The sequence below is a fragment of the Sarcophilus harrisii genome, chromosome 4 (assembly GCF_902635505.1).
Source record: "Sarcophilus harrisii chromosome 4, mSarHar1.11, whole genome shotgun sequence".
Classification (NCBI taxonomy): Eukaryota; Metazoa; Chordata; class Mammalia; order Dasyuromorphia; family Dasyuridae; genus Sarcophilus; species Sarcophilus harrisii.
The window spans coordinates 117076892-117342398 of NC_045429.1; the positions used below are offsets into that span (position 1 = coordinate 117076892).

General features: G+C 35.2%; 1 protein-coding gene and 1 non-coding gene across 9 annotated transcripts; one reads left to right on the forward strand and one right to left on the reverse strand.

Annotated features, from left to right (window-relative positions):
• The first annotated feature begins 63879 nt into the window (after window positions 1-63879).
• On the forward strand, window positions 63880-194268 carry MARK1 (microtubule affinity regulating kinase 1). Of its 8 annotated transcripts, none has more exons than XM_031937393.1 (19): window positions 63880-64146; window positions 111594-111797; window positions 113621-113674; window positions 127795-127843; window positions 131291-131356; window positions 138817-138954; window positions 139439-139509; window positions 146741-146797; window positions 152345-152581; window positions 152719-152838; window positions 162838-162937; window positions 164170-164282; window positions 166029-166182; window positions 169475-169668; window positions 177980-178080; window positions 181819-181977; window positions 182736-182990; window positions 189655-189699; window positions 192178-194268. In XM_031937393.1, exons 1-19 carry the CDS (start codon window positions 64096-64098, stop codon window positions 192530-192532), a joined length of 2523 nt encoding a protein of 840 aa, XP_031793253.1. In that variant the 5' UTR covers window positions 63880-64095; the 3' UTR covers window positions 192533-194268. The 8 variants fall into 8 exon arrangements, with proteins under 8 accessions (XP_031793253.1, XP_031793254.1, XP_031793255.1 ...); XM_031937394.1 differs by having other exon boundaries at window positions 182739-182990; XM_031937395.1 differs by having other exon boundaries at window positions 138817-138927.
• Window positions 194269-262058: 67790 nt separating this feature from the next.
• TRNAD-GUC lies at window positions 262059-262130 on the reverse strand. Its single transcript has one exon. It is a non-coding gene; the product is annotated as a tRNA-Asp (tRNA).
• Between the last annotated feature and the right edge of the window lie 3377 nt (window positions 262131-265507).

Sequence of the window (265507 nt, forward strand, 5' to 3'; positions counted from 1 at the left end):
GAGGCCCTTCAGACTGCCCTTGCCCTTAGTTAGGGAAGCAGGAGGACAGGTCAGTCACCACGGTGTTGGGAAATGGAATGAATCTCTCTCCTTGGCTCTGAGAGCTTGAGCTCCTGCCTCCAGTCCTCCATCTTCTCTGAGTCTGTCTCCAAGCTCCTTTCTGAGTCTGTCTTTGGCTGAGTTTGTCCCAGCTTATATGCAGTAGACTGAATATAAACTAATCATTATATCACTAGGGAACCATTATTTGTTATAAAATTAAATCAATCATACTGAACTAGAGAACTATTAATCACCATGCTAAACTAGATAACCATTGTATTATCAATTCCACTGAGTAACATCTTATAAGAATCCTTGTTTCAAGTACAGAGTTCTGGTGCATAACATCTCCCGCTTTCTTTTATTTTAGAACATAGGTGGTCATACCCTCCCTGAATTCTCAGGGAGGTGAGAATCCCAAAAAGGAGGTGATCATGCCCTCCTGACTTCTCAGAAAAGGGAGTGAAAACACTATAAAAGGATGTGATCACACCCTCCTTGAGGTCTCAGGAAGGTAGATGAAAACACCAAAGGGAAATGGGGAATCAAACCAGATTAGTGGGTTTCTGAAGGGTCTTACTTGAACAGGTATCTATAAATCTATCAAGATGGGAGATACAGCAATATAACACAACATAAATCAACATGAGGAATTATACATGTCCATAAGTCCTAAAAATAGTTCAAAATCAATCTATTGTTCATTATTTCATGTGTCAGGGGATCCAATAATTCCTGATGGTTTTCAAGTCCTGCAATAATCTTATCATGTCTCAGAGAATCCAATGCTTCCTGCTGGTTTTGAAGTTCTGTAATAGTCTCATTATTAGCCATGCTCTTTCAGTGTCAGATGTTTCTAAGGTCTTCTCCTTTGTTTTGAAATTTTTTCTCTTTTTCTGTCTCTCTCCAATGGACAAGGCAAATACGACTCGTTGGCACCCATCTAATTCCTTCTCCATCTGTAGAGAGACAAGCAAATCCTCTCCCCCAAACAATTAACCTATCTGTCCCTTCCATTCACCACTTTCTGGATCTCTCCTTATCACCTGGAGATTATATTTGAGCTGCTCGCACTGGACACTGTTCCTTCTGTTGGGTTAAAGAGCCTGTATTCTCCCCAGTTGTAATCCCTTTCTTCCATCTGTTTGCTTCTTTGCTGATTGGTCATATCAGAGTACTGAATTTCAAAAGACTCTCTGGGTGTAACCTCAGCTGCCATCATGCCCCACCTGTTTTTTGTTTGAGGTCTTGGAGCTGCGCCTCACCTCTCATTTCCCTGGGTCAATCTACATTCTAAGGCCCAGTGGAAACCTCAGTTGCATTTTGGACATAGGGTTTTGGGTCTTATTCTCTCACCCTGTCCTCTCACTCTATCTCTATGCCTACACTGAGCTTTCAGATGCCCTATTTTATCATACTGAAAGCACTGACGAGTCTCTCTGGAAGTCCCTTGCCAAGAGGAACCCTGTCTTCCCATGTGCTGCATGATAGTCTGGGTATAAAAGGCATTTGTGCCCACTGTAGCACAGAGTCTTATGATCTCTCTAAAGGAGCATCCTTGGGTAATCCCAGAATAATTCTTCTACAAACCTCATTAGTATTTTCTCTAGCAAGTTGTTTGATCATTATTCCTGTAGCTGCATTTTCTCCAATTGTTCATATGACACAGCTGTTTGCAGACATTCCACAAAATCAGCAAAGGGTTCATTTGGACTTTGCTCTATTTTCTTGAAGGCTTCCCCTCTAACTTTTCCTGGGAGGGAGCCCCATGCTTTGATAGCAGCAGCAGCAATTTACTTATATGTTATCAAAGGGTAATTAATCTGTACTAAAGTGTCTGCATACTGACCATTACCTGCTAGTTGGTCAAAGGTGACTTGTATATTAACTCCAGTTTGCCTATTTCATGGGGCTTGTATTCTACATAGTTCACTATACTCTGAAAGCCACAACAAGTTTTGTCCAGGTTTTAAACATGTCCTTGCTATAGATTTCCAATCACTAGGGGTTAAAATGTCATAAGCTAAATTCTCTAATACCATATTAAAATAAGATGATGTAGCCCCATAAAAAGTGTAACCCTTTTTCAAATCCTTAATTATTTCCAGATCAAAAGGAGTGTATCTTCTCCTTTGTTGACCTGAAGAATCAAATTCTTCAATAACAGGGTATGCATTTATCAAATCAGATATATCCTGTCTTTTTTAGCTTTAATTAGTGCCTTTTGTAATCTTGTCATAGGTTGCTTCATAGGTGGTGCTGATTGTGTCACTGACCCTCTCCCTCCTCCTTCTCCCTCCACCCATGAAGGATTAATTGAGGCAGGAAAGTCAAGGGTTGGGGAATACCCTAATGGCTCCTTCTGTGAAGCACCACATTCCTTAATTTCATCAAAATTGTATTTAACTCCTTTCTTGTCTAATTCTTCATCCTTTTCACCTAGTTTGTCAGTATCCTCCCCCTCCTGTTCTTTCTTATTTTTCCTTATTATATAACATATAATTCCTTAAAGCCAGTTGTATTAAGTTATATGTATAAAATGTTTCTTTGGGAATTGAATCAGTACCATTATCATTATAATATTCACTTAATTGCTCTCCTACTAATCCACTCCTCTGGATCTAATTCTTTTTCTTTTGAGAACCAAGGAGATGTGTACTTTACCTGCTAGTTGGTCAAAGGTGACTTGTATATTAACTCCAGTTTGCCTATTCCATTGGTCTTGTATTCTACACATTTCACTATACTCCAAAAGCCACAACAAGTTTTGTCCAGGTTCTAAACATGTCCTTGCTATAGATGTCCAATCACTAGGGGTTAAAATTTCATAAGCCAAATTCTCTAACATTATTTTAACATAAGACAATGTAGACCCATAAAGAGTACAAGCCTTTTTCAAATCTTTGATTATTTCTAGATCAAAAGGAATGTATCTTCTCCTTTCTTGACCTGAAGAGTCAAACTCTTGAATTACAGGGTATGCTTTTATTTTAAAATCAGATAAATCCTATCCTTCTTTTTTAGCTTCAACTAGTGCCTTTTGTAATCTTCATAGGGGGTGGACAAAGCTCCTGCATGAATGGTGCTGATGGTGTTACTGACCCTCCCCCTCTCCCTTCTCCCTTCACCCATGAAGGGTTAATTGAGGGGGTTAGGTCAGGGAATTGAGAATGTCCTAATGGCTCCTGCTGTGGAGCACCACATTCCTTAATTTCATCAACCTTGTACTTAACTCCAGAATTGTCTAATTCTTTATGCTTTTCAGCTGCTATATTAGTACCCTCTTCCTCCTGCTCTTTCTTCTTTTTCCTTATTCTAATACTTATGTAATTCCTTAAAGCCAATTTGTATTAAGCTATATGTATAGAACTATTCTTTAGAAATTGAATCAGGGGATTGTTGGAGGAGATGTGGGAAAACTGGGACATTGATTCATTGTTGGTGGAGTTGTGAACGAATCCAACCATTTTGGAGAGTAGTTTGGATCTATGCTCAAAAAGTTATCAAACTTCATCCCGTCCACAGGTTACTACTGGGATTATATCCCAAAGGTTATAAAAAGAAGGAAAGGGACCTGTTGTGCACGAATGTTTGGGCATTTTAGTGGCTAGAAACTGAAACGAATGGATTATCAGTTGGAAGGTGAATAAATTGTGGTATTGAAAATTTGGGAATATTCTGTTCTGTGAAATGACCAACAGGATGATTTCAGAAAGGCCTGGAGAGACCCAACTGATGCGGGAAATGGCAGGACCAGGAGATCATTAAACCTAAACAATCTAATGATGACCAGTTCTGATGGATCAGGCCATCCTCACAACGGATCAACCAAACATTTTTAATGGACAGTAATGAACTGAAAGCTTCCCGAAAAAGAATCTGGGGGAGATAAAAACCAACATTGAATTCCCAATCCCTTAGGCCACCATTTTGTTTCCTTCACAAGCTAATTGTACAATAATTCAAGTCATTCTTTTTGTACAGCAAAATAAAAGGGTCATGTATACTTATTGTGTATCTAAGTTATATTTTAATATTTTTAACATCTCTGGTTCCTGCATTTAGGGAGGGGGGGGGTAAGGGTGAAAAATTGGAAACAAGAGGTTTGGCAATTGTTAATCTGTAAAAATTCATTATATATCCTGTAAATAAAAGGCTATTAAATAAAAAAAATTAAAAATAATAAAAAAAAAAAAGAAAGAAAGAAATTGAATCAGGATCATTATTATTGCAATATTACTAGTTGCTTCCAACTTTTACCTTTTGGCCTTAATTTTCTTCCTCGAAACCAAAGGGAGATAGTATTTTAATATTTTGAAGAGTTCAATGATCTGCTTGCAAGTTATAATCAAACCTTGTTTTTTTTTATTAGTTTAACTATGCACTCTACACATTTTCCTTGAGGTGGAGAAGTCTGTTTTCTAAATATTTGTCCCATTTCAACTGAAACACTAGTTTAGCCCTTAACAAAGTTTCCTTCTTGTCTGTTTTTGTACTCACCTTAATTTCTGGGTCACAGATGTAGGTCCTTAGCCCCACATTCAGGCTCCAAAATGTAGTGTTCTGGTTTTCTGGAGGTCTTTGGCCAGCCTTAGTTTCAGCAGAGTAATCACCACAAGAATAGCCAGAGATAAAGTCTAAAAGTCTTTATTGTCTCTTTCACCGTCTGTCTTTTTGCCTGTGGCTCAGGTAGTTTTCTGGAGGCCCTTCAGACTGGCCTTGGCCTCAATGGGGGAAGCAGGAGAACAGGTGAGCCGCTATGGTGTTGGAAGATGGAGTGAATGTCTTTCTTGGCTCTGAGAGTTTGAGCTCCTGCCTCCACTCCTCTATCTTCTCTGAGACTGTCTCCAAGCTCCTTTCTGAGTCTGTCTCTGGCTGAGTTTGTCCCAGTTTATAAGCAGTATACTGAGTATAAACCAATCATTATATCACTAGGGAACCATTGTTTGTTGTAAGATTAAATCAATCATACTGAACTTAGAGAACTATTAAGCACCATTCTCAATTAGATAACCATTGTCTTATCAATTCCACTTAGCACCTTGTAAGAATCCTCATTTCAAATACAGAGTTTTGGCTCATTACACTCAACAATGTCAAAAGCTAGGGAGAGATCACAGATGATGAAATGTCATAAGCTTTAGAAAGATCAAGGAAACTGAAGACTATCAAAGGCTATTGGATTTAATTCATTGCAATTATTGGTAAGCATGAAGAGAGACATTTTAGATGAACAGTATTATTAAGTGCCTTCTGTGTGTTAGGCACTGTGCTAAGTGCTAGGGTTATAAAAGATGGAGGAAAAACAAAACCAAAACAAAACAACAACAATAACGATTGTGGGGAAAATATGATCTCTGCTCTCAAAGAACAATACAGTGGAGGAGACAACTGCAAACAACCATGTACAAATGAGATGAGACAGAAAAAAGTGAAGGTAATCAAGAGAGGGAAGACATTACAATTAAAGGAGATCTGGAAAGACCTTTTGGTTGGTAATTTGGTCTCAGTTCTTACTCTAAGCTCAACACTTCCATTCACTAGGCTGCTTGTATATATCATATGTATATCTATGTATATATACATACATACATATGTATATGTATACACATGAGATAAATACAAGTATATTTCCATAAAGTGATTTGATTATGTTTAAAATATTATTGAAAATTTCATTTCTAGATTTAAGATAATTAGATACAAATGGCAGTGCCACCAAATTAGAACCGGATTTGATAAATACTCATACTGAAGATGGCACATCACTGTCAAGTGACTTGTCCGTACTTACATAGTTGTTAATTCTAATTAAGGAGGTCTCTTTGATTTTGCCTCTGAATTTTGCTGTTCTTCCAGGCTTTCTGGGTCTGTGTGTCCAGTTACCACACTAATGTATTTATTAGGTAAAAAAAATTCTACAGTCAAGAGTACTTCCTGGTTGGAGTGGTTTAATTATCAACACATAAAGCTAGATACTCAAGGATGTGGGTTTGCTTTGTTCTATGCAACAGTTTTTTCCTACCTATCTGAAACCCCTATTTTCCTGTGCATTTTCTCTCTCTATCCCAGGCTTATTGTAACATTTAGTAAGCTGACAAGTCTTTTGATATCTATTTCTCAGACTGATGCAGTTGGAAAGTGATATATACCCCCTCCTAGATGGCTTCCCCATGTAGACATTGCTGGTCAGAAGAGATAGGAAGTACATGGTTTTGAGCAGAAAGGGAAATAGACAGACCATGATATATTGACAAATAAATAGAAAAAATAAGAATTGGAGAAAGAAGCATAGAAAAGGAAACATAAGCTCATAAAGGATAAAACATATATCTTGGGACACCAACTAGTCCTACACTTACTTGTAATATTTTCATCTTATTAATCTAATGGAGAATTTAAAAACACAATGTATGATGATAACAATGAGTATCTTGGTAAGCTTTACAACAATAATGTGAGATAAATGGAACAAATATTAATATCTCTATTTGAGAAATGAGGAACCTGAAGCTCATAGAGCTGACTTGCCTGAAGTTACCCAGGTAATAAGGGGTCAGGTTTAGAACTTCGGTGTCTCCTGACTCTGAGTGCAGTCTCTGTCTGCTATCCCACCAATGTATGTGGTAAATTGGCATGGAAAATTGATTTACCTGATGCTCACTTATTCTAGAAAATGTTGTTTTACACATGTGAAATGCGATTTGGATTTTGCAGAAAAGTGATCAGAGATGGATGGAAAGTGAACATTCTACTGTCAAACTGCTGGCATTCTCCTTGTGTTCTTTTGTACCTATTTTGACCACTTTGTGTGACAATGACTGTCATAAAAAAAAGAATACTTGTAAGTAGGCGTGGAAGCTGCCAACCCTAAGGGAAAGATTCTCTAATATAAGGTTTAAGTATAAAACAATTAAAGAATACAGAAGGCATATAGAGGAAAATTTTTCTTTTGTTACCATGGCTACATGGGCTATAAAAGTGTATCCTTCCTTGATGGAAGAGGAGAATCAAGCATAATAATGATAATATTAACATTGCACAGGTAAGCCTGGGTGCCTTGTAACCACAATATGAACTTAAAAAACAGATGAATTAAGGATGGAATTGCTAATTTTACAAAGGGATTCTTCACCTCTACCCCTCATAGAATGTAAGCCCCTTAAAAACGCTGCTGTTTCAAGGCTTTGCAAGGGTGAATGTTTAAATTTTCAACATATATTGAATTTATTTTTGAAATAAAAAGCTAATAAAAAACATAGACTGTTTAATTTTTGTCTCTGACTCTCAAGCACTTAGCTAGGTACCTTATACATAGTAGGAAACAAAAAAATTTTGTCCTAGGACCCCTTTCTTAGTATAATTCCTAGCATATAATAGATGCTTGGTAAATATTGATTAATTGACAGCTTGATTGATTCTCTCTACACTTTTTCTTAATAAGCACATAAGCATTCACAGGTCCTACTACCATTCCAAAATTACACAATTTCTTTCCCAATAAATAGTATAATAATAATCCCAAATGCATCTCAGATGTAACATGTCTAAAATGGAATTCATTATATTTTTCCTAAAAGCATCTCTCCTCAAACTTCCCAATTCATACTAATGATATCATCATCCTTCCAGTCGCCTAGATTCACAATTTTAGGTTCATATTTAATTTTACCCTCTCTCTTACCATATTTAACAAGTTGACAAGTTTTGTCATTCTTATTTCAACAACATTTCTCACATCTATTACCTCTTTTCTATCACTCTTATATTTACTTGAAACCTTGTCTCTCCTCTGGACTACTGCAATAGTCTCCCGATGCATCTATCTCTCTTTCTTCTAAAATATATCCTTCACACAACTGCTATATTGATATTCCCAAGACACAGATATGATCATGTCACGCCTCTTCACGAAAATCTCCAATGGCTCTCTATTGTACTTAGAATAAAATAAAAAATCTTTAGTCTGATCTTTAAAATTCTTCACATTATGATCCCCCACATGTCTTATTTTATATTACTTTCTTTTCCACACCCTTCATTACAGTCAGATTGATCTGCCACCTATTCATAATACATGACATTCCACCCTCAGCTTCCATGTCTTCGAAACAACTGGTCTTCCCCATCTGGAATGCATTTTCTTTAAAGCTCAACTCAAGTATTGTCTGTTTTGTACAGTTTTCTCTGTTCCTTTTAGTCTTTTCATCAACTAGAGTGCTCACTCCCTTGGTTTTCTCAGAGCATTTCCTCAAGATTTTTTCTGTGAATTTATCTCACTCTTTTTTGTAGCTTTGTGTTTTATTTGTCTTTATTTCTCCCTATTAGATAATAATTTCTTGATATCAGAACCTAGGTCATTTCTAATTTTGTATTCCTGGTGCCTTTCACAATGCCATGCTTGTAGGTTTGAACTGAATTGGTTGATTTGATTGAATTGAATCAAATATCTTTTTCAATTTACAGTATACTTTAATAAAAATAGATAAAATTGACATAGCACTTTAGAATATGCAAGGTGCTTTATATATATATATATATATATATATATATATATATATATATATATTATAAATTTTATTCTCACAGCAGTCCTGTGAAATAGAGGCTATAATTATTCCCATTTTACAGATGAGGGAACTGAGGCTTAAGCAATTGACCTTGGGTCATACAACTAGAAAGAGTCTTAAGTGAGATTTGAACTAAAGTCTGTCCCAACTTCACATCTAGACCTCGATCCACTATACCACTAAGCTAACTAGGTATAATAGAGAGACATCTAAAAAATGCAGAGTTAGGCATGTTTACATGTATCTTTATTATAAATGTAATTATTATCAAGACTATTGTGAATAAATAATTATAATGACCTTAGACTTGGTTCTTTCCAACTGACATGTACAATAGCAATAGACATTAATCTATTTAAGTATATAGTGGGTACTTAATAAATTTGTTGAGATTGAAATTGTTGAAAATGTTACAATTCCCAAAGAGCTACACAAATAAAGAACAGAGAGAACAAGATAAAAGCTAATCTATGAATAGATCTTCATTTTATTTTCACCATTAGTTTCACCAAAGCTTTGACTCAGGTGACTTTAATAGAATCCAAGTATGCTAGTCTAGATTTTTATTTCCTCTCCCTTTCTTATCTTTTAGTGGCAAGGCAAACAAACAGCGAGATGGCCTGCCTACCTACCCAGTACAGCTCCTCTGTTTTTCACCTCAAGGATTCCCCAGAGATCCTAGTCTTCTGTTGCAATCATTTGTACCTGCAGACACTCGCCTAAATGAGAAGTGACACAAATTAAGAAATAGAACTTCTGGAGCTGGAAGGGGTCTTAAGGGTGACTGAGTCCAATCTCCTTAGTTTGATTAAGAGGAAATAGAAAGACGGATCATTATTTGGTCATATTCTCTCACATCATTAAGGATGCTGAAATATGACAACTCAATTCAAAGAACATTTATTAAGCATCTACTATGGTTGGTGCGGGAAGAGATGAAAAGTTTAGAGATAACATAGTCTCTCTCTTTTGTAGGAGGATGCAACACAGAAATAAACAGAATAGACCCCGGTAATGTTAATGTATGATAACTGCTTTAGAGAATGAATAATAAAATCCTATGTGATGTCAAAGGGGAAACATTTTGTTATTGACTGGATGGACCATTAAAGGTCTAAAGGAGAGAGTGACTTTGATTTGCGCCAATAGGTAAAGAGAGATAGACGATTTTCACCCACAATCAATAGCATGAGCAAAGGTGTAGAGACGGCAAAGGACGAGCTGTATATGGGGGAATGTCCAACTTAACTGGAGCATTCATCATGTGACCAGAAGTGATGTGAAATATCACAGGGCTGATAAATAAAGTAGGAGAGCTCCTGTTTGTGAAGGGTCTTTGAAGGTCAGGAAATAAGACTGAGGAATATTGAACATGCATGTGTATGTATGTATGTTGCAATGGTGTCTGGGTCAGGATATTTTGTTCTAGGAAGTCACAGAGTGGTGAATGAAGCCATAAAGGAGTCAAGTAAAATAAGATTTCCAGAAACAATGGTAGTACTGATTTGATATTAATTCCAGAATAAGACAAGAAAGATTTGGGGTAGGAGAAACCCACAATGGCAGGGAAAATAACCTGGGTGGGATACTAGATGTGATACAAAGCACATGGTCCTAGGCCTGCTAGATAGGATGGGCTTTATTAGTTTACATTCATTGATGTCATTTTCAAAATTAAATGGATCCAGAGACCTGGGACCTGGTCTCTGTTTTTTTTTTTTTTAATTTTTGATACAAAGGAAGGCTAACTGAGTAGGACAGTAGAAGAAATATAGTCAGGAAAAAAACTACAAAGTAAAAACAAAAGGCATAAATTATCTGTGAAAAAATAATATGTCCCCAGAAGCCTGGTACCTCTGCTTTTCTGTGTTGACCCTGGGTAGGTTCAGAGGGGAAGAGTAGCTGGTACCCATATCATTATTATTTGCAATAGCTACTATCAGAACTCTAGCTAGGAATTTTTGCACCTGTGGCAAATTCAGTTGTTGAAGGGAAGGGGAATCCACAGGACAGTCCTCCTATAGGGGCAATTATATCAGCAGGGGACCTAACTCCTCCTCCAGAGAATCCAGCCCTTAGTGATAAAAAGTGTCTTGGGAAAGAAGAGTACAAATTGCCTATTCCCAGTCCCCAAGGGAACAAATTCCACACACTGAAGCAAAGGCCTGGTTACCATCATCATTACCATCATCACCACCACCATCATCAATCATCACAATAATAGCTAGCATTTACATATTATAAGGTTTGCAAAGTACTTTATAAAAATTATCTCATTTTATTCTTACAACAACCCTAGGAGGTAGGTGCTATTATTATCCCCATTTTACAGATTCAGAAACTGAGGTAGAAATTAAGGGGCTTGTCCAAAATCATCCAACTAGTAAGTGTCTAAGGCTGGATTTTAATTTAGTTCTTCCTGGTCCAGTTTTCTGTCCATTTTGTCACTTAGCTATCTATCCAGCTGGTGCATATATCATTTGACAAGCCTTCCTGATTATGGGAACAAAAAGAAGAACTTAATGAGTATTTGATAAATTTAATTTAATTCCCCACTTGGATCCCTGAGTGCCAGCTCTTGACCATAACACTCTTACTACACTTTTCCTATGACTTTTCTATTAATAAAAAATTATGGCATTTTGAAAGTGCTCCTGAGAGCTTTGAAATTTTTAGTAAGAAGTCTTAAATACCAAAACCTTAAGGATATAGTGATCACATTTTCAGAACCAAAACTAGTGTCACGTGTACTGACAAAAGATATTCCTTCTGGAAAGCTTCACCAAAGTACACATCTTTTCTTGAAACAAGGATTGTCTCAGAATATCTGGGACATATGGTAGCTATATTTGTGGGTAATGTATGAATCACAGGGAAGAAATCTGCCCTCCTTTGGGCTGAAAGCCAAATTTTGATGCCATAACAAAGTCAATAGGTCACGAGTACTCCATTGCCTTATTTTAAACTGACCCAACTTTTGGTGACATTTAAAAAATGACCAGGTTTTGGCCAGGGAGGATTGACTGCTCCTTGTTTGGAGTTGTTAAGGACTGGAAACTTTTTCTTGCCTATTGCTGAGCTTGTCTCAGTAGAGAAACATCCTGCAGCATTTGGCTCCTACATAAGTTGCCTTAGAATTGTAAGGTTTCTGGTTCACATGTATTTAATTTGATTAGTTTCTCCTGCTATGGACTCACAGTGGACTAGCAGACACTGGTTTTGAATCTTGCCACTGTCACCTAAGAGTTAGGTGAGCAGGGGAAACTACTTAGCTTCTCCAAACCTCAATTCTCCTATTTGTAAAATTGGACAAAACCCTACCTCACAGAGTTATTTGGAGGATCTAATCAGATGATGTATATAAAGTGCTTTATACATCTTTAAATACTAAAAAAAAATAGTTGTTATTATCTATAAAGCCTGTCATTTTTAATCTAATATACAGATTTTGTTTTTGTTTCAGAACCCAGAAATTCAATAGGCAGGATTGTAGCCTTGTTCTTATAAACTGCATTCTGTCAATATAATTGGAGACACATTGACTGCATTTTATTCCTGATGGGCATTATCTGAGACCCAAACTTGCTAAGTTTGTAGGTTCATTACTACAGCTATAACAGCTCTTGAAGAATATCCTCTAAACCATAGAGGATTTGTGATGGGTGTCAGTAGAATCCAACTATAATAAGGAAATTATGTCTTCAAAGTTTTGAAGTGTTTCAAAAGATGGAAAAGGCATACTTGTTCCAGAAACTCCAAATCAAGATTCCTTTCTTACCTAAAAATTGTACAGAAATCCCCAAATTTCAACTATGTTCTATCTTTTACACACAAACTATCCTGATGCTTCCAGCTGTTCATATGTCCCATTACTACCACCTCCAAAAAGTAATGTTACTTTACATTAATTTGATATGTTAATTATATATATAATATTTATTATATATTTAATTTAGTTTAAATAATTAATTTAGTTATAATTATATGTTAATATTTACAGAAGAATATATACTCACATTTTATGTATTCACATATACATTTCTTCCCCAATAGAATACAATTGGTTTAAAAATAAGGACTCTATCATTTTTGTCTTCTATCTCCAGTGTTTAGCACAGTAGCTGGTATACCGTAGGCACTTAATACAACTTTGTTGATTGATTAACATTACTGCCCAACTTGGCTTCCTGCATATTGAAACACGTGAGCCTATTCAGGCTCCTGACTTGCTTCTTTCATTTCCTTCTTTTTTTTTAAATTAAATTTTATTTTATTTTTAGATCTGTATTCTCTCCCTCCCAGCCTTCTTTTCACTATTGATAAGAAAGAAAAATACAAATAGTTACAAAGAGTATAGTCAAGCCTTTCATTTCATTAGGACATTCCTGACTTAGCTCTGCCCTTAGGAGTCACATTCTCCATTCTTAACTGAATTTTAGCACATTCTCCCTCCCTTTCCACCACCTTGATCTCTAGCTTCTGTACTTAACTAGGTCACCCTACTGACCTATACTAGTCTCTGATCCTGGATGCTTTTATAGAGTCCTGGGCTGAGAACATCCATGACCTAGTGTGAACAATGTAGTCCTAAATCCCATTTCGAAAGTCTAGTCAGTGTGAAAACTGGTTTGGCAGAAAATTGTCAGGATGACTCTGGAACCATTGTGCTGCTATTCCTGAAGATACATCCTCAGCATATTGATTTCTGGTCTTTTCAGTCACAGTTCATCTGGAATGACTGATATTTCTAGGTATCCGTTGATCCTGCCCCTGGCAGCCATACCAATCATTTTCACTTAATGTTTCCATTTCGATATCATCATTGTTGAGGCAGAAGGATGGAGAGGAAGTAGTGCTTTGGGGCAGGTGTAAATTATTGTGGAGCATCCTTTCTCATTCTCTTGCCACTCTGACATTAGTTTCCTTTCATCCCCGACCCACCACATTCTCTGGTTCTCACATCAAAATTCCAAAATGGCAGACAGGTAGAGCTACAAGATACAGGAGACTGTCCCAGTTCAGTTCAATTAGAAAGCTCTCAATATTGTATTCATAGATTAACATTTTATTATCCTCAAGCTATGTGGAAGAAGAGCCTAATAATCCATCATCTGTACCACTCAACTGTAGCCAGAACAACAGGTCTAGCTAGGAAAAGGGAACAGCAGCCGGCCATATGACTGGATTAAGGAAACAGGTTTCTTTTGTTAACAGGACCCTCTAGATGTGAAATCATTTTTTCCTATTATAAGGGATGACACTCCCTAAGAAGATTATAAAATCTATCATAAAACTTAGAATGCAGAAGGCATAATTTCTCCAACCCCCAAGGAGACAATAGAGAAGTTAACCAGAAGAAAGGCAATTTTTTCCAGGCTCTCATACATGTGACTTGACTAGATTGAAAAAAAGCAAGAGGAATATAGAAAAGAGGCACACAGGATTTCCACTCCTTTTATTAAGATTAAATGGATGATCTAACATCTCCCTCTCCTGACCCTGTCTCCTCCTCCCACCCTGTTTTTCTTTCTCTCCCCCCACCAAGGCTTTTTCATTCTCAAAATGAACGCAGACTATTTTTGATGAATGTTAAACTATTGAATAGCAAAACCCATCTACCTTTTTGCTTTGTGCTTTCTTCTGGGTTTTGTTCCTACTTTAGGGTTTTGAAGTTAATAAGCCTTGTTTTCCAGTGTCAGATAAGTGAATTAGATCTCTGCAACACAAAGTCATCTATAATCAATCTTATTTCTAAGGTTATTTTAAAGAATATATTATCAGTATATAAAAGCCTTTCTAATACTTTATATATTCATATTAAGCTAAACTTCATCTCTAAAGTCCATTTGCTAACCAGTCTTTATTGATTACTACCTTTTTTGTAGATGGAACTTGGCTTTTTTTTTTAACAATCAGATTCAGACCACTATAATGCTCTAATTACTGTATATTCATAATCCTGAGGGTTACAGGTAGAAGAATTTCTTTCTGAACCATTTGCTATTCCTAGCATTTCACTTGCATAGTACAAACATAATTTTACATTCTTCTCACATTTTTCTTCTTTTCTTTTTGTGTTAACTTGAGCGCATTGCTTCATTTTTTTACTTAATTCTTCATTTAATATCTTTCTTGATACTCTTTAGGTCATTGTTAAGATTAAAGAATAAAAGCCAGTAAACTGTTTTTGTTTATGCTGCAGGGAGAAGGGGAGCATAAAAAAGTTGTTGATTTAATTGTCCAAAAGTCTTCTTGGGGCATCAAGTGACCAACCCCACAACTGTTGACTGACTACAACGAACATTTAAAAACTATTAGCCTAGAGTGGAAAATCATTCCAATTAAAACAAGAAGCTTTTTTTTTTTTTTTAAATTACATTCATCTATATAATGCATCTCTATCTTGTGTGGCAATCACAGGATGTCAACAGGGAACATTTCCTTCTAATGCTAATGCATTAGCATAAAAACAAGCAGCAGGCAGGCATTCTCTGTAGCTACCTGAGCTATCACTGAGTAGTTTGTTACATCTAAAAATAATGTTTGTTGTCTAGGCATTCTTGAAATCCATTCATCCAGGGAAACTCTTTGTAGTACTGCCTTTGGTATCTTGAAATGCCATATTTCTCTTAGACAGTGTTTTTTGCTTGTTCTCTCCAGAGAATTATCTAATTGGCTTAGTCAAAAGAACCAAAAGAAAATGCATATAATTTCAATAATGTACAGCAATGAAAGGACAGGGTACAGTCTTTTTTGAGGAAAAACAAACTTCACTACCAACTCACTATATAGCTGTGCAAGGATAATTCAAATATCCATAAATGCCCCTTTCTATGACAAAGCAATAAGGACATTGGGGCATATATATAAATGTATTCATAGATGTATTGATGTGCTTCAGTTTTGCAGAGGGGAAAAAAGGTGAACTGGATGACTGATAACAAAAACATACCCATAGAACAGCCTCTAGTTACCAATTACCTGATATTAGAAATAATTGACTTTCTTTCAATAGAAGCCTCAGACACATGATTTTGAAAATGTGCTTTGCTGAGAGACTACAGCTGGTTGTTTTTTTTTTTTTAACTGCCTTGTGAATTTTATTCATCTTAGCATCTCTTTCTAGTTCTCATAATCATCCTCTAAGGTCTACAAATGATACAAACCAGTGGGGTTTCTAATAGAGGAACTTTGTATTGGATTTGGACTCACTAGCACAGAACTCATATGCATAAGGAAGAAGGGAATTTCCAGATTGTTGTGGAAAAATGAGGACTCCTTGGATTGATAGCCTTCGGCAAACCTAGTGACTGCCAAATGCAAGCAGCAACCAAGTCACAAAAATTGTCCCTCATGTACCAGACAGAAGGGACTTCGTTGAACTGATGATCAGCATAAATTTGCCTCTTCCATTGAATTTCATCCCTTGACTGGTGATTGGTTGCACATGTAACACATACTGAGCCCTTCCTTTTCTGCTCTTTCCTCCCCTCAACTGAGTTAAGAAAATAGTCGTGTCCTGAGACATTCCAAAAGACAAATGTGAGATAGAGCAGATGTCTAGAGGGTCTGGAAGGAACAGTGTCAAAAAACAAAGAAGAGATCCAAGAAATGGAGAATCCTCAAGTTTTCCAAAGGGGTAACACACTGGGTGAGTAGAACAATTACTCTTTTTTTTTTATAATAGTTTTTTATTTTTCAAAATACATGCAAAGATAGTTTTCACTATTCAGTCTTGCAAAACCTTGGGCTCCAAAATTTTTTCTCTCCCTCCCCGCTCTCCTAGACAGCAAGTAATCCAATATAGGTTAAACAAGTATAAGTGTTAAGTGTCTGAGATCAGATTTGAACTCAGGACCTCCTGACTTCAGGGCTAGTGCTCTATCCACTGTGCAACATGTACAGTTCTTCTATACATATTTCCACATTTGTCATGCTGCACAAGAAAAATCAGATCAAAAAGCGGGGGGAGGGGAATGAAAGGAAAAAACAAGCAAGCAATAACAACAACAGCAAAGGTGAAAACACTGTTGTGATCCACATTCAGTATTCATTGTTCTCTCTCTGGGTGCAGAAGGCATATTCCATTAAAAGTCTATTTAGAATTTCCCTAAATCACCTCATTGTTGAAAAGAGCCAAGACCATCAGAGTTGATCAACATATAATCTTGTCGTTGCTGCGCATAATGATCTCCTGGTTCTGCTCACTTCACTCAGCATCAATTCGTGTAAGTCTCTCCAGGCTCTGAAATCCTCCTGCTGGTCATTTCTTTCAGAACAATAATATTCCATAATATTCATATACCACAATTTATTCAGCCATTCTCCAACTGATGGGCATCCACTCAGTTTCCAGTTTCTTGCCACTACAAAAAGAGCTGCCACAAACATTTCTGCACATGTGGGTCCCTTTCCCTTTTTGATATTCTCTTTGGGATTCAGACCCAGTAGAGACACTGCTGGATTAAAAGGTAAGCACAGTTTGATAGCCTTTTGGGTATAGGGGAACAGTTACTCTTACCAGATAAAAGTACCTAAGATTGCTCCCTTGATTTTGCAAAAAGGAGACAGAACATCCTAAAGGCTTTAATTTGACTTGGATGAGAAGCTTTGTTAAAAAAAAAAAGTCAGTGGGGGGTTTTTTATTTGACTTTTTTTTTTTTTACGATACTAAAGAGAGCACAGCCAAGAGAAAAGCAGGAAGCAAAAGAGAGGGAAAGCAGAGCAATTAGGAAACTCAATGGATAGAGCATTAGCCCTGGAGTCAGAGGATCTGAGTTCAAATCTAGCTTCAGACATTTAATACTTACTAGCTGTATGACTCTAGGTGAATCATTTAATCCTGATTGCCCCTCAATCACACACACACACACACACACACACACACACACACACACAAAAGAGGCAGAGAGAGAATACTTCCCTGTTATTGTCTGAGAACAATGGACAAAGACAAAACTTGAGAAATATGTTAGCCAAATAAATATGTCAGCTGAATCTACTACCTTATCCTTTTCTGGAACTTCTGTATCTTAATTGTGAAAATTGTGAAATGGATTATATCTGGGACACAGCTAAGAAAGTACATAGTGGAAATAGAATTGACCTTGGAACAGAGATACCTGGTTTGGTTCTCCTACTTAACACTTCTATGACCATGGGAAAAATGTGTAATTTTTTTAAGCTTTAGTTTTTCATCTGCAAAATGGGCATATTTGCACTACCCATTTAAGAGAGTTGGGAGGAAACTACTCTGTAAATTGTTCAAATCTACACAATCTCCTTTACTCAAGTCCCTTAACACCTTATCTTATCCTATTATATTTTGCCAATCCCAAGCCTTGGCTTTCTCTGCTTTCTCTCACATTCATGTGCTGCTGAAAAGAGCTGGGAAAAAAATCATGAAAATGTGCTGACTGGATCCATTACACATTTGTTACTTAATCTCAACTGGGCCCTCACTGCAGCAAGGCAATCCTTTTACTAATTGATTCACTATTCTGTTCACCACAGTGACTATTCCAGACCTTTCCATCCCTCCTCAAACTTCTCAACTGAAGACCTTGCCTCATACTCCACTGAAATAGAGACCACTCTTAGAAAGATAACTTTTCTTACTTATTTCTCATTTCAAATCATTCAAATGTCTTTCCCTACTTTTATACCCTTGTCTCACATGGGGAAGTAGCCCTTTCCCTTTCCAGAGAAAATCTCTCAACATACAACCTTGATCTTACTGCACTTTTGTTTCTGTCATTAACCTTCAATATAACCCTGTTTACTGGTTGTTTCCCTATTACTTACAAACATGTATAGGACTCCCTCATCCTAAAAAATAAAAAAAACCAAAAAAGCCCAAAAAACAAAAATCCTTCACTTGATTCAAACAACTTATTATCCTTTATTTCTCCTACTTTATGTAGCCAAACTAGTGAAAACAACCTATAGTCAGTGCTTCCACTTCTCCTCTAATTCTACTCTAAATCCTTGGCAGTCTGGCTTTTGACTTTATTATTTCACTAAAATTTCTCTCCAAAGTTACTAATGAGTTCTTGATCACCAAATCAAAAGGTCTTTTCTCAGTCCTCATTTTTCTTGACCTCTCTGAAATGCTGACACTATCATTATTACCTTCTCTAAAATATTCTCTCCTTTTTAAGTGTTGTTGACACTGCACTCTCTTACTTCTCCTTCTACATGTCTAACTGTTCCTCAATTAATTTATGGATCTTCATCTGGTTCTTTGTTAACTAATCCTGAGTGTCCCCCAACGATCTGTCTTGGGTCCTCTTCTTCACTTGGTAGTCTTATCAGATCCCTTGAATTCAAGTATCATCTCTATGCAGATGTTTCTTAGAATTACTTATCCAATCCTGATTTTTCTCCTTGGCAGTCAGGTGGACTTAAAAACAGAAAAACCCATCTTCATGAGTTCAAATCTGTCCTCAGACATTTACTAGCTATGTGATTCTAGGAAAGTTACTTTACCCTATTTATCTCCAGATTTCCTCATCTAAAGAAGTATCTTTGACCAAAAAAAAACCTCCACATGGGACCATAAAGAATTGGACATAACTGAATGACTAACAACAACAAAGTGGCTTTATCAAGCCACTCATTGCTGTGATTATACATCACAGCATAGTTCTTGTGGGACTAGCCCCTCAATGGACATATTTACCAATTTTGGAGTTTTCTATTTTTCTTTGCTACAGTCTGGCATGTAGTTCAGCTGTATGTGATTATAATGATAGTTTTCAAGCAATTGTTTTAAGATCAGTTAATGACCTTTAACAGTATATTTTGCAATAATTTTGCAGGCTGAGGAGAGAAGTTCACATATTTTCCCCATGGAAATTATGCCATTAACTGAAAATATCAGAGATGTTGGGGTTTTTTTCTTCAGTTTATTTTTTTCCTGCTCAAACAGAAGTGAAACTGTTTAGATACCCCTATTAGCATTAAAAATACTTTTAAGGGAGTTGTTTCAAAGCCATTATAACACTTGTTTTTGAAATGTTATAGTATGTTTAGAGTGTTTTTAACCAGAGATTCATGGACCCCCAAGGAGTCCATGATAGATTTCAGGGGATGTTTGAATAAGAATGGGGAAAAAACATCTTTATTTCAATTGTAATTGAAATTTAGCATTTCTTTCAGCTATTTTAAAATTTTATTCTGCTAAGGGAACTCCTGGGTTAGAGGTTACAGTTTGCTACTTTATTTTATTGTGGCTTAGTTTACTGATTGGTTAAATGAAGATTATAATACTTGTAATATCTACTTCATAGGTTTGTTGTGAGGAAAACACTTTGTAAAATTTAAAGTGTTAGGAAGAAGGATTATGTTGCTCTCTACGTGAGTGAATTAAGAAGAGAGGATTAAATTTTTAAAGAGGCAGATTTTATTTTGATATAAGAAATAACTTCCTAGCAGTGGATAGAGCTCCATGAAGGAAAACTCTTCTGTCTGAGTTCAAATCTGAATTCAGACACTTAATAACGTAATAATGCCCAGGTAACACTGGGCAAGTCACTTAAGCCTGTTTGCCTCAGTTTCTTCATCTGTAAAATGAGTTGGAGAAGGAATTGACAAACCACTCCTGTATCTTTGCCCCAAAAGCCCCAAATCAAGTCATAAAGAGTCTAAAACAACTGAATAACAAAAAGCAATTTTTATACAAAAGAATAATAATAATAAAACAACAAAAATACCAAAAAGTAATAGTCTGTCATGGGAGGTAGTGAGTTTCCCTTCAATGAATCTCTTCCATCAAAGGCTAAATGACTGATTACTTATCAGGAAGACTATAAGGATTTTCTGTCAAGTATGAATTAGATTAGATGATTTCTGATGTCCCTTCTAACTCTGAGTTTCTGTGATTTTATAATCATTGTTTGAGGATGAGATGAAACCTTAGTATTTAAGTACTTCTAGACAAAGCTAAGTTGGTGGAATAGAAAGAAGCAGTTAAGCATAGCTCCCCAGACAGGGACTCCAAAAAGAACTTTGGACTACGCAGAGATTATAAAATTATAGGAGAAACCACATTTTTTCAATCAAACATAAAAAATTCATCCTACAAATGATTAGGGCAGATGGGAAATGTGGGACTGGAGTGGAACAGGATTATGAATTCATGTAAGCTCCAAGGTAACCCAACATACTTGTGTTAATATACATAAAGGAAACATGTTTTAGACATGGCCAAAAGGGAAATTTGTTTTGCTTGACTATGAATAAAAGATTATTTCAGTGAAATCCAATTTTTTTATATATTGTACTTCCCAACCAGTGTATCTCACAACCCAAATATTCCCTCATATAGGAATCTACCCATTTTCTTCCATAAATATTTCTTAGTATACTCTCTCAATGTGTTGAAAACTCTCTCCTGGTTATTTTGATATTTTAGGCATACCAGTTCAACACTAAGGCTATCCATCTGTTATTCTCAGTTCTTACTATATGACTAAGTTACTTCCTTTTCCTGTCATACAAGTGTTTGATGAGGTATCATGTCATTTCTCATGGTTATTCATGACCTATCTACCCAACAATCCTGGCTTATATAGGGTTTTACCCCAGAGGCTAGATCCTAAAAAGGAATTTCCTCTTTGGGGGTCATTTTCCCTGTAATTTGTCCTTGAAAAATCTACAAATGTAACTGGCCAATATCACTATATGACAGTTAACCATTCCTCTCACCTCATCCAAAATTGTTGGATTGGAGAGAATTAAAATGCCCAAGTATTCATAGTAAGTACCTTCTCATTGCTTAGTACTTTGGTAAGTCCTAGGAGGGATAAAAAGAAGGTTAGGGAGTCTCCTAACTCACACACAATGAAATAATATTAGGCATTGATTACTGTTGAGGGAGCTCAGGACAAGGAAAAGCTCGATGTGTTGGAATACCATCATGGCTCTGGAGCTGAAGGAAACCTCAGATCTTGTTTTACAGATAAGAAAATTGAGACCCAGGGATATGAAGGAATTGAACAAGTTAACAATATTGGAGTTAATATTGGAGGAAGGTTTTGAACTCAAATCTTCTACCTGTTCAATCAGTACTTTCCCCAGTGAACCACATGGGAAATGCAAGTGTTGAGTAGGGTCATGAGGCTCTGAATAGGATTTGTAGAACCAGGATCAGTGGGTTAAGAGTTGAAAAGGAATAAATTCATTTGTCAGAGGCCTATCATTTCAGTGTTCTAGAACTGACAACTCTAAACTGTCAGTCCAGATATTTGTAGGACCCATTTATGCCAAATCTTTAAACTCTGGGAAATAAAATGCTTATACTAAGTACTACTTTGTAATTAGTCACCTAAGGTGAATGATCAGAAAACAGAAAGAAGTCAGGCAATGGAAAGAAAGCTGGGAAGCTGAAAAATGGTATTTGTTTGCTTTGATGTAAATAATGGGTCCTTGATTCTCTTTAGGAAAGTGGGGGTTGTGAATGAGAGAGATTTCTATATGCTAGGTTATCTAATGCAATAGTTTCCAACTCAATAGAAATGGTTCCCTGAAGATCATATATTGACCTAGGAAACCATGTTATGCCTTCAGCTATTGTTGAATATTTTAAAATTTATTTTGTTAAATATTTCTCAATTACATTTGATCTGGTTTGGTCTGAGTTCTGTGGTAACAAGCAGTCCACAGATTAGAAGTTTGATGTCTCTGCCCTAATGTGATATTTCTCAGCTATGGTTGTCAGATCTGGAATTTCAAGGATCATAGGCAAAATCTCATTTTAAGTTATGATTTATTGACATTACATTTATTGACATAAGACTTAACTTCTATTGCCTCATTGCCATGCTATAGATCTTTGATCTACCTTGGGGAAACAAAACCCTAAACATAATATAACTACAGGAAATGGCATTATTCGAGTAATAAATGACTCTTAGATAGTCTACAAATGTTAGGAGCTATGCAATTTTATATTGAGGTAGAAAAAGAAATTGGAGCTTCTTAAAGATTATCAATATTTGGAGTAAGCAGACTCTATCACTGTTAATAGGTCAGATGAAGTTAAGATGGGTTGAAGATGGGTTGTTGGGTCTCCTTTGGAGATTGAGATTGTAGTCTTGGGTATATATCAGTCCTTCTGGCTCTCTCTTTTGGTATGCCCCATTCATCTTCTAGGTAAAGAAACTTGATCTAACTATTTAGAATCACCAAGACTTTTTCATTCTCTAGACATCTAAATTTGTAATGACTAGCCATGGGTTAGAGAAGAAAGAAGTATAAGGGTAGATAGGGAAGTGGGCTACATCATTTTGTGTGAGGGAAGTATCAGATCTTCATAGGTTATGCCCTTGATTAAAAAAAATTTTTTTAATAAAGCAAAAGAAAAAAAAGGAGAAAAAAATGGTACAAAAATGCAGGCCACCAGCTGGGAGAAGGAGGAAGAATAAACAATGAAAGAAGGAGAAAAAATGAGTAAATTGCTCTTTTATTAGCTTTATGAAAACTTGTTTCTGTAAAAAAAACAAATTTTTTTTGAAGGGTCAGAACTAAAGTAGACTGGGTGTGTCTAGATTTCCCCAAGGATGACTTTTTTTGATGTCAAAACTATTGCAGTTATTTCTTCAGAGTAATCCAGTCAGGATTTTCCCAAGAGGATGCTAGCAGCAGAAAAAAAAAAAAAAAAAAAAAAAAAAAAAAGGCCTCAACTGCCACAGAAGTTATTGCTAGTATAACCCTTGTGTCAGTAACTCTCATAAATAACTTAAAGAAATTTTCTCCCTCCCTCCCTCTTTCCTTCCTTCCTTCCTTCTTCTTCTTTTTTCTCTCTTTCCCTCTTTCCCACTTCCCCCTTCTACCTCTCCCTTTCTCTTTTCCTTTCTTTTTTAAAAATTCTTTGATTTTTTTTTTTTATAAACCCTATCCAGGAAACCTAGGGAAATGTATGCTTATTACCTTTCCACTTTCCCACACCCTTCCTCAAGCCAATATACTAATTCTAATCCCTTACTCATAAGCACATAGTTCATAATATTACAAGAGAAAGTCTTATTTAAATGAGGCAAATTAAACACTCTTGAATAAACAATTTTAGTCCTAAATATGTGTGTAAATCCCCAGTGTAAACAATCTGAATACAAGGTCTCTTCACCCTAAAGATTCTCTTGAGTCTTCAGGAGTCTTCAATCTGCTAGTTGAAAGTGAAATCAAGAGTTAATATTTCCTCCCTCTTCTTTTCTATATCTATTGAATAGCCACCCCAGCCTACCAGTTTCAAAGACAAGACAAGGACGAATTCCTAGAGCTCTTCAATATTTTGTTGCTATCTCCTTCATACAAGATAAGAGTTAAACTGTCAGGTCCCACTTCTCAGTTGCCAACACTTCTCTTTCCCTCTGACTTTTTCCTTTGTATTTTTCCCCACCCCATTTAGTAGCCCTACTTATCACCATGCATTCTTTTTGGCAATGATATAATTTATTCTCTATTCAGGCACTTGGGAGAGTCAGGGGGAAGATAAAACTTTTCCAAGATCCTCTACTCTTGACTTAGATCCATTCTAACTAATTAAGTAAAAAGTTCCTCTCATTGCCTTAATAAATATAAAGTAATGGGATCCTGAGATAAATTTCAAAAAGTTTTGCCTTATTCTTTTTCAGTTGAAAAATAAACCCAACTCCAGACTTCCTGGGGAAAAAGGAATTCCATCATGGTAGTAAGTAGCATAGTACAGTAAAAAAAAAATAAATAAATAAACTTGGACTGAGATTCCAAAGGCCCAAATTCAAGTCTCAACTATGATTCTAACTAGTTGTATTCTATCCACTGTATCTTCTATTTGTCAGATAAAAAAACTGAGGCTCAAAGTTTACTTACTAAAAAGATTACAACTAGTTAGAGACAGAGTTGAGACTTGAATTTTGGCTTTGGGAATCTCACTCTGAGTTTATTTTTTTACTGTACTATGCTACCTACTACCATTCTCTTGGATTCAAATCCAGCCTCAAAATATTTGTGTGATTCTGGGCAACATTTAACTCTTGTTTGACTTAGTTTTCTCCTACCTTTTGCTGTGAGGATAAAAATGAGAAAATATATATAAAGTGCTTTATAAACCTTAAAGCACTATATAAATGCTAGCTATTATTTTTAAAACTAGAATCTCAAATATTTTGGAAAGTATAATGCCTATGTAAATATAAGGTAAACTTAAAGGACATTAGAAAGACCCATGATGAGGATAAGGATGCTGTAGCATATTGCCAACAAGAATGTATGTAGCTCGTAAAAGAGGTGATCCTGTTGTATAGGGTGAGGGATAACAGGTAAACCATTTTAGGGCTACAGTGAGAACCAGGAAATGTTAAAAGAATGATACAAAAAAGAAGGTTTTTAACGTGAAAAATACATCTTGATTTCATATTTATTATATTCATGTAAGAAATCTCATTACAAAAGCAATTTGCAAACAGATTTGAGAAAAGAAAATTTAAGATTGTTGGATATCTGAAAGTCATAACCAAAAAAAGAACCTTGACTTTTTCCCCAGAAATATTATAGCTCAAATGGAGGTCTCCCAGGTCAAGAAAAATATTCCCCATGCAAAGGGGAAAGGATTCAGGTACCGAGGAGCCACACTAAATTTAGCAGCCACTTATAAAGGAGCAGAGAGCTTGCAATATGATATTCCAGAAGACAGAAAATCTAGGCTTATAGCCAAGAATAACTTACCCAGAAAAAATTGAGCATAGTTTTATTGGGGGGAGGAGGTGGGAACAGACCATCAATGAAATAGAAAATTTCCAAGCATTCCTAAAGAAAAGACCAGAGCTGCTTAGAAAATTTAACATATAAACAGAGGAGTCAAAAGAAGCATAAAAAGACAAATATTAGTGAAAAATCATTAGGGATTAATAAACAAGGATAAGATGTATATATTCTTAAATAGAAAGATGATACATGTATCTTCTCAGAACTCTATCTCATGAGTAGATATCATGAGTTATCAACAGGAAATCTGATTGGAGAGGTTGAGCACAATCCTATTACATCTTGTTCTTAAAAGAATAATTGAAAGGAAAGAAAGAGGAATATACTGAAAGGGAAGAGAAGCAAGAGGGAGAATGGGAAACATTCCCACATAATTGGAGACCCCTAGCTTTATATCTAAATTTTAATTCTCTTCTCACCAAATACCTTTTCCACAATGAACACATGACATTTATCAAATAAAGCCGTTTATCCAATTCATTAGCAAAATAGAAATGGAGAAAGTATATATAGGAGAATGTATACCAGACAATACAAAGTGAAGGAACTTTCCCTATGGGAGTGAGATAATTCAGGTCAATGACAGATAGTCCCAGATTTCATCGAAGTTCCCCAAAGTCTCCAGTGTAGCAAGCTGAGGATAGGGACCCTCTTCTCTCCTGTATTCTTGGAATCTTTTCCTTTAGCAAGCTGAAATGGAATTGGTCATCTTCTTTCTTGAAGATGAAAGCCAAAAATAATGGAAACCAAAGTGAGTCAAAGATTGAAAAAGACCAAAATGCTTGGAGCTCTCTTTCTTTTGCCCACTCTGTCCCACCTGTGATGCAGTAATGAAGCACTGACCTCCACCACTAAGAAGAGATTCCCATACCAATGGGCTTTGGAACTGAAGTTACAGAAAACTTCTGGCACAAGCTAATCAAGAATGAGCCTTACTACAGCTAACATAAGGTCCAGTGTCATCTGATCTACCCTCCTTCTTTTTGGAATCTGCTGCCTTCCTAATCACTACCACCATCTCCTAACACATCACCACAGTTGTTTTGTTCCTTATAGTTCCTATTTGACTCAGTTGCCTATGCTGTTGTTGACTGGTGTTCTTCAGAGCTTTGCCATCCAGACTGCAGGCTTACAACATCATTAGAAAGGTGATTCCGATCCCTTCAGAAATGATAATGTCCTTTGGTCTTGGCCCATAGTATCATGAGTTATTTTGTTCCTTTTATTGCATCTTGATATGTGTGTGTTCTCATAACTTTCTGTAATGTTAATGTGTTTATTTGGAGAAATATTTAAGCTTGGAATAGACAGTAATAATCCCATTCCCTTTTCCTGGGAACTTAGAATTATAAAAATAGATATACTCTCTAGGTTGTTGCTTATTACCATGTTGTGGAAAGAATTCTAAATTTAGAGACAGGACCTAGACTCAAATCCTGGTCCTGCCACTTGCTTTTGGAGGAACATTGGGCAAATTATTTAACTTTTCTGAGCCTTAGTTTCCTTATCTGTAAAATGCTGAGGTCAGAGAAGGAAGACTAGATGATTTCCAGAGTTCCTTATTGCTCTACATCTATGATCCTATAAGAGAGAAAAAAAAAGAAAAGGAGATGATTTAGAGAAAGGGAGATGACTCCTGACAGCTCTTATATTACTATCTCTTTCCATAGGCTTGAATATGACCTGAGTGATTAAGGAAACTAAAATTCTGTAAATTTTGTTACTAAGAGTTGATAAGGGAAGAATATTCCTATAAGGGCACAAAGAGTTTAGATAGGAAGGTCTTCCCCCTATTTTTCTATCCCATATTTTATACAGATAAGATCTTTCTTAAACCAACATCAAGGGAAGTCCCAAAAGAGCAGAATGAAATATTATAAAAGTGACAAGCTAGTCAGAAAAGGACTACATGGAGAATTAGAGAATAGGGAAATATGAAAGTGGGGAAGGAGGAATGTTGTTGCTAGACAATTAGCTCTAATTCCTCACTTTTGGGGGTATGGGTGAAAGTAGTATTATGGAAGCATGTCAATTCCTTTTTAAAGTACCAGTATCAGTACAGCTTCATCTGCTGCTTTCCTGGGTCCCTATGCAGCTCCAGCCATCTCGTCAATACAACAGCACAAGACCTTCCAAAGCAAAAGGTCTAGAAATAAACATGTGACAAATGCACAATGGCCATCCTCTTTTCCAAAAGGTAGTTTGATCTGTGCATACCCTTTGATCCAGCAATGTCTCTACTGGGTCTATTACCTCAGAGATCATAAAAAAGAAGAAAGTATCCACATGTGCAAAAATGTTTGTGGCATCCCTTTTTGTAATAGCAAGGAATTGGAAACTGAATGGATGCATGTCAGTTGGAGAAAGGCTGAATAAGTTTTGTTATATGAATGTTATGGAATATTATTGTTCTGTAAGAAATGACCAGCAGGATGATTTCAGAGAAGTCTGGAGAGACTTACATGAACTGATGGTAAGTGAAGTGAGTAGAACAAAGAGATCATTATACACAGCAACAAGATTATGTGATGATCAATTCTGATGGATGCTGCTCTTTTCAGCAATGAAATGATTCAGACCAATTTCAATTGACCTGTGATGAAGAGATCAAGATCTGCACTCAGAGAGAGGACTATGGGCTGAAAGTGAATTACCCCATAGTAGTTGCATCTTTTCTGTCGTTGTTTGCTTGCTTTTTTTCTTTATCATTTTTTCCCTTTTTAACATGATTTTTCTTGTGCAGCATAATAATTGTGGAAATATGTTTAGAAGAATTGCACATGTCTAACTTATATTGGACTATTTGCTGTTGGAGAGAAGCAGGTGGGAAGAGGAAGGAAGAAAAAATTGGAACACAAGTTTTGCAAGAGTGTATGTTGAAAACTACCTGTGCATGTATTTTGAAAATTAAAAGCTATTATTAAATAAATTTTTAAAGGATGGTTTGATTTAGGAGAAGAAATCACACAAAAATTACAGGTAAAATAGGCACCAAGAGTGGCAACTCACTGAAGAGCTGGGAGAGCATGTAGCAAGAAAAAGACAAGTTCCCCAGGGGAACTCACAATTAATCAGTAGAAATGAAATACTCCATGAGGTGGGAGTAAGCCATTGACTTGCAAGTTAGACCCATAGAGGAGGAGAGTTAGCTAGAATAAGAAAAAAAGATGACATTAAAAAGAAGGTACTATGAAGGAGAGAAAGAGAATACCTCTTAGTGGTCTTAGTCCTAAAGAGAACTTAGCAGAGATCTTCATCAGCAGCAGATCTTTTACAGGGGAAATACAGTCTTGGAGGTTTCTCAGAGAAACCAGGGTAGTAAAGGTGGGAATTCAGAGGGAGGATCAAAGAGCCAGATGAAATGCACCTGGCAGACCAGGTACCAGACCTCTCTAAAGATATGCTAATCAACATCTCAAAGATTGTTTATAGATGCACAAAGGTTTGAGAAATAGACAAAAGAGTTCCATCCCCCAAATCACTCTATACAAACAGGATAATCTGGGAATTGGTTCTATCTGATAATACCCATTTGGGTTTCTTCTGAAGGAGAAAAGATTAAGTTCGCATCATCACCATGTTAATTTAGGTGAGTATTTAAGCTCAAGAGCTAGAACTCCCATGTTTAGACTTCTATTTGAAACACTTCCATAAGATCTACAATCTCAATGGTTCCAACCTCTGCTCACAGACCCAAAGAATATCTTTATTCTCCTGGTGATGTTATTTGGCTCTGAGTCATGAAACACCATAATTTCAGACAGCTCATAATTACAGATGTCCCAAAGGACATTCAATACATAGAAAGTATAAAAAGAATGTAGCATAAAATTATTGCAAGAAAGAATCTTTGTATTTCCTTTGCCTGTGTTTTTACTCAATAGATATTTTGTATTTACTTCTCTGGATCCATGTTGTATTCTTTCAGTAGAATATGGGTTTCCTGAGGCCAGGGAAAGTTTTTTTTTTGTCTTTGTACCTTGATGTCTAGCACAGCCTATGCACCTGGCAGGTAATTAATAAATGTATACTGAATTGAAATTGAACTGGATAATTTACAGAAAGATGTTGTCAAGAATTATGTAAGATGAGAAGGCACAGAGGAGCTAATAATTGCATTAATCTTGGAACACACACTATCACCTATTTATCCAAGTATCATTTCTACTGGAGATTTGTCAGGAAGACCTTTCCCTGATTGGGATGCATAAGCTCTATGTTATCAGTCTACTAAGGATGTCATTAAGCATCTTCTATATGTTACAGGTAGAACACAGTGACACAGGTGGGGAATGTTAATGCACCTGAGCTAATCAGCAACTGGAGTCAATAATCTTGAGATGAGTAATAGCTTCTTTCCCATACTTGGGCAGGCAGCACAAGCAGAGAGAAGTAGAGCTATGGGTACAAGAGGTTAGAAACTAATCCTCATAATGTTTCCTTTAAAGTAGTAGGAACAAATAGAAACTCATTGTTTTAGAACAGTATTGTTGCAAGGAGTCAGGCAATGCTGTTTATTTCAATAAGCATTTATTAATCAATTGCTGTGTGACAAGCACTGTATTAACACTGGAGACAAATACAAATAAAAACCAAGACAGTTCTTGTCCACAAGGAGTTCATAATTTAATAAAGGGAGACAACACCACCTCCCCCCCCAAAAAAAAAAGCTGAAAAGGCATAGGATCAGAGGGCCCACACATTGAGAATTCCAAAGAAGTCCAAAAATCAGTATAACTGCTGAGAAATTCCTTCTTTTGTCACCAGTAGTTACTATAAATCTTTATTCCCTCAGATACAGTAATACTTGAAGAGGAAAAATAGGGAAATGGAAAGTTCAAGAGACTGAGAGACAATGGATGAGACAATTCCAAGCTTTTGGAATAATCCAGATAAATTAATGAATGATAATAATAAATGATAATGCATTTATTAAGTATTTATCATGTATTAGGTACTGTTTTGAGAGTATGCACATAGTACTGTGTGGAGATAGGAAATATCAAGGCTTGATTTGGAGCCAAATAAGACAAAAATTCAAATATATATATATATATACATATATATGTATATATACACACACACATTTGTGTATGTGTATATCTATATATGTACATACAAACACATATACATACATATTTATACACACACACATATATATCAATAGATAGTTAGATATTTAGTATTTTTGTCTTTTTCATGTATTTGAGATTTCTCTGGGCCCTAAATAGTAAATTTTTGTAAATGTGCCATGTGGGATCCTGTGTCAATATGTATATCCTTTATATTCCCATTCAGAAGGTATTACAAATCCTTTAGCTGTAAATTCTCCAATAATTTGTTTAATTCAATATTTTTCTCCCTGTTTATATTTTGATTAGATATATTGAAGTGTAAGAAAAGGATATTAAAGCTTCCTTCTAATACTGTGTTACTATTTGTGTCTTTTTTCAATAGTTAATTGTTCCTTTATGAAATTAGTATGCAATGAAATCTGGAACACATAAGTTTAATATAAATGTTTGTTGTCATCTATGGTTTTTTTGTATTGATATAATTTCCTCTTATTTCTGCTTATATCATTAATTTTTGTCTTTGCTTTGTCTGAAAGCCTGATTGTAACTCTTGCTTTATTTGAATTTGCCTGATGCATAATAAATTTTGTTCTATTATCTCATTTTTATTCTTTATATGTCATTGCTTTCTAGATATTTCTTATAAGTAGTAGGTGATGAGGGAGAATGGTTTTCTTATCCAAGCTGTCATTCTCTTTCTTTTTATTAGATTGTTAAATTCATTCATATTTAAAGTTATGAAAACTTGACATATTTTCTGTTATTTCTGTCTCTAGGGTTTGGGGTTTTGTTTTGTTTTGTTTTTCTGAAGAAGGTTTTTTGTTTTTCCCTTTCCTCTTCCAGGTCAGCATTTTTTTCTATGACTAGTTTCGATAAATCTATTTTAAGGTGATTTTATTCTCCCAGACTTTTTATCTTCCAGTTTCAGTTGACCCCTCCAGAATGTCAACTCTTTATCTAGTTATGGATTTTTATTTAAAGTATTGGTTTCTTTCTCTTTCTTCCTTTTGTTTATCTACCTAATTTTTCTTTTTTCTCCCACTTCTTTTTTCTTCTAAGTGGTTATTTCAAAATACCCCACTTCTCTCTTTCAACTTCTTTTATTTCTTCAGTTTTTTTCTTGGTTTTGTTTTGAGAAGAATTTCTTTATCTTGCTCTCTTATATAATTATTTTTCCTTTTTGTCTGTTTTGTACTTGTATTCTGTCTATTTACTTGTTCTTCACTTGTATACTTATTTATTCCTACTTTAATCTCCTTGTATTTCTTGTGGAATTAAAGCTTCTAAAAAATCAAGTTTGAGTTTACTTTTCTAACCAATTACCTTGTTATTGCCATTGTAAATCTGACCTCCTCACACATTTTTTTCTGTGCTGCCTCATTCTCAGAAATATTAATTCATAAGGGAGTTAATGAGGATAAAAGTATTGCCCCATTACAGAAATTTCCCTATGTCCCAAATCTTGCTGTCCAATTTTACTCCTGTTGTCTCTATGATCATTTAAGGGCAGCTAGGGAGCAGAGTGATAAAGGGCTAAGCCTGGATTCTGGAAATTTGAGATTAGATCTAGTCTCTGACATTTACTACCTGTGTGACTCTGGTTATGTCACTTAATATCTGATTGCCTCAGTTTTCTTAACTGTAAAATAATAGTATCTACTTCCCAGGGTTGTTGTGAGCATAAAATGAGTTATTTGTAAAAGCACTTAGCACTTAACACAGAGTAGATGCCATACAAATACTATTTCCTTCTCTCTCATTTGTCATTCAGTATTTCCTTTGAGTCTATATCCTCCTATTTTTCTGGATGCTGGTTGCCTCTAAAAGTTCTAGTTTTTCTTCTCCTGAGAGAGGATGTTATCCATGAAAGCACACTACCTCCTTCAGAGCCATTTCCCTATGCACCAACTCCCTTTAGAGTAAACCAATTTTAAGTTCCAATTCTCCTATTGCAGAATATACCTTTATCCTCATAAAGTTGAGATCTCCAACTTTTTTTCTCCCTTTGTCATTTCACCTCATTCTCTTATATCTTCTCCTCTTGTAGTATAGTTGTCTTCTCTTTGTTGTTTGCCCATGGATTTGATTAAACTACATCACTATTCCCCAGAGGGAACCTATTCTGTTGATTCCCTCAGGTGTATTTTTTTGATGTTAGAAATGCTTCTTGTAACATTGAGCAGACCATTTTTACTAGAAATGTCCCTTAAGAAATTAGAGATAGGAATTAGAACAAATATTCTAGAGGTCAGATAAGGTATAAAGAAGAGGTAGGTCTAGAGTTTTATATTTAAGTCATCAGCTTAGAACAGAGAGTTAAAGTCATGAGTGTGGGTGAGTTATTTAGTAGAAAGGAGTATACCTTTATATATTTTAGTTTTCTCATCTATAAAATGAGGCTAATAATCCTTATTTGCTTTCTACTTCATAAGATGCTCTGAGAATTACCCTGAGGTGTTGATACCTCTTTGTTCCTCTTATTATTCACTATTCATTGAACACAATTCTCCTCTGGATCATAAGAGAACGAGGTTTCATAAGGTCACAAAAAGTGTTCCTGGGAGATTTTACAGGCTGCGGGAAATGTTGCTCCCTTTTCCAGTTTGTCTCCCTCCATCCTCATGAAGGATATAGAGCAGAATGTTGTTGTTTTCATATTTAAACTTTGCAAAAGCAGATTCAACAAACACGTGCCATGGGAAGTGCCATAGCTACACCTGCCCAGCAGTATCAACTAACTTTTATAAGAAAGTATTTCATTAACACAATTAGAAAATAGCCTAGAGTTTTTCAGCCCTGGTTGGTAATAGAACAGCTAAAGTACTGAGGACCTAATGATATATACACATATGCCTGCAAACTCTAGATGAATGTGATTTAACAATTTAACAATCATTAAATCTTAAAAGGAGTAGGCTCTCAAACAGTCAAGTTTTATGCCTTTGGGAATCTCAGATGAGAAGTAGGGACTGAGAAATATTACATTTATTCCCATTTGGAGTAGGGGTAGGGGTATAATAATAATAATAGAGATAATTTAAGTGTGACTTTTCTTGAAGGCTAGTTAATAATTGGGATAATCCCTTTAAGTAACCTTTAAATCCTAGTGTTATATAGGGCACTGACTGGCATGGGGACAAAAGGTTCCAGGAACAATTCTCTTGACCATTAAAGTCTATGAAATATTATAATACATTAATATCTAATGATGTTCTTATTGGTTCTTTCTATTTCACAATCCAAATAGTTTTCCAAGCAGCCTTCATTATCTACTTGTAGCATTTTATTCTAATAACTACATTCTTATGATGCCATAAGTGTCATCTGATATAAGAACACAATCATTAGGATAAAATCTGCCAGCAGATAAGAAAGCCTGTTTGTAAATCTTTGTTAGAGACACTGAGTGTATTAGACAAGACAAAGGTCTTTTTAAAAAAATGAAAAAAGAATTGTAACTACGGAAAGGTGTCTAGGGCTTTACTTCAGGGCAGGAAATCATCCACAGACAGGAAATTTAAAGGTCTATCTGACAGCTATTGTATTCCTCTAAGGAAAAAGGTGGAAGCTGAGCCAGGTGGGAGCTGAAACTGTGTCCTGGCAGAGCAGGTAACAGGATGGTAAGAGGAGAGAGGGAGTAAATTTCCACTGGGGAATAGCTTAATTGTCTTATGGGATTCCTCAGGGAAAGGCTAAGAGAATACAAGCATAAAATCCTATATACCAGCAATCATTTCAATCTCACTTATTACAGTGTTTAAATGTATGTCAGAAGCATAGTTCATTAGAATTGGCACTGAAGGATCCAAGCTCTAACCTGGCTGAGGTTGGGGAAGGAAGGACAAGCTTTGACTCAGGAATGTCTTCTTGCCTAGTGAGCTAGTCCCTTCAGTGCTGAGGATTGTCTTGAACCCACACTTTTTAATCTGATAAGAGAAGGAAGCCTGGGGACCAATGATGGTCTGGGAAACATTTCCCAATATACCCACCATGATTGGCTTGTACAAAGAAGAGCCTTTTAATGGGAAGAGTGGTAAAGTAATGAAACAATACCTCCAGACCCAATGGAGAATGTCCCTGTACTTTCCTGGAGATCTCTCTGCCTCCCTAATCCTGGAGATCTTGTTATTGCTCTAAAATTTTACCCTCTCCAGCATTTCAATCACTTCTAAGACCTGAGGCAAGAATGGGACAGAAAGGTTAATTTGAAAGTGTCACTGACTGTTCTGTGATGGGAGATGGGAGGGCACATCTGCCCTGGAGAATGAGAAATGTTTCCCTGTGTCTAAGAGATTTTTGAAAATCATTTCTCACAGAGACTGCCCTTAGAAAAGAATGGTCGGGATTAGGAAGGGAATGCCTTGGAAATGGTATGACTTTTTCCTTTTAAGCTATTTAAACATGTCTGGCAAAGGCAGGGGAAGTATATAGACAAGTGGGCTGAAAGAGGTAGAATAGTTAACTTGGAGCCAGTATTCCTGGTAGTCAAGTCAATAAGCATTTATATAGTAGGGTACATACTATGCTAAGCACTGGGAATACTAAGAAAGGCAAATACAATCTCTGCTTCAAGGAATACAGTCTAATGTACCAAAGTGGGGTTGCTCTACCTGCTTTGTACTTAAAATGAAGCACGGAAAGATTTCTTATTTTAAGAGGACAAATTTCAGAAATCTGGTTGAAAGAGCTGGGGATACTCTAAGAAGTCGGGAAAACTGGTTCCCAAACTGAACTGATATTTTCTCTGGGTTTCTGATTCTTTCTTTCTAAAAATAAGGGAGTTTGATGAGATGATTTGTAGGTCTCCTGCAAGCTCTAATTGTCCAAAAGTCTGAGATTTGGGCTCTATTTAATTATTTCAGTTTAACTTCAATTTTACTGACAGTCGAATGAGCCTTCCTTAGTGACCTTGAGACCTTGGTTTCTTTCTCTGTAAATCAGTGACTTGACCTAAATTATTTCCAAGCTAATATCATAGAAGTTCTAATATAATAATAGAAGCAATAGAAGCTTTAGAGTCAGGAAGACAAGAAATCAAATCCTGCTTCTGACACTTTATTAGTGACCCTAATCAAACTACTTAATCTTTCTCAGTCTCAGTTTCTTCATTTTTAAAATGAGAATATCAGCATCTATTTCACAAGCTTATTGTGAAGATCAAATGAGATAATATAAGTCAGTTACTTTGTAAACCTTAAAGGGGTATGAAAATATGAGAAATTATTATTGTTTATTTAGAGGATTTTGAGAAATGCTTTGAAGCCCTATACTTCAAAAGACATTTGCTATAAGGATTACTTCTTCCCCATCCATTTTAGTAATCATAATTCTTGGATGTCAATTATGAAGAAACTAACTTTAGGACCTTATTTATCAAGAATAAATATGTTAAATAGGAAGCAATTAAGTGGTTTATTCCTGGAGGTGAAGGAAACCTCCCTAGCAATAGCTTTCTATTCTCCCAGGGTTTCTGATACCCTCTTCCCAGGATGGTGTTTATCCCCTTCTTCTTAGTCTCCCTTCCCCCTCCAAACTTTTCACAAATTTTGTGTGTGAATGATTCCACACACAATTTTTTGGGTTTTTTTTTATTAAATAACTTTTTATTGACAGAATCCATGCCAGGGTAATTTTTTACAACATTATCCCTTGCACTCACTTCTGTTCTGATTTTTTCCCTCCCTCCCTCCACCCTCTCCCCAAGATGGCAAGCAGTCCTATACATGTTAAATAGATTACAGTAGATCTTGGATACAATATATGTGTGTAGAACTGAACAGTTTTCTTGTTGCTCAGGGAGAATTGGATTTAGAAGGTATAAATAACCCGGGAAGAAGAACAAAAATGCAAGCAGTTTACATTCATTTCCTAGTGTTCTTTCTTTGGGTGTAGCTGCTTCTGTCCATCCTTGATCAATTGAAATTAAGTTAGATCTTGTCTTTGTTGAAGAAATCCACTTCCCTCAGAATACATCGCTGTTGAGGTATATAATGATTTCCTGGTTCTGCTCATTTCGCTGAGCATCAGTTCATGTAGTTTCGCCAATCCTCTCTGTATTCGTCCTGCTGGTCATTTCTTACAGAACAATAATATTCCATAACCTTTATATACCACAATTTACCCAACCATTCTCCAATTGATGAGCATCCATTCATTTTCTAGCTTCTGGCCACTACAAACAGAGCTGCCACAAACATTTTGGCACATACAGGTCCCTTTCCCTTCTTTAGTATCTCTTTGGGGTATAAGCCCAGTAGAGACACTGCTGGATCAAAGGGCATGCACAGTTTGATAACTTTTTGGGCATAGTTCCAAATTGCTCTCCAGAATTGCTGGATGTATTCACAATTCCACCAACAATGTATCAGTGTCCCTGTTTTCCCGCATCCCCTCCAACATTCCGTGTTATCGTTCCCTGTCATTCTAGCCAATCTGACATGTGTGTAGTGGTATCTCAGAGTTGTCTTAATTTGCATTTCTCTGATCAATAGTGATTTGGAACACTCTTTCATATGAGTAGTAATAGTTTTAATTTCATCATCTAAAAATTGTCTGTTCATATCCTTTGACCATTTATCAATTGGAGAATGGCTTGATTTCTTATAAATTAGAGTCAATTCTCTATATATTTTGGAAATGAGGCCTTTATCAGAACCTTTGACTGTAAAAATGTTTTCCCAGTTTATTGTTTCCCTTCTAATCTTGCCTGCATTAGTTTTGTTTGTACAAAAACTTTTCAATTTGATATAATCAAAATTTTCAATTTTGTAGTCAATAGTGATCTCTAGTTCTTCTTTGGTCATAAATTCCTTCCTCTTCCACAGGTCTGAGAGGTAAACTATCCTATGCTCTTCCAATTTATTTATGATCTCATTCTTTATGCCTAGATCATGAACTCATTTTGACCTTATCTTGGTGTACGGTGTTAAGTGTGGGTCAATGCCTAGTTTCTGCAATACTAATTTCCAATTTTCCCAGCAATTTTTGTCAAATAATGCATTCTTATCCCCCAAACTGGGGTCTTTGGGTTTGTCAAACACTAGATAATTAAAGTTATTGGGTGTTTTGTCCTTTGAACCTAACCTATTCCATTGATCAACTAGTCTATTTCTTAGCCGATACCAGATAGTTTTAGTAACCGCTGCCTTATAATATAATTTTAGATCTGGTACAGCTAGGCCACCTTCATTTGATTTTTTTTTCATTAATTCCCTTGAAATTCTTGACCTTTTATTTTTCCATATGAATTTTGTTGTTATTTTTTCTAGGTCATCAAAATAGTTTTTGGGAAGTCTGATTGGTATAGCGCTAAATAAATAGATTAGTTTAGGTAGTATTGTCATCTTTATAATATTTGCTTGCCCAATCCAAGAGCAGTTAATATTTTTCCAGTTAGTTAGATCAGACTTAATTTGCCACACACAATTTTTAATGCTTAACCCAGTTAAGCAATCCTAGTTATGGTTCTGGTACTTGGACCTTAAGGAAGGCTTCATTCATTACCTGTGGTTTTTCTGCACTTACCCTCAACTTCTCCAACTAGAAATTGTGAGAACACAGACCTAGCATCTTATTTGGATGTGTAAGAATCTGACTAAGCAGCAGCCAAATCATGCCTCAGGAGCCTTCTTCTGTTCACTGGGGAACTGTGTGCAGTTTCTGAGGTGCTGTTTGGGCAAGTCTGAAATTTTGAGTTTCCTTACCTCATAAGGTTGCTACTAATTACAAGTATTACTAATATGAGTATGAGTATTACTAATTATTGGTGAATCTCAAGGGTGCACTCCTTGGGTTCATTTCAGGGCTTGAAATGAGATAAAAGAGAATTGTTGTCTAACACCCATGTGTGTTTGATGCTAACAGCTATGGGGAAAGAAAGAAAGGAATAAGGATAGGAGGCTTCAGAACTATTCAGAAGCTGGGAAGCAGAATTTTAGTTGTCCCTCAAAGAAGCAGAATGTTATATTTATCATAAGTTCTGTTTCTAAACAAATGGATAAATAATTATATTTACCATAAATTCTAAACTAATAGAACGAGATCTGTTCTAATTCCCACGAACACTCAAATAAGGGAATTTTCTCTATTAAGACAGATTGGTCCCTTCTCTTTTGGTCTGAGAGGTAGAGTCACTAAAGTAATGAAAGGGAGAGTAACTTATAACTTGCCCAGAGTTCCAAAGCCACTGTGTGTCAGAGACATGAGTTAAACACTGTTTTTCTGACTCCAATGCCAGCTTTCTATCTACTGTACAACTGTCAATATTAATATTTGAGCTTTTTGTTGTCGCATTTGGGTAACAACCAGAGACTAAGGGCTTTGCCTGGAAGGAAAGATGAATATTGCATTCCAGTGACTTTTCCTGCTGTTTACATAATTATAATGAAAGCCTTCACCAATACATATGGGTAAGTGAGCATTTTCACTCCTACTCTTTGTATTTCAACTATTTCTTTCAACTGGTGACTTTAAAATGCTTTAAGAGTATTAATCCTAAAGTAAGAAACAATTGCAATTTTTTTTCATTTAACAAGTGAAAAAACTGATAAATTTAAGGGATTGATAAAGTAAGGGACTGATTCATGGTGACACCTGGAGGAAGACCCAAGGTTCTGGACACTTTGTATAGTGTGCTAGAACACATAGGATGTACAGCTTTAATGAAGAAGATACCCAGCTGTTTTTATTGTATTGATTCATTGTATAAAGCTCCTACTTTCACAAATAAAAGTCTTCCAATAAAATAAGATGGGAAAACAAAACTAGCATATTTTCCTCAGCAGTGCATAAAAATGTCTCTCAATAAGTGCAATTTTCACACATTAAACATCAATGTACTCTTTGGCTACATATAGCTGTCATCTCCCTATGAGGGAATAATAGCAGAAAACTGCATGACAGCATTACAGCTGTAAATAAGAAGCTAAGATTAGGCTTAAGGGAACCGAAATTTAAGTTCTTTTTTATTTTTAAAACCCATCTGTATACATTCTAAAAACTAACTTGCTTATTGCAACTAAAATGCTGGGGGAGGATAATACTCCATTGCAGGAAAGCTAGTAGTAACTTCCAGCAGAGAGAGTCAGACAAAGTATATGAAGATTCTAGGCTGTCCTTGAGGCTGTGCATAAGCCAAGGAATGCTAAGCTATACTCAGCAGGGGTGGGTAGATAGGGGGGCATCCAGAGAGGAAGAATTTCACACAAAAATACATGCAATCATGCTCTTAAATATTTTTTTTCTCAAAGAATGATTCTCCTGTGTTGATTAAATCTCTTTTCCAGCCAATCTAATCTTCCAGTCATTTCCCCCACATAACTTGCTCATTCTTGCCTCTGTGAATACCAGGAATGCCCATTCTACTCCTCTTCACCTGCCTTTACCTGGCTCTTCTTCAAGATAGAGCACAGAATAGAATAGCTTCCTTGATTAACTCTACCTGAATTTGATTCAGTTTGCACTTAGAATGCTTTATTAAGTGTTTTTTCGTGTGTGTGTGTGTGAGTGTGTGTGTGACAGAAGCAGAGACAGAGAGAGAAAGAGACAGACAGAGACAGAGCCAGATACACACACACACACACACACACACACACACACACACCCCACATCACACAGAGCCAGAGACAAGAATCAGACAGTCAGAGATTGTGTGTGTAAACTCCTTGAGAAAAAGGAATTTATATTTCTTTGATAGCCTTAACCCTGAATATAGTGGGCAATAACCAGTGTTTTCCAATATCTGTGACTTTTGTTTATAGAAATAACTCATACTGATTCTTATGAACCAGTCATTAATAACATATTAGCTGTATGGGGTGTTCAAGGAGCACCAGAACCTCTGGTATGAAGGGGCTGCCCATTCACATTTGGTGTCCATCATCACCCAGTTCTAACTTGTTACTTCAAAAAGTGTAACACAACCACATCCTCAAACTTTTTAAATAGGGGGCCAGTTCACTGTTCCTCAGACTGTTGGAGGGCCGGACTATAGTAAAAACTAAAACTTTGTTTTGTGGGCTTTTAAATAAAGAAACTTCATAGCCCTGGGTGAGGGGGATAAACGTCCTCAGCTACTGCATCTGGCCCGCGGCTGTAGTTTCAGGACCCCTGCAAATAAACTGTCTTTGCAAATGGACTAAACCAGGTTGAGGGCAACTAACAGGTCTCAAACTTAATGGTGGATTAGGGGATGTCTATCTCAAGCATGTGAAGGCTTCCCCTGGTAGAACAGGCAAATGAGAACAATTTGAACAATCATGAAGATGGCTGAAGTAGACAGTGTGGAACACTTAAGAACTTGTTGAGACATAGAAAAAAAATCAAGGTGATTTACTGTATTCCAAGCCTCTGCCAATCATTCTGACTTTTGTCTTGGACAAACTTTGATAACTCCGAAAGAAAGAGTAATGACACCGATGATCTGTGCAGCTCTGCCTAATTTAAATCCAATTCATGCATGAGTCAAGACATCACCCCATGATGTCATCCTTCTAAAACAAAGGATGAATAAAAATACATTGATTCACTTACATACATGATAAGCATACCAGACCCTCTTTCACATAGCCACATTGATCCAGCCTATTTATTTCTTCCCCCTATTACAATGTAAACTTCTTAATGACAGGGACTTGTATTTTCTTTTGTATTTATATCCTTGGTGCTTTGCACAGTGCTCAAAAGCACTTAATAAATGTTTTTTCCTTCATTCATTTAAACCCATGTAAATATCAGAGTTAGGATTAGAACCTGGTTCTCCTAACCTTACATTTAACTCCTTTCTCTAACTGAGATGAGACTTGGTCACTGATTGGATATGAAGAGTGAAAGGGAAGGGAAAAAGTGATGATGATACCCAAATTACTAACTCTGGTGATCAGAAACAGTATCCATGGTAAGAAATACCTATAATCTCCATGATAAAGAGATGAGGCTAGTGGATTGAGTTTTGAGGCTGCAACAGGGATAAAATTAATCAAATGCTCTCATTAAGTTCTATACCTATATGATGAGCCCTTGGGAGTGGAAAGCCACTAAACTTCCTAAGGACTATTGAACTAGCTCAGGTTCAATCAGTCTGTCAATAAACATTTACTAGGTACCTACTATGTGCCAAGAACTTTATAAAGCACTGGGGATATAAAGAAAGGCAAAAGCAACTCCCTGTTCTTAAGGAGTTTACAATCCTGATGGGGAAGACAACATATAAAAAGAAGCTGAAAAGGAGAGGGAGTGAGATATTTTGGTTGGGGGAAGATGAAGTCCAGAGGAATGTAGCTGGATAGGAAATTAAGAGATGACTGTCCAAGGCAATCTCCTTAAAAGTTAGATCTGGGAGAACCTCTCCTCTCTCCAACTATCTACCATTCTCCTTCTTTAGTCAGAGGAAGAAAGAGGCTCTAGAGTTAGGGGGTACCAATGAGATGTGAAATTGGAAAAAATGGAATAGATTAAAACTTCTCTGCCAGTTAGTATTGAGGCAGGCTGGTAAGTGGCCATTACCCTTTCATCCTAGGAAAATTAGAAAGGCACAGTCCAAAAAACTACATGAATTTTCAAGAAGGTGCCAGAATCAAAGGGAGGTGAGTACATTTATGGGTAGTAAGGAAAGATAACAGTAAATAAAGAAATTGAAGATTTTAAAGAGGGATAAGCTCTTGAGACAGTTTGGAAGGAAGGGGATCAGAAATATAGGCTGAGAAGCTGACTTTGTCAAAGGGGAGCATCTTTTCTTCCAAGGTGTTTATTTTTTTTTTATTTTTTGTTGTGGTGAGGCAATTGGGGTTTCATAGGGTCACACAGCTAGTAAGTATTAAATATCTGAGACTGTATTTGAACTCAGGTCCTCCTTTCAGAGCCAGTACTCTATCCATTGCACCATCTAGCTGTTCCTGTTTTTTCATTAGAATAAGGGTATAATCTCATAGTAAAAAAGAGAGAGGAGGAAGTGTTGTATTATAAGAACCACTGAGAATAATTTCATTTCCCTAGTTAGTTAAACAAAACTATTGTTCCTCCCTTACCCAATTTTGCTGGGTTATATGTATCTGAAGCATACTAAACTTTATACTGCCTTGGGCACAATATTCTTACAGAACTTGTGGATCAAGCAGTCTTCAACCTACCAGCTATAGTTTTCTCCACCTCCCCATATTTCCTTTTTTTGTGAATTTCTGTGCCTTGTTTGAGGTCAGAGATTTGAATCTCTACAGCATTTGTCTGGAATAGAAGGATAGTACAAGAGTATAACAAGTATGTCCTTCATGTTCAAAAGGACCAAAATGATATACCTCAGTTGGGGTCACTGTACAGTGTGTCCAGCTGTGGTTGTTCAGACCACAGAAAGCACTACCACAGGTCAGGCACAAATAGTCTACATGAACATTTAGAGTGGAGCCATCTCTAAATTTGCATATCTCATGTTTCTTTTGAGCTACTGCTGTTCTGCTTTGCACATAGGGCATGGGGCCTTCTTTGATGCAAGCCTGCTATTCTGGGAAATCCTATGCCAGTGTCTCCCATATGTGACCTCAGAATTGGTTGGATGGCTGCCTTCAAAGAATTGGAGCTAATGATTCAAAGTAAACCTGGAACGAGATCTTTAATAGAGGCATAGGGATCTATGCTATTTAACATTAATAATCAATAACTTGGATAAAGGTATAGTTGCACATTTATCAGGTTTGCACATGACACAAATCTAGAAAAGTACAGCTAACAGAGATGGCTTCTGAGGTTCCTTCTAATTCTCTTTCTCCAAAGTAATGTCCCAAAGTAGAATGGATTATCTCAGAGGGTTGTGAGTTCCCTGTTACTAATAGTTCCTAAGCAAAGTAAACACTTGTTAACTATGTCATAAAGAGATTTCTTGTTTGGGTATGGATTGGATTAGCAAACTTAGAAACAGATTCTTAGTGTAAAGCATAAAGGATCTGTCATTGGTGCTATGAAGGCCATAGAGTTTACCTTTGGCATGAAGAAACTCTAAGACAGTGATAAATTCCTGAGTTACTAGGTGGGGGATGGCAGAGAAAGCCTGAAGGTACTGATAAAATCACTCTCTGAGGTAAGCAGAGAAGGGCACTGAAAGAGTTCAGTTCATCCTTGTAGTCCCAGTCTCTGTAGAGTTCATGAATTGCCCCATCTTGCTGTGTCTAGTGAGAAATCCAAGTTATGTCAAACTCCTAAGATTAAATCTCCCCTATAAATCTGTCCATAGCCCATGCCATCTTTGCATGTTCTAAATTTTTCTCCCTCCCCTTTTTTCTTCCCCTACACAAGTAATCCAATGCATATTAAATCTTCTACATATATTTCCACATTTCTCATGCTGCATAAGAAAAATCAGATCAAACAGGGGAGGGATGAGAAAGAAAAAAACAAGCAAGCAAATAATGACAACAACAAAAGTGAAAATACTATATTGTGATACACATTCAGTATAGTGCTCTATGAATGAAGATGGTTCTCTCCATCATAAGACTATTGGAAGTACCCTAAATCACTTCATTGTAGAAAAGCGCCAAATCCTTCACAATTGATCATCACATATATCAACTTGTTGCTGTATACAATGTTCTCTTGGTTCTCCTTATTTCACTCAGCATCAGTTCATGTAAGTCTCTCCAGGCTTTTTTGAAATAGCCTCCTGATCATTTTTTATAGAACAATAATATTCCAATTCATTCTCACACCATAACCCATATAGTCATTCCCCAACTGATGGGCATCCACCCAGGCTTCAATTCCCTGCCACCACAAAAAGTTCTGCCACAAACATTTTTGTACATGCAAGTCCCCTTCCCTTTTTTATGATTTCTTTGGAATACAGATCCAGCAGAGACATTGTTGGACCAAAGAGTATGCACAGTTTTATAGCCCTTTGGGCACAGCTCCAAACCGCTCTCCAGAATGGCTGGATCAATTCACAACTCCACCAACAATGTACTAGTGTCCCAGTTTTCACACATCCTCTCTAACATTTATTGTAATCTTTTCCTGTCACCCAACCTATTGATTGAATTTTAAGCCTGAGAATGAATATTTGCTCCTCAACATATGACAGAGGCTTAAAATCAACCTCTTTTAAATATTCTGGCAATTAATATCACAAAGAAGCTTGAAAAGACTTTAATATCTGCAGACATGTTCAGGTATAGAGAAATGAGGAAGTGGATTATTTTTTAATTTTTTAATTTTAATGTTTAATTTTTTCTACATCTACAGGAATTCTCTGCTGAAAAGCACAAACCTTGGTAGAATGGAAAGAGCAATTTTGGCCAGTACTTCCATGGTGATGAAGAGTCAAAAAGTGAGTCAAATATAGAGCCTTAGGCCATCAGATTTAGAAACTTTTGCCCTTGAACCTTCTATCCCTTCCTGTTGTTGATTTGGATATTTGTAAAGAAACCTGGATTTTACTTAAAACTCTTTTAAGGATTATTTTTACCATCTGAATTGATTCCCTATTGCCTATCTCAATTGTCAAGTCAATTGATTAAAAAGTATAGCATAGTAGATTGCAAATGATGTCTATGTCTTCTAAAATTGGTGCCTTGGGATAAAGATTTATGTATCCCATCCTAGTTACAGCTCTGAGTGTACTTAAAAACAAAATTTGACTTTATATTACTTTAATTTCTAGATACATTCATACATACATAGCCCTCCCTGTCTGAGCAGAGAGCAATACCTTATAATAAAGAATAGGCATCACCTACCTGCCCCCATTTATATTCCTGGTATAGTGGTTAGAGCACCAGTCCTGAAGTTAGGAGGACCTGAGTTCAAATGTGACCTCAGACACTTAACACTTCCCAGCTGTGTGACACTGAGCAAGTCACTTAATTCCAATTGCCTCAGCCAGAAGAAGAAGAAGAAGAAGAAGAAGAAGAAGAAGAAGAAGAAGAAGAAGAAGAAGAAGAAGAAAGAAGGAAGAAGAAGAAGAAGAAGAAGAAGAAGAAGAAGAAGAAGAAGAAGAAGAAGAAGAAGAAGAAGAAGAAGAAGAAGAAGAAGAAAGGGGTGGGGGATTGATTATATCAACAAACCTAACAATTACAACTACTGAATTTGATAATTTATGCAGCATTCCACACCCTTCTGTAAAGAAAAGAGGAAAGTACATTTTCTCATTTCCTTGGAGCCATGCTTGATCGTTATAATTATAAAGTATTCAGTTTTGCTTTTTATTGCTATTGTCTTACTTTATATTGTTGTAGTTTTATAATTGTATTTCCTTGGTTCTGCTTGATTCAGTCTGCATCAACTTATATTGTCTTCCTTCACTTCTTAGAATTGTATATATTCTCATTTTTTATGGCACAGTGACTGTTATACTCATGTACTGGCGGAACAATGTACCATAATTTGTTTAACCACTCCACAAATGAAGGGCTCATGAATGTACTTGCATTAATAGTGACAGCTTGGTAGACTTGTTAAAACAACAGTTAGAAATTTATAATAAAGAAAAAGTTCTCAGAATAGAATAGCATCTTTAGCAAAGCATTAAAGGAAACTGGACAATCTACTTGTTGAACCAGTTAAGGCTGTTTATGCAAAAGTAAGGGAAATTGGAGAAAGTCCAAAATATTGAGAAAGGAAAACAACTTTTTCTTTAGACAGAGGGGGAGAAAGAATTATAAAATCCATTCCTCCTATAAAATTTAGTTTAATTATATTACTGAGATGAAAAAGTAAATGGAGGGGTTTTGGGGGGAGCAGTTTTAAAGCCTTTTATTTTCAAAATATAAGCATAGAAAGTTTTCAATATTCACCTTTGGAAAACTTTGTGTTCCAATTTTTTTTCTCCCTCTCTTCCCCCCCCCGCCATTTCCCCCTTTAGATGGTAAGTAATCCAATATGTTAAACATATGAAATTCTTCTATATGTATTTTCACAATTATGATGCTGCACTAGAAAAATCAGATCAAAAAGGAAAAAAATGAGAAAGAAAACAAAATGCAAGCAAACAACAGCAAAAAGTGAAAAAGCTATTGCAGATGGCTTTCTTCATCACAAGATCATTGGAAATGGCCTAAATCACCTCATTGTTGAAAACAGCCACATCCATCAGAATTGATCGTCGTGGTATAATCTTCTTGTTGCTGTATATAATGATCTCCTGGTTCTGCTCATTTCACTCAGCATCAGTTCATGTAAGTCTCTCCAGACCTCTCTGAAATCATCTTGCTGATCATTTCTTACAGAAAAATAATATTCCATAATATTCATATACCATAACTTATTCAGCCATTCAACAGCTGATGAGCAACCACTCAGTTTCCAGTTTCTTTCCACTACAAAAAGGGTTTCCACAAACATTTTTGCACATCTGGGTCCTTTTCTCTTTTATATGTTTTCTTTGGTATACAGGCCCAGTAGAGACATTGCTGGATCAAAGGGTTTGCATAATTTGATAGCCCTTTGGGCATAGTTCCAATTGCTCTCCAGAATGGTTGGATCCATTCACAATTCCACCAACAATGTATCAGTGTCCCAGTTTTCCCACATCTCCTCCAACATTCATCATTATCTTTTCCTGTCATCTTAGCCAGTCTGAGAGGTGTGTAGTGTTATCTCAGAGTTATCTTAATTTGCATTTCTCTGCTCAATAGTGATTTGTAGCATTTTTTTCATGTAACTAGAAATGGTTTTATTTTCTTTATTTGAAAATTGTTCATATCCTTTGACCATTTATCAAATGGAGAATGGCATATATTCTTATAAATTTGAGTCAGTTCTCTATATATTTTAGAAATGAGGCCTTTATTAGAACCTTTGGATATAAACATTTTTCCCAGTTTTCTGCTTCCCATCTAATCTTATCTGCATTGATTTTGTTTGTACAAAAACTTTTTAACTTAATAGAATTGAAATAATCTATTTTGCATTCCATAATGTACTCTAGTTCTCCTTTGGTCACAAATTCCTTCTTTTTCCACAGATCTGAGAGGTGGACTACTTTTAGTTCTAATTTTAATCTAAGGTTTTAAAAGGATGTTCAATGGAACACAAATTCTGATAGTTCTATCCAGTGAGACAGATTTCAAATTTGGATGTGGAAACTGTCTATTGTTTAAGTCTAGAAAAGTTCATTAGAACATTATCCACCAACTAACTATTATTCTTTTTCTTCATCTTCTTTTTTCCTCCCTCCTGTCTTACTTCTCTTCCTTCCTTCCTTCCTTCCTTCCTTCCTTCTTTCCTTCCTTCCTTCCTTCCTTCTTTCCTTCTTTCCTTCCTTCCTTCCTTCCTTCCTTCCTTCCTTCCTTCCTTCCTTCCTTCCTTCCTTCCTTCCTTCTTTCCTTCTTTCCTTCCTTCCTTTCTTTCTTCCTTCCTTCTTTCCTTTTATTTCTTTCTTTTCCCATAAGAACCATTCACTAAAGCATAAAAGGATGGCAATTTATAACAGTGAAGAGACAATTGGAGTTATTAAAGTCATGGATTTTTTTTTTTAATACCAAGGAAAATTTTGACATCAGGTATGTAGAAAAAAATAATGTATCTTATAATTAAATTCAATAAATAATTTAAAAGTGCCTGCCAAGTGTAAGACATTTTGCTAGATAGATACTTGAGATACAGAAATAGTACAATCCCTGCCTGGGAAAAGCTTTTATTCTTCTGAGTGTATATAGACAAGTAAAAACAAGGTTATTTCAGAACAAGGGAGAACTATCAACTGAGTTGGGGGAGGAAGACTGTATGGAGGAAGTAGAACTCAAAGTGAACTTTGAATAAAGATAAGGATCTGAGATGTGGAGAAGATGAGGGGGAGGATTCCAGACACAAGGGTTGGCTTGTGTGAGTACACTGAGGCAGGAAATAGAATGCTGAGTTTGGGGCAACAGCTGGTAATCTAGTTCATCTAGAATAACGAGTATGTTAAGAAAAATGCCAAATGAGACTGGGAAGGTAGCTTGGCTTGAGAGGAGGAAGAATGCCACATACCCAACAGAAAAGCTTGTATTTTATCATAAAGATAATAGGGAAATATAGGTTTTAGATCAAAGCAGTGACCAGACCTGTGCTTTAGGAAGATTATTTTGTCATCCCTGTGAAGGATGGATTGGAAAGAGGATATATTAGAAGAAGGGTGACTGATAAAGAGTTTATTACATTAATTCCAGCAAGAAATCATGAAAACCTAGACTTGGACAGTGTCAGTGTAAGTGAGTAGAAGAAGATGGACATGAGATGTATCATGGTAGTAAAATTGACAATTCAATTCAATGCAAATAATTGAATAAGGGGAGTGAATGAGAGGGAAGAGTCAAAGTTGACTTTGAGTTTAAGAATCTACATGACTGGGAGGGGAACAAGGGAGTGCCCTAAATAGTAGGGAAGTTATAAAGAGAGATGGGATCAGTTCTATTCTGTACATATTAAGTTGAAGATGATAATGGTACATTCAAGCAGAGATATCCAACAGGATCATATCATTGTAGATGTATAACATTGATGAGGCCCTGGATTGGCAGAGAAAGCCTGAAGTATTGATAAAATTACTCCCCGAGGTAAACAGGAAAGAGCACTGATAGAGATCAGCTCAACCTTATAGGCTCAAACCTGAGGAGGTCTTGTGTAACCCCATCTTACTGTACATAATTTTAAAGCCAAGTTACGTCAAACCCCTGAGGTTAAATATGGACCATGGTATCTTGGCTGAATCCCTTTTGGGGTAGCCCCTTGGTGTTCTGCCTCATGGTATCTTTCTTCTCATTCCCTCCCTTATATCTCATGGTTATCTAATATATGCTCTCCCAAAAATCTATTACCTCTTCATTTTGTCTATAACCTCTTCTCATAAATAAATATCCCTTTTGACAAAGAGAATGGCCATTGTCAATTTGTCACATGTGTATTTTGAACTAGCAATTGTTTCCCTGGACACATCAATATTATATATACTGCCAAAACTAGAGTTCAGCATAAAATTCAGGACTGGATGTAGAGATTTAAGAGTCATTTTCATAAATATGATAATTGAATTTATAAGAAGAGAGTAGATATAATCATCGAGACAATGTAGAAAGAGAAGAGAGGGGCAACTAGTTGGTGTGGTGGATAGAGCACCAGCCCTGAAATCAGGAGGACCTGAGTTCAAAATCTGGCCTCAGACACTTAATAGTTCCTAGGTGTGTGACCCTGGGCAAGTCACTCAATCCCAATTGCCTCAGCAAAAAAAGAAAAGAAAGAAAGAAAGAAAAGAAAAGAAAAAGAAAGAAAGAGAGAAAGAGAGAGAGAGAGAGAAAAGAGAGCCCAGGACAGAGCCTTGGGAGATGGCCATACTTATAGAATGAGAAGTAGAAGATGAATCTTTGTGCATTTAGCACAATCCCTGGCGCATAGTAGGTGCTTAATAAATGTTGACTAGACCTGAAAAAGAAAAACTTAGAAGTAACAAATAGAACATATTTTATGTCATGGTGGTAACTCATTTAAAAATGACTAGCTTGGTCAATTCATAATGTTTTGCCTCCTTTGTGGCATTTTAAAGTTTATAGAATTTGCCACATATATCAGCATGTGTGTGTACATGCTTGTGGACATAGTATATGTGTGTGTGTGTGTGTGTGTGTGTGTGTGTGTGTGTATGACCAGTTGTGGTTATACTGCCTCATCACCGATGTGTGTGTATACATATACTCACACATATACTGTCTTGTTTGGAGAAGATTCCTGTTAATAGTGACTTCCATCTTTTGGTTGGATATGACCCAAAAGGCTGAGACGTGACTCATAGTCAGAAATCACTTTCATCTTACAAATAATTTCCTTTAGTTTGCTATTACCATTTGCACCCGTGACATTTTTGTGACCATTGAAGACACCACTATCCTTCCCTTCCACTCTCAATTTACCAAAAAGCCTTTCATCCCCTTTCTGATTGTTTGGGATTCAAGTTTCTGTCCTCATTCCATTAGAATATTAGGCTATTTAAAATTATTTCAGCAAATTTTTGAAGTGTATTTTTTCAGATAACCTTGCTTTTGTTTCTTTCTTTCAGTGTAATTATAAGCTTAGGGTAAGATTGTGCTTTTGAAACTTTCGTCATTAGAAAGTTTTTATTTCTTCCAGTTGATAATGCTGCACTCAACTCCTATTGTGAAGTGAACAAGACTTAAGTCCTATCAGCTTTGCAGTTACCTTGCTGATCAAACAGTTTTTAGAACCCCACATTGTGCAATGCTAGTCTTGAGATATTGTTGTTAAAAGACCAATGATAATGAAGGATTATGACTTGACTTGCCCGTGGATTAGATTTAAGTGAGGCAAAATCTTCATTCTCTTATCAAGTTCACAACAAGCCCTTGTATCAGAAATGTTAATCTACTCAAAACACTTCATATATCCTCCTGAGATCTAAATGCTAAAGGACAACCAGGAAATGTCAACAGGAGACAAACTGGACTAGTTTCAGGATGGAAGAGCACAAATGCAAGCACAAATTGGGCACTAATGATGAAATGAAGAAAAATACTAGAGTCTTGGAACTAGAAGACACCTCTACTTGACACAGCTTATAGCTGTATATCAAAGGACTACGCATATTAATCCGTCACCAAGCATTTATTATGTGCTTATTCTATGCCAGGCACTGAATACAAAAGCTGAGCAAAAATCATTGATTCAAGGAGTTCATATTTTATTAGCAGAGATGATAGATAGAGATATACACAAAACACATAATGTTCAAAATAAAAATAATTTAGAGGAAGAAGGTATAGAATAGGACAAATTAGGGAAAGGCTCTATGGAGAAGGTAGCCTTTGATCTGAGTTCTGAAAAAAAGTGGGAATTCTAAAAGATGGAGGTGTTATGGGCCAGAACTCTGAAACAAGGATTCTTACAAGATGTTAAGTCAGTGGAATTGATGAGACAGTTGTTATGTAGTTTAGCATGGTGATTAATAGTTCTCTAAGTTCAGTATGATTGATTTAGTCTTACAACAAATAATGGTTTCCTAGTGACATAATGGTTGGTTTATATTTAGTGTAGAGCATATAAGCTAGGACTTCAGAGCTAGAGAAAACAAGCAGACTGGGGGTGGGAGCTCAAGCTCTTGGAACCATGGAGAGACAGATTTATCCCATCTCATACCACCTTGGTGGCAGGGCTCTCCTTCTTTGCTTCTCCACTGAAACCAAGAGTCCAGAAGGCCTCTAAGAAAGTTAGCCCGGGCCCCAGGAAAGGAGACAAGATTGTGAAGGAGATAATAAAGGATTTGGACTTTACCACCTGGCTACTCTTTGGTGATTACTCAACTGAAACAAAGGCTGGTCCCAAGACCTCCAGAAAACCCGAGAGCAGTACATTTTGGCATCCGAATGTGGGACTAAGGAACTACCTCTGTGACCCAAAAATTAGAGTAAGTACAAAAACAGACAAGAAGAAAACTTTGTAAAGGACTAAACTAGTATTTCAGCTGAAATGGGACAAATGTTTAGAAAAGATTCTTTTCCACCTCAAGGAAAATGTGTAGAAAGCATGGTTAGACTGATAAAAAATCAAAGTTTAATTGTAACTTGGGAGCAGATCATTGAACTTTTAGAAACAGTACAGTACACATCTCCTTGGTTCTCAAAGGAAAAAGAATTAGATCCAGAGGAGTGGAAATTAGTAGGAGAGCAATTAAGTGAATATTACAATGATAATGGTACTGATTCAATTCCCAAAGAAATATTTTATACATATAACTTGATGCAACTGGCTTTAAGGAATTATATAAGTTACAGAATAAGAAAAAAGAAGAAAGAACAGGAGGGGGAGGATACTGACAAACTAGGTGAAAAGGATGAAGAATTAGACAAGAAAGGAGTTAAATACAATTCTGATGAAATTAAGGAATGTGGTGCTTCACAGAAGGAGCCATTAGGACATTCCCCAACCCTTGACCTACCCCCCTCAATTAATTCTTCATGGGTGGAGGGAGAAGGGGGGGAGGGGCAGTGACACAATCAGCACCACCTATGAAGCAGCCTATGACAAGATTGCAAAAGGCACTAGTTAAAGCTAAAAAAGGACAGGATATATCTGATTCGATAAATGCATACCCTGTTGTTGAAGAATTTGATTCTTCAGGTCAACAAAGGAGAAGATACATTCGTTTTGATCTGGAAATGATTAAAGGATTTGAAAAAGGGTTGCACTCTTTATGGGGATACATCATCTTATGTTAAGATGGTATTAGAGAATTTGGCTCATGAAATTTTAACCCCTAGTGATTAGAACTCTATAGCAAGGACATGTTTAGAACCTGGACAAAACTTGTTGTGGCTTTCAGAATATAGTGAACTATGTAGAATACAAGCCCAACAAAATAGGCAAACTGGAGTTAATATAAAAGTCAGCTTTGACCAACTAGCAGGTAAAGGTCAGTATGCAGACACTTTAGTACAGATAAATTACCCTTTGATAGCATATGAGCAAATTGCTGCTGCTGCTGCTATCAAAGCATGGGGCTCTCTCCCAGGAAAAGATAGTGGTGAAGTCTTCACAAAAATAGACCAAGGTCCAAATGAACCCTTTGCTGATTTTGTGGGGTGTCTGCAAACAGCTGTCATATGAACGATTGGAGAAAATGCAACTACAGGAATAATGATCAAACAACTTGCCAAAGAAAATGTTAATGAGGTTTGTAGAAGAATTATTCTGGGATTACACAAGGATGCTTTTTTAGAGGGGATCATAAGACTCTGTGCTACAGTGGGCACAAATGCCTTTTATAACCAGGCTATGATGCAGAACATGGGAAGACAGGGTCCCTCTTGACAAGGGACATCCAGAGAGACTCATCAATGCTTTCAATGTAGTAAAATAGGGCATCTGAAAGCTCAATGTAGGCATAGAGATAGAGTGAGAGGACAGGGTGAGAGAATAAGACCCAAAACCCTATGTCCAAAATGCAACTGAGGTTTCCACTTGGCCTCAGAATGTAGATTGACCCAGGGAAATGAGAGGCGAGGCCCTGCTCCAAGACCTCAAACAAAAAACAGGTGGGGCATGATGACAGCCAAGTTTACATCTAGAGAATCTTTAGAAGTTCAATACTCTGATATGATCAATCAGCAGAGAAGCAACCTGACAGAAGAAAGGGATTACATGATCAATCATCCAAAAAGCAATCAGATGGAAGAAAGAGATTACAATTGGGGAGAATATAGGCTTTTGAAACCAACAGAAGAGCAGTGTCCAGTTCGAGTAGCTCCAATACAATCTCAGGTGATGAGGAGAAATCTTGAAAGTGGTGAATGGAAGGGACCAGATAGGTTAACTGCTTGGGGGAAAAGGGTTTGCTTGTATCTCTACAGATGGAGAAGGAATCAGATGGGTGCCAATGAACACCTGGAGAGAGACAGAAAAAGAGAAAAAACCTTGAAACAAAAGAGAAGACGTAAGAAACATCTGAAAATGAAAGAGCATGGCTGATAATGAGACTATTACAGAACTTCAAAACTAGCAGAAATCATTGGATCCCCTGAGACAAATAATTGTTGATAAGACTGTTGCAGAACTTCAAAACCAGCAGGAATCATTGGATTCTCTGAGACATGATAAGACTGATACAAGACTTCAAAATCTGCCGGAATCATTGGATTCCTTAAGTCATGATAAGACTATTGCAGAACTTTAAAATCTGTAGGAATCATTGGATTCTCTGACACATGATGAGACTATTGCAGGACTTCAAAACTTGCAGTAATTATTGGATTCCTGACACATGAAGTAATGGACAATAGATTGGTTTTGGACTATTTCTAGAATTTATGGACATGTATAATTCCTCATGTTGATACATGTTGTTTGTTACATCACTACTAGCCTGTGTTACTATGTGCTTGTATAATACCTCCCATGTTAATGGATTTATGTATATCTGTTTCAAGTGAGACCCTTCAGAAACCCACTAATCTGGTTTGATTCCCCATTTTCCTTTGGTTTTCATCTCCCTTCTTGAGACATCAGGGAGGGTGTAATCACCTCTTTTTGGTGTTTTCACCCCTTTTTTGAGAAGTCAGGGAAGATGTGATCACCTTATGTTCTAAAAACAAAAGAAAGCAGATGTTATGGGCCAGAACTCTGAAACAAGAATTCTTAAAAGGTGTTAAGTCAGTGGAATTGATGATATAATGGCTATGTAGTTTAGCATGGTGATAAATAGTTCTCTAAGTTCACTATGATTGATTTAATCTTATAACAAATAATGGTTTCCTAGTGATATAATGACTGGTTTATACTCAGTGTAGAGCATATAAGCTGGTACTCAGAGCCAAAGAAGACAAGCGGATTGGAATGGGAGCTCAAATTCTTGGACAAGGAGAGACAGATTCATCCCATCTCATGTGGTCTTGATGGTAAGGCTCTTCTCCTTAGCTTCTCCACTGAAACCAAGGGTCCGGAAGGCCTCTAAGAAAGCTAGCCCAGGCCTCAGGAGAAGAGCAAGAACATTACATGGAGATGAGGAAGGATTGTTCTAAGGACAGACAGTACAAAAACATAAAGATGGAAGATAGAATGTGTTGTGTTTGAGAAACAAAACCATATTGACTGGACTGCCCTGTGCACAGAAGGGAATAATGTGGTGTAGTATAAATTGGAATCAAGTTGAGAAAGCTTTTAAATGCCAAAAGGAAGAGAATGCATTTAATCCAAGAATTAATAAGGAACTACTAGATTTTTTTTTTAAGTAATGGATTGACATTGTCAAGCCCATGCTTTAGAAAAATTAATTTGATAATTCTGTAGAGGATAGATTGGAAAAACTTGAGGAAGGGCAACCAGTTAGAAAGTTATTGTAATAGTCCAAGTCAGAAGTGATAAATGTTTGAAACAGGATTATGGCTACTGATTTGATATGGGCAGAGAGGAGGGTAAGGTTGAAGATGACCCTGAGATTGTGAATCTCAGTGCCTAGAAAAATGGTGTCTTCTTTCAATAAAACAGCTAAGTTTATTTTATAACCAAGGGTTCTGATAAAGATCTCTTTTCTAAAACATATAGAGAATTGACCCAAATTTATTAGAATACAAGCCATTCTCCAATTGATAAATGGTCAAAGTATATGAACGGATAATTTTCAGATGAAGAAATTAAAACCATTTCTACTCATATGAAAAAATTCTCCAAATCACTATTGATCAGAGAAATGCAAATTGAGACAATTCTGAGGTACCACTACATACCTGTCAGATTGGCTAAGATGACAGGAAAAGATAATGATGAATGTTGGAGGGAATGTGGAAAAACTGAGACACTGATACATTGATGGTGGAGTTGTGAATTGATTCAACTATCCTGGAGAGCAATTTGGAACTGTGCCCAAAGGGTTATCAAATTGTGCATATCTTTTAGCAATATCTAAACATAGCAATGTCTCTACTAGAGAAATTGTATTGCAGAGATCATAAAAAAGAGAAAAGGACATATGTGCAAAAATGTTTGTGGCAGCCCTTTTTGTAGTGGCAAGAAACTAGAAACTGAGTGATGCTCTTTAGTTGGGGAATAGCTGAATAAGTTATGGTATGTGAATGTAATGGAATATTATTGTTCTATAAGAAATGATCAGCAGAATGATTTCAGAAAGATGTAGAGAGACTGACATGAACTAATGCTAAGTGAAGTGAGTAGAACCAAGAGAACACTGTTCATAGCAACCACAAGATTACATTATGATCAACTCTGATCAATGAGATGATTCAGGCCGATTCTAATAAATGTGTTGGAGAGAGCTATCTATATCCAGAGAGAGGACTGTGGGGACTGACTGTGGATCGTAACATAGTATTTTCACCTTTTTTTGCTGTTGTTTGCTTGCTTTTTTTCCTTTCCCATTTTTTTCTTTCTGGTCTGATTTTTCTTGTACAGCATGATAAATGTGGAAATACACTTAGAATAATTGCACATCTTTAACCTATGTTGGATTACTTGCTGTCTGGGAGGAGGCTGAAGGAAAGGGAGGGAGAAAAATTTGGAACACAAGATTTTGCAGGGATGGATGTTGAAAACCATCTTTGCATGTATTTTGAAAATAAAAAGTTATTATTAAAAAATTTTAAATCGGGAAATTTACAGGTGGGGTGGGATTTGGAGGTGAGGAAGATAAATAATAAATTCTGTTTTGAACATGTAAAATCTGAGGACATTCAGTTCAAAATGTCAAATAGGTACTTAGTGATATAGGACCAAAATTTAGGAAAGAGACTATGTTTAATCTTAGTCTTTTATTTATTTATTTATTAGGGATTCATTTATATAAAAATGACAAACCCATGGGAATTATGAATTCACCAACTGAAAAAAAAACACAAAAAGGAAAAAAGAAGGACTAGGACAAAGCTTTAGGGTATATGCATAGGTAAGGGGTGATATAGATGATGATCTAGCAATTATGCAATCCATGAAACTGAGACTTAGTCATAAGGAGGAGGGTTTTTTTGTCACTTTTTTTTTTTTTGCACTCTAAGATAACAAAGGAAGCACTAGCATTATAAAATTAAAGGATGAAATATATAAATGTATTTTGTCTTGGTCTTCGTGTCTGCCACCACTTAGAGATAGCTGTTGCCATGCTGATCAGTGTGGGAGGGAGTATATAACTACAGCAAATTTAGGCGCTCAAATGTGGATCTGGCCTCACGTGGCCAGGCAGAAAGACATGAAAACAGAGTGGAGCAAACTAAGAAAAAGCTTTATTGACTGTGAACTTGTTTATATCAGTATGGAGCCTCAGCAGTCTGATCCCAGACTATCATTCTTCACCTCTTTAAGGCTTGTTCTTATTTTCAGTGATTTACTGATTCTACTTCTATTCCCAATACCTCTATCTACCTAGAGCCTCTTAGCTCATCAGATTATCCTTCTGTATAGACATCTTCTGTTTGTGACCATCCCTTAGCCTGATACACTTCAAAGTCCTTGTAATGGACTTTGACCATTTAAGCATATGAAACATCTGATCCCCAGCCTTGGACAAGCAGGTATCCCAGAAGGCCAGGTTGCTATTCCTCCTGAGATCCTTTTCAAACTCATCAATTGTAAATTTATAATAACATTGATAAGTGACATTAACTTACCATGACAATAAGCATTTTTTGCCAAATTGAAGTGGAAGCAAGCAATAGACATAGACAAAAGGAAAGGATACTTACAGGAGCCAGATTGTCATAGGGGTTTGGCTAAGGTACCAGAGAGGGAAGCATTTAATACAGTCAATCAATCAGTCAATCCTAAATGCACTGGATATGAGGGCAGCTAGGTGTGATAGTGTTTAGTGCACTGGGCCTAGAGTCAGGAAAACATCTTCTAAATTCAAGTCTAGCCCCAGACATTAACTAGCTGTGTGATTCTGTGCAAGTCACTTAACCCTGTTTATCTCAGTTTCCCCCTCATTATGAAATGAGCTAGAAGAGCAGTAGCAAACTACTCCATCATGTTTATCAAGAAATAACATATAAGGTAATATGTTGATTAAGCCCTAGTTTCTACTCCTAGTACCATGTATGTGAAATTTTAACACATTTACTCATGAGCATAATGATTTGTGGAGAAAGTAAAACATTTTACTTAAGTCAGTGATTAGTCTTGACAATAAAAACGTAAACTGTTCCCCCTATTAATTACTTATAGAAACAGAATCTACTGTTATTTCCTTCTGGATCTTAGCTCTTGTTTATTCTTTAGTCTGAATATTTCCATTACTATATAGAAGAAACAGTTAATTATCTCCTCGGAAATTTTAGCACTTATCTAGTGTTACTTTCTTGGCCATCAATTAAATAGTCTAGTGATACCTTTTAAATTATTGTTTAATATTTTATACATTTATGTCTTGTCTTTCAGTTGGATGGATAAGAAACATATTTTCCATAGCACCCACTACATTGTCTTTCAAAGAGGTGATGCTCAATTATTTGATTATGTTACAGCTACAACAAATTAATCACAAAGTTGTTTAATAAAAAGCTAATTAATAGGGAGCCTAGAGACTGTTGCATATTAAGTACTTTATAAATGCTTCTCAATGGAGTAACTGAGAAATAACCAATAGGCAATCTATGTGCTCTATAGGTATTTATGTATACAACTCAACATATTGGGAAGAATCTCTGTAGAGAACTTATTATGGGAGAATCTAGACAATATGAACTCCTTGAGAATATTTATCTTTGTATTGTTAGGACTAAGTATATAGCAAGTATTTAATAAATGCTTATTTACTGACAAAACTCACATAAGATGAGAATTCCTAATTGAGCTGCAGTCTGAAGAGAGTATACATGAGGATCTGTGCCCAGTTGAGTGAAACCTACATATAATGGTACTTTGTTTCTCTAGTATCTTGCCACAGCAACTCAAGTATGGAAGATTCATCTATTCATCTGTTAAACATATATCATACTTACTGCATTCAATGCACTGTGATAATCAATATAAAAAAAATTATTAAGTCTCTGAATCTAGCAGCCAACAGATACATTAAAAAAAAAAAACAAAGCAACTGATTTAGGAAATAAAAATAAGCTTAACTTTCTGAATGTCACATTTGGTATGTGCATACAATTGGGAAGAAACCATAGCAATCTGGTACCAGTTATCTGATTTTAGATATGTGAAATCTGTATGTATTTGGCTTTTAAACAACAAGATTATGGAAGTTAATTACTTCAGATCCTTCTCTGTAATACTGGTACATTTCTTGGTAAATGTTGCCAATGTATTCTCCCTATTACATAATTCTGTTAATATTAGTTCTCTTTTCAAAAATTTCCAGTGATTTTCTATTACTTTCAGGATAGACTACAAACTCCTTATTTTGTCATTCAAGGCCTTTAATAGTTTGTCTCTAAAGTTATTTCATACTACTCTACTTCATACTCAATTTCAGCCATGTAAAATTAGTGGTAATTTCCCGGTCTCTTATTTCAGTGCATTTGTATACATTAATCCCTATCTTTGGAATAGACTCTCTATACATCCTCACATGTTGAAATCCTTTCCTGCTTTCAAGGTCCAATTGAATTGATACCTTTTCCATGAGATCTTACTTGAGTTCCTCTTCCCCTAATACAAATGATTTCTCACAGTTGAAGCATCTGTGAGATTATAGGATCCTAGATTTAGAGCTGGAAGACACCTCGGAGACTGTTTAGTCCCAGATGCTCTCATTTTATAAATGAGGAAATTGAGGCTCAATAAGGTTAAATGACTTTCCTACAGTCACTGACTTTGTAAGTTTGGACTCCTCTTCCTAATGCTAGCTGGTCCTGAAATGAGTTCAAATCCTTCCTCAGACATTTACAAACAACAGTGCACCATCTAAATACCTCTATACTTTATGTTTGATTTCTCCTAAGTACTTTTCTCGTTGTAACTTGTAATTGTTTGTGTATATGTTACATTTACAAACTAGATTCTGAGCTTCTTGAAGGTTAAGAATTGTACCATTTTTCTCCTTTATATTATCAAAGCTTTGTAAATAATGGGTGCATGACATTTTTATTGATTTGAACTGACGACCCCTTTCCATCTCTAAAATCCTCAACTTGGAGTCAATCTGCAGAATGAAATAAAAAGAGTGGAAGCTACAGAAAGTGGTAAATTTTAATTGAATATGAAGGAGGGGACAAAAACTTTTTTTTAAACGATTACTTGCTCAGAAGGAGAATTTGTTATCTCAGGAAGGATAAAGAGTTTCCCTATCTTGGAGAAGACTGCAGAAACTTCAAGTAATACTTCTTGAGGACAGTGAATAAGAGTTTACTATTCCTGCATGGCTAGGATTAGATAATTTCTGATATCCCTTCTAATTTTGAAATTCTAAGAATCTTATACTAAATCCCTCTTCCCAAGAAGAACTTATAGAAAATCCAGTGAAATAAAAAAAATAATAAAGAATTTTTTAAATCCTGAAATTTTTAACCAATGTAATCTTTAAAAATATGTCTTTACTTATTTCTTCAATTATTAGATTACTGGCAATAGTATTATATCTCAAAAGAGGTTTCTAAAATGAACAGACTGAATTTGGTTAATGGACTAAAAGACAACTACTCAAAGCAAGTAAAAATTCATTTTTGGTCATAATTTCATATAGACACAAGAATTTACTATATACTATATAAAGCATAATGGTGATACATCATAGCATCAGAAAAATTGAGAGGATCTTACTTTGTTGAGATATATTGTAATACATATTTAACTAAGAATACTCTATTGTATACATAAGGAAGGCAGGACTCATGTCTGCAAAAAGGAAAGAGGTTCAATAAGTTTTTTTTTAAATCACCTCAATCATGAATTATTAATCCCTTAATGCACACATACATTTTTGCTTCATTAAACATCAAGCACTAAACCATGGAAATAAATGAGGTTTGTTTGGATGTGATTTTTGGACAGATGGAGTTGTTTTTGTAGTATTTTGTTAGAATAATAGAAGGCATGCCTACTTTGAGGATTATGTATCAATATATTAATATTTTACATGTTACTGACATGCTTGTTATATATTTGTATTTTAGCTGTATGCTATTATCTGTCATTTAACTTTTACTGAGTGCCAACAACATGAGCAGTACAGTGCTGCTTATTTACCCAAATGAACTTTAACATTTACACATTGGTCTGTGAAGCCATGTGGTCTAGGGAACTGAGAACTGAAAACCTGGATTCCAGTCCCAGTTCTGCTTGTAATTAGCTCTACTGCCTTGTACTGTGTCGTGAATCTTGTCTAGGGCAAGATATCAATTAGTGCCACTACTGCCAGCTGTCTGCTTTGTAGCCTGGCATGCTTCTGTACGCTTGGACAAATCACTGGAACTCTATGCCTCTCAGTTCTCTCATTTGGACAAAGGAGATAAAAAAAAGTATGTGTCACAGGATTATCATGAGGAGAATCTTTGAAAATTATTAATTTCTTGAATTGGTCATGCACTAAAATTTATTACAAATTCTGAAAATACTAATACAGTTGATACTTGGGTCACTAAGATCATTACACACTTTCCCTATTACTTCCACTTTTTTTGGGGGGGGGAGGTAAACTTTTTGATTGGGCACCTTTCTCATCGACCAGTGTAACTAAATATGGACCCCTCTGCCTAGCAATGCCAAATCTTCTTGGGGCCCATAAGATGGCCCCATAGAAATGCTATAATAAAAAACTTGTTCTCAGTCTTACATTGTGATTCAGGATATTTTCTTGGGAGTTTCATAAAATAACTTATGTTTGGAATGTGGTGACAGTTAATTATAGGGGTTGAATGACTTTAAATATCTAATTCCCCTTTCATTTGCTTTGTAAATTGGAGAATGGAGTGATTTCAACATAAAATAATTTTTAAAACAGTAATTAACTAATAACTGTCCTTTCTCCCTGATCTTAGGTAGTGTTTGAAATAAATGTAAGATGCAAACATTTTGTTCTTGGGATTTTTGCTATTTACTGGTTTTAGGGCTGGTCAGTTAAGATGATTGAGTCAAATGTTTACTTTTCAGAACTATCCTTCAATGAGTTGGGGGAGAAAATCCTATGCTACCCAAATAGTACCTTCAAATTGGATAAGTTTCATGAAAAGGTCAAGATTTTCAGTATCTTAGAATTCCCAGCACATTTGGGGGGGGAATAAATTTTTTAAAGTAGCCGTATACTCACATATATATTTACACATGTGTATATGTCCACACACGGACATAAGAATTCATGTACAGGCATCACCATATGTACATGTGTGCATGTACACATCCTCCTCAATAAAACACATTTTCAGTTCCCCTTAGCTCCAACTCCTATTCATAACTTAATAGATAAAATGCTATAGTATAGATAAGGAAACTGGGGAATAGCTGAATAAAATGGTAAAATTGTGGAGGGCAAGATATGAGTAAACTTTATCAACTAATCTAATATTATAGACAAATATGGCTGCAGTGAAGTATGAGTCTTGGGGAAGATACATTGTGTTCTCCTGGGGGGTTTAATTAAGAGTAGATTAATGGAAGGCTGAAGTGGGTCAATCACCTTGATGAATTGTGAAAAAAAGTTGGAGACAAGCTTCCTCTCTCTTTGAACGTGCTTCTAATGACAATCGTTTCCTAGGAAGTGGTGACTGGCAAATGTAAATGTTGTGACACCCCCAAAGGTACAAAGGTATGTATTTTAAGTGAGTCAGCTAAGTCCTTTCTGTACCCCAAACCCAGAAAAATTTGAATCATTCAACATCTTTTTATCCCAGTTCCCTGAAGTGCCAAAATCTCTCTTTGAAGGCTCTTGATAGACCTTTGCAGCTACTCCTCTGTCCGCTTCTTAAGATGGTGTAGGATAGAATGAGTCATGATAGAATCCGGAGAGGAGATAGAGAGCAATATAGTCTGTGTGTGGATACTCCAATAGAAGAGAGGAAAAAGGGGGAAGAGCATCATCATTTGGTGAGACGTACTATCTGTAAATACTGTATCTCAATACAGCACTTAACTAAGAATATGGTGAGAAAGGTGAGAAAGAAATGGTGAAAGATGAATAGAGAATAGAATTAGAGCAACGCTGGGGGAGGGGGAAGAGATTTATTGTGTTTATTTTTAAAAAGACCCGTAAGTATCCCCTTTGCACAAAGAAAGTCATTTAATTCCACTTAACGCCGAAGGAACAAAAGGGACTAGAGGTGCCTCGACTACTTTTTGCCCTGCATTGGGGTAAGGACCAAAAATAAACTGTGAAGTGGACTTGACGAGAGGAGGAGGAGGAGGTGGGGCCGATTGGGGGGTAAAGGAGAGGAGGAGGAGGAGGGGGAGGAGGGGGGAGAGGGAGGAGGGGGGAGAGGAGGAGGCTCCGCATGCCTAATGAGGGAATGAATGGAGGCGCCCCCCGCCCCCACCCCCGGCTGGCGCCCGCCCACCCGGCGGCGGCAGCGGCCAAATGCCTCTTCGCTGTGCGTGCTGCGCCCGCCAGCCCGGATCCAAGGGGAGGCTGCTCGGCGGTGTCGCTCCTCACTGCTGAGCTGAGCGCCCGATACAGGGAGCCCGCTCGGGCCGGGTGCGCTTGGATGCCCGGCACGGCCCGGCGCCGCGCACCTGAGGAGACCAGCGGAGAGCGAGCAGGGGGCGGGGACGGCGGCGACAGGAGGAGGAGGAAGGAGCGGAATACGCGGCGGCGGCGGCGGCGGCGGCGGGACGTGCTGACCGCCCGGGCCGGGGCTGTCCTCTCCTCGGGCTGCCCCCTCCTCCGGGGCTCAAGCTTCGCCCCGCCTGCTGGGATTTGAGGCTCGAACATCACCCAGGACTCGGAGAGCTTAGCGGGACCTGCCATCCATCCCTTCTCCATCCTCTCCTCCCTCCCCGCTTCTGACACCCGCCCTCCTCCTTCCGTCCTCCCTCCTCTCCCCCCTCCCGCCCGCTCATCGCCGTCGCTCTCCTTTCCCGGCGCCGCGGGGAGCGGGTTCTCCCCCCCTCCGCTCCCTCGTCCTCGTCCTCGTCCTCCCTTTCCCCCGCCCGCTCGGGCCCGCGCACTGCAGGCCGGCCCGCTCCCCGCCCGCCTCCGACCGGGGCCTTCCCGCCCCCTCCAGTCCGGCCCGCCCCCCGCGCTCCCCGCCTCCCCTCCTCCCTGGCTGGGCGGCCGAGACCCGGGAGCGACCCCGCGGCAGTCGCCGCGCCCGCACAAAATGTCTGCCCGGACGCCATTGCCGACCGTGAACGAGCGGGACGCGGAGAATGTGAGTAAAGCGGCGCGTCCCCCCCTCCCCCAGGGCCGCGCCCGCCGCGCCTCCCCCCCACCCCCCGCCCGGCCGGGCCCGGCCTGCGGGAGCCGGAGCCGGGAGCCGGAGCCGGGAGCCGGCGGTCCTCATCCTCCTCCCAGCTCGGGGCCGGGGGGCGGACAGAAAGGGGGGTGGTGGCTATGGATCCCCTCCCCCATCGGAGCCGGGGGCCGGATCCGCGTTCTTAATGGAGTCGGGGAGGGGGCGAGGAGATGGCAGGCTCGTCTTGCCGAGAAGAAGACGCTCCGAGGCCGGCTTTATTTATGCCTCTGCATCCGTACGCACGAGCTCCGGCTTCCCCGCGGCACACCCCGCCGCTGCTGCGCTCTCTGGCGCGCCCCCATCCTTCCCTCTGGGACCCTCTCTTGTCTCCCTCCTCCGCCCCCCTTGCATCGCCCCGTGACTTTGCTTTTTGCAACATTGTATCTTTACTTTTTTATTCGGGGAAGGGGAGAAGAGCCCAGTCCAGAGTGGAGGGGTGGACGCGGGAAGTGTGTCTATCTGTGCGTTTATATTTACCCAGCTATGAATGGGGTGGTTGGACTGACATTTTCCAAAAACCCCAGCTTCTTTGGCCTGGGATTAGGACAGGAGCTTTTAAAGCCTTATAAAGCCAACAGCGCTTTCTTTTCAAGTTAGTAGTGATGATTCTGGGCAGGTTTTACTTTAAATATCTCTTCCTCTAGTATGTCACAAGGGTGCGGGTCAGGGAGGGGAAAGGTTTTCAGTTGTCACTTCTGTGCCTTTTAACAAATAGCTCTCAGGAATATTTATGAAGATGCAGTCTTCTCAGAGCATTTAAATTTTTAAACACCCCAAAGAATCTTGTTAAAATAGTAATGTTTCTTAAAAAGATTCATATTCTCTCAAGGTTTTGATCGAAACGAGAAGAACCCAAAAACTAATTTTGGCATTTAAATGGGGCTCTTTCCTTGATTCTTTGCTTGTTTCAGGAGAATAAAAAGTCTTTATCTGCTTTCTAAAGGCTTTGATAGTCTGGTTAACAAGTTGATACTTCACAGCTCTTAAATTTTGAACAACTTAATACATTCAAGTTCGTTTTTGTAGCTCTTGGGTAGGGTTATAGATTTTCGAGCCTGATCGTTTGAAGTATATAAACATGTTACAATGGAGAAATTTCAGCAAAATAACATTTAGACGTCACATTAGTGACTATAAATCGCAAGAATTTTTGTTCTTGATTCAAATCTGGGAGAACAAAAATATTACGGAGCCACTGATAGATTAAGAATTGTGATTTAAGAAATTACATCATTAGTGACTTTATATATAATGGAGAGTCGGTTTTAAATCAAAGTAAGCCATAAGGATAGAGGGGGAAAGGTCTCATTTGTTAGTAGAGATTAGTTGTAAAGCATAGCTGCATCCAAAATACTTAGACACTTCTTCATTATTGATGTTTGTGAACAGAAGGTAAGATAGAATGAATAGTATATTTTTATATCTGTTAATTTTCTTTTGAAGGTAATGATTTCCTCTTAGTGTTTGAGCATATTTTTTCTATATCTTTCTTAAAAGAATCAACATTGAGTGTCTATCACTCAGTACAGAATGTAGTATTATGTATAAAGGCTTGGTAAAAAATATTTTAAAATTAAGCAAGAATTAATGCCAATTGTATGAATATGTTTTAAGTCAAGGATAATTTCAAACTGTGTAAGTCCATAGTACCTTTGGTAGCTACGGGGATGCGGAGACAAAGCGAAGCAGTTTCTGCCCTCCAGAAGTGCACATTTTTAGGAGAAGTCAATTTTGCATGTATAGATGTATGCAAAGCAGATAACCTTGGGAGGGGTAAGTAGTAGAATCTGAGGAACCAGAAGAGGCCTCCTCTTAAAGGTAGCGATTCCAGCTGATTTATGAAGGAAACCAGAGATTGCAAGTGACAAAGGAGAGAGAAGGAATATTCCAGACATAGGAGACAGCTACAGCAATGTCAAGGACAGGGGAGATGAAAATTGTATTCATAAGTGATGTCTGAGGAATCATACATAGCCTGTAGAGTTACTGGAGTGAGGGAGTGAGATATAAAAAAAAATCTTAAAAGGTATCTGATTAAAAGTAGTTGCTGAAAAATTACTCATTTGAAATTAATCTAGTTGAAAATTGTGAATAGTTTTTGTGAATAGTTCTCTTGATCTGGATTTTCAAGTTATCATTCTAGATATAATTGATTTTCCTTACTTCTCTGATTTTCTCATATCTCTAAACTCAGTTACTGAACATTAAATCACACTACTTGTTCCCTTAGGATTATTCCCTTAATTTAGTAAATTGATTTCAATTAAAGAAGAGTAAACCTGCTAGTCCCTCACTCCTCCTACTAACATGTATTTTACCAGAAGGCTACTAGGTGGCATAACGGATAGACTTGGACTTGGAGAGAAGATAACCTGGGTTCAAATTATTTCTTTGACACTTGCTAGCTATGTGACCATGGGCAAATCACTTAACCTCTCTCCAACTGAGTTTCCTCATCTGTAAAATGGGGGTTATATCTACTTTCCAAGTTTTTTGTGAGGATAAGTTAGATTACATGTATACACATATGTATATATATATATATAATACTCAGATTAAGTATGTGATAAGCTTTCTTCAGTGGTCTCAGCTGATATTAGAGGTTACTTATAAAGTAGAATAAATGGCATGCAAACCAGTTTTAGGCATGATTGTTATTTATGTTGTATATATGTTAAATCTATTTAATGTGTGTACAAACATTTCCCTCACAGAATATAAAGTGCTTGAGAACAAGTTTGTTGCTATCTCTCTTTTTTATCTTTACATCCCCAATACCTTGAAGATTGTACACTTAATAGATTCTTGTCAGTTGATTTTTTTTTTTTTTTTTTTTTTTTTTTTGAGGCAAAGAGGGTTAAGCAACTTGCCTAGAGATACACAGTTAGTAAGTGTCTGGGACTGAATTTGAACTCAGGACCTCTGGATTCTAGAACAAGTGATCTATCCATGGTTCTCCATTTGATTCATTCTTACCATTAGAAATTTACAATTTAGTTGTGAGAAAGACAAGGCCAGTAGACCAAAACAGTTAGTGGATAATACTAGAACATTTTTCATTTTCTCTCTCTTTTTTTTTTAAATCAAAGTTTTTTATTTTTCAAAACATATATGTGGATAATTCTTCATCATTAGCCCTTGCAAAACCTTGTATTCCAATTTTCCTCCTCTTCCCCCATGCCCTCCCCTAGATGGCAAGTAGTCCAATATACGTTAAACATGGTAGAAATATATGTTAAATCCAATATATGTATACATATTTATACAATTATCGTGCTGCACAAGAAAAAAAAGCAAAATAAAATGCAAGCAAATTGAGTGTGGACCTCAACATAGCAAAGAGTGAAAATGCTATATTGTGGTCCACACTCAGTTCCCACAATCTTCTCTCTGGATGTAGATGGCTCTCAATCACTACACAATTGGAACTGGTTTGAATCATCTCGTTGAAGAGAGCCATGTCCATCAGAATTGATCATCATATAATCTTGTTGTTGCCATGTATAATGATCTTTTAATTCTGCTCATTTCACTTAGCATCAGGTCATGTAAATCTCTCCAGGCCTCTCTGATATCATCCTGTTGTTTGTTTCTTACAGAACAGTAATATTCCATAACATTCATATATCATAACTTATTCAGCCATTCTCCAATTGTTGAGGATCCATTCAGTTTCCAGTTTCTGGCCACTACAGAGAGGGCTGCCACAAACATTTTTTGCACATGTGGGTCTCTCTCTTTCCCTCCTTTAAGATCTCTTTGGGATATAAGCCCAGTAGTAACACTGCTGGATCAAAGGGTATGTACAGTTTGATAACTTTTTGAGCATAGTTCCAAATTGCTCTCCAGAATGGCTGGATCTGTAGAACATGTAACTTAAGCACTATAGAATGTGAGGAATTATTATGAGGATTATTAAATGAACTTGTCTTATATTTTCTGTTCCCCAATAACTGATAGCAAACATACTTCCTTCATACCTATAGCTTCGTTGAGCTAGAACAGCAAGTTAATTTGGCTAAACATGTTAATATTGCCATAATTAATCAAACTTGCCTCTTCACTACTAGTTTTTACTTGAAACAAAAGCATTTTTCCAAATAATTCATAGAAATTTTCCTGTAATATGAATAAGCATTAGAAAAATCAATAACCAAAAAAAGAAAACCTTTTCCCCTTAACCACTGGGAAGACTAAGGTCAGTAACATGAACACTCTACCACATTTTCAGCATAAAAAATTACATTTGTAGATATGTGTATGAGTGAGATTTTTACAATGTGCATCCTTTTGAACCTAATAAAATTGAGAGAATTTTTTTCTCTTTGGGAACAGTGTGTATATACTTTTCAAAGAATATTTAGTTTAAGATCCTATGTACATATTCTCTAAATGATGAAATACAATTGTCATAACGGATTTCTCAGCTGGTGAAACACTTAATTTAATATTAAGTAATTTTAAAAAGAGGTTGTACATAATAGAACTCAGCTATGCAAAATATTTTATTTTACTAAGTTGGGTGTTTTTACAATGAATATTTCAAAAATTTTTTTTCTGTTTGTCAATTCAGGAACAATTATCCCAATTCCTATAGGGTTAGTAAAATTGTATATTACTAGTTTAAAATTTAAAAAAAATTGAAGCATTTAAAAAAAACTTTTAGTAATACTCATTTTATATATCTGAGACACTTTTTACGTATGGTCAAGACTAGGAAAACTGACTAGGATACTTTTGGAGAAGCTTTAAAACATATTTGTATTGGGTTCCTGGAGACTATTTGCCATTTTTTTATCCATATATTTTATCCGTAGTTGGTATATGGAACTTACCACTGAAGGGTCAAGTAAATGAGGAGGTAATTTATTTAGTACATGTATAATATAGTAGAAAATTATTCAATAGCAGTACTACCTGTACATCATTCATCTCTCAATTTATGATTTTAAAAAACAAAAATGCTCCATGCTATTTCCATATAGAAGTAGACATCATGCTATACTAATTCCCATCCATATTTTTGTCTGAGCTGTTCTTTACCTCTGAACCTCATATGTAAATCCTACTCTGTTTGAGATTTAGCTCAATTTTCACATCTTCTACCAAGCCTTCATCTATAAGCATTTAATTAAGTGCAAAGTAGGAATACAAAAATAAACCCAAAACAGCCCTTCCATCAAGAAGCTTATGTCTCCATGGGCAATATGTATATACACACACACACACACACACACACTCACAAGCAATTATGTATATGTGTGTTTACAGAAATATAAATATAGGTATATACACAGTAGGTTCTAGATCACTTCAGGAGGAAGTACTGGTAACTGGTAGTAAGAATGAAGAATTGAGATGGGATGACTGGAAAAATGAAGTGTTTCAGTAAATCCCATTTTGAATTGTCTACTATTCTTGTGAAAAGAAAGGAAAAGTATTTTATTTCCCAGGTTCCTAATTTTTCCCTTTGTTTAGTACATTTCTAGTTTAGAATTTTGGCAGATAATTTGCTGGTCTGTGAATTTATAATATATTTTGTTGTGTAATTTGTAAGAGAGGGTGATGCTTTGATTTTGTAATACTTTTCAGTATAGTCAAATTTGATTTGACAAATTTGGGAAGTGGCAGTTAGTTTTTAAAAAAAAAAATGGTTTAATTAAGTTCTACTTTACAGTGTAGTACAGTACCAAACATGAATCACCATGGTAATTGGTAATCAGGCTTAGAGAAGCTAGAATAAACTGGCAAATCTGAAATTGCCTGCGATCCAATGAATCACATAGAGGTCCCCTTGGGAGACAGCAAGAAATATGATAATGAAGCCAGGTATATATGGATTGGGCAAGAGTTTTCAAATCTTAGGATTTCTAAATTGTTTACCTCTTATGCCCCAATATTTTCTGAAGCCTTTTTTCTCATCATACTTTTAATTTAATTTTATAATGCTGTGTGTGATATAGTGGCAATTCTAGATTTAGATTTCTATCACTGTATCACTCAATTTGATTACTTGTAACATGACTTATGTTTCACTGTTTCCTCTTCTTTAGAATGATGAATGTAGGAAAGAGCCCTGAGCTGAGAATATGGTTATGTTGCTGGGTCCAGCTCTGTGACTATCAAATTATAGGACCTTAGGAAAGTCATTATGTATTTCTTCTACCCTGAAAACATAGGTTTATTCGATCTTGTAGTCCACATTGATTTTTCCATATTGTTAGCATTTTATTATCTATATTTCTCATTTTGATACTAATAGTTACTTCTTTTGTCACTTCAGTAATAGCTCAATGTTCAAATAGCATCTTTTTTGTTCAGAAACTTTGTTACCAAGAATTTAAGCAGAATTGAAATAGCAAGCATTTTACATATGTTATTTTAATTGAGCCCGAAAACCCTGTGAAGTAGTTGTTTCAAATATTATTGTGCCTAATTTAATAATACGGATACTTGGGATCAGCCAGTAACTGTCATGGTCAGTTAGTTAGCATTTACTTAATATCTCCTCTTTGCCAAATACTGGGAGGAAAGTAAAAACAAAGACACTCACAAGGCACTCTGCTTTCAAGAAGCCCTTGGTCTGATTGGGGAAGAGGAGGGGGGAAGGAGGAAGGAAACAGCAGGCAAACAACTATTTACAAACAAAATATATAGACAAGATAAATTGAGGGTAATATCAGAAGAATGGCACCAAGATTAAGTTGGACTGAAAAAGGCTTCTTGGAGAAACTGCGATTTTAATTAAGACTTGAAAGAAATCAGGGAAGCCAGGTGGTAAAGAGAAGGGAGAGAATTCTGGATATGGAACAAGTGAAAACATTGGTAGGAAGATGGAGTGGTGAGTATGAGGAATAGCAAAAGGTCATTGTCCCTTGGGACATAAAGGGGAATAAAATATAAGAAAAGGAAAAAATTGGAAGGAGCCATGCCATGAAAGGCTCTATATGCCAAATAGAGGACTTTCTATTTGATCCTGGAGGCGATAAGCAGTCAGTGGAGTTGATTGAATGAGGGAGAGGGTTGTGTGCCATGTAATCATACCTATATTTTAGGAAGATTAATTGGACAGCTTTAGTGGAGGATAGATTGAAATGGTCACATCATTATTAATAAGCCTCAGAAAAAAGATTTAAATATGGTCTTCCTTTAAGTTTAACACTTGGTGAAATTTTTTTTTTTGACCTCCAGGCTGCTCCAAGAGGAATAAATGGTATTGAAATATTGAATTATAACTAAAATAAAATTTAAATTAAGGCTTTTAATGCTGAGACTGAAAAATAACACGGATTAGTGGATAGTGTTTGGATACCCCCAGCAGCTATTACTGATTGTTAACTCTTCCTCTTCAGTTTGTGCCTTTGCAACCCCCAAGGCTACATTTCCCTTAAAGATCTGCTTATGGTGAAGATCATTGCTTAATTCTCTTCAGGACTAAGCCACTATGAGGTACTCTCTTTTTCTCTCTCATAGTGTCTTCCTTTTGATGGGGTCATTCACTTCGCTCTAGCCGATTCTGGACAATGTTAGATAATGGCTTTCTCCTACCTCATGGAGTACTTCCTTTCTCTTGGTTAATTCCCCAGGAGAACTGTCTTTTTCCTTGCTAACTATAAGCTTTCTCAACTCTTTCATATTTGCCTTTCCTGATGTGCTTATTTTATCTCTTATTTTTGTCTGTAAACTCTTCTAAATAAACCTTTCTTTTGGCAAAGGAGAAAAAAAAAGGAACCTCAGATATCACACAGTCTTCCTCATTTTATAGATAAGGAAACTGAAAACCAGAGAGGTGGTAACTTAACCAGCAAAAGTTAACAAAAGCAAGACTGGAACCCAGGTCTTCTAACACCTTGTCCTGCCACTTTATCTTCCTTCATTTTCTTCAATAATCATTTTGGACTAAGTAGCACTAGTGGATCAATAATTTCATTGCTCCTTCAGTTTTGTGCATGCTTTTTTTCCCTCTTGTTTTAATGATTCGTAACTTGTAAAATTGCCCATAATACAACTTAACAGTTTTAAGAACCCTAATGTATATGTATATATGTATATGTGTGCATGTATCATATGTGTATGTTCATATACTATAATGTACCTTGAAATGTATTTTTTATATGTATTGAAAAAGTGTGTATGTGTGTGCACGTGCGTGCGCGTGAGCACATGTCTCTGAATTTGTCCTAATCCTTCATTTGGCAAAGATGTTTCCTTTTCCAGTTAAGGTTCCTTAGCTTTTCCAGGAGGAAAAAGGAAAGAGGAAAATGATAGCACAAATCTGTCCCTTACTCTCAGAAGATATAAGCTATAGGTCCCAGCAGAAGATCATTTGATCAAAAATCTTAAAAAAAAAAAAGTTTATTTAACATCTCTTGTGTCTTAGACATGTTTTAAATAAATAAATTCTTTGAAGATAGAGACCTTGTTGAGTTTTTTCATCCCTCTCATAGGGTGGTAGTAAGGTAGAGGATGATGGATGTTGAATAAATGCTTAAAATATCACTCTCTATATAGATGCATATCTATATTGGATGTATGTAGATATAAACACACACACACAAATAATAGCTGGTTTACTAAATTAAATTTAAAGTTGTAATAATTGCATTAAAATAAGGGGAAGGGCCTTTAAAAAGTCTTATATTGAGATGAAACTCTAAAAAGAACTAATTTCTTATGACCACCTGAAGTGTTCTGTTTTCTATATGAAATTTTGGGGAATTATTTTAATTTTTTTTTCTTGGTTTATTTATACTTTTATTAGGTTTCTTTTCATAGTGTTGACATCAAGATTAAAGTGAGAGTTGGTAACTTTATCTAGAAATCAAGAAACAAAACAAAAATACATTTAAATTGCATCTAGTAATTTAAAGATGAGATTCCTATTTTGCTTTGTATATTGAGATTGATGTGAGATTTGTGAAGCTATGAAGCCAGAGGCCTTTGAGGAATATAAATAACATAACTTGTACATAATTAAAATGTGCATCTTATTAAAATTGCTTTTGAAGTTTGTATAGTTTATTTTTTAATAGAGACTTAAATTTTATTAAAGTTATGTCCTCAAACTTTTGAAATGTAACACTCAATAGTTTCATCTCCAGAAATATTATTAATATTTCTGTAATTTGTAAAGTACCAAGTGTGGTCGTTAGTAAATGTTTACATAACCTTTATCCACAATAATTGGTTTGTTGTTTAGGGTAATAGATTTGGAACTAAAAATGATCTTAGAAGTCTTTTAGTTCATTTTTTTCATTTTAAAGAGAGATTAACTGAGTCCCAAAGGGTAAATCTTATCTATTTTTACACAAGTAAGGGGCAGACTCAGGATTTGTATAGAGGAGTTTATATTTGACCTAAGAATTCTTTATTTCCTGGTCTTTTCACTGTACCATGCTGCCTTTCATTGACATTTTGATTTTCACATAAATTAGTCTGAGAATTTTTAAGTACAAAAATGTCTTTTTATTATGCCAGCCAAGATTTGTAAAACCCATGATTTTCAAAGTTTAAAAAGTTTTTCAAAGTTTATAGACATTAGCTCTTTTTGTATATTCTATAACTTCGAGAAAGAGGTGACAAATAAGGAAATGAAGGCTTAGAGACTTTCTCTACCACTCTTTCCTTTCACAGACAAACACTGAGGAAAAAAGTTATCAGTGATATTCTGATACTTCATTTTCTTTTCCTCTTATTCACTTCTTAGCCTCTTGAAATCTGACTTTTGATACTCATCATTCTATTGAAACTGATCTTTTTAAAGTAACTATTGATATTTTAAAATCTTTTATTTTTTTTAATCTTTAAGCACTTTTTAACTGAAATAGTAAGTTTTTTCAATTAAGAGACATCTTTTTTTTTTTCTTTCATATTATTTTCTTCCCAGAGGAAAAAATAAAAACAAAATTCTATGCATAGTCAAGCAAGACACATTCTGGTACTAATCATTTCAGATTATGGGTCTCGTTCTGTATGCTGAATATAGTAGGATACAGAGCATGTTTTATCACTGGTCTCTGGAATCATGGGTGATCATTGTTCATCATTCTTTGAAAATTATTTGTCTTTATAGTATTGTTAATCATTGTATAATTGTTCTCGTGGTTCTGCTAATTTCCCTTTGTATCAGTTCATATAAGCCTTCTCAGGTTTCTCAGGTAAGACTTGACCCTTTTATCATTCCTCATGGAACAATAATAATATGCTGTTGCATTGATATACCATAATTTGTTTAGCTGTTCTTTTTTTCTTTTTTTTTATAGCTTTTTATTTACGAGTTATATGCATGGGTAATTTTACAGCATTGACAGTTGCCAAACCTTTTGTTCCAATTTTTCCCCTCCTTCCCCCAGATGGCAGGATGACCAATGCATGATAAATATATTAAAGTATAAATTAAATACAAAATAAGTATACATGTCCAAACCATTATTTTGCTGTACAAAAAGAATCGAACTCTGAAATATTGTACAATTAACCTGTGAAGGAAATATAAAAAAAAAAAAAAAATGCAGGCGGGCAAAAATATGTAGATTGGGAATTCAATGTAATGGTTCTTAGTCGTCTCCCAGAGTTCTTTCACTGAGTATTAGCTATTCTTTAATTGATAGAAACTTCTTTAATTTCTATAGCTAATAAACCATGAAAAGAGATGTTAAGGATGGGCTTGATTTTTGTTTTGGGGTGGTTGTTGTTTTTAATATATATATCCTTTTCCTCCTTTATGATCTCTTTGGTATAGGTGAAGTAGTGGTATTACTAGGTCAAAAGGGATGCACTGCTAATGATCTCTTAGTAGCTAAATCCAGTGGCCTTTTATTCACTTGAAGCATTGTTACTGTCAGCTACCCTCTTTTGATTTTCATTCCTGTTCTCTAGATTCTCTTCCTACCTTTCTGATCACTCTTATCAATATCTTACTAAATCTTAATCCATCTGCTTTATCTCCTGATTGTGGGTGAATCCCAAAGTTCTCTCTCCTCTCTCTGTCACCACCCTCTTTATCCTCTTTCCTCTCCTTTCTTTCCTCCATCTTTTTTTTTTTTTTTTTTTGCAATTCTTCCAAACATATTTTCATATTTGTCATGCTGCACAAGAAAAATCAGATCAAAGATGAAAGAAAAAAATGAAAAAAAAAACAAAACAGTAACAACCAAAAAAATGAAAATACCATGCTTCAATCCAAATTTAGTCTCCATAGTTCTTTCTCCCTCCATCACAAGTCTATTGAAATTGCCTTGAATCACCTCATTGTTGAAAAGAGCCAAGTCCTTCAGAGCTGATCATCATAATCTTGTTGCTGTGTACAGTGTTTTCTTGGTTCTACTCACTTAGTATCAGTTCTTGTGAACCTTTCCAGGCTTTTCTGAAATTAACTGGCTCATCATTTCTTATAGAACAATATTCCATTACTTTCATATACTTACTATAACTTATCCAGCCATTCCCCTGCTGATGGGCATGCACTCAATTTACAATTCCTTTCCATGACAAAAAGGACTGTTACAAATATTTTTGCACACGTGAGTCCCTTTTTATGATCTCTTTGGGATACAGTAGAGACACTACTGGATCAAAGGCTTTGCACAGTTTTATAGTCCAGAATGATCAAATCAGTTCACAACTTCACCAACAAAGCATTAATGTTCTAGTTTTACCACATCCCCTCCAGCATTCATTATTTTTTTTTTTTAATCATCTTAGCCAGTCTGAAAGGTGTGAAGTCCTCACTCATCTTTTACAAGTATAACCCCATTCCATAAAATATTCAACAAGGATTCATATAATCCTAGGCAGGTTTTTTCATCTGACTATGGATTAGTTTCCTTGTCTATGAAATGAGTTAGGTTTTTCCCCCACTTTAAAAGTGATCCTAGGTCATTTTCTCTCGAAGTCTTAGTTTCCTAAGGAGGGGTTTGGATGTGATGGTCCCTAGATTTCTTCCAGCTATAAATCTCTGATCCTGTGACTCTGTGACTCCATATCGGCTAGTCCATGAACTGTTCCTCACATTTGATATTCTGTCTCCTTTCTTCATGCCTTTGCACTGGATGTTATGTGAGCCTTGAATATACTTTTCTCCTAAGAGACAGAGGGCTTGTTAGAATACCTAGCTTTTTTGCATAGTTCATTTCTAGTGCTACTTCCCCTGTGAATTACCCCTCTCATTCCTGCCCCCTTCCTTCTCTCTCTGTTTCTCTGGCTGTCTGTCTCACTCTGATACCACTATTCATATCTCTGTCTCTCATATTTTCTCTTTCTTTACCTCTTATCTAAGAATAGTAATAAGAACCTCTTGGGTTCATACACAATAATTTTTTCATATGTTTTCTCTGTGTTCTACTTGTTTCCATTATTCTAATACAAACTTTTCATTTCTAGCTACTTGGGTTAATGGTTTCCTCACAGAACATGCTTCCTCAATTTCCCACCCTTTTCCAATATAACTTTTGTACTGATATGGAAATAATCTTTCTTATGCGAAAGTCTTTGTATGTTACTTCTTTACCTAAAAATATCCATTGTCTTAAACTTACCTATTGAATAAAGTATCTTTACTTCTTGACCTCCTGTAGCACTTTGTTTTGTACTTCTCTAATTTATTTATCATGGATTATAGTTATTGTGTATTTGTTAGCTTTCCATTGGATTGTAAACTCCATGAGGATAGATTTGGAACACTATAAAATGAGTTCATTTCAGACTGCCAGTTATACTACTTGAATAAATTTATAATGTAAAGAACCCTTGATCTGGAGTTAGAGGGTCTGTGTTATAACCCTGAGTCTGATACATCTTACTGTGTGATCTTGGGTAGTCATTTAACCTCCCTGGATCTGAGTTTCCTCATCTGTAGAATGAGAGTTGGATTCAGTGATCTCTAAAGTCCTTCCAGCTCTAAATCTGACCTCCCAATGGAATGTATCTTGTTTAAATTTTGTCTGTACCCCATTGCTAGTATTGCATTACCGCAAGCACTTGGTGAGAAATTTGTAGAATAAATGAACCCACCTTAAAAAAAAAAAAAAAAACTTAGCATCTTCGAATAATTTTTTTGATAAGCAAAATCACCAGTTTTTTTGTTAGGAATTATGAATTCATTTTTTTTTTTTTTAGTTGTAACCTCATAAGACATTTTTATTTATCTGTTTCCAAAAATGATACTTAGTGGTCACATACATGATTTTTCCTCTTTTTCTAAGCACAGGAGAAGTTTCATCTTGGCCAACATTATTTAAGAGCAATTTAATTTTGAAACATTCAGATTCTACTACCATTTCAAAGTAAGAACAGAATAATTATAACGGTGCTTGAATACAGAAATAGGTAATCAGAGGTCATCTATTTCAACCAGTATTTAGCAGTAGTGATCAAAGTGGAAGGAATAAAGTAAGCCTAATAAGATGTAATTTTTTAACTTAAAGCTTTTCACTTTAGTGAGGATGGGTCATACACAAAGAACAGAGCTGTGTGTTGAGGCTTCAGTTTTCTTTTTTGTTTTTACTTGTGTGTGACATTTTAACTCTCCTGCATAGGAGAGGAAAGATTTGTTCTATTAATTTTTAGGTACAGAGCAGGGTTTAGAATTAAAATTGATCCTAATGGAGATCTTTAAAGTAGAGTAGATATTATTTTTTATGTAGTATTCATTTTAAAGTGAGGTAATCCAGTAGATAAAGCACTGAAACTCAGCTCAGAATCCCATGTTAAGTTTCACCATTGACACATATAAGTTTTGTGACCTTGCAAGTTACCTACCTTGAGTTCATATCCTCATCTGTAAAATGGGGATAATAATATTTAATAATGTTAATATTGGGCCAGAATAAAATAACTCGGTAGTTTTTATATGCTGCCTTTAATGTGTTATGGCATGTCAGTACATGCCATAGTCTAGATATTGGCCATTTTTTTCTAGTTGTTTCCCGTTTCTTCCATTGTATAGTTAAGCCAAAATCTTTTGAATGTTTATGAATCTCCTCTGGTATATTCTGCATTGTGATAGAGTTTGTTATAATTAGCATGATGTCTTCATCAAACAGGAGCATCTGAAGGTAAAGTACCTCATCATAGGGAATCTCTCCTTGACTTGCTCTCTGAACTGTATCTCCTCTGTGATGGTAGTGTCTTTATTTTATTTTGTTTACCTTTTTCTGTCTTGTCTAATATTAATGATCAGAGGAGTGCTCTCTGCTCAGTATTTCTCCCTCCTCCATACCTTTTCATAGTATATAGAGCAGACATTTTGTTGGAACAGAACTCATAAGGTGGCATTTTGCTAGAATTGGAAATAGTGGATGCTCATTGATTGGGGAATGGCTAAACAAATTGTGGGGCACAAATATGATGGAATATTACTGGGCTGTAAGAAGTGATGAATGTGATCATTACAAAGAAGCATGCAAAGATTTACAAGATCTGATGCAGAGTAAAGTAAGCAGAGTTAAGAAAACAATAATAAAGTTACAACATTGTAAACTGAAAGAGTAACTACAAAAACATTCAAAAGCAAGGATTGCAATATTACAAAGAATAGGCATAGTTGCAAAGAAAAGATAAGAATATGTTCCCACCTCACTCTCTTGAGATGTAGGATGTACCAGGTGTGATACATTGCATATTATTTCAGAAAGTTTGTTAAAGCGTTGCTGATACTTTTGTCTTTTCTTCTCATTCCCTTCTTTAAAAAATTTATTTTTATATGAGATGGCTGTCTGGGAGAAGAGAGGGAGAAGGATATTGGGAGAAACTCTGGAGAAGTTAAAACCAAAGATATCAATAGAATTTATCAAAATGTTCGCATTTTGCTCTATCAAATCAAATGGTTTTTTATATGATCAAACAGAAAATATCTTGGGGAATCTTATTTCTTCTATATCATCCAGTTGTGTAAAAATGTAATCTACTGTTGTGTAGTATTCCTTTAAAAAAGCCTTTCTGTTCCCTCATAATACTTTATAACTTTGATAAATCTATATCTATTATGCTAAAATAGATAAATGATTTCTTCAATTTGAATGTTTCTTCCAGTGATGGACATCACAACCTAGCCATACTTGTTCATCATAGGGAGTTCTTCTCTTAAGTCCTCCCATACGTTTGCCATGAAGGAGCAACCTAACATGCTTCCTTGATACCGAGACAATAACAATGTAATATTTCCCTGATATCTCTCAGGTTCAGCATTTAAGCAACCCCTCATCGTTAAGCCTCAGATATGACCCAATGACCTTTTTGCTTCTATTCTTTGAAATTCTTCGTTATATGATGCAATCTTATCATGCTCACCATGTTACATTATTCTCTATATGCTTATTGTTTCTAATACTTTGATTATTGTGTTACCTCGTTGGCAGCCATTTAATACTAGTACAGGCTGTTGTTTTGAAAGGAAATTTGGTGTCATTAAAGGAGTTTTGTAATTTCCTTATGGCAATCCAAATCTGTTCTCTTCCTCCTGTTTAATTTGCCATTGGTATTCCATAGTGTATAATCATCTTTACCATCATAAATAATTGGAAGATGTAGAGACTATACACTATTTATCTCTATTCAGTGTTTTCAAGAAATATTTTACTCAGTATAACCCATTGCAAAATGGTGTCTTCTATACCATATGTAAAAATCATTCAAGATTCCTCAAAGAAAATATTTGATTACAAATATTAGATGAATAAAACATGAAGATAAGCTTGTTCACTTTACAGTGGAGCATGTACAATGCATAGTTCACATGGATTGTTCAAGAGGATTCTCAATATATGATGAAAGTCCTTCAGATCCTTTTTGTAGATGACAGTGTGCTGACTGCAGCAAGCCCTGGAATATTTTAGAAAGTCCTGAGAGAGATCCTTAGCCATTCAAAAGTGTTTGACCTAATTATCCACATAGGAAAAACCAGGGAGATAAAAATGTCTGTTGCCCAGTTTATTAAATACATTTGTATGGAAACATCTTATGATTAGCTAAGATTTCATTCATATTCTTTAGACCTAATGTAAAAGTAGCAAGTGATTCAGTAGTAAGGGAACATAGACTTAGAAGCCATTTGTTGGTGACTTTTCACAAAGAATACCACACTAGAATTAAAGTCAATCTAGTTCAACCTTTACTTGAGAAAGAATCTCTTTTAAAGCTTCCTTTCAGATAATCATCCTGCATCTTCTTGAAGACTTCTGTGATGGAAATTCATGTTCCCACTTTTAGCATCTCATTCTATTTATGAGAATTTTTAGTTGTTGGAAATTTTATTTTATGTCAGGTTAATTTCTATATTTCTGCAAAATTCTACCTCTGCTACTAATTTTACCTTCCAGGGCCAAGCAAAACAAATCTAATCTCTGTTTCTTTTGATTATTTGATGTCTGTTTCTTCTATATACCAGTTCTTACTATAGACCAATTTGTTTGCTTGTTTGTTTCTTCTGTCCTTTTGTCTATCTCAAACCCCTTTGACCAACTAGTGAAACCTATAGATCCCTTCTCAGAATAATCTTTTTAAGTGCCTAAAATAAAATGGGATTACAAAGGAAATTATATTGAAATATCATTAAAATATAATTTTTAAAAAAGGAAACCACCAGATCCTTCACTTCCTGAAATCCATCTATAGATAGATACTTGGCTGGGGGTTAAGAATATAAAATATTTGTTGATTGATTCATCTAGTCCTTGAGTTAATTTTCAAAGGACATGATTTCAAGTAGAGTAAAATTAGGGAGAGTAAACCAGCTTATGGGAATGAGAGACAGTAAGAATAGATGAACGAATGAATGAATGAACAAATTTGGGTCAGTTGGATTGCTCAGAATCCTCTGCTTGGTATCTTAAGATTCTGAGTTCCCTCATACTTTGATTTCCTCTCACTTTTTTTTTTTTTTTTTTTTTTTTTGGACATCGGTTAAAATTTAGAAAAACAGAAACACTAGAAGAAAACTTGTAAGCCTTCTCCAAGCCTTCTTTTATTAGGGAAAAAAAATGTAATTTACAAAAAAAAAATTTTTTCTTTTTTGTATGCTTTCTTCCTTCTCTCCTAACTCCTCCCCCCACCCCCCTGTTGAGAAAGAGGGAGGAAGGAACCTTTCCCCCTCCAGCCCCCCCAAGTATGGTCAAATAAAGCAAGTTTCTGTAATAGTTCTGTCCAAAAAATGTCTCAGTTTGTATTCTCAGTCTGTATTCTATGGGATAGTAGTTGAACATTGCATTGATCAGAGTTTCTAAGTCTTTTGAAGTTGTTTGCCTTCACAATCTTGTTATTGCATAAAATTTTCTCCTGGTTTTAATTCTGCTCACTTTATTTATATCAGTTAATAAATACAAATCTTTTCTAGGCTTCTCTGAAACTAACCCCTTCATTATTTCTCATATCACAATGATACTCCATCACATTTATATAGTATACTCTGTTTAGCCATTCCTCAATTGTTAAGTACCCCCTTTATTTTTCAATTTTTTGCCACAACAGAAAAGCTATTATAAATATTCTTGAATATTCTTAGAGTTTGTTGCATTTAGGACACCCTTAATCTACCTTTCCTTTCATTCTCTTCTCTCCTTCCTCCTCTTTCCTGCTCCTCTATAGAGTGACATACATTTCTGTATCTGTATTTATTTTCCCCTTTGACCATTTTAGAGATTTAAGGGTTACTTGCTCCCCCTTACCTTTCTCCTTGTTTGTATACACTTTTGTTAAGATCACCAAACATAGCAGAATCATTTCTAGGTCCTCTAATTAGATTCCCTTTGTAATCCCAGATGATTATATGGTTCAAAGGAGACACATGTATTATCTGTCCATTTTATAAAGAATTTATTCTTATTTGTTCAGTGGTGAATGGTATAAACTGAGTGAAGACCTCTCATAAGAATGTGGCCTTGACCTATGCCCTAATTATGACTTGAGACTTTACAGTAACAAGTTGAGCTATAGACAAAAGCTGCAGGTGTTTGATTATCTTAGATAAACAGACATTTCTCTCTTGTCTTCACATGCACACACACATCATTTTATTAGCATTTAAGTATCTAATAGATAAAGTGTGTTCTGCAGTCAGTATTTAGTCTCTGGGTAAATTAGAACTCACTGGCCAATGGGAGAAAAGATCAGGGAGGGGGAGTCCAGGCTTCTGGTTAGGGTCTATATAATCTGGTTTTGCAGTTTGTGCTTTGCACTCCTTTACTGACACCTTGTCTGTTGGGAGTTGTCCTTTCTCACAAGATGGTAAGAAATTCCTTTGAGACTCTTTGACTTTAATTTGGATAAGGGTTGCTGTCCCACACAGTTTTGGGGGCTCGTCTGGGATATTTCCTATTCATGAGGGGTCTCTCTCATATTGAATTCTTGGAAAGACATGCTCCAGAGAGTTCTCTGGTGATCTTTGGACTCATCGGCAATTTGTGCTCCCAATCTGGTAAATTCCTGTTGAAAGACACTTAGCGAAAGCAAAAACGGAAGGGGGCTAGTGAAGATAGAGGATTAATTCTGCCTAGAAGATAAGCCAGCTGAGAAAAGTTTGAAATCAGTCAGGAAAGTTGTGCACAACTGAGATAGGGCAAGCAACTGATCAAGGGAAAAGATTCTGAAGTGGTTAAGAGGATTTTCCCTCTGCCAAGAACTGGTGAGCCATCCTGGGATTGAGATTGGAATTGGCAGAATTTAAGCGGTTATAGTCTATAAAAGTCTCCAACTTTCCTTCACTATTGGGAAACACTCATCAGTTTGAGCTTGTAAGGGTTCTCCCATTTTTCTTTGTCAAGATCAAGTGAGTGCTCCATAAAAAGGACAAGATACTGTGAACTTCAGGAAAGGAAAATAGCTGGCTCTAAAAACCTATCTAGTGTCCTGGGAAGATAGCCTTTTAGGAAAAATTGGGATGAAGTACCTCAATGCATAGGGAAATACTGTTTGGTTTGGGCAGGTACCCCACTCTGAGGAACTGTTCATCCCTTGAGGGTTGGGTATAAATTCAAAGGAGCCTTCAATACTTAGCCAACTCATAAGACTTCCTCCTCCAGAACTCCCCTCCTGAGAACTGGAGCTTGATTGAGTTAGAAAATCTGTGTGTGTGTGTGTGTGTGTGTGTGTGTGTGTGTGTGTGTGTGTGTGTGTGTGTGTGTTTTCTTTGTTTCTCTCAATTGAATTACAGAGGAAAAGATCTGGCAGTTTGGGATTTAGAAGTGCTTGTTTTGTACAAAAGCGGACTTATGCAAATGGCTTTTAGCTAGAGAGAGAGAAAGACTGGTTCTGAGATAGGGAAAATTTTTAACTGCCACACCAAAAAGAAAAAAAAATGACATATTTCTGTGGACCTAGAACTAATTGATATGGGTCTGCAGAAAATAATTAAAGTTAAAAAACAACTAAAATTTTTTTCTGGAATTTTTAAGACTAAGTTTTAAGTTGCTTGGCACTCTTAGTCAACTAATTTGAGTCAGTCTGTTGTATTTTTAAGTAGGCCTAATTTACATGACTAAAAGCTTTCTGAGGGCCTGATCCACCGAGGCTTACAGAAAAACTTCAAAAGGGGTTGGGATGGGAGGGAGAAAGCCCTTGCTGGGATTTTCCATGCTTCTCTCCCTTAGAGAGGCTTTGTGGAATCTGTTCTGGCTAGTCTGGTGTCCCTGGTAGTTTGGGTTCTTCTGGGGTTTGCTCTGGTGCCACAACATCTTTGACATAGCCCCCCCTCCCACTCCTCCATCATTTCTGGCATGGAGGGTGGGCTAGTCACTGTATTACAGACTTGCAGTCATAAGCACCTGGGTTCAAATTTCTCTAGTCTTCTTCCCCAGAGTGCTAAAGTCTGCCAGTTTCTTAAAGCCCTTCTTGCATGTTTTCTTCCCTTATAGATGAACTTGAAAGGGTATTTTACTGCCACCATAAATTTGGGGGCTGTGTGTGTTTAAATTGGAATTCTGATTCTGAAATTGTATGAGATAATTCTTAACTAGTGTGTACTAAAGTTGTGAACTTGTTTATTTTGATATAAGATTTCTTAAAAATATGTGTGCATTAATATTGAATAATTATTAATAGTAATATTGCTTCTACAATTTAAATCTGTATTTGATTTGATTTTTTTTAATATTTTGTAATAGCCTTGCAAGATATATGGTATAAATTCTGTGAAATTTGATTCAAAGTTATTTAGATATTACTTAAATTCTGAATCTTCAGGTTTGTTTTGCTTTCTCCCTTTAACAAAGAAGCAAAAGCAAGAAAATTTGGCATATGGATATGTGTAATTGCAAAACAAATTGTATCTGAAAAATGTGTGCCATGTCTAAAGATAAATAAGAAGGCATTGAGGAGGTGTCTCTCCAGAAGGAGGGAGCTTGCTTCAAAATATTCGTTAGTTTTTTTTTTTAAAGCTTTTTATTTTCAAAATATATACATGGATAATTTTTCAACATTGATCCTTGCAAAACCCTGTCTTCCAATTTTTCCTTCCCCCTCCCCCATGGCCAGTAATCCAATATATGTTAAACATGTTAAAAATATATGTTAAATCCAATATATGTATACATATTTATACAATTATTTTGCTGCACAAGAAAAATCAGATCAAAAAGGAAAAAAAAAATGAGAGAAAACAAAATGCAAGCAAACAACAACAAAAAGAGTGAAAATGCTGTGTGGTGATCTACACTCAGTTCTCACAGTACTGTCTCTGGATGTAGATGGCTCTCTTAATCACAAGATTATTGAAACTGCCTTGAATCACCTCATTGTTGAAAAGAGTGCTGTCCATAAGAGCTGATCATCAGATAATCTTCTTTTTGCCGTGTATAATGAATGATCTCCTGTTTCTGCTCATTTCATTGTTAGATTTTAATGAAATGACACCAGTGGGGAAACTGAGATATAGTAGACCATTTGATAGGATGGGTGGAAGATTTCTCCTGAGCTTTAAAAAGGGCTGGTGAAATAACATTGGAACAAATTGTATACCCTAGTATGGATTGGTAGGTAGAGACTATTGATTCTGATAAAAGAACACATTTTACTTCTACTTACTTGAGGATTGTAAATTGAGTGACAATTCCATACACATGGGCATCTTCCCTCATCAGTAAAGTGGAAAGAATGATTTTTAAGACACAGATTATTAAAATGTTTGCCTATTGCTTTGTTAAAGAATTAGAATTGTCCTCGATCTGGGATCACTACCCTTGTCTGAGATGCTATTTGGTTTACTTTTATTTGGGAGGAGAAAGGGAAATACCCTCTTTTGAAATGAAATTATATACTGGCAGTGTCCTCATCATTTTCAATCCTTAGGAAACACAAGGATTGCTGGCTTAGACAATACCTCTGGAGTTGGCAGTTCTAGGAGAGTGGGTGCTTATTAAGTCCTGGAAGAAGCAGAGTAGGAAGGACCTTACCAGATGTTACAGATGACTGACATTATAGTCTGGAGACTGAAAACATCAGAATTAAAGGACTTGTGGAAAACTGTTTTTTTTTTTTTTTTTTTTTTTTTTTGGATTTTATTTTTTTTCTTTTTTCTTTTTTTTTTTTTAATTTAATAGCCTTTTATTTACAGGATATATACATGGGTAACTTTACAGGATTAACAATTGCCAAACCTCTTGTTCCAGTTTTTCACCTCTTACCCCCCACCCTCCCTAGATGGCAGGATGACCAGTAGATGTTAAATATATTAAAATATAACTTAGATACACAATAAGTATACATGACCAAAACATTATTTTGCTGTACAAAAGAATCAGACTCTGAATTATTGTACAATTAGCTTGTGAAGGAAATCAAAAATGCATAGTCATAAATATAGGGATTGGGAATTCAATGTAATGGTTTTTAGTCATCTCCCAGAGTTCTTTTTCTGGGCATAGCTAGTTCAGTTCATTACTGCTCCATTAGAAATGATTTGGTTGATCTCGTTGCTGAGGATGGCCTGATCCATCAGAACTGGTCATCATCTAGTATTGTTGTTGAAGTATATAATGATCTCCTGGTCCTGCTCATTTCACTCAGCATCAGTTCGTGTAAGTCTCTCCAGGCCTTTCTGTGGAAAACTGTTAAGGACAATTTATAACCTCTAAAATTGACTTTGCAATTAGAAATGTTTTGGTGGGAGGAGAGATTAGTTCTGCTTAGAGGAATTTTAATAACATTGGTACTGTGCCTGATAAATATTTTCAGAAAAGTTTATAGATACTCCTTGATTGGAGGAAGTTCAATTAACATTTTTTAGGATGAAAAATTCTGATAAGGTTCTTTAATGTGAAATTAGAACAATATATTCTATGGGTATTTTAATTGGTTGTATTGCACCATTTTAAAGTTGTTCCTATTGTTTAAGGAGATTTTGAGAACTACGGCCTATGTCTTTGCTCCTTTGAACATAATTAATACCTAAATATGTTTAGATATAGATTGGTTATTGAGCAGCTTAAAATGATTTGTGTCACATTGAATTTAAAACCATCTAATTAGATATGAAGTTGTGAACTTTCTAAGATTATTGTTATCTTATTACTCTTATTGTTATTACTTATTAAAATCTCTTGGGATTGTATTTGGAGTTTTGAATTCAAGTATGATTGTCTGATGGATCATCAAACTAGTAATCCACCATCTGAAAGGAATATGCCACAAGCTACTCTGAGGAATGTGATCCTGAATTGTTACAGGTGGGCGTTAGTATCTGGGCAAGAGTTTGGAGGACAACCTTGGCCTCTGCTTAAAGTGGGATTTTTCTGACTCAGTTTCCCAGCGGTGTTTCTTTGAATAAGAACCCACCTGATTATTCCTGAATCTGGCTACAAAGTAGAATTGTTATTGCATATAATTACGTAAAAGTCCAACTGAGCTAAAGGATGCTTTATCCTGTCCTGTGCTCTCAGGTTGAGGCTTGAAGGACCAGTTTTTGATTATAATCATGTCCCTGCTTTTTCCCTCTTATAACAAATTTCTATAATCGGAATGAGTGTTCAGTAGAAGCTATGAGCACAATTCAAATATGTAAGATTTTGCAGTTTCCTATCTGAAAATATGTGGTTCTTATATCTTAAATAAGTAAGTGAGTATTTGGCCTACTCATCCATCTATTGCTAAATGCATATGTTTGTCTGTTTCTTTTAGCATTTCTCTTGTTGCTGACTTTATATTTGCATCTTTATGTGTGAAGTTGCCTACTCTAATTATTGGAAACACAAATGGTTATGGTGCTAGATGATCCCAGATGGGAATTAGGGGTACAGAACCCCAGTTTTTTTTTTTTTTTTTTTTTTTGCTGAATATGCTCATTAGACTATAGGACATGGTTGAAATAATTACTAATAATGGATTTGTTAGCAGATCAGGCACTCAGACTAGAGAATCAGTACTCCAGCCTTGATTGGTGTTAGACTATTTGTTGGTTGAAGAAGGTAGAGTTTTATGGGAGATTAAATTGTTGTTATGTGAAAATTGATGATAAATAGGTAGTGAGGAAATTGTCAAAGATCTCAGAAAATTGGCCCATGTTCCATTCCAGACCTGGTCCTCACTGATGTGATCTGTGGTTTGTCACCAAATGATGGCAGACACCAAAAGTTGGGGTTCGGTCATGTGAAGAAGTCACAATGACTATTCTCTTTGGCAAAAGGTAGATTTATTTGAGAGAATGTGTTACAGACAAAATGAAGGAATACAGTAGACACTGGTAATGGTAAATATGTAATAGAATTGGGAGAGCATATGAAAGAAAAGCTCCTCAGTGGAATTCAAAATTTCCCAGTAGTAAGGGAGCACCCCATGAGGTTGGGGCATGTCCTTAATTGGTAGGCTAAATTCTGAAAGGGACTTAGCACTCCAAAAGAGTTAGTTAGCTGTGAGAAAGAGAAGTGAGGTTGGGAAGTATAGTGGAGTTAGGGGAGATAGCATGTGGCATGGGGGAAGGCACCACAAGGCAGAATGCTGTGGTGGGCTGGCCCAAAGGAAGTAGCAGCCATGGGATGGACAACAAGTGGGTTTTGTAGGGAAAGTTTTACCTCAGAGACATGACTGGGATTTCCAAGAAGGTAAGTCTCAGGAGCTTGACCTTTAGAGTGTGGGACCAAGGAACCAAACTGATAAAGTGAAGTCATACTACTCTCATTCTTCCTCCCCTCGGTGGTACAGCTTATCACAAAGGTAGACATCACTGGTCAGGATGGTAAAGATTGAACAGTCTGGAGGGGGAGGCCCAGTTAGAGTATTAAAAGGATGAGGATGGATCCCACGAGAGAAAAAGGACAAACCAGACCCAGAGGGATTGGAGCCTGAGGATAAAATGGTTGAGGAAATGTATCAAGAAATGGTTTGAGAGGTCTTCAGAGAGATATATAAATAAAGAAGGACTGAATGGGATAAACTGAGTAAAGACCTATCATAAGAACCCTCGAGAACAGCCACTTGCAGGCTCAAGAGCTTTTATTCACGTGTTCACATCCTGCCCCACCTGGCCTCCTGCTGACTCCCAGTGAACTGATGAACTTCCCGCAAAGAGACCTACTTCCTCCTCCCCACTGCTTAAATAGGGCCTATGAGGTCACCTGCACAGCCAGTCAGAGAAGGAGACGCCTCCCTGCGTGATGTGGATCTCAGTGAGACCAGAGTTCCCGCCCACAAGGCAGTCCCTGCTGGTTCACCTAAATCACGCCCGGGAATCTCAGGCTTCATTGCCTCTGTTACTAACTGATTGCACAGCGCCTGACTCCTCCCTGACCCTTACAATTTTGTACTTCTACTGACACCTTGTCTGTTGAGAGTAGCCCTTTCTCACTAGTTTGTAATAAATCCTTTTTTTTTCTTTTTACCTTGAGAGTCTGATTTTTAAGCGGGTCGCTGTCCCACATGGCGGTGTCTGACATTTCGGGACCTTTTGGATCCTGTAGTCCATGGGGTTTTCTTGTCCAGGATACTGGGATGATTTGCCATTTCCTTCTCATTTAGAGTAAGGTTAGATTAAGTAGTAGTAAGTAAGTAAGAAGTAGGATTAAGGCAAACAAAGGTTACTTGACTTGCCGGGGTCACACAGTTGTAAACTGGTGTCTTCCTGATATAGAGGTAAAAGGATGTAAATGAAGTGATTCTTACTTTCTAGAGTTCTTCAGTCAGCTCTCTTAGACACCTTAGTATCATTCTGCTTTCTTATTAGTCAGCTAAAGGATGCAGTAGTGGCTAGAGTTCTGGAATGGAGGGATACCCAAGTTCAAATTCAGACACTTAACTAGCTGTGTTACCTTGGACAGGTCATCTGTAAAATGGGGAGAAAAGCACTTTCCTCATAGATTTGTTGTGAAGATTAAATGAAGTGATATTTATTAAGTGCTTAGTACTGTGCTTGGGACACCTTAGGTACTTAATAAATGCTTGTGTCCTTTCTGTTCTCTAGCCTTCCTTCTTGAGTTACCTTTACCTCTTAAAATCACCTATGCAAATCCTTAGCATTATTCAAATTCTTCCTTTCCCCTATCTTCCCAGCCTGTAATGATCAGTCTTTTATGCTTTTGTTGGGAGGAGAGGGGGAAATAGTGACTATGCTGGTGCTTACTTTAACAGCTTAGTATTTTTCATTGCTATTTAAAACTTTTGATGCCTTGGAGCTATTATTTTGAATTGTATTGTATTGCTCTATAACATAATGATGCCTTCAGGCTACCTGAGGGCTTTGCTTCTACTTTAAGCAGCCTGAGGCTGCTATACTTTTATTTTAATTGTATAGTGAAAAAGATGATTTTTAATCTTTTTTTTTTAGTCTCTCTTTTTTTTTTTATTGCCAGGCTGACATTCCTGATATTTATTTTAAGTCTCTTGTCCAGTATACCTAAAACTTTGCAACTGTTTTTAATTGAATGGAATAATTTGCATTTAAGTCATCTGATAGTTCATAGGAGTATAAGAACTCTCAAATTTAGGGGGGAAAAAAGTGATTTCTTCTGTTTTTATTGTTCAGTTTATTTGAGAAAAAAGAATCATCTCAATATGTTGAAAAAAGATTTTATCACAAATACGGAGCTAAATTTTTATTACTGACAGTGCTATAGACTACTAGAACTTTTCCTTATCTAGCATAGTTCACAGATATTTCAGATAGTCCAACAGATTCACTTCCTCTGAATTCCATAATTGTGTTATTCTGGTTCTTCTCTAATGCCCCCATATGTTCTTCCTACATCTTTTTCTGTCTCTGGCCCCTATTTTTCATTCCTTATTCCCTCTCTTCTTTGAGTAGATTTAATAGCGATGGTAGTTGAATGGAACATTGCCTAGTTTAAGACTTAAAGATGAAATGAATTATGGTTGATTTATTGGGAAACAATATGAAGTAATGTAGTTGTTTGTTTTTTGTTGTTTTTTATAGGGAACCAAAGATATAAAAATGGTAAATCCTAGGTTTTCTATCTATAGACCTGTTTAGGAATACTGTTGTGAATTGAGTTATTTTGAGTGTCATATTGTTTTCTCATTATTATTTATTCTCTCTTCTAATTTCTTTCTAGTTCTGATCTTTTCTTGAAAAAAAAAATTGGGGTTGACACAGATAACTGATTCGGTGATGACTTCTGCATCCTTAATGACTACTTTCTTGTCTATCAAAATATCATCAGTTTTATTTTTTGTGTGATGTTATTTGATGCTTATCATGGATCACTATTAACAATTCTTTTCTCAAAAAATATATATTATTATGTTATAGAGGTATAAGGTTTCTGTGTAATCTACAAGTCAGCTGGTTTCTTTCATTCCTTCCTCTTGAAACATGCTTTCTGATGTATTTCTCACCAATTCTCACCTTTGGATTGTAGTTACTAATTATATATTGATTAGCTTGGAGGATCTTAATTGAGTTTTTGGTAGAATTTTTCTCCTTCAGCATTCTCTCAATCAGATTTTGGTGCATAAACTGCAATTATCTTTGGATCATCTTTTTGCAAATACATATCGGGAGCTTTTCAACACAAGATGACCAAATTTCCCATAAAAATAGCTCCATCAATTTCTTTCTTTACTTAAAATGGTGGCTTAACTTGCCATTTATCTACACTTCCCTTCTTCTTATTTCATTTATAATAATAGCTAGCATTTATATAGAACTTTGAAGTTTGCAGAGCGCTTTACAGACATCTCCTTTTTCTTCACAAGACCCCTGAGAGGTAGAAACTTATTTTCATTTTACAGATGAGTGAATGGAGACAGAAAGAGGTGAAGTGACTTGCCCAATTAGTAAATGTCAAGCTGAATTTGAACTCAGGTCTTCTGACTCTAGGTTCAGAACTTATCTAATGTCAAGAGTAAGACATGATTTAATACATGATTTGTGGCACCCCTTTTTGTAGTGGCTGGAAACTGAGTGGATGCCCATCAGTTGGAGAATGGCTAAATAAATTAAGGTATATGAATGTTATGGAATATTATAGTTGATGATTTCAGAGAGGACTGGAGAGTCTCTTACATGAACTGATGCTGAGTGAAATGAGCAGAACCAGGAAATCATTGTATACGACAACAAGAAGATTATATGATGATCAGTTCTGATGGAACTGATTTATACCAGTTCTTATTGTTCAGTGATGAAGCCATCTACACCCAAAGAGAGGACTATGGGAGCTGAGTGTGGACCACAACATAGCATTCTCACTCTTTTCTGTTGTTTACTTGCATTTTGTTTGCTTTCCCAGTTTTTTTCCCCCTCCTTAATCTGATTCTTCTTGTGCAACAAAATAATTGTATAAATATGTATACATATATTGGATTTAACATATATTTTAACATATTTAACATGTATGGGACTACCTGCCATATAGAGGAGGGGGTGGGGAAAAGAGGGGATAATTTGGAACAGAAGGCTTTGCAAGGGTCATTGTTAAAAAATTGCCCATGCATATGTTTGTCAATAAAAAGCTTTAATAAAAAAAAAAAGACATGATTTAAAAAACCCCTCCAGTAGTAAGCCCCCTTTTCTATTCTATTCTATTAAATTAATATTAAAAAATTGCCCATGCATATGTTTGTCAATAAAAAGCTTTAATTAAAAAAAAAAAAGACGTGATTTAAAAAGCCCCTCCAGTAGTAAGCTCCCTTTTTCTGTTCTATTCTATAAATATTCTATTCAACAGAGATTTCAGTAATGTAGAGCATTAATGATCAAATTAAAGTTTACAAAAGATAGTCTAAAAAGATGCAATTCTTAATATTCTTTATTCCTTTTTGTTTTACTCTTTCATTGCTGAAATAAAAAGGGGGCACATAGCAAAGGTCATTTTGTATTTTTCTTTGTTTTATGAGTTGTCATGTTCAAGGAATTTATCACAAAGTGGGTTATGAGCCCCTTTATACAGAAGTGGAGCAAGAAAAGGAACAAAAATATATAGTGCCACTATGTGGCAGATACAATCCCAGGCTTATATAAATTATAAATTGGATCCCAGTTACTCACAACCACTTAGGAGATAGATACTATTATTATCTTCATTTTGCACTTGAGGAAACTGAAGCAGATAGAGATTAAATGACTTAACCTAGAGTCTCAGCTAGTGAATATCTAAGGCTGCATTTGAATTCCAGCCCTCCTGACTTCAGGTTCTGTATACTGTGCTGCCTAAGTGGCTGAGCTACCAAGACTGATCCTCAGAAAGTGTCTGCTTGTTGCCAGGAACATGTTTTAAACATTTGACAGCAAGGTAGAACTTAGAATTTCTGCTCTATTGGTATAGCATTTCAGAACTCCAGGTCACTATAGGATATTGGGATGGTATTTTGTAGAGATAGATGATATAAGTTGTTCAGATCCATTTCTTTCCAAATTATTAGCTAGTTTTTCCAAGTACACTAATTAAAAAACTAATTTTTAAAATCTTTTAACTAGTCTTGTTTATGTATCTGATTGGATACTTGGCATATGTATTTTTTTGTCATTCTTTTTATTTCCCTATCCTCAAAATTTTATTATTATAACTAGAATAAGCTATAATAAAATTAATAAATAATAAAAATAATTAAATTAAAAAATAAAACCAAACTTTTGCTATTTCTTCTAGAAAATGTTTTCTTGATCTTTATTGTTATTAAATAAAAAAGAATATTTCACTTTTTGACAGTTCTATATTCTGTCCTTGCCAAATTCATTTATTGTCTCAATTTTTTATTAAGATGATTGGTTCTATTTCTTACAAATATTATCTCCAAATAATGATATTTTTATTTCTTTATTTCCATTGTTTGCAAAGCTACTTTATTATAATTGCTGGAATTCTCAATTTTATGTCTGAAGTGGTTAAAACAGATAACCTTATTCATTACCTTTTTGTAGCAAGAATGCTTCTTATTCCATTTCATAGAATGTTTAAGCAAACTTCCATCTATATCTATCCTCTTTACTGTTTATGGTGCTTAAAAAAAGAACCATAGATCTAAAATTGGAAGGGACTTGAAGAGTGCCATCCCTTCATTTTACAGATTAGGAAGCTGAGGCCCAGATGATTTGAATGACTTGTACAAAGTTAAGAAGTGTTTGAGAAGTATTTGTAAGTCAGATGACCTGGGTTCAAACATTATTTCTTAACTTTGGATAAGTCATTTAACCCATCCCATTTTGGAAAAATTAGGAAGGCTATCTGATAGGTATGTCATTTAAGTTGGGCTTTAAAGGATGCTTAGGAATATGCCCATTAAAGAAAATTCAATGTCGAGAGGACACTATGAGCAAAGTGAAGAAGGTGTTCTGAGACAGAGTGCAGTCATGTTTGATTGGAGCAAAGTATATGTGGGGAGGGGGAATTAATATAAAATAAGATGCCCCTAGATTGTAGAGAACCTTAAATGCTATATTTATCAGCCATTTGTCATCTTAAACTCCCACTTCTTTATTTAAATACATAAATTTTCTGTGTATAAATGTTATACTTTATACTATAAATATAATTTTCATATATTGTAGGTTACAAGTTATACCTGTTTTCCTCAGAAAATCGGAAATCTTGATTTTCTTTGTTCTTATAGCCTTAATTTAGACCCTATATGTACTTTGTATATCTGGACTAGTAATACAATCTTTTTATTTGATTTCCTTTTTCTTATGCTATCCCTCAGAAGGAATTCTCCTTAAACAATAATTTTGTTTTCTGAACCCTGCAAGCCTAATTAATTAAGCTATGAAGTGAAATTCCTTATTAAAAGCAACACCGGCCTTCCTTCAATTGTTGCTTTTCTTCTATCTTAACTGTTCTCTCCTGTTACAGCTCATTTCAGTCTCCATAGCAGCCATTGTTGTTTTCTACTTATGTTATATATTTGCTTTGACTTCTTCAGCCTGTGAGTTTTTGCACATACCACATCGTTAGTGAGTAATGTCTTTCCTTTGCCTCTTAAAATAATATTTAAAGAACTATATTTGGTGTTGCATCTTTTTATGTGTCCATCACTTATACTGTATGTATGTATGTATGTATGTATATACAAATATATGCATATATGTATATTTGATATATTGCACTAGATTTTTACACCTTGAATAGGACTGGATCTATTTCCTTATACAGAAAAACCTAGCGTTTAAATGAACAAATTGTTGAAAAGTAGCTGAATGAGTCGCCTAATATACATTATGTTAATTAACTTAAAATATAAAGCTTCTACAAACTAATAAAATCCCCATTTTTAGATAATTCTGAATAATTTCATAACAAATCATCAGGGTAGTATTATTATTATTATAGTAATTCATTTATGTAATAGTTTATAAACATTACAATACTTTAACAACAATTCTGTGAAATGGAGAATACAAGTTTTACTATTCCTATTTTTTAGATGAGGAGACTAAAGCTGAAAGAAATTAAGCGATTTGTTCATGGTCACATAACTTTTAAGTATTAAAACAAGAGTTCAAACCCAAGTACCTTAATTTCAAGTCTAGTAAATCTAATCCAAATTCTGTATGTAAATGGGGCTGAGGCTTCTGTTCCTTATAACCTCAATTTCCATTCATATCAGTCTCATCCTTCATATGTCCCTTCCCTAATGTTCTCAATGCTTCCATTTTGCCCTCCAGGACTCCTGCATATTAAAAAAAATATACCATTCCCTTGAAAATTACTTGATATGTATTTCGTATTTATGTGTTCATGTTGTGTGTCCATTTCTTCTCCCGCCTTGCTTCTCCAAGTAGATTGTCAGCTCTTTGAAGAGAGTGACTGTTTAATTTTGTCTTTGAACTTACATGATCTGATGTTGAGCGAAGTGAAGCAAAACCAAGAGAACATTGTACATAGTAACAACAGGATTATGTGATGATTAATTGTGATAGATTTAGCTCTTCTCAGCAATACAGTGATCCAAAACAATTCCAATATACGTGGGATAGAAAATGCCATCTACATCCATAGAGAACTGTGGAGTTTGAATGCAGATTGCAGCATATTATTTTCACCTTTTTTTTTTTTTTTTGGTTTGCTTTTTTTTTCTTATGGTTTTTCCCCTTTGTTCTGATTTTTCTTTTACAACATAATGAATTTGGAAACGTGTTTAAAATTATTGTACAAGTATAGTGTTGTACAATCAGATTGCTGTCTTGGGGAGGGAGTAGGTAAGGGAGAGAGGGAGAAAAAAAATTGGAATGCAAAATCTTACAAAGATGAATAATTATCTTTATGTGTATTTGGAAAAAATAAAATATTGTTGAGAAAAAATAATGAAAAAAATTTTTTTTGTCTTTTAATCTCTTGCACCAGTGAGAAACTTACACGAACTGATGCTAAATGAAGATGATCAACTGTGATAGACTTGGCTCTTTTCAACAGTGAGGTGATTCAAGGCAATTCCGATAGACTTGTAATAGTTAAAAAAAATTTTTTAATAATATCTTTTTTATTTTCAAAATGCATGCAAAGATAGTTTTTAACATTTACCATTGCAAAACCTTGTGTCCCAAATATTTTTTCCCCTCCCTTCCCTCCACCCCCTGGGCAACAAGTAATCCAATACAGGTTAAATATATGCAATTCTTTTATACATATTTCCACATTTATTATGCTGCACAGAAAAATAAGGTCAAAAATGGAAAACGAGCAAGCAAATATCAGCCAAAAAAGGTGAAAATAATATGTTTTGATCTACATTCAAACCCCAGTCTTTTCTGGATGCAGATGGCTCTCTCCATCACAAGTCTATTGGAATTGGACTGAATCACCTCACTGTTGAAAAAATAGCTAAGTCCCATCAGAATTGATCATCATATAATCTTATTGGTGCCATGTATAATGATCTTTTGGTTCTACCCAGTTCACTTGGCGTCAGATCATGTAAGTTTCTCCAGGCCTTTATGAAATCATCCTGCTAATTGTTTCTTATAGAACAATAATATTCCATAACATTCACATACCATAACTTATTCAGCTCATCTCCAACTGATGGGCATCACTCAGTTTCCAATTTCTAGCCACTACAAAATGGGCTGCTACAAATATTTTTGCACACATGGGTCCCTTTTCTCCTTTAAGATCTCTTTGGGATACAGGCCCAATAGAAATGTGGGTGGATCAAAGGGTATGCATCATTTGATAGTCCTTTGGGCATAGTTCCAATTGCTCTCTAGAATGGCTGGATTAGTTCACAACTTCATCAACAATATATTAGTGTCCCAGTTTTCCCACGTTCCTTCCAACATTTATCATTCTTTTTCTCTTATTTTAACCAATCTGAGACATATATAATGGTACCTCAGAGTTGTCTTAATGTGCATTTCTCTAATCAGTAGTGATTTAGAGCATTTTTTTCACATGGCTAGAAATGATTTTAGTTTCTTCTGAGAATTGTTTGTTCATATCCTTTGGCCATTTATCAATTGAAGAATTGCTTCTATTATAAATTTGAATCAATTCTCTGTATATTTTAGAAATGGGGCCTTTATCAGAACCCTTGGATATAAAAAATTTTTCCTCAGTTTTCTGCTTCCCTTCTAATCTTGGCTGCATTGGTTTTGTTTATACAAAATCTTTTTAATATAATAAAAAGTATCCATTTTGCATTTCATAATGTTCTCTACTTCTTCTTAGGCCATAAATTGAAGGGAGCATTTATTGAGGGTTTACTATGTGTCTAGTGCTGTACTAAATTCTGGGCCAAATGGGGCAGATAGAAAGAAAGACCCTATCCTCAAAGCTTACATTCAAACAAAAAGCTCTATTCTAAAGGAGAAATTATACTACTATGATCAAAGCTGACTAGCAACAAAACAACTAGTTGTTGAGAGAGAATACTGGGAAAGCTATCTGTTCAGGGTCAAAACTGAGCCTAGAACAGGCAGATACCACAGAAGAGAGCGAGAGAAGCACACATGCTAAAATTAGAGGAGAGTGGGGATGAGAGAAAAATCACAAAATTTCAGTTGTAAAGGACTTCATTTACTCCTATTTGTGCATGAAGAAGAATCTCACTATACAGCATCCTCAACAAGTCATCTTCCAACCTTTGTAGCTCACTCTCTCCAATCTCCAGGAAATCCACTGCACTTTTAGTTGGTAATAATTGTTAGGAAATGTTTTTTTCTCACACCAAGCCTAAAGTTGTTTTCCCTCCCTTATTCTTAGCTCTTCTTCCTACACCAAGAAGAAAAAGAAAACTCAAATGTCTTTTCCACAAAGTAGATCTTCAGTGGCTATTTTTTGACCAACCTGCAATTACTTTTTGGTTTATTTACCCCTAAGCGTTTTGTTGAATGTAATTTTTATTGCATCATGATCTGAAAAGAATGCATTTACTATTTCTGACTTTCTGCATTTAATTTTGAGGTCTTCATGTCCTAATATATGGTCAATTTTTGTATAGGTTCCATGAACTACTGAGAAGAAAATGTACTCCTTTCTGTTTCCATTCAGTTTTCTCCAAAGATCTATCACACCTAACTTTTCTAATATTCTGTTTACCTTTTTAACTTCTTTCTTATTTGTTTTGTGGTTTGATTTATCCAATTCTCAGAGTGCAAGGTGGAGATCTTCCACTATTATAGTTTTGCTGTCTATTTCTTCTTGCAGCTCTCTTAATTTCTCCTTTAAGAATTTAGATGCTATACCACTTGATGCATATATATTTAGTATTGATATTGCTTCATTGTCTATGCTACTCTTTAGCAAGATCTATTCCTTCCTTATCTCTTTTAATTACATCCATTTTTGCTTTTGCTTGATCTGAGATAAGGATGGCTACTCCTGCTTTTTTTATTTCACCTGAAGCATAATAAATTCTGCTCCAGCCTTTTACCTTTACTCTGTATGTATCACCCTGCTTTAAGTGTGTTTCCTGTAAACAACATATTGTAGGATTCTGGCTTTTGATCCAGTCTGCTATCCATTTTCCACTTTATGGGAGAATTTATCCCATTCACATTTATGGTTAAAACTACTAATTCTGTATTTCCTGCCATCTTATTATCCCTGGATTCTTTTTCCAGGGCACTTTTTCCAGTGATGGGCACCACTTGCCTCAGGCAGCTCTCCTTCTTTAGAATCCCTCCCACCCCCTTTGAGTCCCTTCCCCTTTCTTTTACCTTTCCCTTATTTTTTCTGTATTCCCTTCTATTTAACCTACTCTTTTCCTTTCCCCTTTTCCTCTCCCACTTTTTAATGAGGTGAGAGAATTTTTTCTGTAAACCAAATATGTCTAATATTTTCTCTTTGAGCCCAATCTGATGAGAGTAAGATTCACACAATGTTCCTCCCCCTCCCTTAATTCTGTCAGATATGATAGGTTTCCTTTGTCTCTTCGTGGGATGTAATTTCCTTCTTTTTATCTCCCTTTTCCCCTTTTTCTGATAGAATACCCTTTCCATTTCTAATTCCCTTTTTTTTGTATTATAACAGTAAACACAATAGCACTCTTTATGTATGCCCTTAACAGAAATACAGTTCTCAAGAGTTCTTTTTATCTTTTATGTTTCTCATAAGTCCTATATTTGGAGGTCAATTTTTTTGTTTAGCTCTTGTTTTTTCATTAGGAATAAATGGAATTCACCTGTTTCATTGAATTTCCATTTTCCCTGGAAGAAAATACTCAGCTTAGCTGGGTCATTTATTCTTGGCTACATTCCAAGTTTTTTTGCCTTGTGGAATATCAGATTCCAGGCCCTTCAATCTTTTATTGTGAAAGCTGCTAGATTCTGAGTGATCCTTATTGTGGCTCCTCAGTATTTGAATTTTTTTTCTGGCTTCTTGTAATATTTTATCCTTAATCTGATAGTTCTGAAATTTAGCCACACTATTCCTTGGAATTTTTATTTTGGGGTCTCTTTCAGAAGGTGTTCAATGAATTCTTCCAGTGCCTATTTTATCTTCTGATTCTATTACATCTGGGCACTTCTCTTTGGTAATGTCCTGTAAAACAGTGTCTAGTCTCTTTTTTCATCATAATTTTCAGGAAGTCCAATAATCATCAGATTATTTCCTAGATCTATTTTCCAGATCTGTTGTTTTTCCAAGTAGATATTTAATTTTATTTTTCTAATTTTTCATTTTTTTTGGTTTTGTTTGACTGATTCTTGATGTCTCAATGAATCATTTCTATTTGTTCAGTTTTGATTTTTTAGTGAGTTATTTTCTTCATTAACTTTTTATACTTCTTTTTGTATATGTCCAATTGAGTTTTTAAATGAGTTGTTTTGCTCTATGGAACTTTTTTCCATTTCACTAATTTTTTTAAATGAATTATTTTCTTTTTCCAATTCAGAAATCCTACTTTCCTGGGAGTTCTTTATCTTTTCCAATTCACAAATTCTGTTTCCCTGGGAGTTCTTTACCTTTTCCAATTCACATTTCAGGAAGTTGTTTTCTTTTTCCACTTTATCAAATTTTTTTTAATGAGTTTATATGTCTTTTCTATACTCTCTTTCGGAGCTTCTCTTTCCTTTCCCCATTTTTCTTCTAGCTGTCTTTTAAGAGCTTTTATAATTTCTTCTAGGAGAGCTTTGTGTGATGGGGACCAGGCTATATCTTCTGAAGACTGTCTGCTATTAGTCTCCTCAGAGTTGAAAACTTGCTCTCTTTCTGTATAGAAGCTATTTATAATTAGTTATAGTCACTTTCCTTTTTTACTCATTTTTTTTTAAGTCCTTGGGGTCTGCCTTCAGGGCAAGGAGGTTCCCAAATTCCTCTACAGAACAGGGGCAGATGGACAGTAGTTGTCTTGTGAAGGTACTGCAAAGAGCGACCACGCTATGGAAGTGTGACTGCCCTGGGCAGAGGTGCGCCCTCCATCCCCCACCACCCTCAATGTGACTGCCCTGGGCAAAGCCCCACAGGCTGCGGAATGCAGCTGCACAGTTGTGCAGTTTCCATGCTGAATAACTCCCAGTGCTGGGTGGGTGTGACCTGGTCCTTTTAAACTCTGGCGTTTTAGGGTACACGCTACCTTTAGTGTTTGTGTAATTTCTCTGCTGATCTACTGCTTTGCAACCAAAGCAGAGAGCCAACCTGTGGTAGAGTCCTCCCTACAAATTCTCCACCTGGGGAGACCACCCTTGCCCCTAGTCAGTTCAGCGTGCTAGCCTTCCTGTGCTGGCCTCCTCCCACCCGATCAGGACAGACTTTTTCTGATGATCTTACAGATTATCTTCAGCTGGCAATTTGTGGTACTCCCAATATTCGTGGATTCTACCAGTCAAGCACTATTTCTGATGCTGAATTTGGTAATCACTAAGTGAGGGTAGAAGGGACCTCAGAATGAAGCCTGTGTCCTCTCCGCCATCTTGACTCCATGCCCCCCCCCTTTTATATAATATCTTTAACAAAGAAAATTATTACACAGTACATCATAATGAATGCTTAATAAATATTTATTTAAAGAAGTAATATCACTGGTGACATAGTACTGCATTCCAAAATATTGACTGTTGCCCTAACAGTAAGTCTAAGTGGTATACTGCTACAGAGGGAACAGAGTGTCCACAATTCTTAAGTGTAGACTCCTCGATTCCATGCTACAAATCTATGAAGTTCTTAAAAAATTTTTTTCTCCCAGTTAGTGCAGTCCAGCTTTCAGTTGGCTTTTTTTTTTTTAACTTGAAATAATATGCATTTTTGGAGACCACTACCACTGGCATAATTCTCTTAAGATTTTTCCCGTACTACTTCACACTGAGAACATAGACATTATCTGAAGCTCTTTAAGAAGAGGGATAATGTCTCACCTGGTATTTTTCCTTGCACTAACTTCAGTGATTTGAATGTGAAAGATATATGATAGTAATTATATGGGGTTAAAAGAAAATTTATTTTCAGTATATTCATTAGTTGAGGTATTTCATTATATAGACAATTCCCTATTTTAAATTAATTTACTTGTAAGCTTTTCTAGGTGAAAGATATATTTTGAATTTAAAATAATATAAATTATTAGACTCTCAGGCCAACATGTAAGAACATAAGTATCCCCTATTCTAATGCTTCATCACAACATTGGAAGTGAGCTTGAGTTTATCATGTTTGTGTCTATCATGTTAGAGTCCAAGTTTTTGTGGTATTCTTAAGATGAAGAAGAAAGATTTTTAATATGGTCTTGACAAATATTATTGGAAGCTGAATTTAGCTAAGTTTGGAGAGGGGCCAGGAGTTGGCTACCTATATGATGACTGTTTATTGCCCAAAATCACTCATGAAGATCATCAGCTGAACCACTGAAGGGTTGTGATCTCTATCAGTGAAAGCAGTACCTACAGTTTTTAAATCAGAAGTCTTTCAAGTATGGGAGCAAATACAGTACTAATTTTACTGTTTGGGTTTAGTCAAGCACCTTTTGAGGAACTAATGTACATAAAATCTGAGATGTTGCAGAGAGAAAGCTCAAACATTAATTTCTTTACCTTTAAAAAGAATATTTAACATTCCCTCCTAGCTATAAAAATCCATGATTTTTTTATTTCAAATGATCTTGGGGCCGCATGATTTTTCTATGGTCATTAACTTTGTTTTTATTTACTTTTTAAAATTTCAGTTATGAATAATTTATATGTATAATCATAATAATAGAATGCTTTAAATTTTATGTTTTCATTTTTCCTAGTCTGTGTAGGTAAACCATGGATGGCATTGAACTTGAGGTGTACAACTGGTAACATAGAACTTTAAATTGTTTTGCAAATCATTTTCATAATGTCAAATTAAATGTAATTTTGAAACTCAAAATCTTTATGACTATCACATGATTAGGTCATTGTGATAGCAAGCTATTTTTTTTATAAATAGGGCATATCTAATTCAAAGAGATTTTACAGGAGTCAGAGAGAATTGGATAACATGGTACATAATACTTTGTATTGACATCAAATTATTTCATTATCATTTTTATAAAGCTGATTGACAAATTTGCATATCCCAGTCTAATCTCACTCTTGAGTGCCATTCACACATCTCCAATTGGCAGGTAGACTACTATACCTAGATACCTCACTAACACTTGAAGTTCACTATCTCTAAAACTAATGAATTACTTGTCTTCCTCTATAAACTTGCCTTTCCTCCTAACTTCAATGATTTAAAATTCCATTTCCCTCAATTCCTAGATCTAAAAAAATTTTCAAATCTTATTGATTCTACCTTCTCCTTTCTATTCACTTTGTCAACAATCTAATTCCAGACTTTAGAATTTATTTATATTTGTACTATTGTGATAGCCTCTTCACTGATCTTTTGGTCTTATACAGACCAAAATAATTTTCTTCATGCCCATATCTTTTTTTTGTTCAGAAGTCTCTCATTGTCTTAAGGATAAAATTCAAATTTCTTAAACTGACATTTATGAGTTCCTATATCCTGGCCACATCCTGGTTTTTTAATGTTATTTCCTATTACTTCCTGCACATACTTCCCTGTTCCAACCACATTTGACTGCTTGTTATTCATTTCCTTCTGCATTATCTGTCTATTCATGCAGTTCATCCTTCATTTGGACCCAAGTCTTCTGGACTCTGAAACCTGACTATCTTCCCTCTGTAGATTTAGATTACTTATATTTAAATGCACATTCAGATACACACACACAGTGTATATGTATACAAATACCAATAGCATTTTCAAATGGGTCGTTCATTTATGCCTCACTTATATTCAATTGACTTGCAAATCAGAGATATCACCAGCCAAATGGCATTGCTCTTCAAGAATAAAAAACAAAAAACAATCTGTGAACAGGAAGGAATAAACTGTTCACCTTCTTCATTCTGGATATTATGCTTTTCCTAAATGCAGTTCAACTAATTTTTTTCCCCTGTCATATCATGCTGATTCTACCTGTCTGAAAGTGTGAGCCACTTAAAAGAAAATGGGGCAGAACAGAGTAAGTGTAAGAAATCAACCCCCTCCCCCCCTTTTCCCTTTTATTGTGGAAAGTATTACCATCCTCTCAGTCACAAAAGCTTAATATTTTGGCATCATTCTCAACTCCTCATTCATATTTACCCTACACACACACACACACACACACACACACACACGTACATATATACATACTATATATGTGTGTGTGTGTGTGTCACCAAGTCTTGTAATTTCCATTTTCACCATATCTCATATAGAGGCCATCCAAATTCAAGCCCTTATTACCTTCAAACCTGCCTCAAGATTTTCTGCCCTCCAATCTATCTTTCATTCACCTGCCAAAAGTATCTTCCTATAGCACAGGTCTGACCATACATGTTACTCTCCAATTCCAGTGACTTCCTATTACATTCAAAACCAGATATAAAATAATTTGCCTTATAAAGCCCTTCACAACCTGTCCCTTTTTTACCCTTCTAGTCTTTCTCCACTGTATTCCACACTTTATTCCTCCTTCCTCCATCTAGAATACTGCAATCCAGTGACACAGATCTTATTCTTCTTGGCATCAGACCTCCATCTACAACCTATTCCTGTCTTTTCATTTGTTTTCCCCATGCCTCCCTTTTCACTTTCCTTCTGCCTCCAGGAGTTTCTGTTTTCTTTCAATATTCAGTTCAAATCCCACTTTCTGAAGCTAGTTTTTCCCTGGCCTCCCTACTGCTAGTATCTTTTCACTGAAACCTGCTCTTTAATTATTTACCAGTTTATTTTAAATACATTGTATACGTCCATAATTTTATGCTTTCTCCCTTATTAAATTATAAGCTCCTTAAAGATAAAACTTATGTCTTCTTTGTATTCCCAGTTTCTAGGAGAGTGACTGGATGAAGAAAGTATTTATTAAGCGCTAGCTGCTCCATTCATAAATCTAGAGCAAAATGATAGTTTATCATTGGCATTTAGAGAAGGATTCCTGTTTTGAATAGGATAGCAGTATGGTGCAAGACAAAGCATACTATATTTGGAATCTGAGGATCTGGGTTTGAATGCAAACCAGACACTTAGTATCTTCTCTGTGTATCCCTGAGTAAGTCACTTCTTTTAGGGGCTTCAGTTTTCTCACCTATAAAAGGAAAAGCAGAACTATAACCAGCTCTAAATCTGTAGAACCTGTGAGGATCCTTCCAATCCTAAAAACAAATGATTCTATAAATCATTTGGAATGTTTTGTGTTACTAATTTCCATCTTATTTTTCCATCACAGTTTTAATGTTGTAGAAACAGAAGTAGAGGTGTCCTAGAAGAGAATGAATTAATTTGGAAAATTAAGTGAAAAGTAGTTAATAGTTTTTAAATAAGAATTTGAAGCTGTATTCCTACCACATATTATATATTATATTTGACTAAAGAAAATAAAAGGCAGACTATATATATATATATATATATATATATATATCATACTTGTAAACACACCCTGGAAATTCTAATGTTCCCATTTTATTACTTTTGTTACTTTATACTTCACAAAAAGACATTAAAAATCATAAACTCAACAAACAAAGAAGCAAAATGAGGAATGGAATACCAATAAAACAATTCCAAACTCTTTTCAATTTGATTTTTAATCGCATCAACTTTACCATAGTAATTTATTAAAAAAAACTATCTTCATTTCTGCAGTTCTAACTTAGAAAATTTATTTTCTATTTTTAAAAAAAAGGTCTCTGCTTGTGTGACCCTGGGCAAGTCACTTAACTCCAATTGCCTCAGCAAAAAAAATAAAAAAAATAAATTTAAAAAATCTGCTTAATTTTCTGTTAACTTTGTTTTATTCACTATGCATAACTTATTTTCTACTTGCAATATGTCATTTTTATAACATGTTGTATTACATTAACATAAAATGATAAGTCAGGATTCTGTAATTTTGGTCAATATAGATGAATTGATGTCTATTTAAACTCTATCTGAGGAGCAGCTAGGTGGTGCAGTAGATAGAGCACTAGCCCTGAAGTCAGGAGGAGCTGAATTCAAATCTGGCCTTAACACTTCCTAGCTGTGTGATCCTGGCAAGTCCCTTAACCCCAACTGTCTCAGCAAAAAACAAAAACAAAAATCTCAATCTGAGCCTTCAAACCCAGACAATGACCCAGTGAAGCTTGGATTGGGACTTGTTGTTGGCCAGTCTGTGAAAGGCAAATCAATTTGGGTTTAAGGCATAGTTCAATAACTATTTAAATCCCAGTGGGCTTTATCCAAGTCTGGTTTTCCAGTATTCTGTTTCAAGAGATCACAAATGAAACTACATGGAACAAGTGAGTTAATTAATTAGTCCCAGTTAAAAAAAAAAAAAAAAAAAGAATACACAAGCAGAGGAAAGGAAAAAATCTAGCCCATAAACCCCAATACAAGGTTTCAGCAATGAAAATATCTATTCCTGTGGGCAGAGCACCCACATATAAGAGTCAGATTTCCTATGTGGGCTGAGGGAGAGGGAGATATGGAGGAAGGGTGGGGGGAACATTGTCCAAATTCTCTAAGTAAGAAACTGATTACGACATCTGTAATAGTATATTCTTTTTTTTGAATCAAGTTCAAATTAAGTGAGAGATAATTTTTGTAAAATGTTTAGCCCACAATATCTGGCATTTAGTTGTTGTTCAATTGTATCTAACTCTTCGTGACCCCATGGTCCATAGCATACCATACTTCCCATGGGTTTTATTTATTTATTTGTTTTTTGGGAGGGGGGTCTGACTTCTTGCTTACCAGTAGATTAAGAGAAACAAAAATTAAGTGATTAGTTTAGGGTCACACATCTTGTAAATATGAACCTGGATTTGAACTCGGGTCTTCTAGGCTCAGAGTCTAACCTTTATGCACTTAGCTTCTTCATCTGAAATATAGTGGATGCTTGATAAATGTTTCTTACCTTTCCTCCCCCCACCCACACTTTAAGAAATGAGCTAGAATATATTGAGAAGATTGCAACCAGGATGATGAAAGTCTATAGAAGACTTAAAAACATTGGTTTAAGAAACTGGGAAAACTCATATATTAGGGAAGAGCTATCTGCTTAGAGGGGAAATAATAGAAATATCCTAGAGAGAATTCAATTTGTTCTGCTTAGCCCAGAAGGTTGTGCTTAATGGGTTAAAGTTACAGAAAAAGATTTAGATTTGATATAAGGAAAATCTGTCTAACACTTAGAGCTATCCAAAAATGGAAGAGGATATTCTACTCTATTTTAGAGATAAAACCCCTAACTAGAAACTGCTAATTTTCTTAGTCAATATAAATCTTCATCAGTTGCCACCTGACTTTTGTGTTTTCAGTGCTTTGATGTTTGCTAAGTACTATACATAATTATTTCATTCAGACATAATCCTCTATAGGTTTCATTCCCATTTTACTGGTGAAAACAAGGTTGAGAAAGATGCTGGGAAATAAATTTCAAGATTTGTATCTTGGTCTTCCTGACTTCCAACTCAGCACTATCCATAATAACCCAGGTCCTTATGCATTGATTTTCCGTAAGGACCACTTTATATAGATGGCAGTGGTGTTGAAGCAGATTGTGGTCCCTTTAAGAAACTAATCCTTTCAGACTGATTTATTCCTTTCTGATTCACAACCCCTCCTGACTGATGCATTATCAATTCAAGAAACTAGGACATTTGATTCACAAATCCTGATCAAAAGCACCCCTTTTGAATTCCAATAGGAAATCTGGCTTGTCCCAGCCCCCACAGGATCTGAGCCAACTTGGGCTCCCACAACCCCCATCAGATCTAAGCCAATTTGGGACTCCACCTACAGGCCCCTTTAGCTAAATCTCTCATTATAAAAGAGCCAAGCTGGAGTCATCTCTTTGCAGAGATTCCAAACATGCCAGCCTTACGCGTGACATATCAAGAGTCTCTGCCCACTGGAATAATATTTCCAGTGCCCTCTTCTCTTTACCTAACACCTTTTACTAACTAGACTTTAGCCCATAATAAAACTCCTTTATCAGTCTAGTTTTCAGGTCTGTAAATTCCTTTACAGGGGACTCTTGCACCACCACTAGACCTCATTTAACTCCCCACCCTTGCGCCGAATCCAGAGGGGTTGCAAGGGAGCTCTATTTGACTCCTTGTACTCCGAACCTGCCACTAGACCTCATTTTCATTTGGGTACCTCAAATCTAGACCTCATCAGTGTTGCTGTTTCTGATGATATCACTCTGGACTAAATTCATACATAACAAGGCAAAAAACAAAAGTAAATTCTGCAAAAATCAAAATTAGATTAAGTTTCTGTGGCGTACAAGGCAATGTAGAAATAAAAGACTGTTTTTCTAAGAAAATCAGGAAAGCCAAAATATCATCAATTTATAAGAGAGATTTAAAATGTTGTAATGCCAGAGAAACTGAGGCAAGATAGAGGTTAGAGAGTTTTTAATATTTTATTTAGATTTCTGAGAGAGAGAGATTTTCTGGGACCAAAGGATCCATTTTGGTCCCAGGGGGCTGACGTCTCAAAGCATTCAGCATTGAATGTGAGCTTCCAGAGATTCTTTATAGGAGGGAGAACAAAGACAAAAAGGGAGGTGGCAGAGTGAGCATCTGACATTCTGATAAATTGGGAAGGTCTGGAGTCATGATGTATAAGATAGGTCTTCCTCCTTATCTGGGATTAAACATTTATAGTTTATAACCTTAAAGTAGCCAGCCCTAAGTTATATCAGTTCTAATGGTAGTGGTGGGGGAGGGTTTGCAACTAGGGGGATTGAGGTAGAACAATATAGGGAAACTGAGGCAGGACAATTAGGAAAACTGAGTAGGACAATAAAAGGAAACTGGTGCAACAAAACTATGGAAACATGACTTTTTATTTTAGGCAAAAGAGTAGGAGGAAGGAAAAGTTTATTTTCATATGAAAGGAAAAGTTGACACATGTCAATTACTGTATGAATGACTCATTTGAACTGGTGTATATATATATATATATATATATATATATATATATATATATATATATATACACACACACACATATACATACACAAACACATATATATGTATGTATACATATACAAACTATATGTGTGTGTATCTGAATGTGCATTATATATAAGTAATCCAAATCTACAGAGGCAAGATTCTTTGGGCAGAGATCTTAGCCATTTTATGTCTCTAGCTTTCATGACAGTGCCCTTCAACTAGGTCTTTGGTTCATTGGAATAGAAGGGGAGATGGAAGAAGAGTGATAAAAGAATAAATATAACCCAGGATCCTTTGGGGCCTTCTGAAAAAAATTAATTAATTAAACATCTCATCAAAAGAATGAAAGAAGAAATTTCCTGTTTTATCCACTAAAGTAGATAATATAATTACCTATAATGAAGAGAAATAGCTGTTGAAATAACTAGACGTTGGAAACTAAAAAGCAGAAAAAGGGTTCATAGTAAAACCTACGACTTCAAATTTCTGCATACAGATGACCAAGGTTAAAGCATCAAGCAGTAGGAACTAGAGATACTAATATAGGGAGCCAAATATGACCTCAAAGGTAGCACTGAAAATTGGTGAAAGGAAACTTAACATAACTCTGAAAGGCGGCTAGAGTTTCCTCAAGAGAAACTGGGAAGTAGAGCAGCACTCTGTAATATTATGATATAAAACTGCTGTGGAGAAATCCGAGAAGAAGGAAGAAAAATTGTAGACAACATCTTGTTAACAATCAATGGAGAGAGGAATGGAAGTGATTTTGTCATTGGAGTATATTATAATCCACTTAGACAGGAAGAGAAATTATATGAGAAGTTTGGGAAATAGATCATAAATCTTTTACAGAGTGACTAGTTATTCACAAATTTTCTAGAATTCTTTCTCTGCCAAAAGCAGAACAGTTTGACTTGACTTATTAATAATTTACTCTTTCAAAAAGTGGAAGAACCAAATTGAAGGAAATTCTTTATTGGATTTGCTTTTCACTAACAGGGAAAAACTGGTTGCTAGAGTAAAAATAAGAAACATTTTGAAGACATTGAAGTGATCACTATACAATTTTTGTGATAGAGGAAAGGAAAACTGGACATCGTCTGACATTCTCCCAAAGCTGTTTTTGAAAAAAAAAAAAAAAAAAAAAAAAAAAGGACAAGTACTTAGGGGAAGTAACCTGAGAAGAGAGGGAGAGAAGGGAATTATTCCTTAGGAATTAAATTCTGGTGACACAAAAGGAAATAATGAGGAAGAAAAACACATTGTTTGAAGAGACCAATGTAGAGGCACAGAAAGCTTTCCAACCAATTTAGATTTTACAAAGATAGAAAAAGAAGATTGAAAACAAAGATAAATACTAGGGGACAAATATAAGACCCAGCACTGTTTAAAAAAAAAAAAAAGAAAGTTCAAAATAAACTCAGAGGTTACTGTGGAAAACTAAGAATAACAAAATGATATTTATGTGTTATATACACACAAACACACACACATACCATACACACATTGGGGGCCAGGGGAGTCTAGAACCATTGTCAGAGACAGATGGGGTAATATGTTCAAGAATTATTTATTAAGTGACTATTATGTGCCTATAACAAAACAGATAATTGGTGTAGAGAAAAGGAATAAACTGGAATGAAGAGGGGAAGTTAGGAATACTTCTGTTTTCCTAGACAAGGATAATAATCTTGTACTAGAAATAACAGTACAAAAATGATTAGTAAGGAGTTAATAACTTACCATCAATAAGGCAGTATTGAGAGCATTTAGTTATCCTTGATAAATTCAGATAGTATCTGACTTTTTAAAGTCACTGTTGATGATATATCTCACTAGAGAAGATCAAATATTACAATTTTCAATTGGAGGTTAGGGTAGATGATATGATGGTCAGAAAAGTGTCTTCTTTCTCAGAATAAAGTGATGTTCTATGACATAGGATTTGAGTTCTAGGTAAAAAGAATCATCTGGATAAACTCTCAAGTACCAAAAATGAAAGGTGATTTTGAGGGACATCTTTCTAAAATGACTATATAATTTTTCACCTTCCTAAGTAATAATAATAGCTAATAAGTATTCTGATGGTTTGCAAAATGTTGGTGGAATGAGAGCCAAAAGTGACACAACTAGCAAGCTTTGTGCTGAAGAAAGAATGTAATCTGAAAGCTCTTGAATGATTCTTTATTCTTATCTCGTTTATTTTGTTAGCTTCTAGATGCATCCCCTCTGAGGACTCAGAATTGAGTTCAAATTCTGCCTCTAATTCTTATATTCTGAGCAAATCATCTATCCTCTCTCCACACCATTTCTCTCATCTATAAAATGAAAGATCGAAAATTTCTGAGGCTCTGCCACTCTTAAGATTCTATCCACAGACAGCTTGAGGTTCTGTGCCCCACCCTGATTAAAAGTTTTATCCTCGTTGCCCAGATATATGGTTCAGTGTAGTGCACCAACTCTGAAGTCAGAAGATTTGAATTCAAATTCTGATTGATGCTTATGACCTATGTAATCATAGTTTCCTCCCTGTAAAATGAAGGTGTTTGGCACAATAGACTCTGAGGTGCTTTCTAGGATCTAGGATCCTCGTTGAAGTGGAGAACCAGAATCCATCGTCTAAGCAGGATGAGCACAGAAAGAAAGAAGTAGCTAAGATGCCTAATTTATGGGATGATCTAAAGAGCTTAGAGATCAATGCAAGGAAGAAAGAACTATAGATAGCTAAAGGCATTAAAGTGCTCAAACAGGAGAGATCAGGATACCAAACTAATAAACCTGAGGAACAAAGCTATAGGGATTTGAGTGCAGGATTTAGACAGGAGAGCCTGGAAATAGAAACCAGGAACCAGGGAGAGAGAATGTTTAGTGTCAGAATATATGACATTGCCAGAATGTCAGTTATGAGAATCAGAAACAAAAATGACCTTGATACTATGTCCTTGACCTCTTAAACATAAGATTTCTTTATATGTTACATGCTCAAGACAATAAAGTCTAAGTGTGGGCAAAACTGGGCCTATAGGAATGGTGCCATTTTTTTTTAATGTCATTAATTAACATAAAATTTTATAACTTTCTTTTTTAGCATACATCTGTTGATGGATACACTGAACCACACATCCAGCCTACCAAATCAAGTAGCCGACAAAACATACCACGGTGTAGAAATTCCATTACGTCTGCTACAGATGAACAGCCTCACATTGGAAATTATCGTTTGCTAAAAACAATAGGGAAGGGAAATTTTGCCAAAGTGAAATTGGCAAGACATGTTCTTACTGGTAGAGAGGTAAGTTTCAGTTTTAAGACTCTCTTAAAATTCCTTAGACCTTTTAATAAATTTCTTCAAAAAGCTGTCTTGTTGGGGGAAATATGAAAGCTACAAAATAGTCCACTCTTAATTATGTGAACTGATGAATATCATGGCTTTAAATTTGAACTTTTGATTCTGAGTGGGGAAGAGTAGGAAGTTCTTTTATATCATATCTACTTATAGTCCTTTGGGATCTGTATTTGCTCTTGTTGCTTGAACTTTTGTTAGACTTTACACCAGCTCCTGTTCATTCTTGTTGCTTAAAGCAACAATGCTTGCTTGACAATGCTTTCTCCTCCTTTTTGGGACAGGAGTACACCCTGAGTAATTTCCATCTATTAACTGTTGCTTAAGAAGCAGATTGCAGTTTTAAGTTCTGAATCTACTTTAATCTGTTAGAAACTGCTAGCCAGTCTTTATTTAAAATGAGCATACTTTTCCTATTTAATTTATAATTAGGTCTAAAATTTCTTATGAAATTATAAAAATCTGGAACAGCTAGTGGTGCAAAGAATAGAGCACTAGTCCTGAAGTCAGGAGGACCTGAGTTCAAATCTGGTCTTGGACACTTGACCCTGGGCAGGTCACTTGATTCTAATTGCCTCAGCAAAAACAAACAAACAAACAAAAACCGTGTGTGTGTGGGGTGTGTGTGTGTGTGTGTGTGTGTGTGTGTATACACATATATATGTATATGTGTATATATATATATATACATGTGTATATATATACATATAACTGAAATGTAAACTTTAATGTGTAAGGGTTAAAGAATAGATCATATTCATAATATTTTGAAGATTTTTCTAGAACATTGTTAAAAGCTTTACCTGTTAAAGGTTTAAATGATTTTTGTTTTTCTCTTTGCCTGTATTATGTTTTTCATCTTATTGATTTTATTGATGCTATTATGTAATCATGTCATACATAAATAAGCCTGTCATCCCAAATAACAACTTTGTTGAATTAATATTCAGAAACCTATTGAAGATTTAGAATCATGAAAATACTTGTTAGTCAGCAAGAACGTGGTCAGGCAGTAAGATTTAGGATGGTTTTAATCTAAAACACAGAAATTTAAAACTAAGTGTTATATTCCTTTGATTCCAATTGAAATGAATGAGGAATAGACAAACGTTAATTGCACATATACATTTACAAGTTATTAACAGATTAAAGGATAAAAATAATTTTGTACCTAGTTTTGAGGTTTCCAATCTTTTCATACATCAGAATTCCTTTCTAAAATAAAATATTTTGCATTTTCCCACAATGATAATTGTATTGTTAGTGTCCATTGGTTGATTAAAAAAACAATATGATGATAAAACATTAATAATGCTCTTAAATGAATATTTTTATATATCATAAATCACCCATATATACATTTAAAATATTTATAAATGTATGTGTGAGGCACTGTTTATTCTGTGGAAAACATTTTGCTAATTTAGTGAATTTAGCCAGTGGTATGTGAATTTCTTAAAGACCATTTCATTTTTACCTTTCATATACTCTTCACATAACACAGTACCTGGAACATAGTAAGTATCTAATAAAATTTTTAATTTTGCATATTTTTGATGATAAAAATCAAAATAATGTTTGTTATGTATAGAAATTTCTAGACTTTTTTTGTAATAATAGAGGTCCACAGTATGAGAACAGCTAGTTCTCTAGACTAAGAAAGAAGTAACAGGTAGTCTTATTTTTGAAGACTTTTATGTGGTTAATGCATTTAACAAATAAGTATTTATTTTTAGAAGAGTCTTTAAAAATTGTATGATTTTCTTTTTCAGGTTGCAGTTAAAATAATAGATAAAACTCAGCTAAATCCCACCAGTCTACAAAAGGTAAATATTTATTTCAAAATGTCAGTAATAAGAATATTGTTTAAAGGCAGTATACTGTCTTCACTTCACAATCTCTGTTTCTTATTGAAGATGCTACTAAAATACATTAATTGTTTCAAAAAATGTATAAATATAATTTCTTTAAAATACAGTATGTTGAAACTGAATATAAGCCAACTCTAAATGTAAGCTACATCCTCAAAACAAGATGACTTTGAAAGGGGGAAAAGATAGTGTTTGCACTAATAATTATCCAAAATTGCTAATTAAAGATACTATGAAAGGTAAGACAGTTGAGGAGTGTGTGTGTGTGTGTGTGTGTTGTGTTTGCACTAATAATTATCCAAAATTGCTAATTAAAGATACTATGAAAGGTAAGACAGTTGAGGAGTGTGTGTGTGTAAGTAAAATATAAGTTGCTAGACCAATTGGCAGGTCCCTAGACCTCCACCTTCTGGAAAGTTGTTACCATCAGCAATTACACAAAAATAAATCTGGATGAAAAAAATACATATGAGATAGAGAAAGAGTAGATAAAAGCACAAGTTTATGCCATACTCAGTTTTTTAAAAGCCACATAGAAATGGAGGGAGAGTTTATTGGCTGTATTTACTTATGAGTTATTTATTAAATAATTATTAAAGATGTAGGATCATAGGATAAAAATATTAGAACTGAATTTAGATGTCATCCAGTACAACCTCTTCTTTTTATAGATGAAAAAATTGAGGCCCAGAGAAGGTAAGTAATTTGGCTAGAATTCATAGGTTGTGTGACATAACTAGAATTTGAAAGTAGGTCCTTAATAACCTAATTCATTAATTTTTATCTGCTGTTCAAATATCTGAATGATATGAAAGTATAGGCAAGGCTTTGTTATCTACTATGTTTTGAAATTGAAAAATTTTGACAAATATATAATTGAAAGTTAATTTTCATAGTTCTACAATCATTGCGGTCTTGATATGGTCAGCTATAGTCTATATACTGAAGCCAAGAAAACCTCTTAATTCTCTTTGAAGTACAACATATAATTAAAAGTTGGTAAAGACACAATGGGAAGAAATGTCCACTTAACGTTTTACTGTGAATTTTTTTGTAACCCAAAAACATTCTTAAACACAAAAACTACATTACTTCAAAACAAACATGCAATTTTGAAAGTAAAGTATTTGATGTTTATAGCAAAATTTTGCAGATAAAAGAAAAGTGTTCTTTCTTCAATTTTTAGCAGTCCTTGTCAGAATATATGACAAGAATAGGCTTTGAGCTTCTAAAGCAGAGAGAATTTTATCCTACATAAAGGAAATTACATAAATCAACAAGTACTTATCAAATTTTTGCAATGTGCCAAGCCCTGTTCTAGGCATTGGGTTTGCAAAACAAAAATAAAGCTATGCTTATACTTGCTTTCATAAAATTTACATTTTGTTGGGAAAGATGTGTTCAACTGCTTCCTTCTTTATTATAATTATTAGGCTAAAGAATTGTCTTGGAACTTGTCAGATATGGCAGTTTTTAGAGCTTTTCAGTTCTGTAAAATGCTCTATAGTTTCTGTGTTTTGTATTCTTTAAGACTGCAATTGATCTTACACACATTACTTTTAAATTGAGTATTCATACATCTGATATTACGTTAAATATAAAACTTCTGATCGATAAGAATGTGATCATTTTACTTTAGCCTTTCTTCTATGAAACTGAATATACACTCATTCCATAAGGAGGAACTTTAATCTTCTTGGATTATATGTTTTTCTTGATTTAAAAAAGAAGATTGCTTAGTTGAAGTAGACTGTGACTAAGAAAAAACTCAGAACGGTTGTAGCAGCAGAGTCATAATGTAGCAATTATCTGGGTATACATATTTGTTGGCTATCATCCTATCTTTACCTAAACATGTTCCTGAATAAGACTATATTCCCTAATTGTATCTGTGCACATTGCTGAAATATGTGAACACAAAGAAAGACATGAATTCTCATTGTCATCCTATATGTCTTGAGGGACTAAAAGCCAAAAAATTGTTTTTTTACAAGTGACTTCAGTTGGGAAAATTAAAATTTCTAATAAACATTAGAAAATATTTCTAGTTTATTTAAACACATATATCATTGTTTTCTCTTAAATTTCAAATAATAAAGGCATGGCCAAAAAAAAAAAATGAAAAAAAGGAAAAAAGGAAAGTCCACTTGGACATTGGACGTTGGTTCTGTTTTTTTTTTTTTTTTTTTTTTTTAAGTATCTGTTTACTACTTGTTTTTTTGGTAGATGTTCTTTATGAAGGGTGATAGGCTAATCACCTCATTCTTATCATCAGTTTATGAAATAGTGATGCCAAGGAATTCAGAAGTAGCTTCTTTTCTTCTTGCTCTGGCCTCAGTTTTTGCTCTCTTGCTGTACTGCCACTTCATGGCTTTTGCCAGCTCTAGGTGCTTTGATCAAGGTGGTTGACTTCCAACCAGGGACTCACAAGTGCCATGACCTCTACTAACTGTCCCTGTTATAGTTGAACTCTATGGCCCATCCATTTTGTGGCTTTTTCTGTTATTTATGAAGACAAAAATTGAAGTCTACATGATAATTATTGCTAATCCGAACAGCCTCAGACTGGCTTTTGTTTTTATTTTTTTGAGGTAATTAGGATTAAGAGTGACTTGCCCAGGGTCACACAGCTAGTAAGTAAGTGTCTGAGGGCCAGATTTCAATTCAGGTCCTCTTGACTCAGGACTAGTGTTCTATCCATTGTACCACCCTGCTGCCCCTACTGGTAGCAAGGAAAAGTTTTTCTGTTACAGCAGTTTCAGTAGGCATACACATCTTTCTTTCTTTTTTAAAAATTATTTACTTATTTTTAACATTGATATTTTAGAATGTTGTTTCAAATTTTCTCTCTCCTGTCCCTCTCCCTCTCTTGCCTATTGAGAAGGCAAACAATATGATACTCATTATGTATGTGAAGTCATGCAAAATATTTCTATATTAGTAATATTACAAAAACAACAAGAAGACAAGAAATGTTGAGAAAGTAGGTTCACCAGTTCTCTTTCTGGAGGTGAATAGAATTTTTTATCGCGAGTCCTTTGAAGTTAACTTGGGTCATTGTCTTGATCAGAATAACTAAGTCGTTGACAATTGATCATTTTATTCTACTGATGTTATTGTGTGTAAATATTCTGGTTTTACTTACTTTACTTTGAAACAGTTCATAAACTCCCTAGGTTTTTCTGAAACCTTCCTGCTAATCCTTTCTTTTAACACAATTACATTCCAAAAGTATCTTCCTTTGCTATTTTTATTGATTCCCTTGACATTCTTGACCTTTTACTTAAGAGATTTTCGAATAAATGAATGAATGAAATTTGCATTTCAACTGAGCTATAAAGGACTAAGAACTCATGTTTTATAGTCAGGGAGTTGGAAAACATTAGATTACTTCAAGAAGCAATTTAGGGGTAAAATTTGCTAGATAACTGTTGGTTTCCCTTTTTTCTTTGTCCATGGATTATTCTCTACCTTTAACCAGCTATCTCAAAAGCATCAGTTTGTCAACAAGAGCAAGTGGAAAGAGAGTGAAGTCATGTTAGTCCAGCTTTTTATCAGTGCTGTTAGAACTGTGTAGGGCGGGTGCTACATTCCCTTACCCAGATTGACCACTCAGAGGCATCTTCAGATACAAACAGAAAGCATTTATGAGGTCCTCTGCAAAGAGAGGCCCAAACCCGCCAGCAGAGCAGACCCAGAGTCTCTTAGCTCCTATCTCCCAGCATTGTGCCTGGCCCTGGTGAATCTGGTTAAATAACAAAAGACTTGAGTTCATTGGATGGACTGAAAGGGAAGTAACCATTGACCAGTGCTTTCTACTTACTGTGGTTCGTGTAACTTCCTGAAGCTTAGACTTTTTCTGCCTTTTTTCTGCCCTACAGACCTCTAGGAATAGGGATCACATGACTTCCGGAAACTCAGGCCTGCATTCTGACCCACTCCATGGCACTCGGTCCCATTCAGTACATAGTTTAAAATGGGAGTGAGTCAGTAGCCGAGTCTTTGTGAAGCAAGGACGCTATTCATGAGCATTTGTGATGCCAGAGAAACTGAGGCAAGATGGCGATTAAAGAGTTTTTAATATTTTATTTGAAAGGGAGAGATTTACTGGGACCGAATGGATTCATGGTTTGGTCCTAGAGCTGAACGAGACTAATGTCTCCAAGAATCCAGCATCCAGCAGCCAGCGAGAGTTCTCAATGACATGTATGCATGGGGCTCCAAGCTTCCAGGGCGTAGATGGAGGTGGGGCGGAGTCAGAGCACTGAGAGCAGGAACAGACTCTCCAGTTCTAACAGGGTGGGGGGAAGCACTGGACATTGTGATGAGTTGGGATCAAGAATAATGACAGAATGGGAGGAGGCACCGGACAGTCTGATAATTAGGGAAGGTCTGGGGTCATGATGTCTAAGATAGAAGATCTTTCTCCTTAGATGGATCATGATGATTAGGAGGGAGGAGTGGTGTTGCAAGATTCAGCAGAACAATTAGGAACTGAGGCAGAACAATTCAGGGAAACTAAGGCAGGAAAATTGAGGGGGTCTTTGCATTTTTATTTTTATGCCTCTTTTTAACCCTCTCCTTTTGAAGTAATGAGAGTACCTCCTATCACTGGAGAAGCACAGAAGCTAAATAGAAATCCTTCACTTCTATAAAAGTTACTTGCATTTTAAAATAATCCTCATAGTCAGCTTTTTGCCTTAGTGAATTTGCAGTCTGTTGATGCATTGTCAGAATATTGTTATAAATTTGCCAGGGACAGTCTTAAGTTGATGGAAACTTAGGAAGTTGTGTTTCTTATTTTTGTCCTTTGGTAATTGCCAACTAGTCCTGGTATACTTTGTACTTTTAAGATAGGGTCATAAACATTTATAACAAAGCATGAAATTCTTTCCTCAGCTAAAAATAACTAATTGATAAAAGTTATTAAACTGAATGCCTAATTACAACATTTAAGTGATATTTTTCAGATGAAGCATGAAATCATGTTAACATTTAAAGTGAATGACAAACAAAACAGATATTAACTTAGTTATTAATAAGACTTGGTATGTAAATAGAAAAAAATTCTTGTTTCTCTTTAATTATGTATGAGGTGAAGGTAATAATCTGTTAGCCACTTGAATATTTAAGACAATCTATTACACTATAAAAAACTTTTAAGTTCTTTCATTAACTTCTGAATAGCTTTAGTTAGGCCTTCCCAAGAGACTTCTACCAAATGTTCCATCTTTTTCCCTTTTTTTTTTTTTTCCTGAAATAATCACTCTGTTTCCCTGATCCCTTTAGATGGAAATATAATCTAAATAAGTATTCAGGTATAGTTGAGAAGTAGAAGGAAGTAGAGAACTTCTGTTCTTAAGAGTGGATTATTTGGGGCTAAAGGAATGAGCCCATCTTTACCTAGCTTCTACCTTCTTTTCTTAAAAGATGAAATAATACCCTACTATCCCTGCAAATAAGAGGTCCTTGAGCTTCAATCAAGAGTAATATTAGAAAAATTAGAAACAATCTTTTGAAACATTACAATATATGAAAATACAACAGGATTTCTGTCAATAAGGAGACCCAAATTTGTTATTTCAAATTGATTATCATTCTATAAAGTTATGTAGCAGCTAGCTAGTATCTTGCAGATCTTTGGAAATCTGCAAGTGAGTTATTCTTAGATTCAGAGTGGATTCTGGGATACCAGATGGGCTATTGTTTGGAATAAATGGTAGGTTTTAAAATTATAGAAGTATACTAAAGCCAAGATTCATTAATGGATTTCCTTTTCCATGAAAAACGTTTAAAGTATTTTTTAAGCCTCAATTCATTAGGAATGTATAAATTAAATAAAATATTATTAGTCATGATTCCCATATTCTTTTTAGATTGCTATTGGGGCAAAATAGTTATGGAAAAATAATTTGATTATCTGAAAGTGCAAAATTAATAGTTTTAATGTTCTAAAATGATTTTTTTTTAAATTGTTCTAGGAAGTTTTGTATTCAGCTTTAAAAAGTTTGTTTTAAAAACATCATGCCTAATGCTATTGGGGCAAAATAGTTATGGAAAAATAATTTGATTATCTGAAAGTGCAAAATTAATAGTTTTAATGTTCTAAAATGATTTTTTTTTTAAATTGTTCTAGGAAGTTTTGTATTCAGCTTTAAAAAGTTTGTTTTAAAAACATCATGCCTAGAAATTAGCATGTTGATTGGTTATTTACTTTCAGCTTTTTTAATAGTTTATAAAGTCTACAAATTTTAAAAATGCTATAGCATGTTTTAATACTTATTATATGTGATTCAGAAGGGAAAATTATTTGGTTAAAATGTCTTAGTTTTTTTGTGATATTTTGATATTTCCAAGGATAGTTACTTTTCATTAGTATAAAACCACGATTTTTTTTTTCTTTGCATTTTAGAAAAAAGCCTTATGAGGAGAACAAATAGCTTTCAATAACATTCACTGAATTAGTAACTGAATAGTAATATTTGCTTAATAAAACACTTCCCTTATCTTGGTATATTATCCATAAAATTTTTTCATTCACAAAACTGCATAGATTTAAGATGATAGTAAATTATTATAGAATTTTTATAAGTGTCTGTATTTTCTAGATTATATGAAATATATTTCTAGATTTAGATCATGAAAATATAAATATTTGCATGTGCTTTAACCCATTTTATATGTTCAGCATGAAAAACAAAGCACATCTGTGGTGGTGTTTTTTTTCTCATTTTGAACTCTAGAACATTATTATTAATTATAAGAGACTTTATTCTACAAATGTCTTTTTTTAAGATTAGTTTTTTTTTAAAGTTTAGTTCTTTAGTTTTTGTTTTTGGAATTTGCAGGCAAATACTAGTTTCATTTGGAATCCAATAAATTGGATGAATTCTATTACAGGCTACGCCACTGATAATGTAAACAGTATCATAGAGAAAATGTTCTTCCTCAAAATACAAGTCTGAAGTCAATAAGCAATCTATTGTGTTTCATATGTGCCAGGCTCTGTGCTGGATACAAATAAAAATAAGAAAACATTCTTGGGTTTATTGAAGACTCTTCTAAGTGTGGGAAAGGCTAAAGCATTTTTTTTTTAATTTATAAAATAAGGATGGAACTAGTAGAGAGAAGGTAAAAATTAGGGAGAGAGGGAATAATTGAGTTTACAGTATGCTGAAGAAGGTGGGGAGAATTGGGATTGAGCATTAATAGAAGGATTGATTTTGGCAAGAAGGAAGGATACCTCTTTTTTAGAAACTGGGGAAAGAGAACAGATTGGAAGATGAAGTTAAGCATTTTTTAATGAAGATAATTGGACAAGAGGCAACTTGGGACTAGATGCCTTCAGTTTTCTTAGTAAAATAAAATGAAATCCTATTTGGTCATCTCACCAATAATATAGTAGACTCAACATTTTATTCATTTTCCACTAATTCTTAAATCTTCTTAAAAGAGGAATTCTACATCAGTGGTAGAAAAATTGCTTCTGAATTCCCAGGAAAAGAAAAGAAGAAACCAATGAATCTAATTATTATTTAACACTGGAGCACTGTCATTATTAAGGCACTTAATAATCATTTCCCCTTCCAACTTTACCCCCTCAGGCAAGGTAAACATACAAATCCTTTGGATTCTTGGAACCCAGTGATTTCTCTCTCAGAAACTTTGCTGATACTCTTCCACTTTTTGTCTTTCCTCAACTATTGTAACATGCTGGACAGATTGCTTCTGCCTAGTCATATAAAGAATATGTTTGTGTGTAAGGGGTAGGGGAAGCTGGCTTTTCTTCTACCCAGGCAGCCCCTGATTAGGAAATCTCTAAGTGCAGAGACTTTACTAAGAATATCCATATACCCTCTTCTAAGCCTGTAAAATATGGTAGTTTTAGGCCAACTAGAAAAGCAAAACCAGAAGCAGAACTATGGCCATGCTAGTCCTGATAGAAAGGAGGCTGAAATCTAGATGGAGATTTTTCCCTCAGAAGTTACTGGGAACAGAGATCAAGACTAGTGGAAAGAAATTATCCCTAAAAGGAAGAAGACTGAAGAAAAATTGCAGGCTACATCTCATAAAAAGGAGAAGAATCAAAAAAGTGAGGAAATATGAAGAGAAAAAGCTAAAATTACCAAAGATTTTAAGAGGAAGAAAGTTCAAATTAAAAACCTAGAGCACAAGCAGATAAATCAATAGAGACAATGCCAAAATTAGAAAGAAAATTGGATGATTATTAAAACATAAAAGTGGTTATAAAGTTCTCTAAATATCATCAACCAAAGAAAATTAAAGCAATGTCTGATGAACAACAAAACCCTAAATAGATATATAATACACAGTAGTAAATGATTATAGTGAACTTGTGTTTGAAAAATGTAAAGATTTGAGCTTTTGAGACTAGATTGCACTGTTTGATAAAAGAAAAATAGTTGGGAAAATTGGAAAGCAGTTCGGTAGAAACTGGGTACAATCAATATCTTATACCATTAAAGACAAAATCGTTATATGACATAGACAATTAGAAAACTAGAAGAACATGGTATACATTACCTATCAAACTTAAAGATAGAAGAATTCATGAGTAAACCATGGCATTGTGAGATACAAAATGGACAATTTTGATATTATTCAATTAAAAAGGATTTGTACTAATAAAACCAGTGTAGCCAAGATTAGAAGAAAAGCAGAAAATTGACACAAGAGGGTATAAAGGGAGGGGAATATTTTGCAGTTTTTCAGGTAAAGACCTCATGTCTCAAATATATAGAAGAATATGAACCATTTCCCAATTGATAAAATAGCCAAAAGTTCTGAACAAGCAGTTTTTGTTGAAGAAATCAAAACTATATATAGTCATGAAAAATTATTCAAATCTATTAATAACATAAATGCAAAATAAAACAATTTTGAAATATCGTTTCACATTTATCAGATTGGCTAAAATAATAGAAGGGGAAAATAACAAATATTGGAGTGGATATGGAAAAATTGGGACACTAATATATTGTTGGTTTAACTGTGAACTGATCCAACCATTTTGGGAGAGCTATTTGGAATTGTGCCCAAAAAGTTAGAAAGCTTTCTGTGTCCTTTGACCCAGCAATATCACTCTTAGGTCTGTTTCCCAAGGAGATGAGAGGAAAAGGAAAAGAATTGTTGTTTTAAAATATTTACAGCAACTCTCTTTTTTTTTATTATAGCTTTTTGTTTACAAGACATACGCATGGGTAATTTTTCAGCATTGACAATTGCAAGACCTTTTGTTCCAACTTTTCCCCTCCTTCCCGCCATCCCTTCCCCCCGATAACAGGTTGACCAATACATGTTAAATATGTTGAAGTATAAATTAAATACAATATATGTATACATGTCCATACAGTTATTTTGCTGTGTAAAAAGAATCGGACTTTCAAATAGTGTACAATTAACCTGTGAAGGAAATCAAAAATGCAGGCAGACAAAAATAGAGGGATTGGGAATTCTGTGTAGTGGTTCATAGTCATCTCCCAATGTTCTTTCGCTGGGTGTAGCTGGTTAAGTTCATTACTGTTCTATTGGAACTGATTTGGTTCATCTCATTGTTGAAGAGGGCCATGTCTCAAGCCATTCTCCAATTGATAAATGGTCAAAGGATACGAACAGACAATTCTCAGACAAAGAAATTGAAACTATTTCTAGCCATATGAAAATATCCTCCAAATCATTATTAATCAGAGAAACACAGATTAAGACAACTCTACACACCTGTCAAATTGGCTAGAATGACAGGGAAAGATAATGCGGAATGTGGAGGGGATGTGGGAAAACAGGGACACTGATACATTGTTGGTAGAATTGTGAACACATCCAGCAATTCGGGAGAGCAGTTTGGAATTATGCTCAAAAAGTTATCAAACTGTGCATACCATTGATCCAGCAGTGCTACTACTGGGTTTATACCCCAAAGAGATACTAAAGAAGGGAAAGGGACCTGTATGTGCCAAAATGTTTGTGGCAACTCTGTTTGTAGTGGCCAGAAACTGGAAACTGAGTGGATGCCCATCAATTGGAGAATGGTTGAGTAAATTGTGGTATATGAATGTTATGGAATATTATTATTCTGTAAGAAATGACCAACAGAATGAATACAGAAAGGATTGGTGAGACTTACATGAACTAATGCTGAGCGAAATGAGCAGAACCAGGAGATCACTGTATACTTCAACAACAATACTGTATGAGGATATATTCTGATGGACATGGATTTCTTTGACAAAGAGAAGATCTGACTCAGTTTCAATTGATCAAAAATGGACAGAAGCAGCTACACCCAAAGAAAGAACACTGGGAAATGAATGTAAACTGTTTGCATTTTTGTCTTTCTTCCCAGGTTATTTTTACCTTCTGAATCCAATTCTTCCTGTGCAACAAGAGAACTGTTCGGTTCTGCACACATATATTGTATTTAGGATATAGTGTGATATATTTAATTTGTATAGGACTGCTTGCCATCTAGAGGAGGGGGTGGAGGGAGGGAGGGGAAAAGTCGGAACAGAAGTGAGTGCAAGGGATAATGTTGTTAAAAAATTACCCAGGCATGGGCTCTGTCAATAAAAAGTTAACCTTCATAAAAATTGATTATGTATCAGGACCTAAAAAGCTCACAAACAAATGCAGGAAAACAGAATATTAAATACATCTTTTATTCACCGTTATAATATACTATAAGTTCATCTAGAGAACAAAAGATCAAGAATATCAAAGAAATTAAATCAAAAAAATTAAGAAAGAAGGGCATGCAGTGCATCACCAAATATTGAACTATACTACAAAGTCATATTCATTAAAAATAATTGCTCTTGGGTAAGAAATAAAGATTAGTTGCACAATATACAGAAGCAAGCTGGTATAGTAGTATTAGCTACTCATATCCAAGATATTATGGCAGATTTCATTTGACAGATACTTTTGGAAAAAGTAAAAGACTCTCAAGAAAAACTTTAAATAAGTATATAATTGAGTCATAAAGGGTAACAAATTAGAGAAACTTGGAAGAAATTGTGAATAGGGGAAGAATTCATGACCTTGTGACATGGAGAAGTTCAAAGAAAGCAAAATAGACAATTTTGATTACATAAAACTTAAAAGGTTTTGTACCCAAAAAAAAGATCAATACAGCTTAAATTAGAATAGAAATGGGAAAAAATACTCAGGGTCTTATTTCTAAGATATATAGGAAACTGGGTCAGTTTTATAAAAATAAGAACCATTCCCTACATAATAAATGATCAAAGGATATAAATAGCATTTTTCAGAAGAAGAAATCCAAATTACAAATAATTACATGAAAAAGTTCTCTAATATAGTAATAAATGGGTAAATGCAAATTTAAAAATTTAAACGCCACCTTACATTTATCATATTGACAAATGACCTATCATATTGACAAAATTGACAAAAAGGGAAAATGACAACTGGAGGGGCTATAGGAAATCATTATTCATTAATGAATGGTTGGTAGAGCTGCGAACTGGTCTAGGCATTGGGCAAAGCAATTTGAAACTGCTCAAACACCTATTATTGTGTATATCTTAACTATTGTGTTACTGCTTACAGGTCTACACATAAATGATTTCCATTTCAGACCCTTATTTACAAAAATATAGCACCTCTTTTCATAGTGTCAAAGAGTTAAAAACTGAGGGTGGGTTCATCAATTAGGGAATGGCTAGCCAAATTAAGATATATGTATGTGACGTCATATTATTATTATACAATAAAAAATGATGACAGGGGAGAGGCAAAGCCAATATAGTGAAGTAAAGATAAGGACCTGAGTTCTTCTAACTCCCCTCCTAACAACATTAAAACATTTGATCCAAAAATGAATTCTGGAGCTGAAGAACCAACTAAAGATTGGGAGGAAATAATTTTCTAGCCCAAACTGACTTTGAAGGTCAACAGGAAAAGTCTGTCTCACCAGAGTGAGAGTGGAGCACAATGCTGGGACCCTGGAAATCAGCAGTGGGTCTTTGGGACATGCACAATGGTGGCTGTAGCTTCCGGAGCTCTGTGCCCACAGATGATAATCAGAGGATTGATTACAGGGGACTGGCATTGGTTCATGACCCTTGCACTGCCTATATCACAGTCCCAGAACAAGGAGAAGGAAGCACTGGCAGTCTCAAGGAAGGGGGGACTGACTGATGGAAAATAGTGCTTGACAGACCAGAAGAATAAACATAGCTTTCCTTAAATCATATCACCTTGGAAGAATTGAAAACTTGTAGTTCCTCCAGAACTTGCTCTGAAAACATCAGCATGAAAAATGGGAAACTTGGGACAGTGCCCCTTCAATTCTAAAACAGAGTCTAACTTTAAAGTTAAAAGTCAAGAAATAGGCTGGGGAAATAAGCAATTAAAAAAAAAAAAGTAACCATAGAAAATTACTGTGGTGACAGGGAAGATCAAAACACAGAAGAGGACAGCCTTGTCAAAACACTTATATGTGTGAATTGGCACAGACCCAAAAAACAATTCCTAGAAGACCTCAAAAAAGATTTTAAAAGTAGATTTTTTAAAAAGTAAAAGAAATTGGGAAAAGAAATTGAGTGGTGCTGGAAAATCATAGAGAGTCAACAACTTAGTAAAAGAGGCAGAAAAAAAATCTATTGAAGAGAAAAACCTTTTAAAACAGAATTGACTAAATGAGAAAAGAGTAAAAAAAAAAAAAAAATTCACTGAATAAAAGAAGTCCTTAAAAAGTAGAACTAGCCTAAAGGAAAAGAAGGTGTTAAAACTACTAAAGAAAATCCTTAACGATAAGAATTGGGCAAATGAAAGCTAATGATTCTAGGAAACATGAAGAAACAAATCACAATCAAAGGAATGAAAACATAGAAGAAAATCTGAAATATCCTATTGGAAAATAGAGGGGAGAATATTTAAGAATTATTGGACTACCTGAAAGCCATGATCAATAAGAGTCTAGACATGGTATTTCAAGAAGTTATCAAGGAAAACTGTAACCAGACAGTAAAAGAACATTCTTGAGAAGAAACTAAAAAACTATTTGAAATATTTAACAATTTTGGCTAAGTTGCAGGATGTTTAAAAAAAAAAAAAAAACAATACCACCACATAAATCATCAGCATTTCTGTATGTTGCTCTAAAGTCTGGCAATGATAGAGATATCCCATTTAAAATAACTATATAAAATACTTCTAAATCTGTCTGCAGATTTACTTATCAGTTATGAATAAGGGAAGAATTTATGACCAAATATTAGATAGAGGAATGTATATAAGGATAATTTTGATTACATTAAAAAGTTTGCACAAATAAAGCCAATGGAGCCAAGGTAAAAAGAAAGTAGAAAAATGGGCAGTGGAAAGGGAGGGAATTTACAGCAGGTTTCTCTGATAAAGGCCAGTAGAGAACTGAGTCAAATATATAAGAATTCAAGTCATTCCCTAATCAATAAGTGGTCAAAAACTATAAAAAGGTGGTTTTCAGAAGACTCAAAGAAATAAAGTTAACAGTTTTCATTTTATGATTGGCAAGAATATTTTAGGAAGCCCAGAAGCATATTCTAGTATTACTTATGTCATAGATCCCAGAATGAAAAATCCATAAGATGAAGGAAATCCTATCAAACCAGAATGGCTTGGAGAATAGAGTGTTTTATTACCTGAAAGTCGAGTGTCAAGTTTAGGGCTTTTTCTATCCATCACAGTTCATTAGTTTTGTGTTAGAAGTACATTTACAGATTAAATTATATAAAGTACTGAATTAAAAAATAATGTATGTACATATTACATCATAAAATGTCATCTCTAGAGGAGATCTCAGAAATTATCTCATCTATCATCATTTTGGAAGATAAGAAAACTCAGTTTTAGACAATTTAAATGATTGTTCATAGTTTTTTGCATAATTAGGAACAGTGATGAAATCTCTTGATTACCTAGTTCAATACTGTGATATTGAATATATTGTAAACTAATCTATTCCAATTGTATATGCCTGTGTAACTCCTTGTATTCAAATGAGATATTTAAATTTTTTTAAAAAGTATTTAAATAATTACTTTCTTTGACAGTTATTTCGAGAAGTACGAATAATGAAGATACTGAATCATCCCAGTATAGGTATGTATTTTATTACTTTATAGACATATAAGGTTTTGTTTTGTTTTTTTTTATCGGATAAAGGAGATAGAATTTAGAGATATGTATTGTTGATCTAAGAGAAAAAGATGATTGTAGACCAGGGATGGGGAACCTTTTTTCTGCCAAAGGTTCCATGGACCATACAAAAATATTAGCTGAAAGAACTCAAGCTGTAGGAGGTTGTCACCTGCCTTTGCCTTGGCAGAACCAGACCAAATGATTTTCACATTCCCCACCCCTAGTATGGAGAATCTAGAAATAAAGTGTTTGTTTTATTTTTTTAAAAGAAAGTGCTAATAAGTGGGTAAATGGGCTATATTGAAAATAATGAATGTAAACACAGTCTACTTACTATTAATATAACATTGTATCTCTTAGTTAAATCTCTACAAATTGAGGTTATATGAGTTTTAGATATTCTTTTTAAGGAATTATCAAAAATAGCTTTTTAATTCTTGGTAATTTTGTAATTCCATGTATTTTGGGCTCATTAATAATCCCTATCAACAGCTCAGGTTTAATAGAAAATTATTAGTACATGAAATTCCTTTGTAATAATCTTCATAACCATTTGAATCTTTGATGTAAGAAATTTTAAAATAATCATTTTAAGATTAATGCAAACTTAAGGTTTACCTACAAATTAAAGCATCTTATAAAATCACTAAATTCACAAATAATTGTCAAACAGCTCTTTATTCAGTATCTTCTGTCTACTTGGTCAGTGAGGGTTAGAAAGAAATATATACATTACATAATCTCCATCCCCATCCCATCTCAGTATGATTATTGAGATAGATTAATAAGTATATGAATGGATAGATAGATCAAAAAATATAAACATTTTATTTCCAAACACATTTATAAATAGTTGCATTGCCATATTATTCCTTTTTGATATCTCATTTATTGGTAAGTACTAAATAAGGAAAGGGAAAGGAATAATTATATGACACTATGCTAAGTACTTTTTAAAAAATTATGATCCTCACAACTACTCTTTGAAGTAGATATTATTATTATCCCCATTTTACAGTTGAAGAAACTGAAGCTAACAAAAATTAAGGAACTTAACCAGTATCACCTGGGTAATATCTACAAAGACTTTTTAATTTGATGTAATCAGATCTATTGATCTAGAGATCAATAATGGTCTCTAGTTTATCTTTGGTCACAAATTTCTTCTTCCTCCACAAGTCTGAGAGATAAACTATCCTATGTTCCTCTAATGTATTTATAATCTCGTTCTTTATGCCTAAATCATAGACCTATTTTGATCTTATCTTGGTATACGGTGTTAAGTGTGGGTCCATGCCTAATTTCTGCCATACTAATTTCCATTTTTCCCAGCAATTTTTGTCAAATAATGAATTCTTATCACCTGGGTAATATCTTTTGGAGAATGGATTTGATCGCAGGTTTTCCTGAGTGCCCTTTCCCAAGTCGGCATTCTATTCCACCAGCTGCCTCTAAATAAGTAATATGACTAATAAGTAGATACTTAATGAAAATAGTTAATCTTTTAAAATTGCATTTTAAAAATCATGACTAAAAAATTGAAATAGCTTATATTTATAGTTACAGAGTATGTATTTCAAATCATTTTTTCTCCCAACAAATCTGTGAGGAAGGTAGTTACAAGCATAATTATTCTCATTTTATAAGTGATTGAACAGATTCAGAGGCAATTTTGTCTACCTTTACCCTGCTAAAAGGAACAAGTGCTAAAAACTGGTCTTCTGCTGTTTTCGTTATACAATGCCATCTCTTAGTAACAGTGAAGGGGCCAGATGTTCCACTGAAAGATATTCCAGAAAGTGCTGAGTACACTTTGCAGTATCTGTATTAGAGAAATTAAGAAATTGCCACCTCTTATCTTCTCTTAGATCTTCTCTTTAACCCCTTGGCTATTAAAGGTTTGTTTGTTTGTTTGTTTAATTTTGTAGGAACTTGTATTCCTTCTCCATTGCCCCCAGGCTTTGCCCAGAGCTGGATCACTTGTACTTGTACTTCTCCACTCTGGTGTCTTTAGAAGGTTATATATTGTTAGAAAGGTCTGTAGGCATGAAATATGTTGCCCATTTGAGCTCCCATACCTTACTGTTAACTAATTCGCTGAGGGTTAGTAATGTTTAATGCCAAAAGATACTTTTCCTTGGAGTAAAAAATACACTCTAGAAAAAATCAAAAAAATCGCCCCAACTCTGCTTCATAATCAGTCAATATTTATTCAACACCTACTATGTGCCAAGCACTATGCTAAACATTTATTATTTCAGAATGTAGAAGTCAAGGTTACTGTGAGCTGGGATATACTTCTGCCCTTTCTTCCCATGCTTAGACTGAGATCGTAGTGAAGAGAGAAAAGCCAGTTTATTATTGAAGCTACTACATATAGTGGGCTAGTTTTCTTGCTTTTCTCCTTTCCTTCCCTCAAATTTCTTATTGTTCACAAATGAAGAGCCAAGCCTTGAACTCAAATTATCTAAGTACAAATTCAATGTTTTTTACATCACATTGTGTTAGCTTTCTCTTTTCCTCTTTGTTCTTCCTATAACTTGTATTCTTTTCTTATCATTCCTTCTCATTTTTGTGGCTCCCATCAATACCATCTTTAAGCATTCCCATTTAATGGTTGTATAATGGCATCAGATCTAATTTTATAATCTATTTTCATTAATTTGTGATCCTGCAATTTAATTTCTGTTTCACTAGCATTTTGGTTTTAACTTTTAGAGATCTGCAGTTCTCTTTCCTTTCTGTATATTTAATTCTGAACTCATGATTATCAGTTTATTTGAAGGCTGCTTACATTTAATTATTATGCTAATTACTTTTGACCTTAACTAAAAATTTTGACCTAAATTGTCACTTGTTAAATACTTAGAATGATTTAATATGAACATGTTTTTAAGATTAAAAATAGTGATGAAATTATGACAGTGATCCATAGCTAACATTCTCTTGAGTATTATTTTTAACATTTTAAAGACTGTAAAATACAAATGAGACTTCAGAGACTAAAAAAAATCAGTTCCATTTTTAAGTGTACCATCTAGTGCATTATCATGTGCATAATACACATGAAAAAATGTTCATTTTGTTTATTTTTAGTTGGTAGGTTAACTTATATTAAAGAAAGGTTAATATCTAGTTTTGATCCAAAAAAATTGGTACAATATTTATCAATAATATATTTTGTATAAACAATTTTTTGAATGAAATCCTGGGTGGCAGGAATTCCAGTTCTTTTTCCCCCCTCAATCAAAAAAGAACATGTAACATTTTGTGTAAATGATAGCATATGATAGCTGATTTTCAGACTTCTGTGACTTTTTATTTTATTGTCTTGATTTTACGTGATTACTATAAATAAAACTATTTCCTGATAATTATGAAATTATATTTCTAATTTTCTTTTTTCAGTAAAATTATTTGAAGTTATTGAAACAGAGAAGACACTGTATTTAGTAATGGAATACGCCAGTGGGGGTAAGTATGGCTACTTAAGGGGATTAAAAATAACTGAAATTTGAAAAAATATTTTAAGGTGTGGAACATCATCTAAGGGTTATATTATATACATATTTTAAATATTGTTACTGAATCTGTTTTATACCTTTTATAAACAATACCATAAAAATATAACTTTTACTTATTTCTGAGACATTATATGTTCCTTAGATTTAGTTTCAGGCTTTGGTTTTTCTTAGAGCCAGTCAAATCCATATTCTGTAGCAGTATTTAAAGCTGCTTTGTTTTAGAAACTCATAGCCCACTTACTCTGAGTTTCTAAAACTGTTTTTCACAATTTGAAGCTCTGAGCCATAAAGGACAAAAACAGCTCACCTAAATTATGCTTAATAAATTTAACTATAGAAAAGCATATGCTATCTAAGCAAGGAAAAAAAAGAAATTTAAATGATAATTTTGTTGTATATTTATAAGGAATAGGAAGTGGTTTATAGTAAGCAGATTTGCAATTTCATATCGCAAGTATCTTTTTAAAATTATACCATGTTACAGAAGTGCTTTATTCCATAAATTGAAAATAAAATAATTTTAAAAACATATGCTAAACCAATTCTTGATTTGCAGATTCTCAATTTACATAAATTTTTGGAATAATCCATAAAATGTTAAGTTTGAACCAAATATGTTTCTAAATAAGAAGATAGCAATGAATTTGAAAATATTTGTAATTTAACTATCAATGAAAAGATATATATGTGTAATTTCAAGAATAAAAATGTTGAATTTAAAATAGTTTGTTTTCAAACACAGTACTAATTTTGAAAGCAATTTCTACTGGTGACAATGACCTGAGCTGTTATTTGCAAAAACATGCAGTTATTTAACATGCTATAAATATCATTCTTTTTATCTTTTCTCAAATACTTTTCTTTTTTAGTTCAAATGTCCCTATGTGTTAAAAATCATAGATGTAGTAGCATAAAATCATTGACATATAAATTACCTTTTTTCAGAAATAGGAAACTTCCCAATAGGACTTGAAGTTATTTTTTTTTTTTTTTAAAGAATTGCAGTTTATTGAGGACTTTGGAAAAGGATTTTAGAGACACATTCTAAATATTGCTTGTTCAGTGTCACTATTCAGTCAGTAGACCCTTTTTGTCTTTGTGGGAAACTGAATTTCAGAATACAGTAATAGGGAGTTGATTTGTTGTTCCAAGCTAGGAGAGTGACTGTAGAGTTTTGCCATAAGAAACTAAAATCAGTGGAATAGAGTAGTTATAGTTGTAAATAAAGAGAGAGAAAAAAGCAAATGGATCAAAAGTGTAGGGAGAGCTTATAGGGTTCCCTAACCTAAGAATATTCAACATGTGAATGATTTATGTATATTCACACAGCTTCATCACCTTGGAAAAGCTGTTCCAGCCAAGTAGCACAGCTTACACAACTCCTTTCTTCTTCCAACTATAGCAATTTAGGATTTTCTTTGCTTTTCCCTGGCATTTTTAGGCTGTGGTTGGTTCAGAGCAAGGTGAGAGGTAGCAATAGCAATAGTAGTATTATGCCTTTTCTCTGAGTCAGGTTATAACACTTTTTTGCAGGAAACTAGTACAGAGCCTCTGCTGCCCTTCTGTCATCCCCTTTCTCACATTTCTCTTTTGTGGCTTCCTATCAGGCTACTCCTGTCCTGTCTATGATATGTCTGTCTCCCCCATACTCAAAAAGCCTTTACATGATCCTTTTCTGCCCATTAGCTAAATCATTTCACATTTCTCCTCCCTTTTGTGACCAAACTCTAGGTACTTCTAGTTCCGTTCCTTTTTTATTACTTTTAACTCTCTATAATCTGGCTTCTGGCCTTATCTTTCAAATAAAACTGCTATCTACAACCTTCCTACAGTTCTCTTAATTGCTTAATCTGATGGCCTTAGGCCTCATCCTTGACCTCTCTGTAGATATCTGCACTGTTGATCATTCTTTTTCCTTTGCTCCTCTTCTCTAGGTTTTCTGGACACTGTTCTCTCCTGGTTCTTCTCGTGCCTGTATTGCTCCTTCAGTCTTTTGTGGTGCATCTTATCTAAGTGGGCCTTCCAGGACTCTATCCTGAGCCCTTCCTCCCTCCTCCCCCCATACAATTTCACTTTGTGATATCGTGAGCCTCCAGGGATTCAGTTGTCATCTCTATGCTTGTCATTCTTTACTTATCTGCTTATCTAATCCTGACCTCTGTGCTGACTTTGTCTCACATTTCCCACTGCATCTTAGATATCTTGAATTAGATTTCCCATGAACATCTTGAACCCAAGAAGTATAAAACTGAATTCATAATTTCCCCTTCCTCCCAGAAACCACACCCTCTTTACCTAATTTCTCTATTACTGTTGAAATACCACTGTCCCTTTCTAATCATTTAAGCTTACAAACTAGGTATCATCCTCAACTCTCTATACTCTCTCATTCCCCCATATCAAATCTTTTGCCATGACTTTTCAATTTTGCCTTCCTAACCTTCTTGTCCACATCCCCTTATCTTCATTGATAGACCCTCTTCTTCTCTTACCAATTACAATAACCTTCCACAAGTCTGTCCATCCTCCAGTCAAAGTGACCTTAATAGAACATAGGCTAACCATGTCACCTCCCTACTTTAATAAACTATAGTCACTCTCTGGTGCCTCCAGTCTTCTACCTATAACTCTCCCTACTCTCCATCTCTTGACCATGTATTCTATGAACCATTGACACTGGTCTCCTTCTTGGGCCTTCCACCAAGCACCATGTCTTTTGACTCCTGGCACTTTCACTGTCTGTTCCCTGTGTTTAGAATGCTTTCCTCATCTCTGCTTCCTGGTTTTGCTGGCTTTCCATTAAGTCCCAGCTAAACCCTTACTTCAACAGAGGGAAGCTTTCTTGCTATTTATTATCTCCAGTTTATGCTATATATGGTTGTTTACATGTTGTCCTTCTCTTCCCTCCCCCCCCCCCATTAGATTGTGAGTTCCTTGAGAACAGGTTCTGTATTTTGCCTTCTTTTATATTCCTTCAGCTTAGCACAGGGCCTACAGCATTGTTGTATTGTCATTCAATTGTTCAGTTGTGTCTGACTCTTGGTGACACTGTGGACTATATCATACCAATACTGTTCATGGAGTTTTCTTGGCAAAATATAGGAGTGGGTTGCCATTTCCTTTTCTGGTAATTGGTGCATAGTAGATGCTTAATAAATGTCCATCAGCTGATTCGTAGATATTCTTCTTCTGTTTTTGTTGCACTGTTCTTCCATGGTTCTCCTACCTGTCTGACTATTGCTTCTTAATTTCTGTTGAACCAAGATCCATCTCCTTCCTGTGAGGAAAGTCTTAACTTTGGGCTTTAACCTAGGCCCCTTTCTTTTTCTCTTTTCATTGATTTTTCTCTTGATAATCTCTTCAACTCCTATTAGTTTGAATGATCATCTTTATGTTAATGACTCCCAAATCTGCGTACTAACCTACTACTAGAGATCTCTCCTATCTTGTGGTTTCATATCAATAACTTCCTTCTGGTCATATCCACCTCGATGTTCCTTAGGCTTACCTGGATCCCAGGTAGAACTTAATATATGTTTTCTTAAACCTGACCTTCCTCTTAATGCTATTTGTCAAGCACATTATGATCCTACTTGTCAAACAGGTTCACAGTCAAGTACTCATCCTCAATACTTTTTCCTCTTTCTCACCTCCCTTATCCAATAAAATAAAATAAAAGTCTTGGTAATTCCAACTTATATTCATCCCCTATCTCATTTTCTAGGCCTTTCATCTTAACTTGGGTCCTCCTGACTTTACCTGGGCAATTACAAAAGCCTTCTTGTTCTCCCTGCTTCTCTGATCTTCTTTCTTCAGCACGTTCTCCACACAATGGCCAAAATGGTTATCCATAGAGCACAGGGGATCTCAGTTGCCTGTGGGATAAAGATGTTCATCCCATGGATGCTTTTCCCAATTTTCTACTTGCTTTTCAAGTTGTTAAGAGTTCCTTCTCCAAAAACTCTTTTCTTCACTTATCTCTGCCTGATGTCTCCCCTTGGTAAGTGTAATCAGATTTGGGAGGTACTCCTCAAAAAAGAGGTGTATTGTCCCACAGACTGGCCTACATCTCTTTCTGTGCTGACAGCCCCATTTTGAATTCTTAGTTGGCCAGGCTCATCACCACCACTGCTGGTAACACAGAGGTGGCTTAGTTTTTGATCAAAATGATAGCTGCAGCACCTAGCTCGATACCTTATGTGCCCTCCCAGTTATCTTACCATTGCTTTTAACTTCTGTGATGAAGATCCCAGTTGTACTGTCTACTTCTCGTTAGCTTAGGATAGTAGTAAAAAGAGGCGGAAGAAATTAGTCAGGTATAAGATTATTTTAAATATTTATTGCTAACTTTTGTTTTTATATTACCTACATTTCTCCCTGTGTTCTTTCCCCTGGGATACATAGGTAAGGAACATTGCATATAACATCAGATTTTTTGATATGTTAATTTATTTTGCAGAAAATATTTTAATAGCCTTCTATTCTCAATGTTCTCAATAACACTAAATATCCTTTGATCTCAATGCTTTGAGAGTTTCTTGATTCAGGGATGTAGAAGTAGAAAAGAGTCAATAAGACAAGAAATAACAAATCAATCAGTGGACCCTCTCCCTATGTCTCCTTTCATGTTACCTTCTCAGTTTTCCCAAACGTTAGACCCTGGCTTCAGAGCCAAGAATAGTAGCCATAAATCTAGGCCTTTGCTCTTATGTCAAGGGTTTGAGAAATTTTTCACTTATAAATTCAAAGTCTAAATATATTTTCCTACAAAAACATATTCAAAGTGGTTGTGGATAACTATTTCTAATGCTATTTATACATTGCATTAAATTTTTCAGTATATTGTACAGTAAATAGGCTTATAAGAACCACTTATAACAATGTTTCTGTTCTGAGTTGTAAAAGACATGCATGTGCAAAGTTTTAAGCAGTCTCATAAATTTGAAACTGCCCAGAATTTTACTCAAAATTTTTAACTAATTGCAAGTAAACCTGAATATGTGGCATCTCTTAGCTGATCCCTGGTTGCTTTCTGTTCAGGGACTGAATGGACTAAAATGACTTGATGTCCCTTCAAAATCTAAGAATCTGTGTTTCTAGTTCAGGAGTAATTTTACATGGGATTTATAAAGCATCAGTACCACAAGAGACTTCAGAGATCATTTAGTCTAAGTACTATATTTTATAGATGAGGAAAATTATACTTGAATCAACAGTTATTTAAATCCAAAGCCTCTAGCTGCTGAACTATCTAATATCTAATATCAGATATTCTTATAGAGAAAATAATTTATAACATGTTAATGTAGTTTGTTATGTTTAACTGTATTTTTTAGATAGAAGTTTATATTATTCTGGCCAGTTTGGCCTCAAACTTACTTGACAGTTTTGGGAGATTGATGCTTATTAATATAGTTTCATAAGTTTTCACAGAACCCAGGTTCTAAAACATGTTAATACATTTTAACATTAACAAAAAGCTTATAGTCTCCATAATTTATTCAGCTGGTTCTTTTTGCTTTCTGAATAGATTCTGTGACAGTTTTATCTGTGAGAGAAGCCCAAGTGTAATTTATATACTATGGGATTTTTCCTTTATTAAGTGGAGGTGGAGGGGAGAAAGGTGAGCCTATTTAGCAGATCAAAATGGCCTTGACAAAATAAAATTTTATATTTCACAATCATTTGCAAGCATATTTTGAATATGAAACTATATAAAGCATTTTAACTTTCAACAAAGTATGTTAACTTTCTATCTTTCTTAATGGAAGGCCATGATAATATGAGTAATATAAAGGATACGATAAATATTTCTTTAGTTCATTCTGGTTTTAGGTCTTAGAAACTATAGCGTCAGAGACAATTTTAAGAACTCTGAAAGTGAATAGTGTTTGCAACTCTGATCCATTTTGTTTTTATGAATAGTCCCACTCCTACAGTTTGGTTTCATTTAACTTGAGCTGCTTTGCCAATTTACTTAAGTCTGTGACATGATTTGAAAGCCTTCATCATCAAATGATATTGAATTAATTCTGAAAAATATAGTACAACATTCTTCTCCTTTAAACTTTTTGTAAACATTTAGTTTTCATTTAAAAAAAAAACAACAGAAATAGAATGTAGGAAACAAGGAATGAGGCAAATTTATCTTTATTGAGTATAGGCCAGTATAATTCTGGCTCTGCATTGGGATCTGTGGCACTTAAGTGACTTTGGGAAAACAAGACATCCAATGAGAGAGTCTTTGAATCATTATCAATTAGTTGAAAAGATTCTACAGAGATTAGGATATAGAACTACTTGGACTGACCTTTTAAACTCATTGAACTGAATTGCCCCTATTACTATCTGTGTCTTTGAGGTCCTTCAGACTGAGAATTACCTTTAACCCTATATATAATAAACCAGATCTTCAGAGATTTTCCCAACCTAGATCCATAAAACCAAGGATAGACCAAAATTGTCCTTTGTATTTGAAGAAAAAAGAGCCAAATGGTATTGCCTATTCTTTCTTTTATTCTTATCATCTTAGTATGTTCCAAGCATGCAGTTCAAAGCTTTAGCCTCAAGTGGGCCTACGATACAAGACCACTTGTAATTTCCAGTCTGTCAGGCCCTCCTTCACAAAATTATCCTGTATTTATTTTTTATTTGTTTTATTTATTGAATAAATATATAGCAAATTACCATCTCATCCAGCTCTAGATACTGTTATGTAGTAGGCTTTATCTCACATAAGACTTTGACTTGCTACAATTGTTTTATGTTCAATATTTTTTTAAAATATACTTTCTTCTTTAAACTTTCTTAGAAGCCACTCTGTGGCTTTAGAGTAGGAATAAGGAACTATTCATTCTTTGTTTGTTTTTTTAATTATGGTCCTATGTAACATATATTAACATTTAAGGGGATATACAATATCTATTAACTTTTTAGCCTATATAAAATAGTTTATTGTAATAAATATTAGTGTGTTAATACTAATTATCTATAATTAGGCCTTCACTTGGTAGTTAACTTTCTACCATGTTGATGGCTACCATAAATACTGGAACTAAGGTGAGAACACATTTTATGGAAGGATTAAATAGGAGAATAGGCTAGAAGAATTAGATGCTCCAGCAAATATTTATTGAGTACTTTGTTTGTTGCTATGCTTGGCCCTCAACAAATGGGAAAAAAATAATAGCTAGCATTTATCTAGCATTTTAAAGTTTTCAAAACGCTTTACAGATATGAACTCATTTTTCCTCTCAACACTGAGAGATAGGTGCTGTTATTATACCCACCTTTACAGATGAGGAAACTGAGGCACAGAGTGGGTTAAGTGACTTGCCCAGGTTCCCACAGATAGTAAATCATTCTCTTTGAAGCTGGATTTGAACTCAGTCTTGTTCACTCCAACTACAGCATTCTCTCCACTGCACCATCGGCTGCCTCCATGTACCAGGTACAGAAGCATGATGCTATCTGAAGCTTTGAGGAGTTTGCTGAACAGTGGAGGAGACAGTGGTACAGCCAGTAGGTCCTATAGGTGTTTGACAGAGGGTGAGAGACTGGGTTGGGCTGGAATCTTAAGGGGACTTTATGCAGAAGGTGGGATTTTAGTTAAAGACTGAAGATGAAAATAGACAGGAGAAGGTCATGACCAGGTGACTTTTGGTGGGTTTTTTGTTGTTATTGAAGTGTTGTAAATCCTGGATCTTCAAGTAGCCCAAGAATTTGGGTTATATTTTTGATTTTTATTTTGATGACCTAATAATAGAAAATTGACTTGACGGTATCTTTAAGAAAATAACACTAGAAAGCAAAGCTTTCTGGTTGTGCATTACGTATATGCCTTGATATCTGGTTATGATCATATTGTGCAAGCAAGCTTTTTCACCCAAGTCTAATAGTTTATTATCAGTTATTAATAATAGACAATAATTGTTGGCCATATGACCGCTTTAAAAACAACCTGAAATTACATATATCCTTAAAATTGAAAAATAATGCTTATTTCACTGTCTGCTTTACCTTTATGACTCAGGTGAAGTGTTTGATTACTTAGTTGCCCATGGAAGAATGAAGGAGAAAGAGGCCCGTGCAAAATTTAGACAGGTATGGAAAGTATTTTCCTGCTATTTTCAGTGACACAGATAATGGACAATGTCACAACGTTGGAAACCAGAATTCAAAAGTGGTATTTTTAAAAGTAAAAAAGTAAAATTCAGGTTTTTTTATACTGTAGTATGTTTTGTTATTGTTGTTACTGTATTTTTTTTCTTAAGGAAATAATCCCTGAAAGAAAAAAAATCTTGAATATAAAATTTAAACAGATATAAGTGATTATTTTTAGGCCCTTATAAATAAATAATCAAGTAGCCAGATTTTTATAACTGTGACTCACCACATTAATACTTTGTGTATCTTGCAATAGAGATAACATTTCCTACAGATATTCCTATTTTAATTTTGCTTAGTATTATGCTACATATACATCATGAATCTCTGGGTAGTGATAACTTTGAAATTTAAATATAATCTCCTAAATTTCTTGAATGAATAGAAATGATACAATATTCACTATATTAATTTTATCTGGAATTTTAACTAATATAATAGATATTATATCTATATAGAGGAAACCAAAGAACCCAGAAAGTGCTGTTACAAACTTTTGACTTAATATTTAAAAGAACAATGTGGTTGCCAAAGGCAAGATTGAGTGAGAATACAAATTCATTTGTAAAAAGCTTACCAAGAAATGTTATAAAAAATTATAATCAATAGCATCTCATTAAGCAAGGAGAAACAGGCGAGGGCAACACTAGTTTAAAGAAAGTCAACTAAGCAAAGACATCCCTATTATTTTTATTCAAGAATAAAATGGATGATTAGTAACAGAAGAAAACGACTTGCAAAAAACTTTTCTCTATCCAAGATAGTACCACACTTAAATCTAAACATTTAGATTTAGGACTCTGATCCTAAATATGCTTGTAGAAGAGTTTAGAAATGTCACTAAAGATAATAAAAGCAGAAAAAGTAGCAAATTTGGAACAAGGATATAGATGAGATATATGCTAGAGACAATATGCTTGTAATTTTATTGAGAGATCAGTTTACAAGATAGCTAAAAGAAGGGAATATGCCAGAGTGGAAAAAAAATTACCAAACCTTGTTAATAATTCAAAAAGGTGACAGAGAACATCAGTAACTCCTGACCTACCTTCCTACTTTACTGTTCATATAAAATCTTTATGAGACACACACACACACACACACACACACTCTCTCTCTCTCTCTCTTAGTGTACATGGGAAATGAGCAACTTTTTGTAAATGATAGTTTTTGATTGACCACAACATATCATTTCACAATCAGCTGAAAGATTTATATAAACATATAATAAATATAGAATATCTATTTTGCTTTGTTGATTATGAAAAAACACTTGATTGGGAACAAGAAAAAAATTCTTCAAACATTTTTGCAACAAGAAATTTTCTCTCTACACCATCATTCAAGATTTCTTGGAAGATATCACAGTACAAATAACTGTTCAGTGATACTCTGATAATAAATATCAGGTGAGACATAAAATAGGGATAATTATTCCCTGAAAGTATTCTCCACTAGGATGCAGAAGAACAAACAAAGAGCCCAGGTCAGAGGTTCTCCAGATACTCTTGTTCACAGATAAAATTGTACTGATTGCATCAAGTCTCAGAACACTAAAGAACTTCCTAGATGCAGTCTGCAATCACTTAACAGTTTAACCTATCCCTGTGCATCCACAAACACCAAATGGATAAAGAATGTCTGTTTTCTAGATTTCAGCATACATTTGGAAGGACATCCCATGAAGCTTGTACAACACTGGCTCAGAAAAACTGGGTCTAAAGTTGAACAGGAGGAAAGGCAGCTGGATAGCCTTCAGCAATTTCCAAAGCTTTTTTTACTATCCCCGAACATTTCATAAAATCAAAGGCCTACCTTTTCAATACTAACTTTTTTTTTAATGTTGGCTTCCTGACAGTGAGACTTATAATGCTACTATCTTTGAAATTTGAGTAATGGAGAGATATGTGGTATATTTGAGCAGGCAAATTGCACCTTATAACCTCTGAGAAACTGAAGAATAAGAGTAAATAATGTCATAAGGAAAATAATTATAATTTGATCATATGGATTGACAGATGCCATGTGAAGTATGAGAAGTAGAGATAGTGTTCCATTTGTACCCTCAGAATATTAAGAGAAAATGAGAAAGTCTCCAGCACATTATGTAAATTCTCTGACATGATAGAATAGTCCAACTAGATCAGGCATGAATGAGTTGCAAAGCATATTATTGGAGAGAATCTCCAAATCAGTAAGATCACAAATTCATTTGAATATGTGCTAAGAACTGCTAAGCATTTGAGGATACAAATAGAAAATTGAAAGTTGCTGTTCTTTGGGTGTTCACATTCTATTTGGGGGAGACGACATAATTAAAAGTAATAGAATATGCTTGTGGATCCTTAAGAAAAAGGAACTTAACTCTCCAGAACTGACATGCAGAGAGAGAGAGAGAATTTTAGATATTGTTGTCCTAAATATTCAAAGATGATGTTGGTATTGAGGTTAGTATCCAAATTTTTGGTTTTAAAAGGGAGATATGTTAATTTTGTTTAGTGCTGTTAGGTGAGCAAAGTATCTTATAAGCAAAGAAGAAATTCGCATTCATAATTTTAATCTAGGGCACAGATTCTCACAGAAATAGATGTAGTGTTTGTGAAATAAGTTCAGTTTATATTGACTTTCCAGTAAATTCAAACTAGAAGGATTCTGAAATTGATTCTGAAATTCATCCCAAATCTGAGAACTGTCGTAAATGTGAGAATCTCTGACTCTGTGAATTTGTTTGTTTTATTTTAAGCTATCAACAGTACCTTACTTTCTAAGGTCTCTTTATGACTCATCATAAAAATAAGTTGTTATAATTACTTAGTTTATTATTAATTCCCTGTTTTATAGTAAATAGTAAGCTTACCTTATCTAAAATTTATTATAGAACATTTAGGATCTTTCAGAAAATGTTTGCCCTAAGAATTTTTCTTTGCTTAATATATTGAGTTTTCTCTGGTAGCTTATTTTATCTTTCACTATAGTGGAGGCCAATATCTTATATGTGGCTATAGGTAAGCTATTTTACCCACAGAATGTTTCAGGTGACACTTTTAAGATTGCAAGTTTCAGAAATACTGTCCATGTACTTCAGTGGAGGAAATTTTAACATTGGAATTTTTCCACATTGGGGAAATATCATAAGTCCAGATTTCCTCCCCCCAAAATAGAAGAAATACTAAAAGCACCTTACCTTGTGCCCAGAGCAATTTCTGAAAGTATTTAAATTTAAATATCTGACCTTTACTGATTCCTATTGTTCATAAAGAAATAACATTGATAACTGAGGCATTAAATCTATTTATGCTTGGATGAAATCTAGTTTTCTCTTACTCATTAGTTGAAATATCATAAAATTTTGTGTATTACTTTTATTCCTTTTGGTTTACCAGAAAAATCTACAAGAAAATCCTGTTTACAATTAAGTTGATTAGGTGTGTTTTGAAAGCTTGACATAATTTATTTTCTTTATTTTTTTAATATTATAAGTAAGCTGCTTTAGTAACCAATCATAGTCTAAAGCATTTATTAAAGGTATAATATCTACATTTATGTAGCTTATGGCATAGTAAAAGGGAAATCAGGACAGAAAAAAAATCACAAATGATTTTTTTAAATTGAATTGTTTCCAGAGTAGACATAGACTTGTTTCACAGAATGGAGTTGTAAGAGAGGATAAGATATTTCAACCCATTCATTTTACAGATGAAGAAATTAAGACCCAAAGAATCTTAGCAGTTTGCCTAAGATCACACAGGAAGTAAGTAATAAGTTAAGGAGCCAAATCCATGATGTCTTCTGACTTGAAATCAAAAACTTATACCCTGACATCAGCTATAGAGTACGTCATAAAATAGGCACTGAAATATTTATTGTTAATGGATTTGTTATTAGAGTGAATAGTTGAAGCAGTGAGATCAATATATCAAATTATCCAATTATGTATATGTTAATTAATTTAAATCTAATATGGAGAGGGGAAGGAATGCAATTTTCTTGAACCTCTATTCCTAATTTTTAATAATACTTGTTATTTCCTGGCATTATGTAAAAACACATCATGTAAAAGAAACTATAATACAGTTTTTAAAATTCTGAAAAACATTAACTTTCCACCAAGAAAAAAAAAATCAGTTTTTCATTTAGTTGTATTTTTTGAGTAAAGCTTCCTTCTTGCTTCTAAATGGTATTTTATAAAACTTTACTATATTTTGTATATCTTACATCATAAAATCCTCTTCTATAAAAATATATTTTAAGTTGATCCTCATCATGCATTTATGAATTGAATCATATTTTCCATACGTAGTTCATTTTCTCTTCCAAATGAACCCTTTCAAACTACTTGTAAAAATGCTAGAAAGACAGTTTTCCTCCATAGCCACATTCTGTAGTGCTTCTGAATAGTCCGATTTATGTGGCCTTATGGTGATTAATCATTATTTTGATCCCTCTGCCACACTTCAGAACACTTTATAGGGGTATGATTTCATGAAACTAACGCTGGATCTATAGTCAGAAAGTCAAATCCTGGCTCTGCTGTTTATTACTTTTGTGTCCTTGATCAAAACACTTTATCTCTGTAATTCTTGTTCCTCCTCTGTAAATTGAATAACTAAATGACCTCTAAGATACTTATACTGTAAAATTCTACATGAAATTCATTAGATGTTTATCTTAACTGGTAAACCTTATTGCAATGTTTCAATGTCGGAGGCTATAGTAGGACAAAGCAGGAAAGGCCTTGTTTTTTCACAACTTTTAAGGATAGTAGCAGACAACTTACTCTCAAGTTCCATTGTTATTGCCTAGAGTTCTGCAATATAGTAACACAACTAGAATTTTACTTAGTATAAGTAAATAAGTACATAAGTAGAGGTTTTTGCAAGCACTCAGAGGCCAGGATTGCCTTGACAAACTTATAAGGCATATCATTGTGAACCATAATACATGGCATCTAGTGACATCTGTCAAGCATTCCTTTTATTGATTTTTCCAAGTGGTATAGTAATACCCTCACTAACCCAGTTCCAAAAATTTTTGTGACTCCAATAATGGTGGCAATAATTTTTATGCAGGAAATAAGTGAGAACCACATGTGAAGTCCATGACACTTATTTATTTATAGAAGCAGTTACCCAATATAACTCTATTCTGTTGAGGTTGGATTATCAAATTTAATTATTATCATTATGATTATATTATTTGTTAAAAAGTTTGTTCAAATTAACAAAGTGATGTTAGAATGGGCTTTTGTCAGCTAAGATGCTACCTTATGCTCAGATGTCTTAGTTCTTTCTCTCCCCCCACAGTTCCTTCTGTGAATTCTGCATGTATCTTGTATGTACCTATTTATATCCATGTTCTCTTCCCCAATGGAATGTAAGCTTCTTGAGGGCAAGTACTATTTTTTACTTTTTCTTTGCATCTTCAGCACTTAGTTCCCCTTACAAAGAGTAAGTTCTTAATAATTCCTTGTTGATTGATTGATTGATTGATTGGCAATGTTACAATAAAGTGAATAGTTACTGTAGTAACTCATCTACATATGTACATTGAAAAAAATGTTATAGCACATAGCTGATGGAAACTAATATTTAAAATCAACTGCTAACCATTGTTGAGAATGACAAACTGGTAAATGCAATTATTTCTACATTTCTTCATCCTATTCATCTTTCAATTCCGTATCTAGAGCTTCTTCCTTAAATTTGCAAGCTTGATATGCTTGCATAAACTAGTAATTTATTTTAGATTCATGCCTTCATTGTCTACAACTCAGCAATAGTCATTGTTTACAAGTATACTTTATAAATGCAGTTATTATACTCAAAAATCAAATACACTTTTGTATTCCATATTACAATTAAAGTAATTGTATGAAACATTATTAATACCAATAAGTGTTTTTCTTACACCATAATGTAAACACACATTTCTAGTTGCATAATGTAATTTGCTTAATTTACATTATACAACAATCAAAAAAGACCTCAAACCTGTGATCTTGAATTTTTTTTATAGTTATAGTCCTTACTATGAAATTCAATATATATTAATTTCATTGCATTACACAAAGCAATACCCCTGATATTAACTTTGGAAGGAACCAGTTCCTTCATTTGATGCGTGAGTAAACAGACTTTGAGTGATTAAGTTAAATAAAGTTACTCAGCTAAGTAAATATCTGAGGTATAATTTGAACCTCAGGTCTTCTGCAGATCCAGCACTCTTTCCATTAACTCCACACTGCTTAATTACTACTCAGATTCTTTCTGTATTTATATTTTTTATTTAAAAAATGGTTGAATGTGTTATACTACATTCTTAGTTTCTATTTAGCATTTGCTCTAAATAGATGCAAAATATCTTACAACTGTTGTTTAAAATAAAATTTAAAAATCTGTTACAAATCGGTATTACTATTTTTTTACTTGACAGGTTGGTATTATTATTTTTTACAAGTATGGAGCAAATAGAGTAGTTAAATACTTTGCCCAAGTAAATTAAAGGTAGATTTCAGATTAAATTTCATTTCTTCTTTTTATTATATAATTAGATTATTCACTATGTTGGCAGTTTCAAGAGAGGCGTTAGTGTTTGTCTTTTACAAATTTTTATTATGTATTAACAAATGAGCCTTAAGTGACTCTAAATATCTCACTGATAAATAATTTTAATGAGACTAGTTTATGTTTAGTAAATTATCTCTTTCTGTGTAATTTTGGAATAAAACTTTGCTTTTTTAATGAGAGCTAACTATTTTTAAATGAGTATAAATGTACTAAGGATTATTGTACTGGTAGAATCTGTAAAGAAGATCATCTGAACAAAAGCATAGAAAAGATCATTTTGAAAGTACAAAAAAAAAAAAAAGGAATAAGCTAGCCCACATAAAAGTGCTTAAATTCCTTTAAGTAATTAAGAAGTATTTATTAACATTTTAAAGGGAGAATTTTGAATGTCAACTTGATATCTCTTTAAAGAAGAAATTTCTACTCATTAAAACATTAAGCATTTCTCATTTGTTAAAGGAAAGCCACGGTGGAAAAATTAAATATAACTGGTATTTGAGTAGTTGATATTTGAGATATGTCTAAAATGTGAGAGAAAGGGAAGAATCAAGAAAAAAATTTTTGTATAAATCGTCTTTAATTTTTATTAAAATGTTTTCCAGATTGTATCTGCAGTACAGTATTGTCATCAAAAGTGTATTGTACACCGTGATCTCAAGGTGAGTAGTTGGTTTTCTGACTTTACAAATTACGGTTGATATCAGAAGAAAAAAAAATAATATTATTCATTATGGCTAAGGATGCAGAAACTCAACAAAATAGAAATGTTTCTCCTAAAATATTTTATGAACTCTTGGATAAATAATTATGCTGTCACTTTAACTCAAATATCAAAATGAGCTACTTCAGACCCCTGAAGAAAATTTCAGGTGGGTATTTAAATATAATTTCTCATCAGTGTTTTCCAAGGTAGAGATTCCATAATCCCACAGAGCCAAGAAGTATTTTAACTTGTATAATCTACATCAAGTTGCTACCTTCTGTGGCAAGGAAGGAAGGAGAGGAGAAATCTGGAATTCAAAACTTTTTAAAATGTGTGTTAATTTTTAAAATGTTTTAAAGTAACTTTTTACACACATTTATCTAGAACAGTTCCTAATAGAGTGTCCTTGAACTTTCTTTTAAAACAAATTTTAATAACTATATTTCAGCATAATTGTTTTATTTTATAATCCTGTATATTTTACTTTATGCATTAAAAAGCATTTTTTCTGAGAATGGGACCATGGGCTTCACCACAATGTCAGAGAGGTGCATGACACAAAAAAGGTTCAGAATCCTTAACCTAGAGCTTATAGTTTATAAAACATTTGATTCATACTAGTTCTCTAGGTTTGGTGGTGTTCAGGTAATCTTAGTTACATTTTGTTAGACAATAAACTGAGACTCATATAAAGTGTTACATAACCAGTTCCTGACAGAACCAAGACTGAAACTAAGGTCTTCTGACTCCAAATCTAATAGTCTGAGTCTTCTGTTAAATGTGTGATAGGCCATTCCTAAGCAGCAAGCATTTGATTTGCTTTAAATGATCTTAGAGAGCATAAGATTTCAATCTGGAAAAGACTTTAGAAATGTCATGTATTTTCACCTCCTTGTTTAAAAATGACAAATTAGAATTGGTCATAATTGGTCATAATAGTGGCAATTTAGTCCAATCCATATGCGTAGTGGAGCACCTAAGTGGCTCATTGGATAGGGTGCTGGGCCTGAGTTCAGGAGGACTCATCTTCTTGAGTTCAAATCTGGCCTCAGACACTTATTAGCTGTGGGACACTGGCCAAGTCACTTCACCCTTTACCTTGTTTGTCTCAGTTCCTCAATTATAAAATGATCTGGAGATGGAAATGGCAAACCATTACAATATCTTTGCCAAGACAATTCCAAATAGGCTCACAAAGAGTTAGACATTACTGAACAACTACAAAATATGCAAAAAGAATCCTGTGTATAACATATCAAAGTATCTCCTAGACTTTACTTCATGACCTTCCTTGGTTATTACTGATTTTAGGGGGCAGCCTCTTCTAAATCTGGATAGCTCTAATCATTAGGGAGTTTCTTTCATACATGAAGCTCAAATTTTTGTTGAAATTACTCCCCATTACTCTTAATTCTCTCTTCTGGGACTAAATAGAGCAAGTTTAAATTTATCTATCCTTCAGGTAATAGTCCATCACAGACAATTAAGTTTTTACTGCTGAGAATAATCTTTATTAAGATGTGCACCCAAGACCTTTCACCATCTTGGATTACAGTTCCCAGCTCATTGGTGTCCTATTTAAATTCTAGTGCCCAGAACTGAACACAATATTCTAGATATGATCTAACCAAGATAAATAAAAACAAATGATCACTTCTTTATTTCTGAAGGCCATAGTACTTATTGCAGTCTGAAAAATACTTTAGCCTTTTTTGACTGCTTTTATCAAGCTCGCAGTTAACTAAAACACCCAGATCTTTTTCAGATATTAAATTAACTTTTTTGATCATGTATCCTATATTGTAAATTTTGACCGTTTACAATAGATATTTTCTTACTTATAAATTATTTACATGTATTTCTTTGTTAATAATTATATATATATCATACAACAGACAAAAATGAGAAATAAAAGGAGTGCAATAAATATTAAAATACTATTAGATCCTAGAGTTAATGAGGAACCATTAGAATTTATGGAGTAGAGGAATAACATGTTCTGACTTGTGCTTTTAGAATATCATTTTGTCATTGTGGAAGGGGAGACTGAAGATGAGAGAGGTAGGAAATAGGAGGCTATTATAGTACTCTAGTATGAGTAGAGAGTAAGGATTGGATGCAAGAGATGTTATATAAGCAGAATCATCAAGACCTAACAAATAATTGAATATACAAAGAATGAGGAATTACAGTTGACACTGATATTACAAACCTATAAGGTTTGTGACTATAGGGGTGATGACATCCTTGACAAAGATAACAATGTTTGGAAGAGGGACTGTTTTGGGTAAAAGATAATCTAATGAAATCTGTAACACAAAGATACTAAATCATCCATATTTGTTTATCCTGTTCACTTTACTCTAAGCCACTGAAAAAAAGGGGAGGGTGGGTAAGCACAAGGCTTACCTTGTGCACAAGGTAGCCTACCACAAACACGGAGTAATGGCTCAGTGGGAGCAGGAAGAAATTCTGCCTATGCAGCTACTTATTCTGGAGCTGGTGCTTGGGTCCTGATGAATTTATAATCTCACTCAGGGATTCCTACATAGAGCAAAAAGGAAGATGTTGAAAGTTTCCATAGCCATAGAAGGTCAAGTTGAGCAATAGTGGGTGTCTGTGGTTATGTCAGATGCCCCACAATTGGTGACTGTATTGAATGAGGGATGCTGTGGGTAATCCCTTGGGGGTTGTGTCATAGCTCACTTAAGAAATTAGAACCCTGACTTGAGAGACCATTGGTAGAGCTTAGATTTGAAAACCCTGGTTCTAGGAAAACCACAATTTTCTGAGGCTGCTCATTCCAGTCCTTGGCAGTGTAACTGTTAAAAAATTTCTTCCCATTGGACTAAAATAGACATACCGCTGTCCCTTATCCAAGGCAACACAACTACTGATCTAACTGACAAGTGATTAAAGACAATTACATAAAGTAAAATTCCTTTTTTAATTGTCAAATGTTTGACCTGATTAGAATTGTAGAATCATCATTCTAACACTAGAATGAATTGAGTATTGGACTTGTGTCTGAAGAGCCTGAGTTTGACTCAGTGATGACACTAGACATGTAACCATAGCTTCTCTGAACCTCTTTTTTCTCATTTGTAAAGTTGACGAACTAATGCATTGTAATACCAGCTTCATATGGTTGTTATGGAGAAAATACTTGGTAAACTCTATGAAATAAAGATGAGAGCTATTATTAGCTGGTCTGATACTTTCATTTTAAAGAGTGAAAAATTGGTTACCTACAAGAGTAAAAGGATTTGTCCAAAGTCACACACTAGTAATGAAGAGCAGAGTTGGGATGAGAACTTGTATCTGGCCACTCTACTCTCTCTCCCTTAGACCACATCACATGAATTGCCTTCTGTTGAATCTATTTTCATTGGCATTAAGTGATTATATTAATTACTTGGAATGGATTTTTAATTCTGAATACTATTGTTTTGAAAGGAAATTTTAGCCAAAGAATACCAGTGTATTGTCATTATTTTCAAAAAATGTTTTAGATACATTTTTTCCTCCAATTCTCAGTTGTAGTTCCTTAATTGGTATAATAACAAGTAACTAATACGTGTTTCTTTATTGGTTTCTGGGTAATACTCATTCTTAATTCTTTGGACACTATAATAGTTCATGATTTGTAACCAAGCAGTAACAACCAGTAGAATATTTGTATTAAAAGATAGACCTTCATTTCTAGAAGATGTCTGGTTATGATTAATTTCATGGAAAAATTCAGCCTTTTCTCCTATTTTAATTCAAGGTTTAATCTGCCCATTTTAATTATTTAAGATATAGATAGATAAAATGGTGGATGAGTTCTATAAGCTATCCATCTCGCTATATATATATGTCATAATAGGAGTTACATTTTTTCTATGCAGATGGTTAGATCACATAATGGCAAAACTGAAATTCATGGGGGGAAATGGAGTTAGAAATAATTACTGAAAAAAAAGAATTCCATGAAGGAGATTTTTTTAAGGTAGATTGGTCATGTGGCAAGAATGAACTTTAACTAATATACAACCTGTGTGCCACTCTGGAAACCTCACAAGGATAGGAGAAAGTGAAGGACTCCAACATATTACATGGACCTCCTGTATGAACTTAAGAGAAGATATGAATAAGAATCACATAGGATGGATATGAATGTACTGTGGTAGGCACTTTTGGAAGGAATGTCCATGTTGATGCAATCATAAATCCACTTGAGTATTTAAATTGAATTTATTTTCTCGAAAATGCACATTTTCCTGTAAATATTAAAATATCACACAACATCACAAATGTAATGTGCTTAATCCTTTTAAAATGTTTTTAATATTTTTGGAATCTGAATCAAATTTATTTTCCTTTGGCAGAATTTGGAAACAAGGTAATATTTATAGTTAGCTTGTTAGGTAATTCTTGATGTGTCAGTTACAGTAAGAGTTTCCCAATCATATTTATTAAGTTAGTTAATATCTTTTTTTTCTAAATATGGGAAAGAAAAGTTTATTTCCAGAGCTAATGTATAGTTCTTATTTCTTTATTTTTGTTTAGCCAAATTGGTTGATTTATATTTAGATTTTTTTTTGCTTGTGCATTTCATTACTTCAGTTTATTTATCTGCTTAGTTGTTTGGGGGAAATTCAGTAGCATAAAGAATAGAGTGCAAGGCCTGAGTTGAAATCCACCCTCATATGAATTCTAACTGTGTGATCCCGAACAAAAATTCCAACCTCTGTTTCCCTCAATTCCCTTATCTGTTAAATGGAGATAATAATAGCATTTACTTCCCACAGTTGGTGTGAGGATAAAATATTTGTAAAGCATTTAACACATTGCCTCACACATAGAAAGCACTATGTAATGTTAGCTATTATTATTATTGTCTCTGTTTCCTCACTTATTGACTGAAGGAATTGTCCAGCCTATATCCATATACCTCATAAAGTCTTTGGATATATCTGGCATTCGTCCCAGCTCTGATACTCACTGTGTGGTCATGAACAGTTCTTTTAACCTTTCTCAGCTTTAATTTCTTTAGCTATAAAATGTGAATGAACCCTATAGTACTTACACTGTCAGAGATAGGAAGATCAAGTGAAGTAATAGAAAGCAAATCATAAATCATAATATAAATGTCAGGTGCTCTTCTCATTATCATTGTAAACATGAAGGAATTATGGGCAAGTTTAAGTGAAAATAGCAATTACAAGAATACACTGTAAATTTCAGTTTATTTAAAAAATCAGATTTCTTAAAACTAACCTGGAAAAGGTATAATGAAAGATAAATATATTTCTTAGCCTTTGAAATGGTATTTGTTAGTATTAATTTGGATGCTTAAGAGGAAGAAGAGGCTACTTTGAAGATACTGAGATGATGTCTAGTAAATGAAAACAATAAAAAGAAACTTTTTTATCTGAAAGATGGCTTTAATTAAGTAAAATGTGCTTTTATGTAACCTTTCCTTTGCCAGTCATTTTCTTTTTCAACATTTTTCTTCTAGGCAGAAAACCTTCTTCTAGATGCTGATATGAATATTAAAATTGCTGACTTTGGTTTTAGTAATGAATTTACAATTGGAAACAAATTAGACACATTTTGTGGAAGTCCTCCCTATGCAGCTCCTGAACTTTTCCAAGGAAAAAAATATGATGGTCCTGAAGTAGATGTGTGGAGTCTTGGAGTGATTTTGTATACCTTAGTCAGTGGATCTTTGCCATTTGATGGTCAGAATCTAAAGGTAATGGTTTAAATTCAGAATGAGTTTTTACTCTAAAGCTTTATAGCTTCATAAGTGAGTTTTAGATAGATAGATAGAAAGAAAGAATATATATCTTCACATATATAAACATAAAAACTTTTTTTTTTTCTGTCAAGGAACTACGGGAGCGAGTCTTACGAGGAAAGTATCGTATTCCATTCTATATGTCTACAGACTGTGAAAATCTTCTGAAAAAATTATTAGTACTGAATCCAATAAAAAGAGGAAGCTTGGAAGTAAGTTATTTATGGAAACAAACTTCAGAATGTAACTGAACATTCCAGGGATGGAAAAGCTTTCATAGAACTTTTGCAAAAGTCTGTTCTTTAAGAAAATTGACAATTTTATAATGCATTGATCTAGAAGAAATTATATTCAGAAACATGATTTAAATGGTTTATCCTATGTCCAATGAGGGCTTCCTGGAAAAAGATTTGTTTCTTATTTTTACTACTGCAAGTTATTGCATATTGTGTTTTAAGACATGAAAGTAAGAATACAGTTGACTTTTACTCAGAGCTGTGAAATATCCTTGCTGAAAACATTAAGTAATTAGCTAGAAAAGATAGCAGAATTCCTTGAATATGGTAAGTACTTAATGTTATTTCATGAATTAAAATATCACAAATTCAAATCTAGCATAAGGATAGTAATTCCTTATAAAATAAGTAATACTCAAAATTCTATAGTATTTTAAGGTTTACGAAATGCTTTTGTCATAAAAAAAAAACCTGACATCAGCTCATAGAGAGTTTTAGTAAAAATGCTCTCTGGGCAAATATAAAAAAATTTTAAGTGTTTTTAACTGGGACATTTAGGATGTGTTTTGAGTACTTAATAGTGTTATACACCCCATAAACATTTAGTAAATGTGACTTATTTATTTTGATAAAAAAAAATCTATGGTATAACTGTTTGAAGTCATATGTGACTAAAATATTGGTCTCGAAAATATCTAATGCCCTCACCATCATTTTCTTCTGTTACTATGCATTAAGGGAAAAAATTATTCCTTGAATCCCTCTATTTTTAGAAATGTTATAGCATGTACTAAAATGATTTCAACAATCCAGCATGTGTTATGCACTAGTGACATTTTTGTTTCATTTGTCTGCCTTAATAGAAGGGGTAGAAAATTCAGATAATTAACTTCATTTAAACTGTACTTTTTTAGTGTAGCAATTGGGCTTTCTGACACGGATTCCATGCTGGTTAGGAAGCATCCTAATAGTGAGCCATCCCTGTGTACAGAGCTCTCAGGTTAGTTTGGGCTTTGTAATTTTTTTCCACAAGTATTTTTCACTAAAGGATAACATGTTTGTTAGAAGTCAAGAAATAGTAGAAATTAAGGAATAGTAAACTTCTGCTGGGAATGATACTAAAAACTATGTCTTTGGGCCAAAGTAAGATCTGTTTTTCTGAGATAGTTACTTAAATGTGATTTGTTCCTTCCATTTTATGTGTGTGTGTTCCCTCTTCCTCCTCTCCCCCTCCCAAAAAATAAACAATGCAGATAATTTTTTAAATTGAAAACCTGTATACTAGAAAAGTCCAGCTCTGGGGAAGAACAAGTAATGAAATGTTTATTTTGGTTTGGATCTCTGATTTCATGGGGATTCCCAGTCTAGAAACCCTTTATTGATGCAAATCAGCAACTATTCTGCAATTTTTATAGACTTAGAGTTACTTGGGGCATCAAATATTATCTTTCAGAGAACAAACTTGAACCCAAATTTTCCAGATTTTTAAGCCAGTTACCAGCCCTCCTCTTGGGATTTAAAATGTTAATATTGAAGTTATTTGCAAAATTCTGTATCAGCACAAAAGCTTCTGAAATTCATGATCCTCTTGTTATCCCTAACCCTTCCCCTTCCTTTCTTCATAGAAACCTCCTTTTCCTGGATTTTTCTTTAGCAAGTTATTACTGTCCTGGAATGAAAACAATGAAATAATCAATGATTAGATTGAAAAAGAATGTACAGAAAATGGTTTAAGGGTAGGGGTCATTTAAATTGCTTTTGGTGGTTCACAAAATTTACTTTAGTGATTTAAATTCATTGTAATTAAATTAGAATAACTTTTACTCTTAGCTTTAAAAGTAAATGTCTTCAATCTGAGTTAGTTTAAAAAGCCAGATTGCTCCTATTGTGGTCCTATGACTAGATGTTTTTACATTATAAACTCCCATAGTACTGTCCCTATAGAAAAAGCTTGTGCAGTCTGAATCTCTGAGAACTATGTATCAGAGAGACCACTGTAAAAGTATTATTGTAATTGTTTCTATCATTTTGTAGAAACCTATTCCCAGAAATGGCTTTTCAGAGACAAAGACTTAAGAAATTGCCTTTGATGTAGCAGAGACTTGTATTGCAAACTATAAATGAATCAATAAATTATGAAGTGAAATATCTTATTTTTTACTTTCATAATTTCTTCTTTCTCCCCCCAAAATTGTTCAGATTAAAAACTGTTTTGATGACTTCAAGTGAACTGATAATTCGTATTTTTTACCTCATACATATAAGTTCTAATAGCCATTCAATCATGTATTTATAATTTATTTAAATTTATTAATGATTGTCCTTACAGATTCATTCTTTGGAATACCTATATAAATTTATTAATCACCATCTTTATCTTTTCTTCCTCCTGGAGGCATAGTGAAAGAAAAAGTAATGAAATCATTGTTCAGTTCTACTGACTCAACATAGATTGTTTAAATATCTAGAGTTCTCAAATAATATTTTTTTCCATGTTGTTATAAATGAATATGTACTGTTAACTTTTGATAATTGCACTAATTGCCAAGAGGCATGGCACAAATAATACAAAAATGACATCCTTGATCTTAGAAGCTGTTTTGGCCTTTATCTGTATCAGCACAAAAGCTTCTGAAATTCATGATCCTCTTGTGTTCCCTAACCCCCTCCCCTTCCTTTCTTCATAAGAACCTCCTTTTCCTGGGTTTTACTTTAGCAAGTTATTACTGTCCTGGAATGAAAACAATGAAATAATCAAATGATTAGATTGAAAAAGAATATATAGAAAATGAATATGAATATACACAATGATCAAAGAAATGACAGTGCTTCAAACCACTACACTATACTACAAATGACCAACTTGGGGAAAAAAAATTCTATGACAGGAATGGACTCTATCACTTCTCAGATCAACAGCCTAAACCCTTTTTCATTTCTTCTCCCTCCTCATTCTTTTACTCTCTTCTCTCCCTTCCTTAATTTATAATTGTGAAGTAATTTATTTTGAAGGAAAAGTAAATTAGGAAAATAATTTCATGTTCAAAACAAATACTGTTACAATTGGAAGGAAACTTGGGATCTTCTAGTCTAACTCTTTCTTTTTACAGATTAGGAAGCTGAGGCCAGTGAAATTAAATGACTTCCCAAGGCCTTTTTTTTTTCTTTGCAGCTTCTAGGTTATCTGTAACATAATCAGGTATTCACAGGAAGTTATAATGATAGCTTAAATTTATATAGGCTTAAAGAGTTTATTTTATCATTGGTGTCTTCTTTTAAAAGAAGTTTTATTGATATCTTCTGTTTTGTACATCATCATGGATGGTTATCCCAAAATACCCTATCCTCTATCCCTTCCAGAAAGTTATCAACAAATAGTATTTTTTAGAGAGAAGTTGGCATAATTGATTGATAAGATAAAAAAAAAAGTCTGAAAATATATGCATTGTGTAAAAACTATGAACCTCTTTCCTCCATGCAAGGTTGGGTTAGGGGTGTCCTTTCATCTCTGTTCATTTAATTCATTATTGATCTTTATAATTTTTTTACATTCATCTTTATTTATTTATTTGTTTGTTTGTTTTGGTGTGACATTATTCTTTCCATCTACCTTGTTATAATCACTGTATTTTGTTTTCTTGGCTCTGCTTACTTTACTTTGCATTAGTTCTTATTTGTCTTTTCATGATTCTCTATATTCATCAACACAAGATTTCTTAACAGCATAGTAGTATTCCATTACATTCTTGGGCCATAATTTGTTTAGCCATTCTTCAGTTGGTGGGAATTTATTTTGTTTCCAATTCCAATTCACAAAAAGGTGTGCTGTAAATATTTTGGAGCAAATGAAGACTTTTTTTCTTATTGATGGCTTCTTTGGTATATAAATCTTCCTAATGGAGTCTCTGACTCAAAGAGTGTGAGCATTTTAGTCACATTATTTACATAATTCCAGATTGCTTTCCAAAATATTTGTATCATTTCACAGTTCCATCAGCAGTGTATTAGTTTTTCTGCCATTCTACCACTCCTCCAGTATTAACTATTTCCACTTTTTGTCTTCTTTGCCAATTTGCAAGGTGGGAGGTAAAATATCAGGATTGGTTTAATTTGTGGTTTTCTTACTATTTGTAATTGGGAGCATTCTTTCATGTGGTTGTAAACATTTTGGTACTCTGCTTTTGAGAATTGTTTGTATCCTTTGACTACTTATCAATTAGCCTGGCTCTTAATCTTACATATATTTATTATTTACATGGTACAAAGGGTTTTTAATTTGTTATCTCATTTGATTCAACAATCCTTTGAGGTAATGCTGTTCTACCCATTTTGCATGGAAAGAAATTGAGGCTGAAAAGTTAAGTAAACTAACTGCCCAATTCACACAGCTAGCAGAATACTAGTTTAATGCCTGAGGAAGGATTTTAACTCAGACCTTTCTGATTCCAAATCTAGTACAAAGTGGAAAACTCATTAGAAGTTGTCCAAATTTCTATATGGCTTTTCATGTTAGCTAAAAAAAAAAAATTTTAGGATTTCTATCTAGCAGGCCTTAAATTTGAACCTCTTTTACGAATGTAGAATTTAAATATTATGTTTATATTGTCATAGAATAATTAAAATGATTCTTTATAAATATCTGACATATTGTTGACTTTTTCATATTGTCAGTAATTTTACTTCAATTCTATTGACAATGATAGCTAATATGATAATTTCTTTTATTAAATTTGAATCCTGTTTTTGTCAGTTTTCCATTGGAATCATCTAGCCATGCATAATTTACTTTACTCCTTTCTTCCTATACCTTACACTATCCAGCCTGGGGATAAGTGAGGAGCCTTTTGTTGTTTGGTTGGGGTTTTTTTGGGAGGGGAAGTATGATAGCTAATATGATAATTTCTTTTATTAAATTTGAATCCTGTTTTTGTCAGTTTTCCATTGGAATCATCTAGCCATGCATAATTTACTTTACTCCTTTCTTCCTATACCTTACACTATCCAGCCTGGGGATAAGTGAGGAGCCTTTTGTTGTTTGGTTGGGGTTTTTTGGGGAGGGGAATCCAGCCTGGGGATAAGTGAGGAGCCTTTTGTTGTTTGGTTGGGGTTTTTTTGGGAGGGGAAGGGGGGGGATTGCCAGTCAATTGGAGTTAAGTGATTTGCCTAGGGTCACAGAGCTAATAAAGTATCTGAGGCCAAATTTGAACAGCAGGGCCAGTGCTCCATCCACTACACTATCTAGCTGATCCAGTGAGTACCAGTTCTAGCAGTGACCTCCTCTGCCTTCTGCACATGCAGTATCTTTTTGAACTTCCCAGTGGCTTCCAAGGCTAACCCAGATGGCCATAATAGCAAAGATATCCAAAGAAAAAAAGATATGTATTTTCCTATTTTTGTCTCAACAATTCAATTTTGGTATTCCTCGCTTTCTTTAATGTATTCACAAGTGCCATCCCTAAATTTAGGATTAGGAAAAAACTAATTAATTAACTGCATATACATGTGTTCTCCCTCATAATCCCCATAGCTAAAACTAACATCAAGGAAAATATTCTCTCCACTTAAGTACATGCATAGAAACATTTTTTATTTTATTTAGAAGTGGCAGCTGCTGTTGCTAAAGTATGTTCCTATGATGTGGAACATACATTGTTCTTGGTGTAGAATAGAGTATACCAATAGTTGACTGAAAGAAATTGCTATTGTCCAGGAAGAGAAGAAAAGAAAGAATCTTGGCATCACTCACTCTTCTACCTCTGCCCAACAACCCTCCTTCCTTATCTTCTCCTTTCTTTCTTTGGAATGCACCAGTCCTGAAGGAGCCAGAAGATGAATTGCAACAGCTCCATTCACTCTTGGAACAAAGATGCTTAAAATCAAAGATGAACCTTGAAATCTTGAAAGTAAATATCACATTTCATTCATTTGTGAGTCATCTCTTTTTTCTTTTGGCTCTTAAAAAAAAAAATCAGCCCTACTTAAATAAATATCCATGCATTGCTAAATGAAGAAACTCAGCATATCCCAAACCTGTCTCCACCTCAAATGAATCTTTCTTCTTTTAGTTTCCTTATTTCTTCCAATGATCCTATCGAGCATCCATGCTTGGAAATTTTTGAGTCATCTTTGATTCCAGGTTGTTTGTCCCTCTTCATTTCTATTCCACTGTCCTGAGTTAGGGTCCCTCCCTTTAATTTCTCAAATACTTCATTTGTCTCTCAGATGATCTCATTACTTGTGTCCTCTTCATTTTAGTAATTTGTATGTATGGCCTCCAGATTAATTGTCATAAAATGCTGTTTACTTTCCCTACTCAAGAACCTAAAACAATTGAATCAAATCCAAACCCTTCCTGTGGAGTGTCAAAGCTTTCTGCAGCTTTACTCTTTCTCTTGCCAGTGAAATCCATGTCTTTACAATTCCTACCTCCTTGTTCTTGAGGGCCTATTTCTCGTCTCTCCTTCACAAAGTCTTTCCTGAAAATTTAACCCATATTGATATCTCTCTTTCTGAATCTTTTCTCTTATATTTTTACCTCTTCTTTCAATACTTTATCATTTAAATACATTCTGTCTGATGTTGGGTTAGGATCTTAACTTTGTCATTCCATTTACTAAATGTGTAATCAATATCTAAAGATGTCTTAGGTCTTCAAGTTTCCTCATCTGTAAAATGATAACTACCATGTACTTTATGTACAGTATTATATTTTATGTATTAAAGCCTACATATAACATAGAAAACATTAGATATTGCACTAGCATTCATGAAAAGTAAAATACCTAAAGGAAGACCTACTACATGTGGCATAGATTCTCTTTGGAGGCTCTCTGACAAAAATATGGACCCAAAAAAAAATCACATAGATGAAAAGGAAATAGGTTACAGATACTGATTGAAAGAAATACCAAACTGATGATGAGATCATAGATCTATTGAGTATTCAAAATGCCACAATAATCTAAAATAAATATGCAAGAACCATAAGGTAATATTTCAAAATTCTTGAATTTTTTGGTGTGGATATTCCTTAAACCAGCACATATAGCACCTTGAAATAATATGGTAGATGACCTTTAAGGCAGAGTGCTCATTATGTATAGGGTACTGTGGTGAGTACAAGAGATACAAATTTATACTAAAAGAAGAGTAGTCCTTTTCTCTCTAGGAGCTTGCATCCTAGTAACAGGAAGATAAGGAAAACATGAGGAAAAGAGAAGGAAACAAACTTTTGTCATACTCCTACCATGTTCCAGTCATTGTGCTAAGCATTTTGCAAATGTTAATATTTGCAAAGTACTTAGCACAGTGCCTCACATAGTAGAAACTTATAGGACCATGATGTCAACATCTATAAATAAAGTCAGAAATAGAGCCAGGAGGTAAATAGAGTTTGGTCTTTGAGAGTTGTTTTGGTCAAATATTCATCACCTGGGTAGCCACCTATTAATACTTTTCTCCAAATTGGACCAGGTTGGTCCTTGAGATAGCAGACATTCACTCCATAGGCCCATAAAACATTTTCAGCACGGTGGAACCTAATATAGTTTGTGCTGTTTTGTCACGCCTTTAAGAACACCTTATCAAATAACTTTTGTTACAGTCTTAAAAGGCCTTGAGAAATTGTTTAGGTTTCATATGACTTTTAAAAGTCAGTTCCCTTCTTTTTCTTTCAGTGAATTTGTCAAAAATAGACGTTGCTGGATCTTAATGTTTGAAGGACAAAAGATTTTAGTTTTGAGAGTCTGGAGAGCTAAAGTCTCTTGAATGGAGTTATCTAGTTCAACATTTCTCTTTGCTTTGGTGAAAGTAGAAAGTATGTCATAGCTTTTTGTCAACCTTGGAGCTGCTTTTTTTAATCACCAGTTGACTGAGTCAATTCTTTTTCCCACTTGCCACATTAGGACACTGTCTACTTAAGTGGCTATAATAATAGTACCTTATTTTTTAAAAATATATCCATGTATATATATAATAGATGTATTTTTTAACTACAACAATTGACTGAAGTAAAATCTCTATTAGAAGATATATATATATATATATATATATATATATATATATATATATACACACACACATATACATACATATGCACCTACACTTCTAAGAAATCCTTAAAATAATAAAGTCATAATATCTCCCATTTAAGACTACTGGTCACCTCTTCTTCAGAAAAATATCGGTATTTATTTCTTGCCTCTTATTAATTTTTTAACATGACTAGAGATTAGAAGGGACAGGTGAAGGATAAGAAACTCATCAAGATGAAAAGTTCATATCCCTACAGGTATTTTGACTCTATAGAGCAAAAGTTAGCATCTCTATCCTTTATACTAGACAGCTGATTGGTCTTCCTTTTATTTCTCTTGCCAGAAATATTTTTTAATCTCTGAGGACCATTCCTGGTCTTTCCCATTATGTGATGAGGGTTCCCCAATCGCTGGTTGTTATCCAATGTTGTTGGGATTTTTCACAGTTGGAATTTGGATGGCTCACCAACTCAGTTTTCTTTTTAATGTATCAGCTAGACTGTGAAATGAAATTACTAGCCTAGAGTAATAGCAAATAGAATCTACTGGCATTATTATCTAAAAAATAATAACAAAAATAAAAAACACAAAAAAAACTTTAAATTTACATTGCATATTAATATTAGCAAACATATACAATTTACTTGCAAAATCATATGAAAATATCCTTATAATCCTGATTACTTGGTATATGAATATAACCCTTTGGAACAACCTAGTGGATCCAAGGCAATCCCAGTAAACTTTGGGGTGCCATCTTCATCTAGAAAAAGAACTATGGAGATTGAGTGTAAATCAACACATATTATGTTCACTTCTTTTTTCTGGGGGTTTTTTTCCTCCCCTACGGTTGTTCCCTTTTGTTCTGATTTTTCTCTCCAAATATGATTCATAAAGTAATGTATATTTTAAAAATAAATAAATAAATAAATAGAATGGAACAACCTAATGGAGAATACTACAGCCTATTCTGAAATGTTCTTTTTATGTGGCAATAGAATTCACATTTGGAACAATACAAAACAAAATTTAAAAAGTAGAAGGTTAGAATATATACTTTTTGCATGAGGAACATTTTGTTTTTTAGGAAGGAAGCTTTCATCAATACTTGATTAAGAGTAATCAATAAAAAAGAATATTGAAACATATAGAACTATAATATGCATCACGTAATGTAGAGAATTTGAGAGCTTTTTTCTTTAAACATTTTTACAATTCAGAGTTTCTGTCATTTGCTTTTATCTTTTTCCTTAGTTTCCATCCTGACTTTGACCCTTTCTAGATTTCCAAGTTAACTTTCCTGTTGCTCTTTTAACTCAGAGCCCATTTCTGTTCCTTGCCTAGATCAGGCACCACCAATCTATTTTTGCCTCCAACTCTGCTTTCATTCCATATCTTACACTGTTCCTAGCCCTCTGCTTTGATTCTGTGCTGTGTTTAATGAATAACCCTTATTCCTTTTCTGATGATTTCTTCTTTTCTATGCCCAATAAATTAAGATTATTTTTCATACATATGCATCAGGTAGGGGATATAAGAAAAAAGAATTAACTCTTCAGGGACATTATTCTAGGTGTTTGACTATGGGTTTCATTTAACTATATGTTCTTAAGACCAACCTCTAAACAATAATAATTTATTATTACAGTTAATATTCAGAAATAACACATTATAGACGCCTTTTTACTTGATGTTGGAGAAAGATAAAAGAACAGAACCTTTTGCACTAACAAGTGGAATCTAGACAATAATGGCATCTCTCATGTGAAGCTTTATTACTCATCTCCATGAGAATAATTTTCTTCCATTCTTGAGTCTTCACATAAATTTTACATTACTTCTGATTTAGTAATTGATACATTCAAAATTCCAAAAGTAGAGTTGAAATAAATGGTAGATATTGAACTGATTGACCAAATATAATGTTGAGTTTATTTCCTAGCAAATAATGAAAGACCGGTGGATGAATGTTGGTCATGAAGAAGAAGAACTGAAGCCGTATACTGAGCCTGAACCAGATTTCAATGACACAAAAAGAATAGGTAAATATTAGTGGTGGTGGTATAAAAAACCTTAAACTCTGAGCAGCTAATATTTCTGTAGTGCTCTCAGGTTTACAAAGGATGTTGCATACATTATGTCATTTCACCCTCCAAACTTGGTTCTTGAGTTGCTTTTACAGATATTAGTATCCTCATATCACAGAGCTTAAAGAGCTTCATGTTAACCACAAGTAAAGATCAAAGGTGATGTCTAAATGCATGTCTTCACTGCTATTGACACTATACTACACTGATTATAAATACATTATAACTTGGGATGTTTATTAAATATTTGCATTTTCTTCTGAAAAAATTAATTTTAATTTTAAAGTTTTTTTTTTTTTTTTAGTTGAGATGAAAATTTTAAGTTTCTAGTCTCTTCTACATACATTAATCTTCATCAAGATCAATTAGGACACAGAGAAACTTTAAAACAATTTATATACTTGGACAGACATTTGCCATTTCTTCTTCTGACTCTCCAAGAGATTAAGAAATGAGTAAGGAATACTAGAGAAACATGGCATATATTTCAACAAAAATCTTAAAGGGACAAATTTGGAATAACATTCTGAGTTGAGGGGTGCTTCTCATTCTCACGTCATCAACAGGGGCTGCTCCTAACTGTTCCCTTTCCCTTTCCTTTTTGTCACCTCTTCTATTTAGCCCAAGATCTTAGATCTCTGTGTTAGAGAAGTAACTCTTGTTACTCCTTTCTTCTGGTGGCATTAACTACTCCTGTCTTACTATTGGAATATCTGACTTAAAAATAGGGTAGAAAGAAAAACATTCTAGAATGTTTTTCCATTGCATAAGAGAGATATGATGGAATTCAAGTCCTTCAGAGAACTGAAACACTTCTTCACTTCAAATTTTTCCTGCAGATCAAGGAATAGAAGTCAAGCGGCATATGGTTGGTTCACTTTCATTCATTGCAGGGAGTGTTGGAGAGTGTGGATGCAAGTGTATTTTACTAGACAAGGGAGTCCAGCTCAGGAGTATAGTAGGCAGTGATAAATGAGCTGAAACTATGAGGATTTGGATAATCAAGAATATCCAGTATATGTATACATATATTAACTCAAAGGTTTAAAAATGTGTCCTTACTACACATTACAAGAACAGGATTTAATTGTCAAATTTAGACTTTGTTGACATGCCCATTTTGTTTGTTTACCGACTTTATTTATCAATTAACAGTAGTTTGTCCTTCTGAATTTTCCTCTCTGTAGACATTATGGTAACAATGGGTTTTTCAAGAGATGAAATAAATGTATCCTTAATAAATCAGAAATATGATGAAGTCATGGCTACTTATCTACTTCTGGGCAGAAAACCACCTGAAGTAAGTATTTCTTCCTGACTTTTTAGGTAGTATAAATAATTGCAGTTTACTGAATATGAATACTAAATATTATCAATATCCTCTGTGTGTGGTGTACAAAGTAGAATAATAATAAAATAGTATAGTAGAATAAAAAGGATTTATATATTTAAATCTATATGCTAAGTTCATCTTGTTACTTTACAAAACTGACCTGCTTGTGATTTTTTTCTGACATTCTGTTCTATGAGTTTTTTTTTTTTTTTTTTTGGCAACACTGTTGCTGACTCTTCTCTCCCATCTGAATTAGCCTAGTGAATGGGGGAAAATGTAAAAGAAAAAACTACAGTCCTTGTAAGACATAGGTAGAGTCAAGCAAAATTCATCCACATATATGCCATATCCAGAAATGTAATTTAATGCTTCAAGAGTTTCCTGTATTACTGGAGAGTTGCATCTTATCCACAGTTACCCAAGTGGAATATATCAAAGACTGAAATTGAACTCATGTCTTCCTGGCTCCAAGACCAGCCCAACATTCACTCTGCAAATCTACCTCACCACTGTAGTCTTTGTAATATCCACAAATACCAAATGCTTAAAACTCTATGGAATTTTAGAAAATAATTGATGCAAGGTGCAATGGTAAATTTGTAACCCATCTTCATTCCTCTGGTTTATAGTTCTAATGAGATTTGAATTAAATTTATACTGGTCATTTTTCGTACAAAAACATTAATGTAACAATTCTTAGGAGAAAGGATAATAACTAAAATTTGAGAAAATTTTGATAACACAATACATGCTTGAAGAGGCAGCTAAGTGGCACATTAGATAAATTGACAAGCTTGAAGTCAGGAAAACTCATCTTCTTGAGTTCAGATCTGGCCATAGACACTTACTAAACTGTTTGACCCTGTGCAAGTCACTTAATCCTGCTTACTTCAGCTCCACATCTGTATAATGAGCTGGAGAAGGGGAGACACCATATTATTCCAGTATTCTTGCCAAGAAAACTTCAAAAAGGATCAAGAGTCAAATATGATGAAATGACTAAACAACAACAATAACTCTGTTAAAGTATTAAAATACAAATCTAGGAAAAGGTAAGAGAACTATTAAAACTGTTAGTTTTTAAGAAGTACCATATTTCTTATTAAAGGGGAGGAATTAGGAATAAAGTTTGATATCCTAAAAATTCTGGGAACCAGTGGCCACTTGGTTAGCAAAGAATTTCTAGTTATGTCCACTTTTATAGTAAAGTACTATAGAATAGCTTGTTAACATGAGCTCTCTGATGACTATACTAAAGTCAGAGTTACAGAACAACTAAGCCAGAGATGTTTCTGAAGCCCCATTTGCATGACATGCCAGTGATCCTTTGCAAGTGAATTCTAGTCAAATTTGAAGAAGCCAATATCAGCCAGATACCACAGGACCAACTTCGAACAGCAAGCAGCTGGAAATTCCAGACCTTGCTTGGGACTTTCTAAACATTCTGCTTCCTGATTCATTTCCTCTACAGATGTCTTCTTCCTTTACCCACAAGAAAATTTTTGGAAACCATGTTATCACCCCTTTTCCACTCCTCTTTGAGGAGCTGTAATCAAGCCTGTAATCAGGCTTTTTTGTTTAGGCACCTCTTTTGGGGCCTGAGTTCTTCCTTTAACAAGATTTAAAATATCAAAATGGTAAAGCAAATGTACATGTTATTTCATTTAGCTCTTTTTAAAAAATATGTTAACGTCCTTTCTTTTATACTTCTAGTTTGAAGGAAGTGAATCTTTGTCCAGTGGTAATTTGTGTCAGCGATCTCGACCCAGCAGTGACCTAAACAACAGTTCTATGCAATCTCCTGCTCATCTGAAGGTCCAAAGGAGTATATCAGCAAATCAGAAACAGAGGCGTTTCAGTGATCATGGTGGGAAGCATTTTCAAATAAATTATAATATATAAAGTCAGCAAGCAAGCATTAATCATTCAGGAAGCATTCACTAAATGAGTTTTTTGCCAGGGACTGTGGATACAAAGAAAAGCAAAGCACAGTCCTTATCCTCAGAGAGTTCTTTCTAATGGGGGAGACACCATCCAAATAACTAAGTATTTACAGAACACACACAGTGTAAGTGCCTAGGAGAAACAGCATATGAATAACTATTTACAAATGATATGTACAGAATAAATTGGAGGTAACTGAGAAAACCAAAAGGGAAAGTATTAGCATTAAAGGGGGTAGGGAAAGGTTTCTGCTTAGCTGAAATTTGAAAGAAACCAAGGAGGCTAGAGTGCTTGGAGAAAGGAGGGAGAGAGATCCAGAGTCAGGAAATGAATGTTTCTTCTAGGATTAGCAAGGAGCCCAGTAACACTGAAATCCAGAGTACTTAAGGTGGGAGAGGAGGTGTAAAGATAAAAAGACTGGAAAGGTAGGAAGGGGTCAGATTATGGAGAACCTAACAGGGGATTTCATATTTGATCCTGAAGATAATAGGGAGCCCCTGAGTTTGATTAGGGATGTGACTTATTCATTAGGAAGATCAGCTTTACAGCTTGCTAAGTGGAAGATGTGATGGAGTGGGGAGAGACATGAACAGGGAAACCAACCCAGAGGCCATTGTAGTAGGCCAGACATGGGGTGAAGAGAGCTGGTGCCTGCCAGCATAGTTACAGTGTTGAAAGAGAAGAGGGTATATTGGGGAGATGGTATCTCTAAAATGTTATGAAGGTAGAAATGACAGGACTTGGTGACTACTTGGATATGGTGAGTGTGAAAGAATGTGAGTGTGAGAGGGTAAGGAGTTGAGGATAACATCTAGATTATAAACCTGGATGCCTAGGAGAATGGTGGTACCCTCCACAGAAATAAAAGTTGGAAAGAGAAAAGTTTGAGGAGAAAGATAATAAGTTCAGTTTTTTATATGTTGTGCTTAAGTTCTTTGTGAAATATTCAATATCTGTGTCGTATCTCTTGTGTATATGCACAGGATTAAATAATATAGAAAGTTTCAGCTGGGTAAATAGATCTGGGAATTATCAATATAGAGATAATTGAATCTATGGGATCTGATGTGGCCCCCAAGTGAAATAATATTGAGGGAGAAAGAAAAGGATCCAAGATAGCTTTGCAGAAACACACAAGTAATGGAAGTGAATTGGATGAATATCTAACAAATGAGATCAAAGAGTGGTCAGTCATTTTGGAGCAGAACCAGGCCAGAACAGTGTCATAAAAAATTGAGAGAACATCCAGAACAAGAGGGTAACCAACAGTGTCAAAGATTGCAGAGAGGTCAAGAAGAATGAAGATTTTTTAAAGGCCATTATATTTGAAAAGAGAGCTTTAATAACAGAACAGCAAATCAATTGAGTTATTTTGAGGTCAAAAAATGGATGGCAAAGAGCTAAGAAAACTGATGAGAGGAGAAGTGGAAGGATCTAGTGCAGACTATTTTTTTAAAGTAGGGAGGAGAGTTATAGGGTAATGTATACATACATTAACTCAAAGGTTTAAAAATATATTCTTACTACACATTGCAAGAACAGGATTTAATTGTCAAATTTAGACTTTGTTGACATGCCCATTTTGTTTGTTTACAGACTATATTTATTTATCAATTAACAGTAGTTTGTGGTTTCTGAATTTATAGGGTAATAGCTAAAAGGGATGGCAGGATGTTGTGAGGGTCTTTTAAAAGATGGGGAAACATGAAAATGTTTTTTAGATAGCAGGAAAGTAACAAGCAGAGAGGGAAAAATTAAAGATTGGGGAAAAATAGGGATGCAAGAAGAAACATTCTATTTAGGAAAATAAATTATTTCTGGAGATAGAAGTGTTCATTGGCCCCCTCTTCATGGAGGACAGAAATGAAGGAGATAGTGAAGGAAGATATCTCAATAATATATGAGATGAGGAGGGGAGAAGAGGGAGGTCTTACCAGATGACATCAATTTTTCCAGAAAAGTATAAGGCAAAATTCTCTTTTGAGAGGGTTATGGTAATAAGGATCCAGTTGAAATTATGTAACATAAGTTTGAAATGAACCTAATCAGCATAGTTTTGTGATTTTTCTCTAGTTCTGTTCATCAGTATTTGAATAGGAACAAAGAAGATAGATGGAGGCAGTAATCCAAGGTTTGGATTTGAGGGGGAGTAATTGTGACAAGATAAAAGGGCAAGGCACTCAGGAGCAGAAGGTAGGATAAAGTTGGACTAATTAACTAAGAGGTCTATGTAGGGAAGGGAGTTGAGTTTAGGTAGAGGTGGGGGAGACAGGGATGACCTTGGAATGGACTGAGAGTTGAGGATGAAAAATGGGATGTCATCATTAGATAGAGCAAAAGGTGGAATGATTTAAAAATAAAGTTATAATCAGATACTGGAATTTTTGAGTTTATCAGTAGGGAAGTGTAACATTTGTGGGTAATAGTAAAATCAAAGACATGAGGGTCTCAGGGTAAAATTGAAGCAGAGTGGTAAAGTAGATTCTGGAAATTGAGTAGATAGAGGAACTGGGAAGTTAGAGTGTTTGACAGAGAACCATTAGCCCAAAATCTTCTACGTAAAGGACAGGAAGAGTTAGAGTGGAGAGAGAATTTGAGTCAAACACTGAATTCATTGAGGACAGAAGGAAAGAAATTTTCTTGTAGTTAGCAGATAAGTCTACCAGAATTTTGATTGGAGGATAAATTGATACTGATTAGGAGGGAAAGCTATTTAATCATTACAGGTTCGGAAATAGACCTGGAGAACAAGGATTCCAACTTCACCACCACAATTTATGAATTGGGAGTAAGTGAAAATATCACTAGTATTGAAAAGTGTGATTAAGGATTCAATGTTATCGTGAGGGAGCCAGGTCTCAATGAGAAACAGAAGTTGGAAGGAGAAACGATTGAAATGAAGGCAAATTTATTAATTATGGAATAAGCATTTTAGTTGAAGGGGTAGAGTTTGTGATATTATTTTTAAGACTGAAGAGCCAACTCTTTATGTGCCTGTTTGTTTCTCATCCCATTTTATTACTGATATATAGTTTGGTAGCTGCTTATCACTCTTTTTGTCAAGTTATTTTCAAAAGAAAGCTCATATTTGGTTCAGATTTCAGTATAAATTTTGCAAAGGTAAATATTTCTAATGTCAAAGAAAATCAAATTTAATTTATGAACAGAAAAAAATGAGTAATTTTCAGCTGATGATGATATGTTTTATTTTACAGTTGGTCCATCAATTCCTGCTGCTGTGTCATACACCAAAAGGGCTCAGGCAAACAGTGCGGAAAGTGAGCAAAAAGAGGAGTGGGACAAAGATGTATCTCATAAACTTGGCAGCACTATAGTTGGATCCAAAGCAGAGATGACAGCAAGTCCTCTTGTAGGACCCGAAAGAAAAAAATCTTCTACTATGCCAAGTGTTCGTATATATTATTGCATGTAGAAGTGTATTGTGATCATGGTTTAAAATTCAAAACGTCTTCTATTTTTAAATGAGTATATATATGTTTATTTGATCTCATTTATAAACTTCAGAAGTTACCAAAAAGATAAAGTTATATATGCTGAAGAGCTTTTAGTTTAATTATGCCAATATATGTTTAAAATCTATTCCATGCAGAATACTACAAAGCTTATCTATGTGAACAGTGTGCGGTTTTTGCACTTTGGGAATTAACCATCCAGTGGGAGACATAATTTTCTTTATTTTGTTTTGAACAAGCTTGTGATTTCATTGACCAAGATTATTCCCTGGTAGGAAACTTTCTCACCCAGTGAAGAGCAGAGTCTATTTTGCAACTTAAAAGTCTTAGAGATTTGCCTGGGCCACTGAAGGTTAAATGACTTGCCCGGTGTCTCACAGCAGGTTTATGTGACAGGCAGAACCTGAGCCCAGGCCTTGGTGACTCTGGAAGCTGTCTCTGAATCCACAATGCTGTGTGTACACAAGTGCTGATACACCAGACAGTGTGTAGGGCACAGGAAGTAGTGAAAACTCAGGTATAGAGAATATATGAAAGGAGAATAAGGGAGTAGAATACAAGGAAGGTGAGTTAAAGCTATAATATAGAGGTACTTTGAATGTCTTGCTAAAAAAAAAAAAATAGACTTTTTATATATAAACAGGAATCTTGCAAAGATTTTTGAGCAGATAAATGGCATGATTTAGAGCTATGTTGTAAGAAAATTACACTGGCAGTGGCATAGAGGATGAATTGCAACAGGAAATAACTATAGATGAGAAATCAGTTAAGAAGCTATTAATAAATTGAAATCCAGTAAAGAGGACCTGAACTAAGTAGATTGCACTGGGGATATATTGAAAGAAATTATAGTCACACTAGTGACAGGGGTTGATAGAAGGGATTGATTTAAAAAAAGAAAAGATTCTTATCATGGAATACTGGAAGAATGGTGAATATTGTTACCAGAAATGGAAAAGCAGGTTTCAGGGTAACTTCACAGGACATCAGTGTTAGAAAGGGAGGCTGGCTACCCAGCCCAAACTCTTAGGCAGGTTTCTCCAACCTGAATTTGAGAGGTTGGTAGAATGCCCAGGAGAAGATATCTGATTATAAAGAATTAAAGATACAGGTGTGGTCATCAAGAAAGAGGTTGAGATTATTAAAGAGAAAGATTTTGAAGCATCTGTGTAAAAAAGTTGGTTGAATTGTTGAGAGAAGCTAGAAGAAAAGAGACCTAAAGACAGATCCTTGAATATATGCATTGAGAAAGCTGGATGAAAAAGAATTAGAGAACTACCATTCAAAAAATAAAGAAGTGAAGCCAGTCAGTAAATACTTATTAAGCACCTGTTCTGTACCAGACACTGTGCTAAATGCTGAGAATACAAATCAAGGTGAAAAAGCAGTCCCTTAACTTGAGTTGCTCACATGCAACAATGCAAACAAATATGTGTAAACTGTAGACAAGATAAATAGCAGTGACCACAGTCTTCTCAGTGAAATAAGTGTTGAGATTATTCAATGAACATTTAAGTATTTCCTTTGTATAAGTAACTCAGGTGGAAATAAAGTTAGAGGTTAAAAAGAGTAGAAGAGAGGGGAAGTATTAAATTGTCAGCAAGAGATTAATAATAGTGTTGCCAAGCACCTGTAAAGATACCCAACTAACAGCATTAATATGTAGTAAAATCAATGCAGTAAGAAAAATGTATTTTAATGCATAGTTTAAAAGTTGAATACAAAATTAAAAAGTCTTGATAGCAAGGTTTGCGTGGTCAGTTAAAATTCATTGTCCTTTAGGAATTTTATGGAAATAAGATTGCCTAAACATTAGCATAGTTGTAATTAATAGCAAAATAATAATGATTATTATTTTCATAGTACATGAAAAATATGAAAATGATTTATATAAAAAAACAAGAGGAAAAATCAGCTTTAAACTCTGTGGTATAGAAGAACTATCATAAGAGTAGATGAATAGAACTGATTTTGTCTTCCAATTGACTTGCAAATTGTTTCAATTATATAACTATCGATGCTTAGTACTTTTTTGTTGACATTTGTCAACAAACATTAATGTTTTCCTATACAAAACAACAACAAAACAAGGTTGTATATGAAAATGAATCTCTACAGTTTTTTTTTTTTTTTTTTTTTTTTTTTTGGATGATGTAGGGGTTTAACAAATTAAAGGGTGTTTGGAGAGTACTTGGCAAAATATATTCATAACTTAAATCCTCACTGCACCAAAGAAGTGAATTTGGCCTACACTTTGCACCCTAATTAATGTCCCATAAACAAACTGGGCAGCACTGCTGCTCTGCTGTGTGGTCCCCATTTCCTGAAATATCCTTCTCTCTCCCTTTGTCCATTGTGCTATGCTGAAGTACTCAGACTATTGTTCCTCTCTTTCTCCTCTCTGCTCTTAAAACCTATTAGAAATTGAAACAAAGAACATGGAGTACTTTATAAGCCTTAAAATACCATGTAATTGTCAGCTGTTATTATCTATAAACTGTTTTTAGTCTAAGCCTGTATTTTATCAGTGTGAGGAATCAGGAGGGGAGTCAGGAAGACCTGGATTCAAATTCAGCTTCATATATTCTGTGATCCTGGACAAGTCACTTAACTACTATTTGCCTCAGTTTCCTCAACTGTAATATGAGAATAATAACAGTACCTAACTCAGAATTGTTCTAAGGATCATTTGAGATAATACTCGTAAATTGCATAGCACAGTGTCTGGTCCATAAAAGGTAATTAATGAAGAAATTTTGTTCCTTTCCCTTTGTCTTCACTTGAAGACCAGTCCTCTATCCACTATATTTCTGTTACTCTGCTTTTTATATCTAAATTTGCATTTAATTATGCACCTCTATTTCCACATGTAACAATTAGTCTTGTTTACTCTTAACTATATTATAAACTCCAATCCATTCTAATCCAATGATCATTTATGATGTACTCATTAGGTTGGATGTTGATATTTAGTCATTCAGTCAGCAAACACTCATTAAGTACCCACTATACACTAAGCACTCTTCTGGGGATGGAAAACAAACACAACAACATAGGCAAAAGACAGATCCCATTTCTGAGGAATTCACAATCTAATAAGGAAAGATAGCACATAAAAAGAAATTAGCCGAGGGGAGGGAGGGGCAAGGGGAGAGAAAGAAGGGAAACATTTAACTTCTTTGACTGAATGTGAAATGATGAGGTGGCTGTTTTGGGGGCCTTTCTTATGTGCAGGTTCTGGGAGAGTCATTTCTTAAATGGAGGCTCTGGCAAGGGCCCTTCATTATCCTCCTACAGTCAGGGGAATTGAGGGCCCCAGAGGCAGGGGCACTGTGAAGATTCAGAGTAGATAGGATCTTGCAGAGATAACATTTTCTGAAACCAGTCTGGTCCAGGAGAACAGCAATATGGGAAACATAAGTATTAGAATTATTAAAAGAAATGTAGCCCCTGGCCTTAAAAGAGCTACATTCTAATAAGGAGGGAGGAAACAGACTTGGGTATAGTAAGTAGGCAAGAGTGTTTGCATGATGACTTGAGGAATAAGAAGAACTGAAAACTGGGGAATCAGAAAGCTTTCCCATGAACTACACTGTGAAGGAAATGACTAATTCTAAGAAGAAATGAAAAAAAAAACACATTCCAAACATTGGAAATAGCCTGTATTCAGTCAAAGAAGCTAGAGAAGAAATGCCAAGTTCAGGCAACAATGAGTAAACCAGTTTCTTGGCTGAATATAGAGTATTTGCAATGAAAAAGTGTAAGCTGAGAAAAGCTGGTAGGTAGAATCTAGAAAGTGAAGAGGTTTAGACGCCAAGCTAAGAAGTTAATAGTTAATATTTATTGTGCCCAGCACTGTGCTAAGTCCTAAAGGTAAAAATAAAAAGAACCCGCCTTTAAGATGCTTATAAGACTAAAAGGAAGAAAACACAAAAAGTAAAAAGTGGGGTGGGGGGTGGGGGTAGAGAAGGAGAATGCGCTTAGAATGGGGGCAAGATAGGGCATCCAAAGAAGTCCAAGAGCAGCATAGCTGGTGGAGAACAAGGAAAAAATTGTGCTGGACCTCCACTTTAAATGAAGACCCTAGAGCCTATGGCTGTGATTTCTAGTCATAGAGTCCGGTTAGAAAAGCAGAAAATACTGATGAAATGAGGGTCAGAAGGCTAATTCAATCAGGCTGGACAATAAGATTTTCCACTCATTGAGCTTCTTGAGGAAAGAAGGCATAATGAAACCGAAGAGCAATGTAGTTGGTAGGAAATGGAGAGAAAACTTTGTTGGACTCCCACCTTAAATAGAAACCCTGAAGCCCATGTTCCTGCCTCCAGTCAGAAGGTTTAATCAGAGGGTATTCATGAGATACCTTAACATTTTATCTTAGATAAAGTATTATCTTAAGTGTTTTAATATTTTATATTAGAAACTATAGAAATTTTAATATTTTATGTTAGATTGTAGAAAGTTCAATTCACATTTTTAAAAGATTTGGCAACTTTGTGGAGGCTAGGTCGGGGGGAAAGATTATATTTTGGAATTTGTTGTAATAATCCAAATAAGAAATTTTGAATACTTTAGCTGGAGTGATGGGAAGAGGATGTGAGAAGAGAGAAAATATGAAACATTGGGCATGTAGAATCAACAGGGTGTTATCAACTGGCTTTGTGAAGTGAAGAGTTAAGCATGACTCTAAAGTTGGAAATCTGATTAAGTGGAAAAGTGATGTCTTCAACAGTGAAGCAGGATAAGTTTAAAGGAAAGTTGGAGTTAGGTAGGGAAGAAAATACATTTCATTTTGGACGTGTTTGATTTAGATTTCTATGAAAGAGAGCAGACAGGGCTACATAGATAGATGCAGAGGACATCTTGCATAAAGGTGATCATTGAGGTCAGGACTAAAGATTGTGAAGAGAGAATAGAAGACTCAAGATAGAACCTTTTAGTATACCTGTGGTGAGGTGACAGGACATAAATCTAGCTAAGTTGAGCAATCAAATAATAAAAACAGGGAGAAAGAAGTATCATGAAGAGCCACAGTGAAGGAGATGGCCACTGCTATATCATACTGCAGAGAGAGCTTAAGAAAAAAGAGGATCTAGGATTCAGCAATTAATACAGTGTTGGTAACTTTGAAGAAGACTCTACCAGGTTCATCTCTATCACATTTTTATCTCTCCCTCTAAGGCAAACATAACCAGTATCTACTTAATAACTTTAGGAATTAAATATTAAGCTGAAACAATGTAGAAGTGTTGAATTTGGAGTCAGGAAGACTTGTATCCAAATCCCACCTCTCACATTTATTTGCTGTGTATCCATAGGCATGTCACTTAACTTATCTGAGCTTCAGTTTCTGTAAAATGGGAATATCATACCTATATTATTTATCTCACAAAGTTGTGAGTTTGAAATGTAAACATGATTGCAGGGCCCTTAGAAAATCTTAAAGTAGTAGAATAAAATGCCGGTTTTTACTTAAATCACATTTAACAGCATTTTAAAAGATGAATAGTAAGATTTTTATCATCATGCCTGAGAGGGGAGATCTTTTCTAATTATAGCTATATGTAACCCTAGAATGTTTCCAAAATATTTGTATTTGAAGTCTATTGAATAGAGGTCCTTAAATCTTTTTTTGTATTGTGAACCCCTCTGGCTACCTGCTGAAACTTATAAACCTTTTCTCAGAATTATGTTTTTAAATTCATAAAGTAAAATACATGGCATTACAAAGAAAATCAGTTATTTGAAATCAAAATATTTTAAAAAGAAATTCATAGACTTCAAATTAAGAACTGCTGCTAATATTGTTAATAAGGACATTTCCTAAAATGTTATCAGGCTTAAATGAAATTATAAACATCCCCAAAAAGTGCATTTATAGCATATAATGCAAATTTTTAACCCTTCCAGGACAGTCTCAGCTCCTAATACATTTAGTATCTTTTTTGTTTTGCAAGGAATTTCCCATACAGAACAGTAGTGAAACTCATCAGAAGGACTTAAATTTTCGAGAAGTTGAGCTTTGGAACAAGTGTATGCAATTGCTTTCAACTGTAAACTTTTTTTTTCCAATTTGCAGGCTAACAAAACCATAGACATCTCACAACCCTCATTTCCTATAACAAGGTTCCTTTCAGACTGATAATTTTACCCATATAATTTAGTTCAAAATATTTTTAAAAAATATCTTTCTCTGCATATTGGTATTACACTGTCTAACAAGTTGATGTGTATATTATGTGAAAATTTTTATGCATTTCATAAGTAATAGAGGGAGTTAGTTTGGCTAGTTTGATACGTTTTTGCAGTTGGTGGCATTTAGAAATTATTTAAATTGTTCGATGTCTTAAAAATGTATCTAGTACTTTAAAGTTCATAAAGAAAAGCACTTTGCTCGCAATAGCCTTATAATATAGCTTTCTAATTTCTCCTTTCACCTATACTGTATATAGTATTTCTAAACTCCAAAGTTGAAACTGTTTCTTTCTCACAGTATCACATTGAGAACTTAATTATGATGAACAAATTGAGTCATTTTTTTTTTAAAGCAGAAACAGTTTCCCCAGGAAAAGTATTTCATTATATCAGTAAGAGGTGCTAAAGTTGTAACAAAAATTTTTCCCAGCTAAATATTAGGAAAAGAACATTATAAAAAGGAAAGATTTACCAATAGACCCTGGATTTTTATTACACAGTTCCAGATTCCAAGGGAGCAACTCACTTATACACTCAGTTCTTGTCACTTTATGAGTAGCAAAGACTTAAGCTTTTTCCAAGTTGTTACGTGGAAAACTATATTGCTTTAATGTATTTCCTCTTTCTGGGAAACATACAGGAGAAAGTCACAGGAGGTTTCCATCTCCCAACGTATCTCTTTGGTTTCTTCTGCTGCTTTTACCAGCCAAGTGCAGACAAATGTTTTAGTCCCCTCACTGTGATTAAAATAATGTATCTGTCCATGACATAATTAAGAATTGTCCAACCCTTGTTTATAATAGATCATGTATATTTAAATTTAATATGAAAAATGCCCTTTGTAAATTTAGCTTGTTTTCAACTATTTTCCATTTAGTTTACTTTTTATATTTGTGATATTGTTAGTCACAAAAGTTATTCCTTTAGGCGAATGTGAGATTAAGACCCATTCAATTTTGTTTCAATTGTTCTTGTGTATTTTTTAATGAATTGATTGATTATAGTCATTAAATATAATGAATGAACAATGTCATAAGACAAATTTTAGTAGTTCTTATATTTAAATACCAGTTTTAAGTTGACTATATTATTCTAAAGTACAGTAAAACCATGTTTAACTTAATACTAAAAAAATTAAATGTTTTCATTGTTGAATTTTTTTAATTAACTGGAGATTAAATAGAAAATCCCTTCTTGTTAAAAATATTTTTAAAATATATTAGCAGTCTTTTTGATCTTCATAAATAAGTTATACTAAGCATCTTTTAATAATTGAGAAATTCGAAGTGCTATAAGATCATGATTATGAACATCCTTTTTCATGATATTGTTTTCTGGAGTTAGGAAAAGGATGGGGATTAGCAGACTAAGATCCATGAACCATAGAGGGCCTAAAGAAAATTTGGACATGACATTCAGAACTGGAAATTGTACAGTGAAACCCATGTGGGTGTGTACATGCCAGAGAGATAACTGCCTCCTAGTCACCCCCACTTTTTTTTCACCCCAGAACCTCCAGCTGCCTGTAATTGACTTGTTTCACTGCCATGAGGATAAGGTTTAGGATTAAGACATCTCCTATCAGATGTTGATGAACTTTGTGAAGCATATACTCATTGGAATCATCTCCCTGGGATACTGACTTATCTAACAATTCCATTCTCCCACAAAGACTTTCAGAAAAAGTAATGACTGATAACAGCCATATGCTCAGAGAAGAATTATTGGCACAGCACACCCTATTTACCCCCACTCTCAAAGATTGGTAACTCCTGGTGTAGGCGATTGAAATGAATTTGTGACCCCAAGATAAACATCAAGATAGAATTTGCTTTTTTGATCTATGCCCTAATATGAATGTATTTTCTTATCAATTACTTTTTCACTCTTAAAAACTAAATGGAAAATCAAATTAAATAAATTGGTTTAATTGGGGGTTCTAGTTCATTTAAAGTTTACTGTACTTTTTTCCCAATATAATTTATAGTTTATGTATTATTTTAGTTTCTCACAATTTAATTAAAATTGAAAAATTAAATCTTTTCCTTATAGAACAATGTTTTTCCTGGAAGTGGTATGACAAGAAGGAACACCTACGTTTGTGAAAGAACCACAGATCGCTATTCTGCAATACAGAATGGGAAAGACAGCAGGTAAGAAGTAATTTGAGTTGTGATATAATGTAGAACATTTGATGTTGAACTAGTTTTATCCCTAGAACTCTGTGAGAAGCATAAGACAAAATGGACACTGAGAATTAACCTAAATTGATTGACTAGATTCCATGATGGGGAGGAAATCTCGTAATGATTTATTTATGGTATAGCAGTTGATGGTAAATTATTTCCATAGTCATAGTATTATAGATTTCGAGCTGAAAGATACCTTTAAGATGATCTAATCCCATCTAGTTCATTTTTAAAATTGAGGAATCTAGATCCTGGAGAAATAACATTTCTTATTCAAAGTCACACAGAATAAAGTATTAGAACCAGGATTCAAATTTAATATATTCCCCCCCTCCAACTGTGTAACACCTCTAGCTATTTCTTTAGATTTTTCCCTTCCTTCCACAGTAATCCCTTCTATCCTTTTTTTTCCCTCTTGATCCATTATTTTCTCCTTCAACTCTTCTTGCTTGGTTGCTTGAAATTGTTCTCCTTTCTCATTTACTCTTCAATTGCATTTTTCTCTTCCTTTCTGCTTTTCCTTCCCAGAACTCATTTAAAATTAGTCATTCCTTTCTAAGTTAGAAAGAAAATATAAAATATAAAAAACAGTTTCTTAGTCACTTTTCCCAAAAAAAGTTAATATGTTTCCATGTTAGAAAGAACCAAATCCTTATGGGAAGCTTAGAGAAATATTTTATCTCCTTTTTAAAAAATAAGAAATTTGTTTACTAAATAATAGAAAAACAAGGTAAAGCATAGTAAATAACTGTTCGACCCTAAAACCTGTGCCACTTTTTCTTGCTTATTTAAAATGCTGGCTTTGTGAATAAAATCTTAGATAACTTTTTTATATAAATCTCAAACAGCACTGTAGAATATAGAATAATTTGAATGATGTTTTTTATTATTTTCCTTGTTGAGAATGAAAGAATTTAAATTTTCGGTGAGTACAAATGCTAAGAGTTTTACTTTTTATTTACATAAAAGTTGACAAAAGTTCAGTATATCATTTGCCAATCCTTGTCTTCAACATTAGTAAAATAGTAATTTCTTTTTATTAATTAGTTATAATTAACAGTAATTTTAAAACCCCAAAACTGTGTTTTGGTTGTTTTTTAATAATAAGGTATAATTTTAAAGTAATTTTAAAATCCAATTACTGGAGTTGGTTTTGTTTTTTTGGAGGGGGGACATGTTGGGGCATGTGACAAATTATAAAAAAACATTTTTGTGTACTAGAAGAGCCTTGCACTCAGAATCATAAGACTCACATCAACATCTGTCACCACTTGGCAACTTTATTTCAGCTTTCTAGGTCTCAGTTTTTCGAACTGTAAAACAAGATCAGATTAAGGGATCCCCCAGGGTCCCTTCCAGCTCTGAAATTTTAAAATTCTATGAACACTTATCAGTGCAATCTGAAAGGACCATTAGGCCAAATCTAATGAAATTCTGTTTACTCTGCTACATTGAATTAATGGCATTTTGAAATGTTTTCCATATTTCAACTTCTTTTCCTATTAATTGGAAATAAAATATATCATAAACTCCTTGAAAACTGGAACAATGTCATGTGTTTCTTTTTATTTCCTTTTTCCCTAACACTTCTTCCCTCCCTCTCTTTCTTCCAACCTCCACTCTCTCCCCCACCCCCCAGCTCAGCACAATCCTTTAGCACAGTGCTTTGCATCCTTCTGTAGTTTCATAGATGGTCTTCTGAAGCCTCCTTAACCAAGAACGTCATCACTCAGAAACTCAAGTGGTGATCAGTCTGTCACTAGGCTAGTATTCAAAGACTTTCCCTATTTTCTTCAGAAGTGAACCAGGGACTCTATGATGAAATGTTAGAAGGATTTTATAGTGGAGTCTATACATAAGTATTCAAGAATTATCCTCAATCCTCATTGTTCCCATGAAGAAGGACTTTGGTCCTCCCTGCAAGAGGTTTTCCTGTATAATGAGGATTTAAAAAAAAAAAAAATTCTCCTATCTTCCCTATTGATAATGGCGTGGCTCAGGTCCTGACAATGTCTCTTTAAAATGCTCTTAATAAGCTTAACTCTTAAGGATAAATTGTGAAGCCTTGATATTATCCTCAGTTTCCCTAATGATACCATATTAAAAATGGCTGATTCAGATTTAAAAGGATTTCAACAGTTATCTGGTCTGACTTCTACTTTAAAAAGAGGCATTTCTACAATGTATCTAGCAAGAATCATCTGGCTTTTGCTTAAAGGCCATTAATGAGAGAGAATCTTTCATCATGTGATGGAACCTATTCCAGTTTTGAATAGCATTGGTTGTTAGGAATTTTTTTTTATTTCAAGTCTAATTTTCCTCTTGTATCTTCCACCCATTACTCCTAGTTCTGCTATCCAAGACCAAGCAAAACAATCGGCCCACAAGCATGTGTCAAGTACCTTCTGTATGCCAGGCCTAAATGCTCTTTCTCCAAGACAGCCCTTCAAATATTTAAAGACTCCTATATGACCCTTCCAATCTTCTCCAACCTAAACATTCCCCAGTTTGTACATCTCTTCATATGACATAAAGAAACCCTTCTATTGCCTTCCTGGAGACATTTCGAGGTACTCTTAAGTTTGAAGGACTAGTCCTACTCTATCGGACTCCAGAAAATAAGGCAAGCTGAAGGAACAGATTGCTGGAAGATCCAATAACTCTTCAATTCACTGAGGTCTAACTCAGTAGATCTATATTACAGACATGCTACCCATAAAATGCATTAACTTGGATTAAATAAAGCATTTATTAAGCCTTAATTTATGCCAGGAAATATATAGTTCCTAGGTGGTTTTGCAGGCTTTCTTTCAGATATCCTAATCCACATAGTCCATCATATCAGCTCTTCTCTGTTTTCTTATGTCCCTGTTCTCCCTTCTAAAAGCCAAATTCCAGAGTATATCTCAAGTGCCTGAAGCTGAGATTTGTTGATTTGCCCAATCATGGGATTAGTACTGTGATTGTCTAAAATGAGAATCAAAAATCTTCCTGACTCCAAATCTAATATATGATTCATCAGATTGCTCTGCCTTTGTTCCCCCTAGACACTTTAGGAGGCTGGTGGGAGTCTTTAATGTTATTAAATTCCCTGTACTGTGTCAGACACTTATTTTTAAATTCATATAATGATTAGGAGTTATATCAATTCTTTTACTTCCCAGCTTTAGGACTTCAATCATGCCATTTCACCTATTCAAACCACAGTTTTTTGTATGTATATATGAGAATTAGGAGAGTGAGGATTTGATCTCTAAGAATATTTTCCATTATAATAATATCATTTAATTGATAATTAGTGAAACTGTATTGATATTTATTGCTAAAAACCTTATTTTTGTTATTTTGTTATTAATAAGCACAATGACAACATATCCTAAATTTAGAGTCTTAGGAAGAAAAAAAAGTCTTTGATCCATTACTTCATCCTTAAATTATTTTTGAATTTCTTGAAAAGAAACTTCATAACGTACTCAAGCACTTTTCCATGGAAACTGGTGACAAAAATTATGCAGCATACTTTTAGCTGTAACAACATTAATTATGTTGAATTAGTCATAAGTAACTGTGATATCTCTAAAGTGTTTAATTTTTTTATTCAATTTTGTTTATCTATAGAAATTTCTTTCTTTAGTCAAAGCGAATTTCATTATGTTTTCCTTTTCATATTTCCTTGGCTTTCCTGATGACTTATGCTCAAAGTCTGACAGAAATGTCTGCAAGTAGCACATCTTCTGCAAGCTCTGCTATCACTGCTGCACCATCCACACGACCTCGACACCAGAAGTCTATGTCTGCCTCTGGCCACCCTATAAAAGTCACATTGCCAACCATCAAAGATGGCACTGATTATCGACCAGGGTAATGTACTGCATGTATCCTATTTCCTTTGTTTTATGAAGTATAGAGAACAGGAGTATCCGGGATATCATTAGAGTTTTGCCACTTACTGCTTAGGCAAGGTTGTTATTCTTTTTACTCCTCAAATCTTTATTCTACAAAAATAAGAGGAAGGGAGAATTGTGCTCCACACTTCCTCAGATGTTCCCTAGAGTTCTAAAACTCTGTGGCTCTGTGATCCCAATATTGTTTCTGTGCCCAGTTTTTTTTTTTTTTTTTTTTTTTTTAAAGAATGTTACTTCTGTATCTTTAAGCATTTTAATCATTTGCTATTAAGTTAGTTAACACATAGTCATTTGATATTTTTTCATTAAGGTCTTAATTTATCATGAGTAGTTTATTTAAAATTAAGGAGTTTAGGGTTTGTTTGTTTTTAGCTCTACAGAGATTTAATTAAGATAATCTAATAATATGTCATGAATTTAGCACTTTTGCTGAAAAGCTTATGCCTTATATGTATTTTACTAAGTAAGAGTACTGTAAATGAATATTCTGAGCTTCACCTTTTCTTATGCATTCTCATGCATTCAAAAGATAAATCATTTTAAAAGTTCTAAAAATTCATTCACCTCTGACAATAAAGACAATCCATAATTTATATCTCTAATAAGAAGAGTAAATTAATGCCAAAAAGAAGCTCTGCAAATTTTCCTTTCAAATTTGACTCCTGTATGAACCATTTTTCGTGTCAACCTGAATAGCATCTTAATTTTTCCCAGCAGTACAACTCAGAGAGTTCCTGCTGCTTCCCCATCTGCTCATAGTATTAGTGCTACTACACCAGACCGAACTCGCTTTCCTCGTGGGAGTTCAAGTCGAAGTACTTTTCATGGTGAACAGCTCCGAGAACGACGTAATGCTACTTATAATGGACCACCTGCTTCACCATCACATGAAACTGGTGCATTTTCACATGCTAGAAGAGGAACATCAACTGGTATAATAAGCAAAATAACTTCCAAGTTTGTTCGCAGGTCAGTACCAGTACTGTTATAATTATGTTTACAGATTTAGTATAGGGAATCAAATACAAATGAACTTTTCTCAACAGAACTTATGTAGCACAGTGATTTTTCACAGGAATATTATGATGCTAGTCTTTTGTAGAAAGTTTTTGAAATAGAATTTTCAGCATAAAAGAAATCCTTCAAATGTAAATGACATAAAGCTATTTAAAGACAAAAACTATTTTTAAACTACAGAAAATTATACAATAAAGAAAATGTCTAACAAATAGAAATATGGCATAGATGTATAATTTTTACCTGTGTTTTAACAAGGTAGCACCATCACAAAAGACTATTGAAAATGTACACTTAGCATAAATTTTTAAAAAATAAAATATTTCAGTTGTTTTTAGTTTCCCTTCAATCTTCCATTGTCCACTTCCATGATTATTATTCAAGACAATTTTATAAATCTGTTTTTCTTATGTCTTTAAAATTATGTTATTATGTTTTCCACAAATAATTGTGAGCTTTCTCTTGTCATTTTTCTCTGTGTATAAAAATTCTGTAATAGGAATCAGAAAAATTATAGGTAGAATGAAAGTGCATCATAAAAGTAGACACAGTAATTAAAAACCTTTACCATTCATTTAAAATGGTAAAAATTGCTTTTCCTATAAAATGGAAAAACTATACTGAATATTTTAATTATAAAAGGGACCCCAGCATACTATAAATATACATATAACACTACAGGACATAATCACTGAGTCATAAGTTTTTTCTAACAAAATTATTGTGCTAGTTATAATATCAATATTAAATTTTAAATAACTTAATTTAGCTTGCCACCTTATGCTTTAGAAGGACTTTGGAGGAGGATTGATTGTAGTAGTCTCTGTTCTTTTCAGTTTTGTTTAGGAAAGTTGGGACTGAAGCTTTTCCTCTCCTAATCTCTACCCCACATAATTAAATTCCTTATAGCAAGCACAGGTATATTCAAAATCATTCCATTTACTTAGAACATGCTTAAATTTGAAATCATGCTTTTCAAAAATAATTGTGAGGCATAGTCATTAGAGTTTAGAGAGTTAAGTGGTATCTTGAATCTGGCCCTTTTTGGTCCTCTTCCCATCCTTTGCCCCCTTGACACACCCTGACAAATAGTTAGTTGTGCACAAGCGACTTTGGATGGTAAAAAAAGCCATGAAAGAACAGTTAAAGGAATGTAAGGAAGGAAGACAAGATGAGATTGTTATATTCCTTAGCCTTAATCTGATTTTGGAGATTTTTATGGACAGTGTCAATATTAATCTGTGGTCTTTTTTATACCAGTTTACTAATCTAGAAAACGAGGAAATTCAACTGGGTGATCTCCAATGCTCCTTCAAGCCCTGAACTTTTAAAATTCTGTGGTCATATCCAGTGCACATCTAGGCTCAAGAGTCAAACATGCCAGGAAAACATTCTTCATTCCTTCCCAATATTCCCTGGGTCTGACCACTGAGTAAAGAAATCAGTATGTGGAGTGAGAATGAAAGTGCCCAAAAAACCATATAACTGAAGCATCCATTTACAAAAATTTAGGTTTCATCCCCCAAAAAGGAAAAAAAATTCTCTCTCTCTCCCTCCCTCCCTCCCTTCTTTCTTCTCTCTCTCCCTCCCTCCCTCCCTCCCTTTCTCCCTTTCTCCCTTCCTCCCTTCCTCCCTTCCTCCTCTCTCCCCCTTCCATTGATTTCTTTATTCAATTGAGTCTTTATTAAGTATCTAATATCTGTCAGGCATTGTGTTAGACTATATAAAGACCAAAATACCTACCCACTTCTTTTAAGGAGCTTATATTCTATTGTGAAGAAGCAGTATTTGTACATGGAATATTAAATACAAACTATATGCAAAGAAATTTTCAGGTGAAAGGACAACAAATATAAATGAGAACAGCAGTTTTTGAAATTATATAACAGGTTAAAAAACAATTCCTGGTTGTATACTAGGCACTGTACAAAACACTTTTTTTATATTTCTGTTATATAACAATGACTTTATCACAGGCAGCATGGAGTAAGCAAAGATTCATTAGACTTCAGGAGTCTAGACACTTGCATGTTTCTGCCACTAATTCTTTATATGACTTGGAGCATATTGCATAATCTTTCTGGATCTTATTTTCCTTATCTTTCATATGAGGAAGTCTTTTATAGACTTTTAAAATTCTCTGTTCTTTTCCTTTTAATAGTAATTCTTAAAGTATTTAAGTTTTTGCTTAAGTATTAAACTAAATATTTTCTTTTAAGTATTAAAACTAAATATTTTCTTTTAAAAGAACTTTCATTAGTATTATTCTGGGGAGTTGTTTGAGGGGGGTTGTAAAGGGTAGGAAGGTTACTTTTCATTCAGTCTTCTTTAAAGCGTCATTTTCATTCCTTTAATATAACAAAAGTATTTACCTGGTTCCCAAACTTTTACATATATTTCAAGTTAAAAGATAGATTTTTAAAATTTTGTAGTTACCCAGTTGGCATGAAATTAGTGTGATTCATTGAAATCACATTGAAGCCTACAAGAGAAACAATATCAAGATGAATCTCTTTATAAATAGCTGTCAACTCTTGTCACTTCTGCCTCCATAACATCTCTTGCATATATGAGCTTGTCTGCAGATACATAGCCACTACCCTATCCTCAGATCTTCTTCACCTCTCTCCTAGACTATTTCATTAGCATTCTAAGAGGATTCCTTGCTTCTGATTTTTTCTTCCTTATAATTTATATTCTTCCCAGATGCCAAAATAATATTCTTAAAGCTCAAGCCTAATCAAGCATCTTCAGTAATTCTTTATTATGTCATATGATAAAATGCAAGCTCATCATCTTGGTATATTTTTTTTTTAAATCTTTCTAATCTAACTCCAGTTTACTTCACAGGTTTATTTCATATCACCTGCCTTTACTCATTTCTTGTTCCAGTTAAGCTGGACCACCTGCTCCTTCCCTGGCTTGTCATTCCATCTTCCACCTCTGCAAAGCCTATCTTGAATGCCCTTCCTCTCCTCTTCCTCTTTTGCTTAGGCTCAAGTCAACTTTCACCTTCTATAAGAAGTCTTTTGTGGTCCTCCAAATTGTTAGTGTTTTCTCCCTCTTCAAAACATATTGTATTTCTTTTTCTTTATATCTTTGTATATCTTTTCACATCCAGTAAAAGATAAGCTAATTAAGGGCAGAGACTAGTTTTTGTTTTTGTTTTGTATTCTGAATACCTAATACAATGTCTTGCCCCTAATAGGCCTATAAATGTATTTATTGTATAGAATCGGTTTACATTTAGGTCTGGAACTACCACAGTATCTTCTGTGACCTTTAGAACTATAATGCATTAAAGAATTCATTAATCTCTTATTCCTTCAACAGTTTCAGATTGTAATCCATCCATACCTTTTCATCTTAAGCCACACTCATCCATTCCTGATTTCCTCCTTTTTTTTTCCCTAATAAAAGGAATCCATAAAATATGTTGAGGACATTATTCCAGATCTCATCGTTACTTGGATTCCCCAGAGAGTGTTCAGGTTTTTGTTGATTATTGTTCACTATCATTAAATGGCTTAATTCTCTCTAATTATATATCTATTTAGGGTCTTTAACATCACTTTTCTCATGCATTTTATCATTGGTATTAGTTTATGGACACATCAAGTATCTCTCCATTGCCTACTTTGGGTGACCTGTAATTTCTAAAGATTGGTGTTTTTTTAACAGGAGAAACTTACTATTATTGAAAGCATTATACAATTTCCCAAATGCAATCTAACTTCATGTTCTATACTAGATTTAATTTATTGTCCATGTACTGCATTTTTCTTCTTAGATATATAATCCAGGGGCAGCTAGGTGGTGCAGTAGATAGAGCACCAGCCCTGAAGTCAGGAGGACTTGAGTTCAAATCTGGTCTCAGACATTTAACACTTTCTAACTGTGTGACCCTGGGTAAGTCACTTAACCCCAATTGCCTCAGCAAAAATAAAATAAAATATATATTCCAACATTTTCCATCCAATTGCATATTATAGTCTAAAAAGGAATTCTTCATCCACTTTTTTTTTTTTCTCCCTACATGGTTAAGTTAAGCTGAATTACTTTGCATTATTATGAATTTCATTCAGGAGACTCTGGGATTTGATTCAATAATCATAATAGCATCCACAAACAGAAGCATCAGGAAGACCTTACGATCTCTAAGGACCACCCCTTTCTTTTGTACTCTGTTTCTGTGCTCTAATTGTCTCCTATATCAGTAGCAAACACCTTTTTAAGTCTATGTCTCCTTGTTTTATGCCTCATTTGTTATTAATAATCAGAGGGTTTTCTGTCTTAGATCCTATCATCTATCAGAAATCATGTAAAATCTTAACATTTACCTGGAAGACACCTTGTTGAAGAAGAGCCATTAAAGCTGTATTTTGCTGATATAACATTTGCATATTTATAATCGACTAACAAACACAATAGCATCTTATGTTCTGTATGTTTTTATAGAGACAGTTTTCTCTTGTGTAGCATTTTGATAGTTTGAAGTTGCAGCTCAATATTATACTAGTAAAGGTAGTGCTAAAAATTGGTGCTGAAATTTTAGTGCAGGAATAGACTTCTACTCATCCTGCGTCAGTGACATAATAGAACACAATTAATTGATCTTTCACATTTGTAGTATTTAAGAATATTCACATGGCTAATTAATGGTATTAGTATAAATTAGACAGACTTTCAGTGTGAAGCATGCATGTGTTCATGCATCTTCTGTAATACTCTGTATTCCGTTTTATTCTCAGATTTTCAATCCTTCATACTCCTTTGGCTCTCCCTACCTCTCTTGTTCCTAGGCTTCCTTTTTTAAAATCATTCCTTAAATCTGAAGAAATTAATCCACATAAAAACTTCTATGTGACCAACAGAAATAGACGATACTCAGTTGCCAGGCCCAATGTTTAGTACCACTTGAAAACTAAGGAAGTTTTTACAAACTTCGAGAACCAATAAAGTTAAAGTACTTAGTGAGAAGTCAGATTTCTGAGGAAAAATTAATGAAATTTGAATAATTAAGACTGGGAAGGGAAAAGAGAAAAATCAACTTAATTACTATCTATCTTCAAATAGATGATCATTTCAGGGATTATACCAGCCAGTGGAACAACATGACAACACAAAAGAAAATAATGTTAAACTGCAGGTTAAAGGTTTACTTTGTGTATAAGGCAGTTAAGAATGATTATCTCTAGAAATCTTTCCAAAAACTTAACAAATTTACTTAATTCTAAAACTATCACTTGGTAGTTGATAATGACAACTGATAAAATTTCTCTAGCTTTTTGATTGAATAATACAGTATACTGTGATTAACAAATAAACTAAGAAGTTCATGTATCATCTATATCAGCATTAGCTTTTTTAAAAAAAAGAGAGAAAAAGAAAGAAAAGAAAAAAGCTCTTAAAATGGTATTGTACTTCAAGTCCTGACAGCTGAACTCTCTTTTTCCCCAATTCCCATGTGTAATTCATTAGCCAAGTTTTTTCCTAGTCCCTTCCCTATATATCATGACTATTCAAAGCAGCTATTTGATAGAATAAATCCAAATCCTTACTCCTAGCAGCTATAGGGGGAAAAAAAATATTATGTCCAAGGCTATTTTGAATAGGTATGGATGAGAGAGTAGGATTTGAAAGATGATCTACTGCTTCTAAACTTCCCCAAAAAAGTTATTATTGTATAAAACTTGAGTTATCCACAAATATTCAGATCTTTCTTTCAACCATTAGACTTGTATTCCTTTATTTTTATTGTCAACTTACCCGTGAATCAAAATGTTTACAGAACTCTACTTATCACTACAAGAGCATTTTTTTATGTTAAGATAAAGCACCAACTGAATTTGAAATTCAGAGTTTCGATTGACCATTTGTTTTATAATTCCACTACATGTCATCTAGCAATAGCTTAAATATGTCTTAAATACATACATAGCCATGTGCATATATATATACATATATACCTCTTTCAGTGAAATCAATTTAAGATATGTAAGGTGCTGTTACGGTAAAATGAATTCAACTTTTTATATGCTTATTCATTATCCATTTGATATATATTTCTACCAGATAATTTAAAATGTGTATAATGCATTTTGAGTGAAATTCTAATATTTTTATTACTTTTAAAAGAATGGTATTAATATGTGGTATGTTGAGAGATATATATGTGTGTATATATATATGCATATATATTTATACACACATAAAAAGCTTTTCTCAAACTACAAAGATAATTCAATCATATTATGAGACCTAATTTCTAAATTGAGCGACTACTAGAATTATATTTAATAAATTTGTTAATTAAACAAAAAAATTGGTTTTGCCATGTATCTTGGTTGGGCAACTGGAAAATAATATAAATGAACTGGTATCACTGTAACAACTTTAATCAGTGATAAATACCCAGTTGATGCTCAGTAAATGTTAGTTATTGATTGGTCTGATGAAGTAAAATGGAAACTTAATATCAGGTTGATAATGATGAACAAGTGTAAAGCTAAAAGTTTTCTCAACAAAAAGTTATTTTAACATCATTTTAGATGTAGGTTTTCTGGATTTATTTTTCACTTTTATCATTGAATCTCCACCTTAACTTTGTTTTGAGGGATCCAAGTGAAGGCGAAGCCAGTGGCAGAACTGACACCTCAAGGTGAGGAGCCACTATTAATTAATACTTCGCTGCCAGGGCTCTGCATATGAAAACGTGATTTCTGAAATATTTAATAGAAGCTCTTAAGATGAAACTTTAAAAACCAATGGGCTAGATATTGTTTTGTATATTTAAAAGTTTATGTTTGGGCGGGGTTTTCTTTGTCCCACAGAAGTCTGTTGCTTTGAAAAAAAGTTATTTTGTCTTGAAGTGTATACTTTATAAAGAAGCAGCATTTCTGTATTCTAAAATATTCATTGTAAAAATAAACTCATTCGATTCTTATTAAACTCTTAATTATTTTTCTTATATTATATTAAAAGTAATATAATTAAAATTAATATAAGTCAGATCAAACAGAAAATAAAACTTACAACATCCAAACATCTAAAAGAAGCAAATATATGAGGAACTGTAATGTTAGTAATCAATTCCAGATGGGTGTAAAGCTTGCCAGAGTGCTTAGGCTCAAGGACCCTCAGCACATAAAATTTTCATGGGGCATTTTTATCATGTATCAGGATTGGAAATTAAATCTTAAACCCTTGACAAATAACTTGACATCAAGCTATATTTGACCAGCTGAACACACATCTTGGATTTTTACTACATTTAAAGTGATTACTAGAAACAAAAACTAATGAATTTTGAATCTGCTATTTTAAGCATTGCCCCCAAAGTAGACCTTCTTTAAAAAGTATACTAGTTTTGTATTTTAATTACTGAAGTTACAATACTGGCCTTCTACTGAGCTTTCCTTCTATCTGCTCTTAGATACCTCAGCCCATTGTGGATAGAGGGCAAGGGTGGAATGGGGGGAAAGAAAGAAATCTGTTTGCCTTTGTTTCACCTGTTAAATAAACATGGAGCAGTTGGGTTCTCATCCTCTCTTGTCCTCTATGCTATTAAGGTTACCCCACCTTCCATCCCAGTTCTAAAGCATCTCATTAGGCATTGCTACTGTTAATTTGACTTTTTTTATAACAATGTGGTCACATAGTGTACAAAATACATGTTTTGTATCTTTTTCTTAGGATATACAACAAACAGTTTTGCTTTTTATTCTATGAGTAATGTTTCTGTTAGAAAAACAAGAATATTGTTCTATTTGCTATTTTAGGGAAAGAATTTATTATAGTTTAAGTATTTCTGTGCAGCAGAAACCTGTGATTTACTTCTTTAGAAGTGGTTCAGCACAGAGAAAAGGCTGCCTTTGTGTCCCAGCTCCAAGCTGATAAACTGTGTGACCATGAGCAAGTCTTTTAACCTTGTAACCTCACTCTCTCCTAGGAAATAGTAGTATTAATAATAATGCTGGTGGTGGCAATTTGCTCTGCTCACTACCTTCTAATTGTGAGATTATGATTTGTTCTTGCAAATATTAAGGTTTTGACGTATACTTGAGTAATTGTAAATTTTATAGGTTAGTGATAAGTAGTAAAGAGAGGACTGAAAAAAATCAGCTTCCATGATTATTTAACATTCTTTGAATAATTATCCACTTTATATTTTCTCCTTATTTTCATCAAATTTATCTAAGTGACAGCATTAGTAGCTCAGAGGTCTTGAAATATGATACTAGTACATATTATTAAAATGAAGATGTTTTTCAAGTGATATTATTTTTCTTCAAGCCATGTTCTTGACGTAAGAGAATAGCTGAAAAGTTAAAATCCCAACAACCCTATATTTTGATATTTTGTTTTTCATCAATCTAATTACCAATCACAAAAATTACTACATCACAAAAATTTCACATATATATATATATGAAAATTACCTTGGAACCTTTCAGTAATCTGCAATATATATATTATACTTTTATATTGTTTATGGAAGGCAAATATATTTCAGAATTCAGTGAGATAGCTGTAGTTCAAAACTCTTTTATTGATCTGTTATGCCACTCCACATTGCCTGTGATTACCCATCAGGTTCCATTCATCTTCCTTCTTCCTCTACCCACAAATAGAACAAAACATTAATTGGGGAAAAGAAAAACAACGCAGCTTCGAAAATCATTTTCATACATATAGAATATTCTTCCCCTGCATTTTATGTGTGTGTGTGTAAAATTAATTTCATTTCCATAGATTATACATGCATACACATAGACACATAGATATATGTATGTATAAACATACAAAGAAAATGAAGAAGGAAATGAAACAAGTGTCCCCTTCAACTTCTCTTTTTTTGAGTATAGTTAATATTTCAGAATAGTATCCTATAAATTCATTCTTTTGGTAATATGTACTCTTTGAAAAATCTTTCAGATGTTAATGTAAGTCAATAGAATATTGGGCTCAAGTAGGTATGCCTTCATAATGTTCTGTTAGCTTACCTGTAGTTTATTATCATCTGTATTGTGCAGAGTTTTGTTAAATGTGGAAACTTAAAAATATTTTTTGGGTGTTAATTTCACTGTTGGATGGGCTTTTTTTTTTTTTTTTTTCATCTTTTTTTCCCCCCTCACAGAAGTACTTCTGGGGAACCAAAAGAAAGAGAAAAAGAGGATAGTAAAGATTCCAAGCCACGTTCTTTGCGGTTTACTTGGAGCATGAAGACCACTAGTTCCATGGACCCAAATGATATGATGAGAGAGATCCGAAAAGTGTTGGATGCAAATAACTGTGATTATGAACAAAAAGAAAAGTTTTTGCTCTTCTGTGTACACGGAGATGCCAGACAAGATAGTCTTGTTCAGTGGGAGATGGAAGTCTGCAAGTTGCCTCGCTTGTCACTTAATGGGGTCCGCTTCAAAAGAATATCTGGAACTTCTATTGCATTTAAGAACATTGCATCCAAAATTGCAAATGAGCTTAAACTATAAAGAAAACTACATTTACAGGATCAGGGAAGATGCATACATGACTTACAATTTGTGAATGTACTGATAATGCCTAATGTGATTGGCCTGTGAAACTCCCCCTGTAGAAATTGCCCTTATTGCAATAAGGTTATACATAGTTATGAACTGTAAAATTAAAGTCAGTATGAATTATATTAAATAACTGTAGCTAAGAACATTATGTTCACTTGTACAGGTAAGTAAATTGAGTATTCTGTTCCTTTTATGTTCATAGAATTGTATAATAAAAAAAGATAATTGCTTAAAAAAAGATCTTGTATAGTTGTCTAGATTTCTGCACAGAAATATATGTTTGATGCTTTGAGTTGAAATTGTTATTTACATTTTGGTGAGTTTTTTAAATTCTTACCTCCATCATGCATTTTTGGAAATTGTGTCCAGAATTAAAGTGCACAAAAATAGTCTTTACAATTGTAGCATGAACTTTTTTTTTAATAACTTAGAAATCAAATATACATTTAAATCAGCACTTGATGAGTCAGCTTTTGTTGTACACAGAGTTGTACCTGCTTATCTTTGCCCTTATCCTTGTTGTTGAGCAAGGATTAGTTTTAATTTTTTTTTAAAAATGTTTACAGTGTTGGCACTTAGAGTTTAAAGAAATAAATAAAAACAAGTTGTAGCTTTGCCTTGGGCTAAGAGGTGCTGGAGAAAAAAAATTTAAACCTAGGTTGAATTTCTTCTGAACTTTGAAGTGTTTTCTCCTGGCCCACAGAAATGTAGCAGGAAAACTAAGAATAATAGATCTCCCCTTTGACTATCATGATGTACAATATGAGTTAGGTTCGCTGCCTTCAGAATACTGCAAATAGCAGTTTGTGAAAATGTAATAAATATTGGTACTGTTTCATAGCACAAACTCATTTTTGAAGTGTTGACCAATGCATCAGTTAAGAAATAATGCCACCTCAGGAATTAACTGGCGTTCGGAACGTTTGACTTCTTCTCTATCCATTGTCCACCATTCCCAGCCACCATGATACATGAAATTACCTAAGAGACTTTTGAGCATTGTTTATAACAGTAGATCATTGATTTATGCTTATGTGGTTGTACAATTTATTCCCATGTTTGTGTTTAATATTTTACCCAGTTCCTTGTATTTATTCCATATCACTCTGCCTGTAATGTGCAGCTTCGTAATTGGGCATTTACCTATTTTTTCCTTCATAAATAGTGATATAAACTATGTAAAACCACTAGTACTGGTACATTTTAATATTTGTTATTTTGTACTGAATTAACCTTGGAAGGTTGACTGTGCAATGTTATTTAATGTTGTAATTAATTACTGCAGTATCAGAATATGAGCCCCCATCTGCACATGCTAGTAAAATAGAAATTTCATTCAAAATGATAAATTTAAAGAATAATAAAGCTGTGATCAATAATTCTGTAACCCTATCCTGCATTAGAAAGCTGTGAGTGTAGGTGATTCCATGATGGTGTCCTAAGGTGGATTCTCCATGCTGTCCTGTACTGTGATGTAGCTTTCTTCTGTAAAAGTTCTGTTCTAAAATGGACATGTATTTTTTGCCTTAGCAAAGGGTGGTGTTTGGGAAAAGAACTGTAGTCCCTTTTAACCCAGTGTTCATTCAACAAAATCGATGCAAGTCATCTTTATTCACTTTCACTGGTGCACTCTGAAAATTTACTTGAACAGTTCTCATAATAAAGCACTTGTCTTTTGCTCTTTATCAGAATGTGAATTAACTGTATGAATGCTATAGAAATGTGTATTACATGGTAGCAATTCTTATTTCATTTCTTCCAGAGTTGATGTGTGTGATGAGAGGAAAAAGAGAATGGGAAGAGATAATTCAGTTAATATTTTAAAACACTATCCACCAAGCACTATGCTAGGCCCTAAAGAAATCAAGTCCAAATCAGTCCAGAAGAAATCTCTGTCAAATCATCCCAGTCTTAGAATATCAATCGTAGTTGAGATCCTGTGAATATTCAGATTGTGTAGCTATTCAACTCTCTATGAGGCACATGTGCTCAAAATGAAAATTGTGATACTGGTTTAGTTTGTGTCCCTTTCTTTTGCATTAGTTATGAAAGAACCGGTGTTCTTCAGATGTCAGTTGGGCCCTGATCCCTTAACCCCAGCAACAGAGAGAACAATGATGGGGGGGAAAGGAGGATAAGGGTCAGAAATCTCTTTGGCACATTTTCCAAGGCCTGGCTTCCCCATGGAACTTCAGAATCTGACTTGTTTAGCTTTCAGGCTAGTGATACCAAATATCTGACAAGTTTTAGTTAATACAGAAAGATGCAGAACAGGCCTTTAAACAATCAGGACAACTTTGCTTCCTTTTTTAAGGAATGTCAGGCAGCTCTCTCTGCTGGATTCCATCTCCTTTCAACAACTACCAAGGCCCTAGTACAATGACGGTGAAGGAAAAGGTCCAAGTTGCTCCTTGGAATCTGTATTTCCTACTATTTATTTGTACAACCTTTGGCTCTAGATGAATTCTAAAGTCCCTTCCAGGTCTAAATCTATTATCTTAGACCTGGAAGGGACTTTAGAATTCATCTAAGCCAACCCCCCCCCCTCACTTTATAGATAAGGAAACAAAACTTGGAAACATTTATTTGTCCAGGGTTACACAGGTAATGAGTGGCAAAGCTTCAATTCTTACAAATACAGAGCTCTTTCTGCTGTAAAATTACTACTCTCTCCAAGTTTGAATAATCCTCAGTATCCATCTCCTTTCATGAAGATCTTAAATCTCTTAAAACCTAGCTCCTCTTACTTTTCCTGTCTTGGGACGCAGGACTCCTTCCAAGCTTCTGTGATCCAGCTCCACTGGCAGTCTGTATTTCTAGAACTCTCCCAGTCCCTATTACCTTTGCACTGGTGTCCTAGAATATCATCCTGATTTCCTCATTCTCATCCTCCTGTCTTCCTTCAGACCTGGGTTCAACTGCTATATCTTCCACATGAAACCTTTTCCTAATCCGTACCTTCACATCAACAGTTGAGAGTTAACTCCCCCACCCCACCCCCCAAATACCCCTACAGTAAGAACACTGTCATTTGTTAAGTGTCAGCTTCTCTGCTGACTGCTTGAGAGACAGGAAGCTGTAAATTAATTAGTGCCAAAATAAAAACTGTCTATAACACTGTTATAGAACAGAAGGGAAAGTCACACGCCATCCAGAGAATTCACCAACCAAGGAGCCAAGGACTTACTTCTCTTGATATATACCCACCAGAATGGATAGGGATGCGATAAACCTGTATTTCCATTAGCATAAGGAGCTCTTGGATAAGAAAATAAACAGCTTCTCCAACACAAGTTGGAATGCTAATCCATGTCAGATTAAAATGTAATTTGGAAATAATTAATAACGAAAGTACATAATATTACACTTTAAAGCTAAGGCCACAGGAATCCTGATGTATGGATTGGTGGCCCTATTTCTATTTGTTTGATACCACTGATGAAGGAGGAGGAGGGAGAGAGGGGAAAAAAGGACTGGAAAAACAGAGGGAGGGGGGAGGAAAGGAATACATTTATATAGTTCTACAATGCCAAGGATAAGTTGGGTGGATAGAGTGCTGGGCTTGGAGACAGGAAGACCTAAGTTCAAATCCAGTCCCCGACACTTCCTAATTGTGTGACCCTATTTCATCTGTGAAATGAGCTGAAAAAGGAAATGGCAAACCACTCCAGTATTTCTGCCAACAAAACCCCAAATGGGGTCGTGTATGGCTGAACACAACCAAACACACTATGTGCCAGACAATATTCTAAGAACTTTTACAAATACTGTCTCAATTGTATCCTCACAATAGCCTCGTGAGATAAGTGCAATTATCTCCACTCTACAGTTGAGGAAACTGAGGCAGGCAACATTTAAGTAACTTGCCTAGGGTCACACAGAATGAACTCTGGTCTCCCTGATTTCAGAGCCAGTGCTCTATTCCCTGCACTACCTACCTGCCTCTATTTGCTGATGAGCAATAAAAGGTATCCTGGGCAAAAGTAATTTTTCCTATATCTAAAATTTCCAACATTACTGTAATTAAAGACAGCCTGGGTTGCAAGTTTGGATAAAGTTCCAGGCCTAGGGTCAGGAAGACTTATCTTCATGAGTTCAAATCTGGCCTCAGACTAATTAGCTGTGACCCAACTTGATAGGTCACTTAATGCCGTTTGCATCTGTTCTTCAACTATGTATAATGAACTGGAAAAGGAAATGGCAAACTGTAGGTTCCACCAAAATGTTGGTGTTTCTTTTCCCAGAACACAACCAGGTGATAAAAGTTCAGATCTTTTATTGTGTCCTTCAATATAGCCCGGTTAGCTCAGAGGCCTATCTCTCTGCTTGGTTCCAAGAGCTCTTGCAGCTTTGTCCTTGGCTTCTACCTCTGCTTTCTTCAGCCTCCAGCCAGCACCAAGGTGGAAGATGCGATGGATCTCTCTTGCCTCGAAGATAGGGCTTGTAGGCTTCCTCCCAGAGTGCTCCTCTCCGACCCCAGTCGATGTTCCCCAGAAACCTCTCTCAAGAAAACTCCCTCAAGTAACCCCCCCAAGCTCCAAGAGCTCCCTGTATATATGTGATCTCCCAAAGGTTAACTCTGCCTTCTGGAGGGAGAGGGATTCTGGGTTATCTCCCAGAGTGCTCTCAGGCCCTAAGGGAGGTGTGAATTCGGTGTTTCTTTCTAAACCCTGACTCTCCCAAACATGTGAACTCCATTGAGACTTAGATACTTATGAGCTCTCTAAAGATAAGAACACAAGCATTGTTTCCATCAGTATTAGCAACTTATCACCTTGTAAGGATTCACTCTGAGGTGTGAACCAATAAGCACTGTATCAATTCTATTGAGTTAACACCAGGATTCTGACGTCTCCCTTGAGTTTTCATCTTGTTTCAAGTTGAGTTGACACTAGGATTCCAACAGCAAACCACTCTAGTATCTGCCCAGAAAACACCAAATGGAGTCATGAAGAACCACTGAAAAATGGACAATAAAAGACAGCCAATGTAAAGGTAAGGTGATGGGAAATGGTTCTGTTAGGAGAGACAGTGACTAGGAGCCTAATGTCATTAAAAGGAAATTATTTACAATAATTCTGGAAAGAGGTTAAGTCCAGGCTGTGAAGGGCTTTTAAGACTAAATACTTTCTAAAGGTGATAAAGAAACACTAAAATTTATTGAGTAGGAGAATGACATGGTGAAGTATGCTATAGGAAACAATCTAACAATTGTTTGGAAGACAAATTGGAAAGAAATAAGGCTTGAAGCATAAAAACAATAATTTATTATAATAGGGCAAGAAATGATAAGAATGGGAATTAGGTTGGTGTCTGTGGAGAGAAGAGGATAAATGGAAGAAATGTGAAAGTAAAACAAGATTTGGCAACTAATTGGATTTATGGGGTGAGTGAGTGAAGTGTTGAGGATGAGGTTATCCACTTGTGTGATTGGAAGGATAGTAGTGCCTTCAACAAATATGGGGAAGTTCAGAGGAAAGATAGGTTTGGAAGGAGAGAGAAGTCGAGTTTGAGATGTTTATAAGACAGCTGGTTCAAAATGTCTAATTAACAGTTAATGATAAGGAGCCGGAGCTCAAGAGAAAGGCTAGGGCTGCATGATCAGCCACATTAAAATAGCTCATTATGGCATTTAGGTTGGTCAGAGTATCAAATTTAGTTAAAAAGATAATGAAATGAGTTAAGTAAGACAGATTGAATGCCGTTCTGATTGTAATGGCACTATTGGTTTCTTGGGTGTGGAAAAGTGATAGAAAAGTTAAAGTCTTCATTGGGAGCCCCCTAAACAGATGAAATCACGAATCCAGTTAAGTTATAGTATATAAATAGATGTATATGTATATAAGATATATGTATATATATACTACTTGTCACAGATACAGATATATGATGGATTGGGAGAAAGAAAAAGAAAGAGACAAAGGGTAAGCCAAATATAGCTCCTACAATGAGGAGCTGGTTGGTAGAGCAGTCAGAGCATGCAACATTTGTCAATTAAGTTTGCCATCTTATATAGGTGAAGTTTGTAAAACCCAAAAATAATTATAATAGTCACAACAAAGATCATCATAACAGATATGATCATGATAAAAAAAAAGTTTTAATTATTGGGATAATTACCAAAATTAGACATAATGTGAGCATATACTGTTGAAAAATGGGAAAGGGAGGAAGGAAAAAGGGAGAAATGGAGAGGACTTTTTCTGAGCATGATGTCTCTTGGAGAAAGAATATGTATCTTAAGAAGAGAGTTCATAGACAATGTTATTGAACCCCAACTTCCCATGCTTGAAACTACCTTTTGAGTGGCAGCATATAATAGACATAAACTCAGAAAACCTTAGGTTTTACTCCTGTCTCAGAGACTTACTACTTGGATTTCTGTATATAAGTCATTTAACCACACTGGGCCTCAAATTACTCTGAATGCTGAGGGATATGTTTCAATAACCTTTAAGATTCTTTCTAGGTCCCTGTATGTGATTCTATGATCTTGAATTAAAGGAAAGTGAATTTTCTAGACCCATATTCCCACAATCTAGCTTTATAGCAGCGAAGGTTTGATTTGGTTCTTAACAACACCAGCTACTTCAACTGGAATGTATGGACTTAATTTTTTAAAAAATCTCATTAATTGTATTTAGTTATAATTGATTTCCTTTGTAATTCTGTGTGTTTCATTTGATGTATTTAAAGATATTTTGAGAAGAGGATTATAGGCGTCACCATACTGCTAAAAGGATCTATGATAGAAAAAACAAAAAAAGGTTAAAAACATCTAATCTAATTTGGAATTATGTCCAAAGGTTTCTAAAACTGTGCATACTCTTTGATCTAGCAATGTAACTACTGAGTCTGTATCCCAAAGAGAGCATAAAAGAAGGAACAGGACCTACCTGTATGAAAATATGTGTAGCAGTTCTTTTTGTAGTGGTAAGGATTTGGAAATTGAGTGGATGCCCATCAACTGGGGAATGGCTGAAAAAGTTGTGGAATATGAATATAATGAAATATTATTGTTGTATAAGAAATGATGAACAGGCTGATTTAAGAAAGATCTGGAGAGACTTATGTGAACTGATGCTAAGAGAAGTTAAGCAGAACCAGCAGAACATCATACACAATAACAGCAAGATTATGTGATGATCAACTATGATAGATTTAGCTCTTCTTAGCTAAGATTCTATGGCAACTGAAAGTAGATCTTTTTCTGTCCCAAATTGATTGGAATCACACTATTATGTTATCCAAGATGATTCCAATAAACTTGGGATAGAAAATGCCATCCGGATCCAGAGACTATGGCAACTGAATGTGGATCAAAGCATAGCATTTTCACCTATTTGCTTGCTTTTTCTTTCTTACGGTCTTTTTCCCTTTTGTTCTGATTTTTCTTGTACAATATGTAAAATATGGAAACACATTTAAAAGTATTGTACATATATAACCTTTATCAGATTGTTTGCTGTCTTGGGAAGGGTGGAGATAAAAAGAGAGAAAAAATTTGGAACTCAAAGTCTTATAAAAAATAAATATTGAAAACTATCTTTACATGAATTTGGAAAAATAAAATCCTATTAAAGGAAAAATATCTGCTTAAAGTAATTCCAAGTTTGAGAGTTCAGGAACTTTTTCTCTAGAAAGAGAAAGGGACTTTCTGAAAAGTGTGTCTTTTTGGGAAAATATGAGAATTGCTCAAAATTCTATGTGACTTTGAGTCTAGTACAGAATTTCTAAGTCTTCTGGTGTCATGGACCCAATGGGCAGTCTGGTGAAGACTATGGACCTCTTCTTAGAAAAACATTTTATAATGCATAAAATAGGGGACTTCCAGCAAAGATGGCAGAGAGGACACACACATCTACTTAAACTCCATCTTTACTCTCAGAATTTATTTCATGACAAGGCCTCGGAATTGGTGCTTGACAAAAAAATAACCCACAAATAATTACCAACAGAAGATATCCTCAAAATTCTTCAGAAAAGGTCTGTTTTTTGCTCACAGGAGGGGACAGTCAGATTAAACGCAGACTGAGGGCAGGCAGTGAGAGTACGGCAGGTAGCTCACACTGTGCAGACTGGAGAGGGTGTGGGTTGTGATCTCCACCAGTTCTTCGGAAAGAACTTTACCACAGTGTGGCTACTTTGCCTTGGCAGCAAGCTAGTAGACCAGTGGTTCTCAAACTATGGTCCAGAGCAGCCTGGGAATCTCTGAAATCCTTTCAGAGAGTCAACAAATTCATAATTAGTTTTTATTTTTAATGTGATCAATATCTATAATTATAACCCACATAAGCAAAAACTCTTTGGACAGATCCTCAATCGTTTTTAATAGAATAAAGATATTGAGAACAAAAGTTTGAGAACCACTGTAGTAGATCATTAGAGAAGCTGAAAACGCAGGGGGTAAAGACTATAACCCCGAAAAGCTAGGGTCTCTCGAGACCTGGCCACACCCACCCAGAATGTCTCAGCACGTTCTCAGAATCTCAGTGGATGCAGCGCAGCCATTGCTGTCCTACTAGTACTTCACTGCTGCCCCCTTCAGTCTGTAGAGAAAGATCAGTAATAAAAAAGCAGACTCCATTTGGTTTTTTGTTAGTTTGTTTTCTTTGACAAATTTCTTTTTGACAAATTTTGGTTTGTACCAGAAAAAGGGTAAAGTGGGGGTACCACATCTCACAAAGAGGCAAAGGAAACCTATTATATCTGAGAGAAAGAAATGAGGGGGGGTAAACATAGTGTGAATTTTACTCTCATCAGAATTGGCTTAAAGAGAAAGATATTAGACATATTCGATTTACGGAGAAACTTCTCCCACCTCACTGAAAAGTGGGAGGGCGAAAGTGAAAAGGGAAGGAGTAAGTTAAGCAGAAGGGAATATGGAAATTGTGAGGAAAAGGGCTAAGAAAGGGAGAGGGACTCTAAGGTGGGAGGAGGGATCCTAAAAAGGGAGGGCTATGAGAAGCAAGTGGTGCTCACAAGTTTAATACTGGGGAGGGGAGTAAAGGGGAAGGAAAGGAGAAAAGCATAAGCAGGGATTAGCAAGATGGCAAGTAATGCAGAATGAGTAATTTTAACCATAAAGGCAAATGGGGTAAACTCCCCCATAAAGAGGAAGCAGATAGCAGACTGGATTAAAAGCCAGAATCCTACAATATGTTGTTTACAGGAAACACACTTGAAGCAGGGAGAAACACACAGAGTAAAGGTAAAAAGCTGGAGAAGAATCTACTATGCTTCAGGTGAAGTCAAAAAAGCGGGGGTAACCATCCTTATCTCAGATCAAGCAAAAGCAAAAATTGATCTAGTTAAAAGAGATAAGGAAGGGCACTATATCTTGCTAAAGGGTAGCATAGATAATGAAGTACTGTCAATATTAAACTTATATGCACCAAGTGGTGTAGCATCTAAATTTTTAAAACAGAAATTAAGAGAGCTGCAAGAAGAAATAGGCAGCAAAACTATAATAGTGGGAGATCTCAACCTTGCACTCTCAGAATTAGATAAATCAAACCACAAAATAGATAAGAAAGAAATCAAAGAGGTAAATGAAATACTAGAAAAGTTAGGTATGATAGATCTTTGGAGAAAACTCAATGGAGACAGAAAGGAGTACACTTTCTTATATATGTATATATTCATACTACAAAGATAGGAGAGATTTTTTTAATCCATCAGGGAGGAAATAACATATTTTAAACACCTATCATGTCCCAAGCACTGTGATAAACACATTGAAAATATTATCTTGACAGGAAAAAATAATGATGAATGTTGGAGGGGATGCGGGAAAACTGGGACACTGATGCACTGTTAGTGGAGTTGTGAACGAATCCAACCATTCTGGAGAGCAATCTGGAATTATGCCCAAAAAGTTACCAAAATGTGCATACCCTTTGATCCAGCAGTGTTACTACTGGGCTTATATCCTAAAAAGATACTAAAGAAGGGAAAGGGACCTGTATGTGCCAAAATGTTTGCGGCAGCCCTTTTTGTAGTGGCTAGAAACTGGAAAATGAATGGATGCCCATCAACTGGAGAATGGTTGGGTAAATTGTGGTATATGAATGTTATGGAATAGTATTGTCCTGTAAGAAATAACCAACAGGATGAATACAGAGAGGCTTGGAAAGCCTTACATGAACTGATGCTGAATGAAATGAGCAGAACCAGGAGATCATTATATACTTCAACAATGATACTGAATGAGGATGTATTCTGATGAAAGTGGATATCTTTGACAAAGAGAAGGTCTAATTCAGTTCCAATTGATCAATAATGAACAGAATCAGCTATACCTAGAGAAGGAACACAGGGAAATGAGTGTGAACTGTTTGCATTTCTGTTTCTCTTACCAGGTTATTTTTACCTTCTGAATCCAATTCTTCCTGTGCAACAAGAGACCTGTTCAGTTCTGCACACATATATTGTATTTAAGATATACTATAACATGTTTAACATGTATAAGACTGCCTGCCATCTAGGGGAGAGGGTGCAGGGAGGGAAGGGAAAAGTCGGAACAGAAGTGAGTGCAAGGGATAATTTTGTAAAAAATTACTCATACATATGTATTGTCAATAAAAAGTTATAATATTAAAAAATAAAATACACAGGATTACTGAGTAAATCAATTATATTGAATTAAATATGTAATTTTTCTCATTCAATAAATTTGTGGATCCCTTGGACCTTAGGTTAAGAACCCCTACTTATAAATTTCTTTTTTCACTAAAGCTTTTTATTTTCAAAACATATGCATAGATAATTTTCAACATTCACTCTTGAAAAACTTTGTGTTCCAAAAATTTTCCCTCCCTTCCCCAAACCTTTTTCCCTAGGCAGAGTTATCCAATATATGTTAAACATATGCAATTCTTCTATACATATTTCTACAATTATCATGCTGCACAAGAAAAATCAGATCAAAAAAGAAAAAAAATGAAAAGAAAACAAAATGCAAGCAAACAACAACAAAAAGAGTAAAAATACTATGTTGTGATTCATACTCAGTTATCACAGTTCTCTCTCTGGGTGCAGATGCACTCTTCGTTACAAGACCATGGTAACTGGCCTGAATCATCTCATTGCTGAAAAGAGCGGCGTTCATCAGAATCAATCGTTGCTGAAGGGGTTCTTAATCTAAGGTCCAAGGGCAAGGAAATTTTTCTTATTTTCTAGATCTGATTTTCCTTATGCAGCAAGATAACTATAAATATATATACATATATTGGATTTAACATATACTTTAACATATTTAACATGTATTGGACTACCTGCTATCTAGGAGAGGGCATGGGGGGAAGGAGGGGAAAAGTTGGAACAGAAAGTCTGTGAGAGTCAATATTGAAAAATTACCCATGCATGTTTTGTAAATAAAAAACTATAATAATAATAAAAATAAAACATCCCTCTTGTATTTTCGAATGTGTAGTGGGAGTAGAAAGGAAAAAATCAGCTATCTCACCATAATGGCGGCCACAGTAGTCATACAACAAGAATGGAAAAGATAACTAAAGATTGAGCAGAGCAGGTCACACTGAAACAGGGAAACAAGCAACCTCAATGAAGTTTAAGAGCTCAATGTTTGAAGTCAGGTTCAGTAATCAGGAGATTTAGAAATTTATAGATGTGGAAAGAAAGTACAGGTTCTTCTTTCAGGCTGTATTTCCCTCAGTCCCTTTCCCTTTTTGAAATGCTACAATCTGCCTTCTATTACCATGGCACAGGGAATGAACATTTTTCTTACGTGAACAATTTTAATAGTATTTTATTTTTCCAAATACATGCAAAGATAGTTTTCAACATTCACCTTTGCAAAACCTTGTGTTCCAAATTTTGGGGAAGAAACATTTTTAAAGTTACTACTGACGTCCATGATAATAGTAAAAATTTGTGTAATTATGGCCCTTGCAGTTTTTACATATATCTATCTCTATATAATGTATTTACAGATATATGTAAATAAATATATATGTATAAATAGGTGATAGATATAAAGATATATACAAAGACATAATTACACAAGTGGGCTAGGCGTATTATTATTTTTCAAACGTTATCCATGCATATGGTTTTCTGGCTAGTAGGACCCAGACTTGCCACCTGTTCAATTTAACACTTTTTTAACTGTTCCAATATGCCTTTTTTTTTCCCCTCTATTCTCTACTGGTAGACCTGGGTTCAGGTCCCACCCCTAACACTTCATAGCTGTGTTATTATGGGCAAGTCACTTAATTTCTGAGTCTCAATTTACTTATCTGGAAAGGGGAGCAAATAAAATGGGTGGTTCTGAGGCTGACATGACTCTATTCATACACACACACACACATACACACACACCATTACCACACCACACCCTAAATATTATCTTCAATTTCTAACTCTTTCACTAACTCCAAACTCTGCAGCCAATCTATTGCGAGGTCCTCCTGATTCTACTTCTACGTATGTACTCTTCTCTCGTCTGATCTATCCACCACTCTGGTCCAGGGCTTTATTTTCTCACGCCTGGATTATTGCAGTAGCCTACTGATTGGTATTCCTGCTTCAGGTAGTGCATCCTCCACTTATCTGTCAGACTGATCATCTTCCTAAAGCCCAGGTCTGCCCATGTCATTCTCCTAGTCAATAAATTCCAGCAGCTCCCTATCACCTCCAAGATTACATATAAAATTATCTATTTGGCTTTTTAAGCCCTTTACAACTTGCTCCTTTCTTGTCTCTATAGCTTTCTTACATCTTACTCTTTTTTAGTACTCTTTGATCTAGTGACACTGACTGCCTTGCTGTTCCTCACAAAACCCACTCTATCTACAGACTCCTGGCACTTTCATTTGCTGTTCCCTATGCCTGAAATGCTTTGTTCCCCCATCTTAACCTCCTACTTTCCTCTGATTTCCTTTAAGCCCTAAATTCTATAGGAAAACTTTCTTGATTCCTCTTTAATACAAATACCTTCTTCTGTTGATTACTCCAGTTTATCTTGTGTATATATCTTGTTTGCACAGAGTCGTTTGCCTTTTTGTCTCTCCCTCGAAGACTACAAGCTTCCTTGAGATCAAGGACTTTCTCTTTTTTTGCCATTTTTTATAGCTACAATGCTTAGCACAGTGCCTGGAACATAGGAAATACTTAAAAAGTGCTTCTTGATAAATACATTTAAAAATGCTGATATATATTTTATGTACACATTTATATTTATATGCACATATATACATACATATTACATGATATACATATACAGTGTGTGTATATACATATATGTGTGTGTAATATGTACATACATGTATGTGCATTGTGATTTGTGAATTTTTATTTACAAAATAAAATGAGTATTTTCTCAAGCCTTTCTTTTCTTTTACTTCCCCTGCAGCATTTCACATTTTTGAATTTTGTTTCATGATTCATGTTGGAGATACTGTAGAACTCAACTTCTTAAAATGTGGTTTCTGAGCCCATATGAGGTCTCATAGCTGAATGTGGGGATCATAAAATTATGATTTATTATGAGTAAATAGTTGACTTATATACCTATTTTATATATCTAAAGACTGTGGGTGACATAAAAATTTCTCATGTAAAAAGAGATCACAAATGGAAAAAGTTTTATAAGTCCTGTTGTGAAGGGATTTTCTATTGGGTACAAGTTGAATTGGATAGCTTCTGTGTCTTCCAAATCTGACGTTCCATCATAGTCTCTTGGGCTGGTTTCAAAAAAAGAATTAGCATTCCAGGAAACTGACAGAGATAAACAAGTACTAAAACTGGGGTGGAGAAATTTCCCTTGTGTCTGGCAATAATGGAATCTAAACTCAGTTTCCTTCTGGACATGAATGGAGGGTTCAACTACACTTTGGGAGCCCTCTTGAAATTTTTTTTTTTATCCCATCCAGATGAAATTTGGGAAAGTTATTATCAGGCAGTCCTCAAAGAACTGCCATCAGTTAACTCATCTTACAAAGTGTAAGATGCACAGGTAAAAATGGTAGGTTGCCAGTCTTAATATCAGAACAAAAAGGAGTACTATCATTCAGTTTTCTAGTTTCTTTGAAAGTCTGTCAATTCCCTTTTTGTAGTGGCAAGAAACTGGAAACTGAGTAGGCGCCCATAAGTTAGAGAATGGCTGAATAAGTTATGGTATATGAATCTTATGGAATATTATTGTTCTATAAGAAAAGATCAGCAGGATGATCTTAGAGCAGCCTGGAGAGACTTACATGAACTGATGCTAAGTGAAATGAGCAGAACCAGGAGATCATTATACATGGCAACAACAAGATTATGTGATGATCAATTCTGATGGATGTGACTCTTTCCAACAATGAGATGATTGAGGTCAGTTCTAATGATCTTGTAATGAAAACTATCTATACCCAGAGAGAAGACTGTGGGAACTAAGTGTGGACCATAACAGAGCATTTTTACTCTTTTTGTTGTTGGTTTGCATTTTTTTTCTTTCTCATTTTTACCTTTTTGATCTGATTTTTCTTGTGGATCAAGATAATTGTATAAATATGTATACATATATTGAATTTAACATATATTTTAACATGTTTAACATATATTGGATTACTTGCCATCTTGGGGGAGAAGGAGGGGAAATTTTGGAACACAAGGTTTTGCAAGGGTCAATGTTGAAAAATGATCCATGCATATGTTTTGAAAACAAAAATCTTTAATAAAAAAAAAGTCTATCAATCTAGAGATTTCATACACAAAGTTGTTCCTTGAGTTACAAAATTTCCCCTAGTATTCTACTGTTATCTGCTCACATCTTGAAGGCATTTTTTTTTTATCTATGCGTAGCATACCTTCTAAATCAGACTATTCTATTGCTTAAAGCTCTCCCAAAGCTATCTAGTGCTTTCACTTTGGGGTGATGATGGGGAAGAGATGTGAAATACAAAATATATCCAAGGGTTAAATATATATTCTGTCTGTACAGCCCTCATTTCTCCCACCTGCTCATGTTTAAAAAAAAAAAAAAAGAAACTGGTTTTTCCTCTAGGTAAAATACCTCTAAGCCAAGAGTTCTGAACCATGCCACCAAATTTTACAAGAGAATATATCATCCTTTATCATTTTCTTCATTTTTCCCTTCTGCAGTGAAATTTCCAGAAACAGTCTTTCACTGAATAGATGCCCATCACTTGGAGAATGGCTGAATAAATTGTGGTATATGAATATTATGGAATGTTATTGTTCGGTAAGAAATGACCAACAAGATGATTTCAGAAAGGCCTGGAGAGACTTACACAAACTGATGCTGAGTAAAATGAGCAGGGCCAGGAGACCCTTATATACTTCAACAACAATACTATATGATGATCAATTCTGATGGACCTGGTCATCTTCAGCAATGAGATGAACCAAATCAGTTCCAATGGAACAGTAATGAACTGAACCAGCTACACCCAGAGAAAGAACTCTGGGAGATAACTAAAAACCATTACATCGAATTCCCAATCCCTATATTTTTGCCCACCTGCATTTTTTATTTCCTTCACAGGCTAATTGTACAATATTTCAGAGTCCGATTCTTCTTGTACAGCAAAATAACGGTTTGGTCATGTATATTTATTGTGTATCTAATTTATACTTTAATATATTTAACACCTACTGGTCATCCTGCCATCTAGGGGAGGGGGTGGGGAGAAAGAGGGGAAAAATTGGAACAAAAGGTTTGGCAATTGTCAATACTGTAAAATTACCCATACATATAACTTGTAAATAAAAAGCTATGAAAAAAATAAGAAACAGTCTTTCATTTGACTTGTCTCCTTCCTCTTCATTGTCTTTTCAACACTCATGATACAGGACCACTAACCTTGAGTCTTCTCCCAGGTCATTATATACTGTTTTCTTTCTCTCCTTTTCCCTTCCTCCTCTTCCTCTTCCCCTTCCCTCTCCCTTCTTTCTTTTTCTTATCAGATGTTATTCATTCAGTGACTACTACCTCTTGCTGTGATGACCCTGTATTTTAAAATCAGCCCGAGTCAGGAATTCAGGTTAAGGGAAAATCTTCAATCTTTATTCTCAGTGGAGGTGAAGAAGGATCGGAGGTAAAGAAGGATTGGAAGTAAAGGAAGATTAGCAATGTCAGCAGCTGCCTCAAGAAGCCAGCCAGATCAGAAGCCACGAGACCAGCAGCCACCAGAGCAGAACCCAGCCAGCAGTGTCTCTCCACTTCTCTTCCTGCCCCTCTGCCTCCACCCACCAAAATCATCATTTCCTATACAACACATCAGCATTTGCACAGCGAGTGGGCGGGGGGCCATTCTTTCTCCAAGCATATATATTAATAGAGTATAATAGCCCAATTATTATTTAGCCTCACGTGCTTGGGACTAAAGTGCATCAACTCAAGGCTCAGCCCATTATATCTTACAGATCTATAAATGTGTATATGGAATAAATCTCATTCTGGAGTTGCTATATATGGCATATCACCAATATTCTGAAATTTACCAGATACAAAATGGAATTCATGCTTTTTCTTCAAATATTTATAGCCTTTTTCACTGGAGTAGATGGAGAAATTCTCTTATTTCTGTGGAAGACATCAACATCCTTCCAGTCACCCAAATTCCTACCCTCTACCTCACAATTCATACTCTAACCTCCCATGTCTCTGGCATCCTAGATGACTCAGTTGCCAATTCTTGGCTTGTCCAACTCCACAACTTTCCTTGAGGAAAACCCAGTGTCATTTGGGCTTTTGAAGCCCTTCCTTATCTGGCTGTAGTCTACATTCCAAGGTTAACTGACCCTGAATCCCGTGGTGGAAGAATAACTACCAAAGAGTCTCTCCCCCTTGTTTTCTTCACATTTGGACTAGGCTAATTCTGTCTCTTAATAGTTCTTGAAACCTTGTTAGAAGCTCACAACTAAGAAGATTCCAGGTCTTTGACATAGCTTCCCAGTCTCTTGAGAACACAAAAGCCACTGCTTTCAGAGTCTTAATGGAAGTTCACTAAAGTTTGTTTCCCAGAGATAGGAAAGATGAGCTCAACTAGATTTAAACTGCATCCTGAAAATCTTTTCCCGATTGACAATTTTTCTCCCTTTTAGTGATCTAATAAATAACACTCATTTTATATGAAACCTGGAACTTGCCTTGAGGTACCAGCCTGATATAAGCCAGCTTGGCCAATACAATCCTATCCCATTCTGACCTTCAAACCCCACCACATTTCCCCTACCAGACCTCAACATCAGCAGCACCCAAAGCCCAATCTGCCTGTTGCCTGGTGTTTTCTCAGAGGACTTTACACAGTGTTTTTGTGTATATTTCTTTCTTCCCTCTACCTATTAGAATCCTTAGATGCCTTCTAGAGTTCATGTACCACTGATTTTTGTTAACATGTCCCTAATCTTTCGTCCTCTTTCCTTCCTCAAAAACTTTGGTTACCATTTATTTGTTTTATTGGTTGAATCACTGATTCTCTTCCCAATCCACTCCACCCGCCTGGGCTCTTGTCTCAAGAGACTGGAAATTCCTACAAGACAGGAACTGGTTTGGGATCTCCAATACCTAACAGAGTGCCAGGTATTTTAGTTAAGTGTTTAACTTAAGTTAGTTAAGTGCAAACTTCCAGGTTATAGATTCAATACTGGTACTCTTGACGGAAGAATCTTGGATTTTAAAGTTGATATTGGAAAGTTTGATGAGAAGTTTCCTCCACCAAAGCCTAGTAGCGTCTGCTGTTCAAAGTAACAGCCTAAAGAAGATCCATTGAAGAATGAAAAGTTTAGGTTCTTGGACTTGACTGGAAAGGGTCTGAGATGCCATATAATCTAAACCTTTCATTTAGTAGATAAGGTAGCAGAGCAAACTGAGGGTTCCTACAGAATATCTTAGTCCAGAAATTTGCTGCTGGTGGCAAGGGTATGATTTGAATGGGGAAGGTTGAAAGGAAGAAGGGAGGATTGATAGGGAGGGTGATCTTGATGGTCAAGGAAGACATAAAAGGTCAAAGTGTTATGTGTTTTCCCTGTAATTGAGCTCCCTTGCATCCGGCAAGGGAGATTATAAGGAACGGTGATCCAAAGTCTAAAGGGAAGGAGGTAGAGGGCAATGGAAAGCCAGGGCTTGACTTGCAAAGACACATTTAGGAGCATGCATTTCTCCGCCTAGGCATGAATGTCCATTCACAAAGATTCTCAGGCTCCTAAAGGTTTCAACTGGGTGCTGGTTAATTTGATGATAACTACCTCCGGGATTAGGTTCTTCAAAGGAGAAAGAAGAAATTTTTTTTCACTTTATTTTGCAGCTGAGAAATAGGTAGAGCTCCTTCATTTCAGGTGATCTCATTTTTGCCCTTCCCACTTTCCTGCCTAGACCACCGGCCAGTCAAGGGAGAGCTTTCTAAGGGTTTCTTGGCTCCTCCTGCCTGTGGGGACTTCGGAGGCTGAAGGATGGAGAAGCAATAGCTATTGGGCCACCCAACTGACCGGGAGAGAACAGGAAGCTGAGGCAGGAGAGGGAACGACACCGGGCTGAAGGGCTGGTCGCCAGCGCCCTCTCGCCGTCCACTTCGGAGCTCTGGTCCAGGATCAGCCTGGGCAGCGAGCGGCCCCACTGCTGTAGCTCCAGTCTGTTCCTGGCCAGACGCGCCTTTTTGGAGGAAGACTGCAGCCGAGCGAGGAGCGGCTAACCCCGGCGGCAGCTTCCCGGCGGCGTGGTTGCGGTTCGGTCGCTGTTTGGTCATCTGCAGGATAAGGTAGGGCCTGTGCTTCTCCTTCCGCCCACCAGCCCCCGCAGGTGGTCGGGGGCTGCTGGACACTGTGCCTGGCTGCTGCGGGGCGCCCGGATGGATGTCCAGAAGGAACGGGAGGGGGAGACCGAAAGTGGCCGTGGCGCTTCTAGAGCCCGGGGGCGAGGAGGAGATTACATGAAAATGGAAAGGGATGGGGGAGAGCGGTGGAGGGGGACCTGTCGGAAAGAGAGGGGCCTCTAAGCTTCGGTGAGGTGAGTGCACTTAGTGGCGTATCGAGATTACGGAAGGAGCGGAACTGGGGAAATGGAACCTGCTGGGAGGATGGAGAAGGCCGAGGTGTAGCTTGGTGTAGGTAGGAGTGTTGAACGAGAGAAGGTGGCGGTGGTGACAGCTGGTGTGAGAACGTTTTAATTTAGACCACCGTTTTAGGATGCGGCGCTTTCACTGCTGCGGCCAGGTTCTATTCCCGGTCAGGCAACATCTTTTGCTTGGCTAGAGCTCTGATTAAAAAAAACAAACAAACAAAAAAAAAAAACCCTCTTTCCTCTCTGTTTCTGGGGCCGTCCCGCGAGCATCCATCCACTGCTCCTCTAGCAGCAATAGCCTCCGCCCGGAAATCCCCGGCCTGCTTTCTCTCTCCGCTGCCTTCTTCTTGGGACACTCCCCTCAAGTAACATTTCCCTATTCCACCAGCCATAGCCATACACACGTTCTCGGCAATCCCGGCCAAGGCTACTCATATCAATTCTCACCAGACAAAGGCACGGTCGGGGCAGCTCGCTCCTGCCTCCCTGAAACCTGGTCAAAGCACAAAACGACGGTCCACATTGTATTGGGTAGCACAGGTTCTGCAGTTTTGAACACATTGTTGACGGCCATCGGTTCCACCTTTCTGCAATAACTTCCGAATTTCTCTGAGAAAAACCCTTAGCTAGAATTGCCGCTGCTAGAGTTAAATGACCGAAAGAAATCTTATCTGCATATATCCACCAAAATACTAGAGGGTTGCCTGAAGGGTGTTTGGAAAAGTAAGGAGAATATGGAAATTTAAGGGGAACCGCTTGACTCTCAATTGGGAGGACGATTGGCCGTTCAGAAGGTAGTGTAAAAATCCAATGGGATACCATTTGGACTTTGAAGAATTAACAGTAAGAAGATCCAGAGAAACAAGGGAAGAAGTATTGTAGAAAGTAATTTACAGGGAATTGAGCAGAAGCAGAAAAAGCAAGAGATACTAGGACTGCTGGTAAGTCAGGTACAAAACCACAGAGGAAGTCAAAAGCTGTATCTTTTGCTGTAGGGACCAATCTTTGCTCCTGGAAGACATAAATCAAAAAAGAAAGGGGAAATCAACAACAATAACAAAAAACAAAAAACAACAAACAAAAAAAAAGAATCCACAATTCTGGTAAGGGAGAAGCTAGTTGACTAAGTAAGCAAAAACAAAAACAAATCTTCCTGTCTCCTTCCCCCACCTCCTAACTCCCTAAAATTAAAAAAAAAAAAAAAATCATCCAAACGTGAAAAGGAAAAAACTTACAGATAGGGAGGAAGGGACAAATGAGGAAAAGAAAGGATGAAGGGAGATGGAGAGAAGGGAAGGGAAAGGAATGGAGTCCAAGAGCAGGAATTAGTTGGATAGAAGTTGGACCCAGAGAATGAAAAGTTTCTTGGAGCTGTCTGTCATTGGTGCCCTCGCCTCAATCCCTGAAGTGTTTCTGTTCCCCATCTCTAGGTAATGGGCTGTAAAGGACAAAGATTTTTAGATTAGGTAAAATGGAAGGTGAGGTGGAGAGCTCAAAACAAACAAAAAACTCACAGAAGGAATTTCGAAGCAGAGAAGGGGTAATAAACCAGGATAGATATCCTATTTCTGTGCTGAAAGTACCACAGATTCCTTCCTGGGGTTGGCCTGCCATTGGCTACAGACATATCAGGCTGGAAGATGCAACTGACAGTTGTGTCAAGCAGAAAAGGCTGATGTCAAAAGTGGGATTCATATTCCTGGCTCCTTCGAAGATGGTGACCTTATGGCAGTAAGTGAGTCATCCCTACAAACTCTCACAATGGGCTTTCTCCACCATTTTTACCTCTCATCATTAATCCCTTGGAAACAACCACTTCTCCTCTGTTGGTCCACAATTTAGGACTATGCTGGAAATTGCTCCACCTGTCTCTGAGGGAAAGATCAGCAAATTTTCATTGTGAAAATCAAAAATTGGAAAATCTTATAAATCAGGGCTTGATTTATAGTTTTATTCATTGTCATGGGGGAATTTACACATGATTATCTCAAGAACAAGATGGCTAAGTTTGCCAAACTAGGCTCCAGTTAAACCACCTTCCTAATGTACATGGCCCTAGAAATATCTCCCACTGGCAAAATATTCCTTTTAATCTGTCTCAGAGCAAGAAGTTTGCATATGACTTTGTCCCAGTTTCCTTTGCTAGATTTTCATCTAGGACTAATTGTGGTGTTGTCCTTCAAAGTTCTGTCTTGGTCCTTCTCCTTCTGTATTATCTCACTTTGTAATCATCATCATCTTACGGATTCTCAGATGTCCAACTGCCAAATTCCCTATTACTGTTGAAATTATCACCATCTTCCTAGTCACCTAGATGTATAACCTCACTGTCATCCTCAGTTTCTTACTGCAATCTATTCTGTTTTTTTATTCTTTTTTTTTCTTTCACAGATTCTTGTTTGTATCTGATTCTTTCCTCTGACACACTACCTCTCTTATGCAAGCCTTCGTTAACTCACTCCTAGATCATTACAATACATTGTTGTTCTTTCTGAATCATTGTTTCCCCACTCTATTCTGTCTTCCACCCAACTGTTAAAATTATCTTCCTAAAGAGTATACTTAACCATATGAACCCTCTACTAAGTAAATTCCATCAAATCCCTATTATTTTTATGATCAAATAGAAAAATCCCCTACTTAGCTTTTAAATCCCTTCACACTAAGCAATTTTCTACTATTCCAGTCTTCTCAGACCTTATTCCTTTTCCTGTAATCTCCAGTACTGTGATACTGGCCTTGTTTCTGTTTCTTAAACAGGACACTCCAACTCCTCACTCTGCCTTTTCATTGACTTGTTTCATGCCCCAAACTTTCTTCTTCTTCATCACCACCTCCCGAATTCCATGATTTTCTTCAAGACTCACCTTCAATGTCAACTTCTACAACAGGCCTTTCCTAGTCCCTCTATTGTTAGCATCTTCTGTCTGATATGACTTCCCATTTAATATCTTTTACTATAGATAGTTTATAATTATATAATTGTTTATATATTCTGTCCCCTAATAAAATGTGAATTATTTGAAGGCAGGGAACCCATTTTTGACTTTCTTTATATCCCCAGCACTTTACTCAGTACTTGGCACAGAGAAAGTGAATGATAAAAGCTAATTGAGACATTAATTTCTAATCAACAACTTCTTCATCATATCCCTGACTACTAAGGAAGAGGGAGGGCTAAATCATCCAATGGTTTCTTGGATCTAGTCTCCAGGAAGATTCATTCAATACGTTTTTACTTCTTTTCTGGAGAAACAGCACAGGACCTCCTCCAATGACAAGCCTGTTTTCCTCAGGTATAGTTAGGAGAATGACTATTCAAAAAGGGTTTGAGGAACCTAAGGGTGGTCCTGTAGGGGGGGAGGGGGCTTTGCCTTCTATTAACACCAGAGAGCTGAAATGTAACTACATATCTACACTGAATATTTATTGACTTGGAAGAAAGAAGATCTTGTCAATGATGTGATGGTAATTTGAAGTTCTTGAATGAAGGAGAGAGAGTTCTTAAACAACATGAGTGAAAGAACGATATAACATTTCAAAAAGTGGCTTCTAATAGGAAAGAGAAGGATTATTTTTCTCCTAAGTGAAATCCCAGGGAGGAAGATGCTCTGGTTGGTGGGACTCCTGAGATTCAACTTTTGTGACCTTAATCAGAATAGTGGGGCAGGTTGTTCACAGGCAAGAGGCCAATAACCTCTTAATTACTTACAGGTGACCTTGATTCTATTTAAGTATCAGTGAATGTGACAGAAGCATAGTCATGTTTACTATAACCCTGATATGTCTGTATTAATTCTGATCAGGATCAATGACTCTTATCACAAGTCCCACTGTGAACTACAGCTATTGGACATAACTTACCCCATGGACCAGATGAGTGAGATCTCAGATTGGTCTTTCCAAAGAGAACAGAAAATACCTAAAGTTTCATTCTCTTCCATTTTTAGTCACAATTTGGGGGGGGGGAGGGAAGCAGGGTGAGAGCACCTTTGTGTTCAGTTTTTAATTTTTTCAATTAAGAGGTTTTATTTCTTTTTCTCACAAAAAAGCAAAATATTATTTTTTAAAATTAACTTTATTTTAAAAATTCTAAATGAAAACAGAAAAAATGGACATTTTTGTATACATAATAGCACATAAAAGTAAAGAATGAGTTTTCATTCATGCTGCCTGATTTTATAAAAAGGATTTAATAAATTTAATGTTACATTCAGTTTGCTTCCAATTGTTCCCTCCGGATATTTCCCTCCCTCATAAGCACCCACTCTTTCTATCCCCCCTCTGTTAGTTTCTATGTTAAATTTGCGGTATTTCTACTCCAAATCATGTATGAGGAGGGAGTGCAGGAAGGAGTTCTTGGTCTCTGTGACTTCTTTTAGGCGTCCTCTATTTCCTTGGCAAAGCGTCTAGAACAGTTTTGTTTTTTCTTCTTTCTTCTTTTTCTTTCTTCTTTTCTATCATGTTTACTGCAATAATTATTATTCTCTGGTTTAGGAGAGTAATCCAGTACAGTGTCATAGTGTCCATAACTAAGCCAGCTTAGCCAAATACTTTTCTTATGGGAATTCTCTGGATCAAAAGAGTGAATGGTTGTGGATACAATAGGATTCTCCAAACTGCCTCCTAGAGTTAACTGAATAGAGATATTGAGAATGTCCCCCAGGGCCAACATCTCTGGGTAGCCACCCCAAGTGTTATTCTGTGCTGCTTTGAAGAGAAATTCCTCCACATCACCTTCAATGAGGATTCTGAAAAGGTCAAGGTTTCCAGCTATGTAGCTGACTGTCTTTTCCCGAAGCTCCTGGTACTGGTTCTGGTGCCCATAGACTGCTTTGCTGACAGCTCTGTAAAGGCAGTTCCCATCAGGAATGATGTGGAAGCGGCACTTATTTCTCTCCCGCAGGTACATGTCTTGTTTCATTATTTCCTCCAGTCCCTTCGCCTTGTTTGAAATCATTGTATTGGTGCTACTACTTTTCAGGGGCTGATAGCTCATTTTCAAGATGCCAGTCGGTGACTTGGTTAATGTGTAAGCAACCCTGCTCTTGGCCCGGGAAGCTTGCTGTCCAAAATGTATTGCCTACCCAAAGAGATTTTTGGGACTGGAATACAGGCAACTGGACAGGCAGTCAGGGCAACCTGACTTCAAGATTCACTGTTAGTTTGCTGTGATGGATGTTTCTCTTGGTCCAGTTCTTCTGGAAACGTTGCTGCTCTTGCTCTTCCTCTTGCTTTTATTTCATGCAAAGACAAAACAGATTTTAAATTTTATACATTATTTAAACTCTCAGAGAGAAGAAAAATCCCACAGAATGATCTCAAATTATAACATCCTGTTATGGTAATCAGCTGGTTTTAAATAGGTGGCTGTGGAATGAGGAATATAGTGACTCCCAAAATGAACTTTGGTTTCTTCCTCTTCAGCTTTAGGAAGTTTACTTTTGAAGGAAAGTTCTGAGTTCAATATAAGTGCCCAAGTTAGGGAAACCCCCAAAACTTTAGGCAAAGGTTGGACTTTCTTTTTAATATCTTTGTATTAATCTCTAATTAGCCTTTGTAGTTGAGGCAAAATTCACTTTACTGGAAATATTTCAATATCAAAATGGTAGATTCCACCCTAGTATTTGTGACTAAGTAAACAATAATAATAATAAGTAGAGAAAATTGAAAAAAATAGATGGTCTTTTCTTTACCTTAGACTGAGAGCTCTAATCTGAGATACTCCTGGAGTCAGCCACTTGCTCTCTTCCAGATGTCCCTTTACTGCCACAGGTCAGGAGGTATACTGTAGTTCTCTTCCTTGCTCTATCCTCTGATCTGTTCTTTCCCTGCTTCTCTCTTTCCCTTTAATACTTGAATCCCTAAGGTGTGAACTCTTACAAGTGGCTTTTGATTTGAATGGAGTTCACACCTTCACTACCACTGAGCATTGAGTGGTTTGCTCTGCTTGCTTCCCCCTCCTAGCCTTGGAAACCTGCTCTCCAAGCTGCTCACTCAAAGTCCCTGGAAAGTCCCTGGAACGACTGTATAATTCAATCATAAAAAATAAAATTCAACTAATCAAAGCACCCATTCCTTCCCTATTACAGGGTCTGTTTTCCTCAGCTCTTGGATTATTGTGACTTTCTAATATGCTTCCCATTTATTCGTCTCTGCAGGTTAACCATAAGCAGTCAATGTCTATTTGCTGATTAATTACCAAATATCTCTGGAGGCCTGTTTTCCTCAGTCTCTAAAATTCTAAAATTGTCTTATGGCTCAGTACAGATGAGTAAATGGACAAAAAATACAAAGATAATCTTGCTAGAGATAAGTACATTCTCTCTATGGACTAGTTGCCTATTTCCTGACTTTTCAACATGCAAATAATCACTAAAGCTTCACACCTTTTAAAGATGAGAAACTAGAAACTTAAACACTGAGTTAACACTTTAGATTGAAAAATTCAATGACAATGGAATTTATCCTTAAATCTCATTTCCTAACTATCTAACAACCTGTAGATTTGCCACAATTTGAAATGGCCACATCCTTTTAAATCCTTTCAAGGAACACTTTGATTATTACACCATCCTTGATTTACTATTCTTTTCTGCAATGAATATGGGTGTTATAATTTTGTAAAGTTTTAAATTCAATTTTATTTTGTTTTTAGTTCTGAATTCTCTCCCACTTCCCTTTCAACCTGAGGAAAAAAAAAATCCATCATAAATAACTTATCACATGAAAAAAATTCCTGCATTCTTAAAAAATGTACTCTGAGTTCATCTTATTTTTTTACCTGCAGGCACAGAGCATGTTTCATCATGAATCCTCTTTGAAACCATGATTGGTTGTAATATTAATTAATGTTAATTTCAAAATTGTTTATCTTTACATATTGTTGCTGTACAACTTATGTTATTGTATCCTGGTTCAGCTCACTTTGCTTTGTTTCTATTCATACAATTCTTCCCAAGTTTCTGAGACCATTCTATTGATCATTTCTCATAGCACATTCATATGCCACAATTTGTCTAGTTGTTCCCTAATAATGGGCCCTATTCCTCTCCCACCACAACCAGTTTTCTAATCTTTTCCACCTTAAAATACTGCTATGCATATTTTTGTATGTGTGATTTTTTTTCCTCTTTCTTTGATCTCCATGGGAAATGGAATTAATACTGTTATAACTTGATCACAGCATAGACAGTTCAATAGCATTTTGTCATTTTTCCAAATTATTTTCCAAAATACCTGAACAAATTTAAAATAGGGAATTAAAAAACTTTTGTGTAACCTACAGCCTCTCTAGCATTTGTCATTTTCCATTTTTGAAATTTAGTATTTTATTTTTCCCAGTTATATATAAAAACAATTTTGACATTCATTTTTAAAACTTCCAGATTTGCTTCCCCAGTGCCTTGCCATCTCCCACCCCCACTGAGGATGCAAGCAATTTGATTTAGGTTATAAACATATAGTCATGCAAAACATTTTCATAATAGTCATGTTATAAAGAGTATCATGAAAAATAAGTCAACAGTTTGGTAAAGAAGACACACACACACAAACCACATTTTAAAAAACCAATAGGCCAAATTGTAAAGGAAGTACATAAAAGCCAGTAAAGAGAAGAATGCCTTAAAAAGTAGAATTGCTCAAATGGAAAGAGAGGGACACAGGTTCACTGAAGAAAAAACTTCAAGAAAAAGTTTTAAAAGTATACTTCAATCTGTATTCAGCCACCATCAGTCCTTTCTCTGAGTAGAGATATCATTTTTCACCTTTAAGTCCAAGAGTTGTCTTGGATTATTATATTGCTGAGAATAATTACATTATTCACAGCTGATCATCTTACAGTATTGCTGTTAATTTTATACACAGTACATTTCACTTAACATCAAATCGTGGAAGTCTTTCCGGGCTCTTCTGAGATCATGCTACTTATCATTTTTTATAGCACAATAGTATTCTTTTGTTCAGTCATTCTTCAGTTGATAGGCACCCCCTCAGTTTCCAGTTCTTTGCCCCCTAAAAAGTTTCTATAAATATTTGTTTGTTCATATAGGCCCTTTTCCTTTTTAAAAAAATCTCTTTTGGAATACAGACCTAAGTGCTAGTATTGCTAAGTCAATGGATTTTAGAGCCCTTTGGGCCTAGTTCCAAATTGTTCTTAAAAAATGGTTGAATGAGTTCACATCTCCATCATTAATGTTTCATTTTCCCATATCCATTGCAACTGTTGTCATTTTCCTTTTTTTGTCCTCTTAGTCAATTAATCAATAGACAGATGGTAGGTCTTCAGAATTGTTTTAATTTGCATTTAATTTAATTTTTAAAAATCAATAGTGAGTCAACAGGCAGATTTTAGAAAGGCCTGGAAAGATTTACATGAACTGATGCTGAGTGAAGAAAGCAAAACCAGGAAAACTTTGAATACACACAACAGCAAGATTGTGCAATGATCAAACATGATAGACTTGATTTTTCTCATCAGTTCAGTGGTCCAAGGCCATCCTAATAAACTTTGTGATGGAAAATACCATCCACATCCAGAAAGAGAACTATGGAGACTAAATATAAAGCAACATATACTATTTTCAACTTTTTTATTACTTGTGCTTTTTCCCTTTTGTTCTGATTTTTCTCTTCCAACATAATACATATGGAAATATATTAAAAATGAATGAACACATATAACAAAAAATATTTTTACAACTAACTGGGGAAAATAAAAATAATTTTTAAAATAGTGAGAGCATTTTGGCTATAGATAGTTATGATCACTTCCTCTGAAAACTATATGTTTTGATCATTTTATCTATTGGAGAATGGTTCTTATTTTTATAAATTTAATGCAGTTCTTTATATGTTTGACAAGTGCTAAATTTTCTATTGGGCTCAGGTTTGAGCACAGATTGTGCTCCACTTTCACTCTGGTACTGTAGACCTTTCCTGTGGATTTTCTAAGTTGTCTTGGGCTGGAAGATTGTTTCACTCCATTTTATGGATTCTGCTGCTCTAGAATTTGTTTAGAGTCATTATTTAAAAGAATTTGGAAGAACTTGGGGGAGAACTTCAACTAGTTCCTGCCTTTACTCTATCATCTTTATCATTTTCCATTTTTGTCAACTTTGTCAATATGATGATTTTTGTGAGGTAAAAATTAAGAATTGTTTTAATATGTATCCTCCAATTGTTAATGCTTTAGAACATTTTTTTAATGTTACTTATAGCTGACATTTTTTCCTCTGAAAACTGCTTATTCATATCCTTTGAGGATTCATCCATTGAAGAATGGATTTTAATCTTATAAATTTGACTCAGTTTCTCTTATATCTTAGGTCAGAGAAACTTGCTAGAGGAGTTTTACCCTTTTAATCAGTTTCCCAGTGATGATTCTAGCACCCAGGGACAGATAGAGAAGTAAGGCAAAACACCAAGACAGAAAGTAACATAAGAAAAAGCGATCCCAAGGGATCGCTGAATTATTGTGGGGTGCAGGAATAAATACTCTCTGGCAGCTTTATTTCACTCAGTTTTATTCCAGTGAAACTGACAACCTAACTGAAAATGATAAATATTTGTAAAACTATGAATCATCTGGGTTAACAGAACAGGAAAAAGAATACTAAAATTACCCCATGTTTAAAAAGAAATTAAACAGACCATAAATGAAAGAGCCTTTTTAAAAAATCCCAGGACAGATACATTTATAAATAGATTCTATTGAAAATCTAAAAAAAAAAAAATAGCTAATTCCATCAAAATATAAAACTATTTGAAAAAAATAGGTAAAACAGCCCTACAAAATTCCCTCTATGACATAAATATTATCTCAACACTTAAACCAGGGACAGCTAAACAGAAAGAAAACGATAGCCCAATTAGCTTAATGAGTATTAATGAAAAATCTTAAATAAAATACTAATAAAGATTACAGCAATATATCACAAATATCATGTACCAAAACTATTAGAATCCTAGTGTTAACTCAATGGAATTGATACAATGCTTATTGGTTCACACATCAGAGCAAATCCTTACAAGGTGTTAAGTCACTAATATTGATAGAAACAATGCTTAAGTTAACACCTTTGAGAGTTCACAATTAGCTCACACATTGGAGTTCACAAGTTCAGGAGATTCACAAGTCCAGGAGATTCACAAGTCAGAAACCCATAATCCCACACTCTCAGAGGAAGAGTCAACCTTTGAGTTCACACCTCTAAACGAGCATGAAAACAGCTGAGCTCAGTCAGGAGAGTTCAGTTGAAAAGATTGAGAGGGGAGTGTCATTTGGAGATTGAGAAGTCACGAGTTGGAGTTGAGCTAGAGGCAGAAGCTGGATGAACTAAAAGACAAGCTGCAAGAGCTCTTGGAACAAAGGAGAGAGAGAGGCCTCTAAGAAAGCTAACCGGGACCAAAGAAAGAGATAAGACTTGGAAGGAGAAAATAAATGTTTGGATTTTATCAGCTGGCTGCATTTGGAGTGATTATTATTCTGAACCGAAACTAAGGCTGCCTCCAGAAAACCTCCCCAAGAAACTTGCTCTCACAGAGGACCATCATATTATACAAAAGAAGAAGAACACCCCAAAACACAATGTTGGATTTATATTGGAAGGCAAAGTTGGCTCAATATTACTAATACAATAAATATAATTGACCCTATTAATAACAAGAACAAAAAATATAATTATTTCAGTAGATGAAGAAAAAGATCCTAGGAAAATGCAGCTCCTATTCCTGTTAAAAACATGAGAAACCTAGGAATAAACAGCTTTATTTAAAATAATAAATAGTATTTATCAAAAACCAAGACTGGCATTAAATAATAAGTCAATAAAGGCAATCTTCCTAAATAAGATCAAGAAGGAAACAAGGATGTCCATTATCACTAAACAATATTGTCCTAAAAATGCTAACTATAGCAATAAATAAGAAAAAGTAATTAAAGAAATAAGAATAAGCAAAGTGGAAACAGAATTACCACTTTTTGTAGATGACATAATAGCCTACTTAGGTAATCCTAGAGAACTAAACAAATAACAAAAAGACAACTGATTGAAATCATTAGTAACTTCAACAAATTAGTAGGTTATAAAATAAGCTCATACAAATCATCTGCATTTCTGTATCTCATCAAGAAAATCCAGCAGGAAGAGAAAAAAAAAGAAATTACATTTAAAATAACTGTAGACAGTAAAAAATACTTGCGTGCACACACACACAAACACACAGACTATATAAAAACAATTACAAAACACTCTTTACACCAACAAAAATAGATATAAATATTAGTTCTTATAAGTAAGCCAAGCCAATAATAAAAATGACAATACTAACTAAATTAATTTATGTATCCAGTGTCATGCCAAATCAAACTATTGAGAGACTATATTATATAGAAGAGGGCTTCTTAAACTTTTTCCATTCAGGACCCCTTTTTCATCTAAGGAATTTTTATGTGACCCAGGCTATATAGGAATATAAAGTAGTTATACAAATCAAACATTTATTAATAATAAATCATAATTTTATGAACCCCTTCCCCACATTCAGTTGCACAACCCTGTATGGGTTTAAGAAGATTTGAGATAGGACTAGAAAAAAAATAATTTATTTAGAGGAACAGAAGTTCAAGAATGTCAAAGGATTCAATTTTTTAAATGGGAATGAAGAGGTTCTAGTGGTATCTGATTTCAAACTATAGGACAAGCCACATTGAGTAAGATGTAGGTTGATTAGTGGAACAGATTAGTTATATAATATACATAAGCAAATGAGCACAATAATCCAGTGGTTTGACAAACCCTAAAATTCTAACTGCTGGGGCAAGACCTCACTATTTGACAAAATCTATTGGAAAAACTGCAAAACAAAATAACGTTTTGGTCAGGTATACTTATTGTGTATCTAATTTATATTTTAATATATTTAGCATCTACTGGTCATCCTGCCATCTAGGGGAGGGGGTGGGGGGTGGGGGTAAGAGGTGACAAATTGGAACAAGAGGTTTGGCAATTGTTAATGCTGTAAAGTTACCCATGTATATATCCTGTAAATAAAAGGCTATTAAATTAAAAAAAAAAAAAAAAGAAATTCTAAAAAAAAAAAAAAAAGGAAAAACTGCAAAACAAACAAATTCTGTAAAAACTGATGTAAAAGCAGTCTGACAAAACTAAAGATAGAGCAACAATTTCACATAATATACCAAAATGAGCTCCAAATGGGCAGTTTAGACGTTATGTTTGACACTTTTAAGTAAATAAGAGAGCACTGAAGGAAAAAACTGTGAGATCTATGCATAGAGAAAGAATTCATGATCAAACAAAGTCATTTTGAAGAGATTTAAAGGAGATAAAATGGATAATTTTGATTCCACAAAACTAAAAAGTTTCTGAACAACCAAAACCAATGCAGGTGGAAATAAAAGAAAAATAGGAAATTGGGGAAATCTTTGCAGAAAATTTCTCTGATAAAAGTCTCATTTCTAAAATATATAGGGGAATTGATTTACACTTTTAAGAATAAGATCTATTCCTCAATTGATAAATTGATCAAAGAACATGAATAAGCAATATTCAGGGAAAGAAATCCAAGTTATCAATAATCATGTGGGGAAAAAATGCTCTAAAACATGAATAATTAGAAAAAGTAGAATCAAAAGAAAATAACAAATGTTGGAGGGGCTGAGGGAAAACAGATATTTTAATGCATTCTTGATATATTAGCTGGTCCACCCATTTTGGAACTGTGTCCATAAAATAAATTCTGTGTACCTCTTCCCCCAGCAATACCATTACCAAAAAGATTAAAGAGGAAAAAGACATATATTAAAAATATTTATAGCAGCTCTTTTTGTTGTAGCAAAGAACTGGAAACTAAGAGGATGCACCCATCAATTGGGATATAACTGAACAACTTATGGTATATGAATGTAATGCAATACTATTTGTCCTGTATGAAATTATGAAGAGAAAAAGTCATGTACAGGAAGACTTGTATGAATTGATGTAAAGTAAAATGAGAACCATAAGAATAATTTCTACATTATAGAACACTTTCTAATATTGTAGAAACATCTTCAATAAGTGTAAAGATAATTAACTCTGAAAGACTTAGGAACTCTCATCAGCACAATGATCAATTACAATTCCAATGGACTCATAGTGAAAGATGCTATCCACTTCAAGAGAGAGAAATGATGGATTCAAAGCACAGATTGAATTCCATTTTCCTTCTTTTCCTTCCTTTCTTTTCCTTCTACTTCCCTTCCAATAAAACTGAGTTTCTTAAAAAGGCAATATTTGTGTCTTGGAAGGAATGTCCAAGGCCCCTTTATTTTTCTACTTTTTTTAAAGCAGTTTATGTAGGACTGGAATTATTTTTAAAATTTTGGTAGAATTTTCTTATAAATCCATCTGTTCTTGGGTTTCTTTTTTTCTTTGAGAATTCATTTATGACTTGTTCAATTTCTCTTTTATAAGGTAGGTTTATTTTAATAATTTATTTTCTATTCTTTTAATCTGGGAAATTTATATTTTTGGAAATATTCATTTCATTTAGATTATCAGTTTTATTGGCATATATTTGGGCAAAATAATTCCTAATAATTTCTTTTTCATTGTTTTTTAATTTGCCTTTTTCATTTTTGATACTGGTAGTTTGGTTTTTAAAAATTAAATTAGCTAATGATTTATCTTTCTATTGTGTTTTTTTAAATTGTCACTAGTTTAATTTATCAATTCAGTTTTCTTTACTTTCCATCTGTTCTTTGATTTCAGGATTTCTATTTTGGTGTTTAATTGGGGAATTATATTTGGTTGGTTTTCTAGATTGTTTTTTAATTGCATGCCCAATTGATTGATCTTCTCTTTCTCATTTATTCATGAAAGTGTTTTTAGTTGCATGCCCAATTGATTGATCTTCTCTTTCTCATTTATTCATGAAAGTGTTTAGAGATATAAATTTTCCCCTAAACACTGTTTTGGTTAAATTCTCCAAATTTAAATATGTTATCACATTGTTGTCATGATCTTTAATGAAATTATTGTTTATCATCTGATCTATGCACTCTTTAGAATTAAATTACTAAATTTCCAATTGCTTTTTAATCTTTGCAGCAAAGGTCTATTATTAAATATATTTTTTTTTGCATTATACTCAGTAAAAGATGCATTTAACATTTCTGCTTTTCTGCATTTACTTGTGACATGTCTATGCCATAATATATGATCAGTTTTTGTGAAGGTGCCATGCACAGCTTAGTATTAGGTTTACTACTTTCTACTCACATTCAATATTCTCCAGAAGTCTATTACATTTAATATTCCTAAAGTTTTATTTAGATCCTTAAAATTTTTTGGTTAATTTTTTTTGTTGTTGCTAAATTTATCTACTTCTAAGAGGCATAAATTAAAATCCTTAGATATTGCAGTTTTACAGTCTCTTTTCTCTTCCAATTCACTTAAAGTTTCCTATAAGAATTAAGATGCTTGACCCATATCTAACACTGTATACCAAGATAAGGTCAAAATGGGTTCATGATCTAGATATAAAGAATGATATTATAAACAAATTAGAAGAACATAGGATAGTTTACCTCACAGATCTGTGGAGGAGAAAGGAATTTGTGACCAAAGAAGAACTAGAGATCATTATTGATCACAAAATAGATAGTTTTGATTATATTAAGTTAAAAAAAATTTTGTACAAACAAAACTAATGCAGACAAGATTAGAAGGGAAACAATAAACTGGGAAAACATTTTTACATTCAAAGGCTCTGATAAAGGCTTCATTTCTAAAATATAGAGAGAATTGACTCAAATTTACAATAGTTCAAGCCATTCTCCAATTGATAAATGGTTAAAAGATATAAACATACAATTTTCAAATGAAGAAATTGAAACTATTTGTAGCCACATGAAAAGGTGCTCCAAATCACTATTGATCAGAGAAATGCAAATTAAGATAATTCTGAGATACCACTACACACATGGCTACGATGACAGGAAAAGATAATGACAAATGTTAGAGGGGATTCAGGAAAACTGGGACACTGATGCATTGTTGGTGGAACTGTGAACAGATCCAACCATTCTGGAGAGCAAATTGGAACTATGCTCAAAAAGTTATCCAACTGTGCATACCCTTTGATCCAGCAGTAATACTACTGGGCTTATATAAGAGATCTTAAAGGAGAGAAAAGGCCCCACCATGTGCAAAAATGTTTGTGGCAGCCCTTTTTGTACTAGCAAGAAACTGGAAACTGAGTAGATGCTCATCAATTGGAGAATGGCTGAATAAAGTATGCTATATGAATGTTATGGAATATTATTGTTCTGTAAGAAATGACCAGCAGGATGATTTCAGAGAGGCCTGGAGAGATTCACATGAACTGATGCTGAGTGAAATGAGCAGAACCAGGAGATCATATACATTGCAACAAGACTATAGGATAATCAATTCTGATGGACGTGACTCTTCAACAATCAGATGATTCAAATCTGTTCCACTTGCTCAGTGATGAAGATTGCCATCTACACCCAGAAAGAGAACAGTGGGAACTGAGTGTGGACTACAACATAGCATTCTCACTCTCTCTGTTGTTGTTTGCTTGCATTTTGTTTTCTTTTGCAGTCTTTTTCTTCCTTCTTGATCTGATTTTTCTTGTGCACCAAGATAACTGTATAAATATGCATACATATATTGTATTTAACATACACTTTAAAATATTTAATGTATTGGACTACCTGCCATCTAGGGGAGGAGGTGGGGGGAAGGAGGAGAAAATTTAGAACAGAAGGTTTTGCAAAGGTCACTGTTGAAAAATTATCCATGTATATGTTTTGTAAATAAAAAGATTTAATTTAAAAAAAGAATTAAGATGCCTTATCATTTGGTGCAACATATTTCATATTAATATGAATTTATTTTCTATGGCACCTTTCACCAAAATGTAATTTCCTTCTTTGTCTTTTTTAATTAGATTTTTTTTTAGCTGTTGCTTTGTTTGAGATCATGATTGCTACCCTGACTTTTTTATGTCAATTGAGGTATTGTAGATTTTGTTCCAGATCCTTATTTAACTCTGCATTCTATTTTAAATATATTTTTATAAACCATATATTGTTGGATTTTGGATTTTATTCCCCACTACTATCCTTTACTGTTTTATTTATGTTCATCTGATTCATATTGATGGTTATAATTGTTAATTGTGTATTTCCCTTCATCATATCTTTTATATTTTTTCTTTTCTTTGTTTCCCATCCATTCTTGAACAGTTTATTTTACTTCTAACCTATCCCTCCCTTAAATTAATTACCACACACTGTCTTTGTTTCTCCTTTCATTTAATAACACCTTTCCCTTCTATATTTCCCTATTAGGTAAAATTTATGTGAGGTCTTCCCTCTTTTGACCTATTCATGTGCAAGTGAGGTTCAAATGTTACCCACTCTCACCCTCTCTATTTGTGCACCCCATTTAAATAAAAAAATTTAGTCCATTATTCTTCTCCTCGTGTGTATTCTTCTCCTCTCTTTCCATTTACCTTTTAGGTCATAAAACATAATAACTACTCCCAGCTCCTCTGTCATATTATATTAAATTTCTCACCTCTGATGATAGCATTCTTGGGAAATATACGGATCATCTTTCTAGTTAATAATGTTTATTGTGTTTTAAGTATAATGTAAACCTTGTTTAGACCCTTATGATTATTCATATTTGCTTTAATGCTTCTCTTGACTCTTCTAGTTTGTATGTCAGACTTTCTATTCAACTCTGGTCCTATATAGAATAGAATTCTTCTCTTTCATTAAATGTTAATTTTTCCCCCGTAAGATCTTTTTTTTTTCTTCTGGATTTGCTAGATATTATTCTTAGTTGTAAGTCTATTGCCTTCAGGAAGATTATCATATTCCAAGATCTCCACTTTTTTTACCGTGACTGTAGATTCTTGATGCTTAAATTCTTTCTTGATGCTTGAAAATTTTTCTCTTCGACTTTGGAACCTGGTTTTTGGCTATAATATTTTTTTGAGTTTCCTCCCTCCCGCCCCCCAGAAATGACCAATGGATAATTTCAATTGCATTTTGTCTTCTGGTTCTAAAGATCTGGAAAGTTTTATGATTTCTTGAAATATAATGTCTAGGTTCTTTTTTAAAATTATTATTTGTTAATGGCTTTCAGATAGTTTAATGATTCTTAAGTTATCTCTCCTGAATCTCTTTCCAGATGAATTGATTTTTATGAAATACTTCTATTTTTCAGGGGGTTTTTACTTTGTTTTAATATTTCTTGATATTTCTAGGAGTCACTAGCTTCTATTTGATCCATTCTAATTTCCAAGGAATTCATTACTTGGGTAAGATTTTGTATCTTTTGTTTCAAATTGTTCATTATTGTTTCATATCTCTCTTCCATATTTCTGAGTTCATGGGATCTCGTAAGATTATCAATCATTTCTTTTTTCCATTTTTTCTCTAACACTCTCATTTTATTTCATTTTCAGCTCTTTAAAAATAACTTTTCCTTCATCTTCTCGAGGAGTTGTGGTTGGATTTGTCCCTAATCTGCATATTTCTTTAAGGCTTTACTTGTAAATGTTTTTTGAGTCATTCTTTTCTTTATGCCTTTAAGATACTTGTTGACATAACTATAGTGGGATTCTTTTTTGTTGGCTGTTCATTCTTCTAGTCTACTTTTTCACCTTAGAATACATCTAAGCACTTCTGGGGGAAATGTTTGAGATTCTTTCCATGATTATTCCACTGCAGATTTTAGCCTGGTTTGGAGGCTAAAACTGTGCTCCTAGGATCAGAGTCACACAATTGCTGTTTACGTCTGAGCTTGTTCCTTGTCTAGTACATCTGGGACTTACAACTGCAACTACTCCTCATCCCTATTTCTAGAGTCAAGTTCCCCCCTTAGTCTTCCTTGAATCAGTGACCTGCGACTGAGTAGCTAACAAATGACACCCATTCCACTATACTCTTTTAGTTCAATGATCCCCTGAGACCTCTTTCTGCTTTGATATTTTCTACTTCGATGCTCATTCTTGGACCTAGGTGCTAGAATGATTCTTACTTAGCCAGTGCTCTCACTATCTGCAAATCTCTGTCTTTTCTTTACAAGGTTCCCTCAGCTGGAAAAATGTGACTTTTTCTTTGAATACTTGTTCAGAATTTGACCTGGGGAAATTCTTAGATCTTGCTGGGGAAGTATGGTGAAGGAACCAAGGAATTTTCTTTCTATTCTTTCTGCCATTTTGATTCTTTCTACTCTTCTTGATTCCAGCATCAAGGTCAGCTATCACACTATTGGTATATTATTTAACCTGAAAAAGCTACAGTCCAAGACTAAAGTAGAAGGAAAGTTGATGCCCAGCTTTTTGTTTGCAAATGATTTTGTTTTCAACGAAGCTTTTGAAGCTGAAATGCAACAGAATATGGATCAATTCTCAACTGTTTGTACTAATTTTGGCCTGATGATGAATACCAAGGAAACAGAGACTCTCCACCAGCCAGCATTGTACCATCTATACATGGAACCTTTGGCTATAGCAAATTGGAAATTTTTGAATACTGTGGACAAGTTAACTTGCTTTAGCAATATATTTTCCAAAAATGTACACATGGATGATAAGATTGATGCAAGCATTTCCAGGGCTAGCTCATTGTTTGGAAGTCACCAAGATAAAAGTGTGGGAAAGTAGGTATGTTAGATTGCCTTCTAAACCAAAAGTCTACAGAGCTGTGTGCTAGTGTTATTGTAGTATGTCTATGAAAACTGGATAGTATACTAGCTAGGATTTGGGAATATAGTTCCAAATTGCTTTCCAGAAGAGCTGAATCAATTCATAGTTTCAACAGTAGAGCAATCAACATATCTTTCCCGTCCCCCAACACCTGTGATTTTCCTTTTCTATAATCTTTACCAATCTGATGTATGAACAACATAGTTACTTTTATTTGCAATTAATTATTAATAGTTTGGGAAATTTTTTTCACACATCTGTTGATAGGTTGTATTTCTTCTTTGAGAACTCCCAGTTCATATTCTTAATCTACTTATTTATTAGCAAATGGTTGTAATTCTTATGTATTTAAATAAGATCCTTAGATATTTTGAATATTACAACTTTATCAGAAAAACTCAGTGCAAAGATTTCCCCCAGTAATTTTCATATGATTTTATATCCATTGATTTTGCCCAAAACCTCTTCAATTTTGTTTAATGAAAATAGTTCATCTTATCTTCAATGATTTGTTTGGTTACAAATTTTCTCCCAATCTATGGTTTGAAAATTATTTCATTTTCTGCTCCTATAATTTGTTTATGATATAGTCTTTTATATTTAAGACATATATCCACTTGAAACTTATTTTTTATGTGATGTTAATATTGGTCTAAATCTAATTTCTGACAGATTGCCTTCCAGTTTTCTTGGAAGTTTTTGTGGCATGGTATTCAAAATCTTCCTCTAGTTACTGACATTTGGATTTATAGAACTCTTGTACCATGTCTTTTAGCATTTCTATGCTATCCACCTCATCTGTTACACTAATCATCTTTTCCATTTCTTAACCAGGATCAAGGTAGGGTTTTTTTAGGGGAGGAGGGAGAGATTGGGGGAAGGCAGGGTGTCTATTATTACTTTTTTGTAGTATAGTTTGAAACTTGGTATTGCTAGACCTCTTTCCTTCCCATTTTTCTTTCCCATTATTTCTATTGATATGACTGACCTTTGGTTCTTCCAAATGAATTTTTGTGTCCTCTTCCTCCCATTAACATGGCATCATGGTACTAGATTGGTTACCCAGGTGCTAGGCTGGATTTGATATTCATCAGTGTTTCTTCTTCTGGGCAGGCCAGATAGCTGATCTCCCAAGGCTGTTCTTCACTGGGCAGTTCTATATTAGTATCCAGTAACTTATGCTTTCAATTCTGATGCAGTCTTCTGAGATACTATTGTGCACTTTCAGAAAATATAGGTTTCTTTATCCTAGGTACTGACTGGTAGTGACTAAAATGGCACAGATCCCCTATACACAATAGTGTTTTCCCTCCAAGATGATCTCCCATTTACTATGTAGTTACACAGTTGTTTCCATTGTTGTCTCCCCCCTTAGAATATGAACACTTTGCCTTTCTGTGTCTCCCAGCACTTAGTACAATGCCTGACACAGATCAAGGACTTAATAAATGCTTGTTGAGAGACTCATTGACCGTTAATTATCAGCATTATCATCATACCTCTGACTGCTGAGGAAGAGGAAGAATTCTTCTATGCAGTCATTTCTTGTATCCATCCTCCAGAAAGATTCACACAATAAGTTAGGACTTCTTTTGGTTAAAGTTTCTTTCTTGCCTTTCCTTGGTATTTCTATAATGCAGTGTCTCCACCTCCTCAATATTTCTCATATTTTCCCCTTCTCTCTATTCACAGCTTGCTACTACCCTTCTTCGGACATTCATGACCTCTTACTTTCAATGAAGGTTACTTACAATTGATCCCCCCTCCCATCAATCTTTCACACAGCTATCAAATTAATATTCTTAAGACACAGCAGTTCCAGTAGGTCACCTTGGTGACTCTTTATTGTTTCTATATCCGAATTCATAATGTTTTTTCTATGACCCCTATGACCATTTAATGAAGTCTTGGACCAGAATACAGTTTTTAAAGGCATAAAATAAAAACACATAAGATTGTAAGGGAAGCCAATTGTATTGAAAAATAGTTGTCCAGATATTAATAAAACAAATTCACAGACCTTCAGGTTAAGAACTCTTAGAAAAAATGCAAACCTTACCCTGAAATTCAAAACCCTTTACAATCATTCCCAGCTACTTTTTCAAATTTATTACTCTTCTTTATTCATTCTTCTTCTTAGAAAAACAACATTGCTGCTGCTCCATCCTCCAAATCAGAAAAGTGAGTGAGAGAGTGTGTGTGTGTGTGTGTATTTGAAGTTTGGCTTTAATTTAATTAATAAAAATATATAACTCAAAAGCATATGACAGTCTCCACCCTACTAATATGAAGCTACTTCAATTTTGATGGATTCATCCACAGACCAAAAGAGTTATGTTTTGAAAGGATCATTATCAAGTTTGGCTTAAAAGTTATGAGTTTTTCAGTCATGAAAGCTTACTAAATCAGAGATTCAGTACCAGATATATCCATTGAATATCCATTGAAAGCTCCTTCGGAGAAAAAATTGTCTTTTATCTTTTTTTTGGTACCCTTTGCACAATCCCAGGTATGTAGTAGGTATTTAATAATTTTTATTGCATTGAATTGTATTACTTATTAAATATTATATAGAGGTAGATAGGTGGTACAGTAAATAGATCACAAGACTTGAACTCAGGAAAACCTGAATTCAAATATTTCTCAGATTCTTACTAGTTATGTGATGCTGAATAAATCACTTAACCAGCCTTTCTTCACCTATAAAATGGACATAATAATGGCACCTATCTCTCAAGGTTGTTGTGAGGATAAAATGAGGTTATATTAGTAAAATACCTAGCAAACTTTAAAGTGTTATATAAATACCAGCTATGAGTAAAATGAGCCATAGAAATGTATGATCTCTTCCCTTAAAAAGAATTTCTGTTACTACACCAAGGTTGTGTTGAATTCTTTTGAAATCATGGAGAAACATTCTATCATGATGAAATGTTTCCCTAAAAATATATTTAATGTTTGAATGAACTAATCCTTTCATGAAGCATTTTGAGAAATAATAGAAAAAACAAAGGCCAAGAAAAATCATGTTGAGACGTCAATGCCTTTGACTACCAAGGATTACAGAGTGTAATTTATTTTCATGAAAGGACCATTGTCCAAAAAAAGACTGGATGGGTGGAAGCCTCAGCTGTAGTCTATTGGGTCTTATGGTCTAAAAGGAGGTGGGAATTCCTACTTGTTAAAAGCCATTTCTCACATTACAGTAATCAAAGCTGTGGGGAAAAAAATAGAGAGCAGATTGTGTTTCATTCTTACTGTATTTAGGGAGCATGCTGAGCATATGTGATTAGTGTATGAAGCTAGACTCCACTCAAAGCTTTGAATGTGTCCTTAGGGTATCCACTGCCCTGGCAGTTGAAGTCTTCCATCTGTAGGTATCTTATTTTGACCCTGAGGTCTCTAAGCTCCAGTGGATTGTTTTGACGTTACTAATAAGTTGAAATTGAATCTAACAGAAAAATACCACAACAGCTGGGACCTATGAAGCCAAATTCAGGTTACTTTCTTTTCTTTTTCTTTCTTTAAAATAAAAAAAAAATTCCATTTTTACTGATATTTTCTATTTCTTACCTCACACATTACATAGTATCCCATGTATCTTTCCTCTATCTTCCCCAAAATCATCTCTAATGATGACATTAGACATTGTCTAATGACAGTATTTTTTTAAGAGTAGGAAAAAGTCAGGACAATTGATCAATACATTGAAAAGGTTCAAAAACTTGTGCAATATTTAACACCTGTGAATTTCCCACCTCCCCAAAGGGGTGAGTTAAGAGTGTCTGGTCGCATATCTTCATTCAAGTCCCACTTAAACTTTTATTTTTTATTTTCTGGTGTCTTATTGCTCTTTCCATTTATATTATTGTGGTTATTTATTATGTTTTCTTGGATCTGCTTACTTCACTCTGCATCAGGTCATATACATCTTTCCATGCTTCTCTACATTCACCACACATAATTTCTTACTCTACAGCAGCATTCCATTACATTCATGTACTACAATTTGTACATTCCTCAGTTGATGAGCATCTACTTTGTTTCCAATTCTTAGCTATCACAAAAAGTGCTACTATGTATATTTTGGAATATGTAGGGACTTTTTTCTTATCAGTAGTTTCCTTGGAATATAAGCCCAGTAATAGACTCTCTGGTTCAAAGGCTATGGACGTTTTATTCACTTTATTTGCATAATTGCACATTGCTTTCCAAAATGATTGTTTTATTTCATGCTCCACCAACAATATATTAGTGTCAGGCCACTTACTTTTCATTATTTTGTGAAGGATGACCAACTCATTCAAGAAACAAAATGAAACCTTGTCTGAGTTGATGTGGGTGTTTTTTTTTTTTTAAGAGTTCTAAAGTGGAAATGATTGGCACTAATTTCTAAAATTCTGCAATAAAGCAAACAAAAACCAGATTTCCTCTTGGAAGAGATATCTATCGGAAGAATTCCTCAAATTTTTGTATTATGTACTTTTCTCATCTTCATTTCTTAGGATCTTTAGCTGTCTTCAGTGATTAGCTCAGATTTCACATGTCAGATATATCTTCTGATAATCCAATTTTTTGGACTCTCTCCCATATTTTACTTACTTTTCTTTTTATATGTTGCAGTCTTTCATTGAAATGTAAACTCCTTGAGGGCAAGGAATATTTAGCTTATCTTTTTTTTCCCTTCCTTTTTCTTTTTTTTCTTTTTTCCTTTTTTTTTTTTTTAAATCCAGTTCAAATCATTAAACATTTATTAAATGCTTGTTCTCTGTTAGGTTCTGGAGAAAGAAATACAACAACAAAAAAGGTAGTGTGTGTATGATGGAAAGAACATTCATTATTTTAGAATGCAGAAACCTTAGGTTCAATCCCTTCTTATCTTCTTATCTGTAGGATCTTGGGTAAAATACTTAACCTCCAGGAAGTCTCAGTGTTCTCTTTAATAAGCTAAGGGAATTGGACTAGATGACCTGAGATTTCTTTTAGCTTGAGATCTATAAGTTCCTATCATTAAGGAATTTAATATTCTACTGGAGATAAAAAGCACCTGTGCTGTTTTGCACAACATGGGCATTGTTGAACTGACTTAATATTTTACTGATTTTTATACTTTCTCTTTCAGTTTCAATTCAGAATGAAACCTGCATTTGTTGAATTTTTATAATATCATAAAACATTCACAATCCAGTAAAACATATTGAAGGTACTTCACAGGGGATCTTCAAAAATAATGATAACATTTGGACAGAACTTAATTACATGGATATATGGCTTGGGAAAACTTCTGTAAATGATAACTTTTAGAGACAACCTTCTTCAGCACATTAAAAGAGCTATGATTGCATCAGTATGAAAGATATCAGAGTCTAGATAGAGCGCTAGGCTTGGAATCAGCAAGATCTACATTTGAATTTGACCTTAGACCTTCACTAGTTGTGTCACTTCTCTCTGAGCCTCAATTTCCCCATCTTTAAAAATGGCATGATAAAATTTTGGAGGCAGCTAGATGGCACAGTAGATAAAGCACCAGCCCTGGAATCAAGAGGACCCGAGTTCAGACTCTTATTAGCTTAACTAGTTTAACACTTAATCCCAATTGCCTCTCAAAAAAAGAGAAGGGGAAAAAAAAAGAGGGAATGTATGTTAGGTGTCACAATGAATAGAGAACCAACCCTGGAATCAGGCTATGGGACCCTTGGCAAGTCAAGTAACCTCAATTTAAGAATGCATTTAAAGTGGTTTGTAAAACTTAACAAGTAATGGATCAACAAGTATTTATTTATTAGTCATCTACTATGTATCAAATACTCAAATACTATCCTAGGCACAGAGGATAAAAAGAACAGTTTCTATCCTAAAATGTCTACTAAGAAAAAGAAGACATTCACATCTAAATAAATATGAAATAAACATAAAGTGATTTCAAAGGACACTAGAAGCTGGGTGCATCAGGAAAGGTCTTAGATAAGAAGTAACCCTATAATTGACTTTTGTAGGGAGTTAGGGATTCCAAGAATTGAAAGTAAGGAAAAGCCATTGCAGGTATGGAAGATACCTCAGTAAAGTCATAGAAATAGAACATAGACTGTGATGTACAAGGAACTGAAGGTAGGCCAGTTTGTCTAGAATATAGACTATATGAAGGGGAAGGAATATATAATTAGCTTCAAAAGGTTGTAAAGGACTATAGCTACTGAACAAAGGGGAATTTTATTTTGGTACCAATATGGAGATACTAGAATTCATTGAGGAGAGGAGAGGTATGGTGGAACCGGTGTTTTAGGTAACTCACATAGCCTTAAAGTATTATATAAATGTCAACTGTTATTACAATTAGTATTTCCTCCAATATCATACATTGCAATAATCCCATATTAAGCAGAATTTCTTCATTGCTATGCTTCTTTCCACCCCCTAAAAATCATCTTCTTGTGACCAACTTTGGAGCCATTCAAAATATGGATAGGGATGTTTTCTAATAATAGATATATAGTGGTGCAGCATGGATGTTTCCAGCAATCCAATGCCACGTACATTTATTATCTACTGTATGTAAGGTACTAGGTTTGTAATTTACTCTCAAAAAATATATAAGCTAAGGCTGGATACACATATAAATATGACACGTTGTAGAATTTGTTATGAGCAAAGAGAGGTCTTAATAAAATAGGAAAATTTTTAGTAGGAGTTCACTTTCAACTCACAGTGGGATTGTTATGGAGGTGAAGTGGTAGATGGATATAGCATTTATTTGTTTGTTTGTTTTTATACATACTTTATTTTTTTCCAAATACACAGTAAAACCATTTAAAAACTTTTTTTTAAGTGTTGAGCTCCAAATTCTATCCCTCCCTGTTCCCTCCCTTACCCTGAGATGGTTAGCAATCTGATAAAGGTTATATATGTACAATCATGGAAAACATTTCCATATTAGTTATTTTGTACAAGAAGACTCGAATAAAAAAGAAAGGAAAAAATGAAAAGAAAGAAAGAAGGAAAATAGCATGCTTCAGACTGTATTAAATGATATTAGTACTTTCTCTGGATATGAATAACATGCTTCATTATGAGTGCTTTGGGATTGTCTTATATCAATGTATTGCTGAAAATAACTGTCATCCACAGTTAATCATTCTATAATATTATTGTTATGGTATAAAACATTCTTCTGGTTCTTCATATAGAAACATCAGTTTATATATGTCTTTACAAGTTTTTCTGAAACCATTCTACTTGTCATTTATGGCACAATAATATTCCATCACAATCATATATCACAGTTTGTTCATACATTCCCCAATTGATGAGCATTCCTTTGATTTCCGATTCTTAGACATCACAAAATGAGCTGCTATAAACATTTTTGCACAATAGATCCATTTCACATTTTTTTGGATGTCTTAAGAATATAGATTTAGTAATGATATTGCTGGATCAAAGAGTATGCACAGTTTTATAGCCCTTTGGGCATAATTCTAAATTGCTCTCCAAAATAATTGGATCAGTTCAAAACTTTACCCACAAGTTTTAGTGTTCCAGTTTTCCCACATTCCCTCCCACATTTATCAGGGAATAGCATTTATTCAACTCCTATTATCTGCCAAGCATTGTGGTAAGCACTTTATACATATAATCTCATTTGATCCTGAGGTCCTGAAGGAAGAAAAGAATTTCAACAGGCAGAAATGAAAAAGAATTGCAACATTCAGAACCATTAGAGTTAATAATGCACAGTGGCAAGAAGAGAGTAGTACTATAGTTCTGCTGGAATATATAGTGTGGAAAGACAATCAGTATGAAATTGGGCTGGAAAGGCAAGTCAGAGCCAGATTTTAAAGGATATTAAATGTTAGAATAAATACTGTTTTTTATTCATTAAGCAAGTGGGAGCTACTAACAGTTTTTGAGCAAGGAGGTGATATGGTCAAATCAATGCATGAGAAAGATTATTGTAGCAACTGAGCACTAACACTCCCAAGCTGAAATGGGCTGCCTTAAGAACAGTGATGGATTTCCCATCATGGGATGTCTTCAGGGTTTGTCTGACTACTTGTGAGAAAAAGTAAGAAATGTCCTCTACAGCAGGATGCATTTCTTACTTTTTCTCAGGCATTTTGGTTGCACTAAATCATACCCAAGGTCTCTTCTAACTCTGTGATTCTATAATCCTGCAAATTCTAGGTAGCTTTCTAATTACAAAGGTTGCTAATTTTCAATTAAAATTTGCAAGATTTTGTGCTAAAGAATGGACAGTACTATCCTTCTGTCTCAATTATAAAGTCTTTTCTCATCTCCTCTGGGAAAAGGAAAGAGATATAATGATTGGTTTCTGCAGCATAGCTAGTAACATAGGGGTGGCCAGCATCACTGGCATGGATAATCTTTTTAGCCACACTTGTAGTTCTTCCAGGATTTGTATCAGCCTAGCTAACCCATCCAAGGGAAGGGAGAGAAGAAGAAATAGCTGCCTCCATTACAATTTCATTCACTGTTAAGATGCTTAGTGTTTCCCTTCCTCCTATTCAGGAGAACTCTCCTTCAAAGTATAAATCTGTAGAATAAAAACGAAATTTGATGTTATAGTTTATCATTGTTCCCCCCATTCTGGTGGTTCCACATGAAGGGTACAACATCCTATTCCCATGCACAGTTTTTAATCTCATTCCTCTCCTTCCCAGATATCTCCTAAATGCATTGTAGCTTACTTAAATTCTCTGTGCCATATTCGCTTTGCACATAGGTCATTCCTATCTCCCACCATTTTGGAAATAACAATAAGATTGAATGGTTATAATTAAAAGGAGATATTTTTAAGAGCAAAGACTTAGAGAACAATATCTGCTTTGGTTCCCCATTTTCCCTTTTGTGTTCTCACCTCCCTTTGGTGTTCTCACCTTTCCTGACAAGTCAAGGAGGGCTTGACCACCTGTGTTATACTTGAAACAAGGATACTTGGAACAAGGTGTTAACTCAGTGGAATTAATGAGACAAGGGTTATCTAATTCACATAGATACTTAGTACTTATTATAATGATGTAATAGTTCTCTAGTTCACACATAATCAGCATGCTGTAATGATGTAATTACAATAAAGTTATAAGGGCTAAGAAGGACTGGAAGATGGACATTCTATCTTTGATCAACCTTGTGGTAGCTCTAATGTCTCCTGGACTAAGATTAGGACTGGGCCAGAATAAAGTATCTAGACTCTATTCTTGATGGATTCTCGTGGTGTCTGTCCTGCTGAGACCAAATTAAAAGAAAGGGGGAGATGTAGTGGGCCACAGATGGTGGGGGAACTCCAGGTGAGATATAAGCCCCTTCAACCCAAGGAAACCTGCTATCTGCAGCCCTCTATGAATGAGATCTTAAAGGCTTAGTCCAGAAAGTTATTTTCCCAATCCTACAGAATTGTAAGCTACCTGAGAGCAAATTATGTATCTTTTTTTCATTTTTGTATCCCTACCATCTAAAAAGCAAGAGGAAGGAAATCCCTACTCCTCATTCTATGGGTGGGAAAACAAGCTCACAATTGTTTGTGATCACCCAGCTAGTAAGTGTCAGAAGCAGATTCAAATGTAGGTCTTCCTGACTTACATTCCAGTACCTGATCCACTCCATCAGACTTCTTGAATCTGCTACTTTTTAGGGAGCATCAGAAAGTAGCCAGAGGACAAGTGAATATTTTTTATTGGTATGGAAGCTGACCTTGGTTCAGTGAAAGTGGCAATGTAGAAAAGTGTTTAGGTGTTTTACTGAAGGTAATATAAAAACAGAAAATTCAATCATGTAAAATTCATAAATTCCCAACAATAATCACAAAAATCTGTAGATACTTCAACCATTTGCAAAAAGCAAATTGTCCCCAGGTTCCCTGATATAATAGTTTTTTATACTTGTTATCTTCCATTTTGTAAGAGTAAGGCCATTGACCTTTTGCCCTGATATTAGCATTGCCCTTTGAATTCTGTGACTATGCTGACCCTTTAGCTTGTTGCTTATGTTATATAGACAAAAATCTTTGCCTCTAGCTCTTTGGAACTGTGACCTAGTTACCTGGTAGGAACCGCTTGATTAATTCTCATACAAGCCTCTTGCTTTAGTCCTTGGATTTTTGTCAATCATCTGGTCCCTGGGCTAGGGTGTGATGCCCTGAAAAAGTCCTCCATGTATACCACTTCAGTACTTAGCCAACAGCTCACCATTCTCTTAGAGGAAAATTGGTCCCTCTGCTCCACAGACACCCCACCCTCTAATTTGGGCAAGGCAGCACAGGATACTCTCTGATAAGTTATTATAAGAAAGTCTTTCACTGAACTATCAGAATTATTTGAAGAGGCAGTATTGTGTAGATAGAGGGCTGGCCTACAAGTACCACCTGGTACTAACTGTGGAATACTGACTGGGCAAGTGACTTGTTCTGTCAGTGTTTCAGCAAGAAAACTCTCTAAAGGACTAGCTGCTAATCTCATTAGAAGAGGAAGTTTCTTCACTAAGACTTTTCCATACTAGTGGTTCTCAAACTGAAATCTAGGGACTCTTATGGGTCTCTGAGACCTTTTTTTACTTTGAGGTTAAAACAGTTATTATGATATTAAGATAATTTAATTTCAAATACAGTAAAAAAAACATACATATTCTAACATTTAATATGACCCATATAAAATATATAATATGACTTTCTTTAGGAGGTCCTCAATAATTTTTAAAAATGCAAAGGAACTCTAATATCAAAAGTTTGAGAACCACTGCTCTGTGCCAATTAAATCACAAGTGTGGGGGGAAATAGACCAATTAGATTAGTGTCAACCATAAATAAAGGAATATTATTAGATTATTCAGTTGTGCTTTAGGTATAGAATAATTCTGACAGTTTGTTGCTGTCCTTTGTTCTCAAAGAGGACCAAAATGACATCACTATGTTAGAGTTGAGTTGCAGTGCGTTCACCTGTGGCTGTTGAGACCAGTATGAGCTCAGAATGCTCTGCCACAGGTTGGACAGAAATAATCCTTATGAATATTTGGGGTGCTTCTCTAACTGTGTATCTTGTATTTCTTCTGAGATAATTCAATTCTGCTTTGCTCATAGAATACAATACCTTCTCTGATGAGGGCACTCCATGCTGGGCAGTTCTGTGCCACATTAATTATAATTAATTCTAAGGTTAAGAGAGATCTTGAGAGTGTCCTCTTATTTTGATCGTCTTGTCCTGTGTAAGTTCTCCATAAAATAACCTTTTAGGCAAAGCACATATTTGGCATTCAAACAACGTGCCCAGCCCAACAGAGTTGTGCTCTCTGAAGTAGAGTTGGAATGCTTAGCAATTTTAATTCAAAAAAAGGATCTTAGTGTTTTGTATCTTATTCTGCTAGGTCTTCAGAATCTTTCTAAGATAATTCGCATTCAACAAAAGCATCAGCTTCAAGGCAAAAAGACTACTAGAAGAATTAAGGTCAACAGATTAGAGCGCTTTTCTGAGAAGGAACAATTTGTTGCCATTTTTGAGGGAAGTTGAGCCAACACACAGTTGGCAACAATGGAGCAGAAAAGGAGTGGTCCATCCATTTCTAAAAAGATAGTATTCAATTCTATCAAAAGTAAAGTACAATTGAAATGCAAGATTCTTCGCTCAATAATGAGGCAGGTGAAATTAAGTTTTATACTGATAGTAACAATCCAAAGTGTTTTTATGATGCACTGAAGGGTGTTTATGGGCCAAAGACCTATGGTGCAACTCAACAACTCAGAGCTGATGATGTTACACTGATCAGTGATAAGAACATGATCCTAGAGAGAAGAGCTGAATACTTCCATAGTGTTCTCAGGAGACCATCATCAATCAATGCTGAAGCTGCTGACCATAGCTTCAACTCAAATTGAAATCAATCACTTCCTAGCTGAAGTTCCAATTGAAGAAGAGCTTTTGAGTGCCATTAGGCTACTTACATGTGACAAAGCCCCAAATGCTGATTCTATTCCAGCTGAGATTTACAAGATGGTGGGTCCATTGCTCATATAAAAGCTAACTGTCTGCACTGTCAGAAGTAGATGTGGATAGAATTATTAAATCCCTTCAAAACTTTGTAATAAATAGATTAGGTAAATAAACACATTATTTAATGATGCTCATTAATTGTATATCTATTGTTGCAGGGAACTGAAAATTTGAAAAGAATCTCCAAATCATGTCAACATATACCTTGATACTTGGTGATTACAGTGTGAAGGTGGGTATAATAAAAGAAAAATGAGAAAAAAAGTGTCAGAAAAAAATGATTTAGCTAAGAAAATAAAATGATCTGTCAGATGTCTATAGATGTCTATGCAATATTTCTGCATTATTATAAAGAAATCTTGATAATCAGAGCTAATGTCTTTAATTTTATATATTTCCTATTTTTCTAAATTGATGGCTCATATAAAATCGGTGCCGTTATACATGACATATATACCATACACTGTAGGTTGCTTTTCTTTTTCATTTCTTCTAATATAGTGTTAATTTTGATCTTGTATCTGACTGCCAGTGATCTGACTGAAGATAAAATATTTTGGAACGCCTTTCATGGTAATAGTCAAATCAAATCAACAAGTATTTATTAAGTCCCTACTTGTGCCAGAAAAAACGTCAAAAGTTTATAAATTGCTCAGAAGTCTCACAATCATAATCATGAACATATATTCTAATATTCTAATAAAAGAGTTAGAAGATACCAAACATAATGAGGGAAGGAAACATGGAGTATAGCATGCTCCAAAATCTATAAAGAAATAAGGGGGGGAGGGATGGGCATCTGCCCAAGGAAGCAAAGGGTGAAAGAAAAAGACAAGGGAGGGATCCTTGGGTGGGGGGAATTGAACTAATAGCAAGGCAAGTTATAGAGCAGAATTTAATTAAAGGATCAGCAGGGATAGGAAAGACATGTGGGATATGTGTGTGTATGTGTGTGTATATCTACATATGTACACATTATGTACACATAAATTTATCTTTTCTTAGCTGCAGCTTGCTTGGAGATGGGGGGAGATGAAAGGGAGAAAAAAAAATAAAGTAAATAAGATGCACAGCAGGAAACCAAAGAACAATTTATTATAGAAGAAAAAATGGACATTCATGAATATAAATGGTATATTGTAGAAGGCTGCAGATAGTGGGGGAACTCTGGGTAAGGTATAAGACCCTTCAGCCCAGAGGGAACCTGCTGACAATATCTGCTTTGGCTCCCCATCTTCCCTAAGGGCTCTCACCCTTCCTGAGAAGTCAAGGAGGGCTTGACCACCTGTGTTCTACTTGAAGCAAGGGATACTTATAGTAAAGAGAGGCATTTATATATCAATAGCAGGGTGCTTATAGTTAGCACTTGCCCAATATGCTGTGGTGATGTAATGCCACTATAGTTAGCCCTTGCTCAGTGTGATGGGGTGATGTAATGGTTCTCTAGTTGGCACATGCTTAGTGTGATATAATGATGTAATCATACTAAGGTATTTAAGAACTAAAGGACTTGAAATAAAGGACTCCATCTTTGACCATCCTCATGGGTCTCCTGCCTTCATCACTCCTCCACTAAGACCAATAAAATGAAATAAAGGACTCCATCTTTGACCATCCTCATGGGTCTCCTGCCTTCATCACTCCTCCACTAAAACCAAGGACTCAGGCTGGTCCCAAGATCCTCCAAAGAGCTAGTCCCTATGGTATATTTTGGCACCCTAGTTTGGGGACTCTAGAAAGCATACTATATTTTGGCATCTCAATTTGGGGGCTCTAAAAAGCACTCTACATTTTGGCGCCCAACATGTGGCTTTAGATATGGGGCACTAGATGTGAGGCCCTCACTCAGTAGCTCAACTGACTCAATCAGCAAGTTCAGTGGAAAGGTCCTGTGACCTGAAAATAGGGTAAGTATAAAAATAGACAAGCAGGAAGATTTGGTGAGAGCTAAACTAGTCAGTTTCATTTTTCAGCTGAAATGAGGCAAATACTAAGAAAAGAGCCTCCCCCACGCCAAGGGAAATATGAAGCATGTATAGTTAAATTAATAGAGAAGCAAAGTTTGTTGGTAACTCAGAAGCCGATCACTGGGCTCTTAAATATATTAGAGTGCACATCTCCTTGGCTCTCTAAGGAAGAAAAATTAGAGCCAGAAAGAAATGTGGAAAATTGTGGGAAAGCAATATTACAAAGCTATGGGTCCTGATTCAATTCCTGAGGAAACATTCCTTATGTACAATATAATACAATTGGCTTTAAAGAATCCCACAAGTTTTAAAACAAGGAAAGATTTTAATGTGGACAACCAGACAAGAAAATGTGAAGAGAAAGAGCAATAGGGGGGTGGTACTGACACAGCTGGAAGGCATGGTCAACTGAGCAGGAAAAGAGGGAAGTACCTTAAGGACAGTGCTGATGAGCTTAAGGGGTGTGGTGCTTCTCACTTTCACAGCTCAGTTCCACCTACACCCAAGCATGTGCCCTTATCACAACAGTATTATATAGTGTTACCTATTGAACTCATTCCGAATATGAGTAGGTTTTCAGAACTATGAGCCCTTCTCTCCCCTCTAATGTTTCTGTGTCTGTTCTTTCTTTGTACCTCATTTGTATAATATGAATAGTACCTAATCATACTTAACTCTTACCAGTTTTTCTTTTGAGCTGCCCTATTGTTGATGTGACTCTTAAATATATAGCATACATTTCCCATGTTAAAAAAAAAAAAAACACAAATAATTTTTCCATGTTTAAATAGTTTTTCCTTATTGAGTTCCTTAAAATTGATATTTGATATTGGCTTTTATATATTAAATTTTCTATTAAGTTTGGGTTTGGTTGATAGAAAGTCCTGAAAACCTACAACTTCATTGTTTTTCTCATTCAAAATTATAAATAATTTTTCTGGATATGATATTTTTGGCTATAAGCAGGCCTAGTTCTTTTGATTGTCAATAGATACATGACCTTTTATTGTAGCTACTGCTAAATCTTGTACAATTCTAATTGTAGGTCCAGCATATTTGGATTGTTTTTTTCTTGTTTCTTACAAAATTTTCTCTTTGACCTGAAGGTTTCAAAATTTGGCAATAATATTCTTATGTGTTTTCTACAAAAGATCTCTTTGAGGTGGTGATCAATGGATTTTTTCTATTTCTACTTTCCCCTCATGTTCTATCACTCCAGTACAATTTTCTTGGATTATTTCCTACATTATTGTGTCAAGATTCTCTTTTTGGTCATAACTTTCTGTCAGTCCAATTATTCTGGGTTTTTTTTTTTTAATAGCTTTTTATTTACAAGTTATATGCATGGGTAATTTTACAGCATTGACAATTGCCAAACCTTTTGTTCCAATTTTTCCCCTCCTTCCCTCCACCCTCTCCCCTAGATGGCAGGATGACCAATACGTGTTAATATGTTAAAATATAAATTAAATACAAAATAAGTATTCATGTCTAAACTATTATTTTACTGCACAAAAAGAATCATTGAATAATTCAATAAGAATAATTGGTTATTCTTTTATTTTCTCTTCTTTATCTGTTCTCCAGATCTGTTATTTTTCTTATATTTCACATTCTGTTCTATTTTCTTGTTGTTTATAATGTTTGGTTATTTCTTTGTCTCTCCTAGCTTTACTGGTTTCCCCTTGCCCAATTCTAATTTTCAAAGAATTATTTTCCTCTTTGAGCCTCTGTACCTTTTTTCCTAGTTTGGTTAACTTTTTTCGTAATCTCACTTTTCTTGGATGGTTTTTATTTTACTTTTTTTAGTTTTTCCTCAGTGTCTCTCATTTGATTTTTAAATTCCTTTTTGAATTCTATAAATTCTTTGTGGTTGGGGAACCATTTCATGTTACTCTTTGGGGTAAAAGCTTTTTTTTTTTTTTTTTTTTTTTACTGAAATATCCTCCTCTGAAGATGAACCCTGGTCTTCTCTGTTACCATAATATGTTTAAATGATGAGGTATTTTCTTCTTTGCCAGTTAATTTTAATAGGAGGTATTAGTGTAAACCCCTCAAATTGTGCAATGGTATGGTGCCTCAAGCTTCTCTTTAGCTCTCCACTCTGACCCAGAATCCCAAACTGTAATGCCCAAGCTAGCTTTCTGGAGGTTCTCCAGAAGGGCCTTGGTCTCAGTAGGATAGTCACCATGAAGATAATCAGGAATAGAGTCTAAAGTCTTTATTATCTTCTTCACAGTCTGTGTCTGTCACAGTCTGTGTCTGCCACAGTTTGTCTCCTTCACAGTCTGTCCCAGTCTGACTGACTGTGTCCCCAATTCTCTCAGCCCTTAAATACCCTATTAGAATTATATCATTACAGCATACTGAGTATACGCCAACTAGAGTGATTATATCATTATATCAAACTAGAGTGAGTATATCATTATATCATACTAGATATATGTGAACTAGAGAACCATTATCTCATCAATCACACTGAGTAAACAATTTGTTGGAAATATCCTCGTTTCAAGTATACTTCTCCAGAGTTCCAGCCCTTTACATCTCCCACTTTCTCTTATTTTAGAATACAGGCAGTCATGCCCTCCCTGACTTCTCAGGAAAGGAGGTGAAAACACTAAAAAAGAGGGGATCATGCCCTCCCTGATTTCTCAGGGAGGTGAGAACAACAAACCAGATATTGTTAGCAGGTTTTCTCTGGACTGAAGGGTCTTACCTGAAACAGGTATACATAAATCCATCAGCATGGGAGATATTACATAAGCACATAGTAATATAACACAGGCTAGTAGTGATGCAACAAATAACATGAATCAACATGAGGAGTTATACATGTCCATAAGTCCTAGAAGGAGGGTATATAGATAACAATCACACATACACCTCCTTTAGCAGCCAAGAGATAGTCCAAAACCAATCTATTGTCCATTACTTCACGTGTCAGGGAATCCAATGATTCCTGCAAGTTTTGAAGTCCTGCAATAGTCTCATCATATATCAGGGAATCCAATAATTCCTGAAGATTTTGAAGTCCTGCAGTAGTCTCATCAAAAATTTGTTATGTTCATGAGCCAATTGCCATCTGATGTTTCTTGGGTTTTTTCCTTTATTTTGAGAATCTTCTCTTTCTGTCTCTCTCAGATGGACAAGGCAAATACGACTTGTTGGTACCCATCTGATTCCTTCTCCATCTGTAGAGATACAAACAAACCCTCTCCCCCAAGGAGTTAACCTATCTGGTCCCTTCCATTCACCACTTTCTGGATCTCTCCACATCACCAGGGGATTATCTAAAGATAGTGGAGCTGCTGTTACTGGACATTGCCCTTCTGGCAGATTATAAAACCTGTCTGCCTGAGCTAGTGCATCTTTATCAAAAATCAAAAATTTAATAGTGTAAAGAGCTAAATTTAAACATTCTCTAGGGTTACGTGTGGTTCCCCTTTCTTTTGTTTTTGGAGGAGCACTTTGATGTCTCTGTTTCTCCTCTCTTCTATTGCCTGTCCTTGAGGATTAAAAGGTATGCCAGTGGTGTGTAAAATCTGATACTGTGCACAAATGTGTACAAAATGTTTGGAAGTATATGCAGGTTCATTATCTGTTTTTATTGCTTGTGGCACACCCATAATTGCAAATGCTTGTCTAAGGAATTCAGTGACTATTTGGGCCATCTCTTTTGCTGCTAGTATTGAAAAAGTAAATCCTGAAAAGGTATCTACTACAACATGGATAAAAGACAGATGACTAAAAGATTTATAATGGGTCACATCCATTTGCCAAATTTCATTGGGTCTCAAACCACAAGGGTTTTTTCCTGAAGGAAACATGGAAAGGAAGGCAAGCTGTACAGCCTTTTACTATGCTCCTAGCTTCCTCTTTTCTTATCCCAAATTGCAAATGTAAAGCTTGAGCAACCTGATGATATTTAGAATGAGATTCTTGGGCTGCCTGAAATAAAGGAGTATTGACTAACATGGTTAAAAGGCTATCTGCCTTTGAAATTCCATAAAAAATTAGGACCTGGAAGTCCACTATGTGAGTGGACATGCAAGATATAAATCTTACCTGGATGCTTTCTCACTTGCTCTTGAAGTTCCTTAAAGACATGATATATATTAGAAGTTACAAATTTTATTTGGGCTGTGGCAGTTCTTTGTACTACATTTACTGAATAGGACAAATCAGATATTATATTTATATCTCCTGGATAATAAGTAAGAGCTAGCATGATTGCATATAATTCATTCTGCTGAGAATACTGAAAAGGAGTTCTGACCACTCTATAGTTAAGTCGTGAGAGTATACAGCGCAAATGTTATGTTTGGATGCATCTGTAAAGATGATTGGTCCTTTAAGAGGAACCTTAGAAACCTTTTCTTCAAAAATTCATTGCCAATTATGTAATAGTCTGGTTATCTTTAATGGAGACCCGTGTGAAATTTGGAGCCATGGCCAATAAAATTTGCCACTCTGGGATGGTTTCACAGCATACATTAATTTGTGCATTGGTGTAAAAGGTGTCTATCTTGTCAGCTCTTATCTGAGATAATTGTACTACTTGCTTAATGGCCTTTAATAAAATTCTAGCCACAAGCACTGGGTAAGGAATAAGGCTTTGTTTTGGTTGTGCTGGGAGGTTCACCCACTCTTTCACACTGTCTTCTTGATGAATAACTGCTGTGGGTGCCTCTTGTGTAGCAAAAACTGATATTTCCAAAGATTTTTTAATAACTTTTTCAACCATATTGGATAAAGCCAGTTCAAGTTCTCTCAAAGCCTCTTGAGCTTCTTTTGTGAGCTGGCGTAGTGAGTTTAAAACATTGTCTCCCCTTAAAATGTCATAATGGTTGTAATTGATAGGTAGTTAAGACACATCCACTGGATATCTCTTAACAATTTCTGCAAGTCATTTAAGGTGTTTAGCTTCTTTGTTCTTAATGAAAGTTTTTGTACTGTGAGCACCTTAGGGAATACTTCATATCCTAAATATGGAAAAGGAGCACGTCTTTGAATTTTTTCTGAAGCTATATGCAATTTGTAGTTCTTTAGTGTTTATATGGTCTTTTGTAGACATGCTTCTAACATTTATTTGTTCCTCAGGTGCACACCCCAAGATATCATCCATGTAATGTAATAACATAACTTTTGGAAATGCTTTTCTTACTGAAGTGCAGCAGCAACATACATTTGACACATAATAGAGCTTTTTTTCATTCCCTGTGGCAAAACTGTCCTTTCATATCTTTTATAAGGCTCAGCTAAGTTAACTGGGCACTGTAAAGGCAAATCTTTTCATATCCTCTTTATCTAGAGGGACAGAAAAGAAACAATCCTTAATGTCTACAACCCAAAGAGACCATTCTCTAGGCAACTGAGTAGGAGATGGAAGTCCAGGTTGAAGAGTTTCCATAGTTTCTATTTGTTCATTTACTTTCTTCAAGTCAGTCAATATCCTCCATTTTCCAGATTTCTTTCTTTCTTTCTTTCTTTCTTTCTTTTTTTTTTTTTTTTTTTTACAACAAATACAGGGGAATTCCAAAGACTTAGAGAAGGTCGTAAGAGTCCTTGGTCAAATTGCTCCTGTACAATATCTAATAAGGCCTGAATTTTTTCACTTTGTAAAGGCCACTCTTCTACCCACACTGGTGAATCAGTTTTCCATCAAATGGGAACAGGTAAGAGTATAGGCAGGCCTTCAACAGCAGCCCTGCCTGAAAAAACCAAAGTACTCATTTGCAATCCTAACTGTTGTTAAGATTTCTCTTCCCCATAGATTGATGGGGATTTTTTCAACTATAAAAGGAGTAAAAACTCCTGTTTCTCTTTCAAAAATCCATCTCAAAGAGATAGCACTAACTTTAGTTGCTATTGATTCTCCTATGCCAGACATGTAGGTGTCTGCTTTAATATTTGACCAGTGACCAGGCCAGTTGGCACCTCTAATGACTGTACGATCTGCACCTGTGTCTACCAATCCTTCTAATGGTAGGCCATTTATATAGATAGTGAGCAAGGTCAGTCAGCTGTCATAGCTGCTGTCCAGTATATTCCTGGATTCTATTGTTTGGAGTCAGAATCTGGGCAACTATCACCAGATTGCTTATTAGGAGTCTGTGTCAGTAAACCTGATGCTACTACTCCTCCTGGGTGATAAGACACACATTGTCTACCTGTATTAGTGACTGGGATATTAGCTACATATTCCCCAGTCTCCTAAATCAGTGCATGGATAGACACTATTTTGTAAGTACTCTCAGGAGGGGAAATGGTCAAGCCTGGAGGCAAGGGATCCATAGGCTGGAGAAGAACAGATTTCACCTCTCCAGGGGATATCTCAGTAGTCCCAGCTGCATACAACTCTATTCTCTCCAATTGTAATCCCTTTCTCCCATCAGATTGCTTCTCAGCTGATTAATCATGTCTGAGTACTGAACTTCTAAAAACTCTCTGGGTGTAGCATTGGCTGCCATCATGCCCCAGGTGTTTTTTAACTTGGGGCCCTGGAACCGACCCCCAATTCCTATTTCCCTCAGTCAGTCTACATTCTGCTGCCCAATGGAAGCCTCTGTTGCATTTTGGACATGGAATATTATGGACATGTCCATATTTGGACATGGACAAGAGAATATCTTGTTCTCCCACCCTGTTTTCTCCCTCTGTCTCTATGCCAACATTGAACTTTCAGATGTCCTATTTTACCACATTGAAGGCATTGATGAGTCTCTCTGTTAGTTCCTTGCCAAAAGGGACCCTATCTTCTCATGTTCAGATCTTGGGAAGTCTGCATCATAGCCTGGGTATAAAAGGTGTTTGTGCCCACTGTGGCACAGAGTCTTATGATGTCTAAAGGAGCATCCTTGTGCAATCCTAGTACAATTCTTCTACAAACCTCATTAGCATTTTCTCTAGCAAGTTGTTTTATCATTATTCCTATTGCTGGATTTTCATGAATAGTTTGTATGACAGCTGTCTGCCGACATCTCACAAAATTAGCAAAAGGTTCATTTGGACCTTGCTCTATTTTTGTGAAGGCTTCCCCTCTATCTTGTCTTTCTGGGTGGGTGTCCCATGTTTTGGTAGCAACAGCAGCAATTTGCTCATATGCTATCAAAGGGTAATTAATCTGTGCTAAAGCATATGCATACTGACCTTTACCTGCTAGTTGATCAAAGGTGACTGGTATTAACTCCATGTTGCCTATTTCATCGAGCTTGTATTCTACACAGTTTACTATACTCAGAAAGCCACAAGTTTTGTACAAGTTCTAAACGTGTTCTTGCTATAGATTTCCAATCACTAGGGGTTAAAATTTCATAAGTCAAATTCTCTAATAACATCTTAGTCAGATGATGTAGACCCATAAAGACAAGCCTTTTTCAGATCTTTGATAATTTCCAGATTAAAAAGAGCTCTATCCTCTTGCAAATACCCACAGACAGTAGCATCCCTACACTTACCATGTGCATCATAGCTGGGCCTGACATTCCCAATCAGCTAAGTTTACTTGTCTTCATGGACTCAAACCCTAACTTAACCACAGTCTCTGTGGTTCCTACTGAGACTCCAGCCATACCCTAACAGCTAGGCGATCCCCACTTGATGTTTCTATGGAGCTGAGAGGTATTTGCGCTTCAGCTATGTTAATCCAGATCTTCTCATGTTGTATCAGAAGAGCCCCTGTTCCACCCCAAGTCTTCTTGATTTTTCACCAGTCTATGTGTGTTCTATTTGTGGGGGAAATTGGGAGACCTTGAAATTTCCCAATCTACTCTGCCATCTTCTCAGAATTCTCCCCCACAGTAACTGCTTTTTGCCATTCTTTGTACCGAAAACACTGAGTGCAGTGCCTAGCACAAGTAGGTACTTAATGCTTGTTGTTTTGATTTGACTACTACCATGAAAGACATTCCAAAATATTTTCTTTTAGTCAGATCACTGGCAGTCAGATGCAAGATCAAAATTAACACTATATTAGAATGAAAAAAAAAAAAAACAACCAACAGTATATGGTGTATATGTCATGTATAATAGCACCAATTTTATCTAAGTCACTAATTTTAAAAAATAGAAAATATATAAAATTAAAGACATTAACTCTGATTATCAAGATTTCCTTTATTTATAATAATGCAGAAACATTCTCTAGGCATCTATAGATATATAGGTCAGAGTTGTTCAATCATTTCAGTTGTCGGACACTGTGTGACCCTACTTGAGGTTTTCTTGGTGGAGACACTGGAATGCTTTGCCATCTCCTTTCCCCATCACATTTCACAGTGGAGGAAACTAAGGCAAATTGAGTTAAGTGACTTGTCCAGGATCAAGCAGCCATTTACTGTTTGAAGCTAAATCTGAACTTAGAAAGATGAGCCTTCTTGAATCCCAGCCCAGTGAGTTATCCATTGCCTCACCTAGCTGTCTATCAGTATCAATATTTAGTATTGTACAGTCATAATGAGAAGGTCAAGAGACTCCAGAATCCAGCTCAAATAACAAGTACAAAATTCTTGACAAATGGAGAGATACAGAAGCCCAAGGGTATTTTAGTTCTTTTTTTCAAATGAGTCAATGTTTGCAAAAATAACTGGAAAGAAAGATTAACCCACTCTTTGTCCAAACCATAACCTCTGATCTCTTGACCTTTCAGGTCTCTTCTAGTCCATTCCCCATCTTGACCCCTTAATAAATCAGTTCAAGCTACACTGTCCTTTTTTCTTGAGTTCTCAATCCTTTTCTCATAATGAAAATTGAATCCTCCCAAGTCTCACCTTGGAAGCTTCCAGGCTCTGCTGCCTTCATTCCAAACATAGCCTGCTGGTCAAAGATGAAGAAAATTACACAATGATTCTCACTGAGTTACTACAAATTGATGTTCCATAATCTTAATTTGGCTCTCCCAGCTGCTAGGCCATCCTTGTAGATCTCCCTTATCAACAAAAGTCTCCCACTCTCCAAAGTGGCTCTTCCAAATCTTGTCATTCTTTCTCAAACCTTCAAGACTCTGCCTTCCCCAGATCCTCAGCCAAGACTTCTCATATTTTACTGCAACAACTGTCTTGCATACCTGGAAAGCTTTCGCTTCTTATCTCTGACTCCTTCTGGGTTCCTTCTGGGCTAAAACTGAGAGATTAAGAAAGCCTTAAATTAGCTCTGTGTGACCCTGGACAAGTCACTTAACCCCAATTGCCTCATCAAAAAAAAAAAAAAAAAAAAGCTTTAAAGATGTAACTTTGACTTCAAGTCTCAGCCAAAATTATATCTTTAAATCTTAAGCTTTCTTAACTTTAGCACCTTTTATCTGTTATCATTCTGTATATAGCTTGTTCATATATGTTTGCTTGTCTGTCCCATTAAATTGATTTGAGCAGAATTTTGCCTTTCTTTATATATCCAGAACTTAACATAATGCTTGGCACATTGTATGTGCTTAATACTTTTTAACTGATTTCTGACATTTATTGACAAATGTCCTTTAAGTAAGTGTTCTAATAAACTAATTCCTGCATATGGAGGGAGAGGGAGAACAGCTAACATATATAAATTTATGACTTCTATAATGAGATTCACTGAAGTATATTAGCTGTAGACAATAGAATTCTCCAGACAGATGAAATGAAGTGCTCCTTGGGTCAATATCTTGAGTTGGTTCCCCACTAGCTCTCTGAGGTCAGAAATGTCAGATTGATCAATGGAGGGAAAACTGGTTACTCCAGAGATCCTGGAGAGGGTTGTGACCCCAGATATACTTTTCCGCCAGTGATGTGAGCAGCCCAGAGACTGGCTATATCAAACAGCTATAGGGGTGGGTAAAGACAATGCAAGTAATTCTGTTAGCCACTGTTAGCATCAAAGGAATAAGTTGTGGAGAAGCAGTTAAAAAACCCCAGGTGTTAATACCCCAGAAAGCACTAATCCCAAAAGCAAGAATTCATTCCCCAAGATAGCTCACAAGTTTTCCATGTAAATATAAAAGAATTTTCTGGGGTTTTTGTTTCCAGAAAGGGAAAGTGGGAACTCATTTTTTTTTTTTTTTATTTAGGTTGCTACCAAAAACTATTTCACTGGGGTTGAGAATTATCACAGTTTTGGAAAGGGAGGTCTTCCCAAAGTTTTAGGGATATAACATAATAAAATTGGAATAATTATATAGGTAAGCAGAAAATAGTTCTTAGTGACCTTAGGAATTTTTTTAATATTTTATTTTTCCCAAGTACAGGTAAAAAAAAATGTTAACATTCTTTTTTCAAGTTTTGAATTTCACATTCTCTACCTCCCTTCACTCCCCCTCAATAATAAGGCAAGCAATTTGACATAGGTTATTATACACATGCAAAACACATTTCCACAGAAGTCATGCTATGAAAGAAAACACAACCAAAAAAAAAAACAAAAAAAAACAAAAAACAAAACCCTGAAAATAAAGAAAAAAAAATCTTCTACCTGCATATAGGCTCTCACAGTTCTTTCTCTAGAGATGAACACCATCTTTCTTCATAAATTCTTCAGAATTGTCTTGAATCATTATATTACTGAGAATAGCTAAGTTATTTGCAGCAGATCATTATACAATATTGCTGTTATTATGTACAATGTTTTCCTGGTTCTGTTCATTTCACTTTCATTAGTTCATGTGTAGAGGGCCAGTACTGAATAAGTCCATGTACAGGAAGGGTTCAATCCAGATTATTACTTGAGACCTGCTCTCTGTAAGGGCACGTGGTTCAAACTTAACAATGTCTCCCTTAACAATGAAAGAAAAACATACTTGAAATAAATTTAGGATAATTTTGATGAAGAATACATGTAACAGGAACAAGCCATCACAAACTATACTATTTACGACCCTGTTTCCGATAGATAGGTACATTGTTATTGCTAGTTACTGCTATTCATGACTGTTATTAATGTTAGTTACTGTTATAAGTTAGTCAAACTGAAATGTTGAAGTATGTACGGTACATACATTAACCCTGGAATGTACGTAGTGCCACCTGGAGATATCTAGTGTTAATGTAACACTAACTTAATTTTGGTATTACTGTAACACTAGCTTAGAGTATGTAAACTCCGGCTCTCCGATTAATAAATGATCTGTTTGACAGATTCCTTCCTGGCTCGTGCATTTTCATTTCGTAGCTATACTCTTCCTAATCATTGGAGCTTGACTCCAATATTCATGTAAGTCTTTCCAGGTTTTTCTGAAAACATCATGCTTACCATAATAGTATAGCATAATAGTATTCCTTCACAATTACATACAACTTGCTCAGTCATTTACCAATTGATTGACATCCTCTCAATTTCTAATTCTGAGATGTTTTGTAGTAGTTACTGTTATTTTAGTCACTAAGTAGTTTGAGCAATGCCACAGTAACTGAGGTTTGCTATTTGGGAAGAACCATATTATCTTCATTTTAAAGAGTCATAGCTTTTTCTTTGTGTCTTACAGATAAATGTGGACCTAGGTAAGAGAGGGAGGAAAGAATTTTTTCAAGGATTATGATGTTAAAGGGGGAGCCTTAATTTACCAATATAGTTAGGTATGCATGTATATAACACCTATCAAACAATATCAATATTTTTTCATTCATGGAGGATAACTGGCACATGGAATTATTAAAAAAAAAAAATCTAGCAGAACACTGAATGAGAACAGAAAGTTGCTGTGGTGCTATTACAAAAACTGACCATGTATTAAGCACTAAAAACCTCACATACAAACCAGAAAAATCAAATGCATCCTTTTGGGATCTTAATTTAATAAAAATTATATGCAATGAAGGAAAGCATGCAAAAGGTATGACACTTTCAAATTGGAAAATTTCTAAGTTGTGAAAAACACAGCAAATGAGATTTCAGTGTGAATTCCCATGTAATTGAGTTTATCACTCTAAAGTGAATTCCTTCTGATTTGCATTAATAATCTCACCTTTTAAAGGGTGTGAAACTTTTGAGTATCCCATTTAAATCAAAGTCAATAGTGAGAGTCAGTTCACACTTTTAAGAATTTGCATTTAAAAAAAAAAAGGGAAATCTTCAAAAACTGGAGGTTAAGGTTGGGCAGACAATTACCCCACTTCTCTAAAGTACAAGGGGTGAGTTGAGCTATGGCAGTAAAAGAGGGGAATCTGGAAGAAAGCAATTGGCTCTAAGGACAACTCAGAATGGAGGTCTTAAATTTAAAATACATCCTAGGAAAAGATCAGCTTTTCCTCAAATTTCCTTTCCCATTGTCTATGCATAAGCACAAAGGTGGAATCAACCATTTTATTATCCAAACATTTTCAGTAAACTGAATTTTGCCTCAACCATAAGGATCCCAGAGACTAATTAGAAATTGATATAAGATTGGATCTAACATGTATTTCAACATATTAACATGTATTGGACTACCTGTCAGCTAGGGGAGGGGTGGGGATAAGGAAGGGAGAATTTGGAACAGAAGTTTTTGCAAGGTCAATGTTGGAAAAATTACCTATGCATATGCTTTGTAAGTAAATAAATAAATATTAAAAAAAAAAGAAATTGATACAAGGATATTGTTAGGCAATATCTATTTCAGTGTTAAAAATTTTTTTCTCACTAGAAATGAAGAACATTCATGATTAAACTTAGAATCAAGCTGAAGTGGGGGGAACCAAGTATACTTTGGGAGCCACTGTATTCCCCACTCCACAGAAACTGATTTAGAACCAGCTAATTACTGTAACGATTTTCTACTTAAGAGTTTAAATATTGTACTAAAATTTAAAATCTGTTTTGCTCTTTGCAGGAAACAAAAGCAAGAGCATAAGGCAGAATCTGAGCAACAGCAACAGCAGCAGCATCTCTGGGAAAACTGGACCAAAAGAAACATCAATCACAGTAAAGATAGATAGTCCTGGTGTCTACTTTCAAGGACTCAGACCCTGATTCCTGTCTAGGGGCCTGGAGACTATCCCAAGAAGCTCTAGGGGTGAGCAGCAGACTTTAAGAAAGCAGACTTCCAGGAAAGGAGGCACACGAACAAGCTACCTACTACCATTCCAAGTTTGTAGTAAAAGAGACTCAACCTGAAAAGTTCTGACTCCTGAACAGAAATAGCGTCAAGACAATGATTTCAAGCAAGCAGCAGAGATTGGAGGAAATAGAAAAACAGGATGTGTACCTGCGAGAGAAAAAGAAGTACCGATTCCACATCATTCCTGATGGCAACTGCCTTTACAGAGCTGTCAGCAAAGCAGTCTATGGGCACCAGAACCAGTACCAGGAGCTTCGGGAAAAGACTGTCAACTACATGGCTAGGAACCTTGACCTCTTCAGACTTCTCATTGAGGGTGATGTGAAGGAATTTCTCTTTAGAGCAGGACAGGATAGCACATGGGGGGGCTACCCAGAAATGCTGGCCCTGGGACACATGCTCAATGTCAACATTCATTTAACTCTAGGAGGCAGTTTGGGTAATCCCACTATATCTACAACCATTCATTCTTTGGGTCCAGAGGGCTCCCATAGGAAAAGTATTTGGCTAAGCTGGCTCAGTTATGGGCACTATGACACAGTTCTGGATTACTCCCTTCCCATATTTGAGGATGACAATTTTTTGTGTGGGGGAGACAACATTTTCTTTCTTTTTTTGTTTTTCATTATATTTTTGTTCATTTTTATTTTCGGTTCCAAATCTTCTTCCTCCTCCCAGCCTCTTCCCCAACCATTGAGAAGGCAAGAAATAGGATACCCATTCTACATATAAAGTCACACAAAACGTTATTTCCTCGTTAGTCATGTTCTAGAATGGGAAAAAAGAAAATGAAAGGAAGGAAAAAATTTTGCTTCAATTTGTACTATGAGTATATCAATTCTCTATCTAGAGATGAATAGCATTTTACATCATGAATTCTTTGGAGTTGTGGTGGATCACTGTAATGATCAGAGTTACTAAGTCTTTCACAGTTGATTATATTTACAATATTGTTATTACTATGTAGATTGTTCTGGTTTTACTCACTTCATTTTATATCAATTCATATAATTCTTCCCACGTTTTTATGAAACTATTCCCTTCATCATTTCTTATAGCACAATAGTATTCATATTTAGATACCACAGCTTCTTCAGCTACTCTCCAATTGAAGGGTATCCCCTCAGTTTCCAATTTTGTGCCACCAAAAAGAGAGTTGTTGTAAATATTTTTGTACATATGGATCCTTTTCCATTTCTGTTGATCTCCTTATGTAATAGATCTAGGAAGAGCTCAAAAGCTATGTGCAGTTTTTTAGGGCATAGTTCCAAATAGTTCTTCAGAATGGTTGGATTTCAACCGTTGGATTTCAACCGTCCATTATTATCCCCATTTTTCCATAGCCCCTCCAGCATTTCTCAGAGAATAGCAATTCTTGCAAATAACATGAAGCTAGAAGAAAAAAAGAAGAAAAGTTATTTCATTCTTGAAATGCTAGACATTATGTTCAGTAAGGGACTGGCTTAAGGAGTCCTTACAAAAGTGTGTGTGTGTGTGTGTGTGTGTGTGTGTGTGTGTGCGCACACCACACTCACAACTTAGAGAAGAAGCACCTCAAACTCCACAAGAAAGCAAATGAACATAGATGAGGAAGTAGTAAGGAATAAGAAGAATGGATGATTATGAGAAGAATGGAATGGAAGAAAGAATAATTGCAAGTTAAATAAAGTGAATATTGTATTTATTAAATCCTGTGAAAAAGCAGGCAGTGTGAAATGGAGACTCATACTTTGATAAAGAACCTATTTTGTGTGCTGCTGTGTATATGAAAGTGCTCATTTTAACTGTTTACATTCAGACATTTTAAATGTAATTTAATTTTGAAATTGTGATCTTTTGTCCCCTTGAGAAAAAAAATAAAAAATTTAAAATAGTAAAAATGACAGAAAAAAGTTAATGACCTCCTAAAATTCTGACAAAACATAGAAGAAAAAGAAGAGCAGAATTTTTAGGTTTGCCTTACTCTTTGGAAAAACCAAATATGAGATCTAAACCATCTACTCTATGGGCTGGATGATCCCCAATGATTATATTCTTACAATTTGAGATATTAACCTTGGTCATGATTAGAATCAGGAATATCAAATCAAGGATTATCAATACACATGATGACACTGGTGTTACAGTCACTGATTCTTAATCAAACAGGGACATTTGTAGAAAGGTATCTGAGAGGTCGTTAGCTTCCTCTCTGCAAGCAACCAGTGAAGATTACAAGAGTTGCCCTGTAGAATGATCCTCTTAAGGTTCCCACCATCAGACCATTCTCCCTGGGTATCTATTTTTTAAAAATGATTATAAGTCTCTTACCATTAGAGCCATTTTTATTTTTTTTATTTATTTTTTTATTTTTATTTATTTATTTTTATTTAATAGCCTTTTATTTATAGGATATATACATGGGTAACTTTACAGCATTAACAATTGCCAAACCTCTTGTTCCAATTTTTCACCTCTTACCCCTCCCACCCCCTCCCCTAGATGGCAGGATGACCAGTAGATGTTAAATATATTAAAATATAAATTAGATACACAATAAGTATACCTGACCAAAACGTTATTTTGCTGTACAAAAAGAATCAGACTCTGAAATATTGTACAATTAGCTTGTGAAGGAAATCAAAAATGCAGGTGTGCATAAATATAGGGATTGGGAGTTCAATGTAATGGTTTTTAGTCATCTCCCAGAGTTCTTTTTCTGGGCATAGCTGGTTCAGTTCATTACTGCTCCATTAGAAATGATTTGGTTGATCTCGTTGCTGAGGATGGCCTGGTCCATCAGAACTGGTCATCATATAGTATTGTTGTTGAAGTATATAATGATCTCCTGGTCCTGCTCATTTCACTCAGCATCAGTTCGTGTAAGTCTCTCCAGGCCTTTCTGAAATTATCCTGTTGGTCATTTCTTACAGAACAGTAATATTCCATAATATTCATATACCACAATTTATTCAGCCATTCTCCAACTGATGGACATCCATTCAGTTTCCAGTTTTTAGCCACTACAAAAAGGGCTGCCACAAACATTCGTGCACATACAGGTCCCTTTCCCTTCTTTATAATTAGAGCCATTTTTAAGATGTTACCCTTTCCTTTCACTCACTGTTGCATGAGCACTTTCTTACTCTCTCCTTCACAGGGGAATTCTTGACCATCACCAAATCATTGAGGGGATCCCTTTGATACAGATAACAAACATTCAGCAAAGATATGTAGTGACAATTTTAGGTCCCTAGGTGGTAATATAAAGCAAGATCTCTTCCACTGAGACCACTCTTAGGTTCCCCAAGCTTTTTCTGGAAATAAGTAACCAATCCAAAGAAATGCAGACTTATCAGTGTGTGGGGGGTGAGGGGAGGTGGAGGGTAGGGGGAAGTGTACTGAGCTGTTTTCTCAGGAGAAAGGAGGCCCTCTGAAGGATCAGGGTACTTGAAGCATTCATCTCTTTGGACCAGGGAAGGATTAAGGAAAGTTGAGAGGGGGACTTAAATCCAAAAGAAATACCACTTTATTGGGCAGTCTTCCTTGAAGCTAGATACAAGAAAACTGTTATATAGGAGAGTTCTCAATCCTCACAGTGACTCAATGATTCAACGAGATTTATTGTTCCCTTTTTCTCTTTGCCAAGTGCTGTGCTAATGCTGGGGACGTAAAGACAAAATCAGGTTCCTTTCTTTGAAAGAGCTCACAGTCTAACAGGTCTGACCTTTATCACACACAACTACCCCCTCTCCCCAACCCAACAAACTCCAACAACTTCTTGTTGCCTCAAGGGTCAAATATAAAATCTTGTTAGGCATTCAAAACCAGAAGCTATTTTTGCCTTTCCAGTCTCCTACAAGTTACTCTCAATAAAGTACTCTTCAATTCAAAGATATTGTCCTCTTTGCTGTTTCACAAACAAGACACTTTGACTCTCAATTTGGGTATTTTCCCGCCTACCTCGCACCCTTGAAATGCTTACGTATCTCATCTCTACCTATTGGCTACCTTTTCATCAAAATTCAAATAGCATCTTCTGCAGGAAGTCTCAACCCCTCTTATTTCTTGAGCTTTCTTTTAATTATTTCTAATATATCACGAATTTAGACTGTGTATATGTATTTGTATGTTTGTTGTCTTCCCCTTAGACTGTGAACTCCTTAGGAGCAGTTACTACTATCTTTTGCCTTTTTCTTATCCCTACCACTGAGCACAGTATCTAGCTTGTAGTAATTGCTTAATAATGTTTATTCATTAACTGAATGATTAATGGGGGAGAAAATATGTAAACAACTATATAACTACAAACTTTATATACACTCAGAGGAAAAACACTAGCAATGGAGCCAGCTAGGAAGCAGTTGAGCCAAGTCTTCAAGAAAATCAAAGAAGAGGGAAGATGAGAAAGAATTAAAGAAATCTGGACATGAGGTGACGACCAGGCAGTGTAAGACAAACTACCCCAAGAACAGAGGTCTACCCTTCCAACTGGTCAGTGACCCGCACAACCACTTCGAGCCACTCTGTCCTTTGCCCTAACTTCCCGCTCCAACTGGTCAGTGGTGCCACTTGGATGACCCCACAGTTGCGGCTTCTCTTTCCTTATGTCCCCTTAGTGCCTGCAGGCAGAAGTCAAGCATCTTGTGGGTTTGAGTGTTGGGGAGCCTCATCACTGACGCCAAGTGAAAGAATCGAATCTACTCAGAGCCGCAAAATAAAAAAACAAAGAAGCCGATAGAAAAGACTCCTCGTCGGGGAATCGAACCCCGGTCTTCCGCGTGACAGGCGGAGATACTCACCACTATACTAACGAGGACACGTTGGAGGGGGATGCTTTATGTGCTAGACAACTTTGATGAAGGTCATCTCTCCCAGAAAGAAAATTGTTCCTGGAAATCACGCCCTTTCTCTCTGTCTCTTTGGCCCCTCTTCCTCCCTTCTCTGCGAACACAACAGGAAGGACAAAAGCAATTCCACGAAAACTTTCATCACACTCAGACCCTCCACCACTACCTCCTTTACTTTTAGCCCTTATAGTCACCACCAAGGATAGGCTCCAGTCTTTTGCCAAGATTCACCTCTGCCCTCCCGAAACCCTCCACCTTCCGCTCATCTGTGACTAAAATCCCCTTTACCTTTACACAGCCCCCACCCTCCTTTTCCGGCAGACAAGATTAGCTGGAGGATTTTATTCAGCACACTGTTATTTATCTGCCTGAAGTTCCCTTGCCTGTCAAATCAGGGGCTTACATTATACTTGGCGCCTAAAGTCCCTTAAGCAACAATTTCAGCGGAAGGATCAGTTGAGATGGCTGACAGTGAAGGAGAGGAAAGTTGTGGCTAGTTGCTGGAAGGGCTTTTTCTAGGAGATTCCCTACAGAAGTGAGGAATGAAGGAGGATGATAGGGAACGGAAAGCTTCTTGTGAGCTCTTCTCGATAAGAAGGTCATTGTCAATCCCTTTAGGACCCGATCTATGTCCACAGAGGCACAAAGGAAGAAAGTCAGATATTCATGAGTTAACCACCACTGTGATGATGCACTTAAATAGGAGCCATCTCATTCAATCCCAGTTTCCCACCAAAGGCTAATTGATGGTGGTTCGGGGCTGAGGCCCGTTTCCAAGTTGGAGAATGGAAAGGGCCAGGATCATAGAATTGGGGCTAGAAGGAGCCCCTGGGGCCACTCATGTAATGTACTCCTCCATTCATCACATGTGCCCAGTCTAAGAGCTGAAGACAGGAAAAGGTGAATCTCTAGAGCAAAAATCAGCTGCCCTAGTTCCAAAGGAAGAGCATTGAGATTTAAGTGGGACGTGGAAATGGGACTTCTGTTTTCTTTAAAATTGCGTTCCACCTCTGGATTTGACAATGACGGAGTGAAAAAGTGGAGGAAGAAGGTCGCAATGAATGAAGATAGAGGATATGAAAAGCAAAGGCAGGACAGAGAGAAAGATTTCTCCTCTTTGTTTAGTTGGCAGTGAGCAAGAGGTGTCCTGATGGTTAAAAGTCCCCTTCCCTGACTTGTCCTCTGTATGGGCACAGACTCACATGCTTAAGTGGAAAACTGGGATTCCCTTTTCTGCTGGTAAGCACAGGCCTTTCCTCACCCCCTTGTCTTTCTGCTATCTGTTTTCTTCCCTTGTTTAGCACCCCAAAGTCAAACAGAAGTCCTCCACTCCAAGTGGCCGAAGTGATGGTGTCCCCCCACCTCACAAGCCCACGGAAAGGCAAGGAAGGGATCCTTTGAGCCTGCTTGGTTCTTACCTACCAGGACTTTGGAGGCCACAAAAGTGAGGAGTTGAAATCTTGGGTCATAGAATAAATGCAGAGGAAAACTAGGATGCCAATGCGAGGGAAGGAAATGTGGAGCTGATCACTATCCACCCTATTGGCTCAGTGCTCAGTGGTCTCCAGCCTAGCTGTGGGAGCTCGGGTTCCCCAGACAGGATGGGCAGTGAGAGAATGTTCTTCAGCTTATTGCTCTAGCCTCTTAGGTTTTGTCCCTGGCAAGGTACTCTTCCTTAGGTGGAAAGCATGGTGACTCTTCCCGAACCTACATGCTAGAAAGATGTGAAGGAAGGTGTGTGGGATTTGGGAGTATACAGAAAAGACTGGTGGCCAATCATATGTGGGCAAGGAAGGGGACACTGAGCTAAGGATGGAAGTAAATGAGTGACGTGGTGTGGGGGATCAGGATCGCAGGCAGGCGAGACTGAGCTAGAATGTGTAAGAGATGTGATGGGTTCAGGAGGCTGGAGAAGGGAGGCCGAGAACTGCCCTTTGGACCCACGAAGAGACTTTTGGGATGAATCCAACTTGGTCTGTTCCTGATCCTGTGTGTCTAGTTGTAGTATTTTGGTTAGTTTTCTGGAGGTCTCTGGACTAGCCTTCGTTTTAGCAGAATAATCACCACGAGAATAGCCAGAGATAAAATCCAAAAATCTTTTTTGTCTCCTTCACAGTCTTATCTCCTTACCTGGGGCTCGAAAGTCCTCAGGAATGGGTCTTGGTTTCTGTGGGTGATAATTTTTCACTCCACCAGCCAACTGAAATCCATACACCCTCACCAACTTCTGCTCCTACCGTTTCATATCAACTGCCCCTAGAACTTTCAAAGGGTTCCTCGAAGACTGAATCCTCCGCCCAGGAAAGTGTTCAAGGCGTAAAATAGCCCGGCAATATAGGCTGCATTCAAGCCTCGATCCCAACTCTTTCAGCAACACCCTTCTATTTCGCCAAGAAAATTCTCTAGGCCTAGATCTCGTTCCTTCTTAGGCATATATGTATACGCCATGAAGTTCTTCTATGCACAAAAAGACCAAAATTAGCCTGGGAGTCCTTGAGAGATGATAGAAAGGAAACGAAGACAGAGTCCACGACCATAGAGATGTAAAGAAAAGTCTTGCAAATGAAAACAATTCCGAAATAAAGCATCAATCTTCTGTCCAAAAAAAAGGTGAATGAAAAGGTTCAACCTAGTAGTCAAGGGCATGGTGAGAAAAGAATTCATCAGGAAGTTGAAAATGATGTTGCAAGAAGAGGCAGATCTGTTAGACCCAAAAAGACAGTTAACAGACCTTCAGGAGACCATGGAGGAAAAAATAGCCAGTCCTTTAAAGGGTGACCCAAAAAGAAGACCCAAAGATCGGTCCTTAAGCTCTAAAAAAAGGGAAAATAAAAATTTACAAGTTGGCACTAATGAAGGTTCCGGAAAAGATAAATCAAGAAAACCTAGAGGAAGATCTGTTAGTCCCCAAAAGCAGCCAAAGATGGAAGTACTCAGAGACAAACTAACCACTGAGGCCGGGTTGCAAGAGGGGGAGGAGAAACGACCTAGTGAAAATACTGAGATGACCAAAAATGAGAAGGAAAAACTAACCTCAGTTCTCAGAACCGAGAGATGGTCTAAAGAAAGATCGGGCATGACTCGCCACTAGGAGGAAACCAGAGAAAGAGAATTGTGTGAACGGAATGCACAGTGAATTCAACAGAATCAGAAGAGATACCGAGACTTAAGAAAATGTCAAGGACATTTAACCTCAAAAGAAAGACAAAAACTCTGTCATTCATTTTAAGGATTAGTCTTAGCCTCGAGAAAACTAAAACTAAAAGACAAAAAAACCGGCAGGGCAAAAGTACCTTCCCCGACCCCAACTTCGACAAGTCAAAAAAACAAAAGATATAGAAGGTGT

Excerpts from the sequence above, each read along its gene's own strand:
- MARK1 (XM_031937393.1), top strand. The coding sequence starts at position 64,096 with ATGTCTGCCCGGACGCCATTGCCGACCGTGAACGAGCGGGACGCGGAG. Across the intron at positions 139,510-146,740 it reads CCCGTGCAAAATTTAGACAG|ATTGTATCTGCAGTACAGTA; the intron begins GTATGGAAAGTA and ends AATGTTTTCCAG. Across the intron at positions 162,938-164,169 it reads CAATGACACAAAAAGAATAG|ACATTATGGTAACAATGGGT; the intron begins GTAAATATTAGT and ends TCCTCTCTGTAG.